The 288358-nt window shown below is 42.8% G+C and overlaps 1 protein-coding gene across 1 annotated transcript; it reads right to left on the reverse strand.

The window, feature by feature from the left end:
* Positions 1-10616: 10616 nt before the first annotated feature.
* Positions 10617-217555, reverse strand: RP1 (RP1 axonemal microtubule associated). The gene is made up of 58 exons (XM_066624417.1): positions 216902-217555; positions 213753-213924; positions 198356-198516; positions 196277-196363; positions 194430-194562; positions 192065-192216; positions 191309-191387; positions 190076-190151; positions 189769-189845; positions 189447-189478; positions 187808-187937; positions 187321-187424; positions 181991-182164; positions 178771-178983; positions 177433-177610; positions 175633-175700; positions 164116-164130; positions 163161-163361; positions 153729-153815; positions 152611-152743; positions 151288-151439; positions 149381-149535; positions 147879-147937; positions 146269-146310; positions 141331-141494; positions 123989-124214; positions 119090-119244; positions 116257-116335; positions 115214-115301; positions 110500-110555; positions 108624-108790; positions 94484-94703; positions 89516-89670; positions 88736-88949; positions 86108-86298; positions 83877-84087; positions 77043-77197; positions 74254-74332; positions 71515-71646; positions 70819-71000; positions 69176-69262; positions 61993-62125; positions 58496-58647; positions 53733-53985; positions 48414-48652; positions 44855-44981; positions 42860-43008; positions 34660-34867; positions 33095-33154; positions 32641-32819; positions 30612-30828; positions 21935-22086; positions 21246-21321; positions 20118-20196; positions 19747-19990; positions 17606-17688; positions 14131-14202; positions 10617-10671 (listed from the first exon to the last, which is right to left on the reverse strand). The coding sequence occupies exons 1-58, from the start codon at positions 217544-217546 to the stop codon at positions 10617-10619; spliced, it is 8364 nt and encodes a 2787-aa protein (XP_066480514.1). The 5' UTR covers positions 217547-217555.
* Between the last annotated feature and the right edge of the window lie 70803 nt (positions 217556-288358).

A 288358-nucleotide genomic window follows, 5' to 3' on the forward strand; every position in this document is an offset into this window, starting at 1 on the left:
TTGCCCCGCCCACTACATGGGGTGATGCGCAGGCCTCCTGCACCGGGTGACGTGAATCCTAGTGATGCCACTGTTCAGGGTTCATCTGCTTTGATTCCTTTCTAGATTTTATGTTTATCTTTTTTTTGTTTGATTAATCAGCAAAATCATAGCAGAGATTGAGAAGAGCTTCTTCATTTAAGCCTTGGACAGTCGTCCTATCCATACTTAGACTGGTCCCCTACTGAAGTCAGTATGGGTTACTTCTGAGTAGATCTGACTGTAATTATTCTTTTTAGTAACCCAACTAGTACCCTAATTTCAATTATGCCTTACACTGTAACTTTTCATATGAATGCAATTTTTTAATATTAACATTTTTCATGAATATTGACTTGTAAGGATGACAACATGGGAATGAAGAACAGGCTAATGAAGACCCAGCACTGATGAGACTTGAACTTTGACTTTCAAGAAAAATATTGAGATTATATATCTATATAAGAAATTTATATCCTGCCTTTTCTATGCCAATGCAAAGGCCCAAGGCAGCTAACAAAGCTTTATAATCAGGTTCAAAGTATAGCAACAAGTAAATATATCAAATAAGGCATTAAAAACATTAAATTTTCACATTACATAGTGGAACATAACCAAAACAGTGCAAAAACTAACAATTAAAGTCAGTACAGTCAAGTCACAGTAGTATTTCAGAGGCATAGAGGGAAATATTCACTCAGCAGCCAAATGCCAGGCAAGATAGCCATGTTTTGAGCCCTTGCCAAAAAGCCATAAGAGGGGGAGTGGTTCTCTCAATTCCCCTGGGAGGGAATTCCATAGTTGTGGCATCACTTGCCCCTGAGCTGCCATTCTTCTCACTTGGGATGAAGGTGGAACTTGTAGAAGAGCTCCCTCAAATGACCTGAGAGGGCAGGCTGGAATGTATGGAAGTGGTTGTTCAGATAGCCTGGATCCAGATCATGGAGAGCCTTAAAGGATAGAACTAGTAGCTTGAATTGGGACCGGAATCAAATGGGCAGCCAGTGTAGCTGCTGAAGCAGTGGTCTAGCCAAGTCATATCTTCTGGCCCCTGTAACCACTTGAGCCACTGCATTCTGCAGTAATTGCAGTTTCCAAATTGTTTTAGAAGGTAGCCCCACTTAGAGCCCATTACAGCAGTGGTGTCGCTAAGAGGGTGCAGGGCATGCGGTGTGCACTGGGTGAAGCACATGGGAGTTTTTTACGCGCACTGGGGGATGACACCACTAGTGACCAAAATAGTTAAAACCGTGGTTTTTAGGAATAATACCATCATGTTATATACCATTTGATGCATAATTTACAGCAGAATGCAATTTTAAAAAACCTGAGTGAAATATCTCCATTCTATCAAATGTTACAGCAAAAAAAAAAAAAAAAAAAACAACCAGAAAACAGAAATGCAACTGTCTTATGTAACTAAGGGTTGCAATCCTAACCAACTTTCTAGCACTAGCATAGCTGTGTCAGTGGGGCACGTGCTACATCCTGAAGTTGGGGGGTAGTCGTGGAGGCCTCCTCAAGTTAAGCCAATGTTTGTTCCTTTATCTCAGAGTTGCGTTACCCTTATGTCAGTGCTGGAAAGTTGGTTAGGATTGCGACCTAAGGCTGCAGTCTTATAACACTTTCCTGGGAGTAAGTCTCATTGAACATAGTGTGACCTACTTCTGAGTAGACATGCATAGGATTGCACTGTAAAAAGTACATTTCCTTAATTCAAAACGGACCAATGAGACCGATTGTTTGAAGAGCCAATGAGAAGTTATTATGACACAGCATGTAATCAATAAGGTGTTAGTAAAGTGATACCCTCAGGGGGGCGACACCACTAGTGACAAAAATCACTAAAATTGCTGTTTGTAGGAATAACACCATCATGTTATACACCAGTGGGGGCAGGACGATGGTACATCACCACACTCATCACTTGGGTTTCTGCCCTGCCCACTGCATGGGAGGAGGTCCATCATGGGGGTGAGGCACTGGCCTCCCGCACTGGATGACACAAACCCTAGTAAGGCCACTGCATTGCAGTAGTCCAGTCCTGAAGTTACTAAAACATTGATCGTTGTAGCCAGGTCCAAATGGCTCAAGTATGGTTATGAAGACAACCGTAATGAAAATATCAGCTCACTGTATAGTGGCAATGGAAAAATAAAATTCCATGTCAGAAATAGGAAAGAATCACATCCTGCGTTGGAGCTGCTTCTGAGAGAGCCATAGTGAAGCAAAATCCTCCAAAGCAGGCCAAACCAAAGCCATCCTCCCTGCTTTGTAACTCTCTCTTAAGAGTGAATGTTTCCAGGAGTCTTTGATGTCTTCATTGAATATATATTCTTTCCCATTCCATTTTTACTAAATTATCCATCCCTCATCATCAACATGATTTTGTTTTTTGTGGCTGTAATTCATTTATATTTTTCAGTGTTGATGATGGTCTTTGAAACAAAATCATTCTGCCCAGTGGTGATCCTGGCCCCTGTACCGCCCTGGGCCAGGACTACAAATGCCGCCCCCTCACCAATGAGAATGGTGCCCCCCATCATGTCCAGAGGCCTTTGGAGGGTTAGGGAGGGCATACCTGACCTGCTCCAGTCCTCCGAGGCCTCCAGAAGACCCTAAAGCATCACTTCTGGTTTTTGTCAGAAAACTAGAAGTGAGGCTTAAAGGACCTCCAAAAACCTTAGAAGGCATTTGGAGGAATGGGGAGGACACACGTGACCTCCCCAGCCCTCTGAAGGTTTCCAATTAGGGACAAGAAAGGCAGAGGGAAGCGAGGAAGCTGTTGGCAACCCTGCAGGTGTGAGGCCCCAAGATATTTGCCCCCATGGCCTCTCCCTAGGTACCCCAGTAATTTTGCCAATTCAACGTAATCATTCCAGACAGTTGACCAAAGTACAGTGTTACATTTCCCTGGAGATTCCTGCATCTATCTTCCCAGGGCCTTGCAGCTGTCTGCCAGCTGGGTGGGTCTCGTGTTCCTCTGACCCAGTTACCCACTCATGCCAATTGAAAAACTTTATCTGGGTGTGTCCTTTTATAGAAAACTTCTATACCTGCTAACAGGGCAAAAAGGCACTTTTTCAAGTTGTACTCTGCTTATACTTCATCCGAACCTCTTCCCCAGGTTGGACAGCCCTACATGGGACTTCCCAAATTTGCACTAGCAATATAGCTGGCGTGGATCCCAGGAGCCTCATACAGGTGGCTAGGACTTTACCCCAAGGTAAGGGGAAATATTTCTCCTTACCCTGAGGAGACCTCCAGCGGTCTCCTGAGCTACACTGGATGCAAGGCAGGCCATGCGGCCTGGCTGTGCCAGTTGCAGCTTAGGTTTGGACTGCTGGCATTATAGTGGGCATGCTTGTGTCTCTCTCCTCTAATAAGATTGCATGAAATTTTTTGATTTTTGTTTCACCTGATCAGCAGCTCAAGAATGCTGTTCACTTGAAATGAGTGGAAGCTATAGCTGTAGCTAAGTACTATTTCTGCACAGTATTGTCTAAGTTATTTATGGGTGAAAATAAACATTAAAAAAACTGTCTCTATAGAAACTGGCTGAAGACTAGAGTTTTCTAGTAGGGGATTTGCTGTCCTGTTTGAGGTAACCAAAAAGACATTTTCATCATGATTGACTAGTTGGGATTCTAACAAGGAAAAGTATTTACATTTTTTAAAAAATTTCCCAGTGATTAACAGATAACTACAAGTCTAAACAAATTTACTTGGAAGTTCCATTAATGCCAAATGAGTTTATGTCCAGGCAGTTCTGTTTCAGACTGAAGTCTTAAACCAGCCACATACAAATCTTCTACACCTGTCATTCAAGTGATATAGCTTGTATTAATTATCCATGGTCATAAAACAAGATCAAATACTTCAGAACTGTGAAAGAACCAAAGTATATAGCTGTGGTTAACCTGCATAAGGTGCAGACTCTATGTAGGCATTTCGCAAACTAAAATTCACTCCCGCCCCCCCCCCCAAAAAAAAAAAAAAGATGAGAGACCATCTCTATCCACAGCCATTTCAGGGATTGGTGAGACAGGACAGCCTATTACATCAGCCTCATGAGAGCCATTTGGTTCCTGCCAGTGGCATCACTAGGGTGTCAACCAGTGCAGGAGGCTAGCATGTCACCCCCCATGATGAACCTCATCTCATGCAGTAGATGGGGCAATGCCCTGGGCAGTGGGCATAGTGATGTTCCATCACCTGCCTCCTGCTGGTTTTTTTGGCTATAACTTTTGATAGAAAAGTGATAATTCAGCACAGTTTGTTCCATTGCATTCTGCATGGAAATGCATATCAAATGATGTATATGATGGTATTATTCGAAAATACCAAGATTTTGACCATGATGGCACCAAGATTTTGAGTGATGTCATGCCCCCCCCATGCATGTTACTTAGTTCAGCCTGTGCTCCCCTAGCAACACCACTGGTTCCTGCCATTTGAGTTCTCTCCTAGAGCTGTTTCATGCGCTTCTGTGGTTCCTAAATTTGCTTGTTTTCTGGATTCCTTTCTCTACTTTTTTCCTTTTGTATCATTACATTGCAAGCCATTATTTTAAACTGTGAAGTGCATTGGCAGAAAAGCAGCATATAAATGTAGAAAAAAAATCAAACAATTAGGGTTGCTTCATAAATGATGTTTTTACTCCATAGAGGCCATGTCCACACAGGAAAATCATGTGCAACACCACTTGTGAAAACTAGCACAGGTGCTTATTTACTGTTAGGGAGCTCACACATGCATCATTGTTTATTTTTTATTGTGAATACATTTGAGTGGGTCATAATAATATTAAGTGTTTGTTAAATCTACAATTTGAAGGTGAAACTTATTTTTATGTTTTTGGTCAAAATTTATTAAAACATTTAATTCCATAATTGAACCAGGGTGGCGGGGATCCTGAACTCCATGTTGGGCCAGAAAGCCTGACATGGAGTCTCTCAAGTCTGCATCAGCAAAATAGCCAGCACAGACTTGAGAAACCCCATTGTGGGACTTGAGGCTTTCCCCAAGGGGGAAAGGAGACCTGGTTTGGCACCACTGCTCCAGCGGGCACTGAGAAGCTCAGGATTGGGCTGTGAACAGTTAGGTCAGATTTTCCCACCCTGGTTAAAATGAATGAAAAGGCAGATTTGTACTGGCACAGAGAGAACTGCCTTGTTTGCATGGTAAACAGATGTTCATGAATAGCTCATGTTGCCATTGTGGAGCACTTTTAAACAGTTACCATGCAATGGCTGCAGCAGCTGATCTGTGTAACCTGGCTCTAGATTAACCTGAACAATAGAGAATGCAATGAATTATGCCATACTGTGGGTCAGGACCCAACAGGTGGGTCACGAGCCATTTTCAGGTGGGTTCCCATTTGTTTCAATATTCTATTTTTAATATATTATACTTGATGCTACCATGGTATGTGACTGCATTCGGGGAAATGTTACACATCCATACTTTTCACAGGCTGCTATGTATATGCTTTTAACAATGATAGTAAATGGGACTTACTCCTGGGTAAGTGTGGGTAGGACTGCAGCCTAGGATTATTAAAAATTTTCCTGCTTGATGATGTCGCTTCCAGTCATGACATTAATTCCGGTGGGTCCTGATAGATTTTCATTCTGAAAGGCAGGTCCCGGCGCTAAACCTTTGAGAACTACTGAATTATGGACATGTAACTGAAACTAGGTATCAGCAAACAGGCTTTCCACAAAATCCCATGGTAGACACCAGAAAATGGATATGGCAATGGAATTCCTCTTGTGGAACTGCAAACTCTTACTCCACTTGTGATGCTTTTACTGCAGTCACTCAAAACTGTATCTTATATTCCTGATGAAAATGGACCTGGTTTCTTATTTTAAAGTAGAACAAGTGGAACCATATAAGCAAACAAGCTGTTGAAATATGGCATTCAGCATTTGTAGAGACAAACAAATTAAGAGACAAACAATTTACACTTGATAAACTAGAAATGGCATCAGGGTGAGTTAATATTACAAACTATTAATGAAAGGCACACTAAATGAAACAAATCACACAATAGATCCCAGCAAAGTGATTCTGTGTAATGATTACTGATACTGACTGAACTCATTGGTGCACTCCAGGGATATAATTTTAAATTCATTTCAGAATGTACCCTTGCAATGCAAGCACAAAGACAACCTTCAGGAAAACTAACAGCCCAAACCAACTTGCATCCCCACACAGCATAGGCGTGGGGGCTATGGTGCATCTGGCGGGGGATTTTTCACTGATGAGGTCTCCAGCTGGAGGTCTCCTTGGGGTAAGGGGACATTTGTACCCTTGCCCTGAGGTAATCCCCAGCAGCCATAACAGGATAACTTGCACCACTGATATTTTGTAATCTGTTCAGATGGGTCAGGCCTGAAAAAGGCATTAGCATTTGGAGTGTGCCAGCACTGTCATCTTCCCTCCTAGGCCTGATCCACCCATCCCACCCCATCTCCTCCTCATTCCACCCTCCCTGCCCCTTTCGCTGTGCTGACCTGCTCTGGTGGGTTTCTGTCACTCCACCGGCGTTCCTGTCAGCATACCTGGGCCTTGCACTACCGCAAAATGCTTTATTATTTTTCTGCTGGTAATCCTATCTGTTGATAGGATCTCTTGATAGGATTAGACCATAAAATAACTCTCTTCCCTCACTCAGTCAGAAGGTAATATACAGTAGGGTTTCTAGCTAATGAATTATGCCTGTTGAGGTTTTCAAAGAATTCTAAAAGGTTTGTGAGGAAGGTTTACCCTTACAGAAGCCATGTTGATTGAGCAAAGCTTGTTCTTCCACGTGTTTTAAGATTTTTAATTTGATGAGATTTAACTGGAACAGATGTTACACTGACTGGTCTGTAGTTTCCCAGGTCCCCTCTCATTCCTTTTTTTAAAGGTTGGCGTGACATTCTTCAGAAGATCAGCAACTTCATTCTTTAGCTCCTTAAGTATTCTTAGGTAGATGCCATTTGGGTCCAATCTTTAATTTGTCAGTTAGGTCTGAAATGTCTTCTCTTTTAACTTCTATTTGACTTACAGCCCAATCCTTAGATCCCTGGCACTACAGGGTGCAGCAGGGCCAAAATGGCTACCGGTGCATCCAGCAGGACCAGGGAGGCCACTGGAGGTCTCCTCAGCAAAGGGGACCCTTCCCTCCTGAGGAAAACCCCAGGCTCTGTAATGGGGCTCCTTGCATCTGCACCAGCTATTTTGCCAGTGCAGATGATAGAAGCCCTGTATTGGGCTTTGCAGCCTGAGGCCACCCTTCCGGCCAGTCCCTCCCCATACTCCACCCTCCCCCACTCTGGAACACTTCCCCTTGCCCTGAAAAGCCACTCTGCCATCAGGTGGTGCCTCTGGTGGCTCATCATCATCCTCTTCCTATTGCTAAGGCCCAGTGCCCACTGGGCACTCCCTCCTGTCTGGGTGCCTTAAACATGCTTTTACGCTAGCACTAGAGCCCTTAGGATTGGGCTCTTAATTCCTTGGAGCCCAAACCTATGGGCTCTAAGTGCCGGCGCTGAGCTCCAGCACTGGTGCAGGGTGTCGCAAACATACCGTAAGGCACGTTTGCAAGACCTGAAGAGGAAGGAGCACTGCTCTGCTGCAATATCCTAACCCCCCTCCAGCATGGTGATATCATAACCACAAAAGAGGACAAAGCAGCCCAAAATGTAGGACATCCAAGAAAAATGTGGAACATGACAAAATAAAAGCTAAAAACACTCGTATATGAATTTTGTGTGGTTAATTTAAACACTATTTACTTATTATTAAATTTAAAACTATATTATGCATAATTTATTTCATGCAATTTATTAATTACAAGAAGGCTATGCTCTGCCTGCAGGGGCCTGTTCACAGGGAAAAGGACATTTAAGTTCTTTTCTAGGACACAAGGCTTAAAAGAGGACATGTCCTGGAAAAGGAGGACATCTATTCTGTGGGCCCAGTAGACCCAACACAGGTCTCCTCAAATCTGTGCCTGCTCAATAGCAGGCACAAATCTGAGAAGACCCATTGGGGCTGCCTGGGGCTTACATGGTGTAAGGGAGCCCAAGTAGCCCTGGTGCTGCTTCCCAGCCCAGCTGAATGCAGTAGTAGCCATTTCAGTGCCACTGCAGCCCTGGGTGCTGGGAAGCATAGGATTGGGCTGCCCAGATCCAATCCCATTCAACTTTCCAGCACTGATTCTTTCTTTTCCAGCACTGAGGCAGCTTTGCCAGTGGGCGAGTGCTGCGTTCTGCAGTGGGGGGATGGGACATTTGTTCCTTTACTTCTAGGCTGCATTGAAGCTGCATTGGTGCTGGAAAATTGGTTAGGATTGGGCCCCAAAACAACTGAGGATCGATGAGGCTCCACTCCAAACTCAACTCCAAACACCTGACAGAAAAGTATTTAATTTTATTTCTCACATAAAATTAAATAAATTTTCTCTCCCTGAGGAGGCCCACAGTGGCTAACAAATGTTGAAACAATAACAAGGAAGGAATTAATAAAATAACTTGGGAAGGGATAGAATAAATAATGGGTGACAGCCACAGAAAAGTTTCTTTCTTGTTCCTGCCACTCACACCTTCGGCAGCAGTGGAACATGTAGAAGGACCTCATCAACTGACCTCAGGGTATGAGCCACTATGTACCCACATGTTGTTTGAACATTTTGCATAGGACTGCTTGTATGACTTCTGTTTAAAGTACTGTAGTTAAATTAGGGGATATAAGTCATAGAACCAGAATTAACTAAGTCCATCAAGTTGTAATTCTACCCACAAGGCAGACAACTGTTCATATATGCTTCCCCCCTCCCTCCGCCAACCACCCTATACGCCTGTGATTTTACTGCTGATGGAAAGTCATCCCTGGGATTTCTACTCAAGATTTGTTCTTTGAATTTTGGTTAGAAAATAATTTTCATAAGATATATCAACAGCAGCCCAAGACTAGTGGACTCAAGGGAGAATTGAGATGGAAAAGGTTAAAAATCACTGGTTTAAAACAAATTTATAGAAATTGAAATATAGAGTTAAAAATAACCCAAATATAAAAGATGTATTACAGGGCAATCCTATGCATTTCTACTCAGAATTAAGTTTCACTATGTTTAATAGGACTTACTCTCAGGAAATTTACATGACTGTAGCCATAAAATAAGCGAATATTGTCATTCAGGTAGCCCTTGGAAAAGACAATGGTCTAGCAGCCATTAGCATATGTTCCTAACTGAATAACGCAGGTCGAAATCCTAACCAACTTTCGAGCACTGTCATAGCTGTGCCAATGTGGCATGCACTGCAACCTGCAGTGGGAAGCAGGGTCTAGGAAAGGGGGGTAAAGGGCGTAATTTGTACCCGGGCCCAGGGTCAAAAGGAGGCCCAGGAGCCAATGGAGAGGGCCCAGAAATTTCCTGGGATCTGGCATTTTCCTATCAGACTTGTTGCCCATACGGGATGCTGGGGACACTACTGATGCCACATGGGTGGGTAGACCTGGGCTCCAAAGACTTTTCCAGCTGTGTCTACCCTCACCTGCTTTGCCCCTCCTTCCCATTCTGCTCACCCTTCACCACCCTCCCCCACTGTGTTTCATCTCTCCCCCTTTGCAAAAGGGCCCAAAAGAAACTTTGCACCCCCTGATTAAATTCCTTTCAGAGGCCCTGGTGGGAAGGCAGTCAAAGGGGCCTCCTCAAGAAGGGCATGTTTGTTACCTTAGCTTGGGGCTCAATTGCGGCTAAGTCAGTGCTCGAAAGTTGGTTAGGATTGCACCCACAGTTTTCTCCTGCTGAGCAGGAGACTACTTTTCTACCAAGAGCCTTTAAAAACCATTTCAAAGGCAGCACCTGAGAACTCCTGCTGATGACATCACCAGTTCTGCTGCAGGAGAAGTCCTGAAATTCTGCCCCCCCAACTACATCTTTGATCCCAGCTCCTCCCCCCCTTTTTCTCAGTTAGTTTTGTAAATGGTGGTTAATGCAGTTTATCTGTCTAGCAAAAACAAGGAAGTGAAGGAGCTAGAAGGTGCAGGCAGCATGAGTGTGCATATTGCTTACCAAGTGGGACCAGTATGGATGCTAGCACTGACCCATAGTTATCACAAAGATAATTTACCCAATGGAGTAGCTACATGGATGGACAAACTGTGTAGAACAATACTAGGCTGGTGCTTGCCTTTGTTTTCAGAAGAAAAATGTTGGGAATACAAAACATTCACCAGATTGCCCCTTGTCGTAGTCACAAACTGCCTTTTAAAAAAAAGAAAATATATAATAATACAAAAATTAGTAACTCCAATATTTGGACTTTCCCAGTAAGTCCAAATATTGGGAAAGGACAAATGGCACTTGCAAAACCTGTTGCCACACTCAATATCTCTTTTATTCCACATCTGTATAAAAGGGTGTTTGGAATAGCTAGCAAGACAGTTACGTTTTAAAACATGATGAATTGTTTTGATACTTCTTCATGATAATTACAGGTTTGTTTTTTTATCCCACCACAATTAGGAAATACAAATAAACCAGATCAGCTAGACGTTGAGGGCGAAGCATGCTGAAGCAGGATTCTTGGAAAGCATAACTACACATAAAGCTGCACTACAGTGCGCCCATCGTTTTCATCTTCAGCCAGCCACCTGAGGAAGAAAATATAAAACACTCTTTGTTTTCTGGAAGAGAAGCTCCAGCATGCGTGTTCACACAGACACACAGGGTCCTTAATACAGACCTGTTCCTAGCCCTACTGAACTCTGGTAATCTTAGCACTGGCAGGGGACTGGTCTAGCCCTGTGTTTCTCAGCGTTTGTCCTCCCCTGTACCTCTTCACATGATCCACCTGTTTGAAGTATGATCAGAAGTAACTGGTGATGACATCATTGCCAGTAAGTTATGAGTTGAGAGGCCTGATGTGATGCAGCAAACACCAGTAAGAGGCTCAGGGTGGATGGGAGGGCTTTTTTAAGCATGTGAAAGCATGCTTTGGAGCTCTGCCTGCCAAGCCTCCTACTGCTGTTTGTTGTGTCATGTTCCTGGTCTTGCTGCCAGCTGGCAGGTGTCCAGGGATCCCATGAGTACCACCAGACACCATCTCAAGTACCACTGGCTGAGAAACACTGGTGTAGTTATTGACATGTCACTTCACTCATCTTGCTGCTGGGAAGCAGACGTCTAGGGGTCCCGCCAGTACCACCAGACACCACCTCAGGTACCGCTGCAGGTACCCGCACCACTGGTTGAGAAAGACTGGTGCAGTTATTGTCACTCATCTCATTGCTGGGCAGCAGATGCCTGGGGATCCCACAAGTACCACCAGACACCACCTCCAGTACCACCGGCTGAGAAACACTGGTGTAGTTATTGACATGTCACTTCACTCATCTTGCTGCTGGGCAGCAGGTGTCCAGGGGTCCCATGAGTACCACCAGACACCACCTCAGGTACCACTGGGGGTACCCGCACCACTGGTTGAGAAAGACTGGTGTGGGCGACTACGCCTTAAAACGCCTAGTCACACCAGCTCTTATTTGGGAGTGCAGGTGAGAAATTCAGCTGTGAGGGGTAGGAGATGGTTGGAGCATGACCGTTGGGTCCAGTGGCATAGCTAATGATCGTGTAGCCCAGTGCCAAGCTCAAAATGTTGCCCCGGAAGTGATGTCACAACTAGCAGTGATGTCACATCTGGGCTTTAAAAAAAGTGAAAACTGGGAGGAACTCACCTCCTCGCTCCAGCAGCTCACCACCACTTGCTCTGCTGCCTCAGTGGCATAGCTAAGGCATCTATCTACTACTGGGGTCAAAGAAGATTTGTAGCCTCTCCCAGACAAAATCAGATTTAATTAAGCAAATAAATGAAAAGCGTGTCCCTGATTGGTTCAGCACACTGTGCTGGGGTGAAGAGGGATGGTTATTCTTCCCCTGCTAAATATAAGAGGGGCACCACTTGAAAAAGTGCCTTTTTACCTAGTTAGCAAGGGTAACTATATTATGATACATGGAAATGAGAGCTAACATATTAACATCTTATTGGTTTCATTCTTTATCATGATAACATGTCAGTAACATGTCAATAACATAACAACATATCATTGGCTCTCAGAACAATCAGTCTCATAGGTCAGTTTTGAGTTAAGAAAATCCACCTTTTGTTCCATAAAGAAGTTGTGTTTTCATTTTCTGGTTAATTGGCCATAACTTTTGACAGAATACAGATACTCCAATGCTGTTGGTTTCATTGCATTCTGCATTAAATTACCTTTCCAATGATATATAACATGATGGTATTATTGATACATACCAAGATTTTCACAATTTTGGTCACTTTTGTCAAGTTGTTGCCCCCCTAAAGCTTGATGCGCGGTGCAACTACTACCCCCTGCACTCCCTTAGCTACGCCACTGGTTGGGTCCAATGAGGCAGTTACTGGCTGGGGGCAGGGGAGGGCTTCAGTCTGGTTGCCAAACAGCAGCTAGATGGGGCTGCCTGGTCAAGACTATGGGAGGGCAGAGGGTGAGGGGGGCGGGGAGACTCGAAGGACAGGGGGGCTTCCCCCTATGAGAGGTGACTAGGCGCTCGCTGACACGCCACCTACTGGCCCAACCTGCACTAGGCACGTGACAGGACTTCACTACCCTTCTCCCACCCTCGTGGCCTCGAGCCTTGGAGGAGGGTGGGGGAAGGGTAGTGAAGTCCCATTTCGTACCTGGTCTTGTCCAATGAGTGGAGATCTTGCTCCCAGCCCCTTCCACCCCCAACCCTCCAGGTAACCTCATCACAGCCTTACAGGTCCCACCTGTGTGGCCTTCCTGCTGCCTATCCCCACCTCACCTGGGCCCAGTGGTGCCAAAGACATCACCATCTCCCCCCCCCCCCCCCCATGCATCAGCCTAACTGCACAGGCACCGATGAAAACATCAAGTGTGGTGGGGGAGCAGCAGGTCGACCAGGAAAGGGTGGTCTGCGCTGCACCACCAGCCGACCCCAGTCCCTTGCTAGCTCCAAGTAAGTCTGTGCCTGAAAGCTGGGTTCAAACCTACTTCCCTCTGCCCACACTGGGTCCCCTCGTGCGTGATTCTGATTCACACTTTCCTTCTCTGACTTGTCTGAGGAGTTAAATGTCAATGCTGCAGTGTGCACAGGTGTGAGGCAGGTGTGCATAGGTGTGAGGCAGGTGTGCACAGGTGTGAGGCAAGAGGAGTCCTGCTCTGCCACTGCTTTGGCTCATTGTATGGCTCTGTGTGCACTCCTTTCTGCATCAATTTGCTTCTGATACCCAAATTCATGGTGGACCTTCCAAAGGAGCTGAAGATGGGGAGGAGGAAGGGGGGAGAGTGAGTGAGTCTGCAATCCTATACACGCTTTCCTGGGAGTAAGTCCCATTGAGCGCAAGGGAACTTACTCCTAAATAGACATGCATAGGATTGTACTGTAAGTGTGTGTGTTTTGCCAAGCCACTCAAGGGCAACTGACTGTCCACTATCTAAACTAGAACACAGAAACAGCATGGTTACTAACACCCCTGAGTTGTCTTTTGTATCCTGTATTTTAAGTCTAACATTTAAAATGTTACTTAAAATACACCATATTTATTTTACTCCAGTTTCCCTATGTGCTGATGTAGGCCAGACAGACTACAGATGTGTTTTCTCTTTATCCTTGAAATGAGGATTGCTGTGCTCCTCCACCAAGGTTGACCAAAAGTACCGCAGCAAGTGAGGCAAATGGTTGATATTAGCTGAGGGCCCAATCTTATCCACCTTTCCAGTGCTGATGCATTGCATCCTGTGGTGGGGTGGCAGCCACGGAGGCCTCTCCAAAGTAAGGTCACGTTTGTTTCCTTACCTCAGGGCTGCATTGGTGCTGGAAAGTTGGATAGGCCTGGGCCCAAAAGCTCTGGAATGCCACCGTTCAGCATTTTACTGTTCTTTGCACCTGCTTACTTTAATTACAGTGTGGAAATCTTGAAAGGGTATCTCTTTTTTCCTTGCTCTAAGTCAACTGGGTAATATCACTGATATTAATTGTTTAGAAAGCTGTAGCAATGAAACTGAACAGCACGCAATAGAACTCCTTAAAAAATTTAAAAAGGAGGAACAAACCGGTTGCAACTGAAGCAGTACTGGTCATTTGTAGATGTATCTGTGATTTCTACTTTATCCAGAAACCAGCCACTTGCTGTAAAGAAAAAACAGGTTTAACTATCTGCACCTTTGAGCACAGACAATTCCATGGAAATTATAATTTTCTTTTTCAGTCATTGCAGTATCCTAGTATCATAGGGGGTTTAAAGTAATAAAGAAAACATGGTGTTTTATGCTAAATATAAGAAATTCAGCAGTGTTAATGTTTTAACTATTCATTATCATTATTGCATATACAGCATCATTAATATACATAGCTTGTTACATGGAGTGAAAAGTCAGGTCTGCCTCAGAAACTCGATATTGATACAGGAACAACAATAGTGGAGAAAGGGGGGGCTGGTAGGTAAGCAGGTGCATGCACTTGTTAAATGCTAACATCTACTGGCAAGATCTTCAGAGGGCAATGTAAATGTCACCAGTAAATCTTATGGTCAGCCGTGCATGTTTGATAAAGAATTATAAGAAATGAACATTTTCATTGTTTGGGAAAGAATAACATTTACCGTTTTGGGTTGATAAATGATAGAACACCTGTGGTACAATCACTCCTGATGAGCGCTCCTCAGCAAAATATACAACTTTACCGATTTTCATCATTTATCAGTAAAATGATTGGGTTTACCAGTATACAGGCAAAATGAGGAAAATGGTGCACAGGAATGCTTAGTCATTAGAAGACCTACTGGCAGCTTGTTGCATGAAACTGAAGGGCCCAGGTACCTACTTGTGTGTGTTGGGGAGGGGGTGGCCCAGGCATGAGGCTAAGCAGCAGGCTGAGAAGGCAGAAAACATGGGAAGCTACCATTATAACCCATTCTTGCCTACCACTTCCCTGAGCCTGCTATGTTCTTGGCTTTTCCACTTGGCTGCTGCCATATCTTCCTCTTGAGGGCTAAAGAGGGGTGCCAGGGTGGTGTATGGTTTGGGAGGTGGGCTTAGACCTGGAAGGTCCAGGTTCAAATCCCTCCTTAGCCATGAAGCCTCCTGTGTGACCTTGGGCCAGTCATTTTCTCTCAGCCTCACCTACCTCACAGGGTTGTTGTGAGGACAAAAGGAGGGGAACAGCAAAACGTGAAAAATAAATACACGCAGGCTTGCCTCCTCCTTGTCCATGCTTCTGTGATCCTTTTCCCAAGCATACTCCTTCCAGGAGAACATTGGGAAAAGGATTGCCACCTACTCTCTTGCCCTTCCCACCCCCCACCCCCAATCACTCCTTGTAAAGTGACTGGTATGAGGGAAGATACTGGGACAGGATAAGTTCTGCTTCCAGGATCCTCCCTCCCTTACTGCTTTGCAAGAAGTGGCAATAGTGGTAGAAAAGGATTATGAGGTGCAGTAGACTCTGGAGGGGGGTACTGGCACGCAGGGTGGACAATTAAATTGGGTGGGAGAGTAGGCAACAGAATTGGGTGTCATTTCAGGTGACAGATTGGCTTAGGGCAAGCCTGTTTATAAGTCAATGTGATTGTGAGTTATTATTGTTGCTTATTAAGAATATTTATATGCTACTTTTCAATAAGAGTAGTTCACAAAGCAGTTTACATAGTTGATTTTTAGCAGTTTATAGAGTTGATGCACCTGCCTGCCACTTGAAATAACCAGCTGGGTGCTTACATTAAATAGATCTGGTTCTGGGTAGATGTGCCAGGCTGTGCTTGAAACAGCAAGCCAAGGAACTTATGCGCAAGTAGATTTGCCTACACAAGGTTTTTATGAGAAGAGCAGGCTGACATGTACTCAGAGATAAATGCCTGCTATTTCAGGTGACACCTGTTCAGTTGATATTTGTGTGTGGGAATAAAAACAGTATTTCATTGCATTAACAGTACGTAGGCATTTTTAGAATAAGTACATGTGCTATATTTGCACTAGATTTAGAAGAATCACAATATGTACAATAAAGTGTCTAAAGATTTCTGAGCATTTATCACTGACTGTCCAGTAAACACAGAATTTACTGATAAATTATGGAAATTGTAGCAAATTGGGTCATTGGTTGGAGAAAGCTAATGGCTGTTGAGATGTACTGGTACATGTAAAAAATGATTATGCTCCAAAGTTTAGTATGGATATCTTCTGCTAATAATAGGGGGAAATGTAATACAATGTACTACTGTGATTAAGCTTACTTTGCCAAAACTTGTTAGGAGAGTCAGTAAGGTCAATAGAGCAAAGAATAAAGTAATATGGGGAACTTATTGGGAAGTTAGTCTGCTCTTTCCCTCAAATTCAAACTGGTAACAAACTGGTTCCCTCAAATTCAAACTGGTTGTTCTGGTAACAACATAGAAGTATGGAATGAAATGAATTTTTTTATCAGTGTCTATCAAACAATATAGAAGCTCTTGAACTGCATTGGTAAAGGCAGGCAGTTTCCTTAAGGAAATACAAGATTTCTAGTCAGTGAAAGTAAAACAAAGTTATTTTTGATAATGTTTTGATACATAAATTCAAATGCATCTTGAACATTTCTCAGTTATTTCTCACAATTATACTCAACTAAATATAGTTTATTTAGGTTTCCACTAAACGTACATTTAATGTGGGGCATACATTTGTTACATACAAATCAGCTACAGACAACACAATCCACAAGTGAGCACTTTCATTAAGGCTGCAATCCTAACCACACTTTCCTGAGAGTAAGCCCCATTGAACTAAACAGGACTTACTTCTGAGTAAACCTGGTTAGGCTTGTGCCCAAAGTCTATTCACAATCCAACCCTGGGTTTGTTGTGATGGCAACATGCTTTGTGTAGACATGCTTTGCTGTGCCAACAAAATGCTTCAAACCACAGCATTACTAATTCTGCAGGTATCAATTCAGCACATTAGACAGATGTGCACTTGGGTTTGCATATGGTTGCCACACTGGAATGTATGCAATATGGAGGATATTTTGTTGGAGAGGGATCCCAAAACCAAATAGCTCTGTGAAAAGCTGATATGCTAAGGAAACTAGGCTAGAAGTCCTCCCATTACGCCAGATTTTAAATGGCAAATTCTTGTTTAAAAAAAGTTGCTGTGCACCTCAGAAACAAGTAGCCCTCATAATAAAATGTAACTTATATTATGCACCCCTATAACAAATATTGAAATGAATTGTATAAACCTTGATTTTTATCTGTTGAATGATGGACTGAACATCTGCACAATCATTATAAGCCATTTAAACATTTTAGGGCCCAATCCTATCCAATTTTCCAGCACTGGTGTAGCCTCAATACAGCCCCAAAGTAAGGGAACAAATGTTCCCATACCTTAAAGTGGCCTCCTTGACTGCATACCCACTGCAGGATGCAGTACATGCCCCAACAGCAGGGTTGCACCAGCACTGGAAAATTGCATAGGATTGGGCCCTTAGGTGCAGATCTCAATGCATGCAAAACATAATGAGGACATGTACATAATATACAAATAGATGTACTCACCATATCCTTTCCCATCATGTCCAATTTCAATTTTCTGCAGCCTTCCAATTTTCTTTGTCTTAATTCTGAATGTGTCAGTCTTTAAAATGAAAAGAGAAGCCACTATAATGTAATAAATTTAGATTTAAAAACTGTATGTTTACCTGAGTCAGCTTGGGGACTGATTTAAATATAGCTGTGCAGAAAAAAATTAAATTGGAGGCATGAGGAATATATGATTATTGCTATTAACGAGTATGGTAAATTTCAATGTTGCTAGTCTTTAGTTTTTTCCTTAAATTAAAAAAAGATACTTCCCAATACCTCTCTGAAGCATTTTTGTCATTTGGGGGTTTCAGCAAACAAGAGATTTGCTTTCCTCTTGCTGTGTACAGTATTATGAATTGCCAGCCATTGGTTGAAGAATTTAAAAAAAAAAAATTTTTTTTTTTAAAAACTTTGATCCAGGCAGTGGTGTGATCTTGGTGATTGTGTTGCTGCCTTTCCCCTCTCCCTGCTGCTTAAGGGGACAGAGACAGAGCTTCTCTGACTGGGACATTGCAGTACCCCAGTTTTGGAACCTCTGTCTTAAGCACTTCTCAGTTTGGTTCAAAATATGGTAGCATTTCCAACGTCTGGAAGAAACAGTATACGATGGGTATTCATATATGTATTGTATTTCCTTCAAAGAAATCAACCACCAAAACTATGTTCAGAAGGCTTTCTTAATACAGATGTTCAGTTCATCTGCTGTCATGATACAACAGACTGTGAGCCCAATCCTATGCATGTCTACTCAGAAGTCCCATTAGTGTCAATGGGGCTTACTCCCAGGAAAGTGTGAATAGGATTGGGCTGTGTGACAGCTGCTAATATTCCATGAGCCATGACTCAGTCAAATGTTGACCATCAGTATCACTGACGCAGAAGGGTAAAGGCAAGGCATGTTCTTATTTCGGGCAAGCTCTCAGTACCCCTAGATATCAAATATAGGTGATGATAGTATACGACATTTGTGTCTGTTTCATTATTACAACATTTTTAATCCTTCCACCTTGAATTTGTTTGGAGCTAGAATTATATAATCTATTGGTAGATTAAACCAAAGTATTCAAACTAAGAACCAATACAGTCAAGCACCTGCAACTGATACTGTGACAAACAGCATTCTGTTACCTTCACAGGATTATCATGGATAATCTTTTAATTTTCCCTAACTTCTCTTTTACCTCTCCATTTTTCAAACACTTATCAGTACACCAAAAACTGAAGTAAACTTTTTTTAAGCATTTATTTTAAATTAGTTGATATATTTATATATAGATTCAGTATGGTTGAAAATGTGGTTAGAATATAGTGAAGGCCAAGTTTTGGCTCAGAGCTTGCCAAAAACCTATGAGCATTTGTTCCCCTGGTACCAGCCAAGCCTATCTCATGGTCTTAAGTGGTACTAAATTTCTAGGAAGAATCAACCACTAGACTTTTCCACACAACTGTTTTGTCTCATCTATGCATGGAAGTTATAAGCACTGTTAAATTCTGGAAAAAACTGTGAAGAAGATTTAGGACAGATTTTTAAACCTAGGATAATTTCCCACCTGCAACTATGAAGTGTCAATGTTTGTTTGCCATCAGGATTATTATCAAATATATATTTTTGGAAGTCCAAGCTTTGTACAGTTTTGTAGCTTAGGGGTATAGTTTACCCCCCCCCAATATCCATGGACTTGATATCCGAGGTTCACAGATTCCCCCCATTGCGCTCATCTCATCTGTTTTTGTTTACCCATTTGCAGCCCTCCAAAGAGCTTCTTCATCTCATCTGCATATTAGTACTTGTCCTCCAAGCATGAAGAGGAAGCAGTTTGGAGGGCTTGTGTGGTGTAACAGTAAGTATGGTTTCTCCTATCTGCAGTTTCAGGTATCTGCAGTAGCAGCAAAAACATACCCCCCGCGGATATAGGGTGAAGATTATACATTAATATTTTAATAGCCATTCCACACATTATATAGAAGCAAACTTGTATTTGTCTTTGACAGTACACCCAGTAAGGAGTTGCTATGTGTATCTCCTGATTGAGGGAAAATTTGAAAAGTTCTTCCGAAGTGCCTTCTTTAAGACAGGAAAATTAGATAACATCAGCACCATGTTGCTTACCTTTCCTCTTTCAAAGGGATCTCTGTGATCCAGAGATTTATTGAGCTCAATTAAATGAGATGAATCTTTGTCTCCAAACAAAATTATATGCACATTAGCATCAGTCCCTGCTCCTCTTTTGTCACCAGTGTACACTTTAATAATATGTTCTGCCAGATCTTCCATTTCACCATCTTCCTTGGTAATCAAAGACAGAGAGATTTCTCTTCTTATTTCAGGGGAATTGGCATTCAGATGGAATGTTCTTAAAAAAAAAGAAAAGAAAAAAGAAAATCTGTCATATACTGATCAAAATTGTACAAGTAAATATCTAACCTGTTGTGTGACAAACCAACTTCTTGGTGATTTTTGTGTTTATATATCATACTCACTCATTCACTTCAAACACATAGACAGGCTCTTGCTTTGGTGCTTCCCTCAAATGTAGTGCTTTAATAGTCAATTTGCCAGCTACAATAGAAACAACAAGCAACTGAAATATTTCACTTCACATCAAGAGTTTGTATGAAGCTGGTATTGTATATCAATAAGTGGGCATCATTACAAGTTCATCCATTTTAATGACTCTCTCCATCATTTTAGACTTGTTCTGGAAATGCCACCTTGTCACACTTGGTTCAAAGGGGCATTCTTTGCCCAGTCCTGCTCCCTGCATGAGACAGAAGGGCCTGTTTTAGGACCAAGCTGATGCCTTTGAGTCAGTTGGGGGCAGAGCATGTGAAATGCTGGCACACCAAGCCTCATCCCCAGCATTCTGAAGCTGGGCTGCATAGTGGACCCAACCAAGCCACCTAGTTGGGCAGTCTGAGAGTAGCTAGTCACCTTTGGGGCTGGGTAGGACATTTCTTCTCTCCAACTGATTGGCCAAGGTTGGCATTTTTCCTCTACTCCAGACTGTAAAGGAGGCCACATGGGCAGGGAAAGTGCAGGGCAGGAGATTGGATTAGGGATCAGGAGTGCATCCTGAGGTAAGCAAGAGTCACGGGGAAATGAGAGCTGGTCTCAAAAGACTGTCTGGCTTGGAGATGCAGTGTGGTAACTCCACTGGGACTTAGAGCCTGAAATCTATCTCAAAAGCTGTCTGGCTTGAGAGAGGCTCAGCAATTTAGCTGCTTCAACCCCCTTTCCAGGAATTGGCATTGAGATTTTTGGGTTACTTGGTGGTGATCCCAGGTTTGAGACAGGGTGTCAGTGCCCAAGGGAGAGGTGACAAGGTCCCTGTCTTTTCCAGGGTAGGTACCTGCACTAAGAGGAGTTTCCTTAGACAGGGCCTGCTGCATACTGATAAAGTGTATCTGGTTTTGTGTCATTAGTTGCGGGTGGGGGTGTCCAGGGCAATTAAGTATCCACACATTCAGAGACACAGATTACTCCTATGTAATCAAACAGGCTATGTTGTGTTTAAACCTTGAGACCACTTCATCCTATTGATTTCAAGGGGAATTGTCAGGTTTCGTACAGAGTCTTTGTCCAGCCGATTTGTAAAAAATAGAACTTACATGATTTGCTTCCAATGAGAAGGGTAACTTTGTGCAGGTCTCCCAGATCGACAGCATCTATCTGACCTGTACATGACTAAAAATATGCAGTAGCAATTTCAGTAAGGGTAAAGGTTATATTAACAGCCCAATCCTATCCCCCCCTCCCCACTGGTGGCAGCTGCACCAAAAAGGCACCTGCTGTATCCAGCAGGGGAGAGGGGAGATAAGGAGGTTCTGGAAGGGGAAGGGAATTTAAATCCTTTTATCCCTCCATAAGCCTCTTGCTCCACAATGGATCTCCTCAAAACTATGCCAGCTGTGTAACTGGTGCAAGTCTGAGGAGAGAAAGTGGCCGGGGACGCTGCCAAAAGGAAGATAGGATCCAGCACAAACCATTGCCACTGGATCCACCCCCTTCCTGCAGCCTCCCCACTCAGTTCCCCCCCATCTGACCTGCTTCAGTGGGTGATTAGCGATCCCCTGACACATGTGGGAAGGCTCTGGCCTTCCCACTGGTGCTTGGGAAGCATGCTGCCAGAGGTGCTTTTGCGATAGCACTAAAGTAGGTAGTGCTGGCGGAACACTTGTTCTCCCAGGGCTATTAGCCCTTAGGGCTGGGCTGTTATGTTTATGTCTGATAAATTTGGGATTCAAAACTAAAGCTTTAAAGGGTTGCTTTTGTAGATAATTGTGAGAAATTTGAATACCTCATTGTCTTCTTTATGAATCACAGAAGGTAGTAACAAAAGTGGTCTGTCTTCAGTGTCCCCATTGGTTCCATATATGCACAAAGAAATATGTACCAAGTTTATCTTGCTCAAAATATCATCAGATAATACTTTTACATGATAGGTAACCACTGTAAGATAACAAAAAAGAAAATCAACCCACTGTATCTGCATAACTATACAAATCAGAATATATTCAATAAACAACCTTTATACTGAATCAGTACTGGTTCTGTATTGTTGACATTGAGTGGTTTCAGAAGTTGGTCTTCTTAGCTGTAGCTGGAGATGCCAGGAATTGAACTTTTAAAGTTTAAGACGTTAGAAAATTAACTAGCCTTGAAGGGCACTTCCCTCTTTGATCCTGTGAATGATAGAAGATTTTGGTTCTCATTTTGGTTTTGCTTGGACTGAATCTTTACATATGAGCTCAAAGCTTCCTTGATAAGGCAGGATATAATTCCCTAAAATTAATTCCTGGTATTCAAGTCAACAGAGTGTGTGATAGTGAACTTCTTTGCAACAAAGACAATGACATAGATTCTGGTGAGTGTGGCCTCATCCTTACTACAAAAGCTTTCAGGTTATTTTCAAACTTCTTTGATTCACTTTGGATTAATTTTCATACAATTAATCTTATACCTGTGATTTTTTCATAAGAACAAATGTATACCCATTTTAAAACTCCTCACCTTGGTTAAGACAACACAGTGTGAGAGAATCTAATTGGGAGAGAAGACACAGGTGGCTAACTGGAAGTCACCAGTGAATTCTTAACACCTTCAGGATTTGAGAACTTTCCTGAGGTGTGAGATTTTTGAAGTCTGAGAGACTCTTGTTTCTAGAATTGGTTAAAGCTTCCACAAATCTGAAAAGAGAGAAAGTCAGACAGACATAGGGATCCATATGTCCTACTTGCACATCTTCTTCTTCTTTAGTGTTTGTCGCATGTGGTGGCGGGTGTTGTTGTGGTATTAGTTGCTTAACTAATTATTATTTAATTAGTTGTGTAATGTAGTGTAGTGTAGTGTAGTTGTGTAGTAGTGATGGGTATTAGTTGCTACCCATCACCGGGTAGATGGGACTCGTCAGCCTGGGAAGGCAGCTCATCTGAGAGAAGGAAAACTCTGATCCCAAACCTCCACTGTCTTGTGGCTACATCCAGTTATGGAAAAGGCTTCAGGAGTCAACCTCGAGGCAAAATTCGGAGCCGGAGTCCCTGAGGCAGTTCATGGCTGAACACAGTCACGTTCTGGCAACTCCTGCGACGCCGCTGGAACCAACCATATTGGCCTCTGCCTTTCCATTGGACCATTTCAGTAACGTGGAGAGGAGGGATTTGCTGCATGGGTAACAGCCTATCCTCCATACCTACTTTACCCAGGCTTTGCGCACTGGAGAGGACACTCTGTTCCAGAACCACCATTCAGAGCATGACACCATAGTCTTCCGAGACTGAAGGATGCCAGCAAGAGTTGCTTAATGCTTCTGCCATTGTAACCAACACTTAAAGCTTCCAAGAAGAGACCCTGACTAAAGTTCTGCTAAAGCCATGATTTTTCAATAAGCAAAGTGATTATTAAGCTTTCGATGGATGACACGGCTCATGGGACCCAGCAAAGGCCACTTTCCATTTTCCTATGGCCAGTTCAGGATATTACCTCTCACCCATGGCTGTGATGGGGACATTCTTTTCCTGGTTGGTTCCTGCACAAGGCAGGAGATGACACTCATTCAGTGCCTGGACCAAAGAAGGGTATTAATTGTGCGGCCCCTGCCCACGGCATTCCAAAGCTGGTGGAGTATATGAAAGGACTTACAGTGCAATCCTCTCTTGCTCTGGAACAGGCAAACCAGGAGGCTTGTGCTGTATCCAGCACAAGATAGGGCTGCAAAGTGGCTCAGCCAAAGGTAAGGGGAAACTCTTTCCCTTACCCCCGGGAAACCACTGCAGCTGCTATGGGTCTCCTCAAACTTGTGCTACCTCCTGCAATTTGAAGTTGCTCCATGCTGCTGGAGGAACAGGGTTGGGATCCGGCATAACTTGCAGGTTCAGCTGCATAGTACCTGCATGGTTTAAGTACCTGGATATTATTCATCTGGCATTCAGGGGACATGCAAATAGTGTTCTACAATGCAGGCTTTGGATACATGTGAAATGCACACAACAAATGGAGCTCCAGGTATCTGCCAGGACTTGCCAGAGCAATTGGAAAGGCAGTGGGCATTGTTGGCCACTCTTCTGGGTCAGTGGCTCAAGTGGGTTCAATTCTGTCCCTGCCCCACACCCCAGAGCATGCTGGGAATATAATAGCTTGGATCTCGCTGAATGAAGTGAAGCATTTGCTCTTGTGCCTCATGCAGGTGTTAAGTGAAGAAATGGGGTGATGCCCCTGGCCTCCTCTTTGTATGTAGTGATAGATCTTGACCCATTTTCAGGTTTGGGCTGTGGACCACAAGGGTTTAGTGGGTATGGGTTTATCCCTTTTAGACTTTGACCTCCATTCCTTCCAATTGGGGCATCCATAGCTGCTGCTGGAATGAATTTGTATCATAAGGTGATCCAGTGAAATGGAAGGTGAAAGTCTAGGGCCTTCAAGTATTTGGCCAGAGAAGATCTTACCACCAGAGAAGACTGGTGAAGGGTTGGGTTTTGGGTCATTCATTGATTATATTCTGTTTTACTTGATAGGTGGCAGCTGGAGGGAGCTGGTGAAAGTGCTGATCTGTGGAAACTCTGTGGTTTACTGGGCCTACAAGAGGGCATGCTTTACCAGTTTGGGCAACCAGTTTGGCCTTGGAGCTGTCGACAATATCACTTGGACTGGAAGAAAGGGAATGTGCTGGAACTAGCTGTTGCCACTGGTTTGGGAATATCTTCAACAGGTTCGACTTCCCCAGGTCCTTATAGTTTACCTGGGAAGAATGATTTGTGCCAAAGGACTGATTTATCCTTGAGGCATGATGCATGCAGGGACCATGTGACTATTCAGAAGTGGATTCCAGAATTAAAATTATCTGGTCAGATCTTTTACAATGTAGGGTATGGGAAGGTGCCACAGAATCAGGGGCAATTGATAGATAAAGGAGGAAGGTCAACTGTGCCTTGGGGAGGTTTGTCCTAGAGCAGGGTGGAACTGTCATTACCCATCAGGACAGTGTTTTCTCACAGCCTACCTTATTTAGAGATGATGGTGTGCACTTATCCGAGGCCGGTAATGATATCTTTCTGAGAGATCTGCAGGATGCTCTGAGCTACCATTTGAAAGAATTTTCAGGTGAGGGAAAGCTAAGCTCCAGGCTCGCCCCACATGTGGAAGGAATATTGCGTGAAAGTGGGTAGAGATATGGCGTCTTGCTCCCTTGGGTAAATGAGAGTTGGTAGGAGAACCAGAACTGGCACCCAGGGGCTGTTGGGCTCAGGCACGCGGACTGGTGATCCATCTGGCTTGCACTGCAATGTCTTCTTCAAATGCTATATGGCTTAGGGTGGGCAGAACAAATTCAGTTCCCCATGCACCTTTCCAGGGGTTTCTGTTGAAAAGCTAGGGTTGCCAAGAGGTGACCTCAGGTTGGAGCCAGGGTCATCCAACAGGGTCTGTACAGATTAGGTGTCTCCTTTTGGGTTAGGTGCCTGCACTTGGAGGAAGGAGTTTCATTGCTAGGACCCACTGCAATTGCTGTAGTCCAGTGGTTCTCACATATTGAGCACCAGGACCCACTTTTCAGAATGAGAATCTGTCAGGCCCCACCGGAAGTGATGTCATGACCAGAAGTGACATCATGAAGCAGGAAAATTTTTTAACAATCCTAGGCTGCAATCCTACCCACACTTACCCAGGAGTAAGTCCCATTTGCTATCATTGTTAAAAGAATTACATAGTAGCTTGTTAAAAATACAGGTCTGTAACATTTCCCCAAATGCAGTCACATACCATGGTTGCATCAAATTCTAATATATTAAAAATAAGATATTGAAATGAATGGAGACCCACCTGAAATTGGCTCGTGACCCACCTAGTGGGTTCCAACCCACAGTTTGAGAAACACTGGTATAGAGTATTTTTGCCTATTCCAGACTGTTCTTAAGGTGTGGTATGTGGCCACAACTGGCTGATACAAGGTGGGATGGGGAGTAGGAGTACAGCAATGATGTCTACCCTTTGGTAAAAGAGAGACCCAGAACCAATCTCAAGAGGCTGTCTAGCTCAGGGATGCAAGCTGCTGAATCCTGAGACTTGAACTGCAATGTCTGTCTGGCTTGGGATAGACAGAGTAATTTAGCTTCCTTGAGCTCCTTTTCAGGGGTTGCTGATGAAAATTGGGGGTCAAGTTGATCTTGAGTTGGAGTAGTTTTGCTCAAGGGAGATTGGACAGGTTAGTTTTCTTCTCCAGGGTAAGTGCCTGCCCTTAAGGGGGAGAAGTTGGTGTAGATAGGATCCACAGTAAATTGATAAACTGTTATAAACATGACCCATTTTACTCTAAATCACATAGTCTTGTGTCTTTATGGTGGGTGCCTGGGGAATGAGGAAGCAACCAGGCAAGAGTTTCTAGCCTAGAGAATGATTTTAATATACAGTACAAAGTGTTCTATTTCCTCACTTGATTCATTCTTGCTGAAAATTTCTGGGGTAGGTTGTTAGAAGTGCAATCTAGAAGTGCATGTTTATTTGTCCTACTGTGTTTAGTAGGGCTTATTCCCAGGAATACATGTCTTAATACTCCCATGTTGCATATAGGAAGCTGATTAAAATGTGGTATTTTAGTGAATGTGATGCAATGTGAATTAAGCCCTTTCTGCCCAGTGTTGCATATATGCAACAAGGATAAAATGTGTACAACTGTGGGCTGGGCAGAAATTGGTCAAATGGGAGGTGCCCTGGGTTTATGGTGAAGAGTTTATGCAATCAAATTCCTAGATTGTCTTCTCAAATCCAGGTTGACCACCATGAATTTTCATTTCATTGTGCTATTACCAATATAGTTTTAAAAATTTCTGCACTACTTTCACTTGTGCTCAGTTAAGTGGATCCATTCTGTCTCTCTCAAAATTTTACTTCAAGCACAAGAACTGAATTTCAGTGCTATCCAAGTAAATACATACCCCCTGTTTCCACTCAACCAAACTGACTTTTCTGTGTTGGTAACAATGAACTAAGTGGTATCTTGAGAATACAGCTGTTTGTTAACATCTGGATGTGAATTCCAGTATGGGAAATAACTGAACAACAGATGGCAGATTGACCACAGAGTTGGGAACCTAAACATGTTACATGGATAAGAGTAACAAATGTAGAAGTGGCAAGCAGTCAAATTCACAACCCAGTCATGAAGATTTTAAGATGATCAGGCCTTACTGCCCAAGGCTGATACATGCCTGCTGTTGCTGGCTAATGGTGATTAGGAGGTTCCCACTTTTGAGTTCAACAAAATCAGCAGAACTGAAGGGTAGCTTTCTTTCTAGCTGGTAAGCCATTAACTAGTCTTTGGAAGCCACCCTTCACTGTTGTGATGCCTTGGGGTGCTCACCAGGATGCCCTGAGTTTCATAATCAAGCTTTTGTTTGCAGCATTCCTGCTTACTATGACCAAGTAAGAAAGTCAAGGTTTGCCCAAACATATTATTACTCCTAACCCTTTAACAGTGTGGTGAAACATGTCTTGCCCACAGCCAACTGGAGTAGGATTTTTAAAAGTTTTTTACTCTGCTCTATGAATGGCAACTGACTAATCCTACACTGCTAAAAGTCAGGAGGATAGGTGAATTGTTTGGCTTTACACTGAGGCAGGGGCCAGGCACAAATGCATAAAATGCTCTGCACATGCCTTCTGATTAGCTGGCCCAAATGATCCAATTTAGCATGGCTCCATCCTACTGCCTCATGCTGCATTACAGAAAGGAAAGAGAAAGCCACCATTTCCCAGAGCAAATCTGTGACTCAGACTCCATTATGTCTCTGGTTTGATACCAATTTACCTCTAAATTCCACTTAAGAATAGATGGTCAGTGATTCCTCGATAAAGTCTTGACTATCTCTAAGGGGGCATGAGATGCAAGTGTAAAACCAACTTAGGAAAGAAGTAGCATAGTATATATAAGATAGGCATGCTATTTTTAACATAAAAATGAAGATGAAGTGCTTTTCACATGGTTTTTCTTGCAGTTATCTGTCTATAGCAGGGTGTCCAAACTTTTTGGCAGGAGGGCCACATCATGTCTCTGACACTATGTCGGGGGCCGGGGGGGAATAATTAATTTACATTTAAAATTTGAATAAGTTTACATATGTTTACATAAATGTATGTATTAAAGATGAACTTATATGAATGAATGAAGGTCTTGCAATAGTTCAAGGCCTATAAAAGGTCTTGTACAAAGCAAGATTGGCCTTTCCTTTGCTGCCACTATTGCATCACGGATGTGAAACAGCAAACAGTAGAGGGAACCTTCATCCTACAGCTCATCCAAGAGGTCAGACAGTTGCCCTCACACTGAGAGCAGTTGCGTTGGGCCAGTGTGGGCTCCAGCAAATCTCCGGAGGGCCAGAGGCTCATTGGAGACTGGAGGCTCCCTGAGGGCCGCATTAGTAGTCCTTGAGGGCCACAAGTGGCCCCAGGGCCGGGGTTTGGGCACCCCTGGTCTATAGCTATATATAGGTGATTTTTGTGACCTTATAATCACCTTTTTGTGATTAAATTTGCAAAACAATTCAACAAACTCAATCTCAACCTTTTCTGAAACATTGAAAGAGATATGAAATATGTGATTGAACAGACTGTCAGGGATCATACCAGGCAAAGGCAGGCTGACAGATGAGAGTAAAGGCTAGTGCTCACACATCTCTTCCTGCTTCTGCTTTCCCTTTTGTACTGGGTGAGAAGCTGAATAGCAACTGATACCATTCTAGGCTAAAGTCACTAGGCAGAGGGGAGATAGCTAAGAGAAAAAATCCCCCTAGGAGATCACAAAAATCCAGGGGTTCTGGTTTAAAATCAAAACTACAGTAGCATATGGAGCAATTAGACATTATAACCCACTGAATTACCAGTTAAGATGAACTAGGCAGACAGAGTCAGAAGATAACTCTGGATTTTTAATAAACTAGTTAAGGAATTAAAAAACATAGAAAAAATGCTGGAGAGGGGAGTAGACAAAAGCACAAGCAAGCAGATGGAGAATGCGTTATGCAAAGGGGGGGAACCCTTGATCAAATAGATACAATAACAAGTAGCACCCACCAGGGGTAGTAGGGAAGCTATTCAAGAGCAACAAGCAAGAAGCTTGTCCCACAACATGACTATTGCCTCAATTCAGATGGAAATATAGTGTGGCCATGGTGTTTAACTTCTGAGCAGTATTAAATTGTTTTCTTTAACTCTTGTTTTTTTTAACAGCCAAGAGGTACTTACTTTAGCCCTCATATTTCTTCCACCAGTTCACACAATCAGATAGGGAGTGGGCCTTTAGCAGATGTACTTCCTTTCTTCTTCCCCCTCCTTCAGGCCTCGTTCCATGTAGAGGTAAATGGCTGAACCTGGAGATGCCATGTTCAACTCGAAAAGGGATCTCTCCTACTCCTGCATCTCTACTACTAAGCACCATCTCTGCTAGCTTGGATTCATGATTTGGGATGGTGAGCAGGTAAAAAACTGTGCCAGCCCAATCTTGCTGCATATTGTTGAAGTAGTGTCACAATTGTTACAAGGAAAGGCAGTGTCTTTTTCCACTAGTACACCATAAAAAGATTGCTTCAGAAAATAAGCAAGTATGATTTTTAACCTATTAATTAATTGCCACCTTTCATCAACCAATTACAATGTATGGCCACTGTCAGGGCAGCAGGGGAGCATAGCCCTTGCTTTCCCGATAGCAGAGCGGCATGGGAACGTAGGGAGATAGCACAAGAAGCAGGCGATCCCAAACAGAGCCAAAGAAGCAGACGCAGGCTTGTTTGTTGTAGAAGCAGGTAAAAGGAGCAGGCAGAAGAGCAGTCAGTCAAACAGTCCAGAAGTCAGGGATACAGAGAGGCACAGTCAGGATAAGCAGTCCAAGTCACACAACAGACCAGCAGCCCGACACGCAGAAACTCCACCACAGCAACCCACATTTGGTGTCTGTTCTTGCCCTCATTTATACCAGGGCCAGCCAATCAGAATAGGGCGACCTCATTGTCACAAGACTGTCTTGTGACCCTTTCTGATTAGCTGTCCAGTGGTGCACTGCACCACTCCACCATAGCCTATGTGACTTTGCACACATCTCCCCAAGTCACATGGCTCCTACTTAACTCAGGCGTATCTGATTGCTAATCACACATATATACAGTGCTGCTGTTCCTTTATTTGCATTTCACACTAGGCCTGGACATCAAGGCCCATCTTGCCACATCCTGGCTTACAACAATTCAGGGCCTGGGATGCCAAAGGCCTGACAGCCACAAGTAATTTATACACACAGTTAAGACAAATGGAATGTATGTCCCTTATGCTGCTGTAATTGAAATACCGTAAATAACTTTCTTTAAAAAATGTGTACTCAAGTCATATCATTTTATGGTATACTTAATCAAAAGCAATTAAAACAACCTTCCTTGATAAGCAGTTGAGCTGTAATATCAAAGTTATTCTTGGGTTGAATGCCGATTTATACTTACCAGAAAGTGCTTCCCCTAATGGCCACTCTACAGGGAGCTCAATCCATTGGTCTCCATTAAGAAGAGGAAGTGTTTTATTTATAGTCAGACAAAAGGTGTCCAGGGTTACTGTGTTCTGCATTTTGCAGTGATGAAACAACTGGGATGTGCTTGCTCCCAAGTGTTGAAGCCCAAACTTCACTTTATAGAGCATTCCCAGTTCAGATGTGAAATGCACCTAGGAAGAAACAAGATAGCAAGCTGATCTCTACAACAGATCAGTTGACTCTTTGAAATTGGCATTTTCTTAAGAATTCTACATTCCGGCTGACCCCAGAGGGAGCACAACTGGCTAATATAGAGAGCTCTACATATCCCACTGTTATAGCCTTCATTTTTTTTCTCACAACTAAAAGCTATATACTGCCTTTGAAAAGACAAGGACATACACCATAACTTACAGTATTTAATGGCAAGTGGCATCCTGCACTAAATAATTGAAAAATATATACCAAGACATATTAGTTAAGGATAAATAATAGGAACAGCTAGTTCAGTGTGTCCCAAACTGTGGGTTCGGACCCACTAGTAGATTGTGTGTGATAACCCATAATTACCCCCCCCCAACGTGCTTTATCTTGTGGCCTGAGTACAGTAGTATGTTTGATGTTTTTAAATCACATTCATGCTTTTACTGTGTGTATTTTATATTGTCCATTGCCTCTATTTCCTGGAAATTGTTTTATGCCAATAAAGGTCTCAATCAATCAATCAATCAATCAATCAATCAATCAATCAATCAATCAGTAGATTGTGATCAATTTTTAGTGAAAAGATTTTGTAACGTTAAAAGCTGCAAGCACCCTTGCCCATTTTGCAGAAGAAAATTGTTAGCTGGAAGGCTAACCTGTGATACGAGGTAATCTTCATACCCCCAAATTAAAATGCCACATTTTGAAGTTTTCTCTAGTGGTTAGCATGCCATAGATCAAGCGTGAACCCAGTTTCAGCCTTTTGTCTGGCCTGGAAGTCCCTAACTGCACGTCTTGCTTTCCAGTTCAGCTTCCTGGGTCTCCTGGAATGACTGTAAAGGTTTGGGAGAACAGTCCTTGAACTAAATTTATAGGGAGAGTATAGCAAATGTCTATACATACTATACATATGTAAGGCCTCTAGCAGTTGCAGGAGCACAAAACCCTGAATATTATTAATTAGTAATTAATTAATTATTATTAATAAATAAAATATTTTTTCTAGATTTTTTTTGTCTAGTGGGTCACCATAGATTGTCATTTTAAAAAGTGGGTCCTGATCCTAAAAATTTGGGAAACACTGACCTAGTTCATGAAGGAGGAGAATGAACAATTAGTGATTAAATTAAGCAGGAATGAACTTCAGTCTCAGTTATCTCTGTAAAAAGATGAAATTTGGGCTTATTTATGAATTCCCCTCCTCTGTGGTTTGGAGGTGGGTCCACCTGACCTGCTGAAAAACAGTCCTCTTGGTAGCCTGACAGGGAGATGTGAGGAATTAACACCAAGGGGAGGAACTCCTCTGATCCTCAGACTAAATTGAGAAAGTCTGTTCTGTTCAGGGACAGGGAAGTGGATAGCTTATGAAGAAAGCATGGGAATGTGTCATCCCTGCTGCTGTTGAACCAACTCAACAAAGCTTGGACTGTGGCTTCCAGGTGCCAACACTGTTGACCCGTTCTCAGCTACTATGATTTCATGCTGTTTAGCACTTCCAGGACTTCACCACCACATGGAATGGTGCACCACCACCACAGGCCAAGAAAAAGATAGGAAATCACTGGTGGTGTTAAGGCCCAGTGGGATTTAAATGACAAACCTGCTTATTACCAGGTGGGGTCAGTTTGGGAAATCAGAGGGGGAGCCCTTCTTTATGGTGTTCATTCTGCATGTGACTGTTTGGCATCCAAGAGGAGGTGCTTCCCAGCAGTCAACTGACCCACCCTGGAACCAGGATCCAGGAGAAACCATTTTCACTATGGGTAGCAAAGATGACAAAACAGTACAAATTATCTCACATCACATGTTATCTGGTCCTCCACTTGATCTCGTACTGCCTTGGTCATGGAAAAGGGTTCAGATTTACCACTGCTTCCATAAAATACCATGATCAGTTTAGAAATATTTTTCCAAGACTTCTCAAAATCTTTTGACGAATCTTGATGACACTTAGTGAAATAAATCTTCCATGAACCCTCTGAATAATCGAAAAAAATAGTTATCAGAAGAAAGATCAAACAGGTTTCTGTGAAGTCTAAATTAACCAAAGATAATAGTGAGCTTTTCTATATAACATACCATACACAGAGACAATGAATTCCCAAACTGCACAATGTCAGATTTTTTTGGTCACACTTTATATTAAACATCATTGACCAAGGATAACATGGTCAAACAGCTAGAATACAAGGTTGATTATAGAAGAGATGCCTCAGAGTTCTGCTCACATTGTCTGTCACAGCTTAAAATTACCTGATTTCATTTGCTGATTTTGTAATAGTGAAGCGGTCTTGCTTCTCCCTTCCTGTATTTCTAATAAAAACAAGATGGAAAACCACATTAATGTTCTTGTAATAGAATGCCTTGATCAGCTATTCTCAAACTCTCAAGGAGTTTGAAAACCCAGCTTAGTGTGTGTTGAAGAGGACGGAAGGCACTGACGTGATTCCCAGGATAGTGCTGCTGCCAGGGACGGGAGGGGGGGAAGGTGTGGAGCTATGTGAAGCCCTCTGCGTGACTGAAAACCAGAAGTGGGTTCTGAGTTTTCAGAGTTTTGGAGGCTTGGGGAGCCCTGAAAACAATTTTGTGAGGCTCCATGCATTCCCCCTGCCGGAGGCTGGCTCTAGCTTTCAGTAGATAGAACCACCCCTTGTCCCTGGCAGTGGTGCAATCCTGGGAATCACATTGCTGCCTTCCCCCCTTCCCTACCTCTTAAAGGGCCAGGCACCATGCTTCCCAGGCTGGTGGGTCGTGACCCATCAGTTTGAGAATCACTGGCCTGGATAATCTTGGATGTTTGTGTGATTAAGTAACATTGATTTTCAAACACTCATATTTAGAGCCTGATCCGATGCAGGCTACTGCTGCCGGAACAGGCATGTGCACAGTCACAAACTGGCTGTCAAAGGCCAAGCGGAGGCCAGTGCCTCTGTAGGTATTGAAGTGTAGCCCACTGACTGGGGTAAGTGAACTGGGGGAGGGAGGAATGGTGGCAGAGATGGATGTTTTTGGGCAGGGGGGAGGGTAGCCCGGGGTGGTGGTTCAGGCTTGCTGCTGCATCCTAGTCCCCCCCCCCCCATGCCTGAAATCCCTACAGGGGCTACTCGATTCCATATCAACTGTTGAGCTGGAGCAGATCCAAATAGACCCAAAAGGGCTGCCTGGGCCTGACATGGGGCAAGGGAACCAATGTTCCTTTGCCCCGTGGGATACAGTGGTGGCTGTTTTGGTGCTGCTGTACCATGGGGAGGTAGCCTCAAAAGAATTTGAACATTTTTTCTTACACTGTTTTTCTTACAGAGAACATAAGAAGCTGGCTGGTCTCCTAGGACCAGGAAAGACAACTAGAAAGGGTCCCTCCCAGAGGGGTCTGCATTCTGAGGTTTCTTGGAGAACACTTAAGAAAAGAGTTTTGTTTGGAAAACCTGAGGTGAGCACAGCAAAGGGTAACCTATAATAATACTAGACTGTTTACTATATTGATTGACTCTTTCCCTTCAAAAATTGGAATGTTCGTGAATATTCCATGACACAACAGTAATGGCCATTGGCTGGGAATAAGGGATGGCTTACAGATAAGCAATAAGCAATTGGTGACAGAAAACTCCCATAAAATTTTATTCCATTTGGTTGCAACAGATTATTAATATTCTTTATGCTAACTGCAAAGCTGGCTACTGCTGTTGCTGTAGTAAGCAGAGATTCTGCATGGTATGCTTTCTGTTATAACTGGCTTTATAACAAATGGAAAAAGTGGCATGTTCTGCAGTTCTGAAGGAGATTCTCAGCAAATAAGTAATGTCTCAAATAATACTGACCTGTAACATTCAGAGTTACTGAGGCACAGTGTTTCCTATCAGTTCTGTCTCTTAACCATGTTTGAGCCATGAACAGTATCTTTCTTCCAGAAAACTTTGGTTCTTTTACAATAATCTTCTCAAGGTGCCAATCAGAGCCTTTTCCTTTTTCTACAACAAGCTCATACAGAGTGCCGATATCTACAGCTTTCACTTGAAAAACATCCACCTGGAAGGATCACAATCAACATACAATGGGATTTATAAACAGAATAGTTAGATTTGAATGTCGTGAAATGAAATGTATCCAGAAGTAAAAGGGACTGCTGGTCTGTTTTATTTGTATTTTAAATTGAGATGCATTAATAAGAAGACTCAAGAAGCCCTGATCATGCAAAGGACAAAACCAACAGTGCAATATGACGCATATTTAGTCAAACATAAACCCCACTGAGTTTAATGGGACTTACTTCCAGGTGTTATAAGACTACAGCCTAAATTGCATTCTGTTGGCCTCCAAATAAAACTATGGAGGCCAACAATAGTGCAATGAAAACTGTGCAATGAAAATAGTGCAATGAAAACTGTGTGCGTGTGTACACAGAGCATGTATACAGAGAAAAAAAGCATGTACACAGAGCACAGAAAAGAATGAGAAGTTCATCCACACACTGGGCTGTAGATTACATTTAGGCATATTCACAAATCTAGACGATAACAGTGAAACTGAACTGAGGGGGCCAGTTTGCAAAGTAAACAGAAAGACAAGCTTGCAGAAAACAAAGATTCCAGCTCTGGAATTCATTCTTCTGCAGAATATGAACATTAGTCCTAGATATTTTACATACTGCATGTGAAATTTAGAATCCTTTTTGGGGGAGGGAGAGAAGGTAACAATCACATCAATGTCAATTGGAACACTCTTGAGGTAAGCAGGTTACAAACTCGTTTAATATATGTATTGTCTACTTAGAATAATGTTGGCAACCTTCAGTCTCGAGAGACTATGGTATCGTGCTCTGAAAGGTGGTTCTGGAACAGCGTCTAGTGTGGCTGAAAAGGCCGATTCGGGAGTGACAATCCCTTCCACACCGGGAGCAAGTGCAGTCTGTCCCTGGTCTGTCTCCCTGGCTATGGGCCTTCCTTCTTTGCTCTTAGCCTCAGACTGTTGGCCAAATGTCTCTTCAAACTGGGAAAGGCCATGCTGCACAGCCTGCCTCCAAGCGGGCCACTCAGAGGCCAGGGTTTCCCACCTGTTGAGGTCCATTCCTAAGGCCTTCAGATCCTTCTTGCAGATGTCCTTGTATCGCAGCTGTGGTCTACCTGTAGGGCGCTTTCCTTGCACGAGTTCTCCATAGAGGAGATCCTTTGGGATCCGGCCATCATCCATTCTCACGACATGACCGAGCCAACGCAGGCGTCTCTGTTTCAGCAGTGCATACATGCTAGGGATTCCAGCACGTTCCAGGACTGTGTTGTTTGGAACTTTGTCCTGCCAGGTGATGCCGAGAATGCATCGGAGGCAGCGCATGTGGAAAGCGTATATGTATTGTCTATTTAGAATAATGTGCATATAACTTTTCTTAGTCCAGAACTCCTCTGATTTATTATTTAAGCTACAGATATCACATTGAAACAATCCTGTATGAAGATGATAATGTAATAATTTCTCATTAATGATACTAATGAGTGGATGAGGGATAAACTGAGGAAAAGCCTAAACAAGTTGAGAGTACTTTTGATAGATGGCTCAGTGGACCATGAAGGAGGTGTCTGAACAGGACTATGCTGCCCTTTCTCTCAGTACTGCTACCAGCAGTGGCATCACTAGGGTTCGTGTCACCTGGTGCAGGATGCCAGCACGTCACCCCCCCCAATGCAGTCGGCGGGGCAACACCCCAGGTGGTGAGCGTGGTGATGTACTATCACTCCACCCCCATTGGTTTTTCAGCTGTACCTTTTGATAGAAGATAGAACACATTCTGCATGAAATTACACATTGATTGATATATAATGATGGTATTATTCTTCCAAATTATGATTTTCATGATTTGGGTCACTAGTGCTGTCACACACACACACACACACACACACACACACACCAGGGTTTCAACTTACTAACACCTTATTGCAGCAGTTCTCAAACTTTTAGCACTGGGACTCACTTTTTAGAATGACAATCTGTCCAAGACCCACCAGAAGTGATGTCATGGTGGAATTGACATCATCAGGCAAATTAAAATTAATAATAATAATAATAATAATAATAATAATAATAATAATAATAATAATAATAAAAGGGACCCAAAGGGACCCAGGGCGGATAATTAAAGTAAAACAAATAATTAAATAAGCAGAAGCCAGCCCTGTTCCACCAAGTGAATTTCCTCTGTAGCTTGCCTGCAATAACTCCCCCCCCCATCAGTAAGGTTTTCAGCCTTGCCTAGTACCCAGTTAAATTTAAGAACTTCTATTTAAACCAGATCACTGTCAGGATCCACCTGGCTTTGTAAGTCTCAAAAAGGTTCACCTTTTCAGTTGAAGCCTCTGTTTTGATCCTTTTTAGTGGGGGGGGGGGGAAGCTGCCTTCTGGAGCACTTGTTCAGCTGCAGGTGCATAGGATCAGGTCCATTCTGGTAGCCTTGCACACTTCTTCACCTGATTTTCCACACTAGCCAAGGCACATTTGCTTACTCACAAGTAAACAGGCTTATTTACTTTTCATAGGGCTCAATATATTCATCTGCTTGGAGGGAGGGACTTCCTTCTCAGGTGTTTTTGAGGGCTGCATTCATTGGATCAGGACCATTGTGGTGTCATTGGATTCCTCTCAGCCTGCCCTTTCTGACAGACTAAGGAAAGTTCACCTACTCGCGGGTAAACGCGCGATATGGCTCACTTTCACTTTCCATAGGGATCCATGCATTCTTTTGTTCTCCAGTTTTTTGGCCATTAACTTTTGATAGAAAGGAGATATTTCACTCTGAGATTTTTTGCATTGCATTCAGCTCAAAATTCCACATCCAATGGTATATAACATGATGGTGTTACTCCTCACCACTGCGATTTTAGTGCATTACACCCCCTGTGCGTGTCACCCCCCCCCCCGTGCATGTCACCCCCCCATGCGCGTCACCCGGTGCGGCCCGCACCCCCCACAACCCTCTAGCGATGCCACTGGCTACCAGTACTGAGAGTTCAAGGGTCAACCCTACTATGGACTGTGGGCCCTCAGCCAATGCTGACCTGACACCTAGGCTGCCTATATGAACCAGATTAACAATTGAATAATTTAACTAATAAAGGATGCAATCCTAACCCCTTATGTCAGTGCTTTCCAGCACTGACATAAGGGCACTGCAGCTCTGAGGTAAGGGAACAAACATTCCCTTACTTTGAGGAGGCCTCTGTGAGTGACATCCAACTGCAGGATGCAGCACACGTCCCATTGGCACTGCTATGCCAGTGCTGGAAAGCACTGACATAAGGGGTTAGGATTGCACCCTAAATAAGTATAGGCAAAATCATCATCATCTTTTATTTAAACTTTGCACAGTTGCCCTTTTGATGAGCAACTGGAAAACGTATGTTTTTAGACCAAGAAAATCAACACAAAGTCCCAAACTGACATTTCTGTTTCTGTCACAGAAAACACGCAAAGTCCCACTGAGAAGCATAGCAAGCCCTTTGACACTTCATTCATCCACTATAAACCAGTAACAAAAATGATATGCTTGGTATTTTTCCTTGGGAGGTCACTTTTCGGCATTGCAAAGTTTTTCCCAGGGTTCTGAGAATGCCTATTGACTTAAAAAAAAAAAAAGTTGGCTTTATCCTGCACTCATCAAAGTCAGATCTGAAAGCTTTCTCTTTCCCTTCGTGGCTGTAATCGCTGCAGTAGCAGTGGTAGGTTTAGAATAAACAGTCTCTGCATAAGCATCAATCATAAATCCTCTGTAGTCCAAACTTGATGGTTGGTTAGCAAAAATATTCCCAGCAGAAACGGAAATGGTGAATCAAGGCACACCATATCCCTCATCTTGAAGTCCTGAATGTCAATTGCTTTGCTACAGTCCTTGATTTCAACTCATTTCCTATAATTCCCACTTTCCATTTTAGATACGTTTTACAAGAAACTAGAGAAAGCTATTTTCAGCAGGATGGGAACTTTCTTTTTTTAATTGAGATTCATGAAACCCAGTTTGTGGCCTGATAATTCTCTTCTCTCTTTTGGAGATTTTATTGCTGAAATTAGAAGTTCAGAGATGGAGCCTGGTGGAAGAGGCATAAAGACAGCCTTCCTTTTCCTGAAACTGGGACATCTATGAATAAAAATAGCTGTAAAAGATGATGGAACCCACAAATGGTTTGTTCTTGCTAATCTTTTCCTTCCATGATATATTTGTGTCAGGTTCACTTTTTCTGATCAGCATCTCCTTTTAACTTCTCACATCCAAGTAACATTAGAGAAAACTGGATTAACAGGAAAATAAAATTTAAAAAAATGTATACCCCACTTTAACTGCTATATTCAAAGCAGTTCCCAGCAAATAAATGCTTGTTAAAGAAAACTGGAATGGTAATACAATCATTTGCAAAACTGACATAAGAATGACTGAAAATGGATTACTACAAAGAGAATGCACAGACCTATAAAATTAACTTTACAATATGCTATGCCTTAAGTTCACAAGTTTGAAAGCCTATTCTCATGTTAGACCACTCATGTGGGACCACTCATGTAGACCACTACATGTGGGAGGCTACTAAAAATACTGTCGTGTGGGCACTATAGTATGTGAGAGATATACATATGAAGGGTTGCTGTGCCAGCACTAGTTGCCACAATAATACATGAGCGTGCCACTGAAATTGTTAAATAGTAATTTTCATGAGCAACTCAAGAAGTCTGCAGGATCTTCTATCTAGCTATTTTTATGATTTAAGTCATTTGTCCTTTTGGGTTTGTTTGGTGGCTATTAGAAAGACTGGTTGCACTGCACTTCAGTGGCTCTGATCATTTTTGGAGGGCAAGCTGCAGAAGATGGTGCTTGGAGATGGCTGCCCTGTTCCACAACCTTTGGTGTATGACATACCACAGGGTTCCACCTTGATCACTATGCTACTTAACATCTACCCTAAATTCCTAGATGAGATTATGCAGACATTTACAGATCAAGGCTATGCATGTCTACTCAGAAATAAGTTCTATTGAGTTTAACGGACCTTGCTCCAAGGTAAATATGTACAGGATTGCAGCCTTAGGCTGATGGCACCCATTTCCATATCTTTTTCCATCTGAGCACCGGAGAGCAGTGGAAGTTCTGACCCAATGTCTGAAGTCACTGAATGACTAGACATGGGTGGAGAAATTCAAGCATAATTCAGATAAAACGGATACAGTTGGGTGGTGGTGGAGGAGGAGGAGAGTCTGCTGATTTGTGGTGGATTGGGCTTCATGTCTCCTGGATTATGAAATTAATAAGTAATCATGTGTTCTCGGAGGCAAATGGTGGTGATCCACAATGTTTTTCAACAACTTCAGCTGGTGTGCTATCTCTGTCCATTCCTGGGGAAGCAAACCTGGCCATAGTAATTCCTAACAGCCAAGATAGCATATTATACATGGGTCTGCCTTTGACAGAGGGTTGAAAGTGCTCCTGGTTTACAGTGAAACAGCCATATTATTTTCAATCAGTTCCAGTTCTACTGGAATGTGGAACTCATATGCCTAAGAACTATTGGCTTAGGTACACATCATTTAAAAACAGCTCTTTTTCTTTTGAGGCAACAGAAAGCACAGCTATTATTTTTATAATAATGGGAATGCTAATCAATTAAGCTTCATAAATACACAAATGGTATAGAAAACATTGGATCCTCAGATTTTAGGCAAGTATACAACATTTTTTGAGACATGAAAGTAAATTGCATTTGACTACTCACAAAATCACATATGCCTTTAAGAGAAAATAATGGTGGCCAAGTTATATTATTAATCATCCAGTTGTCTCCATGACCAACTCTGTGTGTGTGTGTGTGTGTGAGAGAGAGAGAGAGAGAGAGAGAGAGAGCGCTTTTGGGAAGGAAACTGGCTTTTAAGAGTATGATTACTTTTTAACATTTTGAAAATGGAGCTTGAAAAACTCTGTATCTATGGCAGGTTCAGTTCAAGGGTCAGATGAAGATTGCAACACATCAAGTCAAAAAATTGATTGACATGCAGTCTTTGATTGACAAGGAGCCTACAGATGGTGCCCAGCCAGCACCTGTGGGATCTAGCACAAAGGATCCTGTTTTCTCTGTTTCTTACAAACATATTTGACAATCTCAAACTTTCTGATATATTTCTACATCATTAAACTGGTGTTTATAACAGTCCTGGCATTTGTATGAGGCTAATGCCATATTTTGACATGATATTAAACAAGAATTCAGTTCTATTGAGTGGCAGTTACCAGAGAGTCAGGGGAAAAATTATTGCTAGGCAAAGCACATTTTAAAATGTCACAACAACTGTTAAGGTGAAGCATGCAAATTCCATGCCTGAGATATTCTGAAATCCTTCACTTCACTGTTTCTAGGCGCTCTAGCTGAGGATGAGAAAAAGGAAATAGCTCAAGGTGCAGGTTTGCTTGCTTAATAAGCAGTATATTTTATTAGAAGCTCTTTGGAGGAAGTTTATTTCTGGAGGAGAGAAAACGTACCTAACATATGCATAATTAAGCATAAAATAAAACATTACTGATGAGGCTGGAATCGGTTCACTTCCGTATACTTTTGCAGGTCTGATCTGCAGTATTTTTTTTTTAGATAATACAGGTTGAGTCTCAGTATTCGTGAGGGTTCCATTCCCAGAACTCACATGGATGGCAAAAATCGCATTAAAGCAAATCCATTTAAAAAACAATGTCCCTTTGCTAGGCAAATTAAAAACAGCCTTGCTGACTTTTGTGATGTTCAAACAGAGTCTTTAAGCAGACAATCCATCAATCAATCTCCAGGCCTTAGAGAGGCTTCACTCTGAGCCAGCGACCCCTCCCTTCATCCAGAGCGCAGCACTGAGAAAGAATGCAAAGTGATTATCATTCTTTAATCTGCTCAGGGGGAAGGGAGAGGTTACTTGCTTTGGACTGAAGCTGTTCTAAGTGCCTGGAGAGAGACTGATTGATGGATTGTCTGCCTAATTTTTGTGTCATACATCACAAAGGTCAGCAAGGCTGTTTTTAAATCGCCTAGCAAAGGGACATTGTTTTCTAAGTGGATTTGCTTTAATAAGATTTTTGCCATCCATGTGAGTTCTGGGAATGGAACCCTCATGAATACCGAGACTCAACCTGTATTATCTTAAAAAAAAAAATACTGAACAGCGACCCTGGGGATCGCATTGCTGCCTCCTCCTTTCCCCTGCTCCTTAAAGGGATGAGGGAAGCATTACACGAACTGGTGGGATGCGACCTACCAGTTTGAGAACCACTGCTCTAGTGTTTAGCACTATAGGTGGGGCCTTGAAATCCGCAGGGGATCCGTTCTCAGATCCCTCACGGATACAGAAAATAGCAGATAATCAAATCTGTGATTTTCAGCCCCTTTCTCCAAAGGGGATTGGAGCCAATGTCCACCCACTGCCTCTTTGGGCTTCAGAATGGCCCAGAGAGGCAAAATTTCTGGTTTCCCAAGGGAAACTGCAAGTGACTTTTTTTTTTTTTTTTTTGCATTCTTTTTTCCCATATAAGGCATAAGCCCTGGAGGGCTTCCCTGGGCCTCAGAATGCCCAATATGGTGAAAAATGTCACTTCCGGTTTCCCTCAGGAAATGGAAATAGTGTTTTTCACTTCTCCAGGCCATTCTGAAGCCCACAGAGGCAGCTGGTGGATGTATGCAGCTCCGGTCCCCTTCTGAGGGCTCAGGTACAGTTGAGTTTGGCTCAATACAGGTCTGAAGGACCTGAAGATGAAAAATTCGCTGATAAACAAGCTCTATCTGTATAAGAGCTGATTCATTGATTTTTGACATTAAAATAACAATCTGGTTGAACTAGTTAAACATTTGAAGACCATATCTTCATAGGATACTCAGAACTAAGCACAATTATGCCTTATTTTCAGAATGGGCAGAAATTAAGTGCCAAATGTAACAGCATTGTTGTATATACTTTTATAACATGAAGCACTACAAGCTGACAACTAAAGTTGCATGCAACAATTCTATGGAAGTTTACCTTCCCTTTGGTGAAAACGTCCTTGCTATTTCTCAGTAGTTTCCTCCTGCCAGTGTCTCCCATGGATCCCCTCAAAGTGACATACACATCTGCATCTGTTCCTGACTCAGGGGATGCATCCGTTGAGATATACAGATCATACTGGTTAACTGAATAAAAAGAAGGAGATACTAAACTTAAAGCAATAAATATACTTACATATATTTAATGAGAATAATAGTGGTATTTCTAGACTGTGGATAAGAAGGGTTGGGTGGGTGCTGAACTTCACTGAACTGATATGGGAAAACACTTCCAGCCTTATGACAAAATACTACTTCCATTGGCTAGGCCATAAGAACCACTTGAAAGGTAAAAGATGCATTATCTTTTACCACTCCTTTATCGGGATCCTTGCATGAACCTTTTCTACCCCTAGGCAAAACTTGCAACCAAACATTCCATCAAAAGTGGCCAACTGTTTTCACCCTAGAGTCACTTGAATGATGAGTATGCACAAGGCCAGCCCATCCGTAAGGCCAAAACAAGTGATTGTCCCAAGCAGTGGATCAGTTGGTGGTGTCCACTGCCCATATCCTTCTGCCCACCTCCACTACCTCCACTTTCTGAATTTGAAAAGGAGAGGAGAATGAAGTGGCGAAGGAGGTGCAGAGGAGAGTGGACTATAGACTAGTGCAGGGGTGTCCAAACATTTTGGCAGGAGGGCCACATCATCTCTCTGATACTATGTCAGGGGCCAGAAAAGAAAGAATTAATTTACAATTTAAAATTTGAATAAATTTACATAAATTGATATATTAGAGATGGAACTTATATGAATGAATGAAGGTCTTGGAATAGTTCAAGGCCTTTAAAAGGCCTTGCATAAAGCAAGGCCAGTCTTTCCTTCACTACCACTGCTGCATCACAGACATGAAACAGCATGTAGTGGTGGGAGCCCTCATCCCACAGCTCAGATGAGAGGTCAAACTGTTGTCCTCATGCTGAGAGCAGTTGCGTTGGACCAGCACGGGCTACAGCAAGTCTCCGGAAGGCCAGAGGCCCATTGGAGACTGGGGGCTCCCCAAGGGCCTGATTGGGAGCCTCTGAGGGCCACAAGTGGCCCCCAGGCTGGGGTTTGGGCATCCCTAGACTAGTGCATTAGAAATGCTCTAGCCCACAACTCTCCTTTATACTTCCACTCTGTTCCCCTCTTCTGTTTCTGGACCAAGCAGTAGCAGGAAGTGAAAGAGTGGCAGAATAGTAGCTGCTAGGTAAGGGGATACATCATTTCGAGCAGCATCTCAGGCACCAGGACTACTTGGGCTGTCTCAATCCTAACAGTGCATAGTACTGCCAGAACAAGCATACCAGCTGCTTTATGTGTTTTCCAGCTGTTACATGACATGCCAGTGCATGCAGACCAGCTGCTGCCAAAAGCAGTGAGCAATTGGCTCCATATGGCAATGGACATCAGATGCTCACCACCCAAGGTAGGACCTTGCAGGGGGGGAGAGGGAGGCAGGGAGGGATGGAATGGGGCAGAGAGTGGGCATAACAGGGAGGTGAATTGGTGGGGAGGAGGGCAGATTGAGCCAAGGCAGGGGGCGGGTTTGGTGGCAGTAGTATCCTCCAAATCCTCACACTCTTCCCAGACTCAATCTGCCTTTCCCAAATCTTCACACCCTTCCCAGGCTCAATCTGCCTTCCCGGATAGATGCAGACTTGCACCAGTGATATCACTGGCTCAGGTCTGAGTAGGCCCATTGGTGGCAAAACTTCCAAAAATTATTATCAGTAATTGTGCAACACAAAGAGTGACCCTCAAATGGGTCTACAGTGCTGCAGACTGGGTTCATGTTGTTAACCATTCATTAAAGATGAATTGAGTTGCTTGTTCCACCAGATTTGTAATTTTAACTAACTATTCCTACTAAAATGGACAAAACGATAAATGCACGTCTCTGACTTTATGAAGTCTGATCATTGATCTAATCATTGTGGGAAATAACAAACCTGTTAAGAAATTGCAGCCATCTATGAGAACCGGAAATTCAACCACTGTGTATCCTTCAGCTTTTGAAAAATCTTGGAGACATGGGAATTCTAAGGTTTCTTTACTTTTCTGATGTTGAAGCTTCACCTGAATGTACAGGGAAAATGAAAAATGCATGCACTGATCGATCAGACCAAGATCCATGCAGTCCTCCATCTGTTTCCAACAGTAACCAATAGATGCCTCTGGGAATCTCACAAATGGTATTCAAATATGTCGATCTCTGAAGACAGCCATTAATCTATCACCATAAATTTGCCTACTTGTTTTATTTAAAGCCATCTAAGTTAGTGGCCAAACCGCATCCTGTGGCAGTGAATTTCTCAAATTATAAGCTGGGTAAAGATGCTACATTTTGTTTGTCAGTCTTTCCTCCATGGCATGGGACAAACTGCAACATTAACTGCAATCTATCTATTTTGCTATGTATACAAGAGCACCAGAAATGTTGTGTGGAAACAAACCATTTTGGGTGTATAATTATCCCCATTTTGGGGGTAACTGAGGTGAGATGTTGTAATGGGGTGCCATGGCCAATGGCTACAAGGATCAGGGGAGGCTTGAGTCGGTAAAGTTCGAGAACCACTGCACTAGGTAGTGGTTCTGACATGTTTGGGGAACTGCCCATATAAGCAGAAGTAGAAAAGTTTGTAAATTAAAAGAAAAAAACTAAAAAAAAACTACCTGATGAAGTACTAAAAAAAACTACCAGGTCTACTCAGAAGTAAGTCCTATTTTGTTCAATGGGACTTACTCTCAGGTAAGTGTGGTTAGGATTGCAGCCTCAGAGTGCTGGCAGCCTTGTTTCTAGTGTATAGAAAGAAAGGTGAGGATCCTGGGTTAAGCTGACACAGACCCCAAGCCTATGTAGGTCTACTCAGAAGGAAGTCCCATTTGAGTCAATGGGCTTACTCTCATCCTAGCTAGGATTGTGCCCTTTGTCTCACAATAGCAGCCAACAGAGTACACCCCCCCCCCAAAAGCAGCAGTAAGGAAAAAGGGGATGGCTGAAAAGGAATGAGTATTTTTAATTTTAACCAATTTTTGGAGACAAAGCCATCAAGAGTGGCTTTTTTTCTTTTTTGAAGGGGGAGGAAAAAGACAAAGGTGAAGATCCTTGGTTAAGCTGACACAGACCTTAAGCCTATGTAGGTCTGCTCAGATGTAATCCCATTTGAGTCAATGGGGCTTACTCCCAGGAAAGCGTGGAAAGGATTGCAGCTCGTGAAAGCAAGATTACAACTCATCCCAAAGTAGATGGGGGCTGCTCACACACATACACCCAACATGCAGATGCCACCCCCGTTCCCCCCAGGCAAGAAGGAGGAATGCAGGCTGGGGCATTTGGACACCCCCCCACTAAGAGCAGGCTGGCTCCTTCCTTCCCAAGCAGAGGAAAGTGCTGAGCTGCTTGTACTTCCCTCCCAGTTTGAAGCCTGCCAGGAGCGCACCCTATGCTGATGAGCTGCACCACTTCTGTGCTGCCCAGCCAGCCTTCTCTCCCACCTCCCCCCCCCCGTTTCACACGCCCTCCCCCCACCTCGTTCACAGCTGCAGCAAGTCAGCAGGCAGCTGAGCTGAGCCACCATGCCTCAGGATGCCCCTGGAGGCTAGCCACACCTCACTAGGGAGGCGGGAGGCACAGATCGAATACCTCAGACCTAGTGTGTAGGTGTTCCTGTTTCACTTGCAGCCTGACAGACATTCCCTCACCTGAGTTTGCTGTTAAATGTAATGAAAATAGAAGATGCCAAAAATATGAAAGATAAACTGCAGTAATCCCGATAAATAAAAAGCATTTTTGTTTTGTGCTTCTTTAGCATGCCTACATTTGTTAGGCATGCTTTATTTGGCTCAGCTTCTTTACAGTGTTTCAAGTGTATGACTAATTACTCCTTGGTCCCAATCCAGACAGATCCTTTAGACATGGCCAGCAAGATTTTCTTTCTTTTTCTTTAGTTATCTTAAATGTGTACAGCAGCCCACCCATGCCACATCAGAAGCTTAGTTTGAAACTCCTCCAAGCAGTTTACCATGTTGTGCAGAGGAGGGAGAAGGAGGGCTGCTAAAAAGAAAACTGAAAACCCTGCTGGGTCTGCAGAGCTCGTTTTTTGTTTTCCTTGCTTATTTTTCCCATTCTCTGGACCGTGATCATTGCTTGCTATCCTACTTCTCTTTGTCTCATTGCAATTGCTATGGTCAGCCAATGAAGCACTCTTGGCAGTCCCTTCAATGTGTCAAATGGGAATGGTGAGACCACAGGCTTTAGGTTTTGCCCAGCACTCTTTCACTCATCCTCCTTTCTGGCTGTCGATGCCATATTCCTCTTTGGAGGACAAAGCATCAACTCATGTGTCTTTTCCTCAGTGCTCTTAATCCCACTGATGAAATATGCTCCTCCACTTGCATGCCATGCATGTGCAAAACCCAGCTGTCTCTTCTTGCAAGAGGATGGGAACATGCAGTGACAGGGATATCATCTCCAAGGTGTGAACAACAGTGCAGCTTCCCCACTCCTCACTAGGCTGCTTCCTTTTTTGCTGCAGTTTTGGATCATCATCTTGTGGGGGCTTGGCCCTGTCCAGGGCAGATCAGGGACCTCTTTCAATCCATCTCAGTAATGACCTCTGTCACTAGTGTCATAGTGAAATGCATGTCAATAATTATGTGCTGTGAAAAAAAACTACTGTCTTTTGTCATTGGCTCAGTGTGGGATAAAAATCTTTCTCTACACTGTGCATAATTTGTAAATAGTCACTATAAAATAAATGCTTGACAGCCCAATCCTGAGCTGCCTGGAGCTATGGGACCCGGCGGCTCCACAAAGGGCTCCCGCCGGATCCAGAGCCTCCCGCGCTACCATGGGAGGCTCCTCAGGAGAAGGGGATGTTCGTCCCCTTCCCCCGAGTAAAGGAAGCAGTCCTGCAATGGGACTACTCACTTTAGTGGCGACTGTTTGGTCATCGCTAAAGTGAAAGCGCTCGTGTAGGGCGTGCAGCCCTGCCTGAGCGCCCTGGATCCTACGGAGCTTGGCTCCACAGATCTGCCTCTCCCCTACCCCCAACACACCTCCCCCATGCTCCCAGCCACGCCTCCCCCCTCCCCAGAATGCCTCCCCCATGCCCCCAGACATGCCCCCATTTCCCGTTCCACAGCCCGGCGGTCACAGACACTGCTGAGCCGCGGAACGCGGGCGCCTGCCTTGCGCTGGCTCAGTGCGGGCCAGAGCTGAGTCAGCTCTGGTGGGAGCCTGGCGGTAAGCCCCACAAACGTGCCTTATGGCATATTTGTGACTGTAGTCCGCACCGCGGAGGCACGCCGCGGACCACAGGATTGGGCTCTGAGGCATGTTGTGGAAGCCATAGCATCATGACTATCAACAGATCTGCATATTCCATGAATTATAAGACCATTAAGCTATTTGTTGAACTTAATGGAAGCTGCTTCTGCAAATCAGAATTACAGGTTTGTCAGAAACATTTGACAAAAAAGATGTCCATATGCATCATTAGGCTTTACCTTGCGGCAGCACCATGTCTCCCCATCTGTGTCTTCTACTTCCAAGCGAACTTTGCATATCGTGCTAAATTTCTTATCTAGGTCCAGTGATGCCCGATAAGCCTCAGCTCTCTTAAACGCTCCTTTGGGGATGCAGACTGAAGCAGATGCACCTTTGTCATCACAAGCAGTCAGAATCAACTTAGGGTTCACGCCATTGCTTGACGTGTTCCTAGACGTAACAGTGACATCCCAAGTCCCTAGAAAAACAAATTCATGAGAAATGATAAATTACCTGTAATGCTGAGAATAGATGCCTGACCATTCACTTGATCTGATATACAGTTTGGAAGTTTGATAGCCAAAGAGTGCATGAAATAGACAGCAGAACACTTGATATTTAGATACCAGCAAAGATTGTGCTACTATTGATCCTTTATAGAGCATTCTGAACTTGTTATCATTTTACAATCCCAATCCTAAATTTCCTGGTGCCTGCTGGAGCAGCAATGCCAAAAGTGGCTACCACTGTTTCTAGTAAGCCCCAGGGAGCTGCCAGGAGTCTCCTTGGGGGAAGGGGACTTTTGCCCCTTCTCCCAGAGAAAGCCCCAAGCCCTGCAATGGGGCTCCTCAAGCCTGTGCTGATTATTTTGCCGGCTCAGACTAGAGAGACTCCATGCCATTACAGTTTTTCAGCCCGACAAGTTCAGGATCCGGTGCGGCAGGGCTCCACCTGTTCCACCCACTCCTGCCCTAGTTCCTCCCCCGCACCACCCTTCAGAGGTTGCATCACTGCCCAGTGCTCTCACCCCCAGCAGCAGCACATCCTCCTCTTGCTGGTGCTGGGCCCAGTCCCTGACTGGCGCAGGCCCAGTGTCAGCACTCCCTACTCCTTAAGTGTAGTAAACATACTTTATGGCAAGTTTATGGCACCCAGAGTTGGCACTGAGGGAGCTCAGGATTGGGCCCTTGCAGTGTTTTTACTTAAAATAACCCTCTGAGATACGGCACTATTGTTTCTATTTTATAGTCATGAGTCAAAGACAGGAATTTGTAAGCCTTATTTTCATGGTAATGGTGGCTCTTTTTAGTTTTATTTATACCTAGTTTTATACTGTGCCCACTGGACCACATGCCTCTAAGGCCATCAAAAGGCTCTATTAATCCCTACATTAAATGTTCATGTCAATATTCAGACATATAGAACAATTGTTGGTGGCAATGTGCATATCTTATAACTCAAAAATGACTGTGCCAACATATTTTTCATCCTAATATGAGGATGTATTGTATTCTTAACATGGAGAATCAGCTTCAGATGAATACATTGAGGTAAAAAATACATTGACAGTGATTCCAATGTTTCAAAATGTATTTGTCTTAATATTCAAGTATAGACTTGTGTGAAAAAAATATATATATATAGCATGGGATATTTGCCTCCAAAATGTGATATTCAGGATCCGTAATTCAAATTCATCAACATGCTTGTTGTGATTCATTCAGGAGAAATATGCTGTCCTAAAGATGTTACTGTTCTAAAAAAAAGCTATTGGGTAATTTTTATTGGCAAAAGTATTTTCTTTTCTTACACAAGTTTTCCATAGTGGTTACAAAGCATCTATTTGTGAAATTACAATCTGTACCAACAGTTTAATGGCTTAAAATTAACAAATTTAACAAAACAAAGGTGAGTGAATGTAACAAAACATGACCTACTCCCAAATGGATGTTACTCATGTTCCCCCCCCCCCATGGTGATAATTTTATGGTGCACTAAATTAAAATATGCTATGAAAATAATTGCATTGCGCTTGAGAAAGACCTCTAAAAACTTTGCTGAAATTGGAAACCTCTATCCCTGGTTGCTGAATTTAGGTGTTCCGTCCTAATAGGAGGTGGCTGTCCATGCAGTAACTGGGCCTCTATTCTGAGGTGAAGCAAATTTGCCAAGTGACAGGGTGACCATATGAAGTTGCCTTAAGGAGTGTCCACATTGGTCCATATTAACCAGTATTGTCTACTCTGACTGGTAGTGGCTTTTAAGGTATCAAGCACAGCCCTTTCCCATCAGTCCCTTTCACTGGACATTCAGACTTTCTGTTCGCAAGATATATGAGTTGTCCCCAGAAGTTACAAAAGGCCTGGGCTTTTTAAAAAGTGAAAATGGGGGGAAATCTACTTCCTCTCCCCCACAGCTTGCCACCCACTTGCTCTGCCGCCTCACCCCTGTCTCCCTCCCCCCCATATTAACACCTTATTGGTTCCCTGCTGTATCATAACAACACCTAATTGGCTCTCGGAACAATCAGACTCAATGGTCAATTCTAAGTTAAGAAAATCCATTTTTTGTTACATAATGCGGTTGTGTTTTTATTTTCTGGTTAATTGGCTATAACGTTTGATAGAATAGAGATATTTTGATGCAGTTTGTTTCACTGCATTCTAGATTAAATTTGGCATCAAATGTTATACAACATAATGGTATTATTCAAAAATACCAAGGTTTGCACAATTTTGGCCACTAGTGTCAATCTCAAGTTGTGGACCCTCTAAAGTTTGTTACCCAGTGCAGTTGCACCCCGTTAGCTATGCCATTGGTTACAGCTCCTCCCACGTCATGGCAACATTTCCTGGGCAAATGTAACACATGTGAACAGCATCAACATAGTAATACATGCAAAAGTAATACATGCAAAAAAGACATTGTGATATCAGAGCTATCATTTTCCACATACGGGAAATGGCAAAATCAGGGCACAATCCAGCAAGATACTGATTGCAATGGCACAGAATTAAGAACATGCTTAACTTTCTTCTTGAAATTAATGGTACTGAGATATGCTTGGGCTGGATTGTCTGCAGACATTGCTTAACTACTCATCATTGCTACATAAACCATGTGCAGTATAGTATAATTGGAATGCCTTCTTCTTCATTCAAGTTAATGTAATGTTTTTAATGTGTATCCTCCTGCCTGCCTCTGTAAAAGGCCTGGGCTTTTAAAAGGCCTGATGGGTTGTGAGCTGTCTGTGACAGATCAGGAGAGAGATCTTGAGGTGGTGGTGGACAGGTCGATGAAAGTGTCAACCCAATGTGCGGCGGCAGTAAAGAAGGCCAATTCTATGCTCGGGATCATTAGGAAGGGTATTGAGAATAAAACGGCTAATATTATAATGCTGTTGTACAAATCGATAGTAAGGCCACACCTGGAGTATTGTGTCCAGTTCTGGTTGCCACATCTCAAAAAGGATATAGTGGAAATGGAAAAGGTGCAAAAGAGAGTGACTAAGATGATTACTGGGCTGGGGCACCTTCCTTATGAGGAAAGGCTATGGCATCTGGGACTCTTCAGCCTAGAAAAGAGGCACCTGAGGGGGGACATGACTGAGACATACAAAATTATGCATGGGAAGGATAAAGTGGATGGAGGGATGCTCTTTACACTCTCACATGACACCAGAACCAAGGGACATCCACTAAAATTGAGTGTTGGGAGAGTTAGGACAGACAAAAGAAAATATTTCTTTACTCAGTGTGTGGTTGGTCTGTGGAACTTTGTGCCGCAGGATGTGGTGACAGCATCTGGCCTGGATGCCTTTAAAAGGGGATTGGACAAGTTTCTGGAGGAAAAATCCATTACGGGTTACAAGCCATGATGTGTATGTGCAAACTCCTGATTTAGAAATGGGCTCTGTCAGAATGCCAGATGCAAGGGAGGGCACCAGGATGAAGGTCTCTTGTTATCTGGTGTGCTCCCTGGGGCATTTGGTGGGCCACTGTGAGATACAGGAAGCTGGACTAGATGGGCCTATGGCCTGATCCAGTGGGGCTGTTCTTATGTTCTTATAGGTTATTTACAATGCAATCTTATGAACAATTATCTGAAAGTAAGCTTTACTGAGCAAAATTGGACTTACTTCCTAGTATACATTCATAGGCTTCCGCTGTTAGTTGGTACTGTGCAACTAAGAGTACAATCCTATTCTGCACTGGAACAGGCAAGCCAAGAGGTTCACGCTGTATCTAGCGCAGGTAAGGGGAAACTTTTCCCCTTAGCTCCGGGTAAGCCACCCTGGCCCCTATAGGTCTCCTTGGACTTGTGCCACCTCCTGATGAGAGTGGAGCAGCTTGAAGCCGCTCCGAGCTCCCCAGGAACAGGTTGGGATTTGGCATAACTGCCGGGTCCCAGCCCCGCCTCCTGATCCCCAACTGCCCACCCCTGGGGCCATCCATTACCTGCTATCTCCTTGCCCCGGAACGCCTCCTGTGCTATTTTGTAAGTTACACCTGGACTGCTAAGAATTGACAAGAAAGGTTTGGGTTCACAGCCAATCTCAGGCTTTCACAATTGACCCTTAGCTTCAATTCCTCCTATAAATTGAAACAACTATAATTGAAAAGCTGTTTTGAAAGTTATCCATATAAGAAATAACTTGTCAATGGGAATAGTGTTTATTTGAAGAAAGTCACTATGTGTGGGGGGCATCTGACTGGGGAAAAAATTTAAACACTTCATTGCAAACATAGAGCTGCAGTTTAGAGTACAAATGTTTGCTTTTTCCCCCAAATAATCCTGAGCATTATATTTTTGAATACAAAAGCATAATGTTATTATTCTAAAGATATAAATACAATATCTTTGCTATTCATAGGAGAAGAGACTATTTGCAAGAGACTATTTAGTAAGAATACAATAAGATTATCTTGAAGGTGTACAAATGATCGCTATCCTCCAATAAGTCAGGAAAAAAATGTCTATGGAACGTTGTGTTTTGTTGTAATGACGTAAACCAATTATGCCATCAGCTGTCTATGTTGCTTTTTTAATAATCCATTCTCCCCTTAATTTGGAAAAATAAATATGCATTTCAGGCCATTGCAATTTAAAGCAACATTCTTAAATGTGAGTGTGGGGGGAACGCGAGTGTAGGGGGGTGGAAATGAACACACTGTTAGAACAGATGAGACATTTCAGAAATAATTTCAAATGCAGGCGCCTTCTGGACTGCAGTTCCTGGTGTTTGGAGAAATCTGCTGTTTTCTTTTTCTCCTCCACTACATCCAATTCCCAAATCTTATTTTAAAACATTGCTTATACTTCTTAATCTCTGTATCTCTGTTTGTGTGCTAATATATTTTTTTCTTTAAACAGTATAACCGTATTATCCAACTCTGCAAATCAGCAAGGGATACAGTTTGCATGAAAGATGTTATTTAGGATAAAGCTTTATTATATTTAAAATGTATTTTTAGTCTCGGTAGACCCACCCAGTAGAGACAAAGATAAAATATATCAAAACAGAAGCTTAAATGCTTTTTGAGGATTCTGCATCTTACCATGAACATTTTCTGGCAGCCTCTCTTTCCTGATTTTTCCAAGGAGCTGCAGTTCCCGCTTTATCTTTCTATCACCGACTCCACTGTCCAGCCATTGTTGGCATGAGAATATGTAGCAGCCATCATGCTTCTCTGGATCTTGTACAGTGATTTTGTCGAGGTACCATCCAGCTCCATAACCATATCTATTGTGTTCCACATGCACTTCACTTAATATGCCTAGATCTATTGCTTGGAGATTGAATGTGCTCACCTGTTGTGCAAAGTAAACAAAATAGGCAAAGTAGGGATGATTTACCCTTGAACCCAACTGGCCAGGATGAAAGTGTGTTTCTCCTACTTAAGACTGTCCAAGTGAGTCAGATGTTCTTTTAGCCAAGTGGCCACAGCTGGCTGTATGGAGCAGGTAGGGATTAAGAAGCAGAGATTGGTGTGCATCATGAATCTGGAGAGAGCAATGGGGGGGGGGGTACAGAATCAATATTTAAAGCAGGGGTGGGCAAACTTTCAACTTTAGGGATCTTGGACCTCTAACAATTGTATGGAAGAGGGAATTTCAGCAGGTGCAGCTTGTCATCTGTGAGATGACAAGCTGCACCTGCTGAAACTCCCGCTTCTTAACAATGGTTAAAAGTCTAAGATTCCTAAAGTTGAAAGTTTGCCCACCTCTGATTTAGAGGCTTATTGACTTGCAGGTTCTGGCTAGTAAGCCCTTGTCTTTAAATTGTGAAGTCAACCATAAAGACTTCTCAGTTTGGGATGGTGCAATCCAGGTCTTCTCCAATCTCTTTGTGGGGTTGGCACTGATAAGCTGTGATCCTAATAAGCAACAATTATGATGGAGATTAGGGTTATATGTATTATCTGTATCTGCTAACTGTAACAGTAGAAGCCATATGCAGTAAGTCACTAAGGGTCAAAATCCTACCCTGCGCTGGAGCAGGCAAGCCAAGAGGCTTGTGCTGTATCCAGCGCAGGATAGGGGCCCAACAAGGCTCAGCCAGAGGCAAGGGGAAACTTTTCCTCTTACCTCCAGGTAAGGCACCCTTGCCCCTATGGGTCTCCTCAGACTTGCACTACCTCCTGAGGTGGCGCAAGTCTGAGAAGAGTGGAGCAGCTTGAAGCCGCTCCCATCTCCCCAGGAAAGGGGGTTGGAATTCAGCATAACTGCCCAATCCCAACCCCACCTTCAGCTCCCCACTCACCCACCAGCCCTCCCCCCGCCCAGGAACACCTGCCTCCCTCCCACCCACCCCAGAGCCTTGCGTCAGCCCAGCCAAGCCGCCGCAAGCCAAGCAGCCAAGTCGGCCTCTCCAGGCCAGTGCACCTCTGAGAGCTGGCCTGGCTTCCTCCTGAGGAGGTGCAAACGTGCCATACAAGGGACTTGTGCTAGCCCATGGGTGCCTCAGGATTGCGCCTTAACTGAGGTCCTGAACAGTTAATTCTCCTCTGAGAAATAAGGGCCAACTGAGTTGTGAAATCATAATCTCTGGCAAATGTTTTGCACATGGAATATAATGTCTAGGGTCAGGATGACCCAATGAAATGTGATTCACAGATGTAGCTATGAGTCACATCTACGTCCAAAGGACAATGAGGAGCTTAGTCAAAGAAGGTTATGAGTCCTCTTGGAGACACAGAGACCCACGGTAAATCAAAAGGCATGCAGTAGCCAAAAGCTTTCATAATAGGCCAAACAAGGAGGTGTAACTGACATACAGTGTCACATGGGTAACTTGTTTACACCGGCTATTAAAGATGTGTTTTGTGGGAGTGGCTGTTGGATTTGCAAGACTGTGGCAGACGGGGTTAAACTTGTATCTGAGACTTTTAAAACGTGGCTTGTAATTGGGTTACAACTGCAAAGAATAAACTTTTAAAACTTGCTAGAGATTCTTGACTGTTTCAGTACGACCAGTCCTCAAACCCTTATTAGCTTTCAGTCCATCCATTAGATCCAGGAGGGAAATGTTCAGGGGGGGAATAGACTACAACTGCTGTCTCCCTGAAGGAAAGACAATTGCACCAAGGATGGGCAGGTCATGTGCAAAAAAAAAAAATTGTGGCCTATTTTAAATCTAGTCCTATTTGTTTTGTGCAAATAATCAGAGTTAGGCATATGCTTAATTTACGGTGCAATCCTAACTTCTTTCTCGGCCGGCACAGTACCTACTGTACTGGCTGAAGGTGTTGCGAACATGCCATAAAGTACATTTGCTTTACTTCAGGAGTAAGCAGAGCCAATGGCCTGTGCTATCCCACTGATGCTGAACCCCAACAATCGGCTGGACAGCACAGATAAGGTGGCCCAGGGTTGTGAGGAGAGTGCCAGGGACATGCAGGGGGAGTGTTTCTGGATGAGGGAACGTGGAATGGGGCTGCATCAGGCCTGAAAGGGGGGGGATTGGCAGATCAGGCCTCTGCTGTATCCTAACCCCCATCCTGGCCTGCCCAGCATTATACCAGGCTTCCCGCATTTCTGCCAGCAAAATAGCTGCTGTGGACTCAAGAAGCCTCACAGGGGCAACTGGGACTTGGGCTAAGGAGAAATATATCCCTTTACACTGAGGAAACCTCCAGCTGCCTCCTTAGCTGCATTGCATGCAATGTAGGCTTTCTAGCCCTGCTGCACCAGTGCAGTTTAGGATTGGGTTGCCTGTTATTTTGTCTTTACAATGTGTCAAAATCTTCAGTGCCAATGTCAATTCAAAGGTCAGTACAGAGAACAGAAAGCTGACAATCAAAAAATGGTTGGCAACCTTCAGTCTCGAAAGACTATGGTATAAGCCTACAGCAGCCACTATTCCCAGGTCAAGTACTAACCAGGCCTGACCCTGCTTAGCTTCTGAGATCATCGGGCATCTGCAGGATAACAGTTGCTGCAACCATGCACAAGAATTCTTGGGGATCTTCCAAATAAGAGGAGAGACATTCTTTCTGGTGCAAATGAACACCTCTTTAAATAGTAATAGTTTCCAGTAAACAACAGTATGGTAGCAGCTGCAAAGTTGCATGTTGGGATGAATAAATTATATTAAAGAATGAATGTGTGCCTGTTTAAGACAGAATATGAGCCGGTGGGTGGAAGCACGGGCACATGTGGATAGCAGAAAGAAGACCAGATGGATGGTGGAAACAGAGCTATAATTTCACTTGTTGACAACTACTATACCACCCGACACAAAGAAGCATAAAATTAAACATGAAGAAAAGGAATCAAAAGGATTTTTTTTAAGGTTTTAAAAATCAGGATGTTTCACCTGTCTTTTGTCTTGATATAAAATAAGGTCGACAACACAGTGAGGAAAAGTACCATCAAGCGTACCATTGTTACTAGAAAACAGAACTGCCAACATTTTTACTTTCAAGTATTTATGATGTTACAGAACAGTTACCATGGCAAAGTACAGCTCTTAAACATAAGTATTAAAAAGACCTCAAATAGACAACAGTCAAGATAGAATGTATTGTAAATAACTTTCTGAACATTGTTCCATTTTTGATTTTGTTATTTAAAATTTCTGGTCTGGCTGGTCTGTAGTGCCACAGTGTATGTGCAATCTTTAATTTGCACACAATAACCCCTACTAGCAATATTCATCTTCTTTTCCTGTTAACACTTTTCAGAGCAAGATCCATCATTAGTTCAATTCCATGTGACAATAAATCATAGTCATCTGAAAACAGTAGTTAAAACCACCCCATTGTTATCAATAAATTCACTTCACGATGCCTTGAATTATACAGTCCTTTCTTGTTCTATGCTATTTCCTTCTTTGTGTAAGATACATCCACTTCACTGGAAAGATAATTGATGAAAACCATAACCGTTTTATTTCAATTGACTTGTTTGATTTTGGTTCTGCTTCAGCTAAGCAAAATGACAATTTTCCACTCATTTAACCCATTAAACCAATGAGAACAGTTAGCTAGAAAGATAATTACTTGAGCAATGTAATCTGGCTTCTTTTGCTGTGACTTAATAATTGTTTCAACTTTTCCTAACACACCATTACTGGTAGTGAATTCAATGTTGGCATATTACTACGGTTAACTTAGAGAATCTCTGTATTAGAAAGACTCTCATGTGTTATGTCATCTAATCCCTGCAGCAGAAGGATTCCCAGACTACATATAGATCCCCAAGGCAGGAAATTTCACAAACATTTTGGGAAACTTACCATTTGTTCATCTATTCACTGTGGTTACTAAGGGCCAAACTATACAAGGTCTTGGAGAGCTGTGCTTCAATCTCAAATGTCTTTATTTATTTCCATAGGGCCCTCCAAACTGGATGGGACTGCAGCACTTGAAGTGCGATGATACCATTTACGGGGTTAAATAATAACCCCTTTGAAAAGGATAGAGGTATTTTCAGAAGGAACATGGCACAATAGTGAAGGGTAAATAAATATCCCTACCTCTGCACCACAGTTCTGTTCAAGTCTGAATTTCAGCCCCATATCACTGCCACTTGAGCATAAAAGCAGGCTTCTAACCACATGATGACACATGTAGCCCTTATGATTTGGAAGGGGCAGCTGCTATTTATCCTTTTGCAAACTGAGGGATCAGGCATCTGAAGTGAAGTATACACTCTTGCTGCATTCTTCATGCTTTCAAATAACAATGAAAAAGATTGAGGCTGCTGTAATCATGTTTCTTTTAAACAAAATGCTCAGTTGTGGTTCCCTCCCATTCTATTTTTCCATCAGAGACCTACAAAGTTCCTGAAGAAAAATCTAACCAAATTTCATACTCACTTGACCCTTTCCAAAATGAGCACATGACTTTGAATTCCTAAGTTTTCTTTTGGAACAGTCTCCATTCTCCCCAAATATTGTAATAAAAATGTCTGCATCTGTTTCTGAGGCCGGCAATGTTCCCGTGTAGACACTGACTGAATAAGTAACTTCTGTGAAGGAAAAGCAATGAAAGAAAAAGTAAAAAAGAAGCCAATGCCAAACAGAAAATTATGGTGAAAGAGTACGAGACAATGCAAATCTTAATATTTGATCCTTTTTTAAGGTCCCCACACATTTTGCTCAACATTCAACCCTATACTGAGATACTAATTACACTGCCATTGCATAAAAATATTCAGCCTGCAACATGGTCCCTTATAGGGTTTCAAACCCTGTTTAAGAGGTAAGCACAAAATAATTCTACATACAAGATAGCCACCGTCCCAACGCATGAGACTGTGTGGATCTGTACCCTGCACAAAGGTTTGAACCCTGTTCAAACACTGATTGATTGAACCCTGCACAAGGAATACGTGGTCACCCTGCACTTTGCAAGCTTGAACACCAGTTTGACTCCTTCACTCCTGTTGTCAAACATGCAATTTATGCTTTAATGAGATTGCTAAAGTGAGGATTCTTTAACATAATGTTCTACAATACTAGACCATACTCATATCTATGACACCTGCCATTAATTCAACATGGTACTTCCTTTTCCTCATTTCTGATTTATCACTGTCTTATCTTCCCAACAATACACTTGCTCAGCTTCCAGTATTCTTCAAATATGAGATGTAGATTCACATACTTCCCAAAGGTATATTCCTCTAAGATCCACATTTTTGGCCAGTGTTACAGATTTACCAAGATCATATACAAGCAGCATCAGAGCTATGCTGGCAGCACCCCCAAAACATTCTTCATTAAATCATGTCAGAATGACTCAGGAGTGCAATTAAAGGAAGCGTGATCCAATTCTCACAGAAACCAAGAGAAACAACTGCATTTTCCTTTGTGTTAAGGGGTATAGACACAATTTGACTTAGCATATATTTGCTGCAGCTGATTTTCATGGAGGAAAAAAATGGCACAGTTAATAGTGCAGAAGCCCTGCTGTTTGTTCCAAATCAGCTGCTTTCCCCCTTTGAGCCTGCCAGTTAGATAATTGCTGCCACTACCAATTAAAGTGGTAAGAGATAGGGGCTCAACTCTTCGCATCAATCTGCATTAATATCATCCACTACAGACAGTAATCATCATCTAGCATGATGTTTAGTTGACAACACATAGTTTGGTAATGCCTGTTCCTTCAGGCAGCAAGACAGAACATTTTTTTAGAACAGTGGCCATATTAACTCTATGTAGAATGCTATGCCACCAGCTTTATTAGCATTTTGAGTTGGAATCTGAACAAAGCTGTTTTTATTGTTTGACCATCTATATAAGCCTGGGATGTAAAGCTGAAAATGAAACAGCTCTCTATACTGTTTAGGGTTTAGAAACTGGTTTAGAAAATGCTTCAACTTCAATCTTAAACTAACATCTAGTTGTAACAACACGGAGACAAGAATTTTCGACTTGACAAAGCAATGCAGGACAGTTGCTAAACAGTTGCGCTTCCTGTTCTTTGTTGTGTCTGAAGTCACTCAGAGAAGCTTGCACAAAAGAACTAAGGCAGCATCCTGTGCGATGTAAGAAAGGCACATCAAGTCTGCAACGCGGACTGTCACTTGCATTCTTAAGGTAAAAGCAGACAATCACTTCAAATCTTCATAGTAAAAATACTGTCTTACAATTTGGCAATGACTAACTCTGTGATGAAAACATGGTGGCTGAAACCGTGTGGAGTCCCAGTATCTATAACAAGGATTACCAGCCCTCTGCAACCACTGGGGAAACAAGGAGCATGAAAAAGTTCACTGCAGATTATGCTCACTAACCACTTCTCTTTGTGTGGTTAGAGTACAATGCTAGATGTGCTTAAATGGCTGCTGCACAGTAAGTGGCAATCTATTTCCATCACCATTATAGCAGGTTACTTCTACAGGTATAAGGACATCAGAAGAACCCTTTTGAATTACATCAAGGGGGTATTTGTCTAGCATCTTGTATCCAATAGGGTCATATCGGTGTTCACATAAATGGTTCCATGATGGCTGCAAAGTTTTCGGATGGCATGCAGGACAGGCATTGTCACTTCTGCCCATGTCATAATCTATTCACCTTCATTTCTCTGCCTGATAGGAGTTTTGTATAATGTTGCCATGCTATATCTGGCAATGATGTCTCTTGTGATAGCCCATACTCTTCCATATGCATGATGGTTTGGATTAATGCCAGGGCAACTTCCAGTCATACTACTGTTATGCAGATGCCACTCTCAACTATATTTTCAGTCACACAGTATAGATGCATTTCTTCTGGGGACTTAAGCCTTTAAAAATTAAATCACTCACAGTGCAGTCATAAGTTAATTGTCCAGTGCAGCGGCCCCTGTGCCAGTGGGGGGGGGTATTGCAAATGTGCTGCAAGACACGTTATGACACCTAGAGAATAGGCAGCAATGGCAGGGAGGCCTGTACCACCCCACCAGCACAGTATCTAGAGGCCCAGCTGCTGGCAGAGGTAAATACAGTGCCAAGTGGCACAGGGGCTAGGAGACAGATGGTGGTGGGAGGGTGTTCCGGAGGTGTTTTGGGGTGGTGGGAGGGTGGAACAGAGGTTGGAAAGGACTGGGAAGGGGGCAGGAATGGCAGATCAGGCCTCCTCCATATCCTAACCCCCTTCCTGGGCCTATGGCATTACAACGTCTTCCCAGATTCAAGGAGCCCCATATGGTAGGCTGGGGCTTTACCTGGCATAATGGGATAAACCTCCAGCCTCCTCCTAACCTACAGTGGATATTGTGCAGGTCATACAGCTTGGCTGCGCCAGCACAGGTTAGGATTGGGCCATCAAAGGCGTACATATGTAATATATAACATGATGAATGTAACGTTCTAATTAATGTCATTTTGGTCACCATGCCACTTTATTTTTATTTAATTTTTAAAATATTTACATACTGCTGTTCCTAGAGCTGAAAGCGGTATACAATATAACAATCAAATTATTGCAAACATAAAAATACAATAGAATAAGAACAATTGAAAACAATACAGGAGAAGGTAAAAAATATAAAAAACGAATAAAACAATAAAAGCAGCATATACTCACCAAACTCTGTGCTGATACACACTGATTAAAAAAGTGGTCCCAATAGAGAGCATTTAGCTCCACAGAAACATTAAATCCATATGTGTAACTTGCCTAAAACAAATCTAATTATATTCTGAGTCCTGTTAAGCCTCTGTGAAAAGTCCAACATTTCACACAAGGGTTTTAACAAAACCTGCTACAAATAATCATGGATGTTTCCTCTTGAACAATGTATAATCCTTTCTGTTGTATTTTCTACACTGATAATAATTCCTGGTAGAGACCATTTCATTCTGTTTTGTGGTTTGGCAACATACCCTTAAGTGGTGCTTCATTTGGTCTGACTGCAGCTAGCTCTGCCACAGTTTCTGACCCATCTTCTTCAAAGAGCCATTGGTTGAGAGGGTAAAAGCCCAGCTCTTCTTTTGTGTTCAAGTCTTTCATCCGGAGCTGCAAGGCAGAGAAAAGAAGCATGTTCTTATTTCACTTTTAATGAAATATGACTAAATATCCCAATGTGGAAAACAACAAACACACACAAGGAATTTCTAAATGCCATTGGAAATGTACTTGTGTCATGAACAGTGTAGCAACAGACAAGCTGCATATTACTCTCGCTGTTTCAGAGGAATCCTGTTGAGGATTCTGAAGGCTCTTTTCTCAGGTGAACAGAGAGGGGATCATAGTCTCATAATCAAGGGAGGAAGTAGACCATACTATTTGTCTCTCTTCCCTCCTTAGTAGCTTGTTTTCACTACAAGCTGGGAGACAGGATTAAGTGTAATTAGCTGGTTAGGAAAGAGATGGGCATTCTAATTCTACCTGCACTCCCCCACCAATGTAGCTGCACCACCAAAAAGTGCATTGCATCCTGTTGGGGGGGAAGCCCCAAAAGTCTCCTCCAGGTAAGGGAACATTTGTTCTCTTGCTCAGTGATAAAGCCGTAGTTGCCCCAACTGGGTCTATTTACACTTGTGCAAACGATTTAACTGGCTCAAGTCCAAGTGGACCCAGGAGGGAGATCAAGGCTGGGAAAGGGAATAGATGCTGCCGATACCATCCCTTCCTGGCCTTGACCCATTTTCTCCCTGCCCCAGTCTCCATCCTGTTCCTCCCTTCCTGCCCCATTACTATCTAATTGAATTGGTACACATTTTAGATTTCCAGAGGCTTCACAAAACTCTAAGGCAGGAGTGTCACATGGGCTGCTTTCGCTGGTGCAGATTCAAGTAGCCCCATAAGGGTGGCTGGTGTCTGATATGGGGTAACAGGATAAATATCTCCTTATCCTTAGTTACGCGACTGCCACCTCCTCATCTGCACTGGATATGGCACAGGCCACTTGGCCTGCCTGTTCCAGCACAGGTTAGGATTCGGTTCCCCATTTTATTAATGTTCCAGGGACAACTTAACATTTCTAATGTCTTCTAATTACTACTTTGATTGCTAATATATTAAAAATGATTGTGCCATAACGTGAGAATAACCACTGCAGAAAAAACACGCCCATTCTATGCAGAAAGAAGCTATTTTTACATTGTCAGTTCAGGGCTTACATAAAGCTCTGATTGACGGTTATAGAGAGCAGATTCTTATATGCAGCAACTGAACAAAAGCAGCATATGTATTAGCACCACAGATGGATGTTCACATTACCTTATCTCACCCTTTCAAATCAGGAATCAAAATTCAATATTTTGGGGATGAGGTGCTTTTGTACCAAGACACCAGTAGTAGTTCAGGGGAGGAAACAATAATACTTAGCATTTGTATGGTACGTTTTTTGACTATGGTTAGCCCAACCCTAACTAAATTCTTGAACTGGAGTACAGTGGGGTCAGTGCAGCTTCTGCTGTATCCAGTGCAGGAATAGAAGCTGCTGGAGGCCTCCTCAAGCTAAAGGGACCTTCATCCTCTTACTCCAGGTAAAGCCCCAACAGCCTCTAAGGGGCTACTCGAATTTGCACCAGCAAAACCGCTGGTACAAATCCAACCAGCTCTGTATCGGGCTTTCAGGCTTGGGAGCAGGAATAGGGTACGGCGGAGGCCTCCTCCGCTGCCCCCTCCTGGGTCAGATCTGCCCTCCTCCCTGCCCTCCCCTGCCCATTACTCCTTCCCTGTTTCCATTCTGCCCTCCCCTGTCCACCCACCATACTGTGGAGCATGTACCTGCTCCAGCGAGTGACAGTCTCTGACATGCGGTGGGAGGTTGGTGCATGCCTTTCTGCCAGTGGGATGGGCCTCCATGCTGGCGCAGTGTACCTGACAGCATGTTTGTGACACTGGGCATGCTGTCCCTCTGGTGGAGACCAGCATAAGATTGGGCTGCCAGCAGGGCCTAGGAGAGGGGGCTAAAAGGGGTAATTTGTACCCAGGCCCAGGGTCCAAAGGAGGGCTGAGGAGCCAAAGGAGAGGGCCCAGAAATTTCCTGGGATGTTATGTTTTCCAATCTACTCAGACTTGTTGCCTGCACAGGATGCTGGGGACACTACTGATGCCACATGGGTTGGTAGACCTGGGCTCCAAAGACTTTTCCAGCTGTCTTTACACTCTCCCCTCCCTGCCCCTACTCTGCTTGCCCGTCACCACCCCCTGATAAAACTCCTCTCAGAGGCCCTGGCTGCCAGTCTCCTGTGGACTAGGACAATTTCTCAAGAATGTGTTTGGATAAGAGTTATAAAACATTTTTGAGGGAAAAGCAGGAAAACAACTTTTCCCAAAGGGATTTGAGGGTGCTGAAACTGAATCTTTTGTTTACCAAGCTGTGTTTTGAAGATCAAAGGTTAAAGTCTTCAGGCAAAATGGCAGTAAACTCAAATGCTAAGATCTGTAACATAAGTTATAACATCAGCACAGAGATAACGACACAACTTTTGTGCCTATTACTGTCTTTGATACCCACTAACATGATTAAAATGCCAGAAAAAGGATATAGCCTTTGTGTAGAGAATTTTTTTAACCAAATTACAATTTGAAATTATTTTCAAAAGTATGTCTTTTATTAGATTTGATTCATTTTTAAGGTGATTTCTGTCTGAAGGTAAGAAAAAAGGAAATTATCAAAGAAAATAATGGGTTTCAGCACCCCAAAATTGTGTAGAAAAAGTGGCTTGCAAATGTGAAAGAAATGTGAAAAACTGTATAGTAGGAGCAGCTGTGAAAAACACATACACAGGCACAGAGAAAAAAGTTGAGACCAGAGTTGTCATATGGTAGGATAAATTAAAAACAGTCTGAACTACAATGATACATTTAAACTTTAATGACACATGCATAAGAACATAAGAACAGCCCCACTGGATCAGGCCATAGGCTCATCTAGTCCAGCTTCCTGTATCTCACAGCGGCCTACCAAATGCCCCAGGGAGCACACCAGATAACAAGAGACCTTCATCCTGGTGCCCTCCCTTGCATCTGGCATTCTGAAATAACCCATTTCTAAAATCAGGAGGTTGCGCATACACATCATGGCTTGTACCCCATAATGGATTTTTCCTCCAGAAACTTGTCCAATCCCCTTTTAAAGGCGTCTAGGCTAGACGCCAGCACCACATCCTGTGGCAAGGAGTTCCACAGACCGACCACACGCTGAGTAAAGAAATATTTTCTTCTGTCTGTCCTAACCCGCCCAACACCCAATTTTAGTGGATGTCCCCTGGTTCTGGTATTTTGTGAGAGTGTAAAGAGCATCTCCCTATCCACTCTGTCCATCCCCTGCATAATTTTGTATGTCTCAATCATGTCCCCCCTCAGGCGTCTCTTTTCTAGGTTGAAGAGGCCCAAACGCCGTAGCCTTTCCTCATAAGGAAAGTGCCCCAGCCCCGTAATCATCTTAGTCGCTCTCTTTTGCACCTTTTCCATTTCCACTATGTCTTTTTTGAGATGTGGCGACCAGAACTGGACACAATACTCCAGGTGTGGCCTTAGCATAGATTTGTACAACGGCATTATAATATTAGCTGTTTTGTTCTCAATACCCTTCCTAATGATTCCAAGCATAGAATTGGCCTTCTTCACTGCCGCCGCACATTGGGTCGACACTTTCATCGACCTGTCCACCACCACCCCAAGATCTCTCTCCTGATCTGTCACAGACAGCTCAGAACCCATCAGCCTATATGTGAAGTTTTGATTTTTTGCCCCAATGTGCATGACTTTACACTTACTGACATTGAAGCGCATCTGCCATTTTGCTGCCCATTCTGCCAGTCTGGAGAGATCTTTCTGGAGCTCCTCACAATCACTTCTGGTCTTCACCACTCGGAAAAGTTTGGTGTCGTCTGCAAACTTAGCCACCTCACTGCTCAACCCTGTCTCCAGGTCATTTATGAAGAGGTTGAAAAGCACCGGTCCCAGGACAGATCCTTGGGGCACACTGCTTTTCACCTCTCTCCATTGTGAAAATTGCCCATTGACACCCACTCTCTGCTTCCTGGCCTCCAACCAGTTCTCAATCCATGAGAGGACCTGTCCTCTAATTCCCTGACTGTGGAGTTTTTTCAGTAGCCTTTGGTGAGGGACCGTGTCAAACGCCTTCTGAAAGTCCAGATATATAATGTCCACGGGTTCTGCCACATCCACATGCCTGTTGACCTTTTCAAAGAATTCTATAAGGTTCGTGAGGCAAGACTTACCCTTACAGAAGCCATGCTGACTCTCCCTCAGCAAGGCCTGTTCGTCTATGTGTTTTGAGATCCTATCTTTGATGAGGGATTCCACCATCTTACCCGGTATGGATGTTAGGCTGACCGGCCTATAGTTTTCCGGGTCCCCCCTCTTTCCCTTTTTAAAGATAGGCGTGACATTTGCTATCCTCCAATCTTCTGGCACCGTGGCCGTTTTGAGAGACAAGTTGCATACCTTAGTCAAGAGATCTGCAACTTCATTCTTCAATTCCTTAATAACTCTTGGGTGGATGCCATCAGGGCCCGGTGACTTATTGATCTTTAATTTATCAATGAGGTCTGAAACATCTTCTCTTTTAACCTCTATCTGACTTAACTCCTCGGTTAGGAGGGGCTGTTCGGGCAGCGGTATCTGCCCAAGGTCTTCTGCCGTGAAGACAGATGCAAAGAACTCATTTAATTTCTCTGCCATCTCTAAGTCTCCTTTTATCTCCCCTTTCCCTCCCTCACCATCCAGAGGGCCAACCGCTTCTCTGGCGGGTTTCCTGCTTCTAACATATTTGAAGAAGCTTTTATTATTCCCCTTAATGTTGCTGGCCATGCGTTCCTCATAGTCTCGCTTGGCCTCCCGTATCACCTTCTTACATTTCTTTTGCCAAAGTTTATGTTCCTTTTTATTCTCCTCATTAGGGAAAGACTTCCATTTACGGAAGGAAGCTTCCTTGCCCTTCACAGCCTCTCTAACTTGGCTGGTTAGCCATGCGGACACCCTCCTGGATTTAGTGGAACCCTTCTTTCTTTGCGGTATACACCTCTGCTGGGCCTCTATTACTGTTGTTTTAAGCAGCCTCCATGCACTCTGGAGAGACTGGACTCTTTTTACCCTCCCTTTCAACCTCCTTCTAACCAGCCTCCTCATTTGAGGGAAGTCCGCCCGTCGGAAGTCAAGGGTTTTTGTTAGAGATTTGCCTGGTATTCTTCCCCCAACGTGCATGTCAAAACGGATCGCAGCATGATCTCTGTTCCCCAATGGCTCAGTAACATTTACATCTCTAACCAGGTCCTGCGTACCGCACAATATTAAATCCAGAGTCACCTGCCCTCTGGTGGGCTCCGTGACTAGTTGCTCTAAGCCACAGTCATTTAGCACGTCAAGAAATCCGGTTTCCTTATCGTGACCAGAACACAAATTGACCCAGTCAATATGAGGATAATTGAAGTCCCCCATGATTACAACCCTGTCCCTCCTTGTCACCTCCCTGATCTGTTTCCTCATTTCAAGGTCCCCATCCGATTTCTGGTCTGGAGGACGATAGCACGCCCCCAGTATTACATTGCTGCACAAGCCTGGTAATTTAACCCACAGAGATTCTATGGTGGAGTCGGACCCACCTTCAATCTCTACTTTGCTGGATTCTATCCCTTCCTTAACATAAACGGCCACCCCACCTCCAACACGCCCCTGCCTGTCCCTCCTGTATTATTATTATTATTATTATTATTATTATTATTATTATTTTATTAATTTGTACCCCGCCTTTTTGCCCAACGGGCACACAAGGCAGCTAACAAACAATTTAAAAATACAACATGAAAAACAGTTAAAAACAATTTACAATGATTAAAAAGCTAAAAACAAAACAAAACAAACACCGTGGATTTTCATATAAAAAGCAAGAACGCCAGCCAGCCTGTCAACAATTAAAAGCTTTTTGAAATAAAAAGGTCTTCAGTTCACGCCGAAACATTAGCAACGAGGGAGCAGTTCTCAGTTCTAAGGGGAGGGTATTCCATAGTTCAGGGGCCACCACTGAGAAGGCCCTCTTCCTGGCTGCCACCCCTCTCATATCTCTTAGTGGCGGCACAGTCAAAAGGGCCCCCCCAGAAGATCTAAGAACACGGGCTGGATTGTAGGGAAGGAGGCGGTCCCTCAAATACCCCGGACCCGAGCCGTAAAGTTTATAGCCTGGGATTGCGGTATCCCACTGATTCTCCGCATTCCACCAGGTTTCCATTATGCCCACTATGTCAATGTTTTCCCTTGTCACCAGACATTCCAGTTCTCCCACCTTTGCTCGTAGACTTCGGGCATTCGCATAAAAGCATTTGTACACGGAATGCCCCAGGGTGGGCTGCTTATTCGCTCCTTTGTCCCCGCATCCTCTCATTGTGCCAAACCGTCTATCACATCCCAAATATGACCCAAATGCCTCTGTCTGCATTTCTACTACCTGACTGATATGAGAAATGATCTGCATGGTTTTTTATAGTTCTTGGGTGTAATTCAAAGAGCAAATCAGCACCCACAAAGTAGCATATTCTTATGTCACCTTTTTCACTATGTTCCACAAATATCTTTTAGTTCATAGAGCATCCTCTTAGGCCAATTTGTGGCCAATTAAAACAGTGGCTGCATAAAAAGAGATGACCTCGTTCATCGTACCTCAGTTCTGGTATTTTCTTTTTCTGGAAGTTTGCCAGGTATCTTCTGAAGGCATGATAACAGAAGTTAATAAGATACTGTAAATTTTAACAGTATAGTATTAATTGTTTTCTGTGTGTGTGTGTGTGTGTGTGTGTGTGTGTGTGTGTGTGTGTGTGTGTGTGTGTTGTTTGTTCTTTAATCTATCGTTTTTCTTATTTAGCCTTTGGGAATGGAGAAGCCATAAATCTCAAATTTTCCCCTCCCACCAAAACACCCAGTATGTCATTTTTCAAGCTCCTTAAGTTTCATACAAATAGAAAGCTTTGTTTTTTAACATCCAGTGGCACTGATGCACAAAGTATAGTGGACGGGTAATATAAGTATACCAAAGTCAATGTATAAGGTATAGTACAAGAGTAACATAAGTATACACATCAATGTATAAAGTACCTTGACAAGTTTAATTCTGCAACTCAAATTTTGTTTGAGTAAAATGAGAGAAATTTTTATTATCCTGCCAACATCACCAACAGTCAACTGTTAAAGAAAAAAATAATACAGTTAGCTGAACTATATAGTACATGTCACATTTCCATTTGATTATATAATGTCATCACAATTTTATTTTTTATTTTATTAGCTGCATAGGCTGCAACCCTATACACACTTACATGGAAATAACTCCCATTGAACAAGTAAGACTTCTGAGTAAGTATGTATAGGTTTGCAATGTCAATGAAGTTGCTAAGGTGAAATTTTAAAATGTAAGCTACTGCATATGTTTCATACAGAATTTTTAAAAAATGAACAAATGTGGAAAGAACAATGGAGTACAATAATACTTATATATTGTACTTATATATAATACTTTAATAATAATAATTAAAACAAGGACTGGGAACCAGCCTACAAGCTGGGGGAAATGGAGCTTTTGTGTACATTCCAAGCAAATGTTTACAAAAACTTGCACTTTCACAGCTCCTCTTCTCAGTTCAGTACTTCTCACCCATTACTTCACCACTGGTATCAGACTTTACCTTAAATGCCCATCACGTTTGTTAGCAAGAGTGCCATGGTGGTTTTCAGAATAACACAAATAATTAAGATACTAAAAGTAGGTTTTACACATGGTTTTGAATAATATGGAATTACAACAATAGCTCTCTCTGTCTGTTTGTGTGTATGTCTGTGTGTATTTTCCATCTAATTACAGAACTGAAGTCTGAAGCTCAATTGTACTTTTTAATAAGAGTTACAGTCCAATCCTAAATAAATCCCTGCACGGAGATGTAGTGGTGCTGGCACAGGCTACTCTGCATCCCGCGAGGAATTCTTAGCTGCGGGAGGTCTCCTTGGGGTAAGGGGACATTTGTCCCCTTGCCTTGGGGTAAGCCCCAGAAGCTGTAATGGGTCAACACAGACTTGCCCCACCACAAGTCCAAGTTAATCTGTGCCAGCAAATTGTGCCTGGAAGGGGGTTCCGATTTGGCATGCTCCACCACTGCCAATACCTCCCCCTTCCTGGGTCCAATCTTCCCACCCCACCTCCTTCCTGTTCTGTCCTCCTCTGCCGCATTCAACCTACTCCCTGCCTCCGCCTGTCCTATTCCACCCACTACATCGGGTTTATCTGCTCCAGCAGGCCTCTGTTACTCCACCAGTGTGTGAGGGAAGGCTCTGGCTTTCCTGCAGCCCCCTGCACTGCTGCGAAGTACTTTATGATGCTTTTGCAGCAGCCTGTGCCAGCAGAACAGGTGTTCTGTAGGTGCAGGCCTTGAAAAGGACTGGGCTGTTAATTTCATTAGGTGTTAAATAAAGTTTACATTCATTTTGTGGGTGGTTGTTGGCTGTAGGAAATTCTCAATCTATTTTAGTATGCATGTCTCTGTGTTCATAAGAATAGCATTCAACATTTATGAACATTACTTCTTCATGCTCTTTTGGGAATAAGGAATAGTCTGATGTGCTGGAGCAGCACTGTACTCTGATAAATATACCAATGCAGCAGCATAAAACAAAAACATGAAGGTAGAAGAGTCAGTACATGCTGTGTATACTGTATATAGTATGATCCATGCAAATTACAAACTCACCAAAAATGGATCATTTTTCAGATTCTGAACTCTCTGCGCAATAGATTTCCCACTGGTTCCATGCACAAGGACTTCTATATCAGGCATTATTTCTGGAATGTGGGCACAATCCACCCACATTATCCACTGTCCTTGACTTCGAACATCAAAATCCTTCACTAGACCAGATGTCACGTTGGTCTCTGTATAAGTAATAGATAATGCACATTTCAGTTAAAGTCTAATCTAAAAACTCCTCCACTATGTCAGTTGCCACTGTCATATTAAATTTTGGTGATGCCGTGTATAATGTAATACTAGAGTAATATCCTAGGAATCATGATTTGAGTTTCAACATAGGGCTGCATAACTATATTGGTGTTGAACCCTTGCACTCACATACGGGCACCATATAATTCTGTTCTTGGATTCTATGACAAATTCTATGGAACACTAGATTACAGGATCAGGCCATTATATTATTTTAAATATACTAAATATGGAAGATCTACAATTTCCAGTAAAATTTGAATGTACTTTTGGAAATTCAGTCCCAAGAACCTTGGAGAGACACACATAGCTTATTTATCATTCCAGGACTGCAATCTTTGCTCACTTATCTAGAGTTCATTCTGGCATTCACATATGAGAAAATGTGCTTTAGGATTGGGGTCCCAATCCGATTACAAGGACTTGTGCAATAAAAAGAGGTATTACCTTGTAATGGAATTACAAATTCTGTAAAATCTGTCTTTGAATGTTTATTGATCCAATTATTGTGAAGAAAAGTATATGTGGTAAAAGGGTAACTTCCTTCTTTTATGAGGATCTTTTCCAGGAACCAATCATCTAGAAAGAAAAAGAAACAAGAACATTGTTATTCATGGACTGTTTTTGTGGTATGTCTAAATAGTAAAGAAATGTAAAGTATTTTCTGCTCTTAAAAGGCTATACAAATAAAGTAGCAGTAATAGTGTTAGTAGAAGCAGTTGTGATTTGCTCTCACTTACCAAAATAAGAGAGATCATTTATGTCTATAATAGGGAATGAAGAGTCAAGGCTTCAGTTTTACTCCATTCATACTAAGCATAGGTGAGGCATAAAGTCCTCTCTTTCATCTTCTCTCTTACACCCCTAGCTAGAAATCTAGATTATCATCTGTTCTTTGTTATTAGGGGTTGGGCATCCCTTATCTGAAGTGCTTGGAACCAGAAGCATTTTGGATATCAGATTTTTCTATATTTTAGAACACTTGCATTTACCTAATGAGTTATTTGGGGATGGGGTCCAAGTAAACGCAAAATTCATTTATTTTCATATACACTTTATACACATAGACTGAAGGTAATTAATATAAAATAGTATATAAAATATTTTAAATAATTTTGTGCAACCTGTCACATGAGGTCAGGTTTGGAATTTTGTGGCATCATGTTTTATTTATTTGCAGAATTTATATCCTGCCTTTCCACTCCAGAAAAGAGCACTCAAGGCTCAAGGTTTGTGCTCAAAAAGGTTATGGTTTTCAGAATATTTTGGATTTCAGAATTCCGTATAAAGGATGCCCAACCTGTATAAACAAATATTATAAAAATTATATATTATAAAGAAATTACAATATTTCTTTACCCAGTAATTATTCTGTGGAACTCCTTGCCACAGGATGTGCTGATGACATCTGGCCAGGATGCGTTTCAAAGGGGATTGGACAGATTTCTGGAGGAAAAGTTCATCACAGGTTACAAGCCATGATGGGTATGCATGGGAGTTGGCAACCTTCAGTCTCGAGAGACTATGGTATCGCACTCTGGATGGTGGTTCTGGCACAGCTTCTAGTGTGGCTGAAAAGACCGATTCGGGAGTGACAATCCCTTCCACACCGGGAGCAAGTGCAGTCTGTCCCTGGTCTGTCTCCCTGGCTATGGGCCTTCCTTCTTTGCCTCTTTGCCTCAGACTGTTGGCCAAGTGTCTCTTCAAACTGCGAAAGGCCATGCTGCACAGCCTGCCTCCAAGCGGGCCGCTCAGAGGCCAGGGTTTCCCACCTGTTGAGGACCACTCCTAAGGCCTTCAGATGCCTCTTGCAGATGTCCTTGTATCGCAGCTGTGGTCTACCTGTAGGGCACTTTCCTTGCACGAGTTCTCCATAGAGGAGATCCTTTGGGATCCGGCCATCATCCATTCTCACGACATGACCGAGCCAACGCAGGCGTCTCTGTTTCAGCAGTGCATACATGCTAGGGATTCCAGCTTGTACCAGGACTGTGTTGTTTGGAACTTTGTCCTGCCAGGTGATGCCGAGCATGCATCGGAGGCAGCGCATGTGGAAAGCATTCAGTTTCCTCTCCTGTTGTGAGCGAAGAGTCCATGACTCGCTGCAGTACAGAAGCGTACTCAGGACACAAGCTCTGTAGACCTGGATCTTGGTATGTTCCGTCAGCTTCTTGTTGGACCAGACTCACTTGGTGAGTCTGGAAAACATGGTAGCTGCTTTACCGATGCATTTATTTAGCTCGGTATCGAGAGAAAGAGTGTCGGAGATCGTTGAGCCAAGGTACACAAAGTCATGGACAACCTCCAGTTCATGCGCAGAGATGGTAATGCAGGGAGGTGAGTCCACATCCTGAACCATGACCTGTGTTTTCTTAAGGCTGATCGTCAGTCCAAAATCTTGGCAGGCCTTGCTAAAACGATCCATGAGCTGCTGGAGATCTTTGGCAGAGTGGGTAGTGACAGCTGCATCGTCGGCAAAGAGGAAGTCACACAGACATTTCAGCTGAACTTTGGACTTTGCTCTCAGTCTGGGTATGCATAACCTCCTGGGTTTAGAAGTAGGCTACCTCAGAAAGCAAGGTGCAAGGGAGTGGCACCAGGATGCAGGTATCTTGTTGTCTTGTATACTCCCTGAGGCATCTGCTGAGCCACTGTGAGGCTGAAGAAGAAAAAACTGGAGTAGATGGGCCTTTGGCCCAATCCAGTGGGGCTCTTCTTAACTTCTCATTTGAAACATTTCCAATGAGTAAAGGGGACCAGCTCACTTAACAAGAAAAATTCCACTTGTCTGATTTAGTGCTAGTCATGCGTAACAATGTGCTATGTGATCAGTAACATCTATACAAGAACTGTGCACATTGGCCACTTCAGGCTTTGTCTAAGAAAACTCATACCACAACAAACCAGCTCTCTTTGGCCACAATTCCAAAGCAGCTATATCAGTGTGCAAGTGGAAACCATGTATTTAGACCAAAGTGCCTTTGATGTGCCAGCTGCAACACTCCCACTATTGATGGATGCCACTGTTTTGGGGTGCGGTAGGGAAAACCTTCCTTCCCAATATGCCAAATAACTCTTTTGGATAGCAGCCCTTCTCTTTTGGAAATTACAGACCTGTACAGTACTTCTGGTATTTTTTTGTAATATGCTCAAGAACACGAACTGTTTTCCTTTTATAGATAGTACCTTTTTTCAAACTTTTAAATCCTACAAGGACTTGGTTTAGCATTCCAAGGTGTACTGCGGTGATTTTGAAAACATCTACCTGTAATGTGAGAAGAGTTAACACTGTTAACAAGCTATTGTACATCTTCAATTAAACTGCAAGAACAATAACTGAAATTTAAACATGCCAAAATGTTACTTCAGGATTTTTCTCTGCTTAGATGAAGATTTCATTGTAAGTAACAATATATCATTTCCTGCAAGATCATTGTAAAAAGATGTGCAATATAGCTGACGTTTTAAGTGTCAGTGACTAGTATGACTTTATTGCAAATATTAAAGTATCACATTATTTAGAAGTGCAGTATTTCCTGGAGTGGTTTAGAGTTCCAGTAAGCTACTCATTTGTAATAGAGCTCACAAAAAGAAATAAATAAAATCCGATGAATTATGGTTACTACACAAAGTGACCTTGCCTTTATTCTGAAGTATCTCAAAACTGGCCATGCTCAGAGCTTGGATACTGGGCTAGATTTGCCTAACAGGCAGCCCAATCCTGAAGGTGGCACCGCCACCGAGTGCAGCAATGCCAAAGCGACTACCACTGCATCCTGTGGCACCACAGCAGCAGCTGGAGGTCTCCACAGGGGAAGGGAATTTTCATCCCTTTTCACCAGGGAGAGCCCCAAGCCCCACAATGGGGCTTCGCAAGTCTGCTCCGGCTATTTTGGAGTCCATGATCTGGCAGAGCAGAGCGCTGCCAATTCCGTGCCCCTCCTGCCCAGTTCCTTCCCATCCTCCCTGCCCCCGAAGCCCTCACCACTGCCCGGAACTCTTACCTAGCTGTGGGCAGCATCTTACTGATGCTGGGCCAGTGCTTAGCTCCAACTTGGTGCAGGGCGTGCCTTATGGTCTGTTTGTGACACTCAGCGCAGGAAGTCATCTCTGGCACTGGCCCAGCTCAGAACTGAACCCTCAGGATACCAAATATTTTATTCCTTTATAAATTTACTGCACATACACATCTTTGCCATAATGTTTTCTACATGCATGTGAGTATTCGTATTAAATTTGACTTTTTTCTTAGTAGCAGAACTTACCAGTAAATCTTCCATGTTGCTAATTTTTCCTACATAGGGTTATTTGCTCATTATAGTCACAGTGCTAATTTCCTCAATTTTTATTTTTTTCTCCCCCCATCCTGCATCCTCCCCCGGAATGGCCTGAGGGGTTCTGCTTCTTGAATTAGAGCAGATCCACCACCTCTGCTAAAATATACAGGGGGGCCCATATCTGCAGATTCTGTATACACGGTCTCATTTAACCATGAATGGGGGAGGGCACCCCACACCCTCTGGAGGTGAGGGGAGCTGTGTTCCCCTCCCCTCTGGAGGGTCTTCTGACATCCCCCGAATCTGTGTCCCCCATATTCCCAGATTCATGTATTCACAAGGATTCTGTAATAGAAAACCCATTGATATGGGGGCATACCTGTATTAAAAAAACAAAACTCTTGTGCATATGTTAGTACACATGCGTGCCCCCACCATTGCTGCTTTTGCCTCTGATGCTGCCTCCTTGCCCTCCTCCTACCCAAGCAGTTGCTTAGGAAAGCAGCTGAGTGGGCAAGGAGCAGAGAGACAAGGAGGAGAGAGGCAGCATGTGGCAATCTGGAGCCTACCTGCCATGTTAAGATTTTTTATGCTTCATTGTTCAGTGATTGAGGACCCAGCCCTATGAGTGCCTTCTGCTGATAGCTACCAGTGTGGAATGGCTGGTGACCACACATGCATGCCACTAGAGCACCAGAGGAGGTACACTGGCAGCTTAGGTGGGCAGTGAGCAGGGAGAGACAATAATGGGGCATTTCAAAAGAAGAATCAGAGAGCATGTCATGGAAAGAGGGGGTAGATTTGCTGGCAGTAACACAAGCCAGATCTTATCTCCCATTTTTCTGCCTGTTCCTGGCTCTCCTTAGATCTATGCCAGTTATACAGTATATCCATATGCCAGCTACATAGCATGCATAGCATGCAAGGCATGCCTTCATGGCATGGTTGTATGCTTCAGCATGGTTGGGGATAGGACTGGGCAGGGAATTAAGAAAGCACATAAGTTTCTCCCACCAAAAACTAGAGGGATGTGCAGTGCACTCCTAGGTATGTTTACTCAGAAAAACATTCCACAGAATTCAATGTACTCTCAGATAAGTCCAGGGTGATCAGATGCTATAACAGCAAAAGAGGTCAAGGCAGCCCAAAATGTAGGACATCCAACAAGAATGTAGGATATGAAAAAAATAAAACCTAAAAACACTCATATATTGATTCAAGTGGTTAATTTAAACACAATATTACTTATTAAATTTAAAGCTATATTATATATAATTTATTACATATAATTTATGAATTACAAGAAGGCTCTGCACTGCCTACAGGGTCCCGCTCACAGGGAAAAGGAGGGCATTTAAGTTCTTTTCCACGAGGCTAAAAAAGAGGACATGTTCTGAAAAAAAAAAGAGGACATCTGGTCATCCTGAGTAAGTATGCCTAGGATTGCAGCCTTACAGCATAAGCCGATGCCTGTCTACTCAGAAGTAAACCCCATTATTTAAATGGGTCTTACTCCTGTGTAAGTGTGTATAGGATTGCAGGATAATTTGGCTGGATAATGTTCACTTATACTATTCATTTTTAACAGAGAATTCCTATATGAACTTTTTGGTTCCACAGCCATTTCTGGAAAAAAGCGATGCATTATGTGAAACAAGCTATTAAAAAGATGTTTTCAATGGCTGGGCATTTTTTTACCTGTCCTCTGTCAAAAGAGAGTGGGCCTCTTTTTGAATCATGAAGCCATTGCTTTCCAGAGTCACCCCTGTCTCCTTGAATACAAAGATAAGCATCTCCACTGGCATCAGCTTTCTTTTTGTCTCCAGTGTGTATGTGAATGGAATACTCCACAACTGAAGTAAATAAAAGAAATATATATCACTATAATGAGAGAAATCTTGAGACTATTTGTCATTGGTTATAAAGTAGGATTACTTACCAGGCTTCTTAGTTGCAGAATTTTATAGATGAGTCGCTACCACATAGAAATACGTTATTAATGAAGGAAGGGACAAATCACATTTAAGGATCTACTAGCATATACTGTAAGTGTGCAGTAATTCCAATATCTGCTTGAGAAAGTTTTTTTTTTTTAATACAATTACCCAATGGACTGTGTTGCAGTGTTTCCAGTCAGAGCTCTATAATTCTAGGGGCCATAAATCCAAAGACTATAGTGGGAGAATGTGCCAGTTCCCAAATTTCCAATATAAAATAGACTAGGCAGAAAAAGTAAAAGAAGGGAGAATTTTATTAACTTCTCATATATCTCTATATGAATCTCCAGTGATGTTGGCTCTGGAATTGTCACACTGTGTTTACCCACTCACAGAGGGTTCACGTAATGTCATCACCCATCCATTGTCCATTCAGATTTTCCTCATGCATAGTCACATTTATTAATGGGGAAAATCCATTAGTGATGAGAACAAAGGTACATCAGTACAATGACCACACATGGGAACCACTGTTAGTGCTACTGTTTAATCTTGTCTTGAGATACACATGTCCAGATACAATAGAAAAGCACAACAAAACCAGGGGGGTATGGGGAGGAGGAAAGGTCAGCCTACTGCATCTCCCCAAACCTACTGTGTCTTCTCCTGCAGTGTGGAAGAAATTAAAGGTGGGATCAATCAACACTGTTACCTCAATGCATATTTATGCAATGTGTGTTTGTCCTAGTTAAAGAATCTTCATCTAGTGTGTTTTTTTCTACATATTTGTTCTCTTTGCATAAACCTTCATTGCTATATTTACAGAGTGAAGACTTAATGCCCTAAAGCTATTTTGCTAATTAGCAGCTCCAGTTAAAAAAAATAGCCTAATTAAATTAACATAAAATATGTAATTAACTGTCTCATATGAAACTTCCCTAAAATCAAAAAAGACCTGTTCAAACAAAAAAAGGTAATAGTTTAGGGAAGACATAAGCCCCTTCCTTACCCTTTCAAAAGGAATGGGTACAGTCCACTTACCCTCTGAATGTTTTCAGAGATACTGCAGAAAAAGGAATAACCCTGTTATTTAGACTGAGTTGCAGCCTAAACTGCTGACATGCCCAGAAGCCATTCAGGCAAAGATTTGTAGCATTGTTTCTGTCATGAGTAAGCATCCCTCTCCTGAGAATAACTTCCTTTCTCCTTAAGATAGCTCTCTGTGTATACTGAGACTGCCATAGGAAACAACCTGTCACATTCTCCATTCTGACCCAAGCTCTAGGTCCTGTACTACATATAGCCTTCAGATATAAATGGGAGCCCCAAGTCTGACTAGTGACACGTGAGACCAATGGTCTTGACTAAAACCTAGCTTACACCTGATCATTGGTCCAGTCACTCACCTGACTTGGGAAATTTGAATGTTGATTAATTTCAAACTGGAAATTCTGGCTCTGTTCAGAGTAGGGGCGGGAGACTGGTGAGGAAGGGCATGGAATAGGGCGAGGCTGGGCGGATCGGGCCTGGGATGGGGACAGGATTGGTGGTGCTGGCCAGGGCCTAGGAGAGAGGGGTAAAGGGGCTAATTTGTACAGGGGCCCAGGGCAAAAAGGGGGGCCAAGGGGCCAAAGGTGGGGGTCCATAAATTTCCTGGGATCTGACATTTTCCTATTTCCTCAGCTCTATTGCACGTATGGGATGCTGGGGACACTACTGACGCCACATGGGTGGGTAGACCTGGGCTCCAAAGATTTTTCCAGCTGTCTCTACCCTCCCCTCACCATGCTTCGCCCCTCCCTGCCCCTATTCTGCTCACCCGTCACCACCCTCCCCTGCTCTGTTTCACATACCCCCTTTGCAAAGGGGCCCAAAATAAATTTTGTACCCCCTGATAAATTTCCTCTCGGAGGCCCTGGTGCTGGCTCATACTGTATCCTATACCCTTTCCTGGGTCTGATCCGTCAACATGGATCAAGTCAGACTTGCACCATCTATATAGGTTTATTCCAGGACAAGGGGGAAAATGCTCCCTTACTCTAAAGAGACCGTCAGTCTTCAAAATTCCCCTGTAGGATGCAGTGGAAGCCACATCAGCACCATTGCATTGGCACAGGGAAACTTAGATAGGATTGGGCTATTAGAAGTGGAGACAGAATGTTTGGAAAATAAATAGCATGGGTGAAAAGTATCTAACACCATACAGGCTATCAACTACTGAAAAGTACCTACCTCTGCGAATCTGTATTTTGCTACATGTACATGGTTTTAACATTGGGTAGATTGTAAAAAAGAATTCTAATGCAACTTATTGCCAGTGGAGACTGCATTACTATTTGTAATATGAACTTATTCAAGGAAACGCTGATGTTAAATTTCATGCACAAAAGCGTTCTTAGCTACCTGTGACTTCCTTGGCAAAACCCACGTTTCCTTCGTGCTGCTGCTTTTGACAAAATCAACCACTAAACTAAATTATTATAACAAATTTGTGAATCTGGTTCATTTCAACAGGAACTGAATACAGAGAAGTTTTCATTGCGCATATGGCACCTAAAAATGTTTGATTTCCCTGCTGTAAAAGCAGAGGCCCAAATACCTGAGCAAAGAAAGCATTTCCATTCCATTTACCAGGAAAAAAGCAAATAACGTAAAGCTCTGTAGTTCTGATTCCATTCAGGCACACTGGAGTACACATTTGAGAAAGATTTACATGAACAGAATATTAAAAGCCATTCTATAAATCCAATGCCAAATTTCTGTGCGTGCCTTCATCAACTTATTTATTTGCAATTGGCTATGTGGAAGGGTAGATATATTGGCAAGCAACCTTATATTTGTCACCAGCTCCTGCTCAGTTTTAAAGGATTGATGTTAACATTCCATTCCCCACTCCTCCTGTCATATTTGTTTTTGGCAGACTGCAGAAAATCAGGAGAATCAGTATGTATCCCAGTGCAAAATAAAATAAACAGAAACTTTATTTCAAGTTATACAACCCACTGCTTTTTCCAGTCTTTTTTTTGGTGGGCAGGGATAATACATTCAAAATATATATTTAAGATAAGCAACCGAAAAAGTAGGCAATATGGAATATTTTCTAGAGGGAAAAGTGTGTTCGTCTGTAGTGGCAAAAACAATAAAGAATCTTCTGATTCTGATATATAGAACTAGATCCTGTAATGTGTGGATCTTTAATCCATGGCTTAAGACTCACTTACTTAAAGTAACATGTTAAATTATGCTTTAAAATCTTCTGATACTTTAAACACTTAAATGCATTTATTACTGCATAAGCTTTCATAAGCTAGAGCCCACTTCTCAATTAGCAGGTATATGCACACATACATGGGGAAATTTTCTTTTTTAAGTGAAGTGTGGGATCAAAAAGCTACAAACTGCAATCATTACAACATTTGGAGTATGTATAGGTGCTAGAAAATCCCAGGACAAAAGGTAATCCTAAATATACTTGCTAGGGATTAAGTTCCACAAACCTCAGTGGGATTTACTTCTGAGTGAATTAAAATGTACTGTAAGACTCATTATTGGAAAAAAAAATTAAGAAACAAGTTAAATTTGTCATCTGTTGTCACTCTTCTGTATAGATAAGGGGAAAAAAGGCAAAAAAAATTGATTGATTTATATTAAAAGCTGTCCTACAGCTCATTTTACACAATTCTGCTACTGGTATTGAGAGCTTTATAATAAAAGGATGATTTCAAATATTGTGACATTTTATGCAGTCACTTCTTTAATAAGTTTAAATTATAAAAAAGATCATATCATTGAAGGATTTTAAAGGCCAATTATGTATTGAGACTGCAAAATTAAAACGTGTGAGAGTCTGACAAATGAGAAAATGCTAGGTCTAACCAAGGTGCTAAAATTATGTGCATGATGAAAGAACATTTTGGTTAACTACACCTTGTGCTATCTTCCTTTCTGTGCCTTTACTGCGGAACAGAATATCAGGCGGGATTATTAGAATTGGTGTATAAAGAGAGATGGATAATTCAAATTCTATTTCCTTTTCAGCGATGTATGGCATTCCTTATTCAGGGACTTCTTTTTGAGTGTTTTGCCCGGTGTCTAATAAATTACATGATTGTTCCAGCAAAGCAGATTGTCAAGGCAGTTGATAAGGTCATTTCTAAATAATGGTATTAGGTATTTTCAGGAGGTTTTTTTGCCCATGAGGTCTATGGGTTTGACAGCAGCACCTAACGTGCAAATTTTGTTTGCCAAGCATGTAGGTGCATGCTTTCAATGAAAGCACATCAGAGCTGGCCAGATGGTTACAACCTTTTTTAGGGAGGTTGCTCAAAGGTAGTCCCAAATGTTCCTGAAAGCATTTTTATTATTTACAGTCTTTTCTGTATTGTAGTGTCTAGCAAACAAACCCCATTGAGTTGCTTATAAGAGTTTAATTATTTATATTCTCCTATGCCCATCTGCACTGCTACCTCTCTTTATTACACAATACAATGAAAACAAAGGAAACAATGAGAAGTGCATGAAGTTTTGGTGTGGCCCACTCTCTGAGTTTAAAACTGACAATATACTGTACTCCCAATTCCCCACACTGCTATGCATTCCTGTTTTAAGGTATCTCTAATTCCAAACAGACATGAAGATGTTTTTATATGCTCCAATTGTAATGATTAGAAAAAAGAAAAAAGAAATCATGCCTTGCAAAAAGTTATCTTCTTCCTGAAGAAAAACCTAATCTGTTCATAAAATATTTCATTCTGCTGTTGTTTATAGAATATTTATTTAATAAATTTATACCCCACTTTATCTCCCTAGTGGACATTCAAAGGGCATTCAAAATTATAGTCTTTAGAGTAGCTTCACACATATGCCTTGAACTTTGGGATAATCGCAAATGAGTCCAAATTTTACTACTACTACTACTACTGCTGCTGCTGCTACTACATCATCATCATATAACAGTGTGTTTTATATTATTTTAGAATATAATCTTCACTGCTTCTGCAGCTAGCAAAAAATGCTATTTTTAACTATCAGTTTTATTATCTTCTACCTCCTCCCCTTCAAGCTATAATTCCTCTTTACAGTGATGCTGTGCACAGAAAGGAAACAGGCAAAAACTATCACGAGATGTGTCACTATGAACAAGGTACTCTCTCAGTGAGGAGGGCAAAGTTATGTGAAGCCACGCCCCCGCACAAAGCCACACCCCACTCACCTGGAGTGAAATGGAGCCTCACACTGCTCCAGGACCAACCAGAGAAGCTGTCTGAGGCTTCCCTGTGATCTTAAACTGTGCTTCTGGCAAACCAGTTTTCTGGCAAACCAGAAGCACAGTTTCCGACTGCGTCAGGAGCCTCATTAAGGCTTCCCGTGTGGTCCTGGAGGTGCATGGGTCCTGCGCCAAGGCATTTGCCCTGTTCAGTGAACGGGAAGTCCACTACTGTACTTTTTTCCCTTAAGAAGTGCATATTTGCAAAGGGGGGGGGGAAGCCCAAGCAGTAAAGACACCTTTCATCTGACATAATGCAATATATTAAATGATACATAACACATTTATTCAGTATTGTTACCCCAACCTGTTTTACTTTCCATCATGACTACATGTTTAATGGTGCAGTCTAACAACTTGCTACATCCGTAAGTATTGACTCTAGATAGGAAGTAATGACTTGTACTCACATAATGTTACCAGAGAACATGATAGCACTTCATGGATATTACAGCATTTGTTAATGACAGGTAGATACCAAAATAATAGGCTGGGATGTAGGCCATGTAGTTGAGGAATGGCCACTGATGAAGGTGAGTCAGTGGGATGGGTGGAATAAGGTGGGGGTGGGCAGAATGGGACAGAAAACAGGGAGGGGAGGAGGCATGCTGAGATAGGATGGAGTGTGCCCTGGCAAGTGCAACCTGCTCCAGTATGCTATCCCCTTCTATTCCAGAAGGGGATATCCACGCAACATGCCCCCTTTCTCTCCTCAGGCTTGTAGCAGCTAAAGAGCTGGTCACCCACTGGCAAACAGGAGGCTAAGGGAAAATATTTTCCCTTACCTCTCCCAAGCTTCCTGATCAGCCCCCACTCCACCATAGCATGCACTGCAGTGCATTTTGGTGCAGCTGCATGTTATTTATGGCAGAGGAAAGGATAGTGTTGGGCTGTTAATTTGGTAGAAATATTGGGAAAGTTGCTGAAGAGATATACAACCTACTCCTATGCATTTTTACATACGAGTAAGTACCTGTCTTTGCTCTCTTGTGTCTTTAAAACCTTATTAATGTTTAAATTGTGTGCTATATGAGTGCCCCCCCCCCCAAATATGATTTCTGATATGTCCTACTGCGTTCTATTGGATTTCTGTCCTCAAAAGTATGCCAAGGATTGCTGCCTTAGGTGGATCTATTTCTGGATAAACATGCATAGGATTGGTCTGTCAGTTTCATATAACAGATCACATATGTGGAGGAAGGAATACATGCATTTCAAGAGGGACACCTATCATTTTACAATCTAAGGTCAGAATTGTCACCTTGGAAGTTTGCAACATCAGCTACATAGAAGCATCCAAAGTTTCCAAAGAAAGCATATTCATCTTACCAGGCAAAGGATCCTGGTCTGCACAAAACGTTGGAAGTTCAATACATTTCTCTTCATTGGGTTCGAACCAACAGTCAAACATTAACCACATCTCTTGGTTGGTGCCTGTATGCTTCATATGCAACATGGATAAATGCCAGGGTTCTTTTAGGTCAGCATGTGGACCTGATATCTGAACTTTGTAAAGGGATCCAATGTGTTTCAGCTCATCCTACGTGAAGAAAATATTCAGTCAAAAGATCATTTTTGGAAATACAAAACATAATTTGCCTGTCAGTTTTGTCTGATGACCTGGCAATTTGAGTCATTAAAGCAACACATTAGCTTTATAACTCAGGCTTCTCCCCTTTGGACAAATGGGATTAAACAAACTGATTGGCATTGCAGATACTTAAAATACATATAGAGGTTCTTGTGAATCGTTCTACCTTAGACAGCATTGTTCACATAGGCTGTTTGGGAAAACTGCACTGATCACATAAGATTTTGATTTTATTTTGACAGAAATACCAAACTGAAGAATTAAGATAACTTCATGTCACCTTTTCATATGCATGCCTGACTGATATCCCCCCTTCCACTGCCCTCATGCCTCAGACTTTAGTAGGGAAGGGGATTTGTCAAGCACCTTTTTCCTCCTCCTCTAGCCCTTGCCATTCCTTTCTTCACCAAGAGACAAAGCATCAGAATTAGCATTTAATCCGCAGCTAGCCCCTGTTCTCAAAGCATGTGTACTATTTGATGTCTTCCTTGTATAAACAGGAATGTATTAATAGGGATAATGTCCCCATGACCTGGATGACGTAGTTTTTGCACTACTTCACTGCATTATGGTTCTTGGCTCACTTGCCTACCCCAAATGTTCCTCATAGTGCTTCGCCCTAGCCAGGTGGTTCCTGGACACATAAAAATGAGACATGTGACTGCAACATGTATGTATTTGCAAATACATGTACATGCATGCAGTACAGGTACATGCATGAGGGAGCCAGGACTGACTGCAGCTGCTCCCTACTACATGAACACTAAGGGCCAAACTATACTTACAAACTAAGGGCCAAACTACACACTACAGTAGCATAGTTTGGTCCTAATATTTTTCAAAGTTAAACAGCAGGTGCTGATTAAACTATGGTTGGCAACCTTAAGTCTCGAAAGACTATGGTATAAGCCTACAGTACCCAGTAGACCCAAGCGGTCTCCCATCCAAGTACTAACCAGGCCTGACCCTGCTTAGCTTCCAAGATCAGATGAGATCAGGCATGTGCAGGGTAACAGGGTGCTGATTAGGATTATGGTTTGTGGAGAAAAGATTTAACTCTTTCATTCAGTTCTGCACTCCCAATAAATATTGTGGACACCAAAGCAGCTCTTTGCCTCAGTAAAACACTAGTTCGCTCAAAAATTATTCCAGAACTCAGAATGTAAAATGAGGTTCTACACACATATAGCATTTTTTTTTCTTTTGCTTATGCCTATTTCTTGGTCCAATTCCTGGACCCCAATTAATGCTCAGATGCATTTGTATTGAACATTGAGGCGTCAAGGAGAATAAAGTTATTTTCATTTCAGTATATGCTTAAAGATCTCATGACAACATCAGCTAGGGGACTAACTAGTAGAGCTACCAATATAGCTTCATATAATATTGACTGTTTAGATTGGAATGCTGCTGAAGTTTGGTCACACAAGTATATGAGAACAACTACTTTTTCCTCAAGGCAAGATAACATCCCTGTTTGCTTAGCTCTTGAGGTGAGGGCCCAGGACTTGAACAAAAAAAAATTACATTTTAAATCAATCTAAAAAAAAGGTGCAGTCAACATTACAGCACAGCTTAGAAGTCACAGAAAACAAAGTTGGGCTGCAATCCTATGCACACGTATATGAGGAGTAAATCCTATTGACCCCAGTGGGGGTTCCAGACAGACATGCATAGGATCTGGGGTAAGATTTCTCTTCTGAGAGTTTCTAAAAGTATTTCTAATTGGTAACCCATTTCTGAACTGAACGAATTTGGCATTCATCCACATTAGTTAGTACAATAACCTCAGAGGGTTTGATGACCTTTGTGCCATCTTACAGTTTAAAAAAAACATAGGCAAGTTTTAAAATAAAATAACACACATTTTATACATATATATCACATGATTACTTCATCTATCCTAGCTGACAACTTTACACTCAGCTAGGTATTTTTGCTTTCCTTTGAAAAACACACACTGAATTACTTTGATTTGTGTTGCCGGTTCTGAAATCTGTAATGCCAACTTTTTGCAATCAAGATCTCCATAAAAGCGGAAAGTAAGTTGCAGAGGATCAATTTCAGTGCTCATGTCAGACCCAATGATATCCATTATCCACAAATCTGAGGACTGTACATTGATTTGAGGATGTTTTGAACTAGAGGTCAATTGTTTACCTTAAAAAGATAAAAAAAAAAACAAAATCAAAAGGAAAAAAAGAGCACAAAAGTCATGATAGCCTCAGAAACAATTCTGGAAATAAACAAAGGATGTGATACCAAATGTTTGATTCAATTTTTTGAATGGGAGGGTTAACATAGGTGCTCAATTTGCATCACTACTGAAATCAGTGGAATATAAAAGTGCTTGACTTTGGCTGGATTGTGTCCAATGTTATGTTTTGCTATATCCATGGCAACAGCTCATTAATAATATCACATCAATACAGTTACTGCAAATGTTTTTAAGAATGTAACATCATAATGTATGTTAGGTTTAATATCTCAGTTTTAGAGCTCTTTTTATTGATGCCAATTGGGTTTCTCTGTCCTTTTTAAAGTTAATTATTGAGGAATAGGCAGTATCCTTCAGAGTCTTAATTAATTGCTCTCATAGAAGCAATCAATGCCCCCCAAATTCCACTATATCATCTACCAACACTCTTTAGCATGTTGAATAATGACAGGTGGAGATAACAAATGGTTTCAATGAAATACACTTGCAATCAGGCCATAACTAGAAACATGCTGGGTGACACTGACAAATGAACATATAATAAAAGAAAATCGACACAAGAGACAGTTGCTGGAACTTTGTACAGCACTGTCAAAAAAAAACCTCTGAACAATTCTGTGTGCCTACTACATTTTCACCATCCACTTTGCTCTCTTTCCCACACTAAGTAAAGTATTGATATGTGAAAAATTCAGGAATGCACATTCTCTGGCAGAATTCCTGTGCCTTTAATAATAATACATTTGTATAGTACTTTTGAATATTTGAGTATTTGAAGCATATCACACATATTATCCTTGTAGCAACCTGTAAGGCAAGTATGAGTCTCATTTTCAGTAGGGAAGCCGAGGGTTAAAGAGAATAATTACCTAAGATTTCCTAGTTCATGGCAGAGCCAAGATTCAAACCAGAGAAATCCTGATTTGCCGCTTAGGGCACAATCCTAACCCCTTATGTCAGTGCTTTCCAGTACTGACATAAGGGCAATGCAGCTCTGAAGTAAGGGAACAAACATTCCCTTACTTTGAGGAGCCCTCCGTGAGTGACACCCAACTGCAGGATGCAGCACATGCCCCATTGGCACCGCTATGCCAGTGCTGGAAAGCACTGACTTAAGGGGTTAGGATTGTGCCCTTATTCTCTTAGCCACTATATGACACTAGCATATTAACAACTGTATGTAAGACAGCAACTCAACAGGTGGAGCTTTTGTTGGACAGACACACAGTTATGTGGCAAATGTCGTGATGAAGCACTGCAGAAAACCAGAAAACTTCAGCAAACCTAACAATAGGTTTTCCTACTGGATGATTTGCTCACAGTTTATCTCTGAAGAATACCAACCTTCACATTATATGGAGCTGAAGAACCTTACCCTCCGCCCAGAAATGAGAGGCATACTCTCCACATGTTGTTGGACTTCTGAGAAGTATTTACTGATATGGAAACCTTTCTCAATGGCTTATAGCAGGAGTAGCCTAACGGTAGCTCAAAAGCCACATGAGGCTCTTTGGCACATAATGTGCAGCTCACAGAAATAAGTTGGTTATGCTCCTTTTTGCATCACAATTAATAGAAAAGGAAAATAAAATTGTTCAAGCTTTTTAATTATTTACTGGGTAGAAACTGAGAGTTCACAGTATTAAAACATAAGTGAGTTCATGGTGAGTGGGTTGTGACAGCACTTCTTTGGAAGTTTGAATTCACTAAACATGTGATCAGTAACCTTCTCCAGGTATGATGAATATGGATTTTTTCATGAGGGTTCTAGACACAAGGTTTCTAAACCACAGGGGGAAAGGTTTTCCAGGTTCAGATCTGTCCCTTTTAGACATCTGCTTAAGCCAGGGAGAGAAGGGGAAATGGCCATAGAGTACATTGACAGACAATCTGTAAATAATAAAATACTAATTACCATTGCATTATTTCTCAAAAGCTGGCAGATATTAAATATCACTAGAAGATATACTACCTGTCAAATATTTTTAATGAAAAAAATAGGGTAACATGTCAACAATCAGCTACTCTCAAAAAATAAATACTATTGGATGTTAACAATAGAATATTGTCAAATATGATGGACTTATGTTTTTCCAACTATTAGATAAGCCTCCTTAAAATATGTTTTGCCCATCATTGCTGATTTGCTCATACAGATATATGAGGCTGAGTGTGCTCTAGCATCCTCTCAATTTAGAAGGTGCGATCATCAGACTGAAAAATACTCCACAAGAACTGTGTGCCCTCAAAGGATGTTCCAGAAACCTCTGCAACAGGGAGGGTTTCATGGACATCAAATACAGAGAGAATTTTCCTGGTGGAATGTTCAGTGTAGTCAAAGTAAATAGCTACCATTGATTGTCTTGCAGAAGAACCTACCTATTGTTTTAATCTCACAAACCGTGTCATAGAGGCCCAAATGAGTATCCAGCCAGTTCCAACATGGGAAGAGCCATTCTTTATCTGAGTTCTCTGACTTCTTAACTGTTATCATCTTCAGGTATATTCCAGCACCATATCCTTCTCCATCATGTCCTACAATTATTTTTTTTAATTGACCCAAGGAGACAGCCTCCACTATAAAAGAATCCACCTGAAAAGAATAATAACCTTTTTAAGAATCACTTATCTAGTCTGAATATAATTGAGTTTTAAGGAAAAGCTAGATTCAGATCCAGAATAAAATCCAGATTTATGTCTGAATATTGGTGGTTTAATCACATTAAGCAATATTCCCGCTTTAAGCTCACAGACCTTTCTTAATTAATTTCACTTGCTCATCATCACGAGCTTAATTGGTTTTATCCTAAATGTTCATGCAGAGGCACTCCAGGTGCAAATTCCTTCTATGAGTGGAAGGAGAATTGCACACAGCAACACCTTCCACTTACGCCAGTGGCATGAGTTACATGAGCTCAACTCTCCTGTAATTCATAGCTTGCAGTCACAGAACACCTATTTAAAAATTTTCAGTGTAACCCCGTGTTTTCTCTTCATAGCATTACCTGTTATCTGACACACATAGGACTTATTGTATAATCAAGTTATACAGAACATGCTCCTTGAACTAGAAGATGTTAGTAAACTTTCAGATTTAGTAAACATTCATCATATTGCAAGGAAGGGGATTAGATTTTATTTCATTGATGGCTGTTTTACCTTAGTTCTTTGAAATTTTTCTCCTGCCATGAAAGAACGTTGTAGTTTTCGGACACCGGTGTCTCCTCTTTCACCGTAAAGTATTACATAGAGATTTGCAAAGGTTTCTGATCCCCAGAAGTCTCCCGTGTGTACAGAAACAATATATTTATGTACTGTAAAAAAGAAAAGAGAATAGCAGATAAACAATATGCATACATTCACATAGATGGAGTGGGGGGGAAATTACTTATTCAACACTGTCAGAAGATGGGAATTCATTTCCTAACAAAATATAATATCAAAATGAAATAGATGTCAATTATATTACTCCACCTAATAGTTTAGTGAGACTCCATGTAGCAACAGGACCATGTAGGGAGAAAGGAGTTGATTATGTATTCCCAGGGAACAGTGCACATGCGGATAATAAAGGAGGAGGGACTCCCAAAAGGGACAGGGATGTGCTGAATGATCATTAGCAGAAGTGGCACACTGCTTGCTTCTTTTCAGTTTGTGACATAATGGGGGTAGGAAACTGTAGCTGGCATATACACACATCAAAGCATGCATATCACAACTCCAGTTTTCACTTTCTGGAATCATGTAAAATTGTTAGAAGATCTGCTCCCATTGCTCCTAAACAATTCCAGAGAGGAGAAAATATAAGCTGTCCTGAGCTGGCTTCCCAAGTCCAATTCCCCCCGAGCCTTCCCATTCAGCATGAGGAATGAGAATCTCCCAGAGCTGAAATGCTCTTGCACATCTGTTTCAGAGAATTCAGAAATGCTTGCGCCCACTCTTACCCAAACTTCCCTGCCCCGATGCAGCAGCACTGGCACAGGTTATGCTGCATCCTGTGGGGGAATTTAACAGGTGGAAAGTCTCCTTGAGGTGAGGGGAACTATGTCTTCTTGCCCTGGGGTAAGCCCCAGCCTGTACAATGGGTCAGCTCAGACTTGTGCCAGCCATATAGGTGGCACAAGTCTGCATTGATCCATGTTGCCAGATCAGGCCCAGGAATGCGGTTAGGATAATACACACACCAGTGCAGCAAATCCCAACCGCTCTCCGCCTGACCTGCTAACCCCTGCCTCTGTCACCGTCCTCCCTCCACCCCATTACAGCCGCTCCCACCTTCTCTCTGCCCTGCACAGCTCCAGACTTACCTGGCTGCAGCTTTGCACACTGGCACACGTGGGCAGGCTCAGGCCTTTCCTCCAGCACTACTAACTGGAGCACAGCTGCAACATGCTTTAGGGCACATTTGTAATAGCTTGCACTGACAAAGCATACGCTCCAATGGTGCAAACAGCAGTGCAGATTTGGTCATAAATTTGAACGCTATAACACTATACATTTGGGTGAAACTTGCCCTTGTTTATTCACTCCCCACAATTCCTGATGGGTCCTCAACTGTCATTCATATAATTTGTAGCTCAATAGCAGTATCAGCCCTAAAATGAATCACAATTCAAACAAATCTGTCTTGTATGGTTTCTTCTAGAACATTTGTAGGGCTGTGATTGCATGGATTGCTACCCTCTCTGCAAGGTTTTATTATGCTGTTATGTCGAAACTATTTATACAAACTGTTTGCAATTTTGCTCCTTTTTGTTCTTCATTATTTCTGGAATTGCACCTGCTCTTCTTTTTTGGGTTCCGCTTTGAACCTAGTAATACTTGAACATGGTGTCTGCAATAGGGGAAGACGCATGCGTCTTTATAGATACTCAAAGCCTTCATAAAATGCTCACTGTCATTCCTGGCAATGCATACAACATAATGAGAAATTGCCACCTGCTGCCCATTTTTCTTTTTGTACTCATATGTAGTATTTCTTTGCCTAGACAGGGCATACCGTACATAACCTATGAATAGCCCTGTCATATGGTCTCTTTACACCAGCAGCCACCACTCCGTGTGATTACTAGTGTTACCCAAGATCTGAGGTATTCAATCTGTGCGTCCTGCTTCCCTAGGGAGGCGTGGCTAGCCGACAGGAGTGTCGGGGTAAGGCACCTGGGGAGAGAGGTAGCCACAGCTGCTCTGCTTGGCTCTGCTCAGTTCAGCTGCAGGTACTGCCTCCTGATTTGCTGCTTTTCTGAGCCGGAAAAGTTCTGCCCCAGATTAACGTTCTTGCAATCCTTTGTCTCCCAAAAGCAAGGGAGAAAATGAACCAGCATCAGCAGTAATGAGAGACAATGCAGCAACAGATAAGTCCTCCTCCCAGCATCTCCAGCAACACCATCAGTGCACAGCAATCACATTCATGTTCACTGATGGCACCCCACACTAGACATGCACAATGTCATGCACACAAGACATGCACAGAACCTAGCATTGCGCAATGATTGTTATGACCCATAATGACACCCACTCTAGTTCACAGCCCTCTCATTCACAAAATGTACAACAAGGTGTCCAGGAAGAGTTTATAGCACATTTCCCAGTACTGTGTTGATGACCATGGCACAGTAAGTGGGAAAAACAATAAAGGAGAATCCCACATATTAGATATATCTGCTCCTTTGATGATGACTAATGAACAACAGAGAAAAACCATCTGTTCTGCCATTTGCATGAGTAAAGCATCATGCAAGGCCTCCGCTCTGACATGATGGTTTTTGAATTACTTTGTTTTCTGGATAAAAAACCAATAAATCTTGTCTGGCTTTTATCATTATTATTGTATTACTTTCCATTGTGTGTTGGCAACCTTCAGTCTTGAAAGACTATGGTATCGCGCTCTGAATGGTGGTTTTGGAACAGCGTCTAGTGTGGCTGAAAAGGCCGATTCGGGAGTGACAATCCCTTCCACACCGGGAGCAAGTGCAGTCTGTCCCTGGTCTGTCTCCCTGGCTATGGGCCTTCCTTCTTTGCCTCTTAGCCTCAGACTGTTGGCCAAGTGTCTCTTCAAAATGGGAAAGGCCATGCTGCACAGCCTGCCTCCAAGTGGGCCGCTCAGAGGCCAGGGTTTTCCATTCTCCATTGTATTATTCTCCATTGTCTAAGTTCTCTTATGCAAAGTCACACTAAAAAATTCATATACGAGTACTTTCCAGTTTTAGAGAATGCCATGAAGAAACTTATACTATAATGGCTGCGCTTACCTTGTGTGCCATAAATGATTGAGAAAGGTCAATAGATTTATAGTATTTGTAGAGAATATATTTTAATATAGGTGGGCTCAAAGGCTCACAATGTTATATACTCAAATGTGCACATGAAAGACTATTGACCTACTTCATCTTACTGAATTCTAGAGCAAAAAGACCGCTTAACATTTGAGGCACTGACAAAGGCTTTTATATCAAATGTGCCTGGTGAAAGTGTACTTGAAGCTTCTATTTGTGCTCGAGGGAACAATGTCAGATTGAATATTGTTTGCAGATATGAACCTTATTTAAGTTTGCTGATATCATTGTATCTGTAGATTAATAATCTTGTGTTAATTTTTACACTAGATTTACTATTTCTAGTCTCTTGCTTCTGCTGCTAAGTAGTAAGCCAGGAAATGATATCTGTAGCCACAATTCACAGGGTTTCCCTCACCAACTCAAGCTCAGAGCATCAGCCTATCCACTGTAACCATTTTGCCATGGTCAATATCTGAATTACTTACTTACACAGTAAGTATACAGGTCAACTCAGAAAGATGCCCCATTGAGTTCAATGGGACTTACTCCCAAGGAAGCATGTATAAGACAGTAGCCAAAGGTAAGAAAGGAGTCCTGTTCTACAGTCACAACAGCCAGCCAGCTCCATAGCCCAAGAAGAGATCTGCATTCCTTGCACAAGAGCAACAGGACTCCCAGGGAGGAAAAGTGAAGCCCCACTGGGGAACGAATGATTTTGTGGGATGAATGATCCTACAAAAGTGCTGTTGGCAACACTACATGTAACTTCTCTTTACTGGTTCAACAACACTTGAGAAATTTAGTTTTCCCAAAGGCTACTTTGGCCAACCATTACCCACATTTATCTACTTGTATTTTTCATGGTGGGGTTGAAGAGAGAAGCTTTCCGCTCTGCTTCTGGAACAGTAGCAGCCAGATGGATGGAAGGGAAAGAGCCTGGAGGATTTATTTATATCTTTTGTATACTGTTTTCCAACCATAATGGATTCTCAAAGCTGTTCACGATAACAAAGACTGATAAGCAGACCTTATTTCCCTGATGATGATCGATTTGGACTACTGGATGCTGTCAATTGTATCAGTGATGGTGTCACATGATTCAGGCTCTGCTCCCTTGAATGGTGGAGGCAGCAAAAGGGAGGACTAGGGAAGGGATAAAAGTTTTTCCAAAGTCATCTCCCCAGAAGAAGATGTTAAGAAGGGAGAGATAGGTTCAATGGCAGGAGCAAAGAAGGAGACAGGCATTGAGTTCTTCTCCAGCTCAAAATAAAATCCAAGATGGAGATGACTCATAGGATTGTAAAGCTGACCTCATATTTGAGGCAAGCATTATGAGCTGCAAGCCAGAAAATACCAGCCTATTGATAACAGCAACTAGTTAGTGAAACTTAATTATAGCCCATAATTTTATTAGCACTTGCATCTGGCAATGTTCGTTGATGCAACTAAGTACATAGGTACATTCAGTGTACCCTAAGTAATAAAGAACATTTTTATTACACAGAGAAATCATTCCTGATAATCACTTCAGCAATTCAGGCTCAGATAAGTGAAAGCATTGAGTGCTCAGTCTAACAAAAGGAACGTCCATGACTCCAAATTATGGGCTTTATCTTTTACCACTATAATTATATATTTTCTGGCTTATGCACAGCATTCGGCACAGAACACAACTCTTGTTATACAGTTTCTCATTTAACTATGAGGCCTTTGAGTATGTGCAAAGGGGTGCCTCAGCACCACTGTAGTTTTCAAGCACTAAGGAATTTAACAAAATAGTTAGCTTTGCTGCACTGGCTCCCTTTCAAAGACCGGTTCATATTGCTCCTACCTTCTCTGCTATTTTTACCTGGTAAAGATTTCTGGTTCTCATTCACTGCAGGGAATTCTTTCACCAGCTCTCCATGTTCTTGGCTATGAGAAAACCAGCAGCTACAGTCAAAGTTCACCTCTTGATTAGTGTGGAGCTCTTCCATATGAAAAGACTTCAAATGCCAGCCCTCAAAGTCTGGCAAATCATCACAGCTGACCCGAATCTTGTACACATCTCCAACATCCCCAGGTTCAATCTGCAGTTAAGAAAAATGGAAGAATAGATTTGTAAGAACGAATCTGTAATTAATGTAGACTTTTCCAAGCAGCAGAAGATGCATCTATATTTTTGGCAATGCCACTCACTTTCTCTACTGTTGTGATGGATGGAATTTTAATGTAACTTCTTTTTCCCAGTGTAGCTAGGGATAGAAAGTATTTCTTTACTAGGAATGAAATTGAGTCTTATGTTTATTGCTATCCATGAGATATGTAAAGGCTTACACTTATCGCACATCATCACTATAAGGTGATAGTAAATTTAACAACTTGGGGCAGCTGTGATCTTTTAAAACATTAAACTTACAGAAATGGCTTCCTAGTTTATATTACTTAAATAATTTTTGTTACTTATTTTGGCAGACATAACATGTTACTGATGCAATAGATGTTTGATCCACAACCTTTCATGACCTCGCTACTGCAATTGTGAATGTCAATTTTTTTCTGTTGCTGCTGATGGTTGAAATGTCAAGAAAATCAATGTTATGTCTTTCACTGCTCATCTTCTCCCTGGACTTTTCAATTTATGTAGACAGAAAAAGAGCTGATGGTGAGTAACACTGAAATTACAAGATCCAGATAGATATGGAAAAATCTTTCCTAATTGCTTTCCTCTTTCTTTGTAAACAGCATGGACATGGACATGTCCAACAGTAGGACATAGGTCCCTTTCTCTCTATGGAATAATGTAACAATGGAACTTGTCCATGTTCCATTGTTACATTATTCCATAGAGAGAAAGGGACCAATGTCCTACTTCCACTTTATTACTCTCACCAACCTACACATGCAACAGAATCATGATACAGCTTTTCATGGACTATGCTACTTCAGATAGTAAGTGAGGGAATCACAAATTCTTCCTTTAAAATAAAAAAAAACTCTGCCTGTAGTAAACAACCACAGTGGGGGGAAAGTGGACTAATGGTGGTGATCTGAACATCATCCATTTGTACATTTGACAGGTTGCATCTCCTCTTCTGAAGTGAATGGGAAACCTTTTAATTTGGGAAAACTCCATGTGGAACTTGTATGGAATCGTTGCCTGCAATGAATTACAGCGTGTGTTCAGAGTCATTTTCCAAACAAGAAGTGATTTGTTGGTTGAAAATTGGTGTCTTTTATCTGTGAAGAATATCCATTATGTTAACTCAACATATTCAGAGTACACCATGAATTGAGATGCTAGTAGTCAATTAGTTAAAAACAGGAAAGCTAACTGGCTAAAAATCAATAACCATAATTTGGGTGGTGAAAGCAGTAGCTCAGTGATTCAGAAAGAGCCATGCAATGAAATACAAACCAATGTTTCCAATTAAGATTATCAACTGGAGAAATGCGGGGGGGGGGGGGAGAGAGAATAAGAATTCTTAGAATAAGAATTCTTCGCCATGACAATGTAGCAGTGCTTTTCAACTGCAGCTCTAAGGGTGCATTCAGGTGACAATGGAATAATGATATCTGCTATTATTTCACAGTGGGAACTGCTGTGAAACTGAATAGTTTGAAGGAGCTGATTGCATGAAGAGTTCTATGACTCAAAGTGTAGAGTCGCATGTTGATTCTGTTCAGAAAGGTCAGTTCTGCTAAGATGCCAAGCAGGGAATTTAAAATGAAAGGGGGGAGGGGTAGGATGACCTTGGGGAGTGAAGGTTTGCTACTGAAGACTGACTGCTCACTTAGCTTATGATTCCCTTCAAATGTATGACACAATGATCAAGTCTGCAGAACTGTTTGTATTTCACAAAGGCTGCAATTCTAACCACACTTTCCTGAGAGTAAGCCCCATTGAACAAAATAGGACTTACTTCTGAGTAGACCTGGTTAGGATTGTGCCCAAAGGCACATAAATACCCTGTTATGTCAATGTTTCTTTTTCTATCTATCTTATGTAGAGTCTCATTGTACATAGATCTGACCTGACTATCTTAAGCATTTGTCAAATGCTTCTCAAAGGTCTTACGTACTGGAGCAATTTGGCTTCATCATGCCTGTGTCTGGGGTATAGTCCTGTAAAATGTAGTGACATTTGCCCTGCTGTGAGCACAACGTTTTTCATTCTAGGGTGCCAGCAGCATGAAACATTCTCCTGGATTTTGTGCACTAAATGATCTAATTTTATCCCTGAAGTGTGTGTTCATCTCCTCGTTAACATTAATGATCCTATTCCAAAAAAACACTGTAGAAAGAAAACACATAGTGCCCTTCCACATGTCTAGATTGTGGCTTTTTGATAAGCAATGGAGACATTAGTTCAGCCTTTTCACAGCAAGGCAATTATTGCCTACAGTTCTTCGTCTCACATATTAACTCCAAGATTCCACCGATATTAAATAGCAACTTGATCCAAGAATACTACAGACTATCTCACTTCCTAGCCTAGCCCTAGACTAGTTCTTTTTTACTCACTGTGGCATAATTTACTAAATAATGTTTCCCCTTTCCCTCCTAAACTCTTGCTCTGCAATACATATAGGCTAAAATGCAGGAATTCTAACAGAATATTCAGTGAATATGGAACTATGTCTAAAATCATAGCAGTAAGTCATGTGAAAAGATGCCATAATTTATTTCTCATAGTATGCTTATTTCGTATAGAGGTAGTGCTAGGTTCCTATGGACATTGAGCAAAGCTTTGTACTACCCCCAACCCCAGGGTAGTTGGTTGCTCCAACTTATTTGCAGCAAACAGTGACTGCACTTATCACCCTCCCCATCAGCAAAATGAAGAAAGAATATGCAATGGAAAAAGCTCCTCCCCTCCAGCAGCCAATGGGAGCTTAACAGGAGGTGCTGCAGCTCAGTGGAAAAGCACCTGCTTTGCATGCAGAACATCCCAGGTTCAATCCCCAACCTCCAGAGAGAACAGAGAAGAATTTCTGTCTAAAAAACAGAGAACCACTGCTATATAGTGTCAACAACACTGATGCGCGGAAGTGTTTATGACTGTGGAACAAACTTCCACTGTCATAAAATGGCTGCAGCTCAGCAGTGGACCTAGCCTTGGCCACAGGGGGCTAATGCCCTGGGCACGGAGTCTGTGCGCCTCTAGGACCATGCAGGAAGCCTCACTGAGGCTCCCGACGTGGTCGGAAACTGCACTTCTGGTTTTCCGGAAGTGCAGTTTAAGACTGCGAGGTTTCCCCAGTGAGGTGGGGGGGGGGGGTGGCTTCGCGCACAGGGGATGGCATCTCATGGGGAAGGGGGCGGCTTTGTGGACCTTTGCCCTGAGAATGGGGAGGGCGAAGTTTGCCACTGGCACAGCTTTCCATTGACAGTCATTTTCCAAGAAACTGCCGTAAAAGTAGGCAGCACTACAACCCTGCGAATTGACCCCCCACACCAGCTTTAGAAGGTAAGACAGAGATGCGGCGGGGTGAAAATGGGTGGGGAGGAGTGTCATGAGAGGTGGGTTTTGGTGATATGATTTAACTTGATTCTGACTACTGCTCATATGGTATCTTAGAAGCAGGGTTGGAAGAGCTCTACCTTGTGATTAAATGATGACATGACTTTTAGAAAGAAGCAGGACTTTGCCAGTTCCACTCCCCGCCCGCTCCACCTTTGTTCTGCCCTTCCCCATCCCACATTGCTGCCTATGGTTTCACTTAACCCCAGTGGCTGTGCTTCCTCTTCCTGCTGGTGCTGGGCCCTGGGCCTGACTAGCACCAGCCCAGCACCAGCACTCCCTCCACTCTAGGTGCCATAAATGTGCTTTACGGCACATTTACAGCACCCAGTGCTTGCGCTAGGTAAGTATAGCATTGAGCTCTAAGTCTTCTAAACTTTAAAGCCGTGTATCTTAACCAGCGGTACTCATACCACCAGTGGTACATGAGGTGGTGCCTGGTGACACACGTGGAACCCACAGACCCCTGTCACTTGGTAGCAAGACCAGCAATGCATGTGACAGGAGGCTTGCCAGGCTGAGCTCCAGCTTGCACTTTTTTGCATGCTAGGAAAAGCCGTCCCATCTGCCCTGAACCTTTTACTGGTGTTCGTCACATTGTGTCTGGCTTCCCGATTCAGAAGTGATGGCATCATTGCAAATTCTTCTGGTGGTACTTCCAAAAGGTGGATCATATGAAATGGCACAGGTGGAACAAACGTTGAGAAACACTGTTCTAAAGTATCTGGAAGATATACTTGTATATTTCAGCAGAAACAAATATCTGTCAGCTCCTCCTTTTGCAATTTGATCTCTTCCTCTTGATTGAGTAATAAGTTATTTTATCCCTCTATTGGTTACAAATTAGTGTAATGGAGCCTTCTAAGCCAAACTGAGCAAACCGTTTTGCTAACTAACTAGCGCTCTTTGAACTGATCGCAGTTCGATCCAATTTTTCCGTGCTCCACATGAGCTCTGTTTGTAGTTGCGCCAGACAACAAATCCTCATAATGTTGTAACAGTCCTCTTCCTCTGAACAAGCCTCCAGGCTGTTTCTCATAATTATGTCTACTAATCTGTTAACCTGAAGAGTTTTCATGCTTGCATTTTGTGTATAGCAAATATCAGTCCCTCTCATTTAGCTCTTCACAGCTGAGCCATCACATGTTCACTCAGTAGTCCCAATGAGTTTAGTGAAGCCTACTCTCAAGTAACTGGGTAAAATATTGCTGTCTTTGCATAAAGGAAAGCTCTGTAAAACTGAAGCATTTGTATTCACAAATAAATCTGTTCCAGTAAGGATATCATCACAGCTGCAAAGTCTAGTATTAACACAGCAACCATCCTCATAAGGTGCTGGTTACTTAATAAGGCATTGTCTGGAACTACTTTTGTTTATTGACTGAAATCACAGACTTGAAATCCAGTGTACTAGAAAAGGCCGAAGAAAGTGGCACAGAAAACACTGAATAGTAACTTAAAATCCAACATCTTTATATTTCCTGTCTAGAACATGTTTTTCCCCCTACATTTTTGCTACCTTGCAAAATGCACGTGGCTCCATTTTACCTTAGTTCTAACTATACTCTCATGGGAGTAAACCCCATCTATTTTGACCTCACTTCCTTCCATTTAAACCATTTCTGCCCAGCCCACAGGTGTACACATTTGATCCCTGTTACGTATATGCAACATTGGACAGAAATGTTAAGTTGCCTCTCTTGTCAGCATCAGGGACTACACAGCAACAGAAAATAGGCATCTTCATTGCATGTACGGAGCACCCCCCATACTCATAGAAGAGGGGGTAGTAGTTTCTACTCATGTGGAGATCAGGGTGTGCAGAGGAGCCTCCCATGAACACAAAAGCTGTTGAACTGGTGTAAATATGTCAGTGGACAAATAATGCCCAAATATTCATAAGACTAATTAGAATCCAAGTTAGTAATCAAACCCAGACTTTCTGCTTTCACGTAAATCAGTCTGCTAATACTGTATTATCTGTATTTGAATCCTTACTAAATACTGTTGTATGCAATCAGGATTTGTGTGGTTCCTCTGTTCCTGCTTATTGCTTTGCTGAATTTGCAATCTTTTGTTAATTGCAAACATCACACAGCCATTCCCATGGCAACCAGTCATACTGCACAAATGGGAATAGGTGAACTCATGAAACAAAAAGCTGATGATAATTTAAACAGCCTCAGCAGTAAGGTGTGAAGACGACAACAAAACCTTAATGGTTGTTGAATTGAATGGCTCTCAAAGATTTTCACACTGCATCAATTGTTCTTCAGAATCAGAGGGGTGGTCACTTCATTAGGTGAGGTGAGATGGGTTGTATCAGTGGCAGACTGCAGGGGGGTGGGAGGGTGGCAGATTCAGGGTACCCTTCACCCCAAGTCTGCCACCATCACTTCCTCCCTCCAGTCTGCTGCAGATGCAACCCACAAAGATCCATTTTCTGCCTACTAAAAGGAAGTAGAAAGTGGATCACTCTTTGGTGAAAGTGAAGAGAACGAATCTGGTGCAATGGCACATGCTGATCTTATCCCCTCTTTTGTAAACCTCCCCACTCCTTTTCCCTCCTGAGATATGTCCCACCAAAGTAAGTGGTGTGTGTCCATGGGTGGCCCCAGAGCTTATGTAGAGGAAAGTAAAAATAATTTTTTCTCCCATTTGCCTTTGCATCACACACACACCCCTCAAAAGGATGCAGCGTGCATCTTTTTGATACTGCTGCACTGGTGCTGGTGACAGGGGATAAGATTGGGCTTGCAATCCTATACATGCTTTCCTGGGAGTAAAGGCCCAATTCCATCCCACTTTACAGCACTGATGCAGCTGTGCCAAAGGAATGGTGGGTGTGCTACATCCTGCAGTAGGGGGGCAGTTATGGAGGCCTCCTCAAGGTAAGACAACATTTGTTCCCTAACCTCAAGGCTGCATTGCTGCTGGAAAGTTGGATAGGATTGGGCCCAGTGAGCCCAATCCTGTGCAACATGCGCTGGCTCACTAACAGTGTGTACTATCATAAGCATGCTGTAAAGCACAATTGCGACAGTCAGCTCTGGCCCAGCACCAGAGCAGGCTTGGTGGGAGCCTGTGCTGGGCCAGTGCCGGTTGGATGCCAGCCGAACACTGCCTGGTGTTCCATGTGAGCGCCAGGTGGCAGAACGGTAAGTTGGGGCAGGGAGGGAGGTGTTCTGGGGCAAGGGGGAAGGTGGGGGGAAGGCATGGCAAGGGGAAGGAGCAGGACAGGAGGGGGGTGGCTCCAGTGGAGCTCAGGTCCACTGGATCCAAAGCCCTGTGTCAGGCTCCAGGTCCCTAAATAGGCGGCACAGAGTAGCCCCATTGTGGGACTTCTTACTTTACCCAGTGGAAGGCAACAATTGTCCTCTTCACCTGGGGAGCCACCGGTGGCTGCCCAATGTCCATAGAATGCAACATCAGCCATTTTGGTGCCACTGCAGCCTTGGGCACCAGACAGCTCAGGATTGGCCTATACGTCTCATTGGACTCAGTGAGACTTATTTCTGAGTAGACAGGCATAGGATTGTGTGGTAAATTTGTGTTTTCAGATGGTCTGTCACCATTTTAGCAGCATATCTAGCATTCACTAGATGAAGGATATTTTTAGTAAGTTTTTATCACTCACATGCAGGTATACAATAAAGCATGCAAGCAGTGGTCATGAGATCTTGTAAGTTGTGTATGAAAATTCTATGTAATGGTTAAATGTACATAAGATAAGCACAGTGCCAAGTCATACCAGCAATAATTGCTGGTAAAAAAAAAAAATCCTTCTAGACTTGTAAATTGTATTAATCCTGTAATGTGACTAGTTTGACACAAAAATGATTTTCTGGTAAAAGCCTATGACACGGCATGCTTGAAGTACTAGGTTTCTATGTGAATTTCTCCAAGAATGACTTCAACAGGGTATGGGCTATACTGCTGTCCTATGTTTCATAAGCACCTGCAAACTGCAGGTGTTACTGGAAATAATAATAGTTTCTAGTGAATGCATTTATATATGGCAGAACATGTTATATACTGCAAATGCAAATGTCTGCTATCTGGTCAGAAAACTATTTTTTAAAATGTAAAATGGCAATTACAGTAACTTTAGGTTACAGTTTAGATGGATACAATGAATGAAGAGAAGGGACATTTTCCTTTTACTTGTTCTTGCAAACCAAGTTCAAAAATCTGTCTCAATTTTACAGCCATCAATCCCATGTTCAGTCTTTACTTTACTTATGTAAAGTGCTATCCAGATCAGAATTTCAGAGTAATCCTACACGTTCTTAAGCCGTTTATGCCCAACGTTGCATATATGCAACAGGAACTAAATGTGTATACCTGTGGGCAGGGCAAAAATGGGTTATTGGTATCTACTACCAGAAGACTCTACAATAGGAAGCTGCCTTACACAGAATCAGATCACTGATCTATCGAGTTCAATATTGTTGACTGTTACTGGCAGCAGCTTTCCAGGGTTTGGGATGGGAATATTTTTTCTACCCTACTCAGAGATGCAATGCAAAGCAGGTGCACTTCCACTGAGCTTCCTCCATAGTACAAACCCTCTTGACTCTGCAGGTTGGAATACTCTTAAGATAAAATGCAAGAGTGTTACACAGCCTTCAGTAGCATGACATGATATGTTTTCTTCCATTCTGTGTTGACTACTACTACAGGCAGGGCTTCTTTTACCTAACACCCCCCCCCCCATCTTAACATGATATATTGACAAGAGTTTTGACGTACTCAAAAATTGATCCATAACTTGTAACATTTATAATTGATCCTAATAAAAGTATTGCCGTACAATTATTTTTGAGGTTTTTTTTTTTCCTGTTGGTCTAATACAGCTATCAAGAAAAAGACACCTGAAAGAGAAAGAGAGAGGGAGAGGAAATGTTGTGTCTGAAGTCAATTACATAGACATAGGCCAATCGTTACCAAACTTTACTTAATGGTAAGGGAACAACTGAGTAGTTGTGGGGTGGCAATTGTGCCTATAGTGGTGATGGTGGTGATGGCACTTCTGGTTGGTTCATTCCACTGCCACCTAAGGAAAAAAAAGTTTTGTTTTTACTTATCCCATCTGTGGTGGCAGTGAGAACCCAGGTTTTTTGACGTCCCTTTTGTGGCGAAACCCCCTTTTTATCCTGGGCAGCGGCAGCAGTGCAAACCTAGATGTGCAGTTGCCACTATCCTGCCTTCATCAGCAGATCGCCACTCTCCTTAAGGGGGAATACAGTGTTTCCTGTTATCCTGGGGGGTTGCAACCCCCAGGTTGGGAAACACTGTTCTAAGTCATCTAGAAACTGGGAGTAGCAGCTATTCATGGAGTTTGGTTGATGTTTCATTAAAATAATCTAGCTGTATACTGATTACATAGTTCATTATTATGCCTGATAAACATGTACATGTCACCTGACAGCCTTAGTTGTGTGCCTCACTTGCTGCCTAGTGGTCAGATGGGCCATTGCCCATTTTAAGTTGCAATTACAATAATTATAAACTGCTCAAGTTGTAAACTGTTCTCTATGGTAGGGGAAAAATTAGAGGGAACATTGAGCGCCAGCTTTGTGTATTACAAAAAGAATCGAATCGAAAGAGCAGTTAATTAATTTTCTAGATCTGCTAGCAAAAGCATAAGGAATCACAAGAAAAATGTATCCATGTTCTCCATTCTCCCAAAGCAAGAATTTTGACCTGGGAGGTCTCGAGTTCAAATCTCAGCTCAGTCTTAAAAACAAATGAGGCAGGGAGACATAAACACAGCTTTCATTCCTCAGCTTCCTCCTCTTGATTTGTAATATGGCAAAAATAATTGATAGCCCTACCAAGTTGTTATAAAGTTTAGTGAGAAAATGTCTGAGCTTGGAAAACTTAGCAGAGCACACTACATACATACTAAGTATCGCTACTATTACTCTAGTCAAATGTATGCAGAGTCATTCTGAAAGCAGTTACAGTAATATCCCACTATGTTGAATGTTGCACATATATGATTTACTATGTCGAAGGGCAAAACAATTACAGAGTATTTGAAAAAGTAGCTTTTGCAACAGCTTATTGCTGTATTATTGAAATGAGGTATTCTTTTCACCCCTGCAGTAATAGATTCCACTCTAAGTATCTTATAAAGGGTCGGATGGAACTTGAATTAAATTGCTTCACTGCTTGAAAATCCACCACCAAGGGTAACAACCAGGCTATTTTCTACCTCAGTGCCCCAAAAATAGGGGGATGCAATAAAGGGTTTTTCCAATACATATGAGGCAGTCAATCCAAAAATTATAAGAAAAATTATTCCAGAATGTAATAGGGGGGAACGTGGCAATTCAGCCACTCAAAAACTCAATTGCAAATAGGCAGCTATGGCAAAATGACTGGAACGCTGATTCCTAATGGGCACAATCAGTAAAACTTGAATGCACTAAGAACTGAAGAAAAAGAATGTGGGGCCTATCAAAAATATTTATCTGGTGTCGCAAAGCTGGGGCGATGGAGGTGGGCCACTCTGGGTGCAAGGTTTGGCAGAAGGCGATACAACACCATCTCAGCCTCACTTCAACTTCAAGGCTGACCTGGAAGGTGATGTAATTATATCAATATGAGTACAATCTTAACTTGCGCTGGAAACAGGAAGGCCAGCGGTCATGTGCTGTATCCAGCACAAGTTTGGGGCTGACCGCAGGCCAGCCTGAGGCCTGCATTTCTCCTGGGAAACATTTCCCCTTATCCTGTGTCACACTGCAGCAGCCCAATGGGTCTATTTGGATCTGCATCATCTGACAAGGTGGAGCAAATCTGAGCATCTCAGGACTATCCTGGTTCACCCAGAAATGGGGTCAGGATCCAACCTAACTACCGGGTTCTGTCCCCACCTCCCATTCCCCATCTGCCCGCCCACAGTCCCGCCCACCGCCTGCCTTCCCCGCCCCGAAACACAGGTGGAGTCAGGTAACTGCTTAAGAGAAAAGATAAGAAACCCCAACATATTGCAGACCTGGCAAAATGTACTTCTCCAGTTGCATGCAGGAGATTATTGGTTTATCACAGACACATCAAGGGTAGGTGGGAGAAGAAAAACATACTTCAGGAGTCTATAGCCAGAACTTAAAGTATGTTTGGTTTTAGGCTCTCATACAGTCTTTTCTTGGACGAACTTATCCCAGTTGTGGACATGGCCCCTGTGCCACCATGTGATATAGGACCACAACAAGCTGCCCCCCTGCAATACCCCCTAGGAGATACCCAGCTTTGTACAGAGCCTTGTGGAACATTCCTGAGCACTCCGAAAGCCTTCTGAGGCTTCCAATGAAAACTGGAAGTACTGTTTAAAGGCACTCCAGAGGCCTTAGCGTGGGGCCTGGAAAAGCCCAGAGTGTGGGCAGAGGTGGCGCAGAGGGCAAAGGCGGCAGCAGTGCTGCCCCCACAGGGCCCATGGGCATAGCGTCTGAGGCTTTTGCCCCCCTGACGCTCCCCAGGACCACCACTGACTCACCCTACACCATCCTTTTGTTCTGAAATAGTCTTGATGGGTTTCTATCACCCATCCCTGGTGGAGATGGCCATTTTCTACATGGCTATACCATGGGAATGGTGTGACTGGATACTCCTTGATTGCTTATGAGATTTGTGCCACAGTTTAGCACAGGGCTCTGACTGAGTTGTCAATGAAGTTGACAGGTGAGGGGAAGCAAGGGGCCAGAGGCCATCTCTTTTGTGATCACAAATGGTCCTACTTACCTTAAAAGCCAAGGTTCCCAAACTGGGGTGTTCTAACACTCCAGTCATGGGAAATAAGTTACTACACTCTTAAGGGGTGCCTTGGACAAAAACTGGAAGACGAAAACCAAAAGCACCTCAGATGAAAATCGGAAGTGACGACCTTGGATGAAACCAGAAGATTCTGAGGCATGGGGAGGCACTGCTCCCCACCAGTGAGTTAAAAGCACCCCTTTTTCATGGCAGCATGATCTTGGAGGTGCCGCCGCTGCCGCCACCCTGCCCTGCTCTGCCCCCACACTGATTTACGGACGTCCCAACTCTCTGGGAGAGTTTGGGAACCTCTGCCTTATAGCCAGAAAGCTCCCAGGGCTATGATTTTGTTTTACAGGTTTGAGTAGCATGGCAGGCAAAGGTGTAGCTGCTCATAGAATTTTTCTGGATGCTTCTTCAAGCCTCTGAACACAAAGATGCAAAGTTTGCCTTTGATTAGAAGTTTGTGGGCCTGATGATTCCTGGGCATAAGCCTTCTAAAAGACAACACAAGTCTGGCCTGGATCATGAATTTGCTTTGTGTGCACCCAAAACCAAACACATGTGTGCAAGTACATGTGGGGTAAACTGTATTAGAATTGATTTCTCAGCGAATAAAGCCTGTTAGGGAGGTCTGAGTCCAAAGTATTTATCCTAACATTGATTTCTGCCTCAGGAGTGCATTGATGGTTAAGCAGGCAACTGATTAAGTCACAACAGACAGAGGTAAAAGCTGACTGAGAACTTATAGGTGCGTGAGGGCCAGAATGAAATTCCTTTAAATAGTTCCAATATAGAAAGCCTGATGGCAGGTCTAGGAGCTCATATATCCAACTTAGGTAGTCTTAGCACATAACCCTTATACCTCATACCCACAACTCAACTTGATGCTTCCCACATAAATCTGAAAGCTGTAATTTCTCTCTGGATGAAACTGGCTTAAGTGACTTAGACGTAAAAAATGTATGCCCAGGTCATAGCTTATGCTTCATGCATGGGTATGAAATGCTAGACTCTTGGATGAAATCTATTAAGACAGCTTTGATTTCAGAGACTTAAGCCTGAGAAGCTTAAGCTTGATGCTTCTCACATGAAACTGGACGCCAGAGTTTCTGTCAGGATCAAGTCTGTTTAAGCAGCTTCATTTCGGAAGACTTATGTCCAGGTCTCAGATATCTGTCTCTCAGCTTACTGGATAAAGTACGCTGAGGTAAAAAAAGGAATTAATTTCTTTTCCTGTCTTGGTGTTTCACTTTGAGGAAGCTAGCAGTGATGGTGGTGATGAAAAAAAGAAAAAGATGAAGCCCGATATCTGGAAGTGATGGTCCTCACTCTGGGAAGAGGAGGTAAGCACTGACTCTCACAATGCTCAGATGACAGCCACAGCTAACAGTTCTTTTTGATCTATTACAAGAACCACTTTTAAGTACCATAGTCAGTTGCATGGATTCCTGGAAGCCACAGTGGCAGAAGTCATGCCTACTATTGATTGGTGGGTGGGTGATCAGCCCCAAAGGGAGACATTTTCTCTTTCTCTCTCTTTTTTTTTTGTTAAGAACTAACAAGCACTAAGAGATAAAAAAAAACAAGACAAAAACTGAAGTAAAAATATTTTCATTTCAGAGTGATGAGGAGGAAAAGGCAAGCCAGAAGCTATTCGTTTGCAATGGTGCCAAGGTGGTGCTTAAAAAGAAACTGAGGTATTGGGTGTTCTTCCTGACCACAAGGTCTCCCTGCTTAGGGGCAAGACAAAACACCTGACAAAACTCTTGAATTGTGAAATTTACTTCATGTGAAACTTTATTGACCCTAATTTTCTCTGGACTGTGTTTATGGTCTAATGCTAATGGGTGGATCATGGCCTTGAATACTCCACACCCCAAGCCCATGAGCCTAGTAACAGCTCCACCCAAGCCCTGCCTCTAACATAGCTACGGTTATATGGATCAGACTTGCATAAAGGCCTCTGTCTAAGCTTTATCTCAGTCAGACAAAAAATGGGATGCTCCTCAACCTTTCTTATGGGCAAATTCAGCGATTGTACAAGTGTCTTGCTCCAAAAGCTTGAGACCACCCCTGAACTGAGCCTGTGACTTGGAGGCCCCTCAGTTGCTTGAAGCCTTAACAATCAGGTTTTTTTGTTGAGCTTGCCTGTGGGCTGGCCCTGAAGAATCAACACTTAGACGTTTTTGGCTTTTGCATACCTCCCTCTGGTGGTAAGGACTTGGATTAAAAAATAGACAAAATTTTGTGGGAGCACTCAAAGCACACTGAAATAAAAAGGGGGGCTTGTTCTTTTAATAATAGCAAAGACAGAACTGAAACTAAGTAAATCATTTTGGCTCTCATGTGCCACAAAACATAAATAATCAGTTTTGCTTATGTTCCATGGACCATCTCTTTATTCTTCAAATGTGTAACACCAAACTAATCCTCATTGTAGGCCATGTGCTGACGACACAATTTTGCAACAAATACTTCCATGAATGTCACATTGTTTATAGCACTAGGTATACAATACTTTCCATATCGATTTGATCCTTAAAATTATTCAAAGATTGAAAAAGAAAAGGGGAAACACAGGAAGAAAATCTAAAGCACCATCAACCCATCTTGATAAACAGGAATGGCATTTGCTACAACGACATTCAGTTTCCTAATATATCCTTTGGCTAAGCAGGATGTCATTTCAATATCTATGCAATATTGTGTAGGCAAGACTTACAAGGAATTCATCAGTTGCTCCTGGTTGAAAACACACATGTCCCGAACTTTGTGAAAACAGGAGAAGATCATCACTTTTGCCCTTTGAGCCATAAATCACAAGGATTCTCTTATGTTCATGTGGCTTGGGGGAGTCTTGAGCAGACTTAACTAGCACTCTCCACTGTCCTGTAGAATAAAAGTAAAAACAAAACCACACATTATATAACAGTGCAGAGAAAAATGTGAAGACTTTGTTGTTAATGTGACTACAATACATTGCAAGAATGCTGCACATATGCAAAATGCTTTTGAAGCCACATGCTCCTACACAACCCCATATAGAAACCCCAAATAGAACAAGACTTAGCTTCTGAAAGTCAGATGTTGGGTGACGGGGTGGTGGCAGGGATCAGCCAGGTTGGGCACTGGCTGAGGGTCCATGCCCTCCAGAGGATAGCTTTATTAAAATCCTGAATTCCCAGACCAAGTGACATTGGTAGTGTCCAAAGTGCTATCAGTGGGTTCCAGGTGGGGCACTAGAACAGGCCCAGTGCAAGGTTTGGCCAGGGCTCCCAGAAGCCTCGTGTCAACACTACCAGGTGGGTAACTGGAGAGATTGCGGGGATGAACCTTCAGCAGAGTCTCAGACAATTAACTGAAAGTTAATATTCTCCTATAAAATTGAATAACTAAGTGAAGACAGCTGCAAAATATTTTGCAGCTCCAATGAGAGTAGATGGTGATATTGTACAGTATCATCTGCTCAGCTCTGGGAAATGTTAGTAAGGAATTCAAGGCAAGAGGCTATAAAACGATTGAAGGCATGCTTTGCACTCAGAAAGTCCCAGGTTCACTCTCTGGCATCTCTAGGTAGGGATGGAAAAATCCCTTATGTGAAACCCTAGACAGCTACTGTCAATCATTGTTGAGCTAGGTAGACCAATGGTCTGATGCAGTATAAGGCAGTCTTATATCGGTTGTTATTCATATAGGGACCCAATCCTATCCAACTTTCCAGTCCTGATGCAACCGTGCCAATAGGGCTGGATCCTGCAGTGCAGGGGGAGAGAGCTGTTATGGAAGCCTTCTCAATGTAAGAGAACATTTGTTCCATTATCCTGGGGCTACTTTGAAGCTGCGTCGGCACTGGAACATTGGATAGGATTGGGCCCTAGCTTTGATTGACAGCTTTGAGAGACACAGTAGATGAAGCTCATTGGTCCCTGTTAAAGAGCAAGAAACAGCACAAATCCTTTGTGTTTAGTAGCTCTGTAGCTTAAGTCGGCATATTTTTTATCTGAGAGGATCCTGATGAACTCTGACCTGAAACCGCTTTCACTGTCACTTCACCACACATTTTTCCACTTGCTTACTGGGGGAGAAGTTCCTGTTTACTGAATGACAGTGATGTTGGCATAAACAAAACATTCCTTGCATCTCTGCTCTCAGAGGAACGTCTGACTCATTTTAGAACAGAATAAAAAAGGTTGGAAGAACAGCAAAAATGTTTAGTGATGAATCCTTGCCTTTACTCAGCTAAATGACTTGACATGCCCCTTCCACAGATCATTATCAGTCTATTTCTCTACATTTTCCACATTAGCAGTATCATCTGTTCAGCTCTGCTCATTAGACTTTTTGCATGAATGATTGACAGTCACCAACTTGCTTCTCTTATTTTTCTTCTAAAGACCGAAAGAGATTTTAAATTCAAGCAACAAAATAATTTAGAGTGTTACTTACCACCATTATGTAACATTGGTGCATTACTATTTTCTAAAATAAAAACAAAAACACTTATTACTCTCTGTAAGATTCTATATCCTTAAGCTTAATTAGCAATTTAGTATTACAATATAATTATAATACCAGTGATCTTTATTTTCAGTACTTACTTTTGGCAATTAGCTCTCTCTCCGTCTTCCCATCATCTTGGTACTCATCTAGCCATCTTCCATTGTGAAAAAGATAGTAATTATAGTGAAGACAGTTAGTAATTAGTCTTAGTTACTTGAAACCCTATATTATTTTTCACTTTTTAACCAAGTTTTTAAGTATCACTTGTCGAGTTATATGTTGTCGCCCCAAATGTAAACAGCTTTGGAAGAATTGGGTGAATGTGCAGCAGGAAGTAGCAGGAATCTGACTCATTGTCTGGACACTGATATAATATCTTCTCAATTCCTCTATTCTGTTGTGGACTATTTTCAAACCAGCATTATACTGTCCTTATTCACAAATCTCTAACAAAACTGGGTTTTTGCACATACAAAACAGATAAATCCAGACTTGTACCTATCTTTAAGCATTGAATACAAAATTTTGAATACTGAAATGACATCTTAGTGCTCTAAGTGACAAAATCCCGTGACTATATTTGGAGATATGAAGATTTACTTATGTTGGAATTCACCCTCTGTATGCTACTCCATGGGTATAAAATATGAACTCAAAATTTCTTGAGTGAATCCAGTTTGAATGAGCTCAGTGGACCGATTTAAGGAAATCTTGTTTCTTTCTCAAGAAAAATCTACACAGCATCTTCTGTGTCACAAATTTTGAGTGCACCCAAACACAAGGAAAGGCAGACCAGTGCCTAATGTGGTTAAAATCTGGCACTGACGTGGATCAAATTTTTCATCCCCTTTTATTTAAAGTGCACACTAGTGTACACATGCCCAACCTCCACTTACTACCTCCACCTTATTCTTTTTCCAGTTCATTCACTTTGTCAAAACAGGAAGGCACGGGGCAGTGCAATCCTAACTTGTGCTGGAACAGGGAGGCCTGCCTTGTATCCAGCGCAAGTTTTGGGCTGCAAGCGCCTCAGCCCAGAGCGGAGGGAAATGCTTCCCCTTACAGCCGGGAGAGCTGCTGCAGCCCCAATGGGTCTACTCAGATCTGTGCCACCTAAAGAGGTGGCGCAGATCTGAAGAGCCGGGAGCCACACTGCCCAGGAACAGGGTCAGGATCTGGCATAACTGCCAGGCCCTGGTCCCACCCCTGCTCTTCCCCTGCCCACCCATGGGCCTGTCTGCCATCCCCCTCGCCCTGAAATATTTCCTCCCCACCTCCTCCCTGTCATCCCCATGCCCCCCCTGACCCCTGCGCCAGCCAAGTTTGGCCATCGTGGACTTACCAGGTTTTGGCACTGCAGAGGCTGGATGCAGCCTCTGTGGGAAAGCACATGTCCTTGCGTCAGTCCAGCTGACACCAGAGCAGGTGCAAATGTGCTTTACGGCATGTAAAGCAGACCCACACATGGGACTTGCGCTGGCCCAATGAGCCCTTAGGATTGCAATCTGAGGGTGCTAAAAGGGGAAGGTCATTCAGCAGATCATCCTCCTGTATGGCCTGGTTTAAAGAATTAGCCTTATTGTAGAGGAGAAGGGAGTATGAGGTGAAGGTGGTGGTAGAGGGGGCAGGGATGCAAACCTATTTTAACTCTAGGACAGTGAAGAAAAAGAATTGCAGTGACCACCTACCAGCTTCTCCAATGTCACAACTTTAATCTCTCATGGTAGCAGTGGTGGTGGACATTATATGGACCATGAGAGAAGGATTGGGTGGTGGCAAGTTGAAGCAGCCAGCTAACTGGTGCACTGGTAAAGGTAGAGGATAGACATGGGGTGCAAGGCAGTCCCTACCATCTTGTTGTCTTCCCCAAACTATCTCTGAAGCAGCTGCATCACATGGCCTCTTGGTGGGCCAGCCCTGATACATGCATGCACATCAACTGACTAAAACTAAATTCCACAATGTTTAAACTATGTATTGCAATAAATTGCTTGCAACAACTTGTGCACCATCTCTTCCTTCCTCAAGGGAAAGGAGGAATCTAGGTTTAAAACTGGGAAGCACAGTTGGGAGAGGGCAGGGGAGGCTGCTTCCTCTGTCCTCTCAGATTAGTCTGTGATTGCACATACACTCCACCCAGTTTCTGAGTGGTTGCACAATCATCAGGGAGGCTGAGCTGCTGCTCAGACTGTCACTGTCCAAGTCTCTGAGAGTATATAGCTTGTGGCAGCTCGGCCTCTGGGGAAGGCCCCAGAATGCCTTGCAACATAACATCAACTGGGATCTCCCCTCACTGTACCTTCCCACCCTTGCACCTCACTGCACGTCACTGGTTTAAAATTAGAATGCGCTACCTAACCCCATTAAAAATCCTTTCACTTTGAACAGTGGTAGTGCAAACAGGTAGACCTGTTCACAATCAACTTATTGCACATTTGAACACATTCAGAAGCCCCCAGATAACTTCTGAGCAAATGTGGGCAATTGCTTTCAACTAAAAAAACTCAAATCAGTGATGAGGACTGCATATATGAACAGGTTGGGGAAAAAAAAACCCTCTGTTGAATGCGGCAACACTTCAGTTCAGTAGACCTTTATTGGCATAAAATACAGAGAAAGAACAAAACAAAACAAAAATATACAAAGACACCACAACATAGACATCAGTCTTTTCCTCACATACTGCCCAGAGTTCCAGAGCTCTGCCTGGCAATTACCCCAGATAAAAAGGCAGCGACCCTATCAAGGCAACACTTGTGAATAGAAAAATTTTGTACATAACCCACAAGATGCACACCAACAAGGAACCTTTGGAAAAAAAATGGCTTCTGACTCTAACCTTTATCTAGCATTTCTTTTTAAGTATTAGTTAAATATCATTTTCTTAAGTAGACACTCCCATTAATGTTAAAAGAGACAATTATTTCATCAGTTCTTCTCCAAACGGACCCATTTGATTAAAACCAGGTAATAAAATGAAGAAAAAAGATACCATTTAAGAGCAATAAGTAGGTCATTTTAAGTCAAGTTTTGCTAGTTTTGCAAAGTAAAATATAATGTAGTCTCGGTTGTCTGAATGGCCAGGGTTACATGCAGAACATTTAATCAGATGCTTACCTAGATCAACGCTACATGAGAGACACTAAATTTAGATGATCAAGATATTTAGATAATCAAGGGTAAGGTAAGGAGAGCTCTAATTTTATTCAGCTAAAAAGTTTGCCTTGAGAAGATAATTGTTCCCTATCTCAATAGATTTCTAACTGATATCTCCACTGCTCATCAAATTTCAGGAAGAAAAAACAACAACTATGACAACAAGACATGTGCCAGTATTCACATCTTTAGGGAAATTTTATTCAGCAATGAATTGTATGTTACCATACATAAAATAACCATATCTGTACAAAGGACAAAAGTACATGTTATGAATAAACAAGTAAAAGTTGATTTTAAAAAATAGCACTGGGGGCCAATGATCATGAGTGAAACCTCAATGGAGGCAAATTACAAAAACCTCCCTCCCTCGCTCCTTTGAGAATGCATCCACTGCATCCATTGTGCCACAAAGAAACCAGGCTGGCTGGGAGAGATAAAAAAAAAAAATTACTTACCTTCTTGTCTGCTGCCTTGTCCACTATGGGACTCCTCAAAGCTATGCCAGCCCTTTTGCTGGCATAGCTCTGGGGAGCCTTGTGGTGGCATGTCTGGGCCGGGATGATGGTTTTGGACACCAGTACTGCCATGAGCCATCCTGTTCTGCCCAATCCACCCCTGATCTGCACCATTCCTCATCTGCTAAACCCCACCAGTGCTTGGTCTGCTCAATGCTGCTGGTAGTAAGATACCTTCTGGCCTTTACACTGGTGGCAGCCCTCCACAGACTGGCAGGTCAGCTGCCATGACAGTGGACCTCATGGTATGCTGGCATACCACACAGTGGCAGACCTGCCATTAAATCAAAGGGGCAAATGCCCCAGGTGCAGAGCCTTGCATGCCTCTAGGACTGTGCAGAAGCCTCTCCAAGGCTCCCAAAGCAGTTGGAAAATGTGCTTCTGGTTTGCCGGTAGCACAGTTTAAAGTGTCGAGGAAGCTCCAGGAGGCTTCCCCAATGCATCCTGGAGTCGCATGAGGCTCCATGCGTTCCAGGTAAATGGGGGGGGGGCACAGATTTGCACATGCGGGCATCGGGATCCTGCAGGGGGCGCCATCACTGACTTTTGCCCCAGGGTGCAGGGCAGGGGAGGTCCGCCACTGATACCACAAAGATAGAATAGGGCTGTAAGAGAGGGAAGTCAGCCCAAAAAGCACCATCAAAGAACTAGGCAAAATATTTTCATTTGGTAAGCTTGAGAATGAGCATAGTGTAGTAGGACCTATGTATGAATTTTTCAGAAGTTCAGAAACCATGTCCAAGAACAAACAGAGAAAGATGATTGCAGATGCTTCTGGGGCAGAAAGATATCTTGGAACCATCAAAGGCAAAGCAGGCATGATGAATTATGTTTGTAATGAAGGCAATGTCAGTTGAGATACTGGCAGAAGATTTTGAGGCATGTTTTAGGGCAGGAAGTTATTTTTGTCCCAGGATGGCATAGCATGGTAAGAGTCAATAGGGATGCTGAAAAAATCTATCTGGAACAAGTCTTGCGTGGGCAGAGCTGGGTAGGGCAGTTGATCAGGGTTCTACCCAAGCCACAATCCTAATTTAAAAAAAAAACAAAAACTGGAAAACTGGAACCCAGAGTTTCCTAGGACACAGTTTGAAAACCATGGGCATAGAATTCAGGAAGCAATTAATTAATTCCATACCTATTACAAGGAAACACGACTTCTTCTTCTCCACCTTCCTTTCCCTCCTGAAACTTGATATTGACTTTTTGAAGGAACCATCCACTGTCTAGAAGCCAGTGACAAAAATATACTTGAAACTTCAAGAAAAAAATGTATCGATTAAATTAAATTTAGCCACATTAAACTTGGCAATCCAGGACAAAGAGATTAGCACAGTTCCCTTGAGCAAAGCCAATAATTAATACTCTAAACCAGTGTTTCTCAAACTGTGGGTCGGGACCCACTAGGTGGGTCGTGAGCCAATTTCAGGTGGGTCCCCAGTCATTTCAATATTTTATTTTTAATATTAGACTTGATGCTTCCATAGGATGTGACTGCATTTGGGTAAATGTTACAGATCTGTACTTTGAACAGGCTGCTATGTATATGCTTTTAACAATGATAGTCAATGGGACTTACTCTTGGGTAAGTGTGGGTAGGATTACAGCCCAGAATTGTTAAAAATTTTCCTGCTTGATGATGTCACTTCTGGTCATGACATCACTTCCTGTGGGTCCTGACAGACTGTCATTCTTAAAAGTGGGTCCCGGTGCTAAAAGTGTGAGAACCACTGCTCTAATTTTTTCCTCAAAAGCAAGAATTGTTAGGCTCAAAGATAAGATATTTTGTTTTGAGATTGTTTTGGAACAGAATCCTGAATAGCTAAACACTCCAGCTTTGTTCCATGTTTCAGGGACCCTATTGCACATGGGTAAATAAAGGACTAAATTCTTAGCCTTAAGGAAAGAAGTGAGTTCAGTGCATAGACATTCAAGGACAATTAGGTCACTGTGTTTCATTACCATTCAAAAATATGTCTAGAACATTTCAAATTTATTGTCAGCTCTTCCACAGAAAGACAACTTTTTCCTAAACTCTGCGTTGTTATCTGAAAGGGATGAACTCCATGCTGGGCACAGCAAAAATTGATCTTAAGAAATATAGGACTAGACACAAGAATATGGATGTGCATTTTAAAAGAAGATTGTGAAACCAATCTGTCAATAGGAAGTTAGCTTTACCTGGACCAGTTCCATCATGGCTAATGAGAATTTTATTCAGGACTCCAAGTGAAACAGCCTTCACATAGAACATATCAGTCTGTAGAAACACAAAAATGAGAATCATGAAACAGATTGCAACCAATGCAGTCCAAAGGATAGAGCTAAAAATAGACCAATTTTTTTATATGACACCTATTACACTCAAGGATAAGGGTACAAAACTATGTCACACAAGCTTAAGCACAGCAAAACACAGTTCAAATTTCCTTAACAGGTAAAACAGTTATTGAATAAATGAGTAGGGTATAAATAAATGAGTTTGGGTACAAAACGATGTCATACAGGCATACTAAGCATCACAATACACACTTCAAATGTCCTTAACAGGTAAAACATTTATTTAATAACTGCCAGTTCAATCTTATTTTTTTTGCCCCCCCCCCATTGATGCAGCAGCACTAAAATAGCGACCGCTGTGTCTTATGGAAAGGGGGTACTTTCAGAGGTTTCCTCTATTTAAGGAATGATCATTCCCTTACCTAGGGGTAAGCCTCCATAGTGTAGTGAGCCCTCCATGTTTGGAAAGTAATCTCTCCTACTCGGACCTGCTACAGCTATTTTGCTGTCGCAAGTCCACATTGAACCATGCTGCAGGATTAGGCCCAGGAAGGGGGTTAGGTTAGGACAGCAGTCACCAAACTCGTGACTGCTGTGTAACGAAAATATGGTCCCCGTTTCAGCCACAGCTTACCGATCTGCCTCTGCGTGGCTCATCTTCCACGTAGATCTGGGCACTGGGATGCTCTGGGCAGTTGCATCTGTTGCCGGGCATCCCAGAAAGCTGTGCAGGCTGTCCAGGCAGATGTGACCACCCAGATGCGACTACATCTGTGACTACCCAGAGCATCCTGGTGCCCAGAACTACTTAGAACTACTTGGAAGATGAACTGCACAGAGCTGGAACAGTAAGCTCTGTTCATGGAACAGAAGGCTTCCCCTAAAACTGGGATCTGGCCAGTGGGCTGGGGTTTGGAGGAGCATGGGTTAGGATATTGCTGGCACCATTGCTGCTGATCCTGTTACCTTTCCAGGCCTGATCCACCCACCACTGCACCTGTTCTGCCCTCCTGCTACCCCTCCCACCACTCTCACTGACTTACCTTCAATAGCGACTGGAGGGTGATCCTCCGGAGGCTGATGCTCCTGGCAGAGTGCTGTGCAGCGTTTTGTCAGAGCATCTTTTGTGATAGGTGCTGACTGCTTTACGGCATTCAGCACCAAAGGAGGTGAAGGACCGAGGGCGTATGGTAGTTATAAGACTGGGCGGTCTATTTAGTAGGTATTTCACACTTTTAAAATATTGGCAGTATACGATATATATCAATGTTGGTACCCTACGTCTTTATATTTTTGGTTAGGGCTCATTTTCCTCTGTTTTTAATTTTACTTTATTATAATACAAACAAGGTTTTCCTACTAAGTGATTCCAGTACTTTTCCCTTTGAAATCTCTGCACCACATCTTGCAATGGAAATGCAGCACTGGTTTAAAACTAAATGCTGAATTTTCAACACTGGACCAAAAAAGGGCAGATGGTATTTTATACAGCACTGACATCAGGCAGAAACTCAGGTCAGCCCTGCAACCGAGTGATACCAGCATATTAAACTCTCTGCTTGAGAGTTTATTTACTTAATACATAAATGCCTTTTGTCTCACTTATGTGGGAAACCAAGGTGGCTAGCTATAAGACATTCTAAAAGTGCCATTAAAACAATGTTAAAAAATGCATAAAACAAAGCCATCAGTGCACTGAAAACCATAAAGTAAGTTTCCTTTCTAGCAGCTGTTTCTTCAAAACCTGCCAACTATTTTAGAAGAAGTTGATATTGGATGTGAAAATTATTTAAAAGGAAACTCGGGGGGAAAAAATGAATAACCATGTGCAGCAGGCAGCAACATATCAAGAAATCTTCAATGGTGTAGCTAGAGAGGGTGCAAAGCACTAAATTTTGGAGGAAGCCTCACCATGGCATGCAAGCCTTCAGAGCCATTCTGGGAGCAAAACAGAGGGCCCATTTGCACACCACAGTGAGGTTCCCTGCAAACTTTAGTGCTTTGCACCCCTCTAGCTATGCCACTTTCTGTAAGACTACTTTTCAAACATGGAGGACTTGAGCTCAGAAAAATTCTGGTGTGCTTTTTCTTCTTTGGATCATAATCCAGGTGCCAATAGGTGAATTATGGTTTTGAAATTCTCAGTGCAGGGGGATCCTAAAAGCAGTCATCTGTATCATAAACACTGTTATATTTTTAAAGTGACTTGGAATGCCACCTGGAGAACTGATGAGTAAGAAACGTTTGAAATTTGAGAAATGCAAGGCAAAAGCCCTTCTGGTCATGAAGGACTAATTATAAGGTTAATTCAGTTTTTCTCCGTCTAACTACATAAACGTTACATCAAACGATATAATTATCCTTCTGTACGACCTATTGGAAGTTGGTGTGAAGGTAGAAAGGAGCATGACAATATTAAGCCCTGTAAATAACATCTTTCAATTGTTATTTGTTTCAATAAAATACTAGAAATTGTATTGTTCCATTCAAAACAAACAACATCAATATTTAAAATATCTTATCACAGCTTCCCCTATATGGATATATTCCTTCTATACTTGAGAGAGACAGAGAATGTAAATTTGATTAAAGAACATACACAAAAATATAATTACAAATGAGATTACAAATATAATTACAAATGAGATTATACAATTTTAAGCAATCTGAATGCATTAATGAAATGATATTGCCAATGACTTCCTAATTTTAATCACAGATTCTGTGCATTTACCTGACCACACCGAAACTTGATTTTATTATTAACTGATTTATGAAGTTTCCGTTTTCCAGAGTCCCCTCTGCTTCCAAAGATGCTGATGTACACATTAGATTTAGTTTCTGCACCTGGACTTGATCCAGTGTGAACACCAACTGAGTAGATTACCACTGAAATAGGAAAAAATAAAAATACAGTGAGTGTGTATATTAATTTCCATTCTATTTCCAGTCTTGTTCACTGCTTAATTCTGATCTGAACTACCTCCAGGATCACCTGCATGATGCATCCTCTTTTACTTTCTTCAAAGACATTCTTATAATCCACCTTTTCTATGAAGTCATTGGCACAACACCTTAGGATGCAATCCTGTAACACTTTCCTAGAAGTAAGCCCCACTGAACACAATGGGATTTACTTCTAAGTAGGTACGCATACCCAGTGCCTCTTTCTCTACTCTAAAGTTACTGTAAGTACATGTCACTGACACAATTGCATATGCTCTTGTTTATCCTGTTTCCACTCTTTCTATTTTCCCTTGTTTCCATCTACACAGTAAGCCCCTTACAATCACAGGGTCCTCTTCTCTCATTCTGTGTAAAATGCTATGTATGTTGATGGTCCTACATAAATAAGAATAAAATTGAATTCTGTATATTATGCTTATTTGAAATAATTTAGAAGCTAATCTCTGGATAAAAAACGGATTTCAATTTACTCTCAATACGGTACACTCTTCCAATAAATAACAGCTGCCATTGTGAAGTCGATAAGAAAATATTCATTAATACACAAGCATGTGGTATGAAGCTTTGTACTGAAAAAAGTAAGCCAAAAGAATGGCAGAAAAAAGGACTGAAACAAACATTACAGTAGATGGCCACATTTATTACATGTTACCATCAACTGACATTCATAGCAAATCTGCTTCTCTAAAATCAGAGGGATTTCTATCATTGCCTTTATCAGCATGAGAGCTGAAACTATCATTTGTGTGTGGTTAGGGATTTACCCAGAAGTCAGCTTCTGTTAACGGTTATCACAGTGTATTAGATATCCCTTTGATACTAACACTGAAGCCTTTCTGAGCCTTGTGCATACTTAAGGATAAGAATGCTGGAGGCTGGACAGCTTGTAGAATGAAAGAGTGAAACTGCTTACTAACTACAAGGATTAGCTACTCTTTCATAGTTAGGATTTCTAGAAGATATCATGTATACATTCTTTATGTTGAACCTTCCATTGCCGTTCAAGGTTACACAGAGATCACCCACAGGTCTGAGAAAAGGGTTGATTTTTGCAGCCAAATCAGCACTTGGCACATGATGTACCTTCTTTCTTCACTCTTAGTAGCTATTTAAGGGGATTTCTTCCTATACTTAATGGCATGGGATAGAAATTTCCACCCCTGACCTACTTGCCTTACATGGGATACAGTAGAGCTATTGCAGTGCAGCATCCCAGGGAAGTAGAATGTTGAATCTTAAAGGTCAGTGGCCAGAAGACGGGGAAATATAAGCTCAGAAAACAAAAGTGCTGACTTCTGCATAATGATTTAAATTAACCAGCCAAGTCTTGAGCTGCAGATCTCTCATTGCAAATATTTCTGTCGCAGTTTGATAACGTTTGTGACAATACGGTCTAATCTACAAGGCGTGTCTGAGGGTGACTACTGCAGATACTTTTCAACTCTGTCTGTGAGCCACAGTATTTCAGGACTTGGATATAGAGTCAAAACAGAGTCAAAGACAGTCATTGAACTACTAGGAGAACAGATGGAATGGCAAAGAAAGAAAATATGAATATGAAATGGAAAGACAAGACACAAAGGTCAGACAGAGAAGAAGAAAGACAGGGCGAAAAAGTCAGAGTCTAAGCCTTGAAGAATACAGACTGCAAAGTTGACAGATTTGGGAAAAGGTAGGATTCTGGGCCATAGTATCAGGAGGACTATTTCAGTGTCAGCATTTTGCACTTACAAGTGTCATGAAAGAAGACAAGCAAGGAGAGTGAAGCTGTCAGCATGAAACGTAGGGAAATATGAAGGAGAGATTTCAGACATTATGCTAAAGAAGAACCATCACTATCTGGAGATAGCTATAGAATGAATACACAGCAAAGACAGAGAACTCAAAGTCATCTTCATGGTTACATTCTGGAGGATAAAGAAATAGACAAGTGCCCTCTTCAGATATTCCCCCCCCCCCACGCATACAGGAATGTGCACAGAACATGCCTGAATAAGGCTAAGATCTTATTAATATGAGTAATAAGGTTCAGTGGCAACTTGGAGCCACAATAAAGTAAACCCCGTTAACTCCGAAATTTAGTTTATAAAATAAATCTTCTTCTGCTCATCATTTAGACCAAAAGCTTTTTAAAATTAAACAAATCTATTGTTGGCCAGAATTTTTAAATCATTCTGAAATTAATATTGGATTGTAATTAGGTATCATATAATATACCATTTGTTTTCTTTGATATAGCTGCTTATAATGGCTGCATATTTGGATCTTTCAAGCAATTATCTCCTTAAATAGGATATTGAAGGTAAAAGGTTCCATCTCAGATTTGGAGAAAAACAAATGCAAAACTTCTCAGTTGCACTGACTATGGATATTCAATTTAAATAAGCCAAGAATCAATATGCAATTTGAAATAATAAATTTAAAAATTTAGCTTGTGTCTAGCATCTATATTTTGTTTCCCTTTTCATTTACTTGTCAGATATGTTTCAATAAGCATAATGTGCCAGGGAAGAAAAAGATAGATATGCCATTATAACATCACTGTTAATAAAGCCAAGCAAATGTTTTGAAAAATCATATATCCAATGAGAGGTACTCTCATTGCACTGAACATTCATTTGCTCTGAAGCATTATCACTGGATCAGATCTAAAAGTGCTTTCTACATGCAAATGGTGCCTCCTCAGAGAAAGGTTATTTTATCCCTAATGCCAGTGCATTGCACAGGGAAAATGAAGTGTGTTCTTCTGCTTATGCAAGAGCTTGCATAATCCCTTGCACAAATAGTAAGAAAATTGCTACAGAACCTATGTAGTATAGCACTGTGGGCACTCATATGCAAATAGTTATGCAACATTTGCAGAAGAATACTGGAGGCGATTTTCCTTCTGCTCACAGTTCTTCGGACCCAAGCCCTTGTCTTTCATGGAAGCAGTGCTGATTAATTAAACAGGCTGAAGAGTACAGTCTTGGTTTATGCGATTTTTCCATAAGGTTTATCTTGCGCAAACATAAGCCATCCATGAATAGATGGACATTTTGGACATTCTTGCCCAAATCAGACCAAGCAAAATACTTCACACCAAACAATCTACAGGCACAGAGATGGAGAAAGCAATGCCATATATCCAAGTGTACTCTCTGTATTTGAAGCATGAATGCCTTTAGATATCTTACTTTTGTTTGAATACCATTTGTCTGTAGCACAGGAAGCACAATTTTTTCTTCTCAAGTAAACCAGATCAAACAGTAGCAGTAATAAAGCAACCCATCCAGATTCTTAACCTGCAACTGAAGCTCATGTCAATACGGCTGTGGTTTTCAAACTCTCCTGGAGTCTTTGCAGGTGTGGGGGGGGGGAGCAGCAGGGGCGGGAAGAAGGCAGTGAAACGATCCCCAGGATCGCACCACTCAGGAGGGCTGCAGGGACTGGGGTACACTCACCAGTCCCTGCAGCAGAATCCTGGAGGTGCAGGGAGCCCTGCGGAAAGTCGTGCAGGGCTCCCCGCACCCCTGGGAGGCTGCAGGAGGTTGTGGTAAGTGCAGCCAAGCCCCTGCAGCCCCCTGAGCGGTGTGACCCTGGGGAACACACCGCTGCCTCCTCCCTGCCTCCTGGCTGCCCCCGCCCCTTAAGGGGAAAGAGGCCAGGGCCCTCAGGCTGGGGCGTCGTGATGCCCCAGCATGAAAACTTCTGCACTATGGAGTAATTTCTACTTTTTTCCTAAAGCGTTTCAAACATTGACTCTACCCGGAGTGAAAAATTTTGTTCAGGTACAAACTACTTATCCCAGAAGGTGTGAGCTCTAGCTGGGAAGAGATTCCAAGCAAGACAAGATAGTATCAAGGGATTCTTACTAGTCTGTGTGTTTCTCTGAAATGGAACCAGGTTTCATCTGCCGGTTTTTTTTGTGGTTTTTTTTGAGGCAATTTTGTTAGAAAAGCAGAAGATGCCAAAACAAATCATTGAGATTGGGGCACTTTGGCTACATTTCTAAAAATGGCTTTTTATAAGAGAATGTAAATGAGTAACTCCTTAAATTCTCTTACTCCCCTTTTTATTTGTTAAAGTTTCCCTTACTTACACCTTTATAATACCATACAAGATGCCCAACAGGATTCAGTAACAGCCCAATCCTAATAGCAGCACCACCACTGGGTGCAGTGGCACCAAAATGGGGATCGCTGTATCCAGTGGCCCTGCTGGGATTGCTGGAGGCCTCCTCTTTTGGACTTTTGTCCCCTTCCCCTGAGTAAGGGTGTAGGGACTGCAATGGGTCTTCTCCAGTCTGCACTGGCTATTTTGCTGGCACAGACTTGGAGGAGTTCAGTGTCAGGATCTTCAGCCTGACACAGAGAATAGGATCCGGTGCAGCAGGGCTCCACAGGTCCCACCCCTCCTCCCATACTTCATCCTCCCCCTCCTCATTCTGCCCACTCCCTGCCCTCCCCTCACCCCAACATACTCACTAGTGTCTGGTGCTGCTAGAGCACTGACCAGCCTAACACGTGGCACTGAGGCCCAGTGCCAGCGGCCCCTCCTTTCTGGATGCGGCAGCTGTGCCATATGGCATGTTTGCAATATCCAGTGCCAGTGCTGAGGGAGCTTAGGATTGGGCCCTAAGTCCCTTACAGATAGGGCTTAATACAATTATATTCCCCAGACATACCTGGTAGAAGTCCTTTTTTAGAACTCCTGATGGGTATTTCTCTCCATGTGTCTCCATCATCTTGGTCTTCAGCTAGCCAGCAATTGAGAGGAAAATGTTTTTCTTGCTCTGATGGTGAGTTTATTCTTTGAAGTCTAATCTCAGTAATGTACCAACTAGGATCAGGTCCACTGTTGTCATGGCCAATCCGGATTTTATACAGCTCTCCAATGTCTTTGAGATTAATCTATCACAGATTTAAAAAGGGAAAATATCTCATTAAAGTTCACCATCAAATAACACCAAACTGGAAGCACTGCAAAAGAGACATCCTAATGCTTTCTGCCAAAGCTCTTCACTTATATCTGTCACAGATTCACTTTGAAACAGAAGTCTTCCCCAGTCGGACCCTGATATACAGAGATCTCAGCCAATCTGTACATCTCACCCTAGACCCGATATGAAAATTCATACATTTTCAAACTGTGTGCATTGAGAAATCTTTCAGTGATATCCTTACTAGAACTGAGCCAAAATGGGTCCCATGCATGCAATGTCTCTACCCTGCTCACAGTTGTGCAAACAAGGGCAAAGTGATTGCTGCACTTTTTGACTGCTACATTCATGTTCCCTGCACGTTCTGAGCCCAATTTTTCTTTACACTTCCCAGAAGATGCCAGAGTGAGGGCAGGAAGCATTGTTGGAAGAACTGTGTGCATACAGTGTCATGATTGCTTTTGTTACCATAAAACCACAGTTGTGTGGTTGGAACTTCATGTAGGGAAGAAAAGACTTTAATGCAGCCATTTTCAACTTACAGAATAAAAGAGAATAAAAAGGAACATAAACTGTGGCAAAAGAAATGTAAGAAGGTGATAGGGGAGGCCAAGCGAGACTATGAGGAACGCATGGCCAGCAACATTAAGGGGAATAATAAAAGCTTCTTCAAATATGTTAGAAGCAGGAAACCCGCCAGAGAAGCGGTTGGCCCTCTGGATGGTGAGGGAGGGAAAGGGGAGATAAAAGGAGACTTAGAGATGGCAGAGAAATTAAATGAGTTCTTTGCATCTGTCTTCACGGCAGAAGACCTCGGGCAGATACCGCTGCCCGAACGGCCCCTCCTAACTGAGGAGTTAAGTCAGATAGAGGTTAAAAGAGAAGATGTTTCAGACCTCATTGATAAATTAAAGATCAATAAGTCACCGGGCCCTGATGGCATCCACCCAAGGGTTATTAAGGAATTGAAGAATGAAGTTGCAGATCTCTTGACTAAGGTATGCAACTTGTCCCTCAAAACGGCCACGGTGCCAGAAGATTGGAGGATAGCAAATGTCACGCCTATTTTTAAAAAGGGAAAGAGGGGGGACCCGGGAAACTATAGGCCGGTCAGCCTAACATCTATACCGGGTAAGATGGTGGAATGCCTCATCAAAGATAGGATCTCAAAACACATAGACGAACAGGCCTTGCTGAGGGAGAGTCAGCATGGCTTCTGTAAGGGTAAGTCTTGCCTCACGAACCTTATAGAATTCTTTGAAAAGGTCAACAGGCATGTGGATGCGGGAGAACCCGTGGACATTATATATCTGGACTTTCAGAAGGCGTTTGACACGGTCCCTCACCAAAGGCTACTGAAAAAACTCCACAGTCAGGGAATTAGAGGACAGGTCCTCTCCTGGATTGAGAACTGGTTGGAGGCCAGGAGGCAGAGAGTGGGTGTCAATGGGCAATTTTCACAATGGAGAGAGGTGAAAAGCGGTGTGCCCCAAGGATCTGTCCTGGGACCGGTGCTTTTCAACCTCTTCATAAATGACCTGGAGACAGGGTTGAGCAGTGAAGTGGCTAAGTTTGCAGATGACACCAAACTTTTCCGAGTGGTAAAGACCAGAAGTGATTGTGAGGAGCTCCAGAAGGATCTCTCCAGACTGGCAGAATGGGCAGCAAAATGGCAGATGCGCTTCAATGTCAGTAAGTGTAAAGTCATGCACATTGGGGCAAAAAATCAAAACTTTAGATATAGGCTGATGGGTTCTGAGCTGTCTGTGACAGATCAGGAGAGAGATCTTGGGGTGGTGGTGGACAGGTCGATGAAAGTGTCGACCCAATGTGCGGCAGCAGTGAAGAAGGCCAATTCTATGCTTGGGATCATTAGGAAGGGTATTGAGAACAAAACGGTTAGTATTATAATGCCGTTGTACAAATCTATGGTAAGGCCACACCTGGAGTATTGTGTCCAGTTCTGGTCACCACATCTCAAAAAAGACATAGTGGAAATGGAAAAGGTGCAAAAGAGAGCGACTAAGATGATTACGGGGCTGGGGCACCTTCCTTATGAGGAAAGGCTACGGCGTTTGGGCCTCTTCAGCCTAGAAAAGAGACGCTTGAGGGGGGACATGATTGAGACATACAAAATTATGCAGGGGATGGACAGAGTGGATAGGGAGATGCTCTTTACACTCTCACATAATACCAGAACCAGGGGACATCCACTAAAATTGATTGTTGGGCGGGTTAGGACAGACAAAAGAAAATATTTCTTTACTCAGCGCGTGGTCGGTCTGTGGAACTCCTTGCCACAGGATGTGGTGCTGGCGTCTAGCCTAGACGCCTTTAAAAGGGGATTGGACGAGTTTCTGGAGGAAAAATCCATTATGGGGTACAAGCCATGATGTGTATGCGCAACCTCCTGATTTTAGGAATGGGTTAAGTCAGAATGCCAGATGTAGGGGAGAGCACCAGGATGAGGTCTCTTGTTATCTGGTGTGCTCCCTGGGGCATTTGGTGGGCCGCTGTGAGATACAGGAAGCTGGACTAGATGGGCCTACGGCCTGATCCAGTGGGGCTGTTCTTATGTTCTTATGTTCTTATGTAACTGGTGTGCCATGAATGGTCCACAGGTGTGCCACAGGAATTTGGAGGAAGGTCATTTATTAATAGGGCCAATGGGAGATGTGAGCCCCCACTAGCAGCATGGTGTGTCTCGTCAATTGTCAAAAACCTGGTGGTGTGCCTTGACCATTTTAGGGCCTTGTCAGTGTGCTGTGAGATGGAAAAGGTTGAAAATCACTGCTTTAATGCTTCACCTCTGCCATAGTTCTGATCCAGAGAAGGTCCCCTGCCAGCTCCTATTTGCCCCAGGAAGGAAGTCCTATTCTGCTTTTTTCCAAGGAAACATTTTAAAAGTTATCTTATTTACCTATGTAGCAAGGTTGCCGGATTGCTGGAGGTCCTGGGACAACGTCCTGCATGACGCCCCCCCCCCCCGGCTTATCAGCAGTCGGTGATAAGCTCAAAAAGCAATGGCTGATGGTTCCTACCAACCTCCCCATAGGCAAATGGGGAAATCTGTGGTGTCTGAGCAGTACGAGGGAGTTCAGGGACTCACCTGGATGGGTGGCTGTTGTGACAGCTGACCCCTGGGTTCATCAATTGGACAAAATTCAAAACAAAGACAAATCAGCATAGCATTTACTGAAGACTTAAACATTTCCCAATTACAAAAAAGGGGGGAAATACCCTAAACCTTTTATCCTTAGCAAGTACTACTGAACTATTAAATAAAGATAAGCCAGTGGATCAATGGATCAATGGATGAGTAACATATATACTGTTATACTATACATATATACTGTTTTGTTTCTTTAGTGACTCGTTTTAATCTGAATCCATATGAACAAGTAGCAGTGCCTGCTTTTAATGTTTTCTTCAAAAGTTGACAACCAAAAGCAGCACTTGTGAATTGAAAAACACAGACATTGTTCCATGCAGAAGACAGCAAAACAGGGAAAAGAGTCATTCCTGTCACAGGCTGTGGAAGAAGTTTACTTTGTTAAGCAATGTCGAAGGCAATAACCTAAACATAAAAGGAGCATATTCTGCCATATCCAGTGAGGATTATGACAACCATTGGTAGAAAACGAAATCACAGTGAGCACAAAGCAATAAATACACAAATAGTGTTTAAAATATAATATTCTTGCTAGAGTAAGGATTAGGTTCTACTTCTAAAGCATGCCTGGGTAGACAGAATCCTACTAAAATTATGGAAGATGATTTTGTTTTTTAGAGGCAAGGCAGACTCAATCCTATGCCCCTCCCGCTGGCATAACTAGTGTTGCGCCAGCAGAAGTTGCTTTACAGCTATCATAAAGCAGCCTCTGCCAATGAGTGCAGCGGGCCTGCTGGCAGGGAAGCCACAGAGGCCTCCCACATGCCTCCCACACAGACACCTGCCAGAACAGAGGGCTGGAGGCAGGGAGGGGTTGATCGGGGCAGGGAATGGTGGAACAGGGGAGGGGTGGGTGGGAGAGGGTGGTGATGGGGGCAGGGAGGGGTGGATTAGGCTCAGGAGGGGGTCAGGTTCAGCAGCACTTGCCAAATCCTGAGCCCCTTTCCAGGCCTGATCCACCTTCATGGAGCAACACAGACTTGCGGCTGCTGGGGCTTACCCTTGAGCAAGGGGACAAATGTTTCCTTACCCCAAGGAGACCTCCAGCAGATGAAAAATTTGCGCAAGATGTAGCAGAACCTGCACTAGTGGCACTGCGTCATCATGCAGGGACTGAGGTAGGACTGGAGTACCCAACTTGGGCCCAATCATTAAAAAAGAATGGAAACACTGCACAAAACATCAGAGAGCAACCTGGAGCACATCTACTCCCACCACTGCCTCAGGGCAGTCTTTGAAAGATCAACCCTCTACAGAGTGAACTGTGGCATTTTATACTGAGAGTGGAAGAACAAACAAGTGTTGTCATTCTTGATGTGCCCTCAGGCAAGAAACTATCTATTAAACTGTCACATTGACATAAATGTCTTCAATTTATTACGGTGTTTGAGATCCTTTCATCAAAGAGATATCAGCCCAGTTCTTGCAGAGTCTCAGTAATAGTACTAAACTACTAGCACTGCCTATCCGTGGCACCAAACTCATATAAAGCTATGCATGTTGTAGACAGAATGGATAGAGAGAAGCTGCTCTCCATCCCTCACAATACTAGAACCAGCAGTCATTCAATGAATCTGATTGGCAAGTGATTCTGGATGGACAAAAGGAGGTTCTTCTCTCATAGCGTATAGATTACTCCTTAACCAGACATCCAAAATCTGGACTATTCCAAAATCCAGACATCTTTGTCCAAGATTTGTTTTTTCTAGTTTGAATACAAGAAGGTCTTGTGCTCATTTCCACGTACAGTGCAGGTACGGGTTCTAAGTTCTGTTCTCTGTTCTGTGATGAGTACCTGTACAGGCATTGTTGAAAAATGTCAAAGAGGCCAGCGGACACCCATATAACTAACAGTGAAAAGAGCAAGAGGAGGACTTTCTCGTTATATTTATGCAATTATTCCAAAATTCAGACAAATCTGAAATCCAGACATCTTCCCATCCCAAGCAGTCCAGATAAGGAATACTCAACCTGTAATTAGTCTTTGGAATTCATTGCCACAAGATGTGGTGATGGCCACTAGTTTGGATGACTTAAATGACGGCTGGACAAATTAATGGAGGAAAAGTACGTCAATGACTACTGGCCATGATGCCTAAGTGCTTCCTCCAGATTCAGTGGCAGTATGCCTCTGAATTACTGTACCAATTGCAAGGGAGCAATGGTGGGAGAGACGTATGCTTTTCTCTCCTGCTTGTGGGCTTCCCAGAAACAGCTGGTGAGCCACTGTGGGAAGCAGAAAGCCAGACTAAATAGGCTTAGAACTGATTCAGCAGGGCTTTCCTTATGTTCTTATGCCTGCCTGCCATCTCACCTTCTAGTCCTTGTGCTTAAAGTTCAACACAGAAATTACGGTCCTGGAAAACCAATGATAGATACACCAGCCTTGGCCTTTGCCATGCTCTTGTTATCTGGTGTGCTCCCTGGGGCATTTGGTGGGCCGCTGTGAGATACAGGAAGCTGGACTAGATGGGCCTATGGCCTGATGCAGTGGGGCTGTTCTTATGTTCTTATGCTTAGCGAGAAAACAAAAATAAAGTTTCAGATAGATGCAAGAGTCTGTTTAATAAGAAAAAAATACAGCCCCAATGCATTCAGTACCTTTTCTTCAAGGGAATGAAACAATGATGATTTAGTGATGGTATTTCCAAAGGAGACCCACACATGAAATAGTTTCTTGGTATGGAATGCATTGGGCTGCAATTAATTTTTGTTCTCATTAATAGTCTCCTGCAACTATCTGTTTTTGTTTTCTGACCTGCGGTGCTGCTCCCTTGACTTTGCCTGCATAAGAATGGCACATATACAGCTGAAATTAATACCATGCACTACACTTATGGGGAAATGGGATTCCTCAGGACTGTTGCTTATTATATTGCACAAAATTTGTTAATCTTTTTGCCACTGACAGCAAGTAATCTTTGAAATTGGACAACAGCTGCATTTTGCATAATAGAACTGCCATTCAATTTGTACATTTGCAATGTTTATGTGTACATATAATGCTATAATACCCAGGAGAAACAAACAGTAGCATTTGAAAAAAGGCTGAATGACTGAAACAAGCTGATGATATAAAGAGTTATAGGGAGGGGGAGCCAATGGTCTGTGGTAAGGATAGCACTGATCTACCTCTTATAAAACATAAGCCATGAAAGCGTATCCTAAACCTGGAGCATGCAGAGAGAAGTTCCCACTCCCTTCTCATAGAAGCCTTTTCCAGTACCTTAAAATCATCTTTTGAGGGTGGGGCGGCACCATGGAGTAATATGGACTGTTGAATGGGAGACTGCTGAAGGAGAAGGGGAATCAGTAAAAATTGCTCACCTTCTCTTATGCGAACCAAAGTGCCTTCCATTTGTGCAGAGATCAGGATACAACTTACTGTCTGTCAGAATACAGAGCAAACCCACACAGAATTGTGCATTTGTCAGGTAGCCATAAAAAAGACTTCTGATTACTTTGCATAGAAGGTGAGGGAGTATTATATGCTTGGGGCAGCCCAATCCTGAGCTGAGTAGTGCTGAAATGGCTGTCGCTGCATTCAATGGCCGCCGGGCAGCCACTGGTGGCTCCTCAGGCGAAGGGGACATTTGTCCCCTTTCCCCAGGCGAAGGAGGAGGCCCCACAATGGGGCTACTTGGCTATTTAGCTGGCACAGAATAAAGCAGCCTCATGTCGGGCCAGGAGGCCTGAAGCGGGGCTCTGGATCCGGTGGAGCAGGGCCGCTCCCTCCCCCTGCCTTCCTCCCGGAATGCCTCCCCCTACCCACTCACTGCTCCGCTGTCCAGCACTCACCCGTAGCTCCAGGCGGCATGAGATAGGCCTCCATCTGGCGCAGGCTCAGCACGAGCTCATGCTGAACCAGTGCAAGCCCAGCTGTGCTCCAGGGGCCTGCTGGCATGTGTGAGAAGGCTCCATCCTTTGCACCAGCATGCTGTCCTCTTGCACTGTTACCCAATGCTTTATGGCTGTTTTTCAGCAGTCAGCGCTAGTGGAACACGTGTTCTGCCAGCACAGCAGCCCAACAGGATCAGGCTGTCAATCAGGTCTCCTGATAGTGCTGAAAGTGCTGAAGGTTCAGGAACAATTTCAGTCCAAGTGATTGTTGAACTCAATGGGGGAATGAATGGGGGAAAGAGGAAAGTTTCCTCAAGCAAAGATACTAGCCAATAGTGGGGGTGGCATATTTTTCCTCCTGAAGAACATGTGTGTCCCCATTAATTGCTATCACACCTGCTTCTTCTCATTTTTGCCACATGCTTTTCCATGTCAGTGCTACTTCACCACTTCTTCCATGTGTGGTTCACCATGTTTCTCTCTGTCTGTTCCTATCTGCACTGAGATCCCATGTGAAAAACTATGCCCTTGAGAACTCAAATCAAATATAATCCCCAGATTGAAAGTAATGGAATGTAATTTCCAGTAATTATCACATACTTCCAAAGCAGTTACTTGAGTTTGTTAAAGGGAGGTTAAAAAAAATGTGGGAGAAAGTTCAATTTGTTCTTAAATTAAAAACAGACTTAATATTTGCTTCAAATTTATAAATAATTGCAACACATTTTTTTTTTTTTTTTGCCAAGAAATCCATGTGCAATCTTTTTTGGAAATTCAGCCAGAGATTTTAGTGGTGTGCAGCAAGCAGAACTCTGAAAGGACATACAAAAGTGTAATGTGCACTTCATATATTGCTCCGGTTTGAAGTGGAACAAGGTATCTTACTGACAGATCAGCGATCACACAACACCACTGCAGTATGGACTTGGGTAAATGCTCTTTGCCAGCTGGAATACTGTCAGGCATGTGTCACCTTGCACTGTGGGTGCAGATGAATGAGCTTTCCCGCTCACAATGAACGGCTAATCATTTCCTTTCGCCATATTAGAAATGGCATCTTGCATCTATTATTCTGTTGATGCTTTTGGATGTTTTTGTAGAGGACTAGCACTGTTACCTGCAATACCTGCAATTATCTGTGATTCTTCAGGAATTACACTCTTGATCATTGTCGTGAGCCATAGCTCCTGATGGCTTTGAGCAGACCCTGCAAGCCAAGCTCATCAGAAGCTTCTGTGGAGGTGCCCAGTGTTGACCTCATTGCCACACATTTCCCCAGCACAGCTGGCCAACAACAAACTAATAGCTCATCAGCTCCCAGCTGTAACAATCGGGAGCTGGTACCAGCCCATCAAAGGCAGGGTTACCAGATACAATTGGGGACAGTGTGTCTACATCTTTAACCATTGTTAAAGAGGGATTTTCTGCAGGTGCAGCTCAACATGGAAGGGTTTAAAAAGCTGCACCTGCTGTTTAATTCCCTTTTCTATACAATGGTTAACTGCACAGGCACTCTGTTCCTGTTTGTATCTGGTAACCCTAATCAAAGGGCCACTGGGCAGGAAGAAGATAAAAGGCAAAAGAAGACAGCAAAGACAAAGATGACATGGAGAAGGGAGAGACTGGTGAAAGAGGCTGGAGTGAAGCCAGGGCTGAAAGAGGTAGTGTGGGAGAGAGTGCAGCAGACTGGGAAGGCAGTGAAGAAGATAGTAGGCTAGAAGGAAACTCTGGTGGGGCTTAATGAATTGGCCATGACCTTCCCCAAAGGGGGCTACCAGGAGATCCTCAGGCTACCATTGTGACCTCCCCAGAAGAGAGGGACAATCCCATGGTCAGAGTGATCTGCATGGCCAATTCTGAATTTTCTTCACCAAGTGCTTAAGCCTCCTGGACATATCAGGATTCCACCTAAGGCTCTCAGTTGATTTGGCAGTTGAAACTCCAGGGAAAAGGGGGGGAAGGGTCCTCCAAGGTGAAGTAACCTGCTATTTTCTTCTTCTTGGTTGTGTTCTGGGAACATGCATTGGTGCTGTATTCTTGTTGCTGGCAACCTTCAGTCTCGAGAGACTATGGTATCGTGCTCTGAATGGTGATTCTGGAACAGCGTCTAGTGTGGCTGAAAAGGCCGATTCGGGAGTGACAATCCCTTCCACACTGGGAGCAAGTGCAATCTGTCCCTGGTCTGTCTCCCTGGCTATGGGCCTTCCTTCTTTGCCTCTTTGCCTCAGAATGTTGGCCAAGTGTCTCTTCAAACTGGGAAAGGCCATGCTGCACAGCCTGCATCCAAGCGGGCCGCTCAGAGACCAGGCTTTCCCACTTGTTGAGGTCCATTCCTAAGGCCTTCAGATCCCTTTTGCAGATGTCCTTGTATCGCAGCTGTGGTCTACCTGTAGGGTGCTTTCCTTGCACGATGGCTTTTGGGATCTGGCCATCGCCCATTCTCACAACATGACCAAGCCAGCGCAGGCATCTCTGTTTCAGCAGCGCATACATGCTAGGGATTCCAGCTCGTTCCAGGACTGTGTTGTTTGGAACTTTGTCCTGCCAGGTGATGCCAAGGATGCGCCGGCGGCAGCGCATGTGAAAAGCGTTCAGTTTCCTCTCCTGTTGTGAGCTAAGAGTACATGACTCGCTGCAGTACAGAAGTGTACTCAGGACGCAAGCTCTGTAGATCTGGATCTTGGTATGTTCTGTCAGCTTCTTGTTGGACCAGACTCTCTTTGTGGGTCTGGAAAACGTGGTAGCTGCTTTACCTATGCGTTTGTTTAGCTCGGTATCGAGAGAAAGAGTGTCGGAGATCGTTGAGCCAAGGTACACAAAGTCATGGACAACCTCCAGTTCATGTGCAGAGATGGTAATGCAGGGAGGTGAGTCCACATCCTAAACTATGACCTGTGTTTTCTTAAGGCTGATCATCAGTCCAAAATCTTGGCAAGCCTTGCTAAAACGAATCATGAGCTGCTGGAGATCTTTGGCAGAGTGGGCGGTGACAGCTGCATCGTCAGCAAAGAGGAAGTCATGCAGACATTTCAGCTGGACTTTGGACTTTGCTCTCACTCTGGAGAGGTTGAAGAGCTTTCCTTCTGATCTGGTCTGGAGATAGATGCCTTCTATTGCAGTTCCAAAGGCCTGCTTCAGCAGGACAGCGAAGAAAATCCCAAACAAGGTTGGTGCAAGAACACAGCTCTGCTTCACTCCGCTTCGGATGTCAAAGGGGTCTGATGTGGAGCCATCAAAGACAACAGTACCCTTCATGTCCTTGTGGAAAGACCTGATGATGCTGAGGAGCCTGGGTAGACATCCGATCTTGGGGAGAATCTTGAAGAGGCCGTCCCTGCTGACCAGGTCGAAAGCCTTCGTGAGATCTATGAAGGCTATAAAGAGTGGCTGTCGTTGTTCCCTGCATTTCTCCTGCAGTTGTCTAAGGGAGAATACCATATCAGTGGTGGACCTGTTGGTTCGGAATCCGCACTGCGATTCTGGATAGACGCTCTCTGCAAGTACCTGGAGCCTCTTTAGTGCAACTTGGGCAAACAGCTTTCCTACAATGCCGCCACAGCAGTTGTTGCAGTCACCCCTGTTGCCTTTGTTCTTGTACAGCGTGATGATGTTTGCATCCCTCATGTCTTGAGGTACTCCACCTTCTCTCCAGCAGAGACAGAGGATTTCATGCAGCTCAGTGACGATGATCTCTTTGCAGCACTTTAGGACTTCAGCAGGGATGCTGTCTTTTCCAGGTGCCTTGCCAAAGGCAAGAGAGTCCAGGGCCACGTGAATTTCTTCTAGGGTTGGTTCACTGTCAAGCTCCTCCAGCATAGGCAGGCACTCAATGTTGTTCAGCGCTTCTTCGGTGACTACATTTTCTCTGGAATATAGCTCAGAGTAGTGCTGCACCCAGCAGCAGCCAGTGCTGCTATATTCTAAGTTTCACTAAAAGCCAAATCAAAAAGACTATACCTGGGAATCTGTTTCCTCTATTTGGCACAAAAATGGTGGCAGCAGTGCATTCCAAGATCCTATCCTGCTTCCTGGCACAGACCCGCCCCCAAAAGTCTCCTCGGATTTATGCCAGCAAAAGCGCTAGCGTAAGTCTAAGGAGACCTATTGGGGGCCAGGTGGCCTATAGGAAAGTACGTAAAAAAGATTTTTACTTACCTCTTCTAGGATATCTGTTCACCCCTCCATGCAGTCACTGCTGCTGCATTGTGCAGGCTGGTGGGGGGATAGGAGTGGACCCCAAGTTATCCACGGAATGTTCATAAACATTTCCAATAGTAGGTGACTCAGCTGCAAAGGCAGCTCTCAGCTTTATGTGGAATCACAGAAGCAGACTTGTTTGAAACAAGTGGAAAGAGGGTAAGACATGTGCTATTTAACAACCACTAATGGCATTCCTTTTAAGATGCAAACTTCATAGACTCTTTCTTAAAAGGTATTCCAATAGTGCATAAGTGAAGGTCGAGGCACAGTCAATTCACAAACCTCTGGCAAAATTCCAAAAGCCTTCCAATCAAATGTAAAACTCAAGCTTGCCTATCTGTCTGTCCCTGACCTTAGAGTTGAAGAGAAAGTCCTATATGGTGGTGTTGGGGAAAGAACTAGCTAGAGACCAATTTGACTAAGTAAAGGTTTAGCAAGGAGAGATGGGGCTATAGCCTTGGCCAAAATATTAAAAAAAAAAAAACAACTCAAGTCCTCTTACAGCATCATAAAAGCTGTGAGCTTCACCATGAGCTTCAGGGTCGCTGGTGCAAATGGCCCGAGGGCCAGAGCATGTGCTAGCAGCTCATGGATGCTGCATTGGGGCAGTTTGTGGGTGGTTCAGGGAAGGAGCCATGGGGTGGGCAGGGAGTGGATCTCAGGGGCACTAGTACATGCCAAGATCTATCCCTGTTTTCCTGTACCAACACACCCCTTGAGATTCATTTAAATATCTGACATAGGTCTAAGGAGACCCACTGATGGCCAGGTAGCATATGGAGAGGTAAGTAAAAAATATTACTTGTCTCTCTCAGGCTGTCTGGTCACCACTTCCCCCTCCCCACCACTGTAGCATGCAGCACCTGCTCCTGTAGTGCAGCTGCATAGCATAAACTGCTGGGGGCAGGTTGGTTGGCAACTTTCAGTCTTGAAAGACTATGGTATAAGCCTACAGCACCCAGTATTCCCAGGCGGTCTCCCATCCAAGTACTAACCAAGCCTGACCGTGCTTAGCTTCCAAGATCAGATGAGATTGGGCATGTGCTGGGTTGTTAGATAAGTTAAATATTCAGAACAGCCTCCGCAACAGAGGTAATAGGCTATGAGGGGTGGGTGGGGAAGTTGTTTTGGTTTTTACACACAGTCTCTTCTGTACTGGCAGATGGAAGTATAATATCAATACTCCTACATGCAGTTTATATGACGAGAACAAACAGTCTTGAGTGTAAAGAATATTTCCCGTTTACCCAGGAAAGCAAAGAACTTCCCATATTTCAAATGTGAGCTCTTTCCCCTGAATGAAATCTGTAATCAGCTTTTGTGACAGGGCAGCAGAGCAGGGAATCAGGGTAGTGAACCCACCAATGCTTCAACTAACATGTCCCTTCCCGCTACAGAACCGCTAATAACTGTGCTGACAAAAATAAAGAGGTAAAATGCCAGCAATTTTTCATGTCCCTTGAAATAGTTCAGTGACCTTGCTTGGTCATCTTGAGGGACCTCCGTCTGCAGGTCACAATGCTGACTGTGGATCTCATTCAGGAAGATCACATTTGAATGGGGTAAAGACCTCTGTGTTCTTGGCTAGTGAGAAATATTTTTCTTTAAACTCAAGGCTGTTTATTCAGCTCACATACATTACAACCAGGACTATATATATGATAATTCCATCTGTCAGTGCAGAAAAGACTGTGTGAGAGAAAGAAGCCTCACCTAAAACCTTAGGTACATGATAGTGCGATATCTGCATGGACCAGTTTGTTCTGAATCTGAAATCTACCCAAGGTTCCAAAAGTGGTTCTATACAGTGAGTATCATTTGAACATCCTCCAGCAGAGCTCTGTAGAACATTCCACTCTTTATCTACAGTTTATCTGCTATTTCAGCTCCCAAACTATCTTAAGCACTGATTGCCAACTGTGCTGATATGTGCCAAGTTCTGTGATGTGTTCTGAAGGGGCAGCCACTGCTTATGCCAGACATTCTGTCAGTACTTACTAACCTTAACAACATTACTGTCAGCACAGCATAGTGATAAGAGGCTTCCCTTCTGTCTTCTTATATTTTACTTCACTATTGCAAACAATGTGTACTCACCTATCCATCACTGTCAACATTTCTTATACACACAAAAGTATTTTTTTTCTTTTTAAAGACATCAGTCTACTGAGGGATGTAGAATTCCCTGCTAGCATACCTTCTCCAACTCCCAAACCAGGAAATTCAAATGTGATTATCGGAAAAAATGTTGGGAAGCATGAGTGTGAGTGTACATTTTAAAAAATGGAAAAAGGAAGAAAGGAATAACTGGAATACACTCTACTGGTCAATCTGCATCCTTTTGAGGATTACATTTCAAAGTTGGAGAGTAAACGCAAAAGCACATATACTCAAAATTGCCTTGAAAATCCCTAACATTTGAAAAATGGTTACTGTCTCTTTAAAAATGATGAGACACTGGTGGGAACAGCAGCTTCATTCTCCAATCTCAGGCTCCCTCCAGGGCATGTATTTAGTAAGTAGAATGGTGGGGGGAATCACCTGCAGTGTTCAAACCATTGATTTTGTTTTCTGGTTTTCCTTTGCTAACTGCATGAAGTTGAATTGGTGCAAGTCTATTGCATGCAAGGTATGAGCCCACCATATTAATATGGAATAACCACCCCAGCCTTGCTCATAATCAATAATGCAGGTTCAAATCTCCAGATACTTTGGCAAGGATGAAACAAACCAAGATTTTCAGTCATGAAGCATCCTGTCCTCCTGACAGAGTTGTTGATCATCCAAACCAGGGGTGCCCAAATCTTGGCCGGGGGGCCATTTGTGGCCCTTGAGGACCCCCAATTCAGCCCATGAGGAGCCCCCAGTCTCCAATAAGCCTCTGGCCAACCGGAGACTTGCTGGAGCCCGCACTGGCCTGACACGGCTGCTCTCAGTGCAAGGGCCAACTGTTCAATCACTTGTGCGAGCTGCGGGCCAAGGGTTGCTGTTTGCTGTTTCACATCTGTGAGTGGCAGCAAAAGGAAAGGCCGGCCTTGCTTTGTGTAAGGTCTTTTATAAGCCTTGACTATAGCAAGACCTTCATTCATTCACATAAGTCCCATCTCTAATAAATTCACTTATGTAAATTTATTCAAATTTGAAATGTAAATTAATCTTTTTTTCTTGGCCCCAAACACAGTGCCAGAGAGATGATGCCAAAGTTTGGACATCCCTAATCCAAACCAAAGGAAGACACAGATTTTCTTGCCTGGTCTTTACTAGCAAGAGGTAAATGTCCTTTACCAGCAAGGATGCTCTCTGTATCTGTTGCCAGTATTCATTTAAGTAGATTCATGGGAAAAGAGCAAGATTGATCCTAGGTGATCCTATGCACATTTACCTGGAGTAAGCCCCATTAAACACAATGGAACTTATTTCTAAGTAGACATTCATAGAATTGGGCTGTAAATCTTGGAATTTTTGAGCATTTAAAACAGCATTTAAAACAGAAATCCCAAGTCACTACATACAAGGTATGTTTTATAACAAGTAAATCAATGTATTCTAAGGGAGCCAAATCTATAGAATGAACCAAATCAGCAATATAGAAAAAACAGTAGCAACAGGAAAATATAGGAGAAGATAGGACAATAGGAGAATACACTCTTATTCTAAAACAGTGGTTCCTAAACTGGTGGGTTACAACCCACTAGCCTGGGAAGCACTGGTCAATGTCACTTTAAGGAGTGGGGAGGGAGAAAGGCAGCTACATGATCCCATGATTTTGCTGCTGCAGGGGATGGAGGGGGTTTTTCTACTTACTTGCAGTCAGCGTTGCAGTTCTGGGGGGCTCAGGGAGCCCTCCACAGGACTCCCTGCGCCTGCAAAACTGCAAAATAAGAAAAAAAGGACATTTCTAGTTTTTGCGATGAAACCAGAATAGCCTTTTTTTGGTTTTGCAGGCACAGGGAGCCCTGCAGAGTGCTTCCTGCACCCCCCCAGGACTGCAGAGCTGGCTGCAAATCAGTAGAAAATCCCCCTCCATCCTCAGCAGCAGCACAATCCTGGGGAAGGTGTTGCTGCCTTTCCCAGCACAACAACTTACAGTGCTCCCAACTCCTTTGTAGGAGTTTGGGAAGCATTGTGGTGAACACTTCTAAAACACTACTAAACACAGTGTGTGTATCTTCTCTCATTGTTAGTAGTTCTGTATTAGCAGCATTGAATGTGTAACTTTTCAATCTGGAAAACAGAAAACAATGATTGGCACGAAACCTGCTTTGATAACCAAGGTACCTACTAGGAACCTTATTTTTAATACGTCAAATGTTCTTGTTATAGTGCTCATGTCTAATGAGACAGCAGCAGTGGCCAGGGGAGCTTTTGCACAGCTTAAGTTGGTCTTATCTGAGCCTGTCAAACCTGACCACAGTGGTCCTTGCACTGGTGACACTGAGACTCAATTACTGTAATGTGCTCTACGTGGGGCTGCCCTTCAAGGCTGTTTGGCAATAGCAATGATTGCAGAACATGGCAGCCTCTGGGGCCATGGGGGTTCAATAGTTTGACTCTCAGTCCAATTCGAACCAACCTTCCAGGGCCAACGTAGCCCTGCCAATGGGGCATTATGTCGTGGGGAGGCAGTCATGGAAGCCTCCTCAAAGTAAAGGAAGGTTTGCTACCTTACCTCAGGGCTGCATTGCAGTTGCTGGAAAGTTAGTTAGGATCACAATGTCTATCCGGTCACTGCTACTGCAGCTGCACTGGCTGCCCTGCTATGTGTACCACCATTGGCTGAAGCTAAGTTGGTGGTAATGAGGGGGAGGGCTGCTTCTGTGGTGGTGTCACAGCTGTGGAACCCCTTCCTACTTGAATTAAGAACTGCAACCTTCCTGTTAGTCTTCCAGCAGGGTTTAAACCCCTTTTTGTTGCCCCGGCTCTCTCCCTTTAATTTGTCATTCAGTTTTTCTTTGTTAATTGTATTTGTACTGGTGTTCTTTTAATTGTAGCAGTTATAGGTGAAGCCTGTTAATTTGCGGAATTTCCATCTGCGGATCTGACTCTATGCAGGTTCCCTGGACCTGTGTGGAGTCAGACTTGGCCCCACCTGAGCCCTCCAGAGGTGACTGGAGCCTTGCTCTGGGGAATTGGATAGGACTGAGTTATTACAGAGTCAGACAACAAACCACATGACCATTTATCTACCTATGAGTAACCTCTAATGACTCATTAGTGACTCCATGGGATGTGACTTTCTGGAAAGCAGGATTACCTCCTGTGTGGTGCCTGTGTGGTGCCTTAGTGGGTGGTGCCCTCACAGCTGTAGAATAGTTCCTGCCTGTCATGGTCAGGAACCCCCTCCAGGCTTATGGATGATTACTGAAGATGATGCTTTCACAGTTTTCTGTGGACTTGATGACCAGCCGCTGCCCTTCATCCTCTGAGATGAATACATCAGTCACCAGCCCTTTTTCCTAACAGGCTGCAATCATACAATTCTGAAGTCAATGGGTTTAAGTGGCCTAACTGTGTGTGTAGGATTGTGGTCTTTGTGCAAAGTGCACACCTTTATAGAAAAAAAAAAGAGGAAGTAAATATCCAATAATTGCCTTCTAGCATTTTCTAGACCAAATCTTTGACTTGAACAATAGTCTTAGTAACTTACTGTTAAGTTGATTGCAGCCATAAATATACAATTGCTCAGTTCTCTCAGACAAGTTACACGCTACATCAATAAACAATTCAGAAAACAAAATGTGGAACTATAGTCCTTACAATGAAATCATCATTATAAGCAACTGTCACTTATTCATGTTATTCAGTGTGGAGTAAACCTGTTTTGAATAACTCCTGTAAGTAAACTCTTCATTATCTATACGATGCAGTATTGTACCTTGAATGTATCGACACTGTTGCGATTAAACAGCTGGTGTTTCCCGGATCCCAGAATAAGAGGACCAGAAGCCTTGTTTTCTCCATAAGCATAAAGGGACACAGTTGCTTTTGTGCCAGCTCTTTCAACATCTCCAGTGACTATAGTGATTTTCCAATCTTCTCCTGCAGGTAAAGACAAAATGAAAATGTGTGCCACTGACAGAGCAGTTTTATCTCAGTAACTAGGTGCCTGGAGACTTGTGTGGCACTGGCTTTATTGCAAATAATGCATCACTGAGGCTAGGGAACAGTAGCAATTGTTCAGTCAAATGAAGAAGGGCGCTCAGAGAAGTGATGTATGAATGGGAAAATGTTGGGGTTCTTCTACATAAGGGTCAAAATAGGTGTAAGAGCCAAATAGGTCTAGATTAGATTTCACTGGGACTAGATGCCCACTAGAGTGGGACTTGTGCATCTTAAACATCATTTCAGGGTGCAAATCTATGCTTGGAAAAAAAATCCCACTTTGTCTAATAGGACTTACTTCCCAATAAAAAATATGCATTGTCCTGGACTGTCAGTATTGCAGTGGACTGATTCTAGGTTCTCTAAACACACTGGAAAAGGAGGTTTAAGTTCCATAAAAAGTAGGCCCTGGCATGCATTTTGGAAATACTTGATTGTGGTGCATGCTACAGGGACTAACTGAACAGGAAGCAAGATGTTTCCTGCTTCCTCCTAACATTCTAGCAGTGTCCCTCTAGCACAGGGGTGCCCAAACACCGGCTCGCGGGCCACTTGTGGCCCGCTGTGGGTCCCCATCCAGCCCCCAGGGTGTCCCCCATCTCCTATGGGTACTCGGCCCTCACCCCAACCCGCACTGGCCTGCTGCGCAAGCTCCGTGCCTTGCTTTCCCTCGTTGCTACTGAGCTCAGTGGCAGCGAAGGAAAGATGAGACCAGTGGGCACGCAGGGCCTTTTATAGTGGGAAGGTAACGTGAGACTTGCAGGTCTCGCGTTACTTCCCACTATAAAAGACCCTGCGTGCTTGCCAGCTGGTCTCTCCCTGCCTTGCTCATGGGCTGGGCTCCCCACCCCTCCTGCAACCTGAGCCAGGAAAATGAGAGAGATCCCATGCACGGGAGGGGAGGGGAGCCCAGCCCAGCCAGTACATGCCTCCTAGGGATCCTCCTAGGCAGGCAGCACCAGCACATGCCACCCTAGCTAGTGAGGAAAAGCGGTTAGGTGGACAGGCAGGCAGACAGGTAGGCATGCAGTTGGGTGAGCAGGAAAGCAGCCAAGCAGGCGAGTGGGCGGCCAGGCAGGAGCACATACCGCCCAAGCAAACGAGGGAGGGCAAGGGGGCAGGTGAGCAGGCGGGTACATGTGTGTGAAAGTGTGGAAGATCCCCACCCCCCATTTGTGTGTATGAATGAGATCATAAACTGGCATGAAGATCTCCCCCCCCCCTTATTAGTGTGAATGGAATCATAAACTGGCTTGAATTCATTCATTCATTTTCCATCTCTAATATATTCATTTTTGTAAATTTATTCAAATTTGAAATGTAAATTAATGCTTTTTTTTCCAGCCCGCAACACAGTGTCAGAGAGAGGTAGTGGTTACTGGAGATAGGCGGTTTGACTCTGTCAGCCCACTTCTCCGGTGTCTACATTGGCTGCCCATTCGTTTCTGGGCCCAATTCAAGGTGCTGGTTTTGACCTTTAAAGCCCTATACTGCTCTGGGCCAGGGTATCTTAGAGATCGCCTACTTCCATACAATCCGGCTCGTCCTCTCAGGTCATCAGAGAAGGCCTTTTTACAAGTGCCACCGCCTAAGGAGGTACGTGGGGCGGCGGCAAGAAATAGGGCCTTCTTAGTAGTGGCACCAACATTCTGAGACTTGAGAATGACTTCCCTCTTGAGACTTTTCGGCGAGGCCTGAAGACCCTTTTGTTTAAACAAGCCTTCTGAGTTCATGGCCTTTTAAACATCTTTTCTATATCTTTTAGTATTTTTACAGGCCTGATTCCTCTATGATTTGCTGCGTTTTGCTCTTTTTATCTGACTTTTTATCTGACTACTGTTTTTATGTCATCTGTTAATGTGTTTTAATACATTTTTATTTGCTGTTAAATTATGTTTTTAATCTGTTTTAACATGTTGTAAACCACCCTGGGTCCCTTTGGGGAGATGGGCGGGATATAAATAAAGTGTATTATTATTATTATGTGGCCCTCCTACCAAAAACTTTGAGCACCCCTGCTCTAGCTTGTAGGCTGCCTTCCTGCATGTCACGTTCTTCAGTTCAGCCATCTGCTTAATGTTGCATATATGCAACAGGGATTAAATATATACACCTGTAGGCTGGGCAGAAATGGGTTAAGCAAGAATGTTCCTTTGATAAGCAATTAACACCCATGCTTTGACCAGTACTAAAGAAAAATAAAAGTCATGGGCAGGTCACTGGGGGGAGGCATGGAGAACCGGATCCACTGATACCGGATATGGGGAGGCGCTGGAACTTATTTATTAAAACCTTTCATTCATTCAAGTTTGCAAAAAGACCAGAAAGAAGCAATGATAAGCAACAAACCAGCATTTTTAAAAGTTAAGGTCCAAGCCATATTAAAAGGTAAATTATGTAGCTTAAACAACTCACTGTTTACTCCTAGCCTTTAGATTCATAGTGCAACAAAATAATTCTTAATGTATAAGCAGACTGTTGCCCATGTTGCAGACGTGGATCTGCATCTTGATGTTTGTCTAAGCCCTACTGAAATGGCTGGATGTGTAATTTAATGGGAACAGCAGTGCATATGTGCATCCAGGACAACTAGTTGAACCAAGCCTTGGTGTGCTATGCAAATTTTAACAGTATAATAAAAATGCAATTCACTTGCATTCCAACATGTGAAAATCTGAAAATCATGTTCACTTCCACCACTCCGACTGGGTTATTTTATGCCTTTATGTGCAGCAGCCTCCATATAGTAATCTTAAGTCAGTCTGCAGAGAGCTAACATAATTAATAAAATAGCAACCCACAGACTTGTTAGAAATAAATGTCACTGTGTGTACTGCAGTTGTATTAAAAAGGAGAAAATATCCTGGTGCTCGGTAATTGCTGAATGAAGCACTTAAGGTCAGGAATCAGGCTCTTCTCAGTCAGTTGTGTTCTCCCTTTAATATTCTTTTACTGGGAAAGCAGGGATGGGTGCTGGGTGTGATCTTCCAACTGCAGCACCCACAAAGATTAGCAGCACTGGAAAGGAACTATTGGGAAGTCAAGGACCAATCTACACAGGAATGCCAATCAAAGGTTCTTGGTTCTCAGTGAATGCCCTGACTGCAAAAATCATTTGAAACATAAACTATCCAAACTCGACAATTCAAAAATATTGTGCAGGTCAAGATCTGAAACACTTCACTAACCATAGTCAAGAAACTAGGAGCAGGCCACAGAATCATACATTCCCTCCCTTGACATGCAAATTCTTTCCTCTCTTTGCCACACTTAAGTATGGCTCATCATTAGGTCTGCCTTGATTTTAACCATGATTAATGTTAACTAGGGTGAGATTGCAACCCACACCAGCCCCCGAAGTGCAAGCATTTCTTTGAGATTGTGTTTTATTATGATATATGTAACTTCATTTGCATCCACTACATAGACAGAAAAATTTAGCTGAACCACCAAGAAATTACAGAAAGTATTGGGAAATGGAGAAATCTAATTAAAATTGGCCTTGAGTTAAACACTCTAAAACCACAATGGAAAATGTTTACTAGTGAAAATAAAATTAAGATGAATCACTGTTAATTAATAAGAAAATTATTAACACTCTGGTAACAAGAAAAAAAGGATTCAGGAACAAGTCTGAAAAATGCATCCTTCATGTGGCTTTCCTGATTCTTTTTAAATTAAGAGCTGGCAATTACAGCATTATGCAGATCATGCATTACATTAATATTTAAAGGAAAATAAAAATTGTGAGTATTTGAAAAGAATGTTATTCAAAATGAGTCTTGATTTGACCTGTGCTAAATGTTCTTAAGCAAACATTTCCTACATAAACGGGGCAGTATCTTGAGGTATACTTTACAAAATGGCTTCTTACCCAACATACTTGCATGTTGTCCATCACTTATTTCTCCAGTCCACTGCCTGATACCACTTTTCCCCACTTCAGATGACTGGTAATGGGATCCCAGCCAATTGGGAATTACATTATGAACTGAACACGGTGATATCACAGTGTCAGGTTAAGGGTAGGAAACACTGTCCTTACTCTCAGTGGCATCACTAGGGTTTGCATCACCCAGTGCAAGAGCCCAGTGTGTCACCCCCATGATGGACCTCTTCCCATGCAGTGGGCGAGGCAATGGCCCAGGTGGCGGGTGTCGTGATGCACCATTGCCCCATCCCCGCTAGTTTTTTGGCTATAATTTTTAATAAAATAGAGATATTTCAATGCAGTTTGTTTCATTGCATTCTGCCTGAAATTACACATCAAATGATATATAACATGATGGTATTATTCAATAATACCAAATTTTAAAAATTTTGGCCAATAGTGGTGTCACTATTGTGTATCACCCAGTGCATCTCGTACCCCCCCCCACCTCCCTAGCACTGTCACTGCTTACTCTGAATTTCTTTCTTACAAAATTAGGACAGTACTTGCTACTGTCACTGGCTTTATGATCAGCCACATAATGAATCAGATTTAACTGTACAATGATACCAAGAAGTCAATTCAGAATGAGGGCAGGATGCATTGCCCTCATTCTGACTACGTGTTGGGTGGAGAGCTGCCCCTGTTTGCAGCCCACCTCCCCAAAACATCCGAAAAAGAAGAAACATTTTTAATGACTTTCAAAGATGTTTGAAAAAAGTACACCCCATTTCAATTCAGCTCTATTCTTGGTCAAAATAAAGCAGCAGAAAGATTTACCATTTTCTTCTTGCATTTTCGGCTGATGGTTTATTTGCATTTCTGCCAAAAATAAAACAGCAGAGCAGTTAATAATAGAGTTGTCAGGTTACAATGAAAAGTGGAAAGAAAGGAGAGGTCTTTGTGTGAAATTAACTCTTCAGCTACTGTAGAAAAGCTGTATTTCTTTCACAATCTAGCATTATACTATGGGGAAGACATGAAAGCAGCAGCCAACTATAACCCTTTTATATAGTACACTGAAGGAATGGAAATCACTGCCCCCAGCCCCAAACATGGTGCAGTTTGGAAGATCTGAGCTTGTGTGTTCGTGTTCAGCAAATTCTGCACTGCCATGCCCATACTGTAGCCTGATTTAATACCAATGTACCTGTGCCAGTGGCTGCCTCCTGTCTTTGCCATGACACAGCTGTGCCATGGTCACATACATACAGCTGTGCCACATACAGCTGTGCCAAGGTCACATACAGTGTTCTGTTCTGCAGGGAGAAGGAGTAGGTGGGGAGGAAACAATGTTCTCTAGACTTGGAATCATGGGAATCTTGATGGTTAGTGCAAAGGCTCTGCTGCAGCCACAGCAAGTAGGAAGGCTGAGGTCACGGGGACCATTGCGTTGCACTGTGTTTTACCAGTAGTAACACCAATAACTACAGCTGCAGCTAAGGGAGTAATTGCAGAAGCTGCTCTACTTATGAACTTTCAGATACAAACACAACTAGCCGTATGTCCATAGATGGAATTAGTACCCATTCCCAAATGTTCCCCCATCTTATACCAGCCACCCCAGCAAACCCTGTTAGCCTGCTTTTCAAGAACAGACCACACAATATAGAGTACTATACTGAAGTTGTACTGCAAATACTTTTTTTTTCATATTTCACAATATTTTCACTACTGTGATGTTGGACTTAAGAACAAAACACTTTACAAATAGACTTCAGGGGAGCTTCTGTACACAGTACCATGGAAGGAGGGTGTACCTCTGTTTCTTTCTTAATGCTAGTGCAGAAGCAGAGAGCATTTACAGGGGAGAATCAGTAGGCAGGAAGGTGCTATTCTCTCCACCCACCCATCCCTGATCTTGCCTTGTATTTTGTTGTCCTGTGTAATCCCACAGGCATCTGGCATTCTGAGGTAACCTACTTCTAAAATAATCTCCTCCTGGTTTTAGAAATGAGCTATGTCAGAATGCCAGATGCAAGGGAGGGCACCAGGATGCAGGTCTCTTGTTGTCTTGTGTGCTCCCTGAGGCACTTAATGGACCACTGTGAGATACAGGAAGCTGGACTAGATGGATCTATGGCCTGATCCAGCAGGGCTCATCTTATGTTCTTATGGTGGGCCACTATGAGATACAAGAAGCTGGACTAGATGGGTCCTTGGCCTGATTCAGCATGGCTTTCCTTATGTTCTTATGATCAGCACATTGTTGTCTCTTACTAGATGTGCCTTGCTTTACCTCCTCAAAGGTGGGTTTGCTAAGCTGATGCACAGTTCCCCCAAAATTGATGCATGTGATAATATTAACCAAGTAACTTCAGGGATTTTTAGCTGGAAATAGTACAAATTCTTGATTTCATCTCCATATTCTAATCATAGCCTTTATTTACCTTGAAGGAAGAGCTCTACTTCTGAATAAATTTTGCCTTCAGACATAAATGGCAGCCACCTGAGAATAAGAAAGAAAGAAATGTTGCTCTTTCCACTTAAAACATTATTCACTGAAACTGGAATAATTTCTCAAAGTGAACATGGCACACATTTGTAGTGCTGTGTTCTCTACTCTTCCTGTGTCTCAAATTACTGCTAATGTTTATATTTGCATATATAATGGCTTTGTTAAATTTTAATTGAAACATAATGAATTAAGAACATGTTTCAACCTAAACATAATGAAAAGTAAGTTAGGCTGCAATCCTAATCAATTTTCCAGCACATAAGGGCAATGCAACTCCGAGGTAAGGGAACAAACGTTGCTCTACCTTGAGGAGGCCTCCATGACTGCCCCCCAACTGCAGGGTGCAGCATATGTCCCACTGGCACAGCTATGCCAGTGCTGGAAAGTTAGTTAGGATTGCGCCCATAACCATATAAGTCACAACGTACTATAAAGAAGATAGTTATAGGGCCCAAACCAGTACCAGTGCAGCTGCAGTGCAGCCCCAGGGGAACAAACATTCCCCTGCCTTCAGGAGGCTGCTGTGACTGACCCCCACTGCAGGATGTAGCATGCATCCTGGTAGCATGGGTGCATTAGCACTGAAAAATTGGATAGGATTGGGCTCACAGTTTCAGAAAATCCATTGATAGGGGGATTGAAGGCTTATCCAGATACTCTGACTTTTGGACCTGTATTTACCCTAATCCCTATTTGACCTATTTAGATTAGTATTTACCCTAATCCAGAGATGTTTCATGCTGGTCCACATGGCATGGAAGGGCCAACATGAAACAAAACACATCAACCTCCTGTACAGGAAGGAGAAACTAAGGAAAAGGACAGTAAGGTCAACCTAAGAACAACTGCAAGGGAGGGCTGGAAAAAGTCTAAGGAAATCTGTCCTTGACGCCTGATCCACAATTGTATTTCTCAAGTGACAGAATAGTAATTATTCATAGTAATATGGTAACATCAATACATATGGTGCTATGTATACTAAAAAGACAAGTCCCTGCCTGAGGGGCTTACAATTGACATAAAGGCAGCAATAGAAGGAGGAAAAGGAGATAAATGGCAAGGGCAGCATATGTCATTGTTTCAGCTGCCTCTAGTTAAACTTATGGGGGGAGGGTTATGGCAGCAGTTCTAGTGGTAGATAGAAAACACTGTTTCTACTGAGGTGGCCACCTTTCATAGAACTTATCGAGGTTTCTAATATGGTCTGTCCCAGGACCAGCAAAGTAAACAAACAAATTCTCTCTCTCTTTCTCCTTTGTCTTTAACAGAATATTTAGAATACTACTACTACTACTACTACTACTACTACTACTACTACTAATAATAATAATAATAATAATAAATAAAGGTTTAAAATAGACATTACTGTAACCTGAAGGGAAAATTGTTCTTGAAAGGTTACTTTTAGAAGAGAACTTTTAGTTTAAATACAACCTCTCACAACTGAAAATATATTCTGAGTTTTTCTCAAGTTCTCTGATGATGACTTTCTCACAGTACCAAGACTGTGACTTGTTATTGGCCTTGCAGCGCAACAGCACCTTCTGTAGATTTCCAAGAGACACGGCTTGTATTTCAAACATATCAACCTACAAGAGAGCAGATATATTCCATCCACATTAATGTAGCAAGTAATGCAAAGGGTCACCAACAGCTCCATGGTGAAATATTTGCAATGGAAATAGTGTGGAGATGGCCTGATTAATCACTTCCTAAAACAAAATAAAATAATTCCTACTGACTTTAAAGGAAATAGTATCTTTGCTAGTAATGGTAATTATCCCTTTATATTCCCTCTAACAAAAGGTTGCTGTTTTTTTAATGCAGCATATTATGGCTGAAGGAGCTGTCAGAAGAAAAGGAGAGGATGAATGTGTAATGCACAAAACTGTCCAGCTCTTTTGGTTTCATCCAGAGGCATTCAGTTGCATGACAATATGAACAAAGATATCAAATGGAGGGGATGGTGGAGGTTAGAGGGGTGAATAATCTGTTGACAGAGTAAGCCCAACAAGTTAAGTGTTGAGGGCTAGGATAACATGAGGCTGGAAATGCAGGTATAAGGAGCAAGCAGAACTGACAGAAAAGAGATCACTATTTCTGAGAAAGAACATCAAGCTTTGAAAGGAGCAAGAGAAATGGCATAGAAAAGTGGCATGTGTACTCTGTGGAAGGAGACAAAGTTATGGTTAGAGGGAATTAGTAAAAAATAATATTGTAATTTCATTTTAAAGATTTGTAGAATCCTGCCTTTCCTGTTATTGATATTTAAGAACATAAGATCATCCCCACTGGATCAGGTCATAGGCCCATCTAGTCCAGCTTCCTGTATCTCACAGTGGCCCACCAAATGCCCCAGGGAGCACACAAGACAATATGAGACCTGCATCCTGGTGCCCTCCAACTGACCCACAGATGCAACTGACCCACATCTTACAGGTCAGCACTTAAGGGGAAAACTGCACATAGTTGAAACTACCTTAAATCTGCCAAATATGTACAGTCTCTTTAGGAACTAAAATCTTATAAGAGACATGAAAGAACTGAGACAAATGAGGGAACAGAAGCTTCATTCTCTCATCCCACCCTTGTTCTGGGACATAGTAAGTGGAATGGCAGGAGGAGTCCCTTGGACTATTTAAACCACTGGTTCCCAACGTGCGGTCCTTGGCAAAACACTGGAAGTGATCCAAGGTGAGTTTTTTTTCCCCCGAGACCTCGCGAACCACTTCTCAGGGCCTTATGTCCATGAAGCCCTGAGAACTGGTCCACTAGGTCTTGGGAAAAAAATTCACCTTCGATCACTTCCAGTGTTTTGCCAAGCAAGCAATCTCCTATAGACCACCAAAGAGGGTAGAAAACAGACTGCCCATAGCCACTGAAGTGTTATCTGTGGCTGTGGATGGTTCATTCTCCATCCTTTATGACAGTCCGTGGGGAGTGCTTGGGAGACGGACCACCAGAGAGGGTTGAGATCAGACCACCCACAGCTGCATGCGGTCCATGACAATTCTGATTTTTCTCTCAATGTCTGCAAGCTTCTAAAGGTTGGGAACCACTGATATAAACTGTTGCTTTTTTATTTTTTTGTTTGTTTGCAGAGCAAGTATACTTGAATTAGTACAAGTAAAGTATGTGTGAGATGTGGGCCAACTGTATTCTATCACAAAAGTTAGGCACTGAAAGTAGTGAACAAGGTCTGTGCAAGTGGTGGTGAACAAAGTGATGTGATGGGGGCCAGAATCGCCTTCAAAATATTTTGGTAAGTTTGCATTCCAGCTACTTTCAATGTGTATACGAACCAAGTATTAGGATTTGTTTTTTCCCCCCCACAAGCTTACCATTCCTCTCTGAAATTTCACAGGCTTATCAGATTTGTGAAGAAGTCTCAGACCAGAATCTCCTCTTTCTCCATATATACACAAGTAAATGGAAGAATCTGTTTCAGCTTGCTCCAAACTCCCCGTGTATACATAAACCTGGTAATTCACAACTAGAGAAAGCAAGCTACATTTTAAAAGAAGCAAATCATTTGAAATCACAAAGAGATACACAATCTCATGTGTGTCTCACATCAACCTCACACACAAATAGACACACAATCATGAGCCTTCAGGCTCATGGTTAATGGCAATATGAATCGGTTTTTGCTAGAAATATATAAAGACATGTTGCAATGGGCATAATCCAGAAAAGTCCAGAGTTTTTTTAATTGGACTTGTTTTTGAACTGGTTATCATTTCTTACCAAAAGCACCTAATAGTGCTTATCAATGACCAGATTGTATCCAATCCTTTTTGTTATTGCAACTTCTTGTAGAATATATAATTCAGGTAACAGTTGTGATAACTACATGTTCAACCTTGTGGCTATTTGACTAAGGGTGCAATTCAAAGAGCCTGTTTGGCCAGCACAAGGCCCTTGCACCAGACGAAGAGTGTCACTAAAATGCCATAAAGCACTTTTGCACCGTTGGGGGGGGGGGAGATAGGCTGGTGCACGGACATGTGCGAGCCTTCCCAAACCAATGTGAGCACCAGGGCCTGGTAAGTTTTTGTTGGTTGAGTTCAGCTGGCACAGGAGTCAGGGGGGCATGATGAGGGTGGGAAAAAGGCAGGGGGAGGGGCAGGCAGTGGGTGTTTCCAGGGGCAGGTGGGGAGTGGGAGGCAGGGCCATGATCTGGCTCTTATGCCGGATGATAGCCCCATTCCTGGGCGGCCCAGGACAGTCCTGGGCTGCTTGAATTTGCGCCACCAATTTTGGTGGCGCAGATCTGAGTAGACCCATTGGGGCTACTGCAGCTCTCCCAGGGGTAAGGAGAAAAGTTTCCCCTTGGCTTGAGCCAAGCCTCAGACAGCCTGAAACTTGCGCTGGACACAGGATCATGGTACCAGGATCCAGCACTTAGGTTGGACCCTAACCCCCCTCCGGAGCAGCCCGGCCTTACTGCTTAGATCTGCACCACCAATTTCAGTAACTCCACTGCGGCAGCTGCAGATCTAAGTAACCCCTTTGGGGCAGCTGCAGCACAACACAAGGTGAGGGGAATTAATCCCCCATACTCTGAGTTGTGCGGCAGCCAGCCCCAGCTCTCCACTGGATACAGGGCTGGGTTGCCTGTTCCAGCACAGGTTAGGATCAGGCTGCCCAGAAGTAAATATTACTTGAGTAGATGCTTCTTCCTCTTTCTGTTACTGGAAGTTCACAAAGTGTATCTCCATTCCCCTGACTCCTTGACAACCATTTATTTGCTGGGAAATTCAGAATTTTTCCACTCTGTAGATGTTGTAGTTTAACCTATGAAAGAAGCAAAAGTAAAACCTTTTGAGGTAGTTGCAGTTTCTTGCACTGTATTGTACTTCTGTTATGAGATAGAATGCAACAAATTAAAAAATTAAATAAAGTTGTCCATATTATAATTACCATAGTGTACCATACCACAGTAGTTTCCTAGAAATAGCCTTAAGTATATGTAAGCAAGTTGTTTAAGGCCTGTTTTGTATTGATAACCTCAGGAAGCAGTGTTCAAAATTTGGTTTTTAATTGGATGTAAACATGAAATGCTTTCATTTTGACATAAGATGGTTTTGCAAGAGCAAGTATGACTCCCTGCTTTAATAATTGGAACTTTGCAAGTTTATTCACACAGCTCCCCCTGCTGATTTATAGCAAGGGGAAACATTTGCTGCAATTCCCCCCCCCCCAAAAAAAACTTTCTACCTTGTGGTTTATTTCTCCAAGTGAAGCCCAAAAGCCCAAAGTATTTCTTTGAGTGAAGCCCTTGGAAATGCAAAAGTTACTCTTAGGAGCTTTCAACTCAAAAAAGTGAGGTGGAAGAATACTTTCTCTCTCTAAAAAAAAAATGGAGCTGAAGTATTTCCACCTTCCTATCCATCTTTGAGCTAAGAATAAAAGCTATTAATATTGGTGTTACTAGAATTCAAGCTCCAGTGTTGAAATTAAAAATGTCAGAATGAAACATAGACATATCTCCACAAAAGCAAGCTGTCAGAAAAGACACAGATATTTCGCTAGTTCTAAAAGAAAACCATGTAGTGCAGGGTAGCATTAATTAATTCTGACAAATCACCCAATGTTAAAATTACCCATCTCCTGATGCTGTGCCATTTTAAAAAGATCTGCTTTGCAGCTGTTGCACAGAAGAGATCCAGTTTTGTTCTTTTTATTTAAAAAGTGTTATGCTGTGGTACTAGTGCTTTAAGAATGGCTTTATCTGCCGCACAAGAGTCAAGGGTAAGAGCAACTGGACCAGAAACCATACCTTTTCCAACATCCATTCAGGTTGTTTGCTTGTCCCATCATGCCCTATTCTGATTTTGTAGATGTTTCCAATATGCTTAGTTGCAACCTGAATTGAAACAGGGGAAGACACAGACAGTATATAACAAATAGAAGTTTGGTATGTGGAGTAGGGAACTGAGTCACTACCATGAATGAAAAGTTCAATTTGACATGGGTATGTGTGTGAGTAGAGAGTATATCAAATTCCATTATTTTTCCATCAGTTGGAGTCAATTGTATGCAAGTAGGTCTCGCTTCCTAAAACTGGGAACCCTACATTTTCAAGGTTCCCAACTCTTTTTCTTAGCTGAGAGAGTTAATCACATATACAGTTGTCTCTATTGAACTCACCCCCTTCTTGGATCTGATCTGCCCTCCCCCCACCTTGTCAATGACCCATTCCACCTCCCCCGCCCCAGTCACTGCCACTACATAGGATTGCAATGAAAATGTTTCAGCGTTTTGCAGGACTTGGAATAAAGATTTCCTCCAAACTCTTGTAATGAATCAATCAATACCGCACAACTCAGAGAGACTGAAAAGATTGTGAAGAGCAAAACAGGGAAGCTTATGCTAAATTGAGGCTTCCATTCTCCATGCTAATTTAAATTACTGTCTTAAGGAAGAATTCCAGTTATCACCTTACCAGTCTGACCAGTTCCTCTCTAACTATTTATGGCACTTAAGACCAACTGGGCAGCAATTAACTGGGCAAGACAAACAGGGGGGAAAGCCAGGCCTTGTTACCTGGGTGACAGACAGAGAAATCCATATATGATACAAGAATCTAGGCAGGGGTGAGATTTATTTATTGCTGGCAGAACACCTGTGTTTTATATATGCCTTCTATACAAACAAAAATTCAACATGTGAAGATACAGTGACGAGAAAGACAGCTGAGTCTACCTGTTGGCCAGGTTTTAAAGACACCAGAGTGTCACTTACAGGCTCCTTTTTGTTGCAGTGCTTTGCAAACATCCTCTCTGACCAAAAACAATATAAATAAGCTGCATGAGGTTTAAAAAAATTATGTGATATCCTGGACCTGTACTGCCTGGCAGAGAAAGGCTAAGGAAGGAACTGTTTTACATTGATTCCGCTCTTATCTGTCAGGTAGGTTCCAGAAGGTGGCAATGGGGGTTGCCACTTGGCCCCTTAGCCATTGGTTTAGGGGGTCCTGCAAGATTCATCTTGTCTCTCATGCAGTTTAACATCTATATGAAGTTGCTGGGTGAGGTCTTCCACTACAATGTCAGTGCCAATCTTGGTTTGTAACTCATAGTTAAATCACAGTTTCTGACTTTGGGCAGGCCACAGAGCTGTGGATCCTGAAGTATAAGAGCTGAGGAGGGAAAGGTAGTGAGGGAAGAAGGCTTTCTATTTCTGTACTTGATTTAGAACAAGCTGGAAGTTGCCTGCAGCATTCAAACCCAGCAAATCTTAGGTTGTTTTAATCAATGTTTCTGAAGAAGCCAGAATGCAAGACTGAAATTCAATCCCAAACTTGATTAAAGCCTCCATCCATACCACTCCACCCACAATGCTGTTCCAATCCAGGCCCCCTCCCCACAGCTCCTGTTTAGTACAGAAATATTAAGCATATAATCCAAGAACATAAGAAAAGCTCTGCTAGATCAGGAGTAAGACCCATCTACTCCAGCATCCTGTTTCCCACAGTGAACCACCATCATATCTCATGATGTACTCCATCTTAATGCAGAGTTTGGCTCTTAGGCAATTTGAATACAGTACTTCTAAATGTTCCAAGTAACTTTTTAAGTTCCTGTAACAACAGAAGAAATGAGGTTTATCAGTAACACACCAGAAACCCATACTTAGACTAAACTCCCTATAAACCTTTCTAATGGCTGTTTGCTGGTGTTCTTCTGTTTCTTTTTAGATTGTGAGTTCTTTGGGGACAAGGAGCCATTTAGGGTGCAATCCAAACTTGTGCTAGAACAGACAGGCCAATAGGCCTGCACTGTATCCAGAGTGAGGTAGGTGCAGGCTGGGGTGCAACTCAGAGTAGGGGGATTTTATTCACACCACAGGGGGATTTAGAAACACCACAGGCAGTCTGATGGGGATACTCAGATCTGCATCTATGATTTTGTGGGTGTAAATCTTAGCAGACTGCATAATGCCAGTCGGGCCAGGGATGGGTGTTAGGATCTGGCCTGCACTGCTGCAGTTGGTCCCACATACCTCCTGGGCCTGATCAACCCCCCCCCCGGCCACCCTCCCCTGCCCAAAAATGCCCCCTTCCCACCACCATCCCGCAACCCTCTTCCATCCCCTGTGCCAGCCTGCCCAGGCCAGCACAAACTCTCCCAGTGTGGTTCCAGCACAGTGAGGCCAGTTGGCCTACTCTCCTCCCAACTAGCTGTGAACATGCTTTACAGCATGTTTGCAACACTTGGGAGCTAGCACAAGAGACTTGTGCTGGCTCAGGAGGAGGTTTGGATTGTGCTGTTAATTATTTGATTTTGAGCACAGTCCTGGGTTTGTCTACTCAGAAGCCAGTCCCATTGTTTTCAGTGGGGCTTACTCTCAGGAAAGTGTGCATAGGATTGCACCCTTTGTCTGTAAACTGCTTTGTGAACTTTTTTGTTGGAATGCGGTATATAAATACTGTTAATAATAATAATAATAATAATAATAATAATAATAATAATAATAATAATAAACTATTACAAATGATTTTGCTATCCATTTTCAATTTGGCTCACTTACACAACTGATTACGCTCAGCACAGTAACAGACTCTTAGAAAACTGCTCAGATGATCTTGCAAGAGTAAAAGAGAAAGATTAATCTATGCATAGATACCTTTGCAAACCTTCAGGGAAAGAGGCACTGCTGATAACGCCTTAACATTTTGATTGCAGACGGTTTGCCCTTACTTTGCAAAGCATCCTGTGATACTCTGAGTGCGAAAGTCACTCTTTCTAATCCAACCATGCTCCATTTATCTCAGGTGTTTTTGAAGCTAAACTACTATCATTATTTAAAATGAAAATAAATCATTTTATGCATTGTGTATTGCACTACAAGAAGAGGTTCTCAGTCACTTAAAAAGCAGATCTGCCAGATAATTTCTCAAATGATTGCTCTTCTGAGTAGAAAACTGGTGGCAAGTTCCTCTGTCATGTTTCCTTTCTTTTCCTGTTACAGTTCAATCACTCATCCCTACTTTCAATCTCAAAGAGCTTTCTTAAGTAGCTTCCCTCTTAGTTTTTCTATTAAAAATTCCCATGGTTATGCCATCCACTTATCTTATATTCTCATTCTCAAAAATGAAACTCTACATATTGTATAAAATACCACGACCATAAGGCAGGTTGTTTCACATGTCATGTTAGACCTGGTTTGGGATAAAGTGAACAAACGCCTTGTGTACTCTGTTTTTTAATCAGTTGCATCTGCTTTTGAAGAAACTGGAATTTGCTGTTGGATCTAAACTAGCAAATGGGTTTGCACAACCTCTCCAAATCAGGATTTTAAATCAGGACTGTGCAAACACCACTTTGCCAACTCAGATGTACTGGTGTGTTTTGATTTCCAAATTGTTCAGAAGGGAACACATAAGCACAGTTCTTGTTCATAAGGCCAAACTCTAGTTACATATGAGGTAGCTGAGTGTTTTGGTGTCCAAGCAAACAAGCTGCATGTGGGGAGGGACGGGTTACAACTAGATAGCCCTGGAAAGGTAAGTAAAAATATTTTAGGCCACCTGGCCATCAATATATCTCCTTGGATCTATGCTAGTTATTTTGCTAGCTTATGTCTGAGGAGAGGCAGAAGGCAAGCCTGGTCAAGAAAGGGGATAGGATTCAGTGTGCACTGTTGCCATCAAGATCCACTCCCTTTCCCTGAACCATCCCCATGCTCCCCACTCCGAACCTCCTCTAAAATGCCCATGCACTGCCCATAGCCTGCACCCAGCAGCACCTTATCTGCTCTGATGGAGACTGGATCCATTTGGAGCAGGTATAAGGAGCCACTGGCCAATTGCGTTGGCAGCTCAGATGTACATGTATGCAGCACACCATTTACACCTTCCACAAAAGCATTTATGATGGTAGAACGCAAGTTCCAATGTTGTAAATGCCCAATGGGATTAGACTTTTAGCATTCTATAGCATGAGTCTCCAAACTCTGGCTCATGGGCTAGATCCAGTGCACCAGCATAACCTGGTATACCACTTGGGCATGGTGCAGTTACATACCTACATAGCCTTACCTTTCTGCACCACAGCCTCCTAACTTTGCACTCAATCTATGCACTTGATCTATCCACTCACTTCGGGCAGCCACTTGCCCCAGGAAATTGGGGTGCAAAGCCTTCTGGAGCAACGTGCAATAGAAGGTTTCTGTAGAGATCAGGCGCAAAGATAGGGGGCTGTGGCATAGAATGTTAAGGCTTTGCCACTGCCATGCTGGTACCCAAAATTATTATCCTGGTGAACCACAGGCTGGAGTTTGGAGACTCCTGTTCTGTAGCATGTCATTTTCACACTAATCATAGATATTAAAAGATAATGAATTTATGAAAGCTCATCAAATCCTGGTTGTTTTCCTTTTGCATCTCTTTTATAGGTATAATTCATAGAGACATTGGTTATACAAGACTATACTGGCATGAACAACTTAATTGCCCAGAATCCTGATGCACAGACACTTCTTTTTGTAAAAGATCAATATCCTTGGAACACAGTTATACAAGATAGTATCTAATTTGTGTCAAGTCAATAGGCTCATATCCTAGGGAATCCATGGAGAAAAAGGAAAGGTAGGACTGCCAACATGCTGTTACCTATATTGGTACTGAATTATTCACTAGGCAAGAGGGAAATTCTGAGGCAGGTTTCAAATGCTAAGATCTCCACAATTTTCACTGTGGCCAATTATGCTATACAACATACATTAAAAGTATGTAGTTCATCCTCAACTTACATTGGTTCAACTTGCAGTAACATACATTGACAGCAGCCATCCATTGCTATCTACATTAGTATTTACAGTGGTATTTACAGCCATTTTCCACCACTGTGCCGTGGCACACTAGTGTGCCACAAATGGCCTGCAGGGGTGCTGTAGGAGTTTGGAGGTGGTTCATTTATTAGTAGGGCCATTGGGGGGATGTCAGCCCCCCACCAACAGCATGGCGTGCCTTGTCAATTGTCAAAAAACTGGTGGTGTGCCTTGACAATTTTAGTATCTTGTCAGTGTGCTGTGAGATGAAAAAGGTTGAAAATCACTGGGTTAGATCCACACTTGTGTCTGATAGCAACCCAACCTTTACACTTTTGGCATGACAGTAATTTATCACGTATGTGCACCGTGAAACATACACTGCCCAATTCTTTTTCTTACAGTAACAACAAAATGATTTTGCAAGCGATTCCTACACTTGATTCAGGAAATTTACAATGAGGAGGGCAGCTAAACAAATTTCTTTGGATACTATTCTTCAAAACCATCAAGTCACCCCAAGTCTCCTGAAAGAAGCCCTTCTAAATTCCTCAGATGAACCTGACAACTGTGTTCCTTCTCCTTCCTTGCTGTAATCCTCTCTCCCTATTTACCAGTAAAGGGCAAATCTTATGTATTATCTTATGATCTTAAGAAGATCGTATGAATAACTTTTTGAACTGACACTACTGTATTATTAAATTTTATATGTATTTGGTAGTTGATGGGCAGCTCAATCCTAAGCAGGCTACTGCCCCACGGTGCAGTGGGCCCGAAACAGCTGCCACTGTATCCCACAGGGCTAAGAAGGTAGTCGGAGGTCTTCTCAAGGTAAGGAAACATTGGTTCCCTTACCCCGCGTTGGGCCCAGGCAGCCCCTATGTGTCTACTTAGATCTGAACCAGTTATTGAGCTAGCGCAGAACTCAGGAAACCCATGTAAGGCCCTGAGGCTCAGGAGGGGAGACAGGATGTGGCAGCAGGACTCATCTGCTGCCCCAAACCCCTTCTGGGCCTGAACCTGCTCCCAAGGCTGCTGTCCCCCCACCCAGTCACACCTCCTCCTCACCCCCATTCTTCCCTCTCCCCGCTGACCGGTGGTTTACTTACTTCAGTCAGCAGGCGCAGCTTCAGCACCAACAGTGACCTGCCAGGCCTCACTGGTGGCAGCACTGCCCTTTGCATGGAGGCAGTGTGCTTTATGACACATTTGTGACTGCACGCGTGCCCGTTCGGCCAGCGCTCCCAGTTTAGGCAAAAGTATATTTAATTATTTGCAACTGACAATATCTGTATATTGCTACTCAAAGTATTATTTAACATTAGCAATGTGTACATTTGGAAAAATGTGGGGGCCGGGGAAATGTTTGCTTTTGGTCCCTCACTCCAGGGATGACTGCAACTTTATTTGGCACATGTTTGGCACATTGCTGTCCTAATCATTTTTCTAATCATGAGCAGCAGATTTCCATGCAAAATCTGGTCACTAATTTTAATTTTGGCAGGTTCCGGCCCTTCAAGACCCAGTAGGACCTTCCACTGGATGAGTCAGTTCCCAAGTGCCTCCCAACCCATGCAGCTTCCTTCTCCCATCAGTGTAGCAGCAAAAGAAAAGGAGCGAAGGAGGCAGAGCTGCTAAAAAATCATTATGCTCTGCTTAACAAAAGTCATTTCCTTGGTTGTTGTGTTTCTAAAGCAGGGGTGCCCAAACCCTGGCCCTGGGCCACTTGTGGCCCTTGAGGCCTCTCAACGCGGCCCTCAGGGAGCCCCCAGTCTCCAATGAGCCTCTGGTCCTCTGGAGATTTGTTGGAGCCCACACTGACCCGACGCAACTGCTCTCAGCGTGAGGGCGACTGTTTGACCTCTCGCATGAGCTGTGGGATGAGAGCTCCCTCCACTGCTTGTTGTTTCACGTCTGTGATGCAGTAGCGGCAGCAAATGAAAGGCCAGCCTTGCTTTGTGCAAGGCCTTTTATAGGCCTTGAGCTATTGCAAGACCTTCATTCATTCATATAAGTTCATCTTTAATATATTCATTTATGTAAATTTATGTAAATTTTAAATGTGAATTAATTTTTTTTCCCCCGGCCCCTGACACAGTGTCAGTGAGACGATGTGGCCCTCCTGCCAAAAACTTTGGACACCCCTGTTCTAAAGCCTTCTATTCCCATCCCTTATATGGCCAATATAGGCCCAGTTCAAATGTTACCATTACAGTGCTGGAGCTGTACACTTTGGTCATTGTCATGAGAATAGTGTAACCTACACTTCACAAGGTTCCTGGCATAATTCATCTGTAATGGCAAATGATACATCAGCCCAATCACAAGATCTGATGACAACAGCAGGCATCTTAAGGTATCAAACTCTGTTAAGAACACATGTAGAAGTTCTAATGCCTTGCTAATAATATTCTCAGCAGAACAGAGTCTGTTCAGACTAAAATCCAACTGCAAGCTCTCACTGCTGTGAATGCAGGGTCCAAAATGAAGTGGACCCTGTAATTGCAATATGTAAGCTGCTGCACTCTATTAGAAATACTGTGTATAAAATATACAGGTGCAGCCTGTATATTTATATTTTATATTTAAAATATACAGGTGCAGCCTGTATATTTATCCAGGTGCAGCCTGTATATTTATATTTTATATTTAATGGATAATAAATATAAAATATATACCATGTATACCCTCCATTACCCTCCTACATATACCTCCATACATATACCCTCCATATATCTCCATTACCCTCCTACAGGTGCAGCCTGTATATTTACATTTTATATTTAAAATATACAGGTGCAGCCTGTATATTTATCCACGGATTTTTTTATCTGAGGATTTGTCTTAACAAGAATGGGGTGGGGTACTGAATGTAACACACACCCTTGCCTCCTTTGCCCTGTGCTGGCGTCTCACTCCGTTTCCAGGCAGCCCAAAACACTGCAAAAAGGCTCCGCCTCGCCCAGGCAGGGAATAACCCTGGAGCCCTGGAAGTGATTCCTCTTGCAAACGAACAGTAACATTCCTGGAGCCCCTGAGCCAGCTGAGGCTGAAGAGGGGATGGGGGGGCAAGAACCTTGGTAGCCAGAACACGTGCAGCGAGGTGGAGGGGGAGCTCTCTCTCACTCACTCACTCACACACACACACAGGGGCAGGTGCCGGTGCCGAAGCAACAGAGGGGATTGCTTTAAAAGAGAAGAGGGGATTCTTTAAAGAACCCAGGGAGTGTTTGCCAAATTCCACCCTCCCATGGTGCAGGCTATCACAAAGCCTTCGCACCAAGCAAAGCATGCGATTTACAGCCCAATCCTCTCCACACTTTCCTGGGAGTAAGCCCCATTGACTGGAATGGGGCTTACTTTGGAGTAGAAATGCATAGGGCTGGATGCTTAAAAGATCAGCATCCCACCTGTGAAAGAAGCTGGGCAGCTGGCAACAGGGAGTGCTCAGGAGAGGGAGGCAGGAGGGGGAGGAGAGGAGATTGCTTTAAAAAACCCAGGGAGTGTTTGCTGAATTCCCCCCCCCCCCATGATGCAGGTTCTTGGGAAGTCTTGGAAAGACAGGTGAGGGTGACTACAAGTCCCAGAATGCTCCAGGGCAGAGGAGTTTCCATGATGGGAGGGTTGCAGGAGCAGCGGCAGCGAGGAGGAGGAGAACCTGCAGTGCTGTTGGGAGGCCGCCTTGGACACAGAGGCTTCCCAAGCAAACTCACCATTCCAACTGTGAAAGAAGCAAGACAGCTGACAACAGGAGGGCTGAGTGGGGAGGGGAGGGGAGGGGAGGGGAGGGAACTGAGAACAGCTGTCTTAGTTTCCTTCCAACCGGGAGTGTCAGGCTGCAGCCTATTTACTCTATGGACTCAGCACAACACGTTTTTTGTTAATTGTGCCGAGTCATGGAACAGAACTAACGCGGATAAATAGGCTCTACCTGTAAACTTCATAGAACTAAGCTTTTTATCTTACACTTGTTGGAAAGCAGCCACGTTCTCACTCTTCACAGACCCAGCCATTAATTACCATTTTATTGCAATGCTCACAAAAGTATAAACAAGATGATATTTTAGCACCAAAAATCCTGCGTAAGTGATATATACCTTTCATTAGACAAGGCTTGTGCTTCCCTTTCATTACCTCTGATTTGTACAGAGGCATATTGTTTTAAGAGTAGTTTCCAACCAACCAACTATAACTAATTGTCTTTAAAAAAAAATTTGCTTTTCCAGTTGCCCCTGTTCTTGTAGCTATAACTGAAAAGAGTATTCCCTTTCCCATTTGTCATATACACTTAGATAATTTAATGCTGGATTTGGGGACATTAGACTGATTTATTCAAGGCAGTAAACAGAGGGGGAGTCATTGTTTACCTACCACAGGAGAAAATGATCTTTTGAAAAAAGTATGCAGTAAAACAATATTCTTAGCTTTCATGAGCTACCTGAAATGCATCCTCCATCCCGGGTAGAAACAGCTGTTCTTTGTTGTCCTTTTCAAGAGTTATTGGCCCAGCAATCCCTTTGTCTCCATATATCCAGAGAGTGACTTTCGCTTGAGTTCCTGTATTTCCCGTCAGCACTGATACTTTCCATTTATCATCTGATGGAACAGGAGATTCACCAACTTGGATAGTTCTCACTTCCTCTGTGAAGTACAGAATTCCAACGGGTGAGCAGAATCACCAAGAATCTCAAGGCCTCTTTCAGAGAACATAAGGACAATGAGAGAATGAGAATTTTAAAAGTACAGTACTTTTGTCTCAGTCACAGTGTCCTGGTCATCTGACATAATTAGTTATCAAAACTCAGAAAAGGATGGCAAGACCAATGCAGGCACCACAACAGAGCAACTGTCACATGTGGTAAGTCAGTGGTTCCCCAGCCTTTTAGCAATGGGACCCACCTAAAAAAAAGTTTCACTTTTACCAGCTGCTCAAGCTATAATGGTGTTTGGGCAGCAGACCTCCCTCCCAAATAGCTGGTTGTTTAACACTTGATGCTCATCTACCCTGGCAGTTTCACAAACCATCAAAAATTGGGTTGTGAACCACTGGCGACCAATGGTTTTGGAACCACTGTGACAAGTCATTCATTCACGATAACTCACCACCTGGACTGTATATGATGGACATCATCTTCACAGAAAGCTGAACAAAGGGAGTCTAGTGGCGTACCAATGTACACAGAGTGCATAATTTATTTGTGGAACCCCCTGTTATGGGACGTGGGGATGGCCACTGCTTAAATGTTTTAAAAGGAAATTAGAGAAATTAATGGAGAACTATCACTGACTGTGAGTCAGTGCAATGGTCCAATGATCCATTTTCAGAAGCAGTGCACCACTGCAAACCAGTTGCTAGGGAGTCATAAGCAAGAGAGGGCTATTGTTGCATTCACACCCTGCTTATGCGGCTTCCCAGAGGCATCTGGTTGGCAGTTTTGGGAAGAGAAGGATAGACTTGATGGACTTTTTGTCTCATACATCAGGAATCTTCTTAATCATGGAGAAAATAATTATCTATACTACAACCTGGTGGTGCATCAGATATTAATAGATAACATGTGGAATTAAAATATGTAACTGTTTAGTTTCTGATGTGAATTTACCTCATCTACAGCTACTGTTTTCTTTGGCCATTTGAGAGGGAGCCATTTGAGAGCTATTGCTGCCCCAATGTACAAAGCAGAAACATGCAGTGAGATTCAGGACAGGGGAGGCAATACACATTCACTCTCCCCCTACTCTTAACATGGAGCTACCTCCATGTTAAGCTCAGTGTCGGCAACACACATACTCCCCCCTCCCCGAAATAATTTAATAAAGCTCTGTCTCTGAAACACACTCTCTCCCCACCAAAAATAAATAAATCTCAGTCTCTGGAATGCACACTCTCCCCCCCCCCCCCAGGAAAAAATAACTAAAGCTCAGTCTCTCTCTCTCTCCCCCCCCCCCACTCCCTCAATATTTTTTTTATTTTAATTCACCTCTTCTTTCCCCACCTGTAGCAGAGCTCAGTACAGGGCTCGTGAAGCAACTAGAAAATGGCCATTCCTGGTGCTTTGGAGAGCCAGCCCACCAAGGAAGCTTCCTGCTTTTTATCATTGTGTATTTTTTTTTAACAGAAGCAACTCTTCCAGATGTCTCCCCAGAGCTTTTTGATTCAGGCACCCTGTTATTTTTTCATTGTCTAGACAGCTTCCCTGCTTATTTTTTTATTGGAAGACACCCATGATTCCAGCTTAACCTGCTGGAGGCAAGTCTTCCTGCTGCCTCCCCAGAGACTGATGACAAAGCGCTGTCTTTTTTTTTATTACTGGGCAAATGGGGGTAGGTGTCCATGGTTGCACAGGCATCCCTGTCTATTTTGTCCCTTGCAAGCTACCCTCATTGTTGAGCTGACTGGCAGCTCTTCTTGTTCATGTTTGTTTGTGTGTGTGGTTTTAAAGGGGCTGTGTGCAGCAGCAAAGAGAAGCAGCTTGGGAAAGACAAAAGGTACTTGTTTTTCTTAACTTGATGGGTTCTTTTTTATTTTTACTTGCTGGGTCAGGTGAGGGGCTCTGCCTACCCTGTCTACCTTGACCGCACATCCCTGGGACAGAGATGTATATCCAACTGCACAGCACTTCAGAGCGAACATGCCATAGAAAAGCAACTTTGGCCTGTGTTATCACAGATGCATTACATAATAGGAAGTGTACATCTATCAGCTGTAGGAATGGAAGCCGCCCCTATCTACTGATAAAACCATGTTGTAAATATTATAAGTGGATATCTGAAACTGTTAGGTTTAAGTCTACTTGAGAGTCATGTATCAAGAAACCTGATAACTAAGACTTAGCATCTGAAAATCTGAACATTAGACAGTCAAACAGCAGAAGTGAACTGTTCTTTGTTTTAAAACCTGTGCAAGCTAATTATGGACTACTTGAATCATTTATTTCTCAAAGAATGAGGGTGTGTGTGAAATTTCTGATTCAGAATGTGGTAGTGGCAAGAGTAGCAAATGAAACTGACAACTATCTTGTGAAATGTGCTGTTACAAAGTGCGTGGGGAAGATGGAGAGCAGAAACTCAAAAAGTGTTTGCAGACCTCATGTGTGATCGCATTTCCACCTTTAGTATCAACACTTGCCTACTTCCACAGAAAAGTGGGAATGTGTAAGAACCATTTAACATTTAGGGTGTGGAAAATCTAGTAGTATGTTGACTGCTCCTGCAGCATCTAAATTACTTCAGAATACATTTTGAATCCAACAAAAGCATAATAATTTGTTTCATCTGAAGCATATAAAGCACCTCATAGCTTTCAGTCTATTTTCTTCCATCAGGAGAGCATAGAAAAACATTAAGAGAAAATCTAAAATGCACTCTGGTCTTGTTCATATGTTTCTTTTCGATGTGATAAAGTCACCAATAGGACACTTACTACATCAATTTGGTGTGTGGAGTGCATTTAAATGCACTTTCTCCTAATGAGAGACAGTATTCAGCACACCAAGCCAATATTATACAGAGAATTACTTAGCTTTCATATTGCTAACCAATGAAAAGGTTGATGCATATCTCTATTCCCTTTTGTTTCTATGTCTCAGGAAGGTTTTAAGGTCAAAGCACACATAGTCCCAGGTAATTCACCATAACCCCACTTTGTCTCTGACACTGGGATAGCAAATGGGTCAGATCCATTTATGGATAAATGTGGCATGAGACCCCAGTCTAAACTTTAGGCAAAACATTGGTCAAAGATAGGAAAAACTAGCCTAAAAAGAAATAATATCAACAATAATAAATATATTTGCATCTTAACTTATTATTATCTATAGTTACACAAGACTTTTACTCAATATAGCCACCAAAAATATATTGCCCACTGAAGAGGTTATATCAACTAGAAAAGATTACATACACTGAGATACCACCATCCCCACTGTAAATTCCTCAGTTTGCTACCAACCAATGTAACTAGTGTATGTGGTTACTGGTGAATGCCAAGTTGACATATGTCAAACTGCCAAACCCTCATGACCACATGGGTCACTATTTTCTGTATTAACTGCAGTTTTCAGACAATCTTCAAGGGCAGCCCCATATAGAATGCATTACAGTAATTAAGTCCTTGATGGCATAACTGGACCACATAGCTGATCAAATCTGACACGGCAATAGTTGGTGCACTAACCTAAGCTGGGCTAATACCCCCTTGGCCACCAATGACTTCTGATTATCCAGGAGCAATGATGGACCCAGGGGGACCACACAATTGTAAACCTGCTCCTACACAGACAGTTGACAACCTTCAGTTTTGAAAGACTATGGTATCGCGCTCTGCATGGTTATTCTGGAACAGCGTCTATTGTGGCTGAAAAGGCCAATTCGGGAGTGACAAACCCTTCCACACTGGGAGCAAATGCAGTCTGTCCCTGGTCTGCCTCCCTGGCTATGGGCCTTCCTTCTTTGCCTCTTTGCCTCAGTCTGTTGGCCAAGTGTCTCTTCAAACTAGGAAAGGCCACACTGCACAGCCTGCCTGCAAGCAGGATGCTTAGAGGCCAAGGTTTCCCATCTGCTGAAGTCCATTCCTAAGGCCTTCAGATCCCTCTTGCAGATATCCTTGTAGTGCAGCTGTGGTCTACCTGTAGGGCGCTTTCCCTGCACAAGTTCTCCATAGAGGAGTTCCTTTGGGATCCGGCCATCGCCCATTCTCACAACATGAACAAGCCAGCGCAGGCGTCTCTGTTTCAGCAGTGAATACATGCTAGGGATTCCAGCTCATTCCAAGACTGTGTTGTTTGGAACTTTGTCCTGCCAGGCGATGCCGAGGATGGCAGCGCATGTGGAAAGTGTTCAGTTTCCTCTCCTGTTGTGAGCTAAGAGTCCATGACTCGCTGCAGTACAGAAGCGTACTCAAGACGCAAGCACTGTAGACCTGGATCTTGGCATGTTCTGTCAGCTTCTTGTTGGACCAGACTCTCTTTGTGAGTCTGGAAAATGTGGTAGCTGCTTTGCCGATGTGTTTGTTTAGCTCAGTATCGAGAGAAAGAGTGTCAGAGATCGTTGAGCCAAGGTACACAAAGTCATGGACAACCTCCAGTTCATATGCAGAGATTGTAATGCAGGGAGGTGAGTCCACATCCTGAACCATGACCTGTGTTTTCTTCAGGCTGACTGTCAGTCCAAAGTCTTGGCAGGCCTTGCTAAAACAATCCATGAGCTGCTGGAGATCTTTGGCAGAGTGGGCGGTGACAGCTGCATCGTTGGCAAAGAGGAAGTCACGCAGACATTTCTGCTGGACTTTGGACTTTGCTCTCAGTCTGGAGAGGTTGAAGAGCTTTCCATCTGATCTGGTCCGGAGATAGATGCCTTCTGTTGCAGTTCCAAAGGCCTGCTTCAGCAGGACAGCGAAGAAAATCCCAAACAAGGTTGGTGCAAGAACACAGCTCTGCTTCACTCCGCTTCGGATGTCAAAGCGGTCTGATGTGGAGCCATCAAAGACAACAGTGCCCTTCATGTCCTTGTGGAAAGACCTGATGATGCTGAGGAGCCTGGGTGGACATCCAATCTTGGGGAGAATCTTGAAGAGGCCATCCCTGCTGACCAGGTCGAAAGCCTTTGTGAGATCTATGAAGGCTATAAAGAGCGGCTGTCATTGTTCCCTGCATTTCTCCTGCAGTTGTCTAAGGGAGAATACCATATCAGTGGTGAACCTGTTGGCTCAGAATTCACACTGCGATTCTGGATAGACACTCTCTGCAAGTACCTGGAGCCTCTTTAGTGCAACTCGGGCAAACAGCTTCCCTACAACGCTAAGGAGAGAGATGCCGCGGCAGTTATTGCAGTCACCCCTGTTGCCTTTGTTCTTGTACAGCGTGATGATGTTTGCATCCCTCATGTCCAGTGGTACTCCACCTTCTCTCCAGCAGAGACAGAGGATTTCATGCAGCTCAGTGGCAATAATCTCTTTGCAGCACTTTAGGACTTCAGCAGGGATGCTGTCTTTCCCAGAGGCAAGGGCCACATTAAGTTCTGCTAGGGCTGGTTCATTGTCAAGCTCCTCCAACACAGGCAGGCACTCAATGTTGTTCAGTGCTTCTTCGGTGACTACATTTTCTCTGGAATACAGCTCAGAGTAGTGCTGCACCCAGCATTCCATCTGCTGTGCCTGATCCTGGATGACTGCCGTGTAAATAAATACACAGACAGTACAATCTCTGTTTTAGGCTATATTTAATTTCAGTGGATTAGGCCTCATTCAATGCCTATAACCATCAGACAATATTCTAAGACGTTCACAGCCTCCCTAGCATTACATTGCATGAAGAGAGAGATTGTGTCAGACTCATATTGGATAAATACTATGGGGGACAATATAGATTCCTGTTGCACCCTGTAAGCAAAAGACCAGGGTGCCAAACAAGAGTCCCCCAATACGACCTTCTGGAATCATTGGAACCACTGAAAAACATTACCTCCAACTACCAACTGACCCAGAAGGATGCCATGGTCAATGGTGTGGAATGCTACTGAGAGATCCAGAAGGAATTAAAGGAATTAGTCTTTGATGGCTCCACATCAGACCCCTTTGACATCCAAAGCAGAGTAAGTAGATAGTCTTACATTCCTTGGGATTCTGTTCACATCTTCAGCTTGTACAAGAGAAGAAAAATCCATAACACTAGGACCAACAAATGCAGAGGAAATATTGACTGGAACTGTTAACATGGCATCCAAGCTGTGACAGATGCAAGCAATTTTATCTGTAAAGGACCTAGCAAATTGGTCGCACTGAGATACTGAATTGTTCTCTTCCCCAGCATGGGGAGCCAGATGAAGCAAGCCTTTCTACAATCCAAAACAACTCAGTTGGATAGTTCTCTGTAGATGCAATGGTAGCAAAGAAAAGTAGGTTTCTTCACTGCCATCACCACCATAGAATAGGACCTAAGATGGGCTCTAACCATGGTCGACTGGACTCATCACTTGTTTTCCACCACAGTTGGTCTAGGTGTCTGCCCTGCTGTTTCTTTACAAGCAACTCCCTAGAAAACCAGAGAGCCACTCTTGCTCTGAAGCAGGGGTGTCCAAACTTTCTGGCAGGAGGGCCACATCATCTCTCTGACACTGTGTGGAGGGCCGGGGGGAAAAAGACTTAATTTACATTTCAAATTTAAATAAATTTACATAAATGAATACATTAAAGATGGAACTTATATATATGAATGAAGGTCTTGCAATAGCTCAAGGCCTCTAAAAGGCCTTGCAAGGGTGGCCTTTCCTTTGCTGCTGCATCACAGATGTGAAACAGCAAGCAGTGGAGGGAGCCCTCATCCCACAGCTCACATGACAGGTCAAACAGTCGCCCTCAAGTTGAGAGCAGTCGCATGGGGCCAGCATGGGCTCCCGCAAGTCTCTGGAGGGCCAGAGGCTTACTGGAAACTGGGGGCTCCCTGCGGGCCAGATTGGGAGTCCCTGAGGGCTGCAAGTGGCCCCCAGGCCTGGGTTTGGGCAGCCCTGCTCTACATCAAGGCAGATGTCACTCAGGAGCAATCACATCCTCTGCCCCAGCCATTTCCTGTTCCAAAGGTATACTAGAGCTATAGATGAATCACCATTTCCAGCAGCAGGAAATTCCCCCAGAGCCATCAGTAATCCATCAAGATCAATAAGCCTCTGAGGGCAGACCATACAAATCACTTTCCCATTCCTGCAGAGATAAGGAACCATAACACAGGCCTACAAAACTGATGGTCAGAAAGGTTTTCCCCAAACTTTATGGTGGTTTGATATGAATTTGGGGTGCCAATTCCAAAAATGGCATCAGTTTTGCCCTATCATGTCTAGTTTTGGGGATATAGTATAGCCTCATTAGTGAATGGTTCAAGCAGCTTCCTCATGAGGAAGCCATAGTGTAGGCTTTCTCATGAGGAAGCTGTTTGAACCATTCACTAAAGAGGCTATACCATGTCTCCAAAACTAGACGTGATAGGGCAAAACGGATGCCATTTTTGGAATCGACATCCCAAATATACCTAGGAATTGGTATAACATTTAAGGAAGCAAAATGTGTGTTGTCCTGTGTAATCAGCCTAAAGCCCTAAGATATGCATCTTATGTTTCAGTGAAGAAATTGTGTAACACTAATAAACAATTACCTCATCAATTTCCAACTAACTTAGTAAAAATATTTTTAACATTTAGTTTAAAATCTCACTGAAATTTCTAGAGTATTATGCGCACCAACATCTCATCTTTATCTTCAACATGAAGGGAAATACGACATTCTTAAGAGCAATAAATTAAAAAGCACATCCATTGTGCAACCTAAGGCAGCACCAACATTGGGTGGCTAAGTGCAAGTGCTCTCTCTGTTTTTATATTTTAGGGACATACAGCTTGCACACCACCAGTGAAAAGTACCCGTCTGAAAAGTACTGATTGGCATGAGATTTAGGATGGACGCCTAGCCTAGACGCCTTTAAAAGGGGATTGGACGAGTTTCTGGAGGAAAAATCCATTATGGGGTACAAGCCATGATGTGTATGCGCAACCTCCTGATTTTAGGAATGGGTTAAGTCAGAATGCCAGATGTAGGGGAGGGCACCAGGATGAGGTCTCTTGTTATCTGGTGTGCTCCCTGGGGCATTTGGTGGGCCGCTGTGAGATACAGGAAGCTGGACTAGATGGGCCTATGGCCTGATCCAGTGGGGCTGTTCTTATGTTCTTATGTTCTTATGGACAGAAGGAGGAACTTCATACTGCACATAATTAATCTAACGCAGTGGTTCTCAAACATTTAGCACTGGGACCCACTTTTTAGAATGAGAATCTGTCAGGACCCACCGGAAGTGATGTCATGACCAGAAGTGACATCATCAAGCAGGAAAATTTTTAATCCTAGGTTGCAATCCTACCCACACTTACCCAGGAATAAGTCCCGTTTACTATCATTGTTAAAAGAATATACATAGTAGTTTGTTAAAAGTACAGGTCTGTAACATTTCCCCAAATACAGTCACATACCATGGTAGCGTCAAGTCTAATATATTAAAAATAAAATATTGAAATGAATGGGGACCCACCTGAAATTGGCTTGCAACCCACCTAGTGGGTCCCAACTCACAGTTTGAGAAACACTGATTTGGAATTTGGTATCATGAGATGCGGTGAGCTAGCTTAGATATCAAGAGACTAGATAAATTCATAGGGAAGACGGCTATCAATCATAACAGCTATATGATACTTTAAGGTTGAGAGGTAGTATGCCTCTGAATGCTGGCTGGCAAGGAGCAATAGCAGGAGAGGGCCATGCCTTCCTTGCCTGTTAGTAGGCTTCCCAGATGGATCTGGTTGGCTTCTAAAGAAGATGCCGGCCTAAGTGGGCCTTTGTCCTGATCAATCAGCGCTCTTGCTATGTTCTTATGGCATTACCAACTGAACTGCTTTTCAATGGAGCACTATATGCATTGCAGTCCTTCAAATCTTCATGTCATGGAGACCCCATGCAGGGTTAAAATTAGATTAAAGCATGCATGTTGATGTACTTCATCAGTGTTGGATTATTACTAGTTAACCTTGTATATGAAATAAGATAATGTGTTAAAACAGACACAGATTATTCTTTTCTTCTCTTCTGGAGCTGGATGGAATGAGCACCTGGACTTACACTGCCTGGTGCATCCAGAAAGAAGTAGAAGTAGAGCATATATCCTTATTGAAGTGGAATTCATGTTATGTTAAAACTGAATATCATTAGCTACAAACCCAAAGAGGCTGAGGAATGAGGAGGAAGAGAAGTTTATGTTCTCCTTTTTGGAAGCACTGGGGCAATGGGTAATATGACAAAACTGTAGGTAATGCCTAGGCCAGCCATTTTCAATTACATTGGGCACATTGATGTGCTGTGAGTGGTTCACAGGTGTGCCACAGGAATTTAGGGGAAGGTCATTTAGTAGTAGGGCCAATGGGAAATGTAAGCACCCCACTGGCAGCATGGTGTGCTTTGTCAATTGTCAAAAACCTGATGGTGTGCCTTGACAATTTTAGTGCCTTGTCAGTGTGCCGTGAGATTAAAAAGGTTGAAAATTGCTGGCCTAGGCCCTGCCAGGATGATGAGGTCTACTCAGAAAATACAGAAACAAACAATACCCTGTGCAAGTTCTGTGCTATAAATAACACTTTATAGAAATGTAAACCAATGACATTTGTTTCCTACCGGCTAAAAATGTTCTACTCTGAAAACTGGATTTGATTGTTACCCTGGATTAGTTACACTTCAGGGAATCAAGATGCAAATCACCATGATTAAATCACACACACACAGAGGAGGAGAGAAAGAGTCTAGAGCTAAATAGATGCAGAAATAACACTGATCCTAAAATCTGACTTACTGTTGTTTCTGGTAGCAATAAACCTGGATCAGAATGAATAAACAAGATCTTATTTTGCAATCTTGTTGCTTTATATTTCTGGCTGACTATTTCTTGTTGAAATTTTTCAATGCCTTATTTCTTAGAGACAGATGCTAATCTGTTAACTAGACTTAAGATCCCACTTAAACATTTGAGCTCTTTTGTTTCCAAATCTGCTCAACTTTATCAGATTTGCATCATCAGCCTTTATATAAGTCATTGTTCTGTCTTTAAAAAAAATTGCTTTTACTGTATATACACTTGAAGCAGATAAACTCAAAAGCGTGCTCCCAACATTTCAAATATTATTATTTATTTAAAATATTTATATCCTGCATCTTTGGTCCCCAAAATGACCACCAAAACAGCTAACAAGAATTTAAAATAAAGAATAAAGCAATTAAAACAAAATAAGCATCATACTCAAAATACCAAAATCAAAACCTAAGGACCAAAACAAAAGAAAGGAAGCCACAAGATATATGCATAGACGACCAAGAACTGAACCCCTCCCCTAAGGAAAAAATCAGTGAAACACTGTGGGGAAAGCCCCCAGAATTTAGAGCGTATGGACCCATTCAGGTCCCTGTTTGGGCCTAGCTGTGAGCATAAGCAGAGTGCTTTGGCCAAAGTTAAGCTCTGTGCTTGAGCTGCTTGAGTCAAAAAGATATTTTAAAAGATGCCCCTTATGCCCTTTTGTGTCTGTGTTAGAAAGCAAGTCATGTTGCAGCTAGTACCCCCCAAACAGGAAACAGCTAGCTAACCGCAACAGACAGGTGGTGAAAAGAGAAAAGAGACTTTTCTCCAGCGTACTATTAGCCATTACAGGGAGGAGAAGAAGGGGATCTTTACAGTAAGAAAGATTTCACATATTTAAAGTGCCATATTTAGTAAGAGCATGCTGGGCAGGAATTGAGTAAGGGGCTGTGTAGGCAAGGACAAAGCCTCACGTGATATGCTGTTTGCCAATCAAGAATGTATTCAAGGCTCTGCAATTTGCATTGTGCCAATCAGAAGTCCAGCCAATGCTTTACAATGAAAGTTTGTTTGTATATCAACTCGAAGCTCCGAAAGAATCGGGGTCACAGACTTTGGAAATGATTCCTCTGTGTGACCAGCAGCCAGCTGAAAGAAATAAAGCTTGTTTTCCTTGAAACCTCCTGGTGTCCATTTTCATCCTTGCCTGAAACCTGTAACATGCTAACTGAAACAATTGTGTATTTTATCTCCTGTTTAAACACAGGCAGCAACTGTGCCTCCTGGGCTTCCTAGGATTCCACAACTTTGGTGCTACCACTGAGAAGCAAGGAACATAAGAACAGCCCCACTGGATCAGGCCATAGGCCCATCTAGTCCAGCTTCCTGTATCTCACAGTGGCCCACCAAATGCCCCAGGGAGCACACCAGATAACAAGAGACCTCATCCTGGTGCCCTCCCTTGCATCTGGCATTCTGACATAGCCCATTTCTAAAATCAGGAGGTTGCACATACACATCATGGCTTGTACCCCGTAATGGATTTTTCCTCCAGAAACTTGTCCAATCCCCTTTTAAAGGCGTCCAGGCTAGATGCCATCACCACATCCTGTGGCAAGGAGTTCCACAGACCGACCACACGCTGAGTAAAGAAATATTTCCTGTTGGGAGAGTCTCCTGTTGGGAGAGTCTGTTCTAACTCTCCCAACACTCAATTTTAGTGGATGTCCCCTGGTTCTGGTGTTATGTGAGAGTGTAAAGAGCATCTCCCTATCCACTCTGTCCATCCCCTGCATAATTTTGTATGTCTCAATCATGTCCCCCCTCAGGCGTCTCTTTTCTAGGCTGAAGAGACCCAAACGCCGTAGCCTTTCCTCATAAGGAAGGTGCCCCCCCCCGCCCTGTAATCATCTTAGTCGCTCTCTTTTGCACCTTTTCCATTTCCAAGGCTGGCCCCAGGAGTGGTGGGGCCCAATGCAGAGCATTCTCATGGGGCCCTCAACTTCCCCGTGCCTTCCACATCATACTGCTACAGTGCCTGCAGCCACTTTGAGCTGAGCACTGTTGTTGCCGTGTGCAAAATGCAGCACCTGGAAATAGCTTCCGTCAATAATGGGTCACAGAGCAGGGCCCCTGATCATGAACACAATGGAAATTACTTGAGTAGACACGCATAGGATGATGCTTGAAAAAACCTACAACATAAAGCAAGGGGCTAAATACAATAATTGCACTTGGACATGTGTAGGAGAAACATGAAACACGGCGCATTAAGATTGAAAAAAATGCTTTAAAAAGTACAGTAAGGCTCTCCTGAGCTCTTAAAGCAGGTTTCCTGCCAATCTGAATTTTGCTGCCCATTGACTATATTTTCCCTTGCATTGCAAGCCTGGTGATCTAGACATCCTGAAGTTCAGACAGATGCCAAACTAAAGCAAGACAAAACCAGTGTTGCACTGTATATTAAATACGCTGGTCCTAACCTGGTGGAGAAGAATATGGCTGTCTGTAAACCATTGGACTCTGGGTTCCCGCTTGTTGTTGTTTGATCACTTCTTTCTGACTAAGAGTTGCAGATGTTCCCATAGGCTTTTCTCTGCCAACTATAGTTTAATTAAAAGAAAGATTGTTATCGCTTTTTATTTCGCAAGAAATCTGTCATAAGTCCAAGAGCCTGACAGGCCTTGCAATTGAATTTTCCAGCATATAATATGCAGGCATTTTCTTTCCTTATGAATTATATAGATACAGATTTGTCATTTTCTCCAAAAAAGCTTTCCCTCCTTAACATCCACTGTTTGCTATCCTTTCTAGCTAAGCAAAGCAGCATGGTAATAAATTCTTATTACTGCTTTGTAAATCCAAATCATAGCAGTACATCCAAATCATATTTTATCATGATAAAGTACATGTTCATGATTAAGTACACTTCCAGTTGCTTTTCTAGAGGAACAATCTTTCACCAGAACCCTTTACCATCCTATATATTAATAAAAAGGAAACATTGTACCAAGCCTTCCTCCAAAACTGATAGTAAGCACCATACAATTGTAAGCACCATACAAGAAGCCAAACATGACTTCTATGCACACTATGTTAATTTCTATGCAAAGTAACCACCATGCAGTTTGTCATGGAGCGCTGATACTATTACAGTATAATAATTCATCAACATTATGTTAAATTCATTAACATTCATTAAATAATTCATTATTCATTAATTCATTAGCAGCAATGGAAGCACTGCTCTTTAAAGATTCCCCCCTCCCCCCGCGTGCACACATACAATTTATTATGGTGTCTCAATGCACATTTGCACCTGGCTAAAATATTAAATATGGTTCTGCAGTTCAATACTCTATTTCATGCATGGAGGGGAGGGGCTGTGTGAAGCGCCTTTGTAAGCTCTTGGAGGACGACTGATTGATGGATTGTCTTCTTAATGACTCTTATCTTACATCACAAAGGTCAGCAAGGCTGTTTTTAAATCACTGGAGCAAAGAAACTTTGTTTTTTTAAATTGATTTGCTATAGTGCATTTTTTGCCATCCACGTGAGTGCTTGGAACGGAACCCACGTGAATAATGAGGTTCAACCTGTACAACCAGTGGTGTGAGTACCACTGGTTGAGAAGTGCTGGATTAGAGACACTTCAAGAAGAATAAAATGTTTGATCCAAAGGCACTGATGATGGGTATTAAAAAAAATAAAGGGGGAGTGGGAAATAGACAAAGTTGGACACAATGGAAAAGTCTCAAAAACTGCATTTTGTGGAGTGCTTCAGGCTCATGATGAAGCTATTGAGGGGTCAACATTCACCTCCATTGAATTGGCCAAATTGACTTCCCCTACATTTCACAGGACATGGCAATTTGGACCACAAATTCAATTAGAACCAGCAGTCAGCAGTTATTTCACCCTTCCTACAAAATCAACTGGTGAAGAATGTGTAGGAATAGACAAAATTCCTTCACTATAGCTCTGATTTATGGGGTACCAAGGCTCTAATCTGTATTCAGGATTGCCTGCTGAGTGTGGCAGTCACAAATCTGTGTTGGATCTTTTTATTGAGATGCCTTACTGATATTGCAGTGATCAACCTCTTATCTGGTGAAGTAGAGCATAAAAATTGTCTGCATGTATTCAAAGAATAATAGCACACAATTCAGTTTTTAGATGCAGGAAAGCAAGCCAGCTTGTCCTTCAACATTAGTTTCTAAATTTGTGCCTTAAATATTGTGGCTCCTCATCCTCTTTTTATTTTCCCATCTTTATAGGGAGACTGCAAATACTTATTAAGAATATGAAAAATATATCGGTTTAAATATTACATACATTGGATGACTTGTGGGTAAAACCAAACATTTCTTTCTCCAGTATGAACAACTGGTTTTGTCTGACCATCAGGCAAAAGGCCAACATATATCCCTCTGTTTCGTGAAGATTCTAGGCTTACAGACCCGCTTTCTAAATTCTTCTCTACTATGAAATGACAGTCCACATCGCCTGTGCCCTGTAAAAAAAATATAGCATATTAAGTTCACAAGAATATGTCTCATTTCTGGATCTATACAGTGGTTCCTTATCCATTACAGATCAGATTCGGTATCCATTACAGATCCGTTCCCAGACCCCACATAGAAACCGATTTCTGTGGATAATTGAATCCACAGGGAGGGCCTCAAGACACTGCCAGATGCGATCAGAAGTGTCTTCCAGTCATGTCCAGGAGGTGTTCTGAGGCTCAGGGAGGTTGTGCATGGCCTCCCTGAGCCTTAGAAGGCCTTCAAAAGGCATTTCAGTTCAGCAAAAATGTAGATATTACATCCCCCATCTCCAGAATGATGCTAATCTGTGTGCCAGTATACTGGTTAGATAAGCATTCCCATATAGACCCACCAGCTGCCATGTCCAAATTATTAGAGCAGTCAGACTGGCTCATCCATGAGGCCAATTGAAGTAGTCACTTCAGACTGTAGATTGGTGGTAAGTGCCCACCTGCTCACCTCAACTGCTCCTCCTTCTCCTTCCATTCCACGGATTGGAAAAGGGGGACAGAGAGGAAAAGGAAATATGGAAAGAAGTTACAGTAACTGTGTCATCTGCATGATGCTTAGGCCATAAGTAAAAATGGGCCTGGATGTGCCGGTATATTTGAACTACAAAACACAGAATGTCACAGATAAACAGATCCTGATGCAAGCTTCACAATAAACCATTTCTTATTGATTTCCGACAGTAATACTTTATATGATAAGACAATTCATTCTTCTATAGCTTTATTCTATCCTGAAGCAGCTATTAAGTGCTTGAGAGCTTTGCCATCATTAATAGTGCAGTTGGGTATTATAATGGACGTTTCAATTTATCCATTGGCATTCTCATCATTACTACAAATCTATGGATACTTGACCCTGAGGTGAGATTGATAATTATGGAAGTTAATCAACTTCATGGGGGGGGGGGAGGACCCAAGAGGTAGGGACAAAATAACAATACAAGCAGTAGCATCATTACCTGAAATACTTTACTTAGTCCATGGCTCACTAGGAAACAAAAATCTGCATACTTTCAAGGCTCGGTCAGGGCCTTTCATGCTTTAAAATTGCTTAAATCCTACAGTAAGGTTCAGCCATTTTCATATTTGCAGAGGAGGTATGAACAAGTGCTTACTGTTCCATTACACTGGCCATCCTTGATCCTCAGATACATCCTTGGTTTTTTTACACTTTCAAACATGCAGACCCCAGAGGTGACTTTATGTACTCTCCAGTAAGAGTCGTCAGATTGATTTCCTGCTCCACTGCAGCTCCCATCAGGCCTCAGGCAGAGAGACTGGCAGTAGCTGGTAGTGAGCAGAATTATGGCACCATCATGGAAAACTCCCTGCAAAGACAATGCAGCCAAGGGAATCAGCAGAGAGAACCAACTGAAAATAAGGTGGTCTTCCACATTGCCCTCTCTCCAATTTTTTGGGCCAGTGAGGTGACTTTGCAATCCTTGGAATCTACAAATCAGGACCTAGCAATTTGCTGGGTTTTTGTTTGTTTGTTTTAATTTGGTAAGCCACACATACAGCTTGCTGAAGATGACATCAGTGAATTAAAGATGTTCTCCCTGGCTTCAGCTGGATGAATTAATATTTCTAGCTAAATACACAGATGTAGGAAGAGCCAGTCAGCAACACCCTAAAGTGTTTGTCAGGCTTTTCTATTCAGAAAAATATTCAGAAAAAATATTCTATTTTTAAAAATATTCTATTCAGAAAAAAAATATTCTATTTTTAAAAATATTCTATTCAGAAAAAAAATATTCTATTTTCAATTCAGGTAATTCTCTGTTCTGAACAAATATAAAGACAATATATTTGGAAATAGCACCTGGTAAAACTAAGGGTTCAAATCCCACCTCAGAGATTTATGCTTTTTGTCCTCATCAATAAAATGAAATATTGACCATAGTGACCTGCCTGATGGGCCAAATGAGATAAGTATTCTAAAGTACGTTGTAAAGAGGTTCTGTCCCAGAAGGAAGCCAGAGAAAGCAGACTGCGGGAAGTAGTGCCTAGTGGTTAGCACTCATGCATCCCTGCCTGAATCTTACATTAACAACCTGTAGTATAAGTAACAGGGCAGGAATACTAATGGACATGGATCTTATGACACAGCTTGTTCCCCCTATAGATAAGATTTTCACAATTCCAATATTTAATTCAGCTGTAACCTACTCAGTAACCAGAAAGTGTGACACTTACTATGAGGGATATTATGTGGCTCTTATGCTTCCTTTGGGTTCAGGCATGAAGTATAGCATGATAATGAATTTATACCAAGAATTCAAGAATCAAAGGATCTACTAAACCACTCATCCAGGGTTGGCAATTGTCTTCTGCATAGGGGCCTTGTCTGTGAGTGGATAGTGGGCCCCATTCAGCTCTATAGCTAATAAATAAAGGTAATAATAATAAAACAAAAAAAAAGTTCATCTTAGGTGTATGCCAAAAACATGGCAGTATTCCCCTAAGCTACTCAGTCACATGGTTACATAGCTCAAAACAGCAGCTATGCAGCTTAGAGCTCAGCTTTCCCAGAAGTCCAGCATTGACATATTATGTCACTACTGACTGTCCAAAAACCCCATCATGCTGCTGTTTTGCCCCAGAAGGGGTCCACAGCAGCACAAACTCTTCAGAGGGAATGCTGGAGAGGGACTGAGGTTTGTGTATGATTCCTCTCAGAAGTAGAATGGGGAAAAATGTGGGTCTCATTCACTCTCCTGAGAGTGCACAGTCTACATTTATACCAATATCTCCCAATATGAGGCAGGATTTAAATATGCTTTGGCAATATCCAAAAATTCTTTCTGAAGTTTCTGGACCAAAGGAGTTGTTTTTATCCTTTCATTTGATTCAAAGTCAGGCTTATTATTGACTTCTTTGATCCTCAAAATGTTCCATCCACTGTCTTGAAACAAAATAATTCTTCTTCAGTAAATCCTCAGTAGCTAACCGCCCTTCTTCCTGACTCCCAAACACTGTTTAATCCCAGTACCATACTGTAAAAATAAAGGGACACACACACACACACACATAAATGTCTTGTGCTACAAAGTGAATTCTGGACTTGTTTTGCTCTCAAGAAGAAGACTTTAGGGTGAAAAGAAGATGAAAGTCAAAAAGGCAGGATTTGAATCAAAATCTAGAGCTGAATCAAACTCATTTTTTCACAGTCAAAGCCATGTTTTTCTCAATAATCCATGACACTCATGTGACAATGATCTGATGGATCTGAACCATACATAGGGACGTCCAAAGCAAACCAAAAGGATTTTTGGAAGGCTAAGGGTTTGTGTGTGTGGAAATAATTATTCAGTGGACAAGGACTAGTTTCAGAGAGAGTGGCCTAGTACCTTGTCATTTATGCTTGATAAATGAAACTTTTCTTTTCCTCACACCAGGACCAATGTAATCTTTGAAAGATAATCTGCCTGGCTGAGCTGCTTCAGCTGGCCATAATGCTACATGCATAACAATCCTTTCTTTCATTTATTTTTTATACTGCAACTCTTGAGAGTCACATCAAGTATAGAATCATAAGCACCATGAAGAAACAAATCTATAATATAAAGAATACGTAGCACTTCAGAGTGTTCAAAGAACTTCACTCATATCCTCAGCAATCCTACAACAACCCAAAAAGGTAGTTAGGAATCTTTATTGGTATAATACCCAAAAAGGTATGATCTATCGCTGCCCCATATTTAAGACTCAGGGGGAGACTGCAGCTGAGAAACAATGGCAGTTCATGGCAGAAACAAAACTTGAACTAGAGACTTCCTGGTTCACTGTTAAGCCTTATCTACTAAATCTCACTGGCTCATATAGCTACAGAAGTAGATGTCATCCCTTATGAAAGATGGACATGCATTTATTTTGCTGCTGGTAAATGGGTTGGGAAGCTGACACGCTCATAGCAAAATAAACACTTGTGCTACACTTTGTAAGTGACAGTATTTTAAAAGCACATGCATATTTGTCCAGTGGTGCTTACTTCCAAGTTAGTGTGTACAGGAATGCAGCCTTAAACAAATATGATTTCAGGGGGAGCAGCATATCTGCAGCAATACTGTGAAGTAGTATTACATCTAGTAGCTTCTCAATGGTTTCACACAACCTCAGTTGTTTTTTTGTGCATCTCTGCCAGAATGATACCAGATCACAGTGAATAACAAAGATAATTTTTTCTGAGAATGTTTTCATGGTGCTGACTTGCAAGTGAGTCAACCGCAGTCTTTAGTACCACCTAGTGGGTGGAGATCTCACTTTCACCTTTCGGGACATGTTTAATTATTGCAGGGGTTTAATGACACATCTCCCGATTGCCTTTCTCCTTACCTTGACATGAACAACAAACTCCTTTGTTAGTCCTGCGTAGCCTGTGGCATCATCAGCAACTGTACCTTGGAGACTGAAAGCAACAGTTTGGCCTGGGTTTCGGGCAGATTCTAAAACTGCACAGCGATTTGGCTGAACATGAACTTGCAGCTCACAGCGGACGTCGCCTTTCTCCTAACAGGACAAGATAGGAAGTAATAAGCCAAAGAATTATCGGACGTGCTGAAAACTGACACAGATGTGGCTAGATGCTGAAGCTGTATGCTTTAGCATTTATTATTTACACCTTGCAGTGCCAGTAGCCATTTGCTATTAGCACTTCAGATCAGCCTGCTATGGATAGTTCCTTGTTCCTCCTTTTGGCTTCATGTTTGTGGTTTGAGCTTTCAGCTGCAGATTTCAGACTGTGCAGTCTAAAATGATTAAGCATCTAAAAAAATTCCTGTACATTTTTAATTTATGTGGGTTACTTTTAGCATTTTGGCACTGGCTTAGCTTAAAAAGAACTCTGAATTCTGCCATAGGAACATCATGATAGAATCGTGCATTTAAAAATAATACATATCATGTGAAAGTGAGATAAATTCTAGAGGTGGGAAGTCCGATCTCCACAGGACCTTTTCAAACTTCTGATTTATAAAAGTAAAAGCCATAATACCTAGTATCCATTAATTGAATACCTAGATAAAAGAATCTTAAATTCTTAAGATGAGAATGCTTAAATTAGTGAAATTGACTATATGCCACAAATCTAATGATGCATTTCATAAAAATTAATGAACTCTGGTGTTCAACTTTAATTCTCATTAAAAAATCTGTTATATACACAGGATGGTTTTGAATCGCTGAATTCAGTAAGAGATCACACTTAAAAGCTATATGCTGTCAAGAGCCCTGAGAAGCAGGTGGTTTGGGGCCCCTGCCCATCACTGTGGTCCCTGCTTGTGCTGTCAGGGGCAGTAGCCTACAGAGGGCTTCCAGGGCTGCCCACCTTGCCTGCCTCCTTTGGGCTGTCTTCCTCTTCTACCCTGGGCCTCAGAGCAGAGGCAGGGAGGGGAGTTACAGCACCCTACTCTTCCTCCTCAGTTGCAGGGCCTTCTCCAGCTTCCCAGGGTTCTGGAGTATCTCTTCCAGCCAACCTCCAGCCCTTTGCCGGCCCCTTCTCATCCTTCTTCCTAGTTCCTAGATTATGGCTCACATAATCTCCTGGCCATAATTGCTCTCATCCTCCTTCCTAGTTCCACCCACCCAACCTGGTCACATTCTGGGTTCTATGCCTCCTTTCCAAAGGGAAGGCTTCTGCAGGTACCAACTGCATGGGTAGGCATGCTGTGCTCAACAGGCCGATGGCCTGAGCTCCACCAGCTGAGGCCTCTCCAGCCTCTCTTAGTCTGTATCCAAGTCGAGGGAGGGGGCAGGGAAGCAAAATCCTCAGGGCCTGGGTTTTCAGGAGCCCTAGGCCATGGCAAAACAATTTGTACAGTACAAAACAAAATTTATTACAAAATAAATTTGGGGATCTCAATCTCAAACCCATCCAGGGCTGCATTTCCACTATAGGGCAGCATTTCCACTACTTTAATCCACTATCAATGCACTTCAGTTCCCTCAATGCATTCTTAAGACTGTTAAGGGTAGCTCTTACAGCTCTCATATTCCTTAAGAAACTACTGTACAGTCCCTCCAAATGCTTTGGGGGAGCAGAAGTGAACTGAAAGTTGATTAAACCTGTAGTGGAAGTGTAGCCCAGGTCTTCTCCATAAGCACCAACATGTATTAGTATTCAGACATGGAAAACTGAAACTTAAACCTTCAGAGCAGAACTATTAGACCCCAGCAGTAGATTCCCCAGTGCTGTTTACTGGGTAAGCTCCAACCCTTCTTCTATTTTAGTGTGTGCCTAGAACACATGGTGTTGGATCAAGTCTGCAAGTGTTTAGGCATTGTTTGAAGGTGAAATTAGCAGTATGGAGTACAAATATAAGTTTGGAGCACAGAAAAGTAAAAAAGAGAACACAAAGGAAAAATAAAAAAGCCAGGCAAGTTTATTTCACCTGGACTTTGTTTCAGAATTATAACATAGTATTGAGGGAGATGGTGAAAGTGAGACCTTGGATGCCCATGCATTATCAGAAGAAGAAAAAGCAAATGAGGAGGACTTTGCTGAGGTAGAAGAAAAGAAATGCAGTATCACTACTCAAAGTAAGGAAATGATCCCATCCTGATGTTTTCATTTAATTTCAATTTTGCTCATGCTAACTTAAAACTGTCAATTAAAAACTTGTTTAAAAAATTTAATAACATCTGGTTTGCAGGAAAATTTAGGAAGGCAGGGGGCAACCAGGCATCTTTCCCTGGGCCCAATGCCAGTTCTCAGCAGCTCTGCCTGTAACTGACCCTGCCACCTGCAGAGCAGGCAGCTCTCTGGACCATGTAAATCTAGCCCCAGATATTTATGAATAAACGTTTTGACAGCGATCTTATAACACTTTTAATACTTTGTTTCATGATGCTAGTTCCAATAGATGCCAGTCCACAGACATATCTTACTGAATTATGTAAACTGAATGGCCCTGCAATTATTCCCAAATATATTTCAGGTGAGAACAGAACCAGGTTGGATGTGGATTAAGTATTTATCACCTATTTTACACATCCTGCAACAACATTAACAGCCCTTACCCATTTAATCTTAAACTTATCCATTTCCCCGCCACAGTGTGCAGCCGCACCAAAACGGGCCACGCTACAAACTATGGCGGGGGGCTTATCGGGAGGTTTTAGAGAGGCAAGGGACTATATTTTCCCTTACTTTCTTGCAAGACTCCCAATGGGCCTCTTGAACTTGTGCCAGCTGTTTGGCTGCTGCAAGTCTGAGAAGAGAAAGGGAGTGCAGTGGGAGGCAAGGAAGAGGAGAGCATACTACTGCAGTTTACGTGCACAAGGACATACCTCCTCCTGCCCCTGATACGCATCCTCTCCTTGCCAGTCTGTTCCACCCACTCCTCACCACATTGTACCTCCCCTTGCCAGCTTACCTATGCTAATCTGAATGGCTGCCGGCCGTCTGCTCTGCAATGTCATAACTAGCATTTCAGTGTCACAACTGGCTCAGTGGGCCATAATAGATGCAATTTGCATGTATGTATGAATATATGCAAGTGCATGCATGCATGCATATGAGTTGTCTGGTGTATGTTTTATAAAGTTGAGATTTTATTTTGTTATTCTATCAAATATTTGACAGATTCAGTTATTAAGTAGTCCACCATCATCCAGGTAAGATAATATCTGAAGGACTGAACATGCTACCAACATCTGAAAAGTTTCTATAAACAATGAGTATGGTGTACATCTGACAATGCCCACTATTCAGAAACTGAACCCTATTCCACTTATTATGAAAAATAATGTAAACCAAAATACCAATAACAAAAGAAAAGATTACACTGGAGGTTGAATCTCATAAGACCAACTTTGGAATCAAACTCTCAGGCAGTTCAATTACCATTTAAGATTGGCAATTTATCCTGTCTGTTTGAAACTATTGTTCCTGGTTGTAGGTGTAAAAAATTCCTTTATGTATTTAAGAAGATGAAACATATGTGTTACAAACTAAATCAGCAAATATGATTTGTGGACCTTCAACTTTTCAAGATTACTGTAGTTTTATGGATGGTGGCATTGGCTAGAGAGCTAAGAATGTAATATTAACTAAATTATAACTGCTACTGTTATCTAATATTTTAAAAATATAAAGCCACAGTTCACAGCTTTGGAGATACTATAAAGCCTTGCAGACAACAAACATTTTTCTATGGAATAAAGACTTTGTAGATAGAATCATCCCTTAGCCTTGCTAACTTTCATTTTTTTTTGCATCCTCAATACATGTGGATCATTCCCTAAGCCCTCCATCTTTATCTTGATCTGATGGACATACATTTCTGCCAGCATCTCAATTGCCAAATCTTGCAGCCACACATAAAGGCAAGGCTTTAGAATATATTTATTCATGTTATTTTTCACCCCATCCTTTCCACCCAAAGGACTCTCAAGGATTTTGAAATGTAGTAAAAATGTTGAGAAGGGAATTATTCAGCAGGAAAACATGACAGAAGGATATATTGCTATTTTGCAATGGTGAAAACAAGCTTCTCATTTAAATTTTGAATATATTTCCCTCCCCCCATCTTATATATTGTACAACAGTACCATACATTTGCAGGACAAAACCTTTTACTCAGCAGTTTCTGAGAATGGTTACGTGAAAGGTGAAGGTGTCACCTTCAATCCCACTCTCAAACAAAGTACTTACAGCAAAAATTATACAGTACTTTGTTTAAATATGTGACTGGTCATTACCTGCTTCTTTTTCCACCCCTAAATAGCAGCTGTGGGAGTGGGTGCTAATCAAGATCAGGACTTCAGGGGGTAAGGGGATTCTGTCCCTTGCCTGCACTACCTCCCTCCCACTGTGGCAGCTATTTGCTCCTGGAGGATAGCTTAATCACAGCCATAGTAGGTGCAAAAGGATAAAGCCGTCCCTTCATCCTCACTGCAATTCTAGTCATGAACCAGGGGCCCTTATAACTACTGTTTGGGGTGGGGGAATTGAGGAAGCAGGTTCCAATCATGAACTTATTGTAAGGTGTAAATTGGTCCTTCTTATTCCAAATGTTTAAACAAAAAACAGTTAGAAAATGTCTTCATGTGCTTACTGTCCAATCCTATGGACAGGGTCCACTGCCAGAATTAGCATTCCAGCAGCAGAACATGCTTTACGGTAAATGCTCTTTCGATGGTACATGTTGCTGCATGCTTCTGCTATGAGAGATGGCAAGTGGCATCACAGCATGGCAGCAGCTGGGAGAGGCTCTGCAGGTCCTGGTATGTTGATGGGGGGGCATTTCATGGGCTGGGGATGGCATTTCTGGCAGACTGAGGGGAGAGCAGACAATTTATTGAAGCCGGAGGGGATGTATCCCAGCATAAGCAATGTGCACTGGGATACTATCCCCTTTGGATCCGTCCAACACACCCCCTTTTTCTCCTTGAGCTTGTGCCAGCTATATGGCTGCCACAGGTCCATGGAAACCCACATGCAACTGAGGAGCTTACAGAGGGTTAAGGGAAAATAATTTCCCTTGCCTTCCTCAAGCATCAACCCTCCTCCACCATAGCATATAGTGCTGTCTGCTTTGGCACCTGCTGTAAGTCACACATTTTTGAAAATACTGTTTTAGGCCCTGTTATATTTTCAGTACAACTTTATATAACAGAGTGCAGAAGATAATGGGCACACAAAAAAGGCTTAAGCAACTGCATACCATTCCAGTGACAGAGCCATAAGCAAGGGCAAGGGCATGATGTGGTATTGGGTGGCATATAAATACAAACGCATTTCCCTTCTTGGTGGTTACATCAAAGAGACCTAATGAATTCAAGGGGGAAAATGGATTAGTTGCCTCATAGTACGCACTGTACATATTTTAAAAAATTAAATTAATAAGTAATAGTATTACTAGTAAACCATATTTAATTTTAAGATAGTAGAGCATAAATAAACTGGATGTTATTTTTATTCTCTTATCCCAAAAGATACCAAGAAGTTTATGTCTGTTAAAAAATTTGAGGGGTGGGCTTTTTTTCTTCACTGATTTAAAATAATTTAAAATGAAACATTGCATTTGAACAATCAACTGTTCTTTTAGGTTTACCTCAGTATTGTTTGCTATAAAGTGAATTTATGGAGCATTTTCTGTTTGATATAAAGTGAGTTTACAGAGCATTCACAAAGAATAGCCAAAAAATTACCATATTTGTCCTTCTTGTCCCCAAGGGCATCCACCGTTCCATCTGGACTGAGATGTATAAAGCCATGAGTCACTTTGTTATAGAACTGAAGCGTGTTGCCTTTCTGAAATTTCCACTTTTCTGCTACCCACTGGTTAAATTCATTTGTAGTAAAAAGACAAACAAAAAAACACCCATCATGGCACAAAAGATGACACACAAAGCCACCTAATACTGAGTTATACTGCAACCTTATGCATGTCTCCAGAAGGATCCAGAGCTCCAGAAAGATCTCTCCAAACTGGCAGAATGGGCAGCAAAATGGCAGATGTGTTTCAATGTAAGTAAGTGTAAAGTAATGCACATTGGGGCAAAAAATCAAAACTTCACATATAGGCTAATGGGTTCTGAGCTGTCTGTGACAGATCAGGAGAGAGATCTTGGGGTGGTGGTAGACAGCTCGTTGAAAGTGTCGACCCAATGTGCGGTGGCAGTAAAGAAGGCCAATTCTATGCTGGGGATCATTAGAAAAGGTATTGAGAACAAAACGGCTAATATTATAATGCCGTTGTACAAATCTATGGTAAGGCCACACCTGGAGTACTGTGTCCAGTTCTGGTCGCCACATCTCAAAAAAGACATAGTGGAAATGGAAAAGGTGCAAAAGAGACTGACTAAGATGATTATTGGGCTGGGGTGCCTTCCGTATGAGGAAAGGCTACGGCGTTTGGGTCTCTTCAGCATAGAAAAGAGACGCCTGAGGGGGGACAAGATTGAGACATACAAAATTATGCATGGGAAGGATAAAGTGGATAGAGAGATGCTCTTTACACTTCCACATAACACCAGAACATCCACTAAAATTGAGTGTTGGGAGGGTTAGGACAAACAAAAGAAAATATTTCTTTACTCAGTGTGTGGTTGGTCTGTGGAACTCCTTGCCACAGGATGTGGTGACGGCATCTGGTCTGGATGCCTTTAAAAGGGGATTGGACAAGTTTCTGGAGGAAAAATCCAGTATGGGTTACAAGCTATGATGTGTATGTGCAACCTCCTGATTTTAGAAATGGGCTATGTCAGAATGCCAGATGCAAGGGAGGGCACCAGGATGTAGGTCTCTTGTTATCTGGTGTGCTCCCTCGGGCATTTGGTGGGCCGCTGTGAGATACAGGAAGCTGGACTAGATGGGCCTATGGCCTGATCCAGTGGGGCTGTTTTTATGTTCTTATGTCTACTGAGAAGAAAGCCCCATTGAATTCAGTGGGACTTTCTTCCATGTACACAAGTTTTACAGCCCAATCCTGTGCATGTTACTCAGAAGTAGGTCCCACTGAGTTTAATGGGACTTACTCCCAGATAAGGGTACATAGAATTGCAGCCTCAGACTTAGTCCAGCAACAGTTCTCCAGCATCTCAGGAAGAGGAGTTTCTCATTCTGCAATCTGAGATCCTTTTAATTGGAAATGTCAGGGATTTCATTTTTGAACATGTGCACACAAAGCACATATTCTGCTAGTGAATTATAGTTCCGTGAAAAAGCATTGCACACATGAAGAAATAAACTAAACCAAAGCAATGCTTTTTACTTATTCATGCTTTCTGCATGATTCAAACAGGTCTAATCAATTTGCTTAAAGATCTTAACAGAGTAGATCTTTACCATTTCTGTTTTCTTGATTTCTAGCTCTTGTCCTAAAGAAATTAAAAAAGAAATGGTATGAGAACAATTCAAGCAGCCTGTTAGTATCAATGATATTTAAGTATTTATCTTGCACTTCCATCCCATGTAAATCCAAAGAGACTGTTCTAGCTTGGGCCTTTGGAGTCATTTTTTGTTAGCCTTCAATGCCAAAGAAACTACTTTTGGGTTAGTTAACACTAAAATGTGCAACTGACTTTATGAAATCCATGTCTAGACTTTTTGTGGGCCTCAGTAATCAAGTATTGCCATAACTCATGAAATGGTTTTGTTTTATACTTACTGGCTGCAAAGGTGTTGTTATCAATGGCATATAGTTCTCTGACAATTTTGCCATCATCTTCTCCTGGATCTAGCCACCTTGGGGGGAAAAGTAACAACATTATAATCATTGCAAGATTCTCTCTCTCATGAGGACAGGAAGTATGCAGTGATTGGGGTGGGATGGGAGGACAGGGTCCTGGGAGGGGTTGCAGGATTGATAGTGGGGTCTCTAGTCTCATGTTTTGTTTTGTTTATTTCTTTCTTTGTTTGGGTCATGGCACAAAAAAGGTTGAAGACCACTGTTCTAAATTATAAACTCCACAAACCTGTGGCATGCAAACATATAATCTGAGTTTGTAATTGGATCCTTGATGACAATTTTCTCCAGAAACCAACCATTTCCTAGGCAAAAAATGATAAAGATTTTGTTAGTAAATTGTACATTCATTGCACCTTCAAACAAACCATAACATACAGACCAGTACTATGCTCTTCTTTATGACAGAGGGATGCTGACCCACTGTTGTAAAAGGCCTAGCAACAGCGCATTGGAGCCATATTACTGCAGCTGCCAGACCAGGCTAGTGCCAGTAAATTGGCACAGGTGGCATTTCATGGGCAGAGAAGGGAAGGTAGGGGGATTTGTGGGGCAAATCAGAAGGAGGGCAAGAGGCAGGGAATAAGCCAGGGGGTGGATCTTGGCAGCAAACATGCACACCATATCCTATTGCCCTCATTTGGCTCCTTACTCTCCTTACTTCCATAGAGTTGGTATAGGTCCAAGGCAACATACAGGCTATCAGGCCTCCTGATAGTTTCCTCCATCATTGGAAGTAGCATGCACCTCCATGGCACTGCTGCATTGGGGCAGGGCATAGGATTGGGGCATAAGGAATGGATCATACATCCATGTGCATACTTGATGACTGCAACATCTTGTGATGACTTTGCACATGTGAATGATATAGACTGGGTCTCATAACATCACCAATTCTTTTCAATGGGGTCAGTTCTCACATTCACCTGCCAGTCATCAAATGTGGAATAAATGAAATAAGGAATGTGCAGATATGAACTGTTCCTCTGCACTACAGAATAATAGCAAAACATTCTCTCCCACAATAAAGCATTATGAGGCACTGAAATTTTGTGGCGTATTTCAGGAGCATAATAAACTTATGGTTCAAACATTAATAGTCACCCCAGTTGGAGGTGACTGTATAACGCCCAGTACAAAGCATAACCAAAACTACAGATTCTTTGGCACTTTGCAGTATATAGTTGAAAATTAATTGCTCTCTTCAAATATGACATTTTCCTACATGAAATAAAAAGGAAAACAATGTACGCACTGTGTAGACAATCACTTGTGAAATTGAAGAAGTAAGTTTTTTTGTCATCACTCTCACAAATGAAAGTGGACATGATCCACCAAGTTTTTCCTCACATCACCTCCTTGTCGTAGGTTATGGATCCATGTCATTGTGGTGAATACACACCACCATTTCTATGTCAGGTAAGTAAATAGGTAGGATCTGCAACGAGTATTGAGTTCTGACCTGAGCCAAGTCCATTGTGTCCTACAACAATCTTATGCAAATGTCCAAGGTGCACAGATTCAAGTGCAAAGATATCAGTCTGCAATAAAAGATTTAGGAAACGTGTGTCATATTTTTGTGATACGGATATAGAATTGATGTATCATAGTGATCAGCAGTTCAATCCTATGTGCACTTACTTGGGAGTAAGCTGCATTGAGCAATCTATTTTAGAGCCCAATCCTGAGCTCAGCACACTGGTCAGCCCCAGCACTGGGTCCAAGTTCCGCAGCCAGGAGGTCGCCTGGACCACCTGGCGGCAGAGAGGTGAGTGTGAGTGTGGGCGGCGGAGAGGTGAGTGTGGGTGTGCAGGGGAGCAGGAAATAATACTTACTTTACAGCAGTGGTTCCCAAACTGTGAGCTGTGGTAAAATCCAGTACCAAAGCTTTTTAGAAGACATTTGACTGAAGCACAAATCTATATGTCTTAATAGTAGTTAAAATAAAATACATAACTGCGGACTGCAATCTTATGCACACTTTCCCCACTGAACACAATGGGATTTCTGAATAGATTGCATAATTACATTGTATGATGAACCATGGCCACTGATATGTTACTTAAAGCGCAATACTGCTGCAAGTGAGCTTATAGAAAAGAAATACAAAGAAATCTGTATTATTTGAACTCATTTGATCCTTCAAAATATACACAGTAATTTGGAAGGTGAGAGAGATCGTTGAGAAGATGTAGAGACCTGGCTTTGATTTACTCACTTGTCCTTTTACGTATTTCTTGGGTTTCTTTGACTTGTGCAGCTGTCGGGATCCTGTGTCACCTTTTTCTCCATAGATTGAAATGTATATATCAGCTTCTGTTCCAGCATTCCACAGATCCCCTGTCACCACATGCACCTCATACGCTGCCACTGAAAAGGGGGAAATCAGCCTCTTGCAAACAACTGCATCTGCTACGTAAATATGTCACTCAATATCACAGGTAATCATGCTGTTTCCTGTGATATGCCGTTTGATGTGCCGTTGGTTACTCACCTATGCATTTATGACACAATAAACTCTTGCTTCATTCCTGACAGGGTACAAGCTTTTTTCTAGATGTAGATTATCTCCACTGGGAGAAAATGTTGTGTATCCATCAGCATTTACTACCTGTCTCTAGGTAGCTGACAACTGATGACCTATATTGATTGAGCTGGTTTATTTGACAAAAATATAAATGAAACAGAAAATAGAAGAGGCACAATCCACTCTAAGTTAAGCAGCTGTAAATCCAATTGATTTCAGTGGGAGTGTTAAGCATGCCCCATGTGTTAACTGCCCCAGATAAGTCAATGGGGTTTAAAGAAGTTTAGTTAGATATTTGTCATTGACTATTAGAACCCAGAGGTTGGGAAAATGTTTCCTGTCCCTAATGGATGAAGTGTTTGTTGGCAAGAGGAGTTATCACAGATAATAGTCAACAGAAGATCAAGGCTAATAGCTTTCGTTATACTCTGCTTTTTGTTTTAAGGGCTAAATTTACACTGGGATTGCAAAGTGCCTTTGCTGCTGCTGATTATTATTATTAATAATAAAGAACAGTGCTTCTCAAACTGTGGAAGTGTGTCATAAGTTGGGCCTACCCTCCCACCTTTGTGTCTGTTTGGCTCTAAATTGGTGGCCGCTTCAATCCACCTCCGGTAGCCACATTGCACTGGGTCTGGGCTGGCCTCCAGTGGACTCCAAGGGCCTCAGAATGCCAGTTTCGTGACTGCAACTTCTGGTTGCATTTGGAGGTATTTATGAAAACCGCGAGGCCTCTGGAACCATCCTGGGCCCAGTGCGACATGGGAGCCACTTTTGGAGGTGGATCACGATGCCAGCACCTGACCACGTGGGGTGTCGTGGCCCAGTAAGTTTGAATTAGAATATTTATATACACTTTTGTGCATATAATATATACACAAGTATATTTATATACATTTTTCAACAACAACAAAAATTCATGTAAAAGCAATTTACAAAGCAAAATGAACTGAGTGAAAAATAGTTCATAGTTCCCTGTCCTGAAAGAGCTCACAATAAACACAAGGGAAACACCAGACACTGGGAGGGATGCTGTGCTGTCATGGGCAGGGATAGCTGCTGCTCTTCTCCTACTAAATATAAAAGAGACTCTAAATGGTCCCTCCTGCCAGGCTGCAGGAATAAATGCTTAGTCTTTTAATTAATGACAGGTGTGTGGACATTTTTAAAAAAGGTGAAGTGATGTGTACACACCTTCTCTAACCTGTACAATATTTTAAGCAACATCAACAGAGAAAATGAGCTCCTATCTGATAGGGCCTGGCTTGCAGACTGATCTAACAAGGCCTTATGCTGCTGAAACTAGTATTCTTGCAGCATACGGTCCTTTACATTTGTTGCAAGCAGAAAATGGCCAGGTCCGTGCACCAGTGAACAAAGAAGGAAGCCCCAGTACAGCAAGTCAACTCAGGGGTCAAGAGGCAGGTGGAAGGGAAATGGGGCTGGGAAGGGGAGTAACAGGAAGAAGACTGGAGCAGGAAGTAGGGTGGATCAAGAGTGGTAAGAGGATGGTATCAGTGGCAGCAGTGCCACCAATATCTTATCTCCCTTCCTAACCTCCATCCGCCTTCCTGGGTCCATTCAGACTTGCACCAGTTACATAGCTGGCACAGATCTGAGTACAACCAATGGGGCAGCAAAGGCTTATCTGGGACAAGGAAACAAATGTTCCCTTACCCCAAGGAGGACTTTGCAGCCTGAAAGTCCCCCACAAAATGCAGTGCCCCTTTGGCATGGCTGCATTGCCACACAGGGAGTTAGTTTGGAGATTAACAGTCCAATCCTACCTAACTCCTTTCAGATAGAGGTCAACTAGATGTAACATGGAATGTGTAATGTGACTATGTTTTTGTGTTTAAACAGTGCACTGGGTGAACAAAACCACAGCAGAGGATTGGGGGCTTTAGGACTTTATCTGATATCTCTACATGTAGATACAAATTATTACCTCTAATTTCTAAATAAACGTTTCTTATGCTCAAATTGGCCATAGGTTATGTCTTACCGAATACAACTGTCTCATCAAATATACCCACTGTTATTTCATGTTTCCTACCTGGGAGGAGGGGCTGATTCTGGTGTAAAACGGGAAGTTCCCGGCAGACTTCACAGTCTTCCTGGTCTTGTGCCAGCCATCTGTGGACAGGGAAAGCGAACTGTTCCCCTGTTACAAGATTCTGCATTTGTAACTGAAATGCAAGCAACAGAGTCTGTGTCATCATTTTCTTTAAAATTATACTATATTTGTTTATAAATACATGATGTTGCTTAATATGATACTCAAAACCTTAGAGAAATATAGAGTACAGGGTTGGATCCCTGGATAGATATTTTATATAATCAATAGAAAATGGCTTTAACTGCCATAATAGTAATATCTGTGGAACTTAAATTGCAATTAATTTCACTAGAATATTATTTTTAAAGTCAAATGGGCACCATGACACCTTTATACTTGTCGTTTATCTAAAGAATCTCACTGTAATTTGCCTAATGCAATACGCACACGAATGATGTGGTCTTCCACGGTGATATAATCCTTTTCAGAAGAAATCTTTAGCTGCGTTAATTTTATATTACAACAATCATTCATATTTGTTGAGGCTTATGTTCTTTTTAATTAAGTGCCTATTTCATGGAAGTTAACTACAGGACAACAGAAATGAACTGTGTGCCTGTAGCAAAAATACTAGGATTAAAGTACGAGAGGGATAAGTGCGTACCCACCAATACTCAATGGACTGAGGACCTCTTAACATTGAAATGTGTGGCTTACAGAAGACAACTCTTTCTGAATATTTGGAAGCAGGTTGGCAAGGAGTGCCCTCATTCATCCACCCACAAGTCTCCTCTCCTCCTACCAGCCCCTGGATTAGAAAAAGCAGAGGGGAATGGAGCAAAAGTAGAAATGTGATGAATTAGAGCATTGGACACTCTAGTCCACCACTCTCTTTCCCTCTGCATTTCCTTTCCCACTCTGTTTCGCTATTTCCTTTCCAATCCAGGAAGTGCGACGAGCAGAGGCTAGCACATCACCAGGTTGGAGAAGCAGCATTTAGCAGGCCTGCTTCAGATGTCCAGAAGTCCTGGGCTGGCTCTGCTTACCTTGTTTCCTCACCTCATGGTTTCCTCACCTCTCCCTTCATGGTAACATGTCACTGATTCTTTACAACAGTCCCTAGCAAGCTGCATGACTAAACAATGATTCAAATCTGGGGGCTTTTTGTCCAAGTCCAGCATGGAAGTCCTGCCACCACACTGAATATCACTAGTAGGCTTTATCCTCTTTAGCAGCTTCACACGGAGATACGCTGCAAACCTGGAGACTGATTCTCCAACCTGATTCGTGTTTCTTTATTCTAAACTAGGGATTGCCAAACTAGGCCATGGTGGATGGCCCAAGGACCAAATCCAGCTCAGCATAAGATTTTATCTGGCCTGTAGTTTCTCTTTTTTTTTTTTTTTTGGTCAGAGCATTTGCTAATGTTTGACATTTTTACCCATTATATATCATTTCTCAGTTTTTGCATAGTATTATTTCTTTGTAATAGTCACATTTCTATTTTGTTCTGAATCACATCATGCTGATTATATTCATTTACATTTCATTCATTCATTTATAAATATGAATTTTTTTCTATCTGCAAAAATGTGTAGAATATACGATGCGGCCTTTGTACTGAAAAGTGTGGAGACCGCTGTTCTAAACCTAAGAATCTGTTTGCTTATTTCTGCACATTTTTCTTCAGCCATACTAACATGTCATTCCATCCTTGCGGCTATGTAAATATGTGGGCATGCAGCATGTGAATAACCCCTGTTGCGTTTTGGTGGCATGGCAAATTTGTTATGACCTTCAGAGAAAATTATTCATGAGGTTGTGAGACCAAGGAATGAGCTCACCTCTTTGCAGTGCCAGGCAGGGGTTTCTCCAGAATTATTGTGTCCTATCCGTATTTTGTAGAGATTTCCTATGTCTTCTGTGTGAATCTGCACAAACAGTACAGTATTTTACCCAATTTCATGAAAACAAAATTGCTACAGGAGCTTCAGTTTCATATGTACATAAAGCAATTTTTTTTTTTTCAGAATGCTGCTCAGCCCACATGACTATGAGTGTGGGGCTTAAACTTGCCTAGTTCCCCCCCCCCCCAACACATAGTAAAGCTGCTGGGCAAACATTGGTGGATAGAGTCCAGCAGTAGATCCCCTTCTACAACACAGCAAACTGCAGGTACCATTCTGTTTGTGGACTCAAAGACCCTATCCAGCCATCATTATACTCAGTCTGATGCCTGGGTGTTAGTTCCTTTCGGGGGGACAATCAGGAATTTTTTGCTCCACATTGCCATAAGGAGGACAGGTTTTTGTTTGTTTGTTTGTTACCTATCACAGATTGGGCAGAAGGTAAAATTAGTACTAGGTAGGCCGTGCCTGGCAGGATAGTGCAAGGCAGGGAAGAGAGATTGGGATATAGTGCCTGCTCTTAGGCAACAACCAGAGCCAGATTCCAGGGGCTCTCCAGCACAGGGATGATAGTTGTAAACCGTCAGGCTCTGATTGTAATCCCAGCCTTAGTGTCCCTCCAGTGCAGGGCAGGCAGAACAATTCAGCTTCCTTGACCCACTGTGCACAGGGGTTCGTGGTGAGGAAGCTGGGAGAGCTACTAGGTTATCCTGGATTTGCAGTCAGAGTAGCTACACCTGGAGGGCTCAGGCAGGTAACAGTCTCTTCCAAGTTAGATGCCCACACAGGGAAGTGGATAGTAAATAGGTAGGACCCGCTGCAACGGACCCATTTCTATCCAGATAATCAATAAACATAAACAAATCAATAAACCTTTATGTTCTTTGTGTGTCGTGTACTTATTGTGGGAGAATATCTGGGTAATGGTTTTTACTTTCTGTAGAGCATCTAGCTGAGAAAGTACTTTATAAGTGGTTCTAACAATAAGGCTGCAAACCTAAGTACATTTACTTGCAAGATAAATTCCTAGTACTAAATAAGTTAACAAATTGCATCCAAAAATGTGAATCATGACTAAGAGCCATTGAACTCAACAGGACTTACAGCCCAATCCTATGCATGTCTACTCAGAAGTAAGTCCCATTACAGTCAGTGGGGCTTACTCCCAGGAAAGTGTGGATAGAATTGGGCTGTCAGTCACGACTACTTTGGATACAACCCATTGTGATTAGGATTGCTGCAAACAAAGGATCACTTTAGCAATCTTAGTGCACAATCCTCTGCATGTCTACTCAGAAATAAGTCCCACTGGGTTCAATAGCACTTACTCCCAGGTAAGTGTATATAGGATTGCAGCTTTAGGGCATCAATGCAGCATTTAACACACTCAACCAGCAAATCATATGTTATGATGTTTTGATAAATTGGTATTAGACATTGTCTTGGGACGCTAGACAACTTACTTAATGACAGTGTAAGCTGCAATAATGATGTTGATGGTAATTTATTATCTTGAATGCCTTCATGACTAACATTAAGATCTTTCTGTGTATCAAACACAAAGATCAAAAAAGTCACATGAATGGGAAGAGTGAAGACTACCAGAGAACAACCTGTCATTCCCCACTGCCCCACCCCTTATTTATCAAGTTTCAATTATTATGGATTAAGGACATCTGCACTGATGGGAATTGCATAAACCAATTCTGTCAGTAATAGCTTGTTTTTGTTATCTATATGTTCCACATATTCAAGCTGCCATATCTGAGAAATATGTTTGTGTGAATCAGCCCTGACATGATGGCAACATTTGAGCAGTCACAGAATGAACAGAAAAGAATTGGGAAAAACAGGGATATTGCAAAAATGTATATTACATCTCTACAGGCAGAGAACCACTAAACTGTATCCTATAGCTAAGATTTAAGAAATAAAGTTAGCTCAATAAAAGTGGGTCCTAATTTCACAGTATGTGCTACTGTTGTACAAACCATCTTTTCAACATTTACTACTTACAGTGAAAGTATCAGTGTTTCCTCTTTCAAACACCTTTTTTCCCTCTCCGTACAGAAAGATTGCATCTGAATTAGTTTGATCCCCATATAGAGTTACATAAACTTGTGAGGTGGTACTCGCAGATGGTAGGTCACTGGTAAGGACTATTACTTTCCATTCAACTGCAGAAACATAAAAAGGACACTATAATTAATGGACTTTAAAGGTATTTAGGTGTTCTTCTGACCAGAGGGGACCCAGTCTTCATGAGTTGATCCCAAAGCTTTGTCCTCATTGCTTTCATGATTCCAGACCCAATTAGAGGTGCTGGAAGAGACCTGGATACCTGAAGAACTACCATTGCTCACATGTTCTTCCTCTTGCATTCCCACTCAAAACCACAAACCTTGGTCTGGATTTCTCTGCCAAAGAAGTACTGCAGATGTCCACGAGGAGTAGGGCCTTTTCAGGGGTGACATCTTTATGGATGCCCATTCCAGAGAGGCCTTTTGGGCTCCAACACTGGATGTTGGGCTATTAATTAAAGTTTGACTTCTTGCTGGTAAGGCTTTTTTATTAGGTTTTCTGCTATTCTGCTGCTGTAGGACAATTTTGTTTGTGATACTGTATACAACTGTATTTATGATGTGCGGAATGCTTGGTGGTTTGTTTTAATAAACTGCTTTAAGTCACTCATGGATATGATTTTAAATAATAACTAAATAAAGTGCTTTGGGGAGCCAGGACCACCACTGAGAAGCCTCCCGCCCCATAAATCTTAAGGAACTCATAGAACAAAAGATATTACTTATGCTGTCCCCTTTTTAATACTTTTTGGGGCTGACCCCATCCTCACATGGTAGAGAGGAGCAAGCTTATCTCCTCTCCTTCACCACTCATATATCTAGCATGAATCAGACATTATAGACCTGCCTGCACAATCCTCTTTCTTACTTTTGGGAAAAGAAATCCCATAAACTACATCTCAGAGAAGATGTAGATCTCTGTGCAATGTATGGTTCATATCAGATGTTATCTGCATGGTGCAAGAAAATGGGAAAATGAGGACTTGTTCCATCACCACAAACAGATGGCACCACTCCAATATATGGAGAAACCAGGGTTACATTAAAGCCAGGCAGTATAGGGCTTCATAGATACGTTGTTTTTTGTTTTTTTTTTTAATTTGTGAGCATTTTCTAGAAGCCAGCACAATGAGAATCAATGTCTCCATATAAAACCAGTTTCAGAATTGAACAATAGCAAGGGTTCTAGCATGGGTATGGCAGTAATTTATATACTGAATAATCTGGCCTTTCATTCAGCAACAAAAAGAAGAAAATCAGATTCAGAACCAGCATGGAGAATCAAAAGCAGAAGAAACAAACATGAAGAATGAATTGTGTTGTCAGAAACTTTGAGTTTCAATCAAGACCTACTCCAGTTCAGCCAGGGATCTCTACCAAACTACCTTCATGTACAACAAACTGGCTTCCCCATTACCTTTGGGTATCTTTCTGCTTATCTATACAGGGGATGCCAGGCTTAGTTTCATAGCCAACTAATCGTTCTCTTCTGGTCATCTTCTGCTATGACTCATTGTACAATATAGTAACAACAAATATCATCCATGAATTTTCTTCTGCTTTTTCTTCCACTGCCTTTTTTGACTTCTTCTGTTTTCCCCTACCTGGTTTTTTTTCAACTACTACTCTCCTCTGTCTTGGTTGTGTGGCTCTTGGGCTTTCTGAGTCTCAAACGCAGCTCCATTTCCCCTTCTGATCCCAAGGTCTTTCTTCAAAAATGAATGTTCCTGGATACGTTGTTTACCTTTTAGGTTCACATTCTGCAGAAGCCCATTCCCTGGTTCTGTACCCAGCACAATTGCCATTTATGGCTTACTAACACAAATACATTTAGCAATTATTGCCATCGGATGCAAGATGGTTTTCTATCAGCTTCTGTTTTAGCACGTTACATCTCTGTATTCATTCCCTGTATTTGCACCTCTAAAATGAGTTGTTAAGTTCATAATATAGCACCAATAAGATCTGTATGATTTGCTTTTATTAAATCATTCTCTTGACTAGTTATAATTGAGTTTTATGCTCATTATTTCAATCTGATTTCACAATATCCATGAGACAAAAGGCAAAGAAACTGATTCTAGGAATTACAAGTTAAAAGGTAAATGACAGTGGATTCTTTTATTCCTTTTAACTTGCTCTAGTGGAGCAATGTGCATCTGGAAGGGGAATTTGATAAAGATGTATAGTAGCCTGTAATTCCATGGCACAGATGTCTCTGCACCCTTAAAGGAAGGAATGTTTCCCAGATTTAATCGCTATTCATTAAAGAGTGCATTGCATTACATATATTTAGTCTTCTCAACCACTAGGGTTTGTGCCACCCTGTGTGGAAGGCCAGTGCGTCACCCCCATGATGGACCTCCTTCCATGCGCCCGGGTTGCTGGGCATAGTGATGTACCATTGCCCTGCCCCCACTGGTTTTATGGCTATATCTTTTGATAGAACACAGATGTTTCAACGCGGTTTGTTTCATGCATTCAGCATGAAATTACACATTGATTGATATATAACATGATGTTATTATTCCTACAAACTGTGATTTTGGCAATTTTGGTCACTACTGGTGTCACACACACACACACCCCAGGGTGTCACCTTACTAACACCTTATTGGTTCCATGCCGTGTCATAACAACGTCTCATTGGCTTATTCAAACAATCAGTCTCATACGTCTGTTTCAAATTAAGGAAATGTACTTTTCTGTTACATAAGTCAGTTACATTTTGGTTTTCTGGTTTTTTGGGCCGTAACTTTTGATAGAATCGATATAGTTCACACCAGTGTTTTTCTTTGCATTCTGCTGTAAATCACACATCGAATGGTATATAACATGGTGGCATTATTCCTACAAACTGCAATTTTAGTGATTTTGGTCACTAGTGGTGTCACCCCCCCTGCATGTCACCCAATGTGGCCCGCAGCCCCCCTAGCAATGCCACTGATGATAAAAAATTGTGCTGTAGATAACTCAACAGTCATTGTACTCAGGGGTCTTTCAAGTTCTCTGTCCAATTACCATTTTTCCTGCCATGCATTTTAGCAATTGCAGTTCTCCATAATGCCCAACTCAATACTATGGATAGTGGGTGCCCTGGAAGCTACACGTTCAAATGCATCTCAGCCACAAATAACCTTGGGCATAGGGTCCAAGGTACCTTCCACAGAATAACTACATTCTCCAGGCTCCCTGGTGCATAGAATGCTGCCATAGCAGTGTTGCAACTACCAAGTTGGGAAGCTTCGTTTGGACTGATTCTCTCCTGCCAGTCAACAGGTACTCTCGGAAAAGGGAAGGGGGCAGCAGAGTAGAGTTTAGGAGATTAGCAGAAGTTAGGATTGCAGTAAGTATGGCATTGTGCACCTGATTTCGTTAGGGATGCAGTAGGGCCTGACCACAGTTGCTGCTCAACAGTAGTTCGTCCATAGCCTGTTTATCTAAGTTTTATAAGGCCTGAGCATCCCCAAATCCTGTCTAATGTACCTTTTCTCTTGTCCGTGCAATGCATTATAATGGGGATTCTCTTGACTAGGCAGAGCAATAGAAGATGATATGGTGTGACAATGACATAGTGCTTAGTAAAATAACCTGCATCCTAACAGAAATTACCAAGGATTACTTGCAGTTGGCATGCCTTATATGGAGAATACTGAAGCTCCCTGTTAATTCTGCCATGGTGCCCCAATAGGATTTCATTGATTGACTTGCTGTGAAAACATAACTTCAGTATTTGCTCCACTGGATCTCTGTTGTGTACTAATAAATCAGACCAATAAATCAGTACTAATAATAATCAGTACTATAGTACTACTATAATTACAATAATAATCAGTACTAATAAATCAGTACTAATAAATCAGACTAATGCACTGTGTGCTAGCTGTTACCACTAGTAAAATTCAGTCACTTTAAAGAAACCACCATCACCTGTGGTAGGAGCATGAGGTAAGAGCTGAGATATATTATTTTAAAATTACTAAAATGAGTGTGACTTCAGTTGTCAGGTCTAAAGATTTCACAAAATATTACATAGCATGAATTCAAGTTATATCAGTTGACTTAGCATTAGTCCATGACCTTTGGCCAGGGTCATCTAGTGAGCATTGTGTTGGATATGGATAGGAAGATGGCTATGGATAGGAAGATGTGAGGTCAAAATACCTGCTTGATCCTGTGAGTGCTCCTTTCACAGAACACACTTTCTCAGTGTTACAGCCTACTTCTATCCTTCCCCCTCCCCACCAACACAGCCACTCTTAGAAGGATTGTGCTCTACCCTGCGGGGGTGGGGGATAACAAGAGAGGGAAATAAGGCAAAGTTCTGCTTACCCTACTCTACGGAGCTGGCGCAAGTCCGAGGAGACAAAGGGCATGCTAGCTGTTATCTGGTGCACATTTCTTGCACTGGGTGCCACACCCTCCTATCTCCATCATGCCCCCAGCCTTTCTCCCATTCTGCCCTGTTCCACTGCCCCCATCCCATTCCACATCACTCCACCCACCAACCGGAGTCAGTGGGCACTCATGTCTCCACTGTCATCCGCTGGGACTCGATGGCCTTTCCATTGTGGACTGGAAGTGCACAACTCTGTTTATGATAGCCATAAAACATGTACTGCCTTTGGAACAATAATTCTGGTGGTGGTGATAAGGAATAGGATTGGGCTGTTACTTTTCCATCTATTAAATGGAAACATTAATGACCTACCTCTGAGATTGTTGTGCCAATTGAAGAGGTAAACATCTATGAGGAGCTACAGAAAATATTCCTATATCCCAATGTATTTTACATGTCCCAAAAATATTTGGTTTCAAAGATCAGTGCAGCATGAAGCATTCTACTGTAAGCTGCAATGTCAGCCAGGCTGGTGTAACCCATTGCACAGATGCAAGTCACAATTTAGGGATAGGGTTGCTCAGCGATCTTCAGTTTTTCTCATTATGATTAGCCAATCATTCAGTGTTGTTGTTCTGTCTTATTTTATTGTTCATAATACAGCTCTATAGGAAACAGATAAGTGTAATATTGATAAATAGTACTTTACAACAATGTAAAACTGCCAAGTATTTACAGAAAAAAAATAGCTGCCATAGATTTTTGGAAAACATGCACTATTCTATTCTGCAACATGCAACATTCTATTACACTAGTAACATCTATAAAGAACATCTCCAGTATAACTGCATTAGAGTTGCAATGTTTATATGGTTCCATTCTCTGATTCTTACAAGCATTCCACAGTAGTTCTGAATAACCGCCAAGTAGTTTATCTCAGGCGTTGTACTGGATTATCAATACCAGGTCATTCTGGATAGGAAAACTAAGAACTTTCTTGGCTGCATGCAGATGTGAGACCAGAGATATTAAACTCTCCTGATTATGTTACAGCCCAGTCTTACCTAACTCCCCATGTAGTGATGTGGTTGTGACAATGTGGCCCCTGCAAGGCCTCTGATGGCCTCCTCATCTCAATCTGGGCTATCAGAAACGTGTAACCTGTGTTATAGGAACTGAAGGGGACATAAGAGTTATGAAGTTCTAAAGTTGTTGAGATTTTGCTGTTGTTGTTGAAAGGCAGGGTGTACATTTTAATAATTAAATGTTAGATTTCAAATTGCTTTTCTGTGCTAACAGAAGGCATAATGAAGGTGCAATACACCTCTGTGGAAGCTTACTGCACAAGATAGCACAAGCATTCAGCTATTTCTTTTTTATGTCATTTCCCCCATAGTTTGGCCTTTTCTGGATAGGTGCTTCATCCTGAAGTCTCTCCGCTACCCTGATTTGCTCTTTCATTGTCAGCTAACACAGCAACAGCATTTTCTACTTCTCACAAAAATTTTACTCCTCCTTTCATGTTCCTGTACTTCTGTGATTCCCTTTCTCTTGAAATAAGGTTTTATTTTAAACATGGCCAATAATACTTCTAACTGATATGGACTCACTTTCCTGAGCAAAAAATAGTTGTCGTGTTATTCAGAATTTGTTAAGCACAATGTAAACCGGCATTAATGAGAAAGAAAAATGAAAAAAAAAAGTTCAAAGAAGTTTATGTTTAAGTAATAATATTAACAAGTGTAGGGAATGAGCATTTATGTTTCTGAAAGTTGGGAGCAAAGTCATCCTCTTCAGTATTTCTTTTTTCCTTCACAATATATACAATGCTAACCCTTTGGGAAGTGTAAGTGGTCATTGCTGCTTTCATCTTCCATTACATAAGGGAGAGTTTCTTCTTTGATATTGAGAGTATTTTCATCTTCCAACTGTACAGTTACTTCCCAGTCAATTTTATCTAAAGTCTCACGCTGGTAGAGAGATCCACTTCTACAACCTTCTGGTATGTCTACAAATGAAGGAGGTCTCTCTTCTACTATTTGATTTGCACTGTGTCTTAAGCACTGGAATACAGATAAGCTACTATTCTGTACTGCTGTGATCTCACTTGTTGCTTCCTTCGTTGCATTACTTTCAGGATTGCTGATTTCCTGTGTGTTTGCATCCATATTTTCTCTGCCATCGATTTCCTTGAAACCCTGATTTTCTTTCAGTGCTGTTGATATGAATAAGCTAAAATTATGGCCATTCATGAAGTCTAACGTGTTGTCAGCATAACGTCTGAGAAAAATGTCATTTGCAATCTTATTAATGCAGCGGTCTGCATGATTTTTGTCAAGGCTAATGACATCTTTGTCTTGCAATACTGAGTGCGCAGTATTTGCCAGCAAACGTAGCCCTACTCGGTTCTCAATATCGGAAGCTTTTCGGTACACGCATCCTCTGATCTCTTCATTAGTTGGCATTATGATGGCTGTCAGTATGGGACAGTGCTGTCCACAGATAGCATGAAGTTTATCCAGAGAATCTTGATCCTCTGGGATATTCCTGTTTGAATTTGTGCTGCTAGTTGGCTGAGCCCGAATAGGCTCATCCTGTGAAGGCTGTTGTAGTGGATGCACCTTATTGTCAGATAATCTAAACTCTACAGATGCAAATGCTGGGTTTGGGCTACTGATCTCCACACAATGTTGTGTGGAAGCAGTAAACACTTCCCTGATTGCCTTGGAACTCAGATCGCTGCCAAGCTGACTGTTCTTGCTTTTTGAACTCAAATCATCTGGAAAGGGCTCTGAATCAGTATCGTGTGGCATGCTAAAATAGTTACTGCAAGGCTTGGCCATATCTTCGAGTTCGGAAGATGAGATTTCTTTGAGAGGTGGCCGCAAATCCAAATTCCCAAAATGGGAGTATGGAACATCATCGCTATGATTGTCAAATGCGGTGTCAGCCGACGTTGTCTCCGCATAACCATACATTCCAGAGGTCACCGGAGGCGATTGTCTTATTAAATGGTTTTCCTTAAGAAGCCATTTCCCTTTATCAGTCAGCACTCCCTCCTCTGTAGCAGTGTTTTTCCTAGACTGACAACATTGATTTGAGTATTGCTCTGAACATTCATCCCTGTAATACGCTTCTTCACCATTGAGACTGAACTGTGGTGCTGGCAACGTAGCATTCGCTTTTCCCCACATGTCACTGCTTATATCTCCTGGGATTTCATTTGATGCTAAAGATGACACTTTTTCACCACTCCAGGTATTAGGTGCTTGACACAAGGAAGGGGCTTCTTCCATTACTCGATGGAACGATACTTCAGTATCTTTTTGTAACATGTGAGCCATGTAAGGAGGACCAGACTTAGAAGTCAGCCATAAAGAAGCTTCTGTTTTACCATAAAGCCGCTCAATTGTTCTTTTTACATATCCTTTATTGTATTCTTCATACAATCCTTCCTCTGTACTTTCATTAGTCAGGTCACTCGAAGGCCTAATGTTGGAATCACTGTCATCTGTCTCTGGTCGATAATCAGACAAGTCAGAAGTGGCAGGACTTTTTAAGCATTTTTTGAAATCAAAGCAAGAACTTGAATGTGACCCACACTCCAGTTCCTTTACTATCTGTTTTACTCTGGACGTCAGTTCTTCTTCACAGGCATCTGTGAGAATTTGCTTAGATTCATAACAAAAAGATAACGGCGATGTTGGTGATAATTGCTCTGCGGATTCCTCACAAGCACCATCTTCCTCTGGGTCTTCCTGTATAGATTTTTCTTCCCTGTCACAATTTGTCAAGTTTTCTGCAGTTAAAATAAGATGCTCACTTGAGTTTTCTTTTTCACATAATTCTGTACAATATTTTTGCTTTTCTGGGCTGTCCAACTCCTTATCATCTAATTCTGAAGTTTCTAAATCAAAAATATGGTCTTTGTCATTAGAGGTCATGCTGTAAATGGTTGAGTTAGGGTCTTCTGATATCCCTGATTCTTCATTATTAAAAGATGTATCTGTGTTTCTTTCCTGTGATTCTTGCAACGAACTATCCTTATTTTCTTTGGATAACTTCTCATTTGGAATCGAGACAGAGTTATTTGATTGAGCAGCAGTGCTGTTGGGAGTTTGTTGTGTGCTGTGAGCATCCAAATCATTTAGATTTGAATTCTCCACATGCGCACTACAGGCTTCTTGTCTTTCACTAGAGCTCTCTAGCTCTTCAGTCAACACTTTTGCATCTTCTGCAACTTCTTTAGAACTTGTTGTATCATTAGAAATTAAAGACTCACTAAGTTTCCCTTGTTCATCAGGGTCTGAAATGCTTCCGTTTTCAACTAAGGAAGCATTTTTTTGACAATAGGCAGATTCTTGTTTTTCTGTTTGCATCTCAGAGAATACTAAGTGGTTTCCGGTACATTCCTGCAGATTTGAGACTGCAGCTCTCAAGTCTTCAGCTTCTTCTTTGGTTGCAACTTGTTTCAAATATTGCAATTGCGTCAGTATTTCAGAACAACTACAGGCAGTTTGCACCATGTCATCTTTACACGTATTGAACAACTTCTCCTTAAGGTTTAGTAGTAGGAGCCAGGCTATGAGGAGGTCAGAAGAAGATCCAAGAAGTGAGGGCAAAGAAGTGTCTGTTAAACATGATTTGTTTATGCATCCAATGTGATTATTTTCCATGTTGAACATTGCTGATTTCAGTTGACGCAGTAGTAAGCCACTCACACAATCCTTCTGCAGATCAGTTCCAAGAATATTATTGATGGCCTTAGGATCAACTTCAGCAACAGTCTCAGAACCACACCTCTGATCATCACTTGAACTTTTATTATCAATTCCTGACTGAATCTTCTTTTGTTCATTTTTATGTATTACATTACACTTGGATAGCTTTGCACTGTTCTGGATATCTGTCTGTAATAAGTACTTGGCTTCCTCTATTATATTTGCATCAGCATTTTTCAAACAGACCATGTGTCTTTCATACAACTCCTGAACTGATTCTTCAATCACCCCTATTTCACTCAGATGGTTTAATGCACTGTAGGACAGTTTCGCTTCAGTACTATCACTCTTCTCTACTAGTTGACTTTCTGTATCTGAAAATGACTTGACAGACAACTGATGCCTTTTTCTGTCATTTGAATTGATGGGTGCTAAATGCTTTGCTGGCATCACAACATTTGGAAATACGTTCTGCAGCCACGTTTGAACGTAGTTTTCAAGAGAGTGTTCCATAATCTCCTCTGTAAAGTTGGCATGTCTGAAAGCATCCAGTGTACTTGTCTCATCTGACACCTTGATTTTACTACCTTGAGCACCTTCAGTGCTTTTATTCATTTTGGTTTTTTTCTGTTTTGTTGATGACTTGGTTGACTTACTGGAAGGAGTCTTACCCTTCTCTGTTCCTACCTTATGACAATGTCCTGTTTCGTTCAAAGAAGCTAAGGAAGATGGTGCTCTTTCTGTTCCATTACTGGTGTCATGTGCACCTTCTTTCATCTGTTCAGTTTCACTTTTTGCATTATCTGGAACCTGCTTTACAGATGGTGATAAACTGATGTCTGATCTGGACTGTATCTTGGGCAAAGGTCTGTTGAGATTTTGTCTTAGGTCCAGTCCTAATTCATTTTGCTGTGGTTTCTCTGAAACCTGGCCATAAAAATCTTCAGGGCCCAAGATTTTGTCAGAACCATCAGAGTTGCCAACAGGAAATTCCACCATTCTTTTATGAACTGTGATTTGGGTGGAAGAATGTTGTGCATTATCACTTGCAATGTGCATCTCACAAGCCTTTATTTCACTCGTGGCAATTCCTTCCACTGATATATCATTCTGTTGAGAAACCACAGCTAGTTCCACTGTGTCTGAAGGAGATTTTCTCTTTTTCTTCTTCTTTTTGGCCTTCTTTTTGCTATTAGAAGATGTAGCTCGGCTTTCATCTGAGAAATGTGTTTTTGTAACACATTCAGTACTACCATTTTTGGCAGGGATGGCAGAGGAACCTGATACTATAGGAGTCATTTGAGCACCCTGAAATGCTGTTTCATTGTTTTCAGCAGCAGATGGATGAGTTGAAGCTTGGGAAGAATGCAATAATTTACATTGGTTGCATATCTTTTCTCTTTTTAAATGAAGCAAGCCATCCCCACCAGACACTTCTAATGATCTTTCAATTGTGGCTTTGTGACCTACCTTGTTCAATATTTCTTCCCCCATTTGGTCTTCCAAAGACTGTTTCATTGCATGATTGTTGCATATTTCACTGTGTTTGGAATTCGTAACACTTGATGTTTTAGTGCTAGCATGAGCCACCACACAATATTCTGACTTGGCTTCACCATTATCCATTTCCTCACTGTAAGAAAATTGCCCTACCATCTGTTTTTGGACTGCTGTATCCGATACCAAAGTGACACTTTCAACCACTGCTTTCTTTTGTCTGACTCTTCTAGGCCCAGGAGTAGGAGGCCTATAAAAACGAGGCTTTACATTATCATCATTAGACTGGTTTAAATCTGTATTCATAGATGGACTCTGCCAGATATCATAATTATGGGTTTTCATTCCACATTCAGAGTCTTGATCAGTCACTTCTGTGCTGATCTGCTGCAATGCAACATCATCTTCAGCACTGTTAAAGCCCTCTGTGTTGTCTGTCAGTATATTTAATTCTGATGACTGATCTTCTTCAACGACCATAGAGGTGCCCATCTTGTCATTTATATAACCAGAAAGTCCAGCTCGGCTAACAGTGGTCGTCCATCTTATGGTTTCCTCATCTTTTATCTTGAATCGAACTCGCATTTCAACTGTCATGCTGCCATCTTGATTAAGATGAACAGACTTCTCAATGTCATCTTCAGAGGGCACCACAAATAAATCTTCACCTGCATGTGAATGATTTTCTGCTAAGCCCATGTCACTGTCACGTACATAAGAAGAATCTGAGTTGTTATCATTACTATAGCCTTTATAAGAAGAAGCAGAAAACATTTGTGATCTAGAGGACGGGTCTATCTGTAGACTCACTTTCAAGCAGTTTATTGAAAGTATTCCAAATGACAGGATCAGATGAAAAGTGCAGAAGATAGTCATTAGATATAGCCAATCAGTAACAGAAGGAAGGACGACAGCCGAGAGAGAGAAGAGAGAGAGAAAAAGAGGATTGTTAGTATGAAAATATACAGATAACATTTTTTTTTTTGGGGGGGGGGGGGAGACAAGCTCATGAGATGCATTATATAAACTTTTTGAAGAAGTGGTCCAATTCTCATTTATGTTGACATTACTTTTTACTGCTTCTGACAAAAGTAATCTTGCAGAGTTTGTACTTCTTTAAGAAATCTCACATACTTAGAGTGACAGAGACAGATAGTCATTCTTTGTTCTTTAGTGGCTCTCCACTCATACAAGGTTGTTGCAGCTGATGTACCTATCTTGGACAATTCTCTCATTTTTCCACACTGACAGTGTATATCTTTTGTATACGTTTTGAGCTATATATATTTTATTTCTGTAAAGTTCTAGTTACAATGAAAACATTCAGCTAACTGATTAAGGGCACAATCCTAACAGCACCCTAGCCCTGCACAAGTCCCGGCAGTTATGCTGAATCCCAACCCCATTCCCTGAGTAACACGGAGTGGCTCGAAGTCATTCCATTCTCCTCCTTCAAGGAGACCCATTGGGGCTGTGGTGGCTTATCCGGGGGTAAGGGGAAGAGTTTCCCCTTGCTCCGGCTGAGCCACTTCTGGCCCCAATCTTGTGCTGGATACAGCGCAGGACTCCCGGCCTGCCTGTTCCTGTGCACAATAGGATTGCGCTGCACATTGTATAAAAACACTTCCCCAAAAAATCCACCTTCGCAATATTTTAAACTCAGCCATTAAAAAAACTGCTTACAAAGAACCTGCAGTATCTCCAGATGATGTTTAGGCTTTGGCAAGGTTGTGGTACAGCCACTAAGAATTTCCCTCTTGGTACTCTTGCGTTCTTGACTCCATACATCAAGGATGGTCAATGTATGACCCAATCTTATGCAGTGTCTCTGCCACCAGAGCTAGCATTCCATGGTGGAACATGTTTTATAGCTGTCACAAATGCTGATCTGAAAGTATGTATAGCTGTATACTTCTGGACCATTGCCAGAGACACTGCAGAGTCCCCGTGTGTGGCGGCAGGGAAAAGAAGGCCCACTGATGCCAGTAAGTTGGCAAGGAGGGCACAACAGAGCATGAGGTCTGAGGTGTGTCAGCAGTGAGAGGGGGTAGCACCAGATGCTATCCGCTCAGGAATGAGTCAACATGCTGCCTGCATCTGTCTCCTCAGACTGGTGCCAGCTAAAGAAAATTTATTTTAGGAAAGTTAGGTCTGTGACACTTGAGTAGTGCTTTGAAGGCAACAGGAAAACAATAATGTCCTAGAAGCACTGGTGTGTGTCCAGTGGGCTGCAACAATCAGGATAAAGACTATTCCATTCAACATTGCCTAAAGCTTCCAAACAACCACCAAGGCCAGTTTCATCGAGGTGACATCGAGGTTAGATTGTTGCAACGCGCTCTATGTGGGGCTGCCCTTGAAGACGGTTCGGAAACTGCAGCTAGTGCAGAATGCGGCGGCCCATGTAGTCACTAGTGGTAGGCGGTTTGACTCTGTCAGTCCGCTTCTCCAGCAGCTGCATTGGCTGTCCATTTGTTTCCAGGCCCAATTTAAAACCAAGGTGCTGGTTTTAAAGCCCTATACTGCTCTGGGCCAGGGTATCTTAGAGATCGCCTACTCCCGTACCATCCGGCTCGTCCGCTTAGGTCATCAGAGAAGGCCTTTTTACAAGTGCTGCCGTCGAGGGAGGTACGTGGGGCTGCGGCAAGAAATAGGGCCTTCTCAGTAGTGGCACCAATGCTATGGAATTTCCTTCCCCTTGACTTAAGAATGGCTCCTTCTCTTGAGACTTTTCGGCGAGGCCTGAAGACCCTTCTGTTTAAACAAGCCTTCTGAGTTCTCGGCCTTTTTAACATCTTTTCAACACCTTTTAATATTTTTTAAATACTTGGTTACAGGCCTGATTCTTTTATGATTTGCTGCTCTATGCTCTTTTTATCTGATTACTTTTTCTCTAACTACTATTTTTATAATATGTGTTATATGCTTTTATCTGTTTTTTAAATTATGTTTTTAATCTGTTTTAACCTGTTGTAAGCCGCCTTGAGTCCCTTCAGGGAGGGGTAAAAATAGTCGGGGGGTAAAAATAAAGTTGTTGTTGTTGTTGTTATTACTTTATGTACAATGCTTTAAGTAACTTAGACAAGCCATTATAGAAGCATGAATGATAGGTATAACTGATTGTGTATCTTATGACTCATTTTTAATTGATTTAAATGGTCTATATCAGGGGTGCTCAATAGGTGGATCGCGATCTACCGGTAGATCGCGAAGCAAAATGAGTAGATCGCGGAGTGCTGACCCCCCCCCCTCAGGTGCCTCTGGGAGGAAACGCCGGGAGTAAGGCCCATTGTACTCAGTGGGGCTTGCTCCTAGGTAAGTGTGGCTAGGATTGCAGCCTCACAGCCTAATCCTAGGCATGTCTACTCAGGAGTAAGTCCTGTTATACTCAGTGGGGCTCAAGGTACACCAACATACATTGTACACATAAATGTTATATGTTATGATGGCGCGAACATTGTAAAAAAAACTCTGGTAGTTCTCCGGGCCTTGCTGGGTTTCAAAGTAGCTCTCGAGCCAAAAAAGTGTGAGCACCCCTGGTCTATATCCTGCTTTTTCATCCAAGAGGGTCCTGCAAGATGACTGAACATCATTATAATTTTAAAATGTCACTTTAATACAGTGGCAATGCATCTTATGTAGGGTTGGGCTTCGAAAGACAGCGCATAAGGCAAAATTCATGTATCGTCAAAATTACCATTGAAAATCCCTTGAATTCAAACAATACATACTGTCTCTAAAAATTAGAATCACATTATGAGATGCATGCAGGATCAGACCACCAAAGGGAAGAGCAGGTTCATATGTCCCATCTCATGCTCACTCCAGGGCTAACAGTTATTGAGTGGAATGACAAATTGAATTACTATTTAAACAGGTTCTTTTTTTACTCACTCTTTTTTGTTTTACTGCTGTACCATACATACAGGTGTACCCCTATATCCACGAAAATTCCATTTTGGAATGCCCTGCAGTTAAATGAAATTGCGGATACAGGCAAACACCGCCCCCCCAAACCTCTGGAGTGAGGGGAGCTCTGCAAAGGCCGCACACAACCGACCCGCCAGAGGGGGTGCGGGGAGGGCATGAGGGGCCTGCAGACCCGATCCATGTATAAATTAAACTGCGACTACGAGATCCGCCGATATGGGGGCTCACCTGTATAGTAGACTTGATGCTACCATGGACTGTGACTGTATTTGGGGAAATGTTACAGATCTGTACTTTGAACAGGCTATTATATATATGCTTTGAACAATGATAGTCAATGGGTCTTACTCCCAGGTAAGCGTGGATAGGATTGCAGCATTTGAGACATTTGGGAAATTTAAAAAAAAACAAAACTGATCAGCAACTGCTTGTGAGGGTTAGGAGGAAGCTTTTTTATTTAAATAATTTTTTTAAACTTATACATACTGCAAACTTTTAATTTAATTTTGTCATACGGAGTATTAAAAATTTCCTGCTTGATTATGTCACTTCCGGTCATTATATCAATGGCATCACATCCGGTGTGTCTCAACAGTGGGTCCTGGTGCAAAAATTTGAGAACTACTGGCCTAGAAAGGTACCCACTTTCTACATTTCTGGTACTTTCCTGCTGGTTCTCTCCTTTCCTCTTCTGTGAGGATCTACCTATGTCTAAAGTCACTGTAAATTATTTTAATGAATATTTTGAACACATTTAATATCCAGGCTGATCATCTTGCATTGTTGTTCACTTTATAGATAGACAAAAGAGAGAAGGATAACAAAGTACAACTATAGGAACTTACTTTTTCTGCCTTCTGGTTTGGCAGTTGTTCTGGGATACACACGATTAGAGACTACTGGGAGTTTACCAGGCAGGGAATATCTATGAGGATCATAATTTCCTGCTTTGAAAGGTTCTCTTCCTGCTGCCACAACAGCTCCAGAGCAGAGTATCAGAGCTTGAAGGTTGGAGACCTGAAAATGAAACAACAGAATAGACTTGTCACAATAAAAATAAAATCAAAATTCTACAGGGGAGATTTCTGAACAAAACCAATGAATCTACGAGCTCTCAGAACCTTTGGAAAATATTTGACATGACAAAAACATTGATTTAGCTGTCAAGGTATTTTATTTGAGAATTTGTAGTACTAAATAAAGCTTGCATTATTATATTTTTCATGGCCAGAACAAATTTACATGATTCTAAGTGACACTTCTGTTTAAGAACTGAAAATTATTCCTTTTGATATTCAAAACATTAAAATAAACAACCTTTTAGGAAGAAAAGAAAAACATTTTAGAAAGAAAATTATGAAGACAGTTAAATATCATCAGCTGACAACTTGTATTTTGCAAGGCATGCATAACCCTTTTGTGGTATGGATGCTTTTAGGTAAGCTTTTATGGAACTTCTAGACCCACAAGCACTTCCCTATTCAGTTTAGTTGAAGAACTTCTCCATGTGCCATCTCTATGCAGCAATGAAGCTCCAATTAAGCTTTATAATCCATCCTTCTCCTCAACCTTATTTTTAAATGCGGACTAGAAGAATATCACTCTTCAAAATATCACTATCACTATCAGAAGAGTTTCAAAAACCATGGAATGTTAACTATATATAAGCAATATAGGGGACAATTCCCACATTTGCAAGTAACTTATTTTTTTTTTTAATGAAAACCATCCTCTGGAGGCCACAATTTTGAATGGAAATGCAGGGGAAGTTTAACCTGTTTCCTGTTGACGTTTTTTCCCATTTTAAATGTCCCATCCCACCCTTCTCCACTCAGAATGACACCATTCCAAGACTGCTTTTTTACTTTAAAAAAATTGAGGTTTCCATACAGTCACACACATACACTTGCACATAAGTGCAGTTTCTCCTTGAGAACCATCGCTTTCCATTATTATGAGATGAGCCCAGCAAATACCAGACCGCCAAGACAGCTGCTTCTCTGCTTTCTACTACGCCAAAACCATACAGTATTGTGTGGAGAATATAATGTTGATTCTTCCTTCAGGGCTGTATATCCTGGGCTGAGAGAGCTTTACCTAGGCCTTGTAAGCAACCTAACCATAGTGTGGTGCTTCAAGGGATTGCGATATGACTGTCTGCGTGACAAGATTGAAGACACTTCTGTGGATGCCCTTGAAAAGCTCCTTACCAGGTAAGAGTGCACACTAGGAATAAGTAATAGGAAGGTGTGGCTGAAGAGAAAGCTAGCTCTTTGCAGAAGCCAGGGCTTCAATTCATCTCACTTCTGCTTCCATGTCTCTGGGGACAGCATCATGTTATGTTAATAGCATGCTTGGCTCTGGTGCTTGGTCGTTCTGGTAGATGGTAGCTGTGGGAGGACCCCATCAGAAAATGTAGGGGAACAGTTCCCCTTCCGAAGGCTGCTATTTGCCCTGGGAAGGAATTTGGCACCAGTACCAATGGGAGCATCAATTCTAGTCCCAGTAGTGATTTGGTTATCCAATAGCTTCTGTCCTCATTAAAACAAACAAACAAACAAACAAACAAAAAACCTTAATGACACCAAAGTACTTAATGACACCATTACCATCCTGTATGGTTTAATCATAAGTAAAAGTAGTTTTAGCCAAAGTAAAGGTTCTGGGTCATACATGTACAGGTTGAGACTCATTATGCGCTAGGGTTCCGTTTTTTGGATGGCAAAAAGCGAACTATAGCAAATCAATTTAAAAAACAAAGTTTCTTAGCTCTGGTGATTTAAAAACAGCCTTTATCACCTTTGTAATGCACACAGAGGCCATCTGTCTCTCTCCAGGAGCTTGGGCTTCACTAGGAGGCAGCAATCCCTTCCTTCACATGGAGCCCCAGCAAGGGGGAAAGAATGTAGATGGTGGTAATCACTGCCACTTAGCCTTCTTTCAGTGCTCAGGGGAAAGGGAGGAGTGAAGCCTGCAGAGAGAATGCTTGATGGATTGTCAGGTGGCTGCCCTCCTCTGGCATTTTTAAACTGTTTTCCTTTAATTTAAAGGGCCCTTCTCATCAGCTTTGAGATAGAAACATCTGTGGATACTTAGGTTATACCTGTAATCACTTGTATGACTGTCTCTATGCAACAGTAAAAAGCAATTTTTTAAACTGTGATTTTAAAGGGGTGCATTTTTCCCTTTCTCCAGGGGTCAGCACGTTCCTTCTCATTTGCAGAGGCCATTAGTGTTGAATCAAATCTGTGTATAAAAAATCCATGTATAACAAGGCTGGACCTGTACTATTAAAATCAATAGGACTTCACTTAGGGCCCATTCCTAACTAAAAACTGCCCACAGGGCATAACGGTGACATCATCTGTATCCTGTAGGGCCAGATACCATGTAGGGACAGAGAGGTAAGTACAAGTTTCTTTTACTTATCTTATGCCACTCCCATATGGACTCATATGGGTCTACTCAGACCTGCAGCAGCTTTTTTAGCTGGTGCCAGTTCACGGAGGCATGACAGGGCAAAAACAGAATGGACGATATTGGCAGAGTCATCGCTGCCAATCCCTACCCTCTTCCCACCTTGCCATGCCCTCCTGAAGCCCTAATCCCAGCCCCATTCTGCCAACCTCACTGACTTTCCATTGGTGGCACGAGTAGCTGGGCTTGGCAGCGCCAATGTTTATGGCAGCACTTCTAAAATGGCTGCCAGTAGCACACCCTGTGATCACTGGGGACTGTTTCATGACAGTGGGACCATGTTCCGCTGTCATTAAAGCTGGCCCAGCCTTTCTTAGGATTCGGATGTTAGTCATGGCTAACTTACCTCCATTGTTTTCACTGACACTTGGGCTTCACCTTTTTTGAATCCAACCCAATGAGCGATTAAGCCAGTGCTGACTCATATCCTTGCACAATGTTGCTGTTGTATGTGAATCACCATTAAGAAGCCCAAACAAACAAACAAACATTTCTTAGGTTTTCCTTGTGTTCTTACCTTCCTGCCATCAGTAGAATATAATTTCACAACTGGATACTGCATTAATTCACTGATGTGGTCCAGAAAAGCCTCGAAGTTCTGTGTGTTCTTTTTGCCCAAGATGATTGTACGCCGAATTCTTACATCACCATTTTTGAAAACAAGAAGCTTCTTAGGGGTGCTTATTCTGACAGTGCCACCTCGTTGAAACACAGCACCTTCACCCTCTCTGGCTAACTGTATAGCTCTGCGACGACCACTAACCGGCCTGCTGATTTGCCATGGCAATGGCTTTTTACTGGCCTTCTCCATGTTAATGGGCTTGACTTTCCTCTGTTGGGAACAAATGTATGACTTCCCATCTTCAAGATCTTCCAGGTTATTGACACTGTGTATCCCTTGTGGCGTTGTGATATTCCTCACCCCAAAAGGCAATGGCACTCTTTTTGACAAGGTGTCAAGCAAGGCATCAAATGATTTGAATGATCGACTGTTAACAACCATTTTGACTCCATTAAACTGAGGGTCACCACTTTTGTAAAAGCAGATCCGTTTGGCCACAACAGGTTCAGTGACATTGAGGGGGCGCCCAGACAATGACTGTTCACTCCCTGAAGTGTGGGGCTGAATCATTGAGTAGTTGGTTGAAGGTGTTTCACTCATTTTGATAGCAATCTGGAAATAAGGAGAAAGAGGGAAATGTTGTCTTGTGATCATAATAATAATGCAATCCAAATTTCTGCAGTCACAAAGGAGATTTTAGCAATAGCAGTGGTAGTAAATCTTGCCAAAAATCATTGACTTGAATAGGTCCAAGCTGTTATCTCTATATTCCACAAAGACTGGCAGGATTAAGCTAACAAAGCTTTGCTTACAAATATGTGCAGAATTCTCCAGTCTATTTTCACATATCTTATCATTTTGGTACAAGAGAACACTTTTACTTAGCAAAGGGTATTCTTTCACACCAGAATAGTAATTAGATGGCTTTTGTTTTAATAATGCATGTAATGGCAACATTTTTATTTTCACATCACAAGATACTTTCGTACAGAGGAATGAGTTTTTGTCACAGTGTGACCCAATCAGCTAATCCAACAGCACTCCCAAATGGGCTTCTTGAATGCCAACCAGTTATTGCTTTTCCTCTTGCAGTCACTTGTACCTTCCATGCTGCAGCAGACATAGCATGCTTGGGAGATAGAGTGCAATCTTAAGATTGTGCTGGGCCGGCACAACTCCTTTGCGCTGGCCCAGGAGGATCGCAAACATGCCATAAAGTATATTTGCACCTCCTCGAATGTCAGCTGGGCTGGCACAAGAACATGCGCTGGCCCATGGAGTCTGCATCCAGCCTTTGCAATGATGGACAGAGGTAGGTCACACCAGCCAAGCTTGGCCGGCGCAAGGGTCGGGGGGGGGAGGGTGGTGAAAAGGCTTTCTGGGAGGGCAGTGGGTGGGCTTGTGGGCGGATGGGGGGAGAGCAGAAGGTGGGGCCAGGACCCAGCACTTGTGCCGGATCCTGCCCCCATTCCCAGGCAGCCCAGGACAGCTATGGGCTGCTTGGATCTGCACCACCTTTTTAAGTGGCACTGATCCGAGTAGACCCATTGGGGCTGCTGTGGCTCTTCGCAGGGTAGGGGGAAGCAATTCCCCTTGCCCCAGGTTGAACCACTTTCAGCCCAAAACTCATGCTGGATACAGGGCAGGCCTGCTGGCCTCCCTGTTCCAGCACAAGTTAGGATTTTGCTGACAGTATACTAACCTTCTTCCTTTTACTTCCCCTGTTCATAGTATGGTCTTTTGAATCTGGGCATGCATTGCTCAACAAAGATGGAACAATTGTGCTGATAGTTCCTGCTTGACTCCATTATACTACTGTTCTCAAAAAAAATCAAATTTTCTCTAATAAACATGACCATTTAAGCACAGAAGGACAATAGATGGGTGATGAGGTGTGAACCCACCCATGCCCTGCCCAAAAAGAGTAAGTGAATGAGGTTTGGCAATACTAGGCTAAACATCCTGCAAGATTTTTAAAAAAGGAAAAAATAAAAAGGGTGCTGTCTTCTATCACGCGGTTGCATTGATCTCTTTTGTTTTAAGGAGATATGAGCAGGTGAACTATTTGCTGTCCATGATCTCATACACATCCTTTTTGCAGCAATTATTTTTATTCTAGTAGGATTACCTCTTAATACATATAGCAAACTTGACATCTGCATGAAGATCACATATTTTCTAATACCTTATTGATAGAGGTAGGAGAAAACAGTTTTATTTTTTCAAGGTTCTGATGTTTTCCAAAAGTTAGAAGTGCAGAGTTATGTGTTTTTATTCAAAATTTACATTACAGTTGTAATTGATCACTTTAAAAATGTACTAGGTAGGTGATATGGGTGGTATAACATAAGAAGATGCAGCCGTAGTCATTACCCATGCACCCTCCCATTAAATAATAAAAATCAAATAAAACTGTTTCTTTTGCAGATTTCATGGTTTTGTGTTTGTTTACAAAAATGAGAAGTACAGAGAGTGATGTTATGTTTTTATTTTGTTTACACCATTTTCTCCTACTCCTTATTGAGAAACTTCATAAAATGGACATGCTCATTAAACATAAAGCATTCTGGACTATAGAATTTTACAGTCCAGTTCTATGGTGGCCTTATGCTGATGGATCTTGCAATCCATCAGGCATAAAGCCTCAGCTGCCATCATGCCAGCCACTTCTTAACAAGAGCGTTGGTAGCAGGGAAGCCGAACCCACATCTTAGTAGGTAAGTCAGGAGCTGGGATGGTTCTGAGGTAGGGACAGTGCCAGGTCGGGGTAGGATTGGAAAGATCTCTGCCATGGTTGCACACATGGAGTTCCTATCCCCCTCCTGACATGCCCCCAAATTGCCTTGGTTTATGCAAGTTAAATAGACCCCAACAGTAACAAAATAGTTTAATGCTGCTTCTAAAAGAAAATCTCTGGTTTTGACTAGGTTGACAAATCTCCAGATTTGTGGAGCAGATATTAGCTATGTCTCTCTGGATTCCATTAACAATGAGGAAAATGTGGGTCATGAGCCAATTTCAGGTGGGTCCCCATTCATTTCAATATTTTATTTTTATTATATTAGGCTGGCATGTGACTGCATTTGGGGAAATGTTACATACCTGTACTTTTAACATTCTACTATGTATATGCTTTTAACAATGATAGTAACACTTACTCCTGGGTAAGTGTGAATAGGATTGCAGCCTAGGATTGTTAAGAATTTTCCTGCTTGATTATGTCACTTTCGGTCATGACATAACTTCCAATGGGTCCTGACAGTTTCTCATTCTAACAAGTGGGTCCCAATGCTAAACGCTTGATAACCACTTATAGATTATAATGGGCATGAAGAAGGTAGTAATCTCCATAGTAAAGGAACTGTGGCATTCCCCATGCTGGTGGGAATTCATAGCTAATCCTTTAAAATACTTTGCCCTAAGAAAGTGCTACTGTTGGGAGGGGAACAGGATTGTTGCTTCACAGGACTCAGAACTGTGCAGTGCACTCAAGTAATCAAGAATTATAGTTGTTTTGCTATTGGGAGTGCAGTTATGGGTAGACCTATTTCATAACGCCTGTGACATAGCATCTCCCATTGTGTGCAATACTGAAACTTTGAAATTCCCTGTCATTTTATAAAACGTTATTCCTTGTTCTTGAAGGCTTGTTCTTGAAGGATGTGTATGCTTTTTGTTCAGAGGTTGTGCACACATCTCTGCTAATGTGAAAAAAATACCCATTCCTGTTATTCTCCATGTAAGGTTATCTGTTGATAGCCACTCTAGCTCCACCCATCTATTCTATGGGCATGGCGATTTCTTTGCTATGGCTAGCAGGAGTATAACACTAAAAAATAAAAATGATTCCCACTCCCCTTAATAAAAGTGCTCCCATCTCTCATAAATTAAATATTCCCAATCCATTACAACTATAGCCTAAAAGTTTTGAGTGCGAGTCAACTCCAAGATTTTTCTCATTTTAAAAAGAGGGTAAAGTTGTTATGCATTTCAAGGATTTTGCCTTCAGTTTTAATATATTTAATGCAATTTAGAAGTCAGTCCTGTAAATCTCAATCCACCTAACTCCTGAGTACGTGTGCTTAGTACTGCAACCTTGATCCATCCAAATGTAAATCTCAGGCATTTTTTCCTGCAGGGCAGGATGTTAGCAGTGGGGTTTAATATGCTATCCTGTCAAAAACATTCCTGTACTTAACAACAGTGAAACAACCATCTTATTTATTAGGTGGTGGTTTATTTGCCCAGTCTTATGAATTTTTTATTAATCTAGAGAAAATCATTTCATTTCAAGCCCATCTTTGACTGTGACTGCCTAATAAGAAGTCAATAAGAAATAGCAGCCACCCTTAGACCTCATCACTTTGTGGAGAGAACCCTACTGAATTGCATTTTGATGGCTATTTTAATGACAGGCTGTTTTCTAACTGAAATAACTAAGCTTGGCTGCTGTGCCATTGACATTCACATCCATGGAACTTAATGTAGAATCTCCTTATATGCCCCATTGTGGAGAATGGAGGATGCAGCAGTGTAGAATGTGTCCTAAGTTTTCCAGTGGGTTAGCATCTCCTCTTAAATTAAAAAAAAGTGGAGAAATCAATTTTTTAAAAAAGAACAAAAACACATATACAACTATTACTGCAGAATGATAAACTCAATTTATATCACCCTGAGGCACTGCCAGATAAACACATTGATTTTAGATTTAACACTATACTCATATTAAAGGAATGGCTCCACTGGTTGAAATTGTTGGGGATCAGCAGTGGGCCCTTGGCAGCTGACCAAGACAACCACTCTGCCCATAGCCTTTGGGTGGTAGCAGAGCAACTCCGTCAGAGTTGACCCAAGTAGCTCATGGAGCTACTGACAGCTACTGTCAGGGTTTCCTGACAGCCCTCCTCCTATCTGAGCAGGCTCTGAAAGAGTTGCTCCATCATTACCATATAAAGGCTATGAGCCCACAGCACTGTATGCTAGAACCAGTACAGTGACAGGACCATTGCATCCAAGACAACTGTGCCCCAGTCAAATAGGTTCAGGTTTTGGATATTTGTATCTGTTCTTTTTGCGTCCCAGACATTTGTGTCCCATAGATGTACTTTTTTATTTTTAAAGCACAAAAGGTAGGATTGGGGTAGGGCTGGGATAAGAAGCTTAAGATACGTAACATGCAGTGTATTGCCCACTTAGAGTTTGTTGCCCAGTTATAGTGGGATGCAAAAGACCAGAATGAGAAAAGACACAAAAGTCCAGGAACGCAAATGACCTGGATGCATTTGACCAGGAAACAACTGTTCAGAACACACCCTCCTACCATACATTACTCTAGTATGCAATCGTACCCCCCCCCCCCAATTATAATGAGTAGTAGATTTGTTGTAAGGTGAATAACCATCCTGCTGATTACATGATGAAGACAACATGCACAGAGGACTGAAATAGTGAAGCAAAGCAAGGCAAAAAGAGAGGTTCTGTGCTGCTTTTTGAATGGTTATTAACCCATTTTTGCCCAGCCCACAAGTGTACACATTTGATCCTTGTTGTGTATATGCAGTGTCGGGCAGAAATGGCTTAAAGCTACTGCTCATCCAGCACCACAATAGCACAGTGGTGAGTGTACGGTCATGAAGGACACTAACAAGCAGGTGAAGGAGAACATTTTTGCAGTGGTCTCCAAAGGCCTAGACTTCCAAACAAGTGAGAAAGGTGGAGAAAGCTACTTATCACTACATGAAATGGGTAGGCTTTGCATAGAACCTCAGCTTTGTCATAGATTACGCCTTAGGCCTACGTGCAGGCTGCCTGCAGTGAGCATGTTTCTTCCAGCTTTATGTAAGGGGAGGACTTAACTATTAAGGACAATTACAAATTAGATCAAGTGACAGCTTTCCTTGACAGGCCACCAGAGCCTATTTGTAAGGACACCAAACATACTCAGTTTTCCAGATATAAAAATAAAATAGAACAACAAAAAGATGGGAAAAGGGTTTTTTTTAAAAAAAACAACAACAACAACGAAGCATTTTGAATGTACTGAGCACAATCCAGTCTCCTCTTTTTGTGGGTGAAGTTGAAGTATGCTTAATTTTTTCCCATTAAACTCACTGGAACTTGGAAGAGCATAACTCTGGTTGATTTGCGACCTGTGTGCAAATTATAATTTACAGATGTAAGTCACCAAAGTATGCACACAAATTAGGGTAATGGAATTTAATTTTTATTTTATCTTAATTGTAAAGAAGTTTCAGTGTTAAGAGCTAGGCTTTGTTTGTGCCAGACTATCAAGAATGTGTTTTTAATGCTAGGATTCAGCCTCTAATAGGAAAGATGTCTTCCATTTACTGCATTACAGTACAATGAATCCCAGATATTTAGGAATAGGGTTAATGTTTCTAAAAAAACAAGGTATGCTTTCCATGAAAATCCATTTACAAATGTTATATTCCATGCATATACTAAACAATAGCACTCCATTCAGATCACTGCTGTATCAATTTAAGAAAAAATATATATCTACTGCAAAAGATTTTTCTTCCTAGCTATATTCAATAACCAACAACTGATTGATTCATCAGCACTTTACTGACCATTCTAATTATTTTGACTAAAGTATGCCTTCTTACAATAGATCATTGTGAATTCTTTATTTACACCCAAATCCATTGAAGAATATGGTTTTCTTTGATAGTTCTTTGTTCACATTATTCTTACACTGTCAAAAATATTAGAAAAATTTATATCCCACCATTCCCATTCCAAAGCAAATGCCCTAAGCAGCTTATAAAGTTCCACAATAAATGTATAAATGCCTGTCAACAATAAGTAAAATCATTTTTAAAAAAATCTCCTGAACACCTCTTTGAAAACAGTATTTAAAATCAAGTATCTTTATATTTAAAGAAGTTTGAGTTTTTAGCATTTGACATAAAATGAAGAACGTTATCCTCTAGTAGAGACTAGTGTCCCACTTAAAATGAATTAGTCCCCTTTTTTTCGGTACTCACCCAAGGTCTTAACTTGTTAGACGCGTAGCTAAAAAGTCATCTTGGTTAATGCCAAGGTAACGACTGGACCAAACATGCCTGAACTAGACAGCTAGTACTTTACTCTTAGCCTTTTCATATGTTTTTCCATAGATTTCCTTGTGTTTCCAGAAAAATGATGCAATCCATTTGCTGAAATCTTTAAGTCTAGTTTGTGAGGAAAACATCCAAAATCACAGAACTACAGATAACAACAAAATCCCACTGTGGTCATCTAGTCATTCCACTGTTGCTATAGATTTATCCTCAATTTTCCATAGTTAGTGGTTTTCGACAATCATGAATTATCTCCAGGAATACAACTTCCAACTCTTGCTTCAAGATACCATTGCTCAGGCTTCTAGACTACAATGTCAGACAGGTCTTCTTCCTAACAATCAGTCCTTCTGACAACTACGTACTATCAACCAGATGATTGAAGCTCTTCTTCTGTAAATTGGGTCAATAACGTAGATATCTTCAGATGTTCCAGCATTGCAGAACAAATAATGGCACAACTTCCAGTCATGCAGGTCTTGTACAAAACAGGCACTATCCAGTCCACTATGGGTTCCAGTCCATAAGCAGTCTTGTTTCAGTAAGAGTAGGACTGACAACCAAGCAAGTTAGTTTGATACGGTATTTTTGCACACACTGAAAGCTTGTGATGCTTTATGTCTGCAGAATGAGGTCTTGCGTCTTAAGGAAATGCTCAGTGTCCCCAGATGGCAACTGCTCCATCTAATTACTACCAAAGTTATAATCAGATTGGAAGCTTTGCCCTTTAATCGGATTTACAGCAAACCTGCTATGGTAGCTGTGGAACAGCTTTGGTAGGAGTCTCATCAGGAGATATTATATATCACAACAACTTTTAATTGGCTTCCCCTCCCCAGCAATGTATTTATTATGCATTTATTTATTGTATTTATGCTGTATTAATTATAATGTATTTATTATGCCGACTATTGGCAGCAATACCATGCCTTGCTTTAGGCTACTTCGACCACTTTATTATAGTAAATAAATTCACAAGACTGATGTGATAATATTGCCTACGTTCACGACAATGTATGCATCTTTTAAACTGCAACCGAGTTTAAACACTATATGAAAACAATATTTTAGAGTTCCAAATACCTCCCAGTTAGTATAGCTGTACTGCTTACAAGCTGGGCAATACTGTATAATACACAGGTTTGTGGTCGATGCTGTTCTAAGTGTGCCCCTTATTGGTTAGAGACACTGTGCTGGGGTGAAGAGGTTATTCTCTCCATGTTAAATATAAGTGGAGCCCTATTTGAAAAAGTGCCTCTTTACCAGTTAGCAGGAGTAGCTGTATTACATGGAAATGAAAGCTGATTCATATTGACACCTTATCGGTTCCATGCTGTACCATAACAACATCTCATTGGCTCTCAGAACAATCAGTCTCATAAGTCAGTTCTGAGTTAAAGAAATTCACTTTGTTTCATAAGGCAGTTGCGTTTTTGATTTCTGGTTAATTGGCCTTAACTTTTGATAGAATACAGATATTCCAATGGGGTTTGTTCCATTGCATTCTGCATTAAATTACCTTTCCAGTGATATATAACATGATGGTATTATTCGTACATACCAATTTTTTCACCATTCTGGCCACTAGTTCAAGCTCAGCTTGTTGCCCCCTAAAGCTTGTTGCCCGGTGCAACCGCTACCCCTTGCACTCCCTTAGCTACACCACTGTGTGACACTACAATCTGTATTCCTTTCCTCTGATTCATACAAGTCCCATATATGATCCTTGGGGATCAATGTTTTCAGGATCCCAATAAAACATTGCACAAACTTAAAAGTGTGATCCTTGCAATCTTACAGCAGTTTGAAGCACAATTCAGGGGTGGTGAACAAGTTGAAATGTGAAGGTACTTTGAAAAACTTAGTGCTTGGATAGTTTTAATTGTAGATGTCAATAAAAGTGCTACTGCACTTAAAAATAGCAACAGCAGTGCCAATAACTACGGTAGTTATGGATGCTGTTGTATCAAATGACTTGCTTAAATTAAACCTATACTTAACCCAGGTTAAACCTAATCTAAGTTAGAACATAACCTAAACAGGTCAGTAAATTGGGACACAGGATCTAGAGAGCAATAAATAATTAAACAAACCCAAATAAAAACTAGCTTGAGGTTACAAAAACAGTCCAGCCTAAGAGAGCAGAACTAGGAGGGAAAGGACCTAGGAAGGGCCAATTCCCAACCCATTAAGAGCCCCAAGCAGTCCATTCAGGAGCCTGCAGAGTAGGTCACGCCCATCAGCAGCCATTTGCCTTCCTGAGCTTTTGTAAACTCACCTGGGAAGGCCAGCCCCCTTTCAATCAGGAAGGAAGGAGGGGGGAGGAGCCAGCCAGGAGTATAAAGCTAGGCAGGCCATCGCGTGAGGCTCTCTGCAGACGCGTGTGGCCTCTGGGAACCCAGTGCCTCTGGGAACTAAGTGCCAGGTAAGGCACGAGAGTTTAGCATCTGGGCGAGTTCAGCAGAGGGGCGAGGAGGCCAGGGCCCCAGACACTGCCCTTCCTCTTCCCTTGAGAAGAGGGCTGCTATCCAGTGTACGGTTTTTAAAAGGACCCCTAAATAAAACAACAACAACAAAAAAGCTATGCAGTCAGACAGCCAGCAGCAGAGTGGGGGCTATCCAGTGTTCTGCATCGAGTGCCACATGTATGATTATATGCCTCTGGGGTATAAGTCATGGGTGTGTCCTCGGTGCAAGGAGCTCCAGGCTCTCAGGGAACGCGTCCGCTCCCTTGAAGCCTTGGTGGCCGACCTGGAGAAGCGCAGGCAGCCAGAGGAGGACCGTGGGGAGACTTCTGGGGACGATCAGGCTTCGTCCCAACATCAGGCGTGCAGCTCCTCGGCTGCCCGGGTGGGAAGTCTCGGGACTGGAGGACGTCATCCTGGAGAGGAGGGAAACAATCCCCTAGGGGGGATCCCTTCTCCAGGGGATGGGCCCGTATCCGAGCGCACTCGGGATACTCCTCGGCGGGAGGGGGGTCGGGGGCTTCTTGTAGTGGGGGATTCGATTATTAGAAACATAGAGAGGGGGGTTTGCGACGGATGTGAGGACCGCATGGTGACTTGCCTGCCTGGTGCGAAGGTTGCGGACATCACTTCTCGTCTAGACAGGCTAGTAGACAGTGCTGGGGGAGAGGTAGCGGCTGTGGTGCATGTCGACACCAACGACGTGGGCAAGTGTAGCTGGGAGGTCCTGGAGGCCAAATTTAGGCTTTTAGGCAGGAAGCTGAAAGCCAGGACCTCAAAGGTAGCGTTCTCTGAAGTGCTACCTGTTCCACGCGCAGGGCCAGCTAGGCAGGCGGAGATCAGGGGTCTCAATGCGTGGATGAGACGGTGGTGTAGGGAGGAGGGGTTTAGATTCGTTAGGCACTGGGGAACGTTTTGGGACAAGCGGGGCCTGTACAAGAGGGACGGGCTCCATTTGAACCAGAATGGAACCAGACTGCTGGCGCATAACATTAAAAAGGTGGCAGAGCAGCTTTTAAACTGATCCCTGGGGGAAGGCCGACAGGAGCCGAGGGGCATCCGGTTCGGGACTCCTCATCCCTATGGGATGAGGATGGGGAGGTTAGAGAACAACAAGACAAAGGCAGGGTAGGAGAAGAAATTGGGAAAGGTAGGGAGATGGGATGTGATAGACGGTTTGGCACAATGAGAGGATGCGGGGACAAAGGAGCGAATAAGCAGCCCATCCTGGGGCATTCCGTGTATAAATGCTTTTATGCGAATGCCCGAAGTCTACGAGCAAAGGTGGGAGAACTGGAATGTCTGGTGACAAGGGAAAATATTGACATAGTGGGCATAACGGAAACCTGGTGGAATGCGGAGAATCAGTGGGATACCGCAATCCCGGGCTATAAACTCTACAGGAGGGACAGGCAGGGGCGTGTTGGAGGTGGGGTGGCCCTTTATGTTAAGGAAGGGATAGAATCCAGCAAAGTAGAGATTGAAGGTGGGTCCGACTCCACCGTAGAATCTCTGTGGGTTAAATTACCAGGCTTGTGCAGCGATGTAATACTGGGGGCGTGCTATCGTCCTCCAGACCAGAAATCGGATGGGGACCTTGAAATGAGGAAACAGATCAGGGAGGTGACAAGGAAGGACAGGGTTGTAATCATGGGGGACTTCAATTATCCTCATATTGACTGGGTCAATTTGTGTTCTGGTCACGATAAGGAAACCGGATTTCTTGACGTGCTAAATGACTGTGGCTTAGATCAGCTAGTCACGGAGCCCACTAGAGGACAGGTGACTCTGGATTTAATTTTGTGCGGTACGCAGGACCTGGTTAGAGATGTAAATGTTACTGAGCCATTGGGGAACAGTGATCATGCTGCGATCCGTTTTGATGTGCACGTTGGGGGAAGAATACCGGGCAAATCTCTAACAAAAACCCTTGACTTCCGACGGGCGGACTTCCCTCAAATGAGGAGGCTGGTTAGAAGGAGGTTGAAAGAGAGGGTAAAAAGAGTCCAGTCTCTCCAGAGTGCATGGAGGCTGCTTAAAACAACAGTAATAGAGGCCCAGCAGAGGTGTATACCGCAAAGAAAGAAGGGTTCCACTAAATCCAGGAGAGTGCCCGCATGGCTAACCAGCCAAGTTAGAGAGGCTGTGAAGGGCAAGGAAGCTTCCTTCCGTAAATGGAAGTCTTGCCCTAATGAAGAGAATAAAAAGGAACATAAACTGTGGCAAAAGAAATGTAAGCAGGTGATAGGGGAGGCCAAGCGAGACTATGAGGAACGCATGGCCAGCAACATTAAGGGGAATAATAAAAGCTTCTTCAAATATGTTAGAAGCAGGAAACCCGCCAGAGAAGCGGTTGGCCCTCTGGATGGTGAGGGAGGGAAAGGGGAGATAAAAGGAGACTTAGAGATGGCAGAGAAATTAAATGAGTTCTTTGCATCTGTCTTCACGGCAGAAGACCTCGGGCAGATACCGCTGCCCGAACGGCCCCTCCTGACCGAGGAGTTAAGTCAGATAGAGGTTAAAAGAGAAGATGTTTCAGACCTCATTGATAAATTAAAGATCAATAAGTCACCGGGCCCTGATGGCATACACCCAAGGGTTATTAAGGAATTGAAGAATGAAGTTGCAGATCTCTTGACTAAGGTATGCAACTTGTCCCTCAAAACGGCCATGGTGCCAGAAGATTGGAGGATAGCAAATGTCACGCCTATTTTTAAAAAGGGAAAGAGGGGGGACCCGGGAAACTATAGGCCAGTCAGCCTAACATCTATACCGGGTAAGATGGTGGAATGCCTCATCAAAGATAGGATCTCAAAACACATAGACGAACAGGCCTTGCTGAGGGAGAGTCAGCATGGCTTCTGTAAGGGTAAGTCTTGCCTCACCAACCTTATAGAATTCTTTGAAAAGGTCAACAGGCATGTGGATGCGGGAGAACCCGTGGACATTATATATCTGGACTTTCAGAAGGCGTTTGACACGGTCCCTCACCAAAGGCTACTGAAAAAACTCCACAGTCAGGGAATTAGAGGACAGGTCCTCTCGTGGATTGAGAACTGGTTGGAGGCCAGGAAGCAGAGAGTGGGTGTCAATGGGCAATTTTCACAATGGAGAGAGGTGAAAAGCGGTGTGCCCCAAGGATCTGTCCTGGGACCGGTGCTTTTCAACCTCTTCATAAATGACCTGGAGACAGGGTTGAGCAGTGAGGTGGCAAAGTTTGCAGACGAAACCAAACTTTTCCGAGTGGTAAAGACCAGAAGTGATTGTGAGGAGCTCCAGAAGGATCTCTCCAGACTGGCAGAATGGGCAGCAAAATGGCAGATGCGCTTCAATGTCAGTAAGTGTAAAGTCATGCACATTGGGGCAAAAAATCAAAACTTTAGATATAGGCTGATGGGTTCTGAACTGTCTGTGACAGATCAGGAGAGAGATCTTGGGGTGGTGGTGGACAGGTCGATGAAAGTGTCGACCCAATGTGCGGTGGCAGTGAAGAAGGCCAATTCTATGCTTGGGATCATTAGGAAGGGTATTGAGAACAAAACGGTTAGTATTATAATGCCGTTGTACAAATCTATGGTAAGGCCACACCTGGAGTATTGTGTCCAGTTCTGGTCGCCGCATCTCAAAAAAGACATAGTGGAAATGGAAAAGGTGCAAAAGAGAGCGACTAAGATGATTACGGGGCTGGGGCACCTTCCTTATGAGGAAAGGCTACGGCGTTTGGGCCTCTTCAGCCTAGAAAAGAGACGCCTGAGGGGGGACATGATTGAGACATACAAAATTATGCAGGGGATGGACAGAGTGGATAGGGAGATGCTCTTTACACTCTCACATAATACCAGAACCAGGGGACATCCACTAAAATTGAGTGTTGGGCGGGTTAGGACAGACAAAAGAAAATATTTCTTTACTCAGCGCGTGGTCGGTCTGTGGAATTCCTTGCCACAGGATGTGGTGCTGGTGTCTAGCCTAGACGCCTTTAAAAGGGGATTGGACGAGTTTCTGGAGGAAAAATCCATTATGGGGTACAAGCCATGATGTGTATGCGCAACCTCCTGATTTTAGGAATGGGTTAAGTCAGAATGCCAGATGTAGGGGAGAGCACCAGGATGAGGTCTCTTGTTATCTGGTGTGCTCCCTGGGGCATTTGGTGGGCCGCTGTGAGATACAGGAAGCTGGACTAGATGGGCCTATGGCCTGATCCAGTGGGGCTGTTCTTATGTTCTTATGATGTGAAAATTACTTGAATCCAAACAGTCTTAGTGCCCAATCTTATCTAATTTTTCAGTGCTGGTGCACCTGTGCCAATGGAGCATGCACTGCATCTTGTGGTGGGGCAGCATTCACAGAGGTCTCCTTAAGATATGGGAGCATCTGTTCCCTTACCTTGGGGCTGCATTGTGACTGCACCGGTGCTGGAAAATTGGATAGGATTGGGCACTCAATCTACTATATGTAGTAATATCTAATATATGGGTTGGATCAGTGCCAAAATCCCTCTAATGCGTATATATACACACATACAACATACACAGTATCCATTGTGTATACAACTGTCTGCTTTGTAGATAGGGGTGCAAGCCACAGAAATTAGGTGGTGCATCAGGGACTCATTTGTAGGTTATAACCAGTTCTAAACCTGATGAAAAGAACTAGAGCTTTAACTCATTTCTGCCCAGCTCACAGGTGTACACATTTGATTCCCTGCTGTGTATATGCAAAGTTGGGCAGAAATTGCTTAATTGAAAAGTAAAAAAGAAAAAGAAAAAATGTGCAAGATGACAAAGCTTAGGCACACCACTCACCATCTCACACCCACACTTTGTAATTCAAATTTTCCATGCAAAAGCTGCTTTTCTAAGAAAAGCAACATGTTCATTTTACATTTTAATATATTGTGTAGCTAGCTCTCACTTTAACACATTAGTTTGGACATGAATTTGGATAGGATTTGGAAAGTTTGGATAAGATTTAAGGGCACTCCCTGTTTTTTATGGCTTCTGCCTCATCTTCACACTGGTCTAGGTTTAATAAGAATGATTTTAATATTTTGGATGAATTGTTAAAAGTGGGGATGCTGCAAATGAGTAGTCTATGGAACTTCTGAATGGAGCTTCTGTGGCTTCCCCAAGCAGTGCCCTTTGAATAACACTATTTGTTCAAGTTTGCCATAGGAGACAATGGTTCACAGAATATTTTTATCATTAATGTGTGAGTCACTCCATTAAAATAAGTTACTACAACAGTTGAACTATTATGGTTGACCTTGAGACCCAAGAAATGTTGAGTGTATACCTCACATCTCCAAGTCCTTTCAACCTCTTAAAACTCAAGGAGTTTAAAAAAAATGGAGCATTCACCAAGCTATGAAGTTAGGAAATTGTTATCCATTTGAAAAGGAAATTATTTCATTAGAGACAGGGGCCTAGGTTAAGTTTCTCTGAATGTGCCCTACCTACTTACATCCTTTCCAATAAATGCTTCTAAAAACGAGGTATTAACAGTCTTTAATTGATAAGATTTCTGAAATATTTAGTTAGCATAGCAGTTTGTTCTATGTGAACTTTTAATCACATTAATCCCTATGGGTTTATGAAATCCTGCAAAAAAAAAAAATGTGATTAGTGAGAACACAAGGGTAAAAGGGAATATATGTTACTAGAGAAGAACAAAAATATACAGTTGTGTCCAGGATCACAAATGGATGGTTGAAACAGGCTGGATTTAATTTTTGAATCTGGTTACACTAGATTCCACTTTTTGGTAGTGGGCATTAATACCATGAAACACTGTAGCACTGGCAAACCAGTATTTGTGATAACAAAAGCTGCTTCTACAAGAACATCAGTGGAAGGAATAAAATTCAGTGATAAAACACATGCTTTGCATACAGGAAATCCCAGGTTCAAATCTTGGCAGCTCAAGACACTTGAGAGCCACTGCCAGGCAGTATAGACAATATTGATCTTAATGGCCCAATGATTTGACTCAGTAAAAGGCAGCTTCCTATACTTTATTTCTTAATAATACAAAATGATGTGCCAGTGCTATGTGGGATCCCCACTCTCACAGTATAGTAGGAGTACCAAGGAAAAAAATTATAAATCCATGATACAACCGGTTTTAGAGCATCATGCATTGTTCCATTCATTCCATCTTAAAAAGCATTGTCCAGGATCCCATCTCAGATGTCAAAAGTGGACCAAGTTCACCAAAGGGATGCATCAGGAAGCCACAGAGAAAGAGCAGCATCCAACCGAGGGTAATGACAGTGCAGCGATTGCCTTGACAATGTACTGAGTGGCAGCACCCAAGGAGACTCCTCTCAGGCACATAGATGATGTTTGCCATTGTTCCCTAAGGTATGGAGAACAAAACGGCTAATATTATAATGCCGTTGTACAAATCTATGGTAAGGCCACACCTGGAGTATTGTGTTCAGTTCTGGTCACCACATCTCAAAAAGGACATAGTGGAAATGGAAAAGGTGCAAAAGACAGCAACTAAGATGATTACTGGGCTGGGGCACCTTCCTTACAAGGAAAGGCTACGGCGTTTGGGCTTCTTCAGCCTAGAAAAGAGACGCCTGAGGGAGGACATGATTGAGACATACAAAGTTATGCAGGGGATGGACAGAGTGGATAGGGAGATGCTCTTTACACTCTCACATAACACCAGAACCAGGGGACATCCACTAAAATTGAGTGTTGGGAGAGTTAGAACAGACAAAAGAAAATTTTTCTTTACTCAGCGTGTGGTTGGTCTGTGGAACTCTTTGCCACAGGATATGGTGACGGCATCTGGCCTGGACGCCTTTAAAAGGGAATTGGACAACTTTCTGGAGGAAAAATCCATTACGGGGTACAAGCCATGATGTGTATGTGCAACCTCCTGATTTTAGAAATGGGTTATGTATCAGAATGCCAGATGCAAGGGAGGGCACCAGGATGAGGACTCTTGTTATCTGGTGTGCTCCCTGGAGCATTTGGTGGGCCGCTGTGAGATACAGGAAGCTGGACTACATGGGCCTGATCTGGACTAGAAGCCTGATCCAGTGGGGCTGTTCTTATGTTCCTATGGTGCAAACCTCACAAAAAGGGGGCACGATATGGAGTGGCTGCTGAGCTGCTAGCAGCTATTTGAACCGAGCTAGACGAAGGCTAAAAACTGCTCTGTGGCTCTTGAGGAGTTCCCAACTGTAAACACAGTTAGGAAAAGAGGAACAGGGCCAGCTCATGACCTCCTGGCACCTGAAGTGGTCCACTAAATGCTGCTTCCTTTTAACTGCTGACGCTTTCGCCTACAACTCTCTTTTCTTCCTTTCTCACTCATTCTCCTCTTCCTTTTCCAAACTAGGAAATCCAAGTCCTAGAGGAGAAGAAGAAGCAGAAGTGAGTGGACAGACACAAGTGGGTGTCCCCATCAATTTGCTGCCTGAGGCAATTGCCTCAGTTGGCCTTATGGATGGGCCAGCCCTGGATAGGAGTGGAGCAACCTTTGCCTCTCTGGAGCAGAGGCTCCCGGTGGCAAGACCATTGTTTTATAATGCATACCAAATCAGGGGAGATCAATCCTTTGTTCCAACTTACCATGACACATGAAGAAAATGTACCATGAAGAAAATGTATATGAATAACTAATATCCCTCCTTATTATGCAGCATGAAACTTCTTTGCAGGGTTGACCTTATGGCAGTGTGGCCTATATCATGATATTAGGCTCTGCTCACTGGGCTGCTCCGCACTGGGGCAGCTGGAAGATCTCCCCCTGCTGCAGCCAGCATCTGGCAGCCTGGGAGGGCACAGAAGTAGTTGGCAATGATGTTCTATCACTGCAAACTATTTCCAGGTGCCCTGCTTTTCATGCAGCTAATGTCTGGCTCACTGCAGCTGCTGTTGATGTGGCTGCCTGGTGAGTGGCTGGCCCTGCACTAGCACCCTGCGTTTGACCTCACCAGTCCAGAGTCCAGCTTACCCCCGGTGAGCCATTGGCAGTTGCCCAGTGTGCACAGGATACTGCAGCCACCATTTTTGGCACCACAGCACCCCTGTGCACTGGGCAGTTCAGGATTGGGCTGCCCGTTATTAATATTTAATAAAATAAATAATAATAAAACGATTTCTATCCTGCCCTTTTCCCCAAAGGGACCCAGGGCGGCTAACATATAAAACAGATTAAAACATAATTTCACAAACAATATTAAAAAACACATTAGCAGAACCCATAAAAACAGTAGTCAGATAAAAGTCAGAAGAGCATAAAACAGCAGTTCTTAAAGGAATCAGGCCTGTAAAAAAGCAACTAAAAGATGTATAAAAGATGGTAAAAAGGCCATGAACTCAGAAGGCTTGGTTAAACAGCAAGGTCTTCAGGCCTCGCCGAAAAGTCTCAAGAGAGGGAGCCATTCTCAAGTCAAGGGGAAGGGAATTCCATAACGTTGGTGCCACTACTGAGAAGGCCCTATTTCTTGCCGCCGCCCCACGTACCTCCTTAGGTACGTATTTACCTGTTTGTGTAGCTATGAATCCAGGACCGCTATGAACTATGAGATGGCCTTAATCAAGACTCAGCCTCAGCTGCAATATAGAGATAATATGCTAACTTACCAATAGGATTGCTGTAAGGACAATAAATCATTACCAAAAAAACTGGTTCTATGAATCAGTTTTACTAGAAATATCTCAGATCTTTGTGCAAGCTTCTCCAAAAACTCACCCAAACCCATATATCAAAATCCAAGGCTATAACATTTTCCCCCCAAAATGATGCTTAATGATTCTGTACTTAGAGTCAATAGCTCTAGAACAGTAATGTCTCTATCTCATCCTTTCACCAAGGAGTTTAGAGTAGTAGGGTAAGGTAGCCACTTTGATGCCTTTCAGGGAGAAAAGTGGGGTATACAATAAATAAACATTCTAAATTTTATCTCACTCCAAATTATTGTCACTGCAACCCTGTGAGATCATTTGGGCTGAGAATTAGTAACTGATCCCAGTTACCCAGTAATTTTCATGGCTTTCTGAGCAGGGAGTTGAGCACAGATGTCCCTAGTCCAGCCATTTTCAACCGCTGTGCCGTGGCACACTGGTGTGCTGCGAGTGGTCCACAGGTGTGCCACGAGAATTTGGTGGAAGGTCATTTATTAATAGGGCCAATGGGAGATGTGAGCCCCACTGGCAGCATGGTGTGCCTTGTCAATTGTCAAAAACCTGGTGGTGTCCCTTGACCATTTTAGTGCCTTGTCAGTGTGCCGTTAGATGAAAAAGGTTGAAAAATCACTGCCCTAGTCCAATATTCTGACAACTTCATCACACTGTCTTTATTACCACAGTCAGTAAAAGCATGGTTTGATTTGACCAAGAAACTTTTTGCATCACTTTTTTTTAAATCAGAGAAAATATTTATAACTGATGAACCAATTGGTTGCTGTACAGGTTCTGACTAATTACTGTCTCCACCCGGGGAGGTTTTACTGCTTTGTATTCAGTTTTGCCTAAGATGCCAAAGACTTATCTAAGAAATTAAAGCCATTTCCGGACAAAAACTGGGGGGGGGGGGGAGGAGATTAGCTCTTTCCCTGCTGAGATAAATCACTTCCCAATGTTTTCATTTGTAGATTTCACCATTTTTCCTACAACATTTACTTCAGCCAAACATGTAAAGAAATGTGAGTGTCATAGATAACAGCACAATATGAACTTTCAACTCTGCATTCAAATCCAGGACTGCCTCCCCCCCCATGTGAGAGGGGTTTGAAGAGTAGACATGAACAAGGGGTTGAAAAATGATAATTCTCTGGTCAATGTGGACAGTAACTGTGAAGATTAGTTAAAATATAATTAGCAAAAAAGTATCCTGCCTCAAAAGGCTGCAAAAGCAAATCTGTGTTTCTATATATAAAGGCGACATAAGGCCAATTAAAACTATATTTTTCTGTTCATTTGGGGTCCTGGTAATCTTTTAGCATACAATCCTGTGGATTATTCACAGATATGAGCTTCCTGCCTCTACCCACTATATGTGGAATATTTAGGATAATTGATTATATCCACAGATTTTAAAAAAGTTATTCATTTGCCTACAACATTTTTAGTAGCAAAAATCAACTGTGAATATTGACTCAACCCCTAGAAAAACTGGATCTGTTGAAAGCCATAGTACATATGCATCGCTCTTGGAGACTTATTTATTTTCCACATTTTTGTACAAGTCTTTCTCCACCTGAGCTGGGTGGTGTACATAGTTCCTTCTCTTGTTTTGTGCTCACAACAACCCTGTTACATGAGGCTGAGAGATAGTGACTGGCCCAAAGTCACCCAGGAAGCCTCATGGCTGAGTGAGGACTTTAACCTGGCTCTTCCAGGTCTAAGCCCAAGTCCCAAACCACTACACCATCCTGGCTCTTAATGATAGCTTTATACAGACACACTATGGTATACAGACACAACTTATGGTATAAAGTCTAGCGCTAGAAAGGTAGGCAAAATAGATCCACATATTATGGAATCTCCTGTAATGTGATATTTTAATTCTATACTTGTTCAGGTGTCAAAAGAGCCTTTGCCATTTTCATTGCAATTACCAATTGGTCTTAGCTGTGTACATCAGTCCTTCCCCCCCCATCCCCTGCGAAATGATCTGGGATTATTTTTCCACTGACATACAGATTCCTCCTGTATAACCAGACTGATTTTTGCTCCTCCTGTGGAAGTCTCTTTCTTGTTCTCTCACAATGTCCAAGGTGTGGTGGGTGCCCTCAGGGGATAGGCAGCCCAATCCTAACCTCCTCTGGAACAGGCAGGTAAACTGGCCTGTGCCATATCCAGTGAAAGTGAGGAGGTGGCTGTGGCAAAACTTGGAGTAAGGGGATATTTTATGGAGCTACTCGGATCTGTGCCAGAAATTTTGCTAATGCAAGTCCGAGAAGCCCAGTATTACAATGGAAGGTAGAAGTAGGGGAATGGAGAAGGAGACAGGACGGCAGAATGGGGGGGTGAGGGGGTGAAGGGCAAGCAGGTGGGCGAACCTGTCTGGGGAGGGAGGTTAGGATTCAGCCTAAGTTACCAAGGCCAGTCCCATCCCCTTCCAGCACCATTCTGCCCACCTGTCTGCCCTCCCCCACCTTCCCCCACCCCAAAAACACCCCATTCCATCCTCCCGTCACCCTCTCCAATCCTCCATGCTTGCTTTCCTAGGCTGGCACAAATGTACAGGGTTGAATTTGGCCGCAGAGTGTCAGCGCACATATGGAGTAGTTGCAAATGTGCTTTACAGCACATTTGTGACGCTACTGGGCTTACACAAGGGACATGCAATTGCCAGTGCTTTTCTGGATTGTGCTCAGAGCCTTCCCAGCTGTCATTTCCAAATAAAGAGGTTCCATCTTCAGAAGGGCAGTGAAAGCTATATTGTTCAGACAAGCTTTTTCATCATGGCTTTGCTGCAATTACGTTTGTTTTGCTGTTTATGCTATTTTGTTGGCTTATATTACGTAACTTACAATCACCACTTTATTTCTGAATGAAAGCTACTTCAGGTGTACAGTGCAGAAAGGCATACATTAATAAACTAAACTAACAGTGAATGGCTCTCTACAATTGTCAACATTGAACTAGCATTGCACTGTACCCAGGGATGGTTCAACCTAGAGCACTTCCCCATGTAGGTGCTGCAACTGCTGCTTTTGCAATGGCACTGTAGAAAAGAAGAGCTCACCACCCTGCTTCATACAGTCTCATCAAACCCAGGTATGCAAGATTTCTATACATCCTGGCTCTGTAAATAAAGCCAGAAGTCCTGCATTTAAGACTTTCAGGAAACTGCACAGGGAGCAAGGCAAGGATGAGAGGAAAGCTGATCATTGCCACTTGCATCAGTGGTGGGCTGGAGGGAGGTGGGGGTAGACTTGGGCTGATGTACACCCCAAACCCACCACCCCCTCAAACCTCTCACAGTCAGCCACTGATGCAATCTGCTTCCCGGTTAAGTCAACTGTGACTGTACTTGCCTTCCACTTCCAAGGACATTCTCCAAATACTCTTAAAGCACAAGACGCTGAAACAAAGACCAAAGACCTAAGTCCAACTTTATAGAGCAGGTATTTTTTTTCCCCTACAATGAGTGTGTGCATGTAAAAATAATGTGCAGACCCAGCTTTCCTGTACATTCAAATTCATAGCACATTTTCAATAAAATAATCATCACATCCTCAAAGCCTTGTTGCCTGACTAGGCTAAGGCACTGGGAAATCTGCCAGCTTTGGAAGAAAAACTGAGAAAGGCAAAGACTGTTCTTCATCCAAGCTGCTGTGTGCCTCATTGCCTGGAAAAAGAAAGGTGATGAGTGAATTATCTGACCCTGGTGAAGTCATCTGGCTCTTTGAGAAAACTCCCTTGTAATCTACAGTCACAGTCATCTCACAAACGGAAGCCAAATAAGAGAGATTCAGCATCAAACTGTACAAAGTACAACAAGAAAGGAGTATAATTTTGGTCAGGCTTCACTTTTCTATTAATAAACACATCTCTAATTTTAGCATGGTTTCATCTGCCAGACGTTTGAAACATGAGTGCATTTGCTACTTAAGACAAAAGTTACTGATATAAAAGGAGTGTATTGCTTTGCATGTGGCCAATCTAGACAACTAGATGTGTTTGTTACTCACAACCGTATGGGGCCATGTTGCAGTCAGGACTGTGGCTGAAAATTGCTCTTCATCCCCCCCCCCCCCCAAAAAAAAACTACAAGTTTTTAACCTTGAAATTGTCATTTGCTACAATGGCACTTTCAGGGCAATGTAGCCACTTGGGGCAATTCTGGGCCAGAAAATGTCACAAACATCAAACACACCATCCCTGCATATCATGGTCCTGATCCAAATGGCAGTCCCGTGGCTGCTATTTGTAAGTAAACTGAAGCTCTTACTAAGATGCATTTAATGTCTTGTGTAGACTGGCCCTGTTGGAACACTTGGATTCAAATCCTATGTATGCTTACTCAGAAGTACTTCTCAAACAATTTCCAAATGTACAGAGAACTGTGCTTTATCCAGTTTCCCCATCCCCATCCTGTCTTCAAATCATATTTACCAACTGTTTGCAATTTTTTGAAGTGACCCCAGTTTTAACTAAACTTTCTGAATTTGTTCTCCTTCCCTTAACTGTTCTTGCAAAATGCCCAATTCTCAACATGTATCTATGTTTTTTTCCAAATTAACAGGAATGTTCTTTTTTTATTCAGCTGTTTTCTTCACTCCATCCCAATATGTAGGGCAGGATAGGAGGAGATGTAGCTTGGTACAGAACAGATGCTAGAAGGGCTCTATCTTCTTTCCTTCCTTCAGGAGCAAAAGACCGTCTGTCCTCCCAGTACTGCATCACACATCCTTAGAAGAATCCCAACTCCTTTACTAGTTCAAATCCACACAGTTCAAGTTATCTTAATCTGTTAGAAAATTTATTTCAACATATTTCTGTGCCATAAAGCAAATATGCCAGGTTTCAGAGAACTACAACCCTACAAGCATTTTCACTTTTAGAAACTGCCCTTTGTTTCCTGCTTACACATAGCTCCACAGTTCTCATGGTTAATAGAAACTGACAGCCCGATCCTATTCCTCTCCACTTTATAGCATGCAGCCACACCAATGGGGGCTCAACTGGGTAGGGATGCTGTGGGAGGGAGTGGATTCAGTGGTAATGGTGTATGCTGGATCCTATTCCACTTTGCAAGTCTCCCTGCCCCTTTTATCTCCTTAGACTTGCGCCAGCTATTGAGGTGGCACAGTTCCAGTGAGAAACATTGCAGATCAAGAGGTTTACAAAGGGGTAGGTAATTCCCCTCTGAAGCCTCCTAATCCACCCCCTTCGCTGAATACAGCATGCTCATTTTTGATGTGGCTACATGTTGATAGGATAGGTTCTAATGGTGCAACCCCTAATATACTCACCTGGTAGTAATTCCCATTGAACACAATGGGACTTCTGAATGGGCATGCACAGAATTGTGCTTTAAGGGACATATAATAGTTATCCAAGTAACTTCTGCCACACACCAGAAGGGGAGGGCTTACTTTCTGTGGCCCCCAAGGTCAGGATTAGGACCAATGGATTAAAACAGGGAAGTAGATTTAGGCTAGACATTAAGAAGAATGTCCTAACTGCAAAAGCTGTCATGCATTGGAACAATTTCCCTTAGGTAGTGGACTCTCCCTCACTGGAGGTTTTAAAGCAGAAGCTGGTCAGTCACCTGACAGGGAAGCTGTAGCACTCACCTGCTCTGAGCAAGGGATTGGAATAAAGGACATCTAAGGTTCCTTCCAATTCTATCATTCTTATGAACTCATAAAACTGTCAACTATTATTCTAGCCCTGTAGTGTCTATTCTGAGAACAACACTTCAAGACTTTCTCAACAAGCTGCCTGAGACCGTTTCAACTAGTTGTGTGAGGGTTTCAACCCAGAATCTTTGGCAGGCAAAGCATGTGCTCTCCTACCTGGCCTATGGGCCTTCCCTGAGCAATGGGGGAAAATCTAGAACATTCTTTAAGGATATTTTTCAACAAGTCAATATGTCCTAATAATCTCTCAAATTACTTATTCTCCTGGAAAATGATTTAGCCTGAGGAATGGAGAGATGGGGCTATAGAGCAGCCATTTTCAACCACTGTGCCATGGCACACTGGTGTGCCACGAGTGGTCCACAGGTGTGCCACTGGAATTTGGGGGAAGTCATTTAATAGTAGGGCCAATCGGGATGTGAACCCCCCACTGGCAGCATGGTGAGCCTTGTCAATTGTAAAAAATCTGATGGTGTGCCTTGACAATTTTGGTGGCCTTGTCAGTGTGCCATGAGATGAAAGAGATTGAAAATCACTGCTATAGAGACTGACCTACCTAAATCAGAACCCCTAAATAGCATTTAGGGGAAGAACTGTACGTTGTTCAAAACATAACCCTGCTTCCATTTCCTTTCCTTTTCTCTTCTTCTTTCCCTCGTATTTAACTAGACTGTAACCTTTTCAAGACAGATCCTGTCCTCTCAATCTCTATAAAGGACTATGTACATTAATGTGCATTGTAAGTATAATTGTAAAGCCCCACCCTAAATAGTTTTCTACCTGTGCAGCTTTTCCATGCTTTCTGCTAAAAAAGCATGTTCTGTTACCTTTACTAAAACTGCATGCTTAACAATATTCTTCAATAAAATGTCCATGCTTTCATAGCACAAATGAAAAACCAGAAACAATATTTGAGATGAGGTCTAAGTAAAGCCAAGGCTGTAAAGCAGATTCGTCTTTCTTCTGTTTTGTTGTTAAACCTTTGCCAGTCATAACAGCACTATAAATTCATCCCAATATTCTGCTAAATTATTTAACCCATTTCTGTCCAGCCCACAGGTGTACTCATTTGATTCCCATTGCATATATACAACATTGGGCAGAAGTGACTTAAAATACAGCCAAACTGAATATGTCCTGTATCTATGATCATATTAGAAGGCAACATTTTCGGAAAGTCTGTAAAAAAAAAATAGGTATACAGACAAAATTAAAAGCACAAGAAAATCTCCCAGTTGCAAGACTAGAGAGAATTATTATTTTTAAATGTTTATTATAAAAAATTTTGTATCATGCATTTATCTGGACAACTACTGTGCAACTGTGGATTCCCTACAGCTCAGAGGATATGGAAGTCTGATAAAAAAATTATTCCTTTGAAAATAATTACATTCAAAGCCAGAAAGAAAGAGAAAAAAAAACTCCCTGCACTTCACAAGGATGGAAAGAAACAAGTTTAGTTCTTTCCTCCCCAGAAAGAAAACAAAAAAAGTTTGAGGTTTAAAAGGAAACGTAAGTTACTTTCCAGGATGAAATTATACTACCTGAAGGATAATCTTCACATATTCCAGAAAAAAAACTGTACAGATTTGAGGTTGGGATAAGTTGGTAAGTAAAGTCAAGAGATTTGGCCTGCAGTAAATTAGGCCTGCCATGTGGCATTGTGTGTGTTCTCTACAGAATTTTGGTAAAATGTGCCATGGGAGACTTGTGTGCTTTGATCGCCAAGCAACAATAGCATTGCCAAGCAACAATGACTGATTGAAAAGACAGTAAGAAAAGCAATCAAATAGATGCTCGTTTGAATTTGGGCTGAAAGCATCATCATATGGAACAGAATAGTATTTTAGAAAAGACAACACTCAAGAGAGGGGGGAAGATGTTCAATTCAGAGCCAAACTATTCAAAGGTATGTGGGACTGCAGATTCCAACCCTTAGAACAAGGTCAAACTCTCAATTGCTCTGACAAATCATATTCCAGCATCAAAGTCTGCCTCAACGGTATACCACACATAAGGCAGAAAAAGACAGAGCTTATGGGAGTCTGTTTTCATATGTTGTGGCATTGTCCAACACAGTTTCTTTCTGTGACACATTATAATCGGATGCATAAAAAATAGTAGACATAAAAAATAGTAGACATTAATCAGGCTTTATTTGCCACTTGACAGGATAGAAAGCCCCTGCTGTGATAAGCTGTGGACTTAAACACGCACATAATCACACTCTTGCTTCCTGCACCAATCAATCCAAAATAACAGCCCCTACAATATGAACATATTAGAATTCCTTTTTCACCTCTCTTAATGACAGCACAACCAACAGAGCCCCTCCTGATGACCTCAGAGACCGGACTGGACTATATGGAAGGAGACGGTCTCTCAAATATGCTGGCCGTTTAGGGCTTTAAAGGTCAAAACCAGCACATTGAATTCAGCTCGGAAACAAACGGGCAGCCAGTGCAGCTGCCGGAGCAGCGGTGTGACAGAGTCAAACTGCCGACCTCCAGCAACCACACGAACTGCTGCATTCTGCATTAGCTGTAACTTCCAGACCGTCTTCATGGGCAGCCTCACGTAGAGCACATTATAATAATCTAATCTTGATGTCACCATGGCATGGACCACCATGGCCAGATCTGCCTGAGACAGGTACGGCAAAGCCGAAGCTGGGCAAAGGCACACCAGGCCACAGCTGACACCTGACGATCCAGGGGCAGCTGCGAGTCCAGGAGAACCCCCAAGCTGCGAACCTGCTCTTTCAGGGGTGAAGATAAACACATTCCTTACCAGCAAGGCCAGCCCTATACACCAGAGGTCTCCAAACTTTTTGGCCAGAGGGCCGCATCAAATATCTGGTGTGGTGTGGAGGACCGGGAAAAAATTTAAGTATGAATTTTAAATAGATAAATTAGAGATGGAACTTAGATGAGTGAATAAATGAATGAATGAGCTCATTCATTCAATCTCTCTGGCCGTCAGAACAGCCTCCAGACACAACCAGAGCACAGCTCTGGTCATGTACAGTTGAGTGGGCCAGAGACTTTCAGGGGGCAAGAGGCTGGCTGCATGCTGGATAGAGGCTTGTTGCGGGCCACATTTGGAGACCCCTGCTATACACCACTATAATAAAGCACCTGCTCAAATTAAATTTGGCACTGAAATTTCCACAGCCGCAGTTAAAAATTAAAAGCTAGAGGAATGGGAGTGGGAGCAAGGGAAGACCCTGGTCTGTAAAGTCCAATAGCCCACTACTAAACTACCTCCCCTATATCCCATCCAGTCCTGATAGCAGTACTTCAGATCTTCCCCACCCCTCTCTCACAGAGGGGCAACCTCACCCCATCTCTCACAGGGAACAGCTTCAAATAGCATCCCTCATAGGATTGGCAATGTAGTGGGGCAAAGTGTTTAAAAAACCCTTCTTCACACTTTGGCCCTATGTCTAAATTGATGTTCCTATGGTTGCCACTTACACTAGAATTCATGTACAAACATGCATGCAAGCACGTTTGAGAGCACCCCACACACACACACACATGGGGGGGCGAACAACAGTATTCATATCATATCTAGGTTGACCCTCAGACTAAGACAACCTGGGTTCAAGTCCCTATTCACTCATAATGCATGCTGAATGCCTCTTTATGAGCCCAACCTACTTCCCAAGGCTGTGGGGAGAATAAAATGGGGAGACCAGGTACACTGCTCTGAGCTTTGTGAAGACAGGACTGCTCCAAAGTGTAATACGATGGCTAATGAATGTTGATAGGTAGCTTATTCAGCATGAAATAAACTTTTAAAAAGCCATAAATTGGCATTATGCACTAAAACAGAAATCAAAATCCTGTGCCAAGATTGCTCAAAATTTGAGAAAAGAACTGAATTTTGCAACATAAGATGTTCTCATTTTGAATAATGTTGTCTACTTCCTGAAGGAGAAAAAGAACAAAATCTTTGGTACTGAAGCTACAGAGGTTTGTGTAGAATGAGGGATACCCTGTACTGAATCTATATAGGTTAGCCTCGTTGGGTGAGCCAGTGTTCTCATCTTGAGAGAAATTATTTTTCCGCACTCCACTCACATTGCGCTCTCCCTTAGGGGGTTTTCTTTTTTAACATTCTAACTCTCACTGTTTGCTTGCACAAACATAGCCAGGTATGTCCCTTTCTCTGCACATTTATATCATCTAAACTGAGCCAAGATATTTTCTGGCAACTCTTAGCTAACCCAGTCATGCTTAAGTAACTTTTGCAGTGTATCAGTATGCTAAAGTCAATTCAAAACAACAGAGCATCTACCATGTTCAGTTTACAGTTTCTAAGGACACTGTTTATTTTTATGTGCTATCGCTATAAGTGATATGGTACCAAGGCAGTAGGATGTATGTAAACAAGATCTGAAGGGGACATTACCATGGTGCAAATGATACATGAGTGCCACAAGTATTTCTACTAAACCCATGCATAATGAAAAACAAATAATCACAAGTGTTTCATGGGACAAGGAGACAAGGTTGTGGTGTGACACTCCTTTGGTAGACAAACTGCATCATAGGGTACTCATATAAACAAACTGTATTAATGAATTAAAAAAAGCACTTGTTTGCCACGTGAATCTTTCAAGACATCAAAAATGGAAAAAAATAATTAAGAACATAAGAAGAGCCCTGCTAGATCAGGCCAAAGGCCCATCTAGTCCAGCTTCTGTATCACACAGTGGCCCACCAAATGCCCCAGGGAGCACACAAGACAACATACACAATCTGCATCCCGGTGCCCTCCTCTGCATCTGACAATCAGAGGCAGACTACCTCTAAAACCAAGAGCTTGCACATACCTACTATAACCTGTAACCCATAATGAACTTTTCCTCCATAAATTTGTCCAATCCCCTCTTAAAGGCATCCAGGCAAGATGCCATCAATACATCCTGTGGCAAGTAGTTCCACAAACTAATTTTAGTATAGTAGTATTGGCAACCTTCAGTCTCGAAAGACTATGGTATCGCGCTCTGAAAGGTGGAATTACATGCTGTGTAAAGAAATATTTTCTTCTGTCTGTCCTAACTCTCCCAACACACAACTTTTGTGGATGCCCCCTGGTTCTGGTGTTGTGAGAGGGAAAAGAGCATCTCTCTATCCACTCTATCCATCCCCTGCATAATTTTGTATGTCTCAATCATGTCCCCCTCAGGCGCTTCTTTTCTAGGCTGAAGAGGCCCAAACGTTGTAGCTTTTCCTCATAGGAAAGGTGCCCCAGCCCAGTTATCATTTTGGTTGCTCTCTTTTGCACCTTTTACATCTCCACTATATCTATTGACTGGGTAGATGGGACTCGTTAGCCTGGGAAGGCAGCTCATCTGAGAGAAGGAAAACTCTGATCCCAAACCTCCACTGCCTTGTGGCTACATCCAGTTATTGAAAAGGCTTCAGGAGTCAACCTCGAGGCAAAATCCGGAGCTGGACTCCCTGAGGCAGTTCATGGCTGAACCCAGTCACGTTCTGGCAAATCCTGCGACGCCGCTGGAACCAACCATATTGGCCTCTGCCTTTTCATTGGACCATTTCAGCGACATGAAGAGGGGGATTTGCTGCATGGATAACAGTCTATTCTCCATATCTACTTTACCCAGGCTTTGCACCCTGGAGAGGATACTCTGTTTCAGAACCACCATTCAGAGCGTGATACCATAGTCTTCTAAGACTGAAGGATGCCAACAATATATCTATTGATTACATGCATCTAACAATGGACTAACTATGCAATATTTGCACTGGTGTATCTTCCATAGCAGTAACTGCTAAAATAGCTTGTTTTATGTCTTCGCAGCTTCAGGATGTCCCTGGAGTATTTGATGGTATGCTCCACCTTAAGTACTAGTTTTTCAGCACAAGCAAGTTTTAGAACTGGACATTCAATTACAGTAGCTTCAGTGAAAAGTTCTAGTGATTTCTGCATTGCACTGATAGAACAGCACTGCCAGCCATATTATCTTTCGCTAGCTATTGTAGATTTTGATTAATTAGTGCTGACAAAAGTGGAACTTCTAATAATGGCAATTATCTTGTCAAATTATTTTAATATCATTGACTATTTAATGTGCGATTTCACCAATTTGTTTGTTCACCACACCTTTGTTTAGTAAAGATCTGAAATGGAAGCACCAAGTTATACATTGTGCTAATAGCAGTACTTCACCCAGTGGCTTGTTACTTTCTTTTTTAAATAAAGTCTGGTGGGAGTTGAAATAGTCAAACTACAGCAAGGGGCTGGGGGAACTTTAAGGCTTTGCTCCTGACCTGGTTTTGCTTCTGATCATGTCCCGTCAACACTATTTTAATTAAACAGAAAAAAACCTCCCATTGGCTTCCTGTTGAAGATTGTTTTCTGTTTAAATCAGCACATGGGAGTGCACAGTGAGGACTGAAATCACAGTGACAGCAAAGTTGCAAGCCCCCCCCCCCCCCGCCCCGGCACCTCGGTGGTTTGATTCTGTTTCAACCCCTCCAGGCTGCTATATTTTTTTTAAAAAGAAAACCCAATGGCCCACTTTGTGCGATTAGTGTAACATGTAACTCGGTCCTAACTACACCTAACAAGGACAAAGAAATCTCTTTGAGAAAGCTGTCCATGCTTTGCTGACTCATAGCCATACTTGAATTTGTCAACAGAGATCCTAAGTTATAGCCATGACCCTAATTTATAACTACTTCTCATCATAGCCTAGCACTGCACATTCCTCTAATGAAGCAATTGAATGGCACTTTTGATATGTCACTACCCTTGCCCTAGGTTAGAAAAGATGCATGGATTCCCAAAGACCCTGTGGGCATTTACTCCCATCAGTTCAAACAGTTACATTCTGAGTGCCTGCTCAGGATGATGTGTACAGAAATTCAGTTTTGAACACTCTCAGTGACTTCAAAATACTAAAGTGGCAGCCTATCACACTCCTGGTACACTGCTGTAGCGCGCCACAGACACCCCTGGGAAGTGTTCTAAGAGAACACAGACACCTTTTACTTTAAATTGAGATGCGCTTAACATCTGCTGGTGTAAGGAACTTGCAAAATCTTGCTGTTGAGACTCTTATCTTAAGGCACTCAGGAGCACATCTTGGAGGGAAAAGTGCACCCTCTACTAGGAGGACTGCTGCCAAGTGGCACAGTTCTCCTGAGAAGGCAGGAGTGTTATCAGACTGCTAGACCTTCAAGCCCAGTTGCTGGGCCTGCTAATTAGAAATTGGCATCAGCTGGGTGTTCCAGGAAAGGCAGGGGGCAGTTTGCTCCTGGATGAACCTTTCCTCATATAGTCATCTATTCTAAGCCCTGTGCCAAAACAGAAAAGGTATCTGAGGTTATCCCTTAGGTGTATTGCATCATCTTTCTAGTTTGGGGGGGGGGAGTCCTGAGCCTCTGATTGGTTAGAATCTTCTCGGAGGTAGTATCTCGGGTATTAAGAAAACCTTCCTGGGCTGTGACTAGTTGCCTACTGTTGCTAGACTCAACAGAGCAACCAGTCATGCTGTAGGATGGGGTAAGCCCCTACTTACCATGGCGAGCAATATTGCTGGCACAAGTCTGTGTGGAGTGGTGAAGGCAGATCAGGTCCAGGTAGGGGTTTACAATTTGGTAGGTGCTGCTACTGCCAAACCCTTAGCCTTCCTGGACCTGATCTGCCCTCCTCCCTGCTTCTGTTGCCTCCCTGTTCCACCCCCCCCCCATGTGTGGTCTTACCTGCAGTAACAGGCATCCCTGGTCTGTCACTACACTGACCCTATAACTCATCACTTCGAGCAGTGGCAAGGCCATGCTTCCCAACATGTCACATTTGCAACAGCAGGAAAACGTGTTATGCCACCAGAACATGCATTCCAGAGCATAACTAAGAAGATTGGGTTGTTAATCTGTGTGAAGAACACAAGATCTCAACAGTTGCCATTTTCAGGCCCAACTTCCATGCCTTCAAGTTTTCAGTCACATGTACATCTCAACATATGTACTCTGATCGCATTGATCTGTGTCCTGCAACAATTTAAAGGTACAGTCCAAACATATAGCATCTACACACACTGGGACATATGCACATATTAGCTTGTGTAGACATGATCTCCAATACATTGAGGTTGGATGTAGGGATAATAGATGACTTCCTGGTGCCCTCACCACATACAGTGGCATAGCTAATGAACATGTAGCCCGGTGCAGAGCTCAAAATGATGCCCCGGAAGTGATGTCACAACCCGAAGTGACGTCACACTACGGCTTTTTTAAAAGTGCAAATGGGGGGGGGGACCTGCCTCCTCCCCTGAGCAGTTCACCACACACTTGAACTGCCACCTCTCCCCAGCCAGTGGCATAGCTAAAACATCTATATGCTACCTGGGATCAAAGAAGACTTTGTAGCCCCCTCCATGACAAAATCATATTTAATTAAGTGAATAAATAAAAAGTGTGCCCCTTATTGGTTAGAGAGATTGTGCTGGGGTGAAGACAGATGGTTATACTCCCTCTGCTAAATATAAGAGGAGCACCACTTGAAAAAGTGCCTCTTTACCAGTTAGCAGGAGTAGCTGTGTTATGATACAAGTACATGGAAATGAGAGCTGACACATAGTAACACCTTATTGTTTCCATGCTGTATCATAACAACATCTCATTGGCTCTCAGAACAATCAGTCTCATGGGTGAGATTTGAGTTAAGAAAATCAACTTTTTGTTCCATAAGGCAGTTGTGTTTTTGTTTTCTGGTTAATTGGCCATAATGTTTGGTAGAATACAGATATTCCAGTGTGTTTTATTTTATTGCATTCTGCATTAAAATTACCTTTCCAATGATATATAACATGATAGTATTATTTGTACATACCAATTTTTTCACAATTTTGGTCACTGGTGTCAAGTTCAGCTTGTTGCCCCCTAAATCATGCTGCTACTCCCTGCACCCCCTTAACTACGCCACTAAATATTAAATTAAGTCCTGTACACAAATTAAAAGCACAAGGCTAATCTTTTCTTGTTTACCTGGTAAATATATGGTCCCAATACCATAAGGAGCACCCCATGTGGAGTCCCAGGTGCTAGTATTTTATTTTTGCACACAGATCATCTTTTGTACATACCAAATCCAGCAAGAGAAACCATGCTCTAGTTCCACATCCACCACAGAAACCTTCTTCCACATCAAGGTTATCAATGACTCACGACACTCTATTGTACAGATCTGCTAAGTCTTGTGTGGCCTACTCAAGCTTCCTTCTGAAGAAGAAACAGTATTGCTGGAAAAATTAAACTTGGAACCGATGATAGATTTAAGCTAATTCATTAAATAGCAAGCTAATCTACAAAAGCTTGTCTTCATGAGAAAGGTTAATTATGATCATAAAAAAATAATTGTAACAATACAGCTCATTACCCCTTTCCCATGCACAGACTTTCAAGTATTAAATCTTGTGTCCACATCAATAAAAAATTCAATGCAATGAAGCATTTTTTCATTATTGTATTTGTATAAGACTTAACAAAAGTAGTCAGGGGAAGTCAGACTGGAATTGAGCTGTTAGTGAAACTTATGGTTCTCCTATAAACTGGTATCTTGATCTATACTAATTAATAACAATAGTCATAGATTTAAATACCAAAACAGACACTGATATCCATTTGGGCAATCTCTGGAATCTCTTTGACTATTATTATTCTCAGACATCAGTTCAAGCCTGCAGAATAGATTGGTAGAAAATGACCCTGTGTACTTATCAAGAGACACTTTGACCCCAATCCTATCCAACTTTCTAGAGTCAACACAGCCACAACGCAGCCCTTACCTTGAGGAAGCCTCTGTGACTGCCCCTTTGGCATAGCTGCATCAGCACTGGAAATATTTGAATGAAGGAGAGACCTCACAAATACCACTATTAATGTACTGAATTCTACATTGTTTGTTTACATTAGATAAGTTAGCTGCTTAACCAATAATTTATACCTTGATCCAACATCTCGCATACATACATGACTCTTCCACAGATGGCTACAGATTACAATTGCAAGCTTACTCTTAAGTGTTGCTATATTAGTGAAACCTTGTTATTCATAATCCATACTATGATCCAGTTCAGAATTGCCATGTTCAGGGAAAATCAGGACACCTTATTTTAAAGCTTTCAGTTCTGAAAACACTGATCTCAGTGCTACTTAAGACTGACAGAGAGATGCTAATCAAGAAAGGCAAACAGAAAACATATGTAACACTTTTGATTGCAATGCAAACCAACTATAGAACATACAGCTCCCCCGATATCAAAATCTGGCCACAATAAATTGAATAAAGTTTTTACCTGACATTCCAAGGATGCTCTTGAATTATGAATCACTATACTGATTCAAGGGGAGGGGATATAGGAAACTATAGGGAAGAAATTGTTAAAAAATTAAATCAAAAGTACAGAGGTGCAAGTGTCACACAGCTCACCTGTGCTGCTATGATACACTGTAGACACTTATCTCCCAGAGCAGGTGTGTTCATGTTGACTTAATATTGTCAGCATAACCTATAGCAACAGCAAACAAGCTTCTAACAACAGAGGAGCTGTATATTATTTCCCAATCATTGCTGTAGTTATTATTCTCACCATGTTGTATGAATTAAGCAACAGAAGGATTAGGAAAACTATTCTTACTGTCTCTGTCATCCCAACCCTAAATACATTTAGCAGGTCTTTTTGATTCCACTGGAATGTATTTCCAAGCAGCTGTCCTTAGAATCTCAGCCACTGGGCCCAGTCTTAAGGGCACCTAATTAGAAGTTAATTGCGCTGTGTTTCAGTGGGTCTTGCTCTCACCTATACCTGCATGGTCTTCAGTTGTAGTCTCTTTCCAGCCTATACATTACTACCCTCACAAACTGTACTGGTGATGCTCAAAGGAAGGTGAAGTGTCACTCTGATTACACACTGCTGGAGACAAACAATTTTTGGAAATAAGATGCTGGGTTAGATAGATTGTAGTTGTTTATTTACAATAAATATAAAAGATTACCAAGGAGAGCTCAAATGAAAATGAGATTTAGTCAATATAGTGGATCAAATTAGAGTACATTGGATCCACTCCTAAAGGATAATGAATTGGCAAAGCAAGATGAAGCCTAAAGAGGGTCAATTATTTCTATAGTGAGCTATCCACCAAGCCCAGCTATGCTTCCAACATAGAGAAGGGTTGTCATTTGGTGTAAGAGCACAAGTTGTTTTTTTTAATGCAGGTGGCTTCACATTCAAGCCCTAATATCTCCAGCGGACATGAGTAACTATAGCAGGTGTTACCATAATGAGATGAATTAGACTGAGAGATAGCAAATAGTCAAAGATTACCCTTTAGGTTCACAGCTGATCAAGGTTTTCAACAGGAGTCTCTCCAGTTGTAGTCTGATCAGGATGAATTAATTGATAGACAGATAACTAGATACATAGAGAATTAACTGAAAGTTAACCTGTTCAAATGCTAGAAGTTACAGCATAAATGTTATCCTGTAGCAGTCTATGACATCATTACAACATTTGTTCAACAACAATATAACATCCTGACCTCAGAAAGTGGAAATAGCAAAGTTTTTAATATAGTCTACTTACTACATACTTACTATGTATGTTTGTTGAATTGTAAACCACCTTGGGCACTAGGTTGTGTTATCTGGGGAAAGACAGTATATAAATCTGCTAATAAATCCACAGGATGGATATATATATTTCATACACACATGAAATTGCCATGCAATACAGGATCTTCCCCTGGGGGCTGGGGATAAGAATAGGCCCTCAGTTTGGCTGTACTTGTCCTAAGAGGCGACTAAACAGCCACCGGGTAGATGGGACTTGTTAGCCTGGGAAGGCAGCTCATCTGAGAGAAGGAAAACTCTGATCCCAAACCTCCACTGCCTTGTGGCTACATCCAGTTCTGGAAAAGGCTTCAGGAGTCAACCTCGAGGCAAAATCTGGAGCTGGAGTCCCTGAGGCAGTTCATGGCTGAACACAGTCACACTCTGGCAACTCCTGCGATGCCGCTGGAACCAACCGTATTGGCCTCTGCCTTTCCATTGGACCATTTCAGCAATGTGGAGAGGGGATTTGCTGCATGGGAACAGTCTATCCTCCATATTTACTTTACCCAGGCTTCGCGCACTGGAGAGGACACTCTGTTCCAGAACCACCATTCAGAGTGCGATACCATAGTCTTCCGAGACTATGTTCCTGCCAACAACAGGATCAACAAGGTAAATCACCTTGTTGGTGACAGGGTAGAGCAGTCACTATGCAGAAATAGCCCTCTTATGTGCAGGGCTAAACGAAGACTTCCTGATGTCTGAAGTGGCATGCCAAATGCTGCCCCCCTTACCCAGTGATATGTCAGTCTCTGTTCCTCCCACTCTCCAGTATTTTGCTTCAGCACTCTCCTCCCCTCCACATTTCTTTTTCTTGTATATCCCCCCTGTTCTTTTTCCAATCCAGGAACTGGTAGGAGAAGCAGAGACGACAAGTATGGAGACAGAAATCCCCCTCCAATCTTCTGACTGATGCAATGGCTTCAGTTGGCCTCATGAGTGGGCTAACCCTGTATACAAAGATAGTAACTGATAGAATATCCCACAGCCATCTATGGGACTCAAACGCCTGGTTTTGAGGCCTACTTGGATTTGCAAAAACAGGAAATTGTCAAACATATGGCAGGTCCACAATATATGTTGTGTTTGGCATGGTGGGTCTCAATTTGTGCAGGTTTATCCTAAGGGAGAAATTTCCAGAGTATTTTTATCTTTCAGCAAGTGCTCCTGGACCACTTCTTTTCTGATACCTGTCCTTAGTTTGTTTCTGGAGGAGATTGTATGGCAAATTTTGTGGCAGGAGGTGTGGTCTGGAGGCTGAGCTGTTACCTTGCCTGAAAAAGCTATGCAGGATTGGTTGCCTGGATGAAAGACCAAGAGGCCACTGGTGTGTCTGGTTGGAGGAGTGAGCTGGCAAACAAATTTAAACAAAAACAAAAACATAACATCCTTGAGAAACTGGTCTGAAGCTTGGTTGCAGCAGTCTACAAGAGCTTAGGAAGTGCAAGAGCCAGCAGCCAGGATGATGCCTGCACTATGAAGGGAAACCCCTGGAGAAATGGAGGCTTTACAAAATGGTGTCATGGAACAAAACCTGTAAAAATCTCATTGGAAAAAAAATGTTTGTATTTTCAAACTGCCTATGTAAACCACCCTGAGTCTATTGAGAAAGGCAGAATATAAATATAATAAAATAAATAAGATATATTCTTAGTATTTGCAAAATTACACTATCTTCCATTCTGCCCCTCCCCTATGAATTTCTTCCAGCTAGCAAATGCTGCTATATATGAACAAATCTCTTCAGAAGCTGGTACAGAACCAACTATTGCAACAAAAATGAAGACAGGGTGGTGAAGTACCATTAAGGCTGCAATCCTATTCACATTTGGAGGCAGGAAAAGGATTGTGCTGTAGGACTTTGTGATAGTGAGAAGGAGATGTATGCTCAGTCAATGGTCCTTATTAAGAGAATAGGGATATTATAACCTAATGTATCTGTTTTCATTTGTGAAATGCTGGCATGCATACAAATCCCACAAGCTTGGTGTCTTTAAAACTCAGATAAGAAGCAACAGAGCAGCTCAGTCAAACAGGTTTTCAAGTAACTCAGAATGAAATCAGCTTTAAACAACTGTTGTGTCACAGCTCCTCCCCACTGGGTACTGCTCAGTGCCCGCATAAGGCTGGTTAGGCTCCCCACTGGTTAAGGTGGTTAAGGCTCCCCACTGGGTATTGCCCCACTGCCCGCTTAAGGCTGGTTAGTTTCCCTTTGTTAACTCACCAGGGCAGTAAGCACACATCAGAGTCAGGTCCCAGTCCAATAAATGCAGATTGCCAAATCACAGTCCAAAGTCAGCTGCCAGTTAGTTAGATAGATAGATAGTCAGATCAGGTCTCCTCTCCTCCTACAACCCACCACCCTTTCTATCTCAGGTGCTCCTTATATCCTGAGGGATCTCCTTGCCTCTAGTGGCTCCAGCTGTGCAGCACATCTCTTGCAGTAAGGCCTTAACCTTTAAAGGGGCCACTGCAGACAACACACTATCTCCTCACCAGATCTTCCGTGGTTCCCATACAACTCACCACCTTTTAATGGCAGCAATTACTACCCAGAATTTCAAGACCCATGCCAACGTGATCCAGTCCAGAAGGATGAGGAAGGATCTGAAATTTCTGGCAATTGCCCTTGCTCCCTGCCAGGTTTAATACCACCACCTTCTTTAAAAATGATGCTCTTGCCACACCAGGCCACCATGGTGGGAGAGTGGCATGACAAATGCCCCCCACAAACAGTGACTTTTTGCTACCTGAAACAGAGAATCAAATGTTACCCACTCCCTTTCTTTTTTCAATTAACAATACACTCCCATTTCCTTCCCCCTTTAAACTCTCCCCCCTTCCTTTTCTATTAGGAAAGGAAAAGGCAACAAAGGATAGTGCCATTGTGTCTTCTTCTGCGTGCCATCTATGAGAGAAGGGGTTCTGCATGTCGATTTGCCAGCTCTGGTTGAGGCTATTCCTGGAAATTTCTCTTTCAACCTGATATATTGTTTAAAATACCTGCAATACATCAGCTTGAAAGAGAAAATCGCCAGGAATAGCTTGAGTCAAGGGTTGGCAAGAGTACGTTATTTTTTTTCCCATGCAGGCTGTTAAAATCTCAATGATTACTTTCAGTGGTCACCTGCAGGTTGTGTTGATTCCTGGAGACTACAGGGCAACCCTGGAAGGTTGGCAACCGTAGCTGCCGCACTGCCTCTGAGAATTGGCTGAGCATAGGCTGCCTGAAGCACTTCACTCTGTTTCATGGTGTGTCCAGACTTGCATATTGTTATAGCTGGAGACTGACAATCCTTTTATGGGAAACATTACTGGTAAATGGTCTAGGTAGGAAGTCTCCATGATGTTTCCTGAATGGGAATGAATGGAATGTTTGAAATGAAAAAGGAAAAAAAAAAGATGTCAGAGCTTGGAGGAAGTGGCTTCCCCAAGCAAAGCAGAGAAGTTGGTGAAGGTTGCAAGGCCTCTTCAAGGAATTTCATCAGGGGGTACAAAGTTTCTTTTGGGCCCCTTTGCAAAGCAGAGGGGTGAAACAGAACAGGGAAGGGCGGCAATGGGCGAGCAGAATGGGGGCAGCTGTAGTCTTGCAGTTGTGTCGCTGAGCTCCTATACATTCCTTTATGGTAAGTAGATCCACATGGCAAAGAGCTACTGTAGCAGGTCAGTTTCCTCCCAGATTTGACACTGTGTTAAGGAGTCTCATGTATGCATTCCTCAGCCCAGCATATATGGCTTGGCAGGAGCTGCAGCTGCACACTCATGATAGTGTCCCCAGCACCCCATGCAGGCAACAAGTCTGAGTAGATAGGAAAATGTAAGATCTCAGGAAACTTCTGGGCCTGCTTCTTTGGTTCCTGGGCCCCCTTTTTGATTCTGGGCCTGGATACAAATTATCTCCTTTACCCCCTCTCCTAGGCCCTGGCAGGTTGCATGTGTACATAGAAAAGAGCCATTAGATGAACAACCTGGGAATGAACGAAGAGCTACAGGTACTTGGGGAGTGGAGGGCTTTCTTCTTGAGATCAGAGTAAGGTAGTAGAATGCTTACCTGGTAGGAGAACACCTGTAGTTGGCCTCTGCCTCTATCTCTGATCTCGTGGAGGGCTTTTCAACCTTTTTCTTCCCCAAATACCATGCTTGTGGTTACCACTTTGTAAACACCACCACTTCTGATGCAACACCAGTACACAGCAGTTGGTGTTTTGCCCTGCCACCTCCTTCACTAAACAAATCTCTTCTGAAGGGTCAGGCAACTGAACAGCTACAACTTACTCTCTAGTGTGCTACGCCTCCATGTAAGTGCACTTCCAGTGAGGTTGGGCTGGGCAGGGCAGTGGCACATGGTCACCCATTACAGTGCAGCCACATACCACCTGCCCTGCTGGTTGAGGAACACTCATTGAGGGAGCTGGTGGTGTGAAATGACTTGAGGCTACAATCCTATTTGCACTTTCCAGGGAGTAAGTCTCACTGAATGTAATGGCATTCATTACATTCTCAAAAGTAGACATGCATAGGCTTGTGCTATAAAAGCTGTGAATCAGGACTTCCTCAGTTTGAATCTTGCCTCTGCCATGAACTCATTATGGCTAAAGTCCTGTACTCCATTAGAAGGGAGCAAGTCCCATTGATTCAAAGGGGTTAATTTCTGAGTAGACATGCATAGGCTTGCACTGTAAGTGACCCTAAGTATTGTATTGGCAACCTTCAGTCTCGAAAGACTATGGTATCGCGCTCTGAAAGGTGGTTCTGGCACAGCGTCTAGTGTGGCTGAAAAGGCCAATCCGGGAGTGACAATCCCTTCCACACCGGGAGCAAGTGCAGTCTGTCCCTGGTCTGTCTCCCTGGCTATGGGCCTTCCTTCTTTGCCTCTTAGCCTCAGACTGTTGGCAAAGTGTCTCTTCAAACTGGGAAAGGCCATGCTGCACAGCCTGCCTCCAAGCGGGCCGCTCAGAGGCCAGGGTTTCCCACTTGTTGAGGTCCATCCCTAAGGCCTTCAGATCCCTCTTGCAGATGTCCTTGTATCGCAGCTGTGGTCTACCTGTAGGGCGCTTTCCTTGCACGAGTTCTCCATAGAGGAGATCCTTTGGGATCTGGCCATCATCCATTCTCACGACATGACCAAGCCAACGCAGGCGTCTCTGTTTCAGCAGTGAATACATGCTAGGGATTCCAGCACGTTCCAGGACTGTGTTGTTTGGAACTTTGTCCTGCCAGGTGATGTCGAGGATGCGTCGGAGGCAGCGCATGTGGAAAGCGCTCAATTTCCTCTCCTGTTGTGAGCGAAGAGTCCATGACTCGCTGCAGTACAGAAGTGTACTCAGGACGCAAGCTCTGTAGACCTGGATCTTGGTATGTTCCGTCAGCTTCTTGTTGGACCAGACTCTCTTTGTGAGTCTGGAAAGCGTGGTAGCTGCTTTACCGATGCGCTTGTTTAGCTCGGTATCGAGAGAATGAGTGTCGGAGATCGTTGAGCCAAGGTACACAAAGTCATGGACAACCTCCAGTTCATGCTCAGAGATTGTAATGCAGGGAGGTGAGTCCACATCCTGAACCATGACCTGTGTTTTCTTCAGGCTGATTGTCAGTCCAAAATCTTGGCAGGCCTTGCTAAAACGATCCATGAGCTGCTGGAGATCTTTGGCAGAGTGGGTAGTGACAGCTGCATCGTCAGCAAAGAGGAAGTCACGCAGACATTTCAGCTGGAGTTTGGATTTTGTTCTCAGTCTGGAGAGGTTGAAGAGCTTTCCTTCTGATCTGGTCCGGAGATAGATGCCTTCTGTTGCAGTTCCAAAGGCCTGCTTCAGCATGACAGCGAAGAAAATCCCAAACAAGGTTGGTGCAAGAACACAGCCCTGCTTCACTCCGCTTCGGATGTCAAAAGGGTCTAATGTGGAGCCATCGAAGACAACAGTGCCCTTCATGTCCTTGTGGAAGGATCTGATGATGCTGAGGAGCCTGGGTGGACATCCAATCTTGGGGAGAATCTTGAAGAGGCCATCTCTGCTGACCAGGTCGAAAGCCTTTGTGAGATCTATGAAGGCTATAAAGAGTGGCTGTCGTTGTTCCCTGCATTTCTCCTGCAGTTGTCTAAGGGAGAATACCATATCAGTGGTGGACCTGTTGGCTTGGAATCCACACTGCGATTCTGGATAGACGCTCTCTGCAAGTACCTGGAGCCTCTTTAGTACAACTCGGGCAAACAGCTTTCCTACAACGCTAAGGAGAGAGATGCCGCGGTAGCTGTTGCAGTCACCCCTGTCACCTTTGTTCTTGTACAGCGTGATGATGTTTGCATCCCTCATGTCTTGAGGTACTCCACCTTCTCTCCAGCAGAGACAGAGGATTTCATGCAGCTCAGTGATGATGATCTCTTTGCAGCATTTTAGGACTTCAGCAGGGATGCTGTCTGTTCCAGGTGCCTTGCCAAAGGCAAGGGAGTCCAGGGCCACGTGAAGTTCTTCTAGGGTTGGTTCACTGTCAAGCTCTTCCAGCACAGGCAGGCACTCAATGTTGTTCAGTGCTTCTTCGGTGACTACATTTTCTCTGGAATATAGCTCAGAGTAGTGCTGCACCCAGCGTTCCATCTGCTGCGCCCGATCCTGGATGACCTCGCCTGTGGCAGACTTCAGAGGGGCAATTTTCTTCTGTGTTGGACCTAGGGCCTGCTTGATACCATCATACATCCCCTTGATGTTGCCCGTGTCAGCTGCTATCTGTATCTCGGAACAGAGCTGGAGCCAGTAGTCGTTAGCACATCTCCTGGCAGTCTGTTGGACTTTGCTGCGAGCAGTTCGGAGGACCTGCAGGTTGCGCTCACTGGGACAGGCCTTGTATGCTGCTTGAGCTCTCCTCTTTTCCTCAATGACTGGTGTCAACTCCTCAGAGTGGGCTTCAAACCAGTCTGCCACCTTGTTGGTCTTCTTGCCAAATATGGACAAGGCGGTGTTGTAAACGGTATTCTTGAAATGTTCCCATCTGTTGGATGCGTTTGCGTCGGCCGGGCCTGGAAGAGATTCCTCAAGCGCTTGTGCAAATTCCTCCACTTTTCTCTGATCCCGGGTCTTGCTGGTATCAATGCGAGGTCTTCCTTCCTTTTTCGTGTGATACAGTCACTTTGTTTGCAGTTTCACTCTGCTGCACACCAGGGAGTGGTCAGTGTTGCAGGCAGCACCATGATAACTGCGTGTGATCTTGATGCTGGGAAGGCTGGAGCGTCTGGTGAGGATCAGGTCGAGCTGGTGCCAGTGCTTTGATCTTGGATGTGACCCTAAGTAAGGCTTACTTAAGCTCTCTGTCTCTGATGCAATATGAGAATGATATTTAACAGGGTTGTAAAGACTCCATCAAGGTATAACATATGAAGCACCTTCCACACTCAGAAAGCACTATACAAATGCAAAATGCTGTTACCTACTGTAAACCTTTAGTGTTTGTCAATAGACCAAATATTACAAAGCTACCAGTGTTCCCTCTCATCCAAAATACCAAATGACACTGCTTCTGGAGCTTCTCACTGCTCTGGGAACTGGGGACTACATGACATGTACAAATGCACATGTTACACTGGTGCACACTTCATTATTTATTAGTTAAGATTAACAAATTACCAAACAAGTGTGGAATTTCAAACAGACTGCAATATCAGTTTGCGTATTAAGTATCCCTTAATAAATCTACATGATGTTCAAGTACATCATGTAATCACTGCAAAACATGTGCTGATCTATGCAAAGAAACACTTTGCTTAAACAATATATTTTAAAAAACAACAATTATAAGGAATGTACACTGACTTCCTAAGGATGTATCCAATTAAGACAGATTTAAAATAGAAATAATTGCTACTGTTTCCCTCTTTTAGCAGACATCTGTTTCATCCATCTCTAATTCTCCACCTGCACTTGAAAATGATGCATAATAAACACTTCTAATTTGGGCATCGTGCTTTCTGTAGGCTACATCAGTAAAGGCCCTGAATTAGGTATAACTTCACTTCTGTTCAGCTGTGCATAATTATCAACTAGCTCCATTGCCTAGCTCATCATCACACATTGCTACCAACTTTAGCTGTGATAACTGCACAGATACTTTGGGCCTGTTGATGTATCCAGCTCCATGTATATACTGTATTAAAGAGAGCATATGGAACTGGTGGCATGCTCCTGGCCCAGCAGAATGTGTAGGAGCACTGACTGTATGGAATGTCATCTTCAGAGGTGCTGGTAACATGACCTCTGCCATCTGCACTATCAAAGGACAGTTGGAAGTGAACAAACAAGTGGAGCCACAGTTTCCTTTACACAGAAGGAGCCACAGCCATTCCTTGGACATACATGTGTACCATCACTTGATGGAGCATGAGCATGAACCACCAGTCTGCTGCAGTAAATCCAGTACAGCTGAAAAAAGTTGCCTCCATAATTGCAGGATTGTTTCCTATTACGTCTGGGTATCACCCAGTTGAAACAAACATCACTCTTGTAGAATCATGATTGAAAGGCCTCTCAAAATGTGCAGTAAACTTCTGCTTCAGACCAGATTGCAAGCAGCAGAGGCCTGCATTCACCCACATCCACTCTGATATGGGAGCTTCTTTCTGGTGGTGTAGTCCACACTGCTCTGTATATGAATACTGGAGCACTATGTAGGATGATAAAGAGAAGTCCCTCACAAGTCAGGCAGTTAGCAGGGCAATAAAGCAATCATCCCTTAAGTCAGTGGTTCTCAAACTTTGAGGGAGCTTTACTCCCTCAGTAAGTCTTTGCAGAGAGGGGCTAGGGCAGCAACAAGATCCCTAGGATTGCGTCCCTTGGGGGGGGGGTGCTTTCACTTTTAAGCAGGTAGGGCTGCAGGAGGTGCAGAACTCCCCAAGGCTTGAAATGTTCCGTAAAAGCAGAAGCAAAGCACCTCCTGCAAAACAGAAGTGCTTTGCACCTGCTTTTACTGAACATTCCAAGCCTCAGGGAGCACTTTGGAGGGCTGCACAGGGCTTTCTGCACCTCCTGCCACCCTACCTATTTAAGTGAAAGCTCCTCCCCTTTGCCTCCCATAGGGATGCAATCCTTGGGATTGCTTCCCTGCCTCTCCCCTTCCCCACCCCTAAAAGGGATAGGGGAACCTTTACACAAACTGATGGGTCGTGACCCACCAGTTTGAGAACCACTGCTCTAAGTACCCAGCCAGCTTCTGGTTAATGCCAGTTGCTCTCTCAACCTGAGTAGCTCACGGACCATCAAACAGGTTAATTTGCAATTGCTCTCCAAAACCCCATCAGTCCCGAATCAGTTTGAAACAGGGTGCCAGGCACGCTTCATAGGCACCAGGGTAGCATAAGACCAAGTCACTGGAAGCCAATCCCATTTACCACCAGTTTCCCCCTTCCATGATTCCAATAATCCACATAGCTGTAAATAGATAGGATTTATTAAAAGGATAGAAATAACATAAAGCAGGCACTTTACTTACCGTAGGCATAGATTTAGGAATTTAAAGAGAACTTACAATAAACACCAAAATTAAAATAACAAAAACTAACTCCTAGCACTAATACTAACTATCACCAAGAGTCTCACATCAATAAATCTCAGTCCATCAGCCGCCACTGCCATGGTCAGGGCCATCCATCTTGGATCAGCATGGTCAAAGCTCAGGCCAGAGAAAAACTAAGACAAGGGATGTTCCTAACAGGTGAGTATTATTATTGACTTGAGCTCAACAGTGAATCAGAACCAGTTCAAGGGTCTAGTGATGGACATGCAGTCAGGCAACTCAGGGCCCAGTCCTATCCAACTTTCCAGTCCTGGTGTTACTGTGCCAGTGGGGTTTGCGCTGCATCCTGTGGTGAAAGGTAGTTATGGAGGCCTCCACAAGGTAAAGGAACATTTGTTCCCCTGCCTAGGAGCTGCACCAGGGCTGGAAAGTTGGATAGGATTGGGCCCTCACTCATGGAGGGTTGCCCCTCCCAGCCTGAAACCTGCAGCTGGAACAGATCTGTAATCAAGGTGTTCTTGGCCAATCAGCCACTCTTGGAACTGCTATCTCAAGAAATGAGAGCTGGTGGCTCCCACATCTTCCCAAAAAGCTAGCTCCTTTGGAATGCTCTTATGAGCAATTTCCTCACAGCTGTGTCTGGCTAACATGGCTCCAGGCAAATAACATGGCTTCAGGCAGAGGCCTATACTTTGCTTTTACCCACTTTTGCCTTTTCTGTGACAGTCATGAAGGCTGACTCACCTGGCCCCACCATCACCTGGAAAAAAATTGGTGGGGGCTTTCTCAATAACTGCATCTGTTTTAGAAAACTATGATTATTGAGTATCAGGTTGTCACAGAGCTGTTTAAAGCACTGGAGTCTTGCCAGAAAAAAAAAAGATGACAACCTGAGAGATGTGCCATCATAATCTCTACAAGTACTATAGACACCATATGGAATTCCTTCCCTGATGGCATATAGAGCAATATTCATGTTTGATGTATGCCTCAAAGGGTGTAGTAAAGTCCGTCTCTGAAAAACTGAGAAAGAATATACAGTAAATCCTTTTTCTTTGAAAAGGCTTCTTTTTGTGGCTTCAGGTGACCTGAATCTAAATCTTTTAAAATGCTGCTACTTATCCTGAACCTTGGGAGACTGACAGCCCAGTCCTGAGCTGCCTGGGGCGGCACCAAGAATGGCTGCTGCCGGATCCTGCGCACCCTGGGCTACCGTGGGAGGTGCCTCGGGGGAAGGGGACGAAAGGGTAAGGTAAGCAGTCCTGCAGTGGGGCTACTCACCTTACTGCCGACCAAGAGCAGTAAGGTAAAGGCGCTCGTGTAGGGCACCAAGCCCTCCACAAGCACCATGGATCCTGCGGAGCAGAGCTCCGTGGACCCCCTACCTCCCTCCCCCCAGCATGCCTCCAGCCCACCCCTTCACACCTCTGCGGCATGCCTCCCCTGCCCTCTCTCCGCCCCTGCCGGCATCCCCGCTCCCCAGAATGCCTCTTCCCTGAACCCATCCCCGCCCCTGCTTACCGTGCTGTGGTCTGGCAGTCCATGAGACCGCCAAGCCACAGAGGCTGTGTGACCGGCCGGCGCTAGCCCAGAATCGGCCAGTGCTGGGCTAGCACGGGCAGGAGCCCGGCAGAGAGGCTCGCAAATGTGCCTTACAGCACATTTGCAACAATCCTTGGTGGCACAAAGCCGTGCCACCGAGCACAGGATTGGGCTCTGATTTGGCAAGGGGGAACTGCAACAAAATGTTAACATGCAATTAATTGGCTTGAGCACCTAATTCCCCTCCCTGCATCAATTAGCACAAAGCTTGTGTTTTGCTGTTACAGTGCTGATTATCCAACCCATATTTATTTTATTTCCACATTTTTATATCACTTCCTCCAAGGAGCTCAGGGTGGTGTACGTGGTTCTAGCCCTTCTTTTGTCCTCACAACAACCCTTGAGGTAGGTGAGTCTGAGAGACAGTGACTAGCAGCCCAAGGTTACTCAGGAAGCTTTATGGCTGAGCAGTCTAACTCCCAAAATACTATGCTATCCTGTCTCTCATATGGGACTCATATGGGATGACAAGTGGTTGAAGTACTGAAAATGTTAGATAATGCTGAAAAAGTGCAGTGGAAGGGCAAATTAACTGGAATCTTTCTTTCCCCTCCCTGGTGCTCAGTGCATTTGCTACAAACTGCTGAAGTGGAAAATGTGATCCCTTCATCCCAGTCTTCACCCCCTGCAAAAGTAGGGCTCTTACCCCTCACTGATTTTATTTCACTCAGTTCGTAAAAAGAACACCACATCTTGCTGTTCCCAGAATAAATCTCTATGGGGCTGGTATTAGGGTGGTAAAATTGAGTTGCAAAGGTAAGAGCCACACTGGGGGGGCAGCCTGTAACAGTGAAAAAATCTAGGGGTGCAGCAGCCCTCTACAGTACCCTGTTCACAGGCTACTCTCCACTCCAGTCAGCCTGGAGATCAGGAGCTGTCCCCAGTGTTGAAATCTGCAGCATTTACCTGATTGAGATCCATCTTTGCTTGGGAAAAATGAAGGTGACCCAGAACGGCAGTGCAGCTAAGGAGGGTAGAGGGTACATTGCCCCAGGTACCATGCCTTGAGGGGGTGTCTTAGAGGCCTCTGAAAGGTACTTCTGTTTTTTGCCAAAAAACAGAAGTGCCTATCAAAGAGCTTCAGAAGGCTCTCTGAGGTTTGGTGGGGTGCAGCCAATGTTGTATGGGGGGGTGTTTTTTATGTGCCCCCCGGGTGCCAGATGCCTTAGCTATGCCACTGATCCAGCAGGGTGCGGGGGAGAATAGGACTGGGGGAAGGGGGAGGACTGAGGGCAAAATATTATGTGTTGCATGCACAGCACATTGTATGGCTATGTCAGATAAAACAGAATGTTGGATAACCGGAGATTGGATAATTGGAACTCTTCTATATTTTTTCTCCAACTCAACATTCCATGACTCCAGAGGTCCACTGGGCATGCTCAACTTGCATCAGATGTGTTTTGTTTCTTTTCCATTTCCTTTACAAACTTATCTAACCCTGAAAAGCTAGAAAGCCTGCGTGTGTGTAGAAACCACTATCTTGTCTGTGGCTGTCCCCATTTTCAATACCAACTGATAGGCAGACAATCATCTGAGTTTACTATAAGTAACGAGAGAGAGAGAAATGATTTAATGAATTTTGGATTTGAAGATTAGTCATAAGAGGGACTGTTGGAGATATAGCTTTTGTAAGGGTGAAAATTTAGATCATTAATATAAATGCAATAAGCAATTAGAACTTCTTGGTTTCACTCTTGCTACACTGTTAGATATATTTTATGTAGATTTTTCCTTTTTTCTTTTCTTGTTTTTAATGTATTTTTGTATTAATGTTGCTTGTTATTGTTTTTATTTTTAATATCATTATAAATAAAATATATACCCTGAGTTTACTATTAGTAGATAGATTAATTAAAGCAAAGGGAAAGAAAGAGAGACCAGGAAGGAGAGAAAAAATGGGAAGAAAAGAAACCATGGGGGGGAAATATATATGATATTGTGTTGCATCTCCTTCAATCACATACTTCAGCTGTTCCCTGTCACATAGCCTTTACCTGTTATCTTTCATTATAGCAGTAAACATTCCAAATTCACTCAATGAATCAATATGCCTAGAAAAGCTAGGGGAATATATAGCCATAGATACCTAAATGGTTGCTGTTTGCTTAAATTAAAAAAAACAAAAACACTGCAATGGGAAATAGGATTTCTGGCTTCTACAAAACTGCTGCAAGGATTCCACCTGCTGGACAAAGACAGCAGTGAGCCTCCCTCACTGGAAACAGATCCAGCCCAGATCTGTGTTCTCAACACAATGACCAAAACAAAATCAAGTCTGGAAATGCTGTGTCAATAAATAAAGTGGGACACGCAACCATCTGATTAAAAGGGCACAAAGAAGACCATGTAGTCATCACAAAGGTTATTAGTTCCAAAAAGAAATTATCAAACACATATGCAGTTTGGATTCTTAAACAGTATTTCATACGTAATATGATTTGCAGCTTGAACTCAGAAATGCAAACAATTCGATCTAGTCCTTTGTGCTTTCTCTGTGCAGTTATGAAAGACAAGCAATATCCTAAGCTAATGAGTGTTGCATGACAGCCGCTGGGGCCCAGTTGAAAGCTGCCATTTGCTGAGCAGCAACTTGTGGTTAGAACGCATTCTACTCTCCTGCTGCCTTTGGTATTCTAGCCATTGGCTGCCTTGTGTTTGACTGCATTCAGCTTACGACTGTGCAATGGAATTGGAGCTCCATTGCTGTGCCACAGTTTCATAGCCCAGTTGTGGTGAAAAGCTCTGATTTTCCTGCTTTTGACTTTTCTCTAATGGGGCTGTACTGTATTGAATCAGCATCCTGAAAGGGCTGCTGGCTCATTTTGGAGAAGCTCCCATTTTTGTTTTGCTGTTGTTGACCTTCCTTTTTGTCTCCCAACTGAAAAAGAAAAAGAATTTCTCTTCAAACCAGCTCATTGGACCATGAAGCCCACCTCATTCCCTCATTTCCCCTGGAAGGTTCAAAGGGCTCAGGTGATATCAGGTAACCAATCTAACAGATAACTCTGAGTAACACCAATACTCCAAGCCAACCTTGATCCAGTCCTTCTACCTAGTTACCCACTGCTATTACTTGATTTCAAAAATTGGGCTTGCATAACACAGTGCTCCTATTGCAGCAGCCCTGTTACATGAAAATCCCTTTTTCCTAAGTTGTGATTTTATATCTGGTTACTAAAATATCATGTAGGCCAAACCTCAACATACAGGCCACAATCAAGTCAAGCCACAAGCACATGGAGTGCACAACCCCCACTTAGCTATATGCAAAAGTGTCTCCTGATCCATTCACTGTGTATGCAAAACAAGTCGGCTGACACCTCTGGAGGAAGAAGTCTATTGTTCTATTGTTGTGATTCAATCACTCTTAAGTACCCTATGCAAACTGCCTTCAGGGGTTGGCCAAGTTCTCCCACATAGGAAGCCAGTCCTTGCTGATAACTGACTTCTTGATCCTTTCAATGTTTTACATACTCCACGTGCCCCACTGTGTGTAGTGAGCATGCGCATCCAGATCAGCTCTGAGACACATCCGGGTCATTCTAGGTCAGCATCCAGGTCAGCAAAAACCCTTTTAAAAGAGAGGCTCCAAGCACATGCGCTCTCTCTCCAGCTGCCCTTAAGGCAGAGGTCCTCCATAGGAACCCCCCCCCCACTGCTTCTCAGGACAGGTAACTATATCTTGCGCCTGGAACTCTCTCCTTTCTATCCTACCTATTTCTCCCCTTCTCTCCCCATCTTAGTTAGCAACTGGGTTATGCAGACCAGGGACCCCTAAAATCCTTCCCTACAACCTATCCTTTTCTAATTTCTTTGGATGCACCAAATACACGGCACATGCAACCACCATAAAGCTAGGTACACAGGATCCAAGTACTAGGAACCAAGAAACATATACTTACCATTTTCCATGTGCATTATGTTTACCTGTGTGTTTTTGTAATAAAAATATAATCGTTGATTGAAAGTTATCTTTCTCCCAGTCTCCTCTTTAAGCTAAAAGGGAATTTCTTTGCATTATGCTGTCTTGTTATCTAGCCTGCGATCCCGAAGTTTCCAAAAGGGTAATAAAATAATTCCCCTTAAAAACATAACAGCCCTTTTTGGTAACAGCCCACCCATTTAGTCACACACATGCATATCTGCCCTTTGTATCATTGCTGACACATGCTGTGCATTATCCCCTTTCCCAGAGTTTGCAGCTGCCCTCTTGTCCTCCACTGTCTTCCTCACGGCTGCCTCATACTGCTGCATTATGGCAGAAGGAAACAAGTAGATTGTAACCAGTGAGGGCCTTGCCTTCCCCCCTCCATAAACCCAAGGAGTCAATGAGCAAGGATAATAAAGACCCTGAGCCCATGTAGCAGAGAGGACACTCCTCCCTCTCCTGCAGAGTGCCATCCTGAGATGAGCTGAGGTAAGAACCACCTCAAGCTAGGGTGGAGAGTTGGGATTCAACAACAACAGGTCAGCAATGCCACAGAGGAACAGCTGGGATCACACTGATCACTGTGGGCTTCCCCTGAGGTCTGCATGACTGGCCACACAGAGGAGTCCTGCGTTCTGGTGGACAGCTGTCTGTGGAGAGAAAAGAGAATCACAGAGAACATAGCAAATCATAGACAGCAGCATCAACAACACATGGTGTCTGGATCAGAATGCAGTGTTTGTGAGTGGTGCCGCTGGGGTGCATGTGCTAACCTCTGATATGTGGGCAAAGTGATATACTCTAGTTAGCAGGGGGAGACACCCAGCATGGCATCCTGTTCCAGTGGCTATTGCTGGTGTCTCTTCTGCATCTCTTTTGAGACGGTGAGCCCTTTGAAAACCGCTTTGTGGATTACTTTTTGTTGAAAAGCGGTATATAAATATTCTTAATGATAACAATAATATGCGGCAGTGCCCTTTCTGGGGGTGAGAGTATGGGATCTGAGCGCATTACCTTTCCTTTCGCCTGTTAGGGGCTGCACTGGAATTCTGTGAGCAATAATTGTTCTGCCTCATATGGCAATGCTGTAGTCCTGAAAAGCTAAAGGACTCCAGGTGAGTGTCTGGCCATCAGTGACACTAGTTAGCATACCAGACATTCCCCAAGAGGGAGGGCAAACATTCACTGCCTTTGGGGGCTGCACAAGGAAGGGACCATTAAGCAACGAAGTGTGTGGCACAGAGGTACTGAAAGGGGACAGTGATGAGGCAGACATGCAGCATCAGTATATTGGGCTCTGGGATGCCCTCTTCTCCTTGTGTGAAATTCATTGCCCTTATTCCTTCCTGTTGGGATGGTGGAATTCCAATTGATGTTTGTGTGTGGATTCCTCCTGGGGCAGAGTACCTGTTCTGAGAGTGTTAACAAAGTGTCATGCCATGAATACTGTGAGCAGGGCCAGCTCATCCATGAGGTGAACTGAAAACTTCACCTCGGGAGACGGAGGAAACTATTAACTCGGGAAGAGAGAAGGGGGCTGCCCTGTATCCCATGCTCACTTGATGCCTCCCACAGCCTGCCACCTGCATGAGTTCAACTTCAACTTACTTGTCGCCTCATTGTCCAGTGTTGCCTCAACCACATCATCTACTGTCTGGCAGAGCCACTAAACCAGGGGTGTCCAAAGTTTTTGGCAAGAGGGCCACATCATCTCTCTGACACTGTGTTGGGGGCGGGGGGGAAAAAAGAATTAATTTACATTTAAAATTTGAATAAATTTGCATAAATTTACATAAATGAATATATTAAAGATGAACTTATATGAATGAATGAAGGTCTTGCAATAGCTCAAGGCCTGTAAAAGGCCTTGCACAAAGCAAGGCTGGCCTTTCCTTTGCTGCCACTACTGCATCACAGACGTGAAACAACAAGCAGTGGAGGGAGCCCTCATCCCACAGCTCATGTGAGAGGTCAGACAGTTGCCCTCACGCTGAGAGCAGTTGCGTAGGGCTAGTGTGGACTCCAACAAATCTCTGAAGGGCCAGAGGCTCATTGGAGACTGGGGGCTCCCTGAGGGTCGCACTGAGAGGCCTTGAGGGCTGCAAGTGGCCCCAGGGCCAGGTTGTGGGCACCCCTGCACTAGACAGTGGCTCTAGACCACTTTCCCTGGAGCCACTAGAGGAAGTGGTGGCAGAGTCAGCAGCACTGACCTCCAAGGAGGTAGGAAGTGAAGCAAATGTGGTGAGGTGCAAGCATGCCTAAGAAGACTATTTGGTGTTAAAAGTTCTATCAGAAAACACCGTTCAAACTCAAATTGCCCCGGAGAGAAACTGAAACTGGCAAACCTCAAAACCACAATTAGAATACATTTCCATGCTGCATGGTCAGCCTTGCTGGAGCTTTTAAAAACTTCCTGTTTTGCTATATGGTGCTCCACTTTTATCGCATTTGATTCATTAACATACTGGCGATGTTTTGTTTTACTCCCTATCAGCAAAATTATGAGCGTCTGAAGAAGATACTAAATCTCCTTTTATGCAAGTTTTCTCACGGGTTAAGCTAACTTTAAGCAGGTTCAGTGTTTGCTTTTAACCCTGAAAGTTTACCCCCAACATGCCCAGAGATCTATTTTTGACACAAATTTTATTTTCGGATATCCTGGCTGTGATGCTAAATTAGAAACCATGGTGTGAATTTTATAGAACACTGTTTCCTTTTATAAAGGATGTTCACAGCTAATCTGTCAACTAAAGGGCAGACAGGGGTCATTAGGCTAGGAAACCAAGACAGGTGGGCTGACAAAAGTCTGAAGCTTGATTTTTCATGGTACTGGAGTTGCTAAATTTAAACTCCTCTTTTTCAAACGTGAAATGTATAATGATGGGAATAATTCTTCTGTCATTCCATCATTAAATTTTCATTAATAAACCAAAAACCCTATTTTTCAATAGATATTTAGGTTGTTGTCTGTGTTTAATATTTTTGTTAAATCCTGTATTACAACAGCTGTACTCTTCAAACAGCCCAATCATGTGCTTCTCTGCTGATGGAACTAGTGTTCCAGCAGTGAATCCTGCCTTGTGGCTGTCATAAAAACCACCCCAGCAGCATCCAAAAAAGCACCCAAGCACATGAAACTGCAGAGACCCACTGCATGCCAGAGGATGGAAGAGCATCTGCTGATGACAGTGAGTTGGTGGCAGTGAAAGAATAGGGCAGGGCAGAATGGGGTGGTAGGAGGCTTGTCAGGAGGTGGGAGGGAGTGGCAACCAGTGCGGGTGACTTGCACCGGATGCTGTCCCCTTCCTTGCCTCCTGACATGTCCCCTTTCTCTCCTTGGACTTCCACCAACAAAAGAGTGCAGGTCTGAGAAGATCCATTGGGAAGTGGGAAGCTTACTGGGAGGAAAGGAAAAATATTTTTCCTTACCTCTCCCAATACTTCTTATCTCCCCCCACACAGGATGCAGTGCAAGCCTTGTTGGTGCAGCTGCATTGTTTGGGGGGGGGGGAGAGAGAGAAGGAAAGGAATGGGCTGAAAGTCTGCTTCTTCCAGTTTCAGGCATCTTCCAGTCGCGTTGCAATTGTCATTCTTGCTGCTGTGATCAGTTTTCATAACATACTGTAGCCTTGAAAACATTACCAGTGGTGTAGCTAATGATTGTGTAGCCAGTGCCAAGCGCAAAATGTTGCCCCGGAAGTGCTGTCACAACCGGAAAGGACATCACACTTGGGCTTTTTAAAAAGTGAAAATTGGAAGGAACCCACCTTCTCCCCCCAGCAGCTCACCACCCACTTGCTCTGCTACCTCCCCCCAGTCAGTGGCATAGCTAAGGCATCTATCTGCTACCCAAGATCAAAGAAGATTTTCTAGCCCTCCCTGCATGATAAAATCATATTTCATTAAGTAAAAGATAAAAAGTTATTGGTTCCATGCTGTGTCATAATAACATCTCATTGGCACTCAGAACAATCAGTCTCATAGGTCAGTTTGGAGTTGAACAAATCCACTTTTTCGTCCACAAGGCAGTTGTGTTTTCATTTTCTGGTTAATTGGCCATAACTTTTGATAGAATACAGATATTCCAGTGCAGTTTGTTTTCATTGCATTCTGCATTAAATTACCTTTCCAATGATATATAACATGATGGTGGTATTAATACATACCAAGATTGTCACAATTTTGGTCACTAGTGTCAAGCTCAGCTTGTTGCCCCCCTAAAGCTTGATGCCTGGTGCAACTGCTACCCCCTGCACCCCCTTAGCTACACCAAGCTGATTGTTACTGGTTTATTAAACAAGGCTTATTAGATGTTTTCCAATTGTGATTAAAATGGTGTCCAGCAAATGAATGAAACAGTCATAGTAAAAAAGCAATCATATCTTTTAAAGAATATTTAATATTACATGACTGACACCTGAGTAAAAACCTCCACACACCTAAGAAGGCCACACCTGAGGCTCAGAGAAGTCTTCAGAGCAGCTTGGAATGTGATGTAGGGTAGACAGAGTGACCAGATGTCATAAGAACATAAGAACAGCCCCACTGGATCAGGCCATAGGCCATCTAGTCCAGCTTCCTGTATCTCACAGCGGCCCACCAAATGCCCCAGGGAGCACCCCAGATAACAAGAGACCTCATCCTGGTGCCCTCCCTTGCATCTGGCATTCTGACATAACCCATTTCTAAAATCAGGAGGTTGCACATACACATCATGGCTTGTACCCCATAATGGATTTTTCCTCCAGAAACTTGTCCAATCCCCTTTTAAAGGCATCTAGGCTAGACGCCAGCACCACATCCTGTGGCAAGGAGTTCCACAGACCGACCACACGCTGAGTAAAGAAATATTTTCTTTTGTCTGTTCTAACTCTCCCAACACTCAATTTTAGTGGATGTCCCCTGGTTCTGGTATTATGTGAGAGTGTAAAGAGCATCTCCCTATCCACTCTGTCCATCCCCTGCATAATTTTGTATGTCTCAATCATGTCCCCCCTCAGGCGTCTCTTTTCTAGGCTGAAGAGGCCCAAACGCCGTAGCCTTTCCTCATAAGGAAGGTGCCCCAGCCCCGTAATCATCTTAGTTGCTCTCTTTTGCACCTTTTCCATTTCCACTATGTCTTTTTTGAGATGCGGCGACCAGAACTGGACACAATACTCCAGGTGTGGCCTTACCATAGATTTGTACAACGGCATTATAATACTAGCCATTTTGTTCTCAATACCCTTCCTAATGATCCCAAGCATAGAATTGGCCTTCTTCACTGCCGCCGCACATTGGGTCGACACTTTCATCGACCTGTCCACCACCACCCCAAGATCTCTCTCCTGATCTGTCACAGACAGCTCAGAACCCATCAGCCTATATCTAAAGTTTTGATTTTTTGCCCCAATGTGCATGACTTTACACTTACTGACATTGAAGCGCATCTGCCATTTTGCTGCCCATTCTGCCAGTCTGGAGAGATCCTTCTGGAGCTCCTCACAATCACTTCTGGTCTTCACCCCTCGGAAAAGTTTGGTGTCGTCTGCAAACTTAGCCACTTCACTGCTCAACCCTGTCTCCAGGTCATTTATGAAGAGGTTGAAAAGCACCGGTCCCAGGACAGATCCTTGGGGCACACCGCTTTTCACCTCTCTCCATTGTGAAATTTGACCATTGACACCCACTCTCTGCTTCCTGGCCTCCAACCAGTTCTCAATCCATGAGAGGACCTGTCCTCTAATTCCCTGACTGTGGAGTTTTTTCAGTAGCCTTTGGTGATGGACCGTGTCAAACGCCTTCTGAAAGTCCAGATATATAATGTCCACGGGTTCTCCCAAATCCACATGCCTATTGACCTTTTCAAAGAATTCTATAAGGTTCGTGAGGCAAGACTTACCCTTACAGAAGCCATGCTGACTTTCCCTCAGCAAGGCCTGTTCATCTATGTGTTTTGAGATCCTATCTTTGATGAGGCATTCCACCATCTTACCCGATATGGATGTTAGGCTGACCGGCCTATAGTTTCCCGGGTCCCCCCTCTTTCCCTTTTTAAAAATAGGCGCATTTTTTGTCATAATCGCAAAAGAGGACAAGGCACCCCAAAATGTAGGACTTCCCCAAAAAATGTAAACATGACAAAATAAAAGCTAGAAAGCACTCATCTTTTGATTTCATGTGGTTAATTTAAACACTATATTACTTATTAAATTTGAAAGTATATTACATATAATTTATTATATATTATTTATGAATTACAAGAAGGCTATGTGCTACCTGCAGGAGCCCACTCACAGGGAAAAGGAGGACATTCAAGTTCTTTTTCAGGACATGAGGCTAAAAAAGAGGACATGTCCTGGAAAAAGAGGCCGTCTGGTCACCCTGAGGGTGGACGCTACCAAGGAGGGGTAATAATTATTTATTTAGCTATGTAAACCACTTTGTGAACTTTTTCTTTGTGATCTTTATATACCATAGTTGAAAAGTGGTAAATAAATATTATTAGGTATTGGCAACCTTCAGTCTCGAAAGACTATGGTATCGCGCTCTGAAAGGTGGTTCTGGCACAGCGTCTAGTGTGGCTAAAAAGGCCAATCCGGGAGTGACAATCCCTTCCACACCGGGAGCAAGTGCAGTCTGTCCCTGGTCTGTCTCCCTGGCTATGGGCCTTCCTTCTTTGCCTCTTAGCCTCAGACTGTTGGCAAAGTGTCTCTTCAAACTGGGAAAGGCCATGCTGCACAGCCTGCCTCCAAGCGGGCCGCTCAGAGGCCAGGGTTTCCCACTTGTTGAGGTCCATCCCTAAGGCCTTCAGATCCCTCTTGCAGATGTCCTTGTATCGCAGCTGTGGTCTACCTGTAGGGCGCTTTCCTTGCACGAGTTCTCCATAGAGGAGATCCTTTGGGATCCGGCCATCATCCATTCTCACGACATGACCAAGCCAACGCAGGCGTCTCTGTTTCAGCAGTGAATACATGCTAGGGATTCCAGCACGTTCCAGGACTGTGTTGTTTGGAACTTTGTCCTGCCAGGTGATGCCGAGGATGCGTCGGAGGCAGCGCATGTGGAAAGCGCTCAGTTTCCTCTCCTGTTGTGAGCGAAGAGTCCATGACTCGCTGCAGTACAGAAGTGTACTCAGGACGCAAGCTCTGTAGACCTGGATCTTGGTATGTTCCGTCAGCTTCTTGTTGGACCAGACTCTCTTTGTGAGTCTGGAAAACGTGGTAGCTGCTTTACCGATGCGCTTGTTTAGCTCAGTATCGAGAGAATGAGTGTCGGAGATCGTTGAGCCAAGGTACACAAAGTCATGGACAACCTCCAGTTCATGCTCAGAGATTGTAATGCAGGGAGGTGAGTCCACATCCTGAACCATGACCTGTGTTTTCTTCAGGCTGATTGTCAGTCCAAAATCTTGGCAGGCCTTGCTAAAACGATCCATGAGCTGCTGGAGATCTTTGGCAGAGTGGGTAGTGACAGCTGCATCGTCGGCAAAGAGGAAGTCACGCAGACATTTCAGCTGGACTTTGGATTTTGCTCTCAGTCTGGAGAGGTTGAAGAGCTTTCCGTCTGATCTGGTCCGGAGATAGATGCCTAAATAATAAATAATTTATTTATTTAATATATTAATATATTAATATATTTAATAATATATATTAATAATAATAATAATAATATATTAATATATTTAATAATAAATAAATATTATTATTGTTATTGTTTTATGATATATTTGTATAATGTAATACATATTATTATTAATAATATGACAGTATAAGTGTGATTTGCAGGATCTTGGTTGGATCCCAAATTGCAGAATATAACCAGCCCAGCAAAGACTATGACAAAGTATAATAATAATCCAAATTAAGTTCAGGGATCTGGCATTAGAGAAGTTGCAGTGGGGAAAAAAGATTGGAATGTTCCCTTGCAGTGCTTTCCTTCCACTTGTGTTATTCCAGGATCTAATCCCTCACCTTTCATCAAAGGAATTCAGGTAATGCCTATGAAAAAATCTGCATCACAGTCTACCTGTGAATTACAAGTCAATTTCTGCTGGACTGATTAGTATCCAATTTTTTTTTTTTTTCTGAGATCCTTTCAAAGTGTGCTGGCCTAGGTGGATCTTGGTCTGATCCAGCAGGGGGCATTTTTAAGGATTTTAAATTTTAAGCAAGGATTTTTAAATTTTAAGCAAGAATGTCTACACAGGATCACTCAGCTCAGACTTATTAATTATTATAAATATATATAAACTGCACTGCAAGAAAAACGTGTTTATCAATAATTTGCACGGACTTATCTACTAAAGTATTCCAAGGATGTGCATTGAGGCAAGGTACAAATGGAAAACAGGTTGATGGCCCACAGGAACTCTAGCAAAACTTATCAGTCAAATGAAGTCAGCTTGCCCAAGGTTAGCCACCCTCCTTTATTTCCAGAAGAGCAAGGTTCTTTTTTGGATACAGAAGCAGTGGAACAGACCAGTGGGACAAAGACAGAAAATGGATTTATTAGCTTTGCCCAAGCAATAATCCTTGCCAAATAATCCAGACCAAATAAAATACAGTGATACCCTACAGATATGTTCCTCTTGTTGGCAAGCTGTGTAGTGTATCTGCAGCCACCGGCACCAATGCATAACTAGTGGCTTCTTCAAGCCCTGTTTTACTCATCTTCATGAGATAATGCAATAGATATGGCTTCATCCAGGCCATGACCTTGGCTTAGTGTTCAGAACATCTCCAGATATGATAAGGCAAGGTGTGAAAGGTCACTAATAGGCGTGAAAGCTAAGAAAGCATGAACAGGGGTGGGACAGACCCAGGAGGGGTGGAGGAGGCATCAGCTTTATCTATCCTTCCTGGAAGCCCTATAGGAAGCTTCTCAGACTAGTGCCAGCTAAATAGCTGGCATAGATCTGAGTAGCCCCATTGAACAGGCTGGAGTGTTACATGGGGTAAAGGGATAAATATCTCTTACCCTGAGGAGACCTCCATACCTTTGTTAGATATGGTGTAGGCCACCCAGCCCAGCTGCACCAGCACAGGTTAGGATTGGGCTATTGGTTAGATAGGAGGTATTCTTTTGTTGCAGATCCAATTTAAATTGTGTAAAATTGTCCCTGGTCATACCAGGACTTGTATCTTTTGTCATTTTATTCCTTTGTGTGTCCACAAGCTTGTTTTGGACAAGAGCATGAGTTATCAACGGTGAAATCATTTCAACCTCAGTGAAGCTGGGATGTATTGAGTGCAAGAGAATGGTAGCTCAACCTCTTTAGTGCAGCAATTTTCAAGCAGTGTACCTTGGCACACTGGTGTGCTGCAAATGGTCTGCAGGTGTGCTGCAGGAGTTTGGGGGAGGGTCATTTATTAGGTCCATTGGAGGATATGAGCTCCCACTGGCAGTTCAGGGCGCCCTGACAATTATCAAAAAACTGTCGTGTACCTTGACCATTTTAACGCCTTATCAGTGAACTGTGAGATGAAAAAGGTTGAAAATAGCTGCTCTAGCAGATGGAAGGAGGATTTTATGATGCTAAGAGCACTTATTTGACCTGTAGAACTAAACAGGATTTTCATCTGGAGTCAAGGCTGTCTCTTTCTCAGATCTCAGGAAGTGCCATTAAGTCAAGCCCACTTTCAAACAGAAGTGATCATTCCTGTAAGTACAGTTTCAGGGGTTTTGATGAACTTTAAACTTGTGCAGGTCTGTTTGTGCACACTCACGTTCATCTCCTTCATATATTATAGCTGTCCTAGGGTAACTCCTATTATTCTTGTTTTTCACTAATCAATTATAATTTGTCAATAATTATGTCCCAAGGTTGATTAAGCTTGTCCTTTGCTAATTAGTGGCCCCCAACCATAATCTGCCTGAGCCAGGGCCTCTGAGAGGAACTATCACGGGGTACAAAATTTCTTTTGGGACCCTTCCCAAAGAGGGAGGGGGTGGAACAGAGAGTAAAACAGGCAGGAGGAAAGTGGCAACAGCAACAGTCTTTGGAGCCCAGGCCTACCAGTCTTCCCAATGCAGAGCTTAGGTCTACCTGCCTGCCCAGCATTGGCAGCTAGATACAGTAATACAGATAACCAAACACACTCCTAAGTCTCTCTAAAATCTTTCAAATATAGAAAATCATTTCAGGAGATTAGTTATCATTGCGTTTAGGCTCACATTAGAATGGAAAGTGTCCTGTGTACTCCAAAACGGACTTCTGCAGCAGCTGCAGTCATGCAGCTGTGTCGCTGAGCTCCTCCATGGTAATCGGATCCACAAGCCAAAGAGCTACTGTAGCAGGTCAGTTTCCTCCCAGGTATAACATTGTTAAGGAATATATGCATTCCTGGGTCTGGTGTGCATGGCTTGTGCATGGCAGAAGTTGCTGCCATGTGTCCATGGTAATGCCCCCAGCATTCTGCATAGGCAGTGAATCTGGGTGAGATTGGAAAATATAAGATCCCAGGAAATTTCTGGGCCCTCTCCTTTGGCTCCTAGGCCCCCTTTCTGACCTGGGCCCAGGTACAAATTACCCCCTTTACCCTCCCTCTCCTAGGCCCTGGTCTGAGCATTTCAAATCTGGAGTCTACTAACCCTTGAGCTATCAACAACTCCTCTGATTACTCAATTTGCACCTGCTGAGATGAGATCAGCCAATATTAGTTTGGACAAATAAAGTTGCTTCTTCGGTAGTCTAAAGTTACTTGCACTTCACAGATAAACTTGCACAGCAGGTGGTCTCAGTAAGCAGGGTTTAAAAAGAAAAGAAGAAAATAAATGCACTTTTTCAAAGGTGGAAGTTCTATTCACGTTTATAAAGTCGCTGTAATAACATGGCAATGGATGCATTTGCATCCAAGACAAGTTAACAAATTTAAAAGAGGGTGGTAAAGATCCTATGGCAGGGTGGCTGGTCATAGACAAGAATTCGTGGTCATGTCAAACTCCTACATGAGATCATATGTACTCAAAGCCATTCATGCCATGATGTCAGGACCTCTCAGAGGAATTTTATCAGAGGGTACAAGGTTTCTTTTGGGACTCTTCCCTTCTCTGTTTCATACTATCATAATGTCATGCTACCATTGAATCCTAATTTTGAGACCAGTTCAGACCAATTTTGAGACCATAATGATTGAGACCAGTGCTTCTCAACCAGTGGTATGGGTACCACCAGTGGTGCTTGAGATGGTGTCTAGTGGTATGCACGGGACCCCCAGACCTCTTCCACCTGGCAGTGAGACCAGCAACGCAATGCAGCAGGCAGCAGTAGGAGGCTTGGCTCAGCAGGCAGAGCTCCAGGGAGCGCTTTTTGTGTGCTCAAAACAGCCCTCCCATCCATCCTGAGCCTCTTACCAGTGTTTGTCATGTTGCAGCTGGCCTCCAAATCCAGAAGTAACTGGTGATGACATCATCACCAGTTTTCCAGTGGTACTTCCAATAGGTGAACAATGAGAAGTGGTACAGCAGGGGACAAACGTTGAGAAACACTGATGTAGACTTGCACAAAACATGAATGCTGGTCTTCAAACAATACATGCAAACATTTTCTGAGATCCCAGGAAATTTATGGTTACCCTGCTTTGGGACCCAGGCCACTTTTTGACTCCAAGTTCGTACCCCCTGCACCCTCTTCTCATGTACACTGGTGGGATTGGAAAATGTAAGATCCCAGGAAATTTTTGGGCCCCCTCTTTGGGTTTCTGGGCCTCCCATTTGACCCTGGACATGGGTACTATTTACTCCCTGCATCCCTTTCAAGGCCCTGCATGATGTGGATTTATGTTCCAGTGTCACAGCAGTAGAATTCTATTTGTTCTAGTACATTACAAAACAAGAAATAAAAGTAAAAGATAATGGAAAATATGATAATCCAAGACCACAAGATTGCATAAAATTACAAACAAGAAAAGATTAAGGGTTTGACTCACCAATAAGTTGTCCAGAAGAAGCCCCAGTAAGAAGCAAGGGCAGTGCACAAGAACACTTCTCTGCTCTAACATAGTTCCACTAATATTAATGGGAAACAGCTTCCCCACAAATTCTATCCTTATTTAATTTGTTTGTTTGGTTAAAGGATTTTAAAACTATTCCTTTTAAATGACATTCAAGGCTACTTGACAAAATTCCATAAAAACAAATTCATAATTTCCTGATTAAGATTTTAATCAGTTATGCTCCATTTTTAAACTACACACCAGCATATCAATATAGAGTACAACTGTCCCCCATGGGGATATCCATGGGGGATACATTCCTGCACCTCTCCCTGCTGATACTGGAAACAGTGAATAAGGGGAAACCCTTTCTCCTCTGTCCCTGCAGTCCCTCCGCCCCAGTACTCCTGTACCTTTATGTTGATCACATTCCCTCAAAGTGTCTTGCTTGAACAAATGCTATAAGCCAGTGGTTCCCAAACTGTGGGTTGGGACCCACCAGTGGGTTGGGACTCAATTACTGTAACCAGCCCACAATCTGGAAACTTTTGCTGGATTACATATATTAATCATGAATAATGATGTGCTCACTCTCTCTTGCTTGCGCGCATGCGTGCGCATTCTCTCTCTCTCTCTCTCTCTCTCTCTCTCTCTCTCTCTCTCTGTAAATCACTTTAGAACCCCAGCCCTGGGGCCACTTGTGGCCCTCAGGGGGCCTCCAGTCTCCAATGAGCCTCTGGGCCTCTGGAGACTTGCTGGAGTTCGCACTGGCCCAGCGTGATTACTCTCAGTGCGAAGGCCAACTGTTGGACCGCGCACGCAAGCTGTGGGCCAAGGGCTCCCGCCGCCTATTGCAGTTCCACATCTGAGAAGCAGCAACGGCAGCAAAGGAAAGGCTGACCTTGCTTTGCGCAAGGTATTTTACAGGCCTTGAGCTATCGTGAGATCTTCATTCATTCATATAAGTTCCATCTCTAGTATATTCATTTATGTAAATTTATTCAAATTTTAAACATAAATTAATTCTTTTTTTCCTGGCCCCCAACACAGTGTCAGAGAAGTGATGTGGCCCTCTTGCCAAAAAGTCTGGACACCCCTGCTTTAGACATTCTGCTATCTTGTTTTTATGAGTCTTAGGGCCCAATCCTATCCAACTTTTCAGCAGCAATGCCGCAGCAATGCAGCCCTGAAGTAAGGGAATAAACTATCTCTTATCCTGAGGATAAGCATGTATCCCTAGCATGTATGCACTGCTGAAACAGAGACGCCTGCGTTGGCTTGGTCATGTCGTGAGAATGGATGATGGGCGGATCCCAAAGGATCTCCTCTATGAAGAACTCGTGCAAGGAAAGCGCCCTACAGATAGACCACAGCTGCGATACAAGGACATCTGTAAGAGGGATCTGAAGGCCTTAGGAATGGACCTCAACAAGTGGGAAACCCTGGCCTCTGAGCAGCCCGCTTGGAAGCAGGCTGTGCTGCATGGCCTTTCCCAGTTTGAAGAGACACTTGGCCAACAGTCTGAGGCTAAGAGGCAAAGAAGGAAGGCCCATAGCCAGGGAGACAGACCAGGGACAGACTGCACTTGCTCCCAGCGTGGAAGGGATTGTCACTCCCAGATTGGCTTTTTCAGCCACACTAGACGCTGTGCCAGAACCACCTTTCAGAGCGCAATACCATAGTCTTTCAAGACTGAAGGTTGCCAATACATCCTGAGGAGGCCTCCCTGCACCACAGGATGCAGTGCATGCCCCAATCGCATGGCTGCATCAGTGCTGGAAATCTGGATGGAATTGGGCCCTTAGTTCCATTATCTTGGGGCTGTAATGCAGCTGCATCAGCACTGGAATGTTGGATAGAAATGGGGCGCAATCCTAACTTGCGCTGGAACAGGCAAGCCAGGAGGCTTGCGCTGTACCCAGCGCAGGATTGTGGCCAGCAGCGGCTTAGCCAGAGGTGAGGGGAAACTTTTCCCCTTACCCCTTGGTTAGGGCTGCTGGTGCCTATGGGTCTCCTCGGGCTTGCGCCACCTCCTGAGGTGGCACAAGTCTGAGGAGAAAGGAACGGCTTGAAGTCGCTTTGTTCTCCCTGGGGACGGGAGTTGGGATCCGGCATAACTGGGGATCCCAGCCCCGCCTCCTGCTGCCCCCACCCGCTCACCCGCCCTGGGGGCTGCCCATCACCCTCCCGCCCCCCCGCCCCGGACCGCCTCCTTCCCTCCTGCTCCCTGCTTCCCCACGCCTACCTTTTGTCCTTGCATTGGCTCATCCGAACCAATGCAAGGAGCTGGGTGGAAGCTGGCTCAGAGGCTTCCGTGAGCCTCTGCAGGCCGTCAGCCTCCACAGGCTGGCACTTCTCAGAGTGCCGGCCTAGCTTCCTCCCGAGCTACAAACGTGCTTTACAGTACGTTTGTGACCCTCCTAGGCCGCCTCAAGGGACTTGGGCCGCCCTTAGGCCCTTAGTTGAGGGTTTCATGTTAATTCAGAGAAACCAGGGGTTTATATAGGTACATCCACAACAGGGAGAACAACACTTACAAACTGAACACATTTATAGAAAGTAAGAACATTATATAGGGTCCAAAGGACCAAGGAGCTAGTATTATGTTCCCAAATGGACCTCAAATTACTGTCAACACAATCCAATGCATTATTTTGAAGTAAGTCTACCTTTGTTCAGTGGGGCTTAATCCTAGGTAAGTGTGATAGAATTGCAACTTTAGTGATCAAATTTGGTGATGACTTCACTGCACAGTTAAATACATCCTATATTGTATTGCATTTTCAAAAATAAGTCAGTTGGTACATTAGTGGTTAGGATTTGCTCACTGTAGCAGCAGTTAGTCTTACAAAAATTGACAGCTAGAAACACAAGATAATAGCCCAATTAGCAGAAAAGTTAAAGTCAATAATTATAGAGCATTAAGTTGTGAAAACAGGATGAAAATCTTGAGGACTAAAAGTGTTGTTCTGTTTTCTCACCAATTAGGTAAGATCCGCTTTCCTAGCCTGAGGAACTAGCAGGTTATCAGGTGTATATGTGTACACATGAGATTAACCATGTTCTGTGTCATCAAATCTTCCCTCATGGCCTGAGTAGAAAGGCCAATTTCTCAATATTATGCTTCATACATCACCCAAATATCACCCAAATATCACAAAAAATCTTCATATTTACAAGATATTATAACCGGGTCTCTCAAGATATGAATAGAGGTGGGGAAAAACAATGATAACAAAATAAAAATGCATAACATCACTGTCTGCACTTCTTGTTTTTATAAAAAAACTCAAAATCTGCAAAAAGAAAAAAATTATTTGGTTTTTATTTATTATTTAATGAGGGGTGCCTAGGTAATGACTGTGGCTGCATCTGCTGACACAATATCACCTATCTAGTACACTTTTAAAGCAATTATAATTTATATTATAAACACATACCACTTTTTACGCGTCTAACTTTTGGAAAACACTGAAATCCGTGAAAAAATAAAATCATTTTCTCCCACCTCTAAATATGAATAATTAATCCATCCATAATATTTTTATCCAGTAACTTTCTATCTGATACATTTAAAAATAACATGCAGAAAAAAAGTTAGGGATCAAACTTAAAGTTGGTTGATAGATACAAGAAGCCTCTGACAATGCTTATGATATCATTGGGGACATTTGTGACATTATTTTCAAACAGTTTGATTTCAATGTATGCATTTATTATTCTGTTCTTTTTACTTTCTGAAATAAAACCCAAGATGGTTCTAAAGAATGGCACCAACCTCATCACTACTTTGCATGTAATTAAAACTTCAAATATCTTTTTTTTTTTGGGGGGGGGGGGAATTCTTCCATACTGGTTCTGCCTGAATAGTTCAAGATAGTTGTTTCATTATGCAATAATAAATGTAAAGTTGCTATAAGTATTTTTCCAACTAGTGTTCCAGTTTCAGAAAAATTGCACTGTTCTGGCACTCAAGCAGTAATTAATATGTTTATTTATTGTTCAATTTTTGTACTGCCCTTCCTCCAAGGGTGGTGCACATGGCTCCTTCCTTCCTTCGACCCTCACAACAACCCTGTGAGGTGGTTTAGACTGAAAGGTAGTGAATGGTCAACAGTCATCCAGGAAACCTCATTGTTGAGCAGAGATTTGAATCCAGATCTTCTAGGTCTAACACTAGAAGCATTGCACTATCCTGGCTAACTAGGATGAGGAAGTGTAAACTGTACATCTGTTGCAGAGAGGTATGCAATGGGCTATATCTGCTTTCTTTCCCAAAATCCTTGTGCTGTCTATGAGACAGCTGCAAGTCTTCTATATGGAGCTGAAACCCCAAAGTGACAACACCACAGACTAATATCGAATTAAGAGCCCAGTCCTAAGGGCTGTTGAGGCCAGTGCAAGTTCCCTGCACCAGCCTGGATACAGTGACATAGCTAATAATCGTGTAGACCGGTGCCAAGTTCAAAACGTTGCCCCGGAAGTGATGTCACAAGTAGAAGTGACATCATGCTGGGCTTTTAAAAAGTGAGAATCTGGGGAAAACCCACATCCTAACTCATGAGAGCTGACTCATATTAATACCTTAGTGGTTCCATGCTGTACCTTAATAACATCTCATTGGTTCTTTGAACAATCAGTCTCATAAGTCAATTCTGAGTAAAGGAAATCCATGAGGATTTTGTTCCATGAGGCAATTGTGTTTTCATTTTCTGGTTAATTGGTCATAACTTTTGATAGATTACAAGTATTCCAATATGGTTTGTTTCATTGCATTCTGCATTAAATTACCTTTCCAATGATATATAACATGATGGTATTATTTTTACATACCAAGATTTTCACAATTGTGGCCACTGGGGGCAATTTTGTTGCCCCCCTAAAGCTTGTGGCCCAGTGCAATTGCTATGCTCAGTTGCAACCCCTTAGCTACACCACTGCCCAGGGGTGTTAGCAAAAGGGAGAGAGTTGTGAGGCTGGTGCACAGGTGTGCGCTGGCCTCTGGAGGCTGAATCCAGAATCTGTGGCACTGATGCAGGGTATGTTTGTGGGCCTGGGAGAGGGGTGGTACCAGGATCTGGCACACAGGCCAGATCCTAACTCCCCTGACTGCCAAACTGTTCAGATCTGGCGCAGATTGGAGTAGCCCCATTCGGCCCACAGCCACATTACTCAGGGTAAGGGGAATTACTTACCCTTGACCTAAGTTGCATCACCAGGCCCAGACCTGCTTTGGATGCAGCGCATGTCAGGATTGCATTGTAAGTATATAAAAAGGTTCACGTTTATAATGTGCAAGGACTTAATGCATACATAGTACAAAGTTACAAGATGTCCATAGGAACAACAATACAATTTGAAGAACCAGCCTGATTTGACTTCTTACAAACAAATAAGATTGAGAAGTACACAGATTTCAAAGAAGATAAAACTTAATGATTACCTACAAGTCCATGGTCATATAGCCTGTTTCCACATAATCTTCATTTGGAGTCAAATTATACGTAAGACTGTTGTTTACATTCAGCATTATTAATCCAATTTTACAGATACAGTATGTGAATACTGTTCTGTATTTGCTTAGCTTTTAGCTATTCAGGATGCAACCTTTGACTGCACAAACATATTCCAATAGTTTCATCTTTGTTTAACACAGGAAAATAATTGTTTTAAACAGGATGCAGAATAAATTTTGCTTCTAAATTGCAACAACAAGAAGCTTTAAAGTAAATCAGACACTATACAATAATTCCACAATACCTTGGAAATAGCCCAAGAGTATTTGATTCCTAAAATTATTCTCACAGAGTAAGTGGATCTCTTATCCTTTTGGTGAAGAAGTAAGTTCTCCTTATAATAATAATACTAAGAATACACAGTGAAACAATGTTTTGCTCAGATCAGTGAAAGGGTGGAAATATTTGAGGATATTTTGAAGAGATAAATATATTAGAAACAGGACAGGGGCATAGAAGAGGGTTTTCATCTCAAAAAAGTTACAATTCCTAAGTTCCATTTACACTAACAGAATAAGGGCACAATCCTAACCAGGTCTACTCAGAAGTAATTTCTATTTTGTTCAATGCGGTTTACTTTCAGGAAAGTGTGGTTAGGATTGCAGCCTAAGGGCCCAATCCTATCCAACTTTCCAGCACTGGTGTAGTCATGCCAATGGGATGTGTGCTAAATCCTATGGTGGGAGGGGTAGTTATGGAGGCCTCTACAAGGTAAGAGAACATTGTTCCCTTGCCTCAGGGCTGCTGCATTGCAGCTGTGCTAGAAAGTTGCTAGAACAGTGCTAGAAAGTTGGATAGGATTGGGCCCGAAGTCAGCTCACTTGTCTCACCGATTTCAATGAAACTAACAGCCCAATCCTAACTCCCCCAAGCACCAATGCAGCCACACCAATGGGGAACCTGCTACATCTGGTGGTGGGGAGCAGAGACAGAGGCCTCCTCAAAGTAAGATAACTTTAATTCCCTTACCTTAGAGTAAGCCCCCAGTGGCAGACCAATCCTGAGCTGCCAATGGAGCAGTGATACTGAAATGACTGCCCCTGCATCCTACACATGCTGGACATTTGTCCCCTTCCCCGGGTAAAGGCACAGTCCCCACAATGGGGCTACTCAAGCCTGTGCCGGCAAAACGGTGCAGTGTTGAGAGGCCCCATGTTGAACTGGGAGGCCCAACTCAGGCTTCTGGATCCAGCAGAGCTGCTCCACCGTTCGCACCTCCCTCCCCAACTAACGTCTCTGCTGTCCAGACCTCATCACTTGCTCCAGGTGGTGTGCGTGGGCTTCTGGCTGGCACTGGGCTCAGCGCAGACTGGTGCTGAGCTGGCACCAGTGCTGACCCACACTGAGTGTCATGCATTATGGCACGTTTGTGACACTCAGTGCTAGCGTAGGGCTGGTGCGCTGAGCTCAGGATTGGGCTCTATGTCTCCTCAAATCTACATCACCTATTTTGCTGACATAAGTCTGAGGAGAGGGAATGGAGATAGGTCCTGGTCAAGTTGATGCCACCAGAATCCATTCCCTCTTCCCCATTCCTCTTCGCATGCTCCCTCTTCCCATTCAGAAATTCCTCTATTCTCCCCTTTCCCCTCATTCCTCCCACCACCTGCTTCCCAGCATTGGCTTCGTTTCACTCCCATAGGTAGCAGCAACAGGCTGCTAAGCCCACTAGCACACTATTTGTGGTGGAAGCTCCCAAATGGTCTACTAGTATCTATTGCTCTGACAGGCAGCAGGCAGCCCAATCCTAAACTATGCTGGAACAGGTAGGCCACAGTGACCTCTTAGTGGCCTGGAAGGGGCCGCTTACCTTCCAGGCCCCTGTGCAAAACTGAGTGCTTTGTACCCCCTCTAGCTTTGCTATTGCCCCTGGTTCATAGCCAAGGTTTGTAGAACCTTAGAGGTCTAAATATAATTTATTATAGACTTTGTATCTCTACAGTAGCAGTGGAAGGCCTCCCGGGGCCTCCCAAATGCCCCGGATGTGGAGCCTTGCACGCCTTCAGGACCCCACGGAAGCCACTCTGGGGCCATTTCTGAGGGTCAGAAATTGTGCTTTCAGTTTTCCGGAAGCATAGTTTAAAGCGTCAGGGAGCCTTCAGGAGGCTTCCCCAATGTGTCCTGGAATCAGGCCAGGCACTGTGCGCACCAAGTAAGTGGGAAGGGGGCAGATTTATGCATGGAGGACAGCAACATCCTGCAGGAGGGTGCCATGGCAGACCTTTGCCCTGGGGCATGGGGCTGAGGAGGTCAACCACTGTTTGGTAGACTGGAACGCAATCAAAACATGTGCTTAATAAGTGCATGTGAGTTAAAGGACTAAATGGATATAAGCACATTCTAACTGCATTAAAGGCTAGAGTAGATAACCCTAGTGTGGGGTCCCTTAGGCGAAGGGTTCAATTGGGAGCAATTGGTCCAACTGGCTTAAAGCTGGCCCTGGAATGGAGCAGTGTCTGTCTTTCCTGCTGTCCCATTTGCTCCCCCAGCTTTCAGTCACAATGTTCAGTACTTAAATAACGTATTTTTCGCTCCATAAGATGCACTTTTTACCCCCAAAAAAGTGGGGGGGGGGAGAAGTGTGTGCGTCTTATGGAGCGAATACTGCAAAGCTGCAGGCGTTCTCAGGGCAGCAGAGCCTCCTTTGGCAGGTGCTTCTGCCCCTGACCAGGGTCCTGCCTGTGCTCAATGGTAACGCAAATGCAAATTGAAATGCAAATGCAGGCGCTCAGTGGTAATGCAAATGTTCAGCGCTTAGTGACAATGCACTTGCAGAAAAATACTACAGTACCTCATTCTACCAGTGCAAGGATGATAAAGCAGAAAAGGCTAGCATATAAAATTCCTTTTAAACTAGAGGTAGTAAAATATGCTAAGGAGCATGGAAACAGAGCAGTGGAGAGACATATTTTATTACACTGTTTGGTTCAGAATATTTTTTCCCTGTTTTCCTCCTCTAAAAACTAGGTGCGTCTTATGGTCAGGTGCGTCTTATAGAGCGAAAAATACGGTAGCTTCTCTCTCCTGATAATTGGCATTACCAAAGTACCCCCTCCACACACACACACACACTATAATTTCTAGTCATTATAGCAGCAGCAAATATGCTTTGAAGAAGATGGGCAACATTAAAATGTGGCTAAATAGTATTACCAGTGCATGGAATAGGTTTCAACATTCTATGTGGCAACCTGACATTAAGAAAATCACAAAGAAAATCAGGAAAAAAAGGTGCAAAATAGATACTTTTCAATTTGGACATATTACAACACATCTTTCTTCATCAGTGAGTAACTGCTACCATGCATTTAGCACCCATGAGCTGGAAACCATGTTGACATGTTGTCAGGTAAGCTTAAGCCCCACTACTCTTTGTTTCAAAACAAAACACTATTGGATTCCATGTGAATCAC

This window comes from Tiliqua scincoides, chromosome 4, assembly GCF_035046505.1.
Source record: "Tiliqua scincoides isolate rTilSci1 chromosome 4, rTilSci1.hap2, whole genome shotgun sequence".
Taxonomy (NCBI): domain Eukaryota; kingdom Metazoa; phylum Chordata; class Lepidosauria; order Squamata; family Scincidae; genus Tiliqua; species Tiliqua scincoides.

Excerpts from the sequence above, each read along its gene's own strand:
- RP1 (XM_066624417.1), bottom strand. The coding sequence starts at position 217,546 with ATGAGTGAAACACCTTCAACCAACTACTCAATGATTCAGCCCCACACT. Across the intron at positions 194,563-196,276 it reads CTGCCTGGCACTGCAAAGAG|TTACAAATGCAGAATCTTGT; the intron begins GTGAGCTCATTC and ends CTTGCATTTCAG. Across the intron at positions 58,648-61,992 it reads AAATGAAGCACCACTTAAGG|AAGTTACTTATTCAGTCAGT; the intron begins GTATGTTGCCAA and ends TTTCCTTCACAG.